Here is a 288358-nt window from a genome sequence, read left to right on the forward strand (position 1 = left end):
GCGGAGCGAGTCTGACAACACGGCCAGGATGCCTTCCCCTGGCAGCCTAATGAGGTCCTTCTGGAGAACGACTGCCAGGAGGCGAGGCCACGGCAATGGTGACATCCAGGGGACCGGCTCAGTCGTGGAACAACTGACCTCGCCATGGCGCGGGCCAGCAATCGATCCCCAGCCTGGCCTGGCGATTCCCGACTACGCGGGTGTTCGTGGCTCCAAGGTCTGAATTACCTTTCAGAAAAAGGAGTGCAATATAGTCCCCAAATAAATGGGGGTGCAGCCAAGAGCAGCACCTTTTCCCCTCACCTGGGGCTGGGGGCCAGCTGGCAGGGGATGAATAATCATCTTCAAGACACGGATGTGACTTAGGCGATAACAGGCCTGTTTATTTCACACGTGCTGTGTGTCTGGCCCCGTGCTAAGAAACAGAAGAATCCTGAAGTGATGCAGCCATGGTCACTTCTACGCAAGAAGGTCAAACACCTGCTAAGGGGCACAATCCAGGTGCAAACCCAGCCCTGCCGGACTCCAAAGCCATGCTTCTTTCTGTCGTGTCACGTCGTCTCCACCTCGCACCATCCACTGCAACCAGATCGCTCATCTTAACCACACAAGAACCAAGGGTCGTGCCTAAGTAGCCGGCCCAAGGTCACCCAGCAAATGGATGGAGCCCGGTCCTGTGCGGCCCGAGCGCGGGTGGGGAGTGGAAGAGGAGGGCTGGAGTCAGGTGACGGCCGTGGTGGGCCAGCTGAGGAGCCACACGAGGAGGGTGGGAGGCAGGGAGTGGAGAAAAGGGGAGGACAAAGCCATCTGAGGGCAGGGCATGGTCTGGGCTATTTTTGCCCGAAAAGTCTGACAACTGCACGGACACAGATAGCAGGACAGGGAGGCTGAAGATCGAGCTGCCGCTTAGGGGTCATGAGGAAAGTCCAGGCAGGCCAGTAGGAGAGGCAGAAGCGGAGGATAGTCTTGGAGAGAGGGCGAGAGGAGGCAATGCTAAGGGAGAGGTGAGCAGGAGGGAGGAGGAAGAAGGCATTTCCAGAGACCGAGGATAGCAGGTGCATCGACCGAGCAAAGTAAAGCAGAGGAAGCAATGAGTCTCCCGTGCCCATTGGAAAAGGCTGGGTAGGCACTGGGACAGCCGGGCCGGGCTTGAAGTCCAAGCTGGAGTGTCAACTCAGGATGCAATCTGCACATTCAACACTATTCACTGAGTAAATACGTACTGGAAACCTCTGGTTTCAATCTCTGCACTAGACACTCGGGTAGGAAAGATGCTTTGTGAGGGTCCTTGCACTGCAGGAGCTCAGACTGCCCCCATCCTGGGCACCAGGGATGATGACAAAGAGACTCCCCACCTTCTCCTTCCTCTAAGAGCCAGGATGCCCCCATCTCTATCCACCACATCTCCCTACCCCCCTCTCCATCGCCCCCATCTCCATCACCCTCATCTCCATCACCCCCATCTCTATCACCCTCATCTCCATAACCCCCATCTCCCTACACCATCTCCATCACCCCCCATATCTCCCTCCACCCATCTCCATCACCCAATCTCCATCACCTCCATCTCCCTACCCCCATCTCCATCACCCCATCTCCATCACCCCCATCTCCATAAACCCCATCTCCCTCCACCCATCTCCATCACCCCCCATCCTCCTCCACCCATCTCCATCACCCCCATCTCCATCACCCCGCATCTCCCTACACCATCCATCACCCCCCATCTCCCTACACCCATATCCATCACCCCCCATCTCCCTACATCCATCTCCATCACCCCCCATCTCCATCACCCCCATCTCCCTACATCCATCTCCATCACCCCCCATCTCCAATGCCTCCCATCTCTCTACACCCGTCTCCATCACCCCCATCTCTATCACCCCCATCTCCCTACACCCATCTCCATCACTCCCCATCTCAGTCACCCCCCATTTCCCTATACCCATCTCCATCACCTCCCATCTCCATCACCCCCCCATATCTCCCTACATCCATCTCCATCACCCCCCATCTCCATCACCCCATCTCCATCATCCCCTATCTCCATCACCCCCATATCCCTACACCCATCTCCATCATCCCCTATCTCCATTGCCCCCATCTCCCTACATCCATCTCCATCACCCCCCATCTCCATCACCCCCATATCCCTACACCCATCTCCATCACCCCCCATCTCCATCACCCCCATATCCCTACACCCATCTCCATCACCCCCATCTCCCTACACCCATCTCCATCACCCCCATCTCCATCACCTCCATCTCCCTACACCCATCTCCATCACACCCCATCTCCATCACCCCCATATCCCTACACCCATCTCCATCACCCCCATCTCCCTACACCCATCTCCATCACCCCCATCTCCATCACCTCCATCTCCCTACACCCATCTCCATCACACCCCATCTCCATCACCCCCATTTTCACCACCACCCATATCCCTACACCCATTTCCATCAACCCATCTCCATCACCCCCATCTCCATCACCCCCCATATCTCCCTACATCCATCTCCATCACCCCCCATCTCCATCACCCCCATATCCCTACACCCATCTCCATCACCCCCCATCTCCATCACCCCCATATCCCTACACCCATCTCCATCACCCCCATCTCCCTACACCCATCTCCATCACCCCCATCTCCATCACCTCCATCTCCATCACCCCCCATCTCCCTACACCCATCTCCATCACCCCATCTCCATCACCCCCCATCTCCATCACCCCCCATCTCCATCACCCCATCTCCATCATCCCCTATCTCCATCACCCCCATATCCCTACACCCATTTCCATCAACCCATCTCCATCACCCCCATCTCCCTACACCCATCTCCATCACCTCCCATCTCCATCACCCCCCATATCTCCCTACATCCATCTCCATCACCCCCCATCTCCATCACCCCCATATCCCTACACCCATCTCCATCACCCCCATCTCCATCACCTCCATCTCCCTACACCCATCTCCATCACACCCCATCTCCATCACCCCCCATCTCCCTACACCCATCTCCATCACCCCATCTCCATCACCCCCCATCTCCATCACCCCCCATCTCCATCACCCCATCTCCATCATCCCCTATCTCCATCACCCCCATATCCCTACACCCATCTCCATCACCCCCTATCTCCATTACCCCCATCTCCCTACATCCATCTCCATCACCCCATCTCCATCACCCCCATTTTCACCACCCCCCATATCCCTACACCCATTTCCATCAACCCATCTCCATCACCCCCATCTCCCTACACCCATCTCCATCACCTCCCATCTCCATCACCCCCCATATCTCCCTACATCCATCTCCATCACCCCCCATCTCCATCACCCCCATATCCCTACACCCATCTCCATCACCCCCCATCTCCATCACCCCCCATCTCCCTACACCCATCTCCATCACCCCTCCGTCTCCATCCCCCACCTCCAACCACCTCTTTCTCTTCGGTCCAGGTGTGAGTTTCTTCTCACTACATTGTTCTGTTTGCCTCTGTGCACCATTTCCCCACCTGGACTGGTACCACCTCCATGGCAGGAGCCACCAACCTCCACAAAATCCGTTGCGTAGTAGATGTTCAGCAGCCAAATAAGATACCCTTGATTACTATGCTTATCAGTTACTTAATAAAGGTACTCATTGCCAAATAAGTATTCAACAGTTCCAAGTCCTAATTAAAAACAAAAATCAAGCAACCTAACTTCCGAAACTTGTGGATGACGCTTTGGGATCTGTTCCTCCGTTTTGCTTTCTCATTCAACAGACTGGGGCTGCCCTGGGCCATACAGAGATGATCCTGAGACCCAGCCCCCAGTGGCTCAAGGTAGGGCTCCAGGAACGCAGAGTAAGACTGGTGACATGTGACTCGGGAAATAGTTCTACCAAGATGAGGAATCCAGGAAGGCTTCTCAGAGGAGGGGCTGCCTTGAGAGCTGGGCAGGGCAGCCCAGGTGGAGACGGACGATTGTTCAACAGAGCAGGGGCAGGGAGACTGGGGCCATGACAGTGGAAGTGTGTGGGGAGGCTGGAGTGTCTGGGTTTTCCCGTTTGGGGGCTACGGGGCAACCACCAACCTGTTCAGAACTCACGGACCAAGGTAGGCTGTAGGCCGATGGGATCCTGGAGTTTCCTCATCACATTATTTCAAATCAGGAATCCTTCTGGGCCAGCATTCCTAGCCCTTCAACCATCCAGCACTGGCCCCCAACAGACGTCCCGGGTCCGAGCTCTGTGGGGACAACCTTGCCACCACGGCCCTGGAGTCCTGCCCAGCCTCAGAGTCCATTTCCCTTTTAAGGTAACCTCCCCCCCCACACACACCACCGATTCCACCTCTACCCACCTTCCCCAGAACCCAGCACTGCCTTCGCTCCTTGTGACACCCCTTCCTTGGGGTGCAAACTGGGTTCTGGCCGGTCGGTCGGATGTTCGGGTGCTTCCCCGTCCCCTGCAGCGGAGTGGGTGGGCGTGCAGGCTCTGGAGGCAGAACGCCAGGGCAGAGGCACTGGAAGGTCTCCTGGAGGAGGGGGCCGGAGTCTTTGAAGGGTAAATAGGAGCCTGTGAGATGAGGGAGGGATGAGAGAGGGGCCTCCAGGCGGAGAGAGTAGCGCAGGCCGAAGCTGGAGGCGTGAAAACACTTGGCATTTCGGGATCGTGGTAGAAAGTCGGGTGAGGAGGAGTGTTAAGTGAACGGGGGGGGGGAGGTGCAGTGGGGGGTGAAGAGGACGTGGAGGTCCGAGGGCCGGCGGGACAGGCTGCCGATACAGTGTCCAAGGTAAGCGCAGCCCCTCTCGGGCCCGAGCACGTGGCTCATGCCAGCGGCCGGCAGCAGGTGCTGGCCGCACACCCACCTGGACGACACACACCTCTAGGTGAGTCAACCCTGCAAAACACCAAGGCATCGCCTCCAGGGTTTTCTAACGGACCCTCCCGTTTAGAGCTTTCCTGCTGGACCCCGCTTAGCCCTCCCTCCCCCCTCCTTTCCGGGGGCTCCAGGGCTGCGATCGTATCGGCCATCATTTTTTTTTCATTCATTCATTCATTCATTCGCTCACCGATCATTATCCTCCGCCCTTCCGACGCTTCAGACAGGCCGTCCGTTTAATTTTGTTAAAACTAAACAGCGTGCTCCGTTCTTTCAGGACGCGTGATGTGTTCTGGGCAATGTTTTTCAGAGCAGTGAAACATTTCATTTTTCCCCCCAGCATCGAGATGTGTCAAACATCATTTATGCCTGGACATAATTCATCCCTCAAGATAAATATTGAAACCCAAGAGAGGAGAGACGGCGGCAGAATTTCCAGGGGCCGGGGGAGGCGGGGGGGGGGGGGGGGGTGGGGGGGGTGGGGGTGGGGGAGAGGCTAGGAAAGGGGGTCTCCCTTCCTGATCCCACCACCGGAGGGGTGAAAAAAGCATAAACGAAGCGAAAGTAAAGTAGCTAACTCCGGGTCTGCTCCCAGTCTCCCAGAAACGGCTGCAGACTTTTTTTTTTTTTTTTTTTTTTACAGGCCTCTTTTGTGTCTGTTGAACTGTTGCTCTGTCTTGCATAAAATCTCTTGCAATAGAAGCCCTCAATTAAAGTCACCTGCTGGTCTTTGTCAGCTGAGGTTGACGTTGTCAAATCGTGCAGAGCTCCTTAAGCCAATACAAGTCATTAAGGAGGAGGTGAATCAGAGATCCGACATGGCGGACAGGAGCCATCCATAATCAATTGATATCTTCCTCTGCTGGAGGCGGGGTCTCGGGGAGCCCTTTCCCGCCACCCCACCCCCCCCCCCGCACCCACCCTCAACTCACCTCATCCACAGGGGCCGCTACCCCTGGATCTAATTAGGCTGAGTCTCAGCAGGTCCGAGGCTGCGCTGAAAGGCCATCAGTAGGCGAGCCCATTAATAACTCGCCGGTGCCCTGCGTATTGTAATTGTCAGGCTGCAATTTACAGTAATCCTCCAATGCAAGAGCCCGAACTATTGCAGCTGATTGGAAATGCATACGCCCATTTGAAAGAGAAAAAAACACAAGATGCACGGGTTAAAAGGTCAGAGCATGCAAGTGTGTGTGCTGAGTGACAGGCATTTTAGTACTAGCCTGGGACCATATTTTAAAAGGTCACTGAAAACTCTTGGCTTGGGCCCTCTGACAAACAATGAACGTTCCATATATTTATTTGCCATCTCTTTGTTTTTACAGCAAGCAGAATAAATGAGTTAAATGACGTTGTGCGGGCCTGCATATTGTCAGCACAGGTTATAAGTCATTATTAAACTCCATCAAATCAAACCGAACCCGGTCAAGGCAATGAGACTAAAAGTTATTTGCATTCCTTCTGTCATAAAAAATCATATCCCCTTACTCAAGACTTTCGTTTCTTTATTAAATGCAGCCACAAGAGTATTTCAGGTCTGGCAATATAAGCTCAGGAAAACCTTCTCGGTATAACTCAGTGTAACAGCTTAGACCCGATTCCACTAAAAAGTCCCAGCTGAGCGTATCTGGGCACTCAATCAAGACATACATATTACTTTTAAATAAGATTAGCCTTTATATTTTGCTGCTTAAGTTAAAACTTTTCATGTCAGTCTCTACTTTTATGTAAACTCCAACATAATTCTGTTTTAGCAAAACACTTCAAACAAATTAAAAACCTCAAGTCCAACGTGTCCTTAACGAAAACTTTCTTAATGGCATCGCAATGTGTTTGCTGACACTAAAACACTTTTAAATGAGATGGATTTTCCCTCCACTTCCCTGCCTTTGTAATTACGGCTGCTGCGGGGAGTGCGCCTTCGGTTACAATGGCAAAAGCAGTTATCTGTGCTCCAAATAGTATTTGACCGATAGCTTGCCGGCGACCCACGGCAACTGCGTAAAAAACGTGTCTTCCCCTATCTGCCTCCGGCCGGGGTCACGTCGGTTGAGAAATGGAAGGTGACCGACGGGGACCGTCTGGGGGAGGGGTGCCGGGAAGCCAGGGGGTAGGCAGGGAGGAGGGGAGAACCCGTCCCACCGAATGGCCCTTCTATGGTAAGTCACAGAGTTGTTGAGGTGTCGTCAGCCGAAGCAGAACCGTGGCATTAGTGGCACCCCCCACACCTGGCCCCTCCTGCCTGCCCGTGGCACCTGGCACACAGCACCTGAGGCTCCCCAGCTTACTCCACGTTCTCTCACGGAGGCCACCGAGATCCTTCCAAGACACGTAGGAATCACCACCCCTACGGAGGGCTGAGGGTTTGACAGCCCTCAAAGGGGAAGCGCCAAGAGGTACAGAAACTTGCGGAAGGTCACATCTGTGGTATGGCGGGCAGAATTCTCAGATGGCCCCTAAGACTCCCATCCCCTGGTGTGTAAGCTGTAAATAACACCCTCCCCTTGAGTGTGGGCAATATGATGGGATGTCACTGTCATAGGTTATGGTATACGATCAAGGAGAAATTATTTTGCAGATGTAATTAAGGACCCTAATCAGTTGACCTTAAATTAATCAAAGTGGGCATCATCCTTGGTGGGCCTGACCTAATCGGGTGAACTCAAAAAAAAAAAAAAAAAAAAAAAAAAAAGGATCCAAGCCTTCCCTGAAAAGAGACTGAGGGGGGAGGGCAGCTCTCCTACCAGCCTTGAAGAAGAAAGCTTCCGGAAGTTCTGCACCTGCAAGACATGAATCCTGCCAAAAACCATGCGAACTTGGAAGGATCCCAGGCCAGATGAGACCACGGCCCAGGCAACACCTCGATCGTCATGACCTTGTGAAGCCCTAAGCAGGGAACCCAGCTAAGCTGTGCCTAGACTCCTGACCCACAGAAGCCTGGGGGGGTAACAAATGTGTACTGTTTTGACCCATCGAATTTATGTGAATCTGTTGCCCAGCAATAGAAAACAAGTCCACATGGCTTACGATGTACTCAAGGCCTCGTGGCCATCAACCCAGTAGGCTCGCCCCAATATCCACACTGCGGCCATATTTCAACCCCACATGTATACTCCTTTCTAGTGTTTGCGGTCTAAACATCAAATGTATGCTTATTTTTAAGTGGTTTGTGTCTTATCGTTTTCTAATCCTAAAGTATAGTCTTAAATACACTAATATCTACTTCTTGATTTGGCTATTACTGCCAAATGTTAGGAGAGCTTTCCTAGAATACAAAAAGCAAGAGCCCGCGGTGCCTTTTCCTTTTTCATTTCCAAGTCCCACAAACGGCAGCATGGGTGACACCAGTATGAAATTTTCTTGCTGAGCCCATAAAAATTAGTACCTTATGAGAAAAGCCGTACCTTTAAAAACACCTGACTAAATATTTCATAAACGCAACGTACAGCAAATTCCTACAGTAGATTCACTGGATTTACAACCATCAAACTATATTAAACTTACAATATCAAGATTTATCACCTATTAAATGGAGTCTCGTTTTAGTAATATCTAGCATTTGCTCCCAAAGGATCTCAAATACCTTCGACCCTTCACCAGGGCACTCCACCGTAATTCATAACGAGGTAATAGAAACCCTCGCTGTAAGGCCGCTGCTGCCGCGTTTGGGGATTAGCTCACCTATCAGCGAAAAGGTAGCCAGAGCTGGGCTGGACGGCGGCCGCTTTACAGAGTGCGGAAACGGTACCGAGATCCAGACCGTGGGGGGAGAACCCCACAGAGAACCACAGACGGCCAGTCGCAGGGTCCTAGCAGGCTTGTGTCCCAGTGGTTCTCCAACATCAGTTTTTGGCAGTGGAGCCCTTTCTTCCCACGCGATGTTGTAAGAAAGCTCAATAAATAAAACAGATAAAACGGGAACAGCTCTGGCTGAGCTGGGAAGGGGGCCCCCGGCCCCCCCGGGCCTTCCGCAGCACACACGGCGGGGGACAGTTTCCACTCCCGCGGTTCCTTGCCTGGGCCTCTCAGCTCCCCGAGATGCTGATTTTGTTGCGATTCTAACTCACATTTGCTGGTGCGGCTGAACCCCCACCTTATGTTTGAGGAACCCGAGACTCAGAGCGGGAGAGACGAGCTTACGGAAGTCAAGGCTTAAAAGCACAGCCCGGAAAAATACAGCCTGCCCTCAGAACGTGCCCAGGGATGTCATCATCCGTGTTGAAATCATAAACTAGGGGTAAAATGTGAGTTAATTTGGAAGATTTAGAATTCCTTACCTTAAAGAACTCAAAATCAGGGCTTTATGATATAGGCAGGTGTCATAACAAAGGAATAACAAAGAATGACGTGCTCTACTGAAAAGACTGCAATGTCTACGGCACCACAGACCAACGACCACTATAGTGAGACGTTCTGTAAGAACTTCTATTCATCCCTCAAAACCCCAGCTCAAGTACTACCCTGTCAGTAAACCAGCCCTAAGCGTCCAGGCTTTCTTCTACTGTGCCCTAGTCAGTCCTTTATCAGAGGGAACACCGGATTGAAACTGATTACACACAGCCATTGCCACCGGAACTTGAACCCTGAATATAGCCTCTGTGTGTTGTTGGCTCTCAGGGATGTCTTCAGAGTCCCGGCTTCTCTTTACTCGTCTGTAAAATGAGAGCAGCGGTCATACCTACTCTGACCCGAAACACAGGGAAAGTGCTTAGGACAGTAAGCACTCGATAAATGTTGTCATTACTATTTAAACTTGGTCACGTTCCCCCCAGCCTTTCACACGATCACACTACCCTGTTTTATTGTCTTCCCGGCGAGAATCATTCTCCAGAATGATCAGATTTCTTCTATTAAGATCTGTCTCCCCTCCCCACTCCCGCACCCCCACGGAGCGTAAGCTTCTGCGCAGGTGACGGACTCGTCTGACTGACGAATGTCACTCACTCCACGGTGGCCCCACAGGGGCCCCGGCCACAGAGGGTGCCGGACCAATGTTCACGGACGAACGCATAAATGTGTTGAGCGAAAAGAGCAAGGACATGAGCTCGGCTTCTAGGAATTCGTGGTCTTAGCCAGGATTCAAATCTCTATTACTTCTGCGTTTGCAAATTCAACGTTCGTGGCTTTGCGTGTCGACTGTTAGTAGATCCCGTGGGCCAACTCCCTCACCGTAGAGGACGAGGCAGAGGCTACGGCAGGCTAATGACTTGACCAGACGGTGGCTGGCCGGGGGCTGTGCTGCGGTGCCGGCTCCTGGACACACCGGCTGCCTGGCTCCTTTCAGCATCCTTGGTGCAGGAGGGTTAAAGCTGGATCGCCCTGGGGGCGTGTCTGGGACTCAGGAATCCCAGATGCCTCGAGATGCTCAGACCGCTGGTTGACAGTACGTCCCCTTTGTCAACAAAACTGGTTTCGGGGAGCCTTACTTCTGGAAAGCCTCGGTTTTCTATTTATACACATAACCGCAAGTTGGAATCCTGGCTTGTTAAGAGGACTGATTCAGCCCTTTATTCCCAAATAGGTAAATATAAGTAAAAATAACTAACCGCCAAATAAAACCCAAAGTGGCCTTACGGCTCTTAAAAGAACTTGAAGCTCAAACGCGCTTTCCCATAAAAGCAACTCTGTCCCGCTGTGTCTGCCCACACTGGAGCCTGGCCTCTGGGTGGGAGGAAACGACGAGGGCGCTGCCTCCCCCCCCCACCCCCCCTCGGCCCCCTTGTCACGGGGAGAGCCACGGGTGGCTGTCTTGTCATCACCAGTGTGTGAAGTGTGGCTCTACCCACCCATCACGCTGGCCCCCTGGCCGAAGCAGCAAAAGCCAGCGCCAAGTTCAAAGTTGTGACTAGAGCACTCTTTGCCTCCTCAAGGAGCCCCTTCCTCACGTAGGTCAGCCTCAGGTCAGACACTTAGTAGGCTGCTTAAGAAATATATTCTGGACCAAGGAGTACCAACATGTTTGTCCTAGCCCTTCCCATTCCCCGAAGGGTCTGTGGCAACAGTGCGACAGTGACAGTCCCCATGCCGCTACAGGACAGGGTGGAGACGCGAGGCGGGCGTCTGTGATTACAGACGCGTGCGCTAATGGGAGCACGGGGAACTGCTCCCCGGAAACAACTATCGTCGATTTGGCCACGGCCTGTCTTCCCCACCAGGACGCACCACAACATAATGGCCTGAAACGAGGGCAAAAACTTCCCGTTATTCATTGCTCTGCCCCCAGCACCCCCCGGGGGAGGGCCTGCACCCAGAAGGTGCTGCATAAACACCGGAGTCAGTAGAGGGAACTGGAGGTCTACCGGAAATCTGGCTCTGAGTTGCCTAGTAGTCTGAGCAAAAAGGGAAAGGATCCGCTATGAGATTCGGGGTCCATTTAAACCGAATCTTCAGGAAGATCACAGGTTCTTCCGGGTATTTCTCTACCGGGTCTTTAGCTCGACGCGTCCCAAATGTGTCAGAATGACCAGGGGACCTAGCCTTCACCCAAGACTATGACAATATTTAGGAACGCCAGGTCCTAGTCTCTTTGGAGAAAATATTGTAAAAAGCAGGGATGTTCCCCACTCTGTGCCCACGCCCACCTCCCTCCTGACCCGCACGGCACGTCTCCTGAGGGATCACGGACGTCTACGGACAGCAGATGGAGAACACCGCGGCACTGAGCCGACACCGGCATCTAGCGAGGTTCTACTGTGGTCCAGAAGCATTTGGGACTTGGGACGCGTAGTGGTGGTGAGGACACAGTCCTTTGCATGCCTGTAGCTCATAGACACGGGGGGCAGTGGCAGGGACCAAAGCACAGGCACAGGCTGACGGTGGTGGGAAGGAGGCGCCCGGCTAGGTCTGCCAGGCAGGAGGGCAGTGCTGGAGGAGTAGAGGCGGCAGGGAGGAGGGCCAGGACCGTTTCAGGCTGAGTCAATGACACAGGACAAGGCCTCTCTCAAAGCTGCAGACTTGGGATTACAGGGAAGACAATGGCCGTCCACCCGAGACGGGCAGGGTGCACCCCTCTGAGGAAGGCGAACTTCACCTCTCTGTGCCTCACTGTCCCCGTCTGCAAAAGGGGGACTGCGGCAGTAACAATGAGCATTGGTTGTGGGCTCATGACGTGTAGGGCACCGCGCCCAGCAATGTACACAACCTGCCACTGAATCCAAACGATGCCGTTCCTCGTGGTAGAGGCAAGGGCGTGAGGCCAGGAGGGCTAAATCACTTAGCCAAAGTCACGCGGTGCTGGGAACCAGGCGGGCTGAGTCCGGATCTCAGTTAGAATCTCTGTGCTTTCCTGCCCTCCAGTAGCAGTCACGTCCATACTTGTGGTGCCCAGTAAGTGGCATAAAACGAATGAAACGTAGCACAGATCAGGCGTTTAGTATATGTTCAGTAAACCTTCGCTGTCACGGGCCCACAGGCCCTAGAAGGAAGCCTTGAGGCCAATGTGTTTTGCGATTCAGAACGTTTCGAGAGAGCCAAAGGCAACCCACAAGAGGGGAGGATAGATCTGCAAATCACAAATCTGGTAAGGGCTTAATATCCCAGAATACATAAAGAACTCTTACAACTCACCACCACCACGAAAACCGATTCAAAAATGGACCAAGAACCTGAACAGACACTTCTCCAAAGAAGTTAAAACAAATGGCCCGCAAGCACATGCACAGATGCTCAGCAGCACTAATAATCAGGGAACCGCAAATCAATACTATGAGACGCCACCTCCTATCCGTTAGCACAGGTGTGATAAAACCACCAACCACCCAAAGAGACAAAAAGCCCTGAAAGCAAGTGCTGGTGAAGATGTGGAGAAACCGGAACCCTGATGCAGTGCCGAGGAGAATGTACAACGGGGCAGCTGCTGTGGAAAACGGTAAGGCAGTCTCTCACAAAATTAAACACGGAATTACTGTTAGGAGCTAGCAATCCCACGTCCGGGTGTACCCGCCGAAGAACCGGAAAGCAGGAATGCAGGGTGTGTGGACACCAGTACCAAAGCAGCGTTATTCACAAGAGCTGAATGGCGGAGGCAACCCAGACGTCCATCGGCAGATGAGTGGGTAACCAAAACACCGTGTGAATATACAGAATGGAATACTATGCAGCCTTAAAAAGGAAGTTCCGAACCTGCTCCAACACGGATGGACCTTAAGGACCTTATGCTGAATGGAATGAAGTCAGATGCCAAAGGGCAAATGCTGTCCGACTCTACTCACAGGAGAAGAGTCAAATCCAGAGACTGGAAGTAGAGTGGTGGATGCCGGGGGCTGGGGGAAGGAGGGGAAGGGAAGTTAGTGTTTCACGGATACAAAGTTCCAGTGTGGGATGAAGAAAAAGTTCTGGAGACGGATGGTGGTGACGGCTGTATGACAGCGGGTTGTACACCGAACGATGGCAAAAACGGGAAAGTTTTATGCGTGATTTGCCACAAAAGGAAGAAAGAAAAAGATCGAAGGGTCGTTCCCGCACTGCCTTGCAGGCAGCTTAGAAAGCGAGCTCTCGGCCCGCACCTCTACCGTGAGTGCACCTCCCTTGCTCCTGGCGTCTTTGCAAGGACAAGTCTGTTTACAACCCAGCCGGCTGTGAAGCGGCACGCGCCAGCCCATCTAAAGCACGCGTCATGTTATGCCGATGGATCCGTAGAAAGAAAAAATTTCACTTCCATCTGGATTCTTTTCACGCACATCACGACCTGCAAACCGATATGCTCGGCCCGGCTGTGTTCTCTGTGGCAAGCCAGGGGAGGGCAGGGTCACGGTGGCAGGAAGGGGCGGTGGGACCGGACCGATGCTCGGCCTGAACTGGCCAGTGATTTCTGGGCCGTGACACCGGCACGCACACGCACGTGGCCCTTAGCCAAACTCCTCAGAATGAAAATACACAGGCTTTTTCTCCTTTCGTTTAGAGAAGGTGGAAGGAAGGGAAAAGTTAGGGATTGAACTTTTCACAAAGGAAAACTAAGATTTTTTTTTTTCTCGTTCTGAGAAACTTATACTTACCGTCTTGTTCCTATAGCCAAATCATTTCTAGTAGTCCTTTGTTTACCGAGTTACAGAAAGATCGGGTCAAATCTTGGAATCACAGAATTCTTGCACAGCCAACAATATCAGGAGTACGTTCTAAAGACAGAGAAGCTGAACCACTTGGTTTCAGAACAATCAAATTCACTTAAGGAACGTGGCAAATGTATCACATGATAACCCAGGACTCGGAACACATTCAATGTGGCAGAATTTCAGAAAAACACACTGGTTAGGATTTAAATCTCGAAAAGAAAAAGACAATTGTTGCTATGCCACCCCACAAGTCAGCGTGAAGCAGAGCTCGGGAGACAGACCTTTCATTTTATGAAAATGTGCATTTTCATAGGACCATGGAACTAACACACTTCACGGGTCCTTTTTGCTACAACTATTTTAAGTGTTATCACCCGCTTGACCTGAATCCAAACGAATCAAAACGAGAAAAGAAAAAGAAAGGAGGACACAAAATGAACAGACCATAACTTTATTGGAGATTGACTCTGCTACAATTATTACAAAAGGAAACAACTAAAGGGAACTGGGACCCATAAGGTGCACTGCGTATTTCTGCAGCATGGTGACCGTATGAATGAATTACATCATGTTCCTTAAAAACAGCTGCAGCATGTGATGGTGAATATGTTATTGTCAATCAAATCATGTTAGTTTTTCTCGATTTTAGTCATTTTCCTTCACTCTATTTACAGCAGAAAAAGCCAGAGATTCTACTTGGGGTTCACCTTTGCATTTCTGCTATGTACCCCTGCTGATGCAGTGAATTCTGAGTGCCTCTGTAGGATTTAAAGTGTCTGTGGTTGACGTCCGAATGAAAATGGACTAGGGGGAAAAAAAAAAAAGACCAATCAATCAATGACTAAAATATATTTACAAGTTAGTTCTGAAAGACCATTTTCACTGCGAGTGGAGAATACAACAGTCTCGATGTAAATTCCCGTGATATTGCTAACCAGGGTCTCCAACAACTGTTAAAAGATCACTTTAATATCCTTGGTCTTAAACATATCTTAGAAACTTCTCATGTACAATATAAAATAAAGAAATTTATTTGGAAAGAACTGAATTCCCGAAAAGTAATCAGTGGCTGAAAAAATAGACCTATTCAAATGCAATCAAAACGACCGTACAGGTTGATGGACGCGGCACGAGTCTCTCTTGCGCAGAGAGCACGGGCTGGGTTGAGGGCTCCGACATTAATTTCAGATGCAGTTTAAATAAAGGTATCCAGGGTCTCAGTTTGGTGGCTTAACTTTTGTGTGAAAGGATTCGGTACCCTAGCAGAGGAAGGTGGAAGGTTTGAAATCAACCGGGCCTGAAGACGGAACGAACCGTGGTCGGTCTGCGTTTCGACGCTTCTCTGCACCCCGCAGTCCCCGCAGAGCACCCCGGGCGGGGGGAGAAGGATGGCAAAGAGCCCACTGCTGGGTGAGCGGTCGCATCTGGGAACTGAACCCACAGAAGCAAAGCGGCCTCAAGTCTCTTGCTCTTTAGGCAGGGCAGTCTGAATCTCTCTGAGGGCCAGCTATTATTAAGAATGTTAAAATATTAGTATTTTTAAGAGATAATTACAGGAGTGTTAGAGGTCATTCTAGATTTCATCACTTCACATGACGTTAAAGGAAAACCGAAAAAGAAAAAAAAAAGAGTAACACATACGTTTAAAACATACTTAAGAGTTCAGTGAACAGATCTCTGTCATACACAAACAGTAAGAAATGCCACAGACCAAAAAAAAAAAAAAAAAAAAATGACCTATTTAAGTTGTGCGAGTATATGACACATTGCAGGCATTATAATCATCTTTTTCAAATCCGGCAAATCAAAACAGCAGCGAGGCCAAACCACATTTTTTTTTTTCTTCCTCTCCGTGAAGCAGATTTTCCTTGAAATGAGGTAAAGCATGGTACCAAGTGCAAGGCTTCTCTGTGCTACACGAACAGAACGGAGGGGGGACAAAGCTATTACAAAACGCAGCATAGTTAGGACCGTGGAAAGGAGATCACGAGAGAAAGGAAAAATCTGTACAATGAAGGTTCGTCCCCACTAACCTCCACACAATCATCAGAAGGAGCTTCTGCAGCTGCTTCTTCAGGACACCCCCCGACCCCCCGCCCCGCACACACGTGCCCGTGGCGCCCCCCCCCCCCCCAGTGCCCTCGGCTCGCGGGGCTTCCGTTACATTCGCTCTCACAGTGCAATCACAGGAACAAAGGGATGACACACGCGGGTGGCAAGTGGGGCGACAGAGAGTGATTTTCCTCCTTAATCAATGGATGCAAAACATTTCAACAAGCTAAACTGGGGGTCGGGGGGGTGGACTTTACAGCATTAAAAATCAGCAGCACGAAAGCGTTCGTAACCCAGCTCATTTGTCTAACTCGAGTTTTTATTTTTTGACTTCGTAAACCAGGGGATCACAGAATCCGTCCGAGTGTGAGTCACAGATCAAAATTAGCTATCTGTCTCCAACAACAGAAAAATGGAATAGCGAAAGGTTGCTGTTGAGAAAACATTTTGAATGGTAGCAGGAAATTTGAACCCCTGAGAATGTATGACCTAATCATATCCGAGTCTGAACTTTTTAGTTTTAACAAAAAATACTCTTCTTAAGGTTACAAAATATATTGAGGCATTTTTCTCCCAACGGGAATTGTAACTGTGAAACAATCTGGTTTTGGTGCCAGGAGGCGAGAGAATCCCTTAACGCTGGGATTAGTGCATTAGACGCAACGCAAAGCCCTGGGCTCCCGGCATCAGGTAGTTTATAAATTAAGAAGAGATTTGTGATAGAACGTTATCACAAAATCACCCTCACAAGTACAATTCACATCCAGCCTTACTTGTCAATTATACACGTTTACAGTTAATATAATTCAAGAGTTGCTTGGTGTTCACTTGCTAGGAGATCTGACACTGAGGTTTTATTTTAAAAAACCGAATAGAAAGCGAAGGTTCCAAATCGGAAAGAAGTATTTTCAAAAGGAGTCTACCCAAATCAATTTGCTCAAAGACACACTGAATAATTTAGATCGCAATTGAAATTTAAGACCGGAGACAACGAATAACATTGGAGAAGCTTAACATCCCCCTCCAACTCAGGTCTCCTTAGAAAGTGGAGCTGACCGTTTTCCCTGCGCACGCGTGCAGAGAGAGGTGTTTCTCTGGGGGGTGGGTGGGTGGTGCAGGTAAAGCAAGAAATACAGTATCTGAGTGTATTTGAAAACAAAAACGCAGCATTACATGAAGCATCAAGTTCAGGATGGAAAACATTAGACACCTCTGCTCGGCTTTCTTAAACTTCAAGCATAATTAACAGAGCAAATTGCAGCAAACCTCTACTGGTGTGTCGGTGGGAGTGCAGGACTGACCCGCAGCTTTTCAAAAGGTAAATTAAGAGGTATTATAGTTACAGTGCAAAAAAAAAAAAAAAAAAAATTAAAATTTCAAGCATAATACATAAACATAGCACCAAACACGGGAAAAATGCATGCAAAAGAAAAGAAAAACTGAGGTATTTAAGTGAAGAGTGCCTACAGGTCTAATTAAAGAAACTTCGGCAAATGCCTAAAAATGTTTTTTTTTTTCCTTTTTTTTTTCCTTTTCCAAAGATGGAAAGAATGAGTTTATCTAAATGAATGACCTAAATCACAGATGTATCAAAATTACGGCAGTTTATCACAAACGTTACACTTCCATGGCATTAACAGCACGGCTTTGGTAGGTGAGATCTGCATGCAACACTGTGAAAAGTACAGTAAGACATTGACGTGAAAAGAGACTAACGGTAAAGGTGCTTTGTTTTGCTTCTTTAAATAAGTAACCAATCACTTATAAAATCTGCAGCATATTTTAGGTGTGATATGTCTAAAGGTTATCTTGTTAGAGCAACAGCCTACAGGGCAAAACCGTTTGCCACAATTTCCATCAGTGGAGCTACCTAGCAGGAGGTTTTTAGTAAAACTGGGTATTTAGCCAAAGATCCTTTTTATTATGGTGCTTAGAAAAAATCCAGAGACTACATATTTATTCTGGTTTTCAAGATGCCTTCAGGACACATACGACAGAAACGCTAATATAATCCTGTAATAAGTCACAACCACACTAGTGAGTTGCAAGTATCACACGGTCTCGACATCTTAAATGCATAATAAAACGAAGGGAATGTAAAATAGTTTGTTCCAAAAGGATCGGAAATCAAAAGGACATCCATGACGGCTTTACTTTTAAGGCGAGAACCTTTTTCTATGCAAGACTACGTGGCATGAGAAAACGAAAATCTGATTCACCAACGTGCCAGCCAACGTTAATGAAAAATCTGTCCCTTACTATCTATTAAGTGCAACGGCGACCGGGAGACATCGTCTTACACGACAGGGCATGGAAAGAAAGGACGGTGCGGGCACTCTTCTCCTCTGGCAGACCGCACCATTCTCCTGGGCGCATGGGCCACCGGGGGACCCGTGCCGGCGCCCACGCTGAGGAGGGGAGGACGCCCCACGGAATCCAGGGGCGTCTCAGCTGTAAAGCTCCTTGGCCTCCTACCACTAAGCGAAGCTGACAGAAATGAAACTAGGTTAACACAAAAACAAAAACAAAAACCCCAAACAAAAAGAGAACTGCCGATAATTATTTTGAACACTTGCCAAATGTCATCATTAAAGCACTCTTGTGATCTGAACAAAGCGGAAGTGAGGAAAGAAGACGAGATTGTGTTTGCGCAAAAAACTAAAACTACAGTTAGCTCCAAAATTTTTATACATATGTTAAATGTTTTATTCTGGAATCTAGCTTGTTATCAAACAACCTTTAAATTCTGCCTTCGATTCATTCCGCTCACTACCGACTTGAAATCACCCTTGTCAATTTCAATGGTTTTCCCCTTAATTCTGCTTTTTTGTGTTTTTCACTTTAAAAAGGGGCTTCAGCTGTTGGGAACCTGAGGTTGATTGGCTTTGAGGCTGCGGAGGGCTCTTCTTGCTGCCGCGGACTTGGCAATCCTGTAGCTTCGGCCGACGCCTTTAAATTTCCCCTTCCCCACCACTTCCACCGTGACTCTGACCTTGCCGTCGTACGTTCTCTCAGCCGGGCTGCGAAGAAACCAAACAGCTTGTATCAGAAGTCAGAACTATTTATTATGATTGTCAATCAGCACTGAGCACGCACTCGGGGGGGGGGGGGTGTGTGCAAGCCGACAGCACACAAGGAAACGTGCAGCGCACGGGGGCGCGGACCCCGACAGACGGGGCTGCGTCTCGCTTTTAACGCGGCGTTACTCTATGAAAGCAAAAGGGAAAGTCAATCAGACCACAAATATAAAGTGCAGAGCGCATGCCCCAGTGTAAACATTTTTCAGAATCATTAGTTTATGACATCTCTGACAACTCCCCCCACCGCCACCCTCGTTTTCAAGCAACTTAATTTTTTCCATGCACGTTCTGCCTTACCTAAATTTGGCAGTTTCTGGTTCCATTTCAAGCAATTCTCGCACAGGGGAGCGGGGCACATTTGCCGAAAATTTTTCTGTAATCAAAACGAAAGAACAGCGTGCGTGATATCCTTGTCATTCTTTTTTAAGGATGATTTTGTTTCTTTCCGAGGGGAGCGAACGGTACCTATCAGCGGCCGCATCATAGGATAGTACACCTGCCAGACCATCTCCAGGGACATCCCGCTATCCATGTAAATGGCACCAGCAAGTGACTCGAAAATGTCCCCCATGGCCTTTGGAACTTCAATATCCTCTTCTTTCTCTTCGTCCTCCTCAGACCTCCTGAGCTATTTACACAGAGAAAAGTGATGTGTAAGCAAAAAGACCATCTTTAAAGGCGTTCCACAGAAGTGCATTTCTTTTCTCAGCTAGGACTCTTACTGTACCTTTAACAAGGATAATACCACCAACCATTTGGGGCAATCGCCTACTACACTGTAACAGGTTCTTCATAAACATTATCTTACCTAAAAAGAAGATTTTTCCAACTTCTCAAAGAAAAAAACAAAAACAAAAACAACTCCCTTCCCCATTCAGTATTATTCTATACTCAGCAAAGGGAAAAAAAGAGTACTTCTAAATGAAAACAAAATCAACGTTAACACAAAATTAGAAATAGTTAATGAACGTATGAAAAAAATTTTCAAATCCACTCTTCATCAAAGAACTTCATCTTAAAACATTTCTACCCCCTAGCGGCTTGGCAAGGATTAGGCAGAATACTAATCCATACAGCACGGGCAAGGGTTGTGTAGTTCTACTTTGGGGAGTAGAAGTTACCACTTTTGGCCAGGGAAATTCTACTAGAAGACAGATTTCTCCAAGCTCCCTTTTTATTAAACCCCTTAGTACGCACTGCCTATTAAGAGTACCTGACACGTGTTCAAATTAATGTAATGAAAAATTATGAATATGCTAATGCCTTTTAAAAGTTCAAAATTCTTTGAACAGTAATTCCATCTCTAGGAATTTATCTGAAAAAGGTACTGGATATATTTGCCACACCTATGTTTATTAAAAGCCCTAAGTAAAAACAACTTAAATATCTAGGCACAACGGACTGTTTAAATACATTCCATTAGAGCTATATCGACTACTGTGCAGCTACTGAAAGTTGCAATGCCGCTGGATACACGGAAAGGTGTCCTCAACACATTAAGTGAAAAAAACACATTGTGGTACACTATGCATCATATAATGGCACTTGATAGTTCATCTATGTTTATGTTTACACGCATTGGCAATAAAACATCACAGACCGTTAGTGCTGGTTATTTCTAAGGCAGCATATTTGCGTAACTTTAATCTTCCTTTTGCTTATTTGTATTTTATAAAATAACCACAAATTACTTGTGAGAAACAAAAAAAGAGGTGAGGTTTTTTTTAAATTTCTAGATGGACTGTTTAGCCACACAGAGCTCTATATAAACCACTTGTAATGCTGACCCTTGGGAAAACAAGATACTTACTGTTGGTACATCATGGTTTTGAGGTAGAAAGGAATTTTAAAACTTACTGAGTTTAATTCTCTCCGTTCACAAAAGAAGAAACCGAGGCCCGGAGAGGTGGAGAGACTTTAAGATCCAACAGGAAGTCAGAAAAGCCAGACCACTGACATTTCTAATCACTTTTTATGACTCCTAATACATACGTCTATGTAAACAAAGGTCAGGAAAAGAGGGGACACGACAGAACTGGCGTGGCCCACTGTCATCAAAAACGGCTGAAATCGAAGTTTGGCCGGTGCCTCAAATTCTAAGCTTAAACGCTTCTGAAGGACGAGACCAGAAGTCCTACTGGGAACACAGGAGCTGGTCCTAAGTCGTGGTCCCACTGCTAGCTGTGCTCCAACTCGGACCATTCACCCCGGACAAGTACCCGCCGGGGAACGTGGATTCCCCTTCGGCACACGCTCTGTAGTGTTTACAGGGTCTGACACTTCCCTTGCGGCCACACCTCCAATTTCTTTCACCGCAAGTCAAAGGAAATGCACTGCTCCCCAGCCGAGGCTTGGGGCAATTAAAAGAAGGGAAGGTGCAGATCACCGAAGGAACAATTAAAACGGCCACCAGAATGCCACACACATTTCCTGCCTCCTTACAAGAAATCTACAAAAGTAAGAGAAACAAAGGAATCGGGACGTGGAGAACAGGACCCGAGAGTGCTCTCCTGGGTACACACAGGCATGCGGAAGGATGGCAGCGAAGGATCAGAGGGGAAAGATGGAGGTGAGATTCTTTGCTACAAACTCCAAAACAGCCCGGAACACATTACAATGAGCTCCATGACGGAAGAACCTCGGGCTGAACTCAGGCCAGAAGCCTCTCACATGCCACCGGCTAAAATCTCAGAAGGCTGGTTTTTTTTAAGCGAGTTCTCCTATTTTCAAGCAGCAGCAGCAGAACAGACACACGTTTGTGACGCTTACCTGACAAAGCATCAGCGAACCTTTCTGACCCCTTGGAACGAGCAAAGGCAGAATAAACCGCACGAGCCCTAAGGTCCACGCTGGCTTGGGCAGGGGAAGCCGGGGCGGCCCGATCCGACCCGGCCCCAGGCCCCGGCCGCTTCCCTCCCCCGAAGGTCCGCGCTGCGGCCCCGCGGGCGCGGTCAAGGGTAAAGGGCCGACGGGAGCGCGCGCGGCGCGCGCCTGTGACCTCCGTCCGGAGACGGGAGCGCCCGCGGCGGCGCCTCACTCACCTCCGAGTCCATGCCCTGCATCTCGTTCTTCTCCAGCTGGAACTGCACGAAGTCGTCGATGACGTGGAAGAGCTCGGGGGAGACGGCTTTGAAGTACTTGTGGTAGTCGTACTTGACCGCCAGCGACGCGAAGATGGTGTTGTTGACCAGCGCGGACCGCAGGTCGGTCAGGACGCCCGGGGAGTGCTGCCGCGGGTCTTCGTAAAGGTGCTTGGTTATGAGGTAGTCCAAAATCGCATCTCCCAGGAACTCCAGGCGCTGGTAACAATCTGCGGGCGGCCCAGGGCGCAGCCGTCAGCTCGCGCCTTCCCGCACGGTAACCCGCACGGTAACCCGCAGCGCGCGCACGCGGGGCCCCAGACCCACCGCAGCCGGGCCCGGCGGGCTTCGCGAAGTTCATGCATCCGCTCCAGTGACAAGCCGTGTGACGTGCCACACTTACTAAAGCCTCTGGCAATTCAATCTGACCAAGAAGGCGTATTTCGTATCTATAAACTGGGGGTCCTAAAAGCCTACGGTGGCCCAAAGAGCGCTGCGCGAGCGGACCCACACCGGCCGGGGGGCCCCAGCAGGGCGGCCCCCCCCCCCACCCGGGGGGCACAGGGCTGGCCAGGCGGGTGCTGAGCGCCACCGAAGCGGCGGCAGCCTCGGTCCCGCGCCGGCGGTCTGGGGCCAGTCATGCCCTGCCCCACGCACCCCTCTGCCTCGCCTGCTCTTCCCCCCCCCCGCCCCCGCGCACTTCGTGCTCCCGGCGCTGATCCCCGCGCACCCCGTGTTCCCCACGCTCTGAGCCCGTGCAACCCCGAACCCTGCGCTCTGCCCCCGTGTAAGTCTCACACGGTGTGCTCTTTGCCCGCGCACCCCGCGCTCTGGCCCCACTCCGGAGTGTGTACTAGCCGCCCTGCCTCTCCACTCCTGGGTCACAACAGCCACCCGGGAGGCCAGCCAGTATACTAGAAAACCCCCTTCTCTGCCTGCGCAAGAACTGAGGAGTTTGACCCGAACAAGGGGCCGGAGAAAGGAGAGGTGAGGCCGTGCGCAGAGACCCGAGGCACCACGGGTCGGCTGCCCACACCGGAGAAGGCCCCCAGCCTGGGGCGGCACCCCTATCTCCTCACCATGCCCAGCAGGACCCGCGCAAGCCAGGAGGCTGGGGCAGGGACAGATGGGGCAGCGCGTCCCGGACACCTGGAGCTCAGAGGCAGGGCCCCTCACTCCGCAGAGGGCAGGAGGGACCATCCGCTTCTGCACAAAGAGAAACAGCCCTCTGTGCTGTCGGTCCTTCCAGTTCAGGGCCAGATCGGTTTTTACTTTTTGGCTTTGCACTTTTCTGATCATCTTAACCTTTATTGTTTTCCTTAATACAGACCCTCTACTCTGCTCTGGGATTCCAGATTCAAGCACTTACTACTCGAATACAGAAAAAAGTACACAGGCTTTTCACAAGCTGAAGCTGACAGTTCCAGGCACCTAATCTCCCTTCTAATCTGATGGCCCGGGCGCCTACTAAATAGAAGAGGAAAACCTGGGGCGCAGTGCCGAGTGGGAGACGGCAGCAAGAGCGAGAGCAAGGGCAAGGAGGCCCTCCCCGAAGAAGTTCCTTTTCATCGGCTCATCTTTAGATCCAAAGGGACCTGAAGAAAGGGAGGGGCCTTTCCGTTCAGGAAGAACCATAAAAAGATGTGACAGTTCATCCAGAATGTATGGATGAATCAAGAACCAAAACCAGCACTGAACGGGGGAAGATTCAAATGGGAAAAACACAGCAGAATACGAAGGCTCAAACTCCCCTGTGCGGCACGTCTACGCGAGCGCGTAAGGAGGGCCAGGCCGCCAGCTGCCAAGGATAAGGCGCAGGGCTCCCGGAAAGCAGAGGAAAATAGAGCCGCCTTCGTTTTTCTCTTGCTCCCTCCCTCCCTCCACCGTGCACGTTAAGCACCAAGCCTGTACATGCGTAGGATGCTTTTCTCTAACGGGGCCCAAATAACGCAGTTAACGCAAGGTGGCCGTTTCAGGGAAACGGAGTGCGGGCTGGGGCTTCTTACCAGTGATAGTATTGTAGTGGTAGGAGGCGTGCGTAAAAGCTTGCAGAAGGTAAGCCTTGTTCTTGAACCTGTAGTTGATTTTCTTCTCAAAATTCTCAAAACCCGATATCAGGTGGTTCAGTGTTTTATCTGCGTCCGGATGATCAAACATGCATCGTGGTGGAATCTTCAAACAACCGTACTCCAAGTCTTTCAGGACAGAGGAGCGCGGGCCGGCCACCGAGGCGGCGGCCCGGCTCCCTGAAAGGGCCTTTTGTTGGCCGTTGAAATTCTCCCTGGCGGGGCACATGGCCTTTTCCCGATCAGTCCTTTTAATTACCGGGAGCACCTTGAGCCCCAAGGAGCAGAGGAACAGCTGGGCAGCCCTCTCCCCGCAGCTGGTCAAATAGCAGCCCAGCAGGGCCTCCACACAGTCGGCTATGCTTTTGTCCGCGATGCACTGCTCGGTGTGCAAGTCGTAAGAGATGGACTGTTTCCCTGTGTCGACGCCACAGTTCTCTTCCGACGGATTCCAGAACCCCACCACAAAGTCATCCTCTTCGACGGCTTTGCTGGGATCCAGGTAGCACATGGCATCCCAAGAGCTATAGTCGAAGTCCTCGAAATCTGAGGAGAATGGCATGCTGCCCAAGGAGGCTTTTTTGGGCATTTTCCATTCGTATGCAGAATCAGTGGCTGAGAGAGGAGAAAGAGAAATTTTCTTTACGAAAGCTCCCGATCCCATTAGCATGTTATCTATGAATTTGATATGTTCCTGATCATACTCCAGGAAATCATCTTCGTCGTCGGCGTCCTCCTTTGGAACCTTCCACGTCAGATCCTCCCCCTCCTCGTCGTCCTCCTCAAAGTCCTGGTCCAGTTTGCCATTAGCCAACATGCAGTCTTTTGTCTGAAACGACGGGGAATGGGGAAGGAGGGGAGACATAGCTGCTGTTTTTAAAAGGGTCTGAAACTCAATAAAAGCAAGGGTTGTGGATAATTTCAAATGACAACCACAAATACTAAAAGGCAACTTTAAAATCACGGCCATTTGTTTTCAATTAACATAAAATAAGTTATTTAATCATATAAACAAAGTGAAACATGTTCTTCGAATGTTCATTTTCTAAGTTATAAAATGACCTTTAGCCAGTATGAAGCTTTAAGTTAAGGATTTCTGTACGTGGATATAAAGTTAAAATTAATGTCCGCGAGGCACGACTGCAGCTAAGGAGGCTTACTCCAGCAGACACACAATAAAAGCACTCACATGCCGATCACAGAGGTCTTCGATTTTGCTGACAAAGTTTTAAAATGTTTCGAAAAGATTTTCAAATGAATAAAATTAAAGTCCAGATGCAGAGAAAGCATTATCTGTGCAATGAAGAGTATAAATATATGAAAGAAGATCAACTGCTTTAAAAATCTGTAGAATATTAAAAATGGGCAACAGGGATTCATGGGAAAGTCTGTCCCCGCTTTCCACTGCAAATCAAAGTGCATTTGCTATAATGTAAAACTAGATTGCTCTGCTTGAAAACTAGAAGTGATCACTGAACTAAGCTACGAATTTGGGAAATTATGCTTTTCCCCTCCACCGTGCTACAGTAATCAGAGGAACAGATTATAGCGTAACTGACAAAAACAGAAGAAAAGTTAGACTAACATGAAACACAACAATCCAATTTCTGTCAGAAGATCTTTGCTAATTCCGATTTCTTTGGCAAAAGCTTATTTGTGAATGACAACCTTAATAATGGGCTAGGATTCAGTAATGATGTAACTTTTTTGCAATGCTAAGAGATGCCAAATTTCTGTTGCGCAAGAAATAAAAAAAAGTAAAATAAAAAGACTCTCCTTTCCTTTGGGGCGAAAGGCAGGAGAGTTTGCTTCAATTTTGATAGCAACAACTTTCCAGAGATTTCCTGACAAAAGTTTTCAAACCTCGTCAAGTAGTTTTTAAATACTGCAAATATTTCATTTTAAATCGGACTCAAAAGGGACAGTGTAGTTGTTTGAAAGTAAAGACGAGTAGTGAGCCAATGTAGATACGTATGTGTCTACAACAACATACCTGAATGTTTGTTTTTTTTTTTTTTAATAAAAAACGTTTATAAAACGTTTTCAAGGTTACGGAAGAATATGAGAAGAAACTATAGTGGCAGACCTCTAGGAACTACTTCCTGCAAAAAGCCCTGTACTCTTCCGAGGTAACATGAGCTGTTTTGACTACTGTTTGGTCCTTGCACTAAAAAAAGGCAAACTGCCATTAAAACAAAAAATCAGAGTGAAAAAACGTTTCATTAAATAGAATCTTCGTGTATCTTCAGTAAGATGCTCCCATAGTCTGAAATTGGCAATATACACACACCAACCCCAAAGACTGGGTTTTATCACAAAGCAAAGTTCTTTAATGCCTCTGGGTTTCAGTTTCTCTATCTGCGAAATAGCAGGGTCCGACCTCCCTAAATAAGAACACTTCAGGCTCTTCAGAAAAATGCCAGCATAAAACTCTTTTCGCTTCCAGTTCAAGTCAACCTTCTACCTGAGTTATTACCTTCTGCACTCGCATGCAAAGGTTTCTCTTAAACCTACGTGGGGAGGAGCGAGGCGGGTGAAGCAGGAATGCACACGCTCTCCTGTGTCTGTTTCAGTAAGCGTAAATTACTAAGTGAAAATACGAACAGGATCTTTAATATATTCCAAAAGTCACGGTGCCAGGTCATCTGAAATGTTAAGGAAAATAAGAAATGTCTGTTCTAACTTAAAACAACATTTTTTTTAATCAAAAGGACTTGTCAATGTCACCTTGATGCTAATTTTTTTTAAAGAGCCGATTATATTATGAAACTACTTACAAGGCAGAATAATTATCACTGGAATGTTTTTCATAGAGATGCAATATTTTCTCTAACGTTCTCAAAATCTACATATTTTCCTCTAAGGTTCCGCCCATTTCTAAATCAGGAACGAATATAATTTTTCTAACCCAACTTGCATTAAAACATTCTGATGCTTTTCCAGAGGAGGTCAATTTCTGTGAGACACTGAAATCCTCTCAAATACTGCACGAGTTAAAAATATGCTCAATGAAGAGATAAAAATCAAAACAGGGTCGCAGAGCATCAGGCCTGGAAATATTTGAGCCCAGGAACCGGGACGCGCGTGTCAGAAAGAAGACGGGCAGAGCACATATTTAGGAGGCATAATCTGTGAAAGAAACGGTATTCTCAGCGTTGGCCTGGAGGAAAAATGAAGTAACAACGATCTAGTTTCTCATTAATGCAAAATAAATGTCCAAGAAAGCAAAGTGCCAGAGAGATCGCCTTTGATTTTGGAAGAGGTGCTCTCACGTTCCCCAGCCGCCCACCACGGGGAGGGACCGACCGCTCTGCCGGCTCACGAGCCCTCCGAGGTGCCCTCTGGTGGCCTTCAAGACGAGACAAAATGAAGCCGCTGCAGCTAATACTTGGTCGTCTCAAGTCCCTGGCAAAATTTAAACTGTTTCCAAAAAACTACAACCTTTAGGATCTTTTTTTTTTTTTTTTAGTTCACTAGAGAAGGCCTAGTCCTCACTGAGAAATCCCTGAACTACAAAGCAAGGCTTTACTGAAATTAATGACTTCATAGATAGGAGATCACAGACCACTGAAGAGTCATTTTATTGAACAGAGCTAAGGGTCTGTCCTCACTTGTAATACAGGGTAACAAAGTGAAATATCATGGAGTTTTGTTTTCTTCTTTTTCAGAGTCGCAACATCATATACCTCTGGAAAAGGAAGATGATAGAATTGTCCCCCCGCCTCAAAAATATCTAACACTGTTTCTGAATTCAATGAAGAGACAGTCTCCTTAGAGAAATTAACACATCAAATTCCTACTCTATTACAGATATGCCACGGAAAAGAAACAAAAAATTAAGAGAACAAAATTCTCCCCGTTCACCAAAGTAGAAGTCCTTCCAGTTACCAAAAACTTACCATTTCATCTTTTTCCCATTTATCTGTATTACTTTTGTCTTGGTTTACTACATAACCAGGAGGAAGCCAATTCACAGGGGGATCAAATATGGACACCACCATGCGGCTGGGCAGTCCCTTCTTTTTTCCAAGCCGATACAGATTACAGTTGCTGACCTTTAGCAGAAAAAACGTGTAAGACACTTATCCATAAATGCCCGCTGCTGGAGTTCACACCAGGCAAATAAACACATTTTTAGTTAAATGTTGTTCGTATCACCACAACTGGTCATCAATTATAGAGAACGTACAGGTTTTCTGCCTATTCACGGTAAGAAATTTTACGTGCCCGTGTATTCTACAACCTTTAGTGTCGTTAGATGAATACTTCTGGATATAAAAACGCAGATCAGAAAAAACTAATACGCAAATTCCCTATAAAGTCAGAACAAACAATTCACACAATTTCAAACTTTAAAAAAAAAAAACACAACCTGATGATATCAAATGCAAACTGCCAACTGGGACTATCAGAATAGAAAAGAATCCCTGTAAAGCATCTAAGGTGTCACAATATTCGTAATGAAATAAATGGGGGGAAATGCCACAGACTCTAGCTATGTAAGTGGAAACTGGCACTGAGTAAATGGAGCTAAAATCATTTTATACTCCTAAGCCACAAATGACATTTTTGTTCAATCATTTTAAAACACAGCAAAAGGTAATAACTCCATGTTTATTCACATCAATAAAACAGCTTCATTGTTTGCCCTGTGCTGTGTTTTTCCTACAGACCCCATGTCCTCCCTAACTCACTCACTCGTTAACATTTCTACCTAGAAACGTCTAGTAAAAACTTGGAAACAAGGATCTAGAACGGTCCACGCCATATGCATTTTCTATAAACCAGGTTCCTTTCTACGTAAGCACTTCACGAGCCCTTTCTCTGGGGAACTCGGGACCACTGAACGGGTACCCACATCCCTGAGAGAACAGTCAGAAAACTGAGAGACTGCTACTAGTCCCTGCAGGCGACACAGCTGGGGGCGGGGGGGGGGGGGGGGTCCGGTGTCTGCAGGTGACACTCACTACGCGAGGCACGCTGTCAGAAACGTTAGGGCTCTGATAAACGCTAGCATCCTTTTCCAGAGTCGGAGAATCACAGCATCACAGCCGGCAACAGGAGGACGAAGACGGCGATCCCATCCACTCAGACGGCACGGGTGGCGGGACGGAACAGGAAGAAAGAACTAGAGGCCATTCGACAAGCGGGGGGAGGGCCGTGAGAGAGGAACGACAGCGGGGGTGCGTGCGTGGAGTCCGCGCGAAGACCGGCGAGGGGCTCAGGCCCGGTCAGGACACCAGACCGGGCTGAGGGAATAACGATGATCTCTCCTGGAAGCAAGGAGCCAAGGCTGTCCGGGCAGACGCAGAGATGCTATTTCGGAAACGTACGCTGATTTCTTCCTTACCTAACAGAGTACATGTGCTAACGCTTTATACCGATTCTCAGCCTCTGATGTTTTGTTCCTACAACCACCTTCTTGGTGACCCCATTTGTTCTGACAGCCTCGATTATCACTCTCGTGAAGACTATTCGCCCACGCCGTAGTTCAGTCCTAAATTCTCAACGATCCCAACGTTTCACTTCATTTTCCACGAGGTCCGAAAACCCTAATCCTCACCCCGATTCCTCCATTTGTGCTCCTCCCACCAAGAGCGCCGCCACGGCCCCAGCCTACACGAGGGCACCCCGGCATCACGGCTCTCTCTGCCCCCCAATCACACGGAGGGGCAGTGAGAAGGGCGGCGGAAGGAACGGGTTCTCGCTTCCGACGCCCTCCCGACTGGCAAGTTAAGTAACCCTACGCCAACCAAAAGCAACCTCTCCAGGCAGGAGTCTCCCCACCTGCAAGATGGAGGCGTGTTATCCAGCCTCCAGGGGCTCAGTGAGAAGAGTAAACGAGGTCTGTAAAATGCTCAGTGTAGTGTCCGGTGTTACAGAGTGACATCGGAGGTAGGGGAGTGTGACGGTGAAGAGCACGGTCTCTGAAGCCGCACTGTCTGGGCTCCGCCACGTACTTGCCACGTGACCCTGGGGCAAGCTAACACCTCTTGCCTCAGGATCCTCGTCTACAGAAGAGGGATAATAAAAGTGTATACAATTATACATAAAATCTAAAAAATGTAATAAAAGTGGGGCGCCTGGGTGGCTCCGTCGGTCGAGCGTCCGACTTCGGCTCAGGTCATGATCTCGCGGTTCGTGGGTTTGAGTCCCGCGTCGGGCTCTGTGCTGACAGCTCGGAGCCCGGAGCCCGCTTCGGATTCTGTGTCTCCCCTTCTGTCTGCCCCTCCCCTGCTCGTGCTCTATCTCTGTTTCTCAATAATAAATAAACATTAAGCATTTTTTTTAAATGTAATAAAAGTATGCAGAATTTAATTAGGCGACTGATATAACACATAAGGCTGCAAAAGTAGCGTCTGGCTGGAGGAAATGCTTAGGAAGCGTGAGCTTCAACTCTCATTCCCCCCGAACTACTACTCACCTCGGTCCTGTCCTCACTGCTGGAACTTGAGAACCATCCCCTACTCTGCCTGCTTACACTCTGCAAAAGCCCAGCCGATCGCCCCGCTCGGTCTGGCTTCGCGCTTGGACTCAGGCCGCACTTTGCCACCAGAGCGATCACGTTACAAGCAGCGCTTCCAGAACGGGAAGAGTCCCTGACGCGAAAAGTGCCCCCGACATCCAAACACGCGCAAACTCCTGGGCCCAGCCTTGAACATCTTCCACGACAGAGCTTCCCACACCTGCCCTTTTACCCTTTCCTCTGCCTGCTGCCACAGTTGGGTCACTGAGTGCTGCCGACGCGCCCTGCCGTCTGTTCACTGTTTACACACTAGGTGCCAGTGCATCTCCTCCATGAACGCCTTCTCCTCCCAGCGACGGTCCTTCTCTCTGAGCGTCCGGGGCAACGAGCAGCTTTGTAAGTTACACGTCAAGCATGGACGTGTTGCCCTGTGACACCTCTTTTATCATCGTTTAAACATTTTACCTTCGCCGCTTCCCCTCCTGAAATCTTGATTCCCGCTGGCGTGGGGTCACACCCTTCCTCTGGGCTCTCGGTCCCCTGCGTGCTCGGAGCTCAGGCGTCACCCCCTTTATGCCGGGGAGTCACCGAGCTCCCCTCCCTTCCTCACCCTCCAAAAACCCTGAAGACAAGCTCCTCCGCACAAGACCTGTGTTTTCTCCAGGTCCGGATGCCTTGTGTGCCAAGACGGCATTCTCCCAGATAAACTTTTCTCTCCACTAAAATTCAAGCGCGAGCACCCTCCCCGCCAAACAACCACGCCTCGTACCTCTTCACACCCCCTGGGGACCCAGCGAGCACACGTATTCTCGCACACGGTCCCATCAGAGCTGAATTTCCATCCATCCACAAGGCACACACAGATCAGCTGACGCCCCAAACCTTGGGGGCTTCATCAGGGAAAGGCAGCCTCCCGTCTGAGCGACCCCTCGTCCTCTGAAACCAGCCCGCACGTGACCCCACGTCCTAGGCACGCCGAACGCTTACTCTGAGTGAGAAACACGGTACTTCTTACCTTTTTGCTTCTCATATAGGAAAGGCGGCCCTCGTGCGCGTCGGGGTAAGTGCAAAACAGGTACGTGGTGATGGCATGCTTTAGAAAGGAGTCACCAAGCATTTCAAGCCGCTCCAGGTTAAACCCATCGCTAGCATTTGAAAGGGTCAAAGCCTGCAGAATGAGTCCAGGGTTCGGGCCAAGAGTCCTCGAGGAGTAGCCGGGACAAGGGTTCTGCGCAGAAGCCCTCCCGTCCCGGGGCGCGGGAACAGCTTCGTTAGTACCGGGCGTCGTGGCCGCTGCGGGACTTCCATCTGAGGTAGATGTGTTAGCATTTCCATCAAGGTATTTGTTACTCAGGAGAGTACATTCATCGCTGGGCTTGGGCTGGTTCTCGTGACTGTATAAATTCTGAATGGGATATGAGGTAGTTGGTTGTACAGGTATTTCCTGCTTGTAGTAACTCAGCTGATTTCCTTGGCAAAAGTCTCTGTTAGCTAAATCGCAACCGCCATTGGCAAGGTTTTTACTGTACGAAAGACCGTTGGTCGCCGTGAGATCTGTCGAAGCTTCGATCTGGAGCTTACCGGGTGACTCACCGAAGAGCGTTCTGCAGTTCACAGACATTTGGTCGTGATTTTCTAGAGAGGAGGTTCTAATAGCACCTTGACGTGCAGCATTTTCAGGGACTACAATTGTGCTGTGCTTACAGTAATTATCGTTTTCAGCCCAAGAGGAGCTAGCAATTGAGATGAAGGATTTGCTGTCAATAGATTTCTTCCACCCGAAGTCTAGGTTGGGGTATCTGCGGAGACATTTTTACGACTTCGTCAGACCCTTCAAAAGGGCGAGGTTCAGAGCAAGAACGTCAACGACATAAATAAGTAAAATAACGATCCCTCCAAACGAGCTCCCACTTTGGAGGAGAAACAAGTCTCCGAGGCAGAAATCACCATATCGGAATTCTGCCCCGAGTACGTCAGGCAGCGGGACGTGGCTCCCTGCACCGCTTTAATCCGCCGCCCGACAGCAAGCGCGGGGTGGGGGCGACGCGCAGGGTTGGCAACGGGACCCGGAGCCACCGTCTGGGCTGGGATCCCAGGCCCTCCGGCTAACGAGCTCGTGATTTACGGAACCTCTCTGCGCCCCGGCTTCCCACACTCGGAAGAGGGCTGACCACTCCTACCCCACAGGGCTGTCCTAGTGATTAAATGACCCAAGACAGGCCACGGCATCCGAACCAGTGTTTGACGCCGAGGTTAAGTACTCAGCAAATGCAGCTGTGACTACTACTATCCTGTTTTAAGATTCCTTAATCCCTGGAACCACTGTGGTCTCCACAATTGGGTAACCGAAATTAATCTGAGTGGTTAAGCCAATAATTTCCTCAGAACGCGGAAACTTTCCTAGCGGGAAGAGAAAAAGACAAGGAACATCTTGAGGCAATTGCCATTTAATAGAGACTTGATTTTACAGAAGAGGAAGTGGTCTTCCAATGTCAGCAGGGCAACAAAGAACTGTTTCCGTTTTCGCTCTGACCGCCATCACTGAAGGAGGAACGACCCCCTTCTCCCTGTGCAACTTCACAAGAACGTAGGAATCAAAGGATGCATTTATTTCATGTGTGAGACATCCGTGCTTTCTTTTTAAGCTTTTAAGAACCGTTTTATATAAAATTAAAATCGGAACTTAATGCAGTTCTTCTGCAAACAGGCTTCCATAACCCCGCGCTCCTTCTGGCTGACAGCACAGGCATACCTAAAATCCACGGGAAGTGATCGGACTCCCACGCCAGCATCGCTGGCCGTTTGGGCTCTTAGCTCCTCTGCGGTCAGAAGGCAGTGAAGGCGGTACAGTATGCTAGGGAGACAGACTGCTTTTCTCCACAGTGATGCTGGAATCGGATGTATAGCACAGAGCTCTGGAACCAGGATCTTTGAAGAAGCAAAAATGTGGACAAATATAAAGCAAACACACAAAAGAATAAAAAATTAAAGACCAGTTTCACTAATGGATAAAGACGAAAATCAAGAATATTAGTAAAGTCTTACTTCTAAAAGCAATCCCTTTTAAGGCTTAAGGCTTAAGGCTGAATGGGATTTAATCTAGGATTTATAAGGATGAATCGAATTTTGCCAATAGACCAAGTATCAAAGGAAACCCATCATATTTCCAAAAAGCCATTCAAATACAGGTTCACACACGGTATTAGCTAAAACATGACAAAGCCTAAGTGTTGGGGATCTTCCAGAAACTTCCTAAGTCACTCAGTTCAACCTGCTGACAAAGAAATCAAACTTAACGTTTCAAAATAGTAAATGATGCTAGAGTAATAGTGAACACATTACCTGTTTATTCTGCAGACTTTCCCACTTGGCTTTTCTCTTCTCAGCACTGCTTAGAGGAAGGGCTTTCCCCTTCTGATTCAAATGGCGAGGTGTCAAAAGATTCAGTCTATAAGAATTTCAAAATATTTTTATCAAACAAAAAGAAGTATCCCCCCCCCCCACCCCGACCCTTCACAGGGGTTCTCTAGCTCAGTGTGCCTACAAATCACCTGAAGAGCTCATTTAAACTGAGGACTCCTGGACCCCACCCTGGGCAGTTCTCTGTGCAAAGAATCTCCCGGTTTCAGAGTTGACAGGCAGGCAGTGGGACAGTGACCCCCCTATGGTTGTCTGCCGACCTCTGCAAATAGTGCCTCAGGTGACAGTCAAATGCCATCTCTGAAACCCCTTACCTCGAAGATGTGTGGTCCACATCCAGCAGTGGCTGGTTGAGATTGGTCAGATCAAGGTTATACTTTGTTTTATAATATTCTGCAAAGGTTTCATACTCAGGGGAAGGAAATTTACTCAGTGGGGTAAGATCAGTGTATACATCAGCTACATAAAATCGATGAGGCTGATCAAAATTACGGTATCTGAAAAAGAAAAACAACACACTTGAGGCAACTATTCTCAACGCGTGTTTTTAATATGAAAATGCAAATTATGATTTTAAAGTTTAAAGGGTGAAAACAAATAGCGCTGATGAACACTTCAATTCCAAATAATATATTTCAAGTGGGTGTCAGATGAAAATTATGTTTATATTAAGTAAAAATCGCTTCTCCATTCCGCCCTACGTTACGGTTAACCTCATTCTAAAGATCTCTGATCACTCTGATTAACACATGAAAGCTACATGGCACCTTTAACTCTCTCTTAGTTTCACTAATATATACGGGGCAGAACACTTTCAACATCCTACCAACTGAGTGAGCAAGCACTCTGCATTACAAACGTGCTGAACGTGAAAGGTGCCTGCCACATAAATGCATGAAGGCACCACTCATGGTATTAACAGTCTGATGGCAGCTACCATTTAAAACAGGACTTTAAGGGGTGCCCGGGTGGCTCAGCCGGTTAAGCGTCGGACTTCGGCTCAGGTCATGAGCTCACAGTTCGTGGGTTCCAGCCCCGTGTCGAGCTCTGTGCTCAACAGCTCGGAGCCTGGAGCCTGCTTCGGATTCTGTGTCTCCCTCTCTCTCTGCCCATCCCCTGCTAGCTAGCACTCTCTGTCTCTCAAAAATGAATAATAATAAAGTCAAAAAAGTTTTTAAATATGATTTTAAGTTGCAAAGAAGAAAAAACAGAAATCAGGAAAGACCGAATTACAGCCAGTACTCTAATTTTATGAAAGGTTCCTATATTTAAATTTATTGCTCAGAAACTATCCCCTAAATTCTTACAAAATAAGAAAAAAAGCATCCTGATTTACTACTTCATTGCATTTAATACCATTATTCCCTATAAGAAGTTTAAGAAGCTATTGTTTACAATCAAATTCTTTAAGACTTTGGGGATTAAAACAAGGAAGATTTTGGGGTGCCCGGGTGGCTCAGTCAGTAAGCATCCGACTTCAGCTCAGGTCATGATCTCATGGTTCGCGGGTCTGAGCTCTGGGTTGGACTCCACGCTGACAGCTCAGAGCCTGCTTGGGATTCTCCCTCCCTTCCTCCCTCTCTCCCTCCCCTCGCTCTCTCCTTCCCCTCATTCTCTAAGAAATAAATAAACTGGAAAAATAAGACGAAGATTTTAAGAAAGCCTTTCAACAGCATGTAGATGATCTGAACTTCACAAAATCAAACCCCTCCACCCACAGCGTTCGAGGTGTGGTTTCTCACAAGAGGAAGTCAGCTAGGGAGAACAGGCCCCACCAGGAAGAGACACCTACGCTTCCCAGGAGATGCATCAACGCCACGGCCCCCCTGGGTTTCCACGTGAGGGAGCGACTCTCCCGAAACAAAGTGCCACCCCCACGTGGCGCTCCGCTTAGACACTCACCTCGGAATGATGACTGCGTCCTGGTAATCTTCTAATTTAAAAACAAAGGGTGTTTCTTTTGAATACTTTGTGCTGGGAATGCCTATGCGAGCTTCAGATTTCTCAATATCTTCCATGAATTTAAAGTCAATGTCCAAAGTGCTGGAGTCATTCACTTAGGGAAGGAAAAGACTCTTTAGCTCGTTAAAACAGAATACGGGTGGGATTCTTACTTAAGCTACGTATTCGAGTAGGTGTCTAATTTGGAGTGGTCTCTAGTAAGAGATTTCTCTAGCGGCCACCATAAACTAACGTTACGCAAGCTTCCCTTTTCCAGCTAGTATCGGCCAACACGTCAGAGTCTGGGCCCTTCTTACCAACGTTAAGAGGTAGAACACAGTATGCTGAATCAGCGTCTGTGGGTTTAAATTCTAGTGCAGGTTTTTCAAGCCGAAGAATATGAGAGAATATATACTGGTGAAGTCTTGTGATCAACTCAAGCATTTGGAGAGACAACGTGAAACCAGACTTCTTCAACTCAATGGATATGGTAACCTCTCCGGAGCGCGTGTACACAGGAAAGTGCGGGATCTTAGCAAAAAGAAAAATCAAACATCCCCAGAGTTAACAGGTATTTTATTCCATCACAAATATTTCATTTCAGAGGGGGAACGACGCCGTCAATCCGGGGAACAGAAGGGACACCTTGATTTTTAAGTAGCAAACATTCTGAGGTAACGAGAGATAGCTTTAGCCGTTCCCTCTTATCGATAGCAGTCCTAAAGAGCTGTCTACCTGAGGTATGGGTTTGGCCGTCAGTATTCCAAAGCATCTCGTGGTGTCCTCAGGGGATAGAGCTTCCGCCTTCTGAAGTTGAGTTCATCAGGTAAGGGTGTCGTCAGAACCATTCCTATCACATACAGGTAACAGGGCTGATCGGGTTTGGGATAGCTATCCCTCAAACATTCCGGAATCTAAAATTAGAAAGAAAACTTAAGCAAGGGTGACAGCCTCTTGTCCAGACACTGGCAAACAAACAAACAAATTTACTTGCAGCTTTCCTAAAAGCTGATGAGAAAAAGGGAAGCAAACACCCAGGGCAGGAGGCCTCATTCCTTAACTCTGGGGGACAGCCAGCGCTGCTCAGGCCTGGGCTCTGGTGGCCCATGGTCACCTCCCTCATAATGCACTGCTGACTCTAACACCAAAACTTTATAAAAACGACCAAACCCTGTAGGGCATTTTCTTAGAAACGCTCTTCATTTCAGCTCTTTCTTTTGATCAGAGAACTCTTCCTTGCGGCTTTTAGTCTTTACTCACTGCAGAGTATCAGAAAACATGCAAAATTTTACAAGTCCCACGTAACTGTATTGCTCAGATATCACCTCTACTATTAACTTTTTGACAGACTGCATCGTCTTCCAGATGTTTTCCTGTGTGCACACGTGGATCAACATACACACACACGTGTGCTTCATCACCCACGGAATGACACAACAAAGACTGTCGTCACCTTATTTCTTTTATCTCCAATTCCTACAATGAGAACATCTTTCTTGGTCAATACAGATCTGTATCATTTTTAATGGCTATGTAGTTATAGGAGTAAAATGCAGTTTAACGAGCCTGAGACTGTTTCCAAGCTCTCAATAGTCACACAACCCTACGCAACAGAGTCGTGAAGTTTCTGAGGCTCAGGGGCATAAATTGCATCTGTAATTAAAAGGCACAGAAATACTGGTGAGGAGACAGGGTTATCAGAATGCCAGATAATCCAGAATGTATCTATTGATTAAAACTGATTATGACTGACGACCTTTGTCACAGGAAACAAGCCCAGTGGTCTCCGGGGTAAATGTCGAGTAGGAAGACAGAGAAGCAAACCCTTGAGGAAAACTGAGGGAAACAAGCATTTCAGGGAACGGGTTAATATTCATAATTTTTAAACAACTGACATGATTTTGAATCTTGAAAATGCTCAGCTGAGTGAAAACCTTCTAAAAAGTAAAATGCTCAACAGCGCTGCAAAAAAAAACCCAGAAGAACCATACTTCTAGGCTAGGATGAAAAATACACAGCAAAATTTTGCTTTTGTTTGCAACTCTTTTTTTTTTTTTTTTTTAAATGTTTATTTCTGAGAGTGAAAGAGACAGAGCGTGAGCGGGGGAGGGCAGACAGAGAAGGAGACAACAGAATCCAAAGCAGGTTCCAGGCTCCGAGCTGTCAGCACAGAGCCCGACACGGGGCTTGAGATCATGACCTGAGCCGAAGTTGGACGCTCAACTGACTGAGCCACCCAGGCGCCCCTGTTTGTAATTTTTATGGGGGAAAAATCTTAACAAGTATTTTTTCAATAAGACCTTCAGTCCAGTACGGCTCTGCCCGGAAGTCAGACTCAGGGACATCTTAGCACGTGAATCCTGCCAGGATGCCACAGAGTTAGCCAGACGCGGCACGCTGGCGGAACCGGCTTTGACTGCAGGCGGGCCACATCCTGGCTCCCGACAAATCCTTGAGCGGGCACCCTTCCACCTGCCTATCTTATCGTGCAAATCCTCTCTTGTCTTAGTCCCGAACGCAAATGAGGCCAACATCTTCCCGCTAAAGGGAATGAAACAAAAAACACCTCTCTAAAGGGAATGAACTCATTCTGGATAGAATTTGACAAATGAGGCCAAACTCCTTTTGAGGAGAAATACAAAAGCAATGTCCTAAGTGGGAAAGCGCACAGAGCGCACATGGGAACGAGGAGGGGCTGGCTGATCTGGCAGAAGCTGTGATGGGAGGAAGCGAGCTGAGATCCCAAGCAGGCCAAATTACGAGGCCTGGGAAGCCAAGCAGGGGAATGCAGATTTGAGGTAGCAGGAAATAAAAAGTCAGAAAGGCTAGATTCATATGCAGTTCTAACCGATACTAACTGCCTTTGGGTAGCACTGTCTTCGCTTTGTGGAACCTGGTCTTCCTGGAACGCTGGTCTCTTCTTCGTCATGTAAATCGAGCTCTTCTTCATATTTAACCGTCTCTTTCCCAACTGGCATCAAATGGTCATCCAGTTCACCTAGGAAATGTACCGAGAATTAACATAAACAATCCGGATTTTGCCTCTCTAATAAGTAAATAATCCAGAGCAGCACGATATTAGAAAGCAACGGGAAGGGGGGTGAAAACTAAAGCAGCTTTGCTTTAATAGCACAGCGTAATCGGACGTGATGCTTCAGGGAGGCTATTTTGGCGCTCATAAAAGTCAACATGAGCAGGATTACAAACTCTGCCCCAAGATGCAGAAATAACGTCTAAACGAGGCACAGCACAGGGAGTATAGCGCAAGGTGCTAGAATAGCATTGTATGGTGACAGATGGCAGCTACACTTGCGGGGGGCACAGCATAACGTCCAGACTTGGGGAACCACCATGTCGTACGCCAGAGACTGATGTAACATCGTGTGTTAACTACACTTCAATTAAAAAAAAAAAGTGTTTTTAAATGATGTCTGAACAGAGAAACAGCACTCTGTTTTACAAAGTCTATGGACAACAAGACTTCCCTTTTTTTTTTAAGTGGATTAATTTGTAAACTAAACCGATCTGAGAAAACGATCCATTAAAACACAAACGCTCATGACTCAACAGTTACAAGAAGACCTTTACGTGTCGAAAAGGGGTCAGTAAAGGGAGCAAATACATTACAGGTATTCGCAGGGAAGCTGGGGCCTCAAAGCTGGTACATGTCACGGGACCCTCACGTTACACCGTATTTACGTACGTACGTCCGCCTTCACCAGAGCACAAGGAGAGCAGCGAGTTCAGAGGTCCTTGATGTGCTTTTGTTTTACAAGGGTTTCAACCTGAGTTTTATCTGCATGTGCTTTTCAATCACTCTTACCAATTTTGTGCAGTTTTTCACAGCAAATGAGAGCTACAACTCTTTCGGCCAATCGTATACAGCTCATTGGCGGACCCTGAAAGTAACAAAAAACATTTCCACTGTACATGAGCGTAGCTATTGATCATTAGCACATACGACTTCTAGGAAGCCTCTGCCCCAGCATCTTTAAAGCTGAACTTTACCAGAGTAAAGTTCTTCATTTTGAAAAATGCCAACAAGTTTGTTAAAACCCTGATTTCCACAGTTGAAACGGCCATTTTTAAAAGTCCTGCCCAGTAAAACCTAGATCAGCTATGATGGAGATCTGACAATTTTAATGAATACAGATTTCAGTAAGATTTTAACGTATCTTAGTTCGACTAATCTATGAAGAGGAAACAAACTAAAGATCTATCAAAATGTGACTATAACACACACATTAACAGCACAAATTTTCATATGTAAGAGAAATTAGTCATCCTGGAATATCTGGAAATCAGTACTGGGACCAAGCACAGCATTTACACAGAGGCAGATTTTCAGGTGAACAACCAAACAACTACAAAAGCCCAAACATATTTAATAAATTCTGCTCCTGGAAGTATCGTAAGCCACAGCTGAGGGATTCGGTCAGAAACGCTGATACTAGTAAGATCTCAGAGGAAACTTTAGGGGTCATCTAGCTATACAGTCTGTTGAGGATCTGAACGTGCAGTTGACCACAAAAGAGACTTATAAACCTTCCCCGGAGAACAGATTTAAAGTGGGGCGCCTGGGTGGCTCAGCCAGGGAAGCATCAGACTTTGGCTTGGGTCACGATCTCATGGTTTGTGGATTCGAGCCCCGTGTCAGGCTCTCTGCTGTCAGTGCAGAGCCCACGTCAGGTCCCATCTCCCTCTCTCTGCCCCCATCCCCCGCACACTCTCTAAAATAAATGAACATTAAATAAAATTAAGAAAAAAAAAGATCTAAACCTAAGTTACCTATAACTTGCATTGGCGTGGAGAAGCTGAAAAAAAAATCCATTAGTGACATATTTTCAAGGCACAATCATTTCTTTTTCTAAACTTACAACAATGGAGGCTCGAAGAGGTGAGTTAATTGGCAGATAAAGAGTTGAATAAAATGTACCATCAGGCAACTCTCGAGTTCTACATTTAGGAGCTAGATGAGTAAACGGATCACTTGGTAATCTAGCACAGTATCTGTGAAGAAAAAGAAATTCTGATGCTAAATCCACAACTGAGAAATAGGGGAAAAAAATCCGTTTTGGTAGTCATATCCTAAAGTTTAAGTTTTTATGTCCCTCTTCCCCTCTACTGGATTGGTACTGACACGGGAAGTGTGAGTTCCACTGGTTCCAACTTTCAGTAAGATGGAACGGTGCCGTCCAAAAGAATCGTCTGCCGTGACAGTCGGTGTCAACACTGTCCAACAGAGCAGCCACGGAGCACTTGGAATGCGGTGAGGACAGCTAGGAAACTCACTTCGAATTTTATTTAATTTTGATTAAAGTTAAAACTCGAATTTAAAAAGGCACGTCCAGGGCCACCATACCGCACAGAAAAATATTGTGCGGAATCTGTAAGGAGAACACACCGCCAGGGTTTGGTCCTTACTGTCTTATGTGCCCTGGCAAACTACCAGGCCCCGCCCAAGGAAGGCGTCAGAAGAGGCCGGAAGGACAGCCCGGTACTGACATATCACAAAGCATCAGAACAAGAAGACCGCCCCTGCCCTCCCACCACACCCCACGGCAGTACAAGGAGAGGGATACGGAGCAGGAAGCTAGCTTCAAGGGCACTGAGACTGAGCGAGGAGGGCGCTGGCTGGGACAGGAAGGTAATCCGGTGGGGGCAGGACTCACACAAGGAGGGCAGCAGAATGAGCAGCTGCCCTGCAAGGTCATGACCCGTGCATTCGGGACACCCAAACACGGCGGCAGCCCTGCGAAGTAGGAGACTGCCTACCTTCAGGGATACTAAACATAACGTAACTATTTTGAGGACAATGGGAGTCCTATCTCTCACTATGGAAGAAGCCAGAACAAAGATGGAAAAGAGGAAAGCTAGAATGAACCCTGTGGTGTCATGGTAAAAGTGGACGTAACAACATAAAGGTAGTCAGGTATGCAAATAAATACAGCTATAAATGTGCATGTGAATACACACACACACACACACACACACACACACGTAGTTTCTAGCTCTGTCGACTAAGGAGCCTGAGAGTAGCAATACTCCAGAGGCAATGAACACACTTAGTACTCAGACTTTGGTTTCTAAACACCACTCATCTGCCACTAAAAAAGACCAGAAGCTTTTGGAGAAACAGCCAATATCTAGGCTGGGGCAAGGAAAATAGGAGTTAAATCTAGAACATCTTAGTGTGCCATAAAATAAGGAAGTGACCAAAGAACAATGGTGATGTAAAAAAGACTAGCTTGAAGGGGCTTCCACTGCCAAATCTGAGATAACTGTAACATCAAAATAAATAATAAATGATAGTGAGCAGAATATAACCCACTCAATAAAACAGAAGTCCCTCAGTTTGTATTAGATAAAAACATTAATAAATAAAAAGAATAAATGAGTGGAGAAAAGAGAAAGCTCTTCGTCACGGCAGAATGCCAGCAGACAGAACAGCGGAATCAGAAAATCACCATTTTGCAGATGCCGCAGCAATGATCAATTCAGGCCAGAAATATCAATGGATACTTAAACTAATGGGTGAAACCAGGAAGAGGAATAAATTTTACATGGTCTTAAACCACCTCCCCATGAACTACACACACTATGGAGGGAGAAAAGGCAACTTTACGACAGAGGAAGCTGGCAGACCTTCTGGAAGTGATCAGGAGCCACCACCACCAGCAAGAGCACAAATCGACACTGAGCGCGCCCGGCGGGACGGGATGGGAACAGAGCATCCCTTCTGTGATGTGCCGGCTCCAGTGCACAACCTGGGGCTCAATGTCGGAAAGAGCAGATAAAGCCACGCTGAGAGACGGCCTACAAAATGGCTGGCCTGTAAGCTTCAAACGTTTCAAGGTCATTAAAGTCAAGGAAACTGAAGAGTAATTCCAGGCTGAAGGAGACTGGAGAGATGAGAAAAACACACACAACTCCTGATCCTGGATTGGATCCTCTCCCTACCAAAAACATTCTCGCGAAACCTGAATGGGTCTCTCTGGGTGCAGGGCGTATGAGAGTTCTCTGCAGTATCCCTGCAACATTTTAAAGTGTGAAATGGTTTCAAATTAAAGAGTTAAAAAAAAAATCTTATGTCGGTTGCTGCTTTATTTTGCCTCTGCACAGAAACTTATCCTGATACATAATCTAGGCATGTAGCTGCTTTTCTTAGTTCTTGGAAAGGTTATTACCAATTCTGGACAAAGTAAATTAGCCCATGATCAGAAATACAAGTTAATGTATCGTCATCTTGTAATATCGCAGCTAATGGAAAATTCAACATCCCTCAACGTTCATGGCACGAGATTTTTCAGGATAAAAAAAAAAAAATTCAATGAGCAAGGTAAAATTAAATTAAATCTAATTAAAAGAAGCATCCCTTGGGGCACCTGGGTGGCTCAGGCAGTTGAGCGTCCTACGTGAGCTCAGGTCGTGATCTCCTAGTTCGTGAGTTAGAGCCCTGCGTCAGGCCCCACGCTGACAGTTCGGGGCCTGCTTGGGATTCTCTCTCTCTCATCTCTCTCTGCCCCTCTCCAACTTGTGCTTTCTCTCGCTCTCAAAATAAATAAATAAACTTAAAAAAAAAAATCATGCCTTCATTAAGTCAGCCTTCCAACAAAACCTAAACATTTATCACCGTGCAATACAGTTTTTACCTTTTGACCAAAAAGGAGCATGAGTGGAAAAAAGCAACTTCTTTTCTTTCTCTCACCAAAATATTACAAGCCACAAATGCAAAGACTGGTGATTGTCTGCAACAGGTAAACACTACAATACTCGCAGGTTTAGACCTAAGCCTTGTAACACTCCTAGGTTTTCCACGCAAGTGACTTCATATCATACCTGTTGATGTGTCCAATGGCCGTGTTGATCGTGACTCGCGGACCACCATCATCGGGCCTCAACACATATGGCGGGAACACATCGTCATCATCCACAACAGGTTCAACGTCAGTCTCACCCGCATCAACGGACTTGGAACACTTGTTTCTCAAGATCTGGACGTTGTAAAAACAGACTTTACGAGGAGAACAAATGCCGTGTTGCCCTATGTCAGTTGTCTGCCTCTGCACCTACGGAAAAAGCTCTCTTGACGTGCAACAGCGCTCTCTCCTAAACCTGCTTCAGAATTCCAAAGTCACCTGATGCAGAAACTCCCTCCCGGAGCACTCCCCCCCGCCCCAGCTCCAACCGTGGAGACACTCACCGCACGTGCACAAGGTTTGCACGGTACCGTATCTACACACACACGCACACACACACACGCACACGCACAGGGGCTGTGTCATCACCCTGTGACGGCTCCACAACTCAGCCCCTCAACTGGGACTGCAGCGCCCACACCAACAGGACACACTTTCCAGGCATTTTTCCCCCACAATCCACAGGACCATTTTCACCGTGGGCTCTCAAACAGTTCGTAAAATACTGCTGGCTCTGTGGTTACTTGACTTTTCTTACAACGTACACACTGCACACCCTTGCTGAGATTATGCTCTGTAGGTAAAACTGCTTTTACCCATTTCTTTGCACATAAAAAAAAACAAAAAAACAAAACAAAGACACCCTACTGACTCTCGGAACTTACCTTTTCAATAGCTTTGTATGTTTTAAGGTCTTCTTCAAAACTTTTTATTTTGTCTGTATCTGCTAACATTATGTAATTAGAGATCGGTGCCCTTGCTCGTCCCTTAGATTGAACATAGGATCGATACTCTGTGGGTAAATCAAAACGAACCACCAAATTGCATTTTGGTATGTCAACACCCTCTTCCACAATGCTTGTCGCAATAAGCAGGTTGGTCTCATGTGCTCGAAATTTCCTAAGTACCTGAAAAAAGTCCACCGAGAGAAGCAATTCTAAGAAATTTCCAAAGGAACGGTGCAGTACCAGTAAGTGAAAACTGCCGTTTCTGACACGTGTGCAGAGAGACTCTGGTTTATTTTCAGCTGAGCACGACTCGAAAAATCAAAGTGCCCTTCTGCTGTACACAAGTATGCACGAGCCACAGAAAGCCTTCCGGGCGGAGAGGCTGGCTTCTTCAATGGCCACCACAGAATGCAGCCAACAGTGACCAAACGAATCCGCTTCTGGAGTCCTGCTGATACTCTGACCTCACATAGGGTATCTTCCGGCTGTGACACTGTGCCAACAGCCTCCCAAAGATGGCAAGACTCTTTCACCAGAATCCCTAAAACACTTGTAATTCAAAATGACAAGTAAGGCATTACTTACTTTCTGGCATCTTGGGACATTTTCGATTTAAGGAATCAGAACTACTCATTAAAAAAGGTAAGTGAACAATTTTTTATGTTAGATTTAAAATAACACCATTTCCCAATCTAGGAGAAGTTAAATTATAAAGGAAGCTGCCTTTTAAACAGATCTAGCATACCGGCTGTTAGACTCTCCAAACTTGGAATATTATCAAATAGCTACGGCATAGAAAACGAACGCCAACGTGAATTAGTCTACCTTGAAGTTAAATAACAAACTTCAAATAAAAACTTTTTGTTTGCCAGCCAGAGCACTATATTAGGTTTCCCATCTTTACAATGCTGTCTCCTATATTAAAATCTTAGAATGTATGAAAAACTTTAAGCCCAAATCTTTAAAACATAGCGTTATTTTTGAAGTATTCAAGGCAGAACTTTAAACAGAAAACAAAACACTTTATAGGAGAACAAATTCATTTTGTAGCTCAGTCATACGCAGTCAACAGGAGTTACGGTTACACATGCTTTGTTTTTCTAGGAAATGCCATCAGTCCAATAAAGGAAAATGAAATGGTTGATGGTAATTAAGACCAAATTGATTTCCTAGACGGCTATTCTAATTCTGACCATATGAATCACCAAACAGCTACCTCATAGGAGACGGCTAGTCCATCTATGAGCAAGTATTCTATGCGACCGAAAATGCCGCCAAGCAACTATGAAGAAAGGGAGCTCCTATGAGCAGAGTTCGTGTGTGTGTGTGTGTACGCATATATACATATGTATGCATATATGTCTACATACATATTCTGAAAATTGTTACTGTACAATTATTTCAACTTAAGTTACCTCTTCCTGTTTTCTGAATTCTGCTTCCATCTGTTTGTTACGAGGCTGATTCTTTCCAATGCCATGTCCAGTTATAAAATTGCTGCTGATGTAAGCCAGCTCTGGATCTTGTTTGCCAGCTTCCTTTATCAATCTAAGAAAATTACATACATTTGGAAGTTAAGCATTGCTGAGGGAGAAAAAAAAAACGTAAACTTTTTTGTTTGTGAGGTCTCCCTTCAAATGGAAATTACGTGTATTTTTTGCCAACATACCTAACAAAACGGGTCTTGGTGGTTTTTGTTTTTTGTTTTGTTTTGTTACATTTTGTTTTCAACTAGCTTAAACAGAAATCACTGCCACTCTTCACCGCGTCGATCTGTGGACCAAACACTTGTAACGCCAAATACAGGGCTGATTTCGCCTGCCGAACAAAATGGCCACAGTACGTCCAACTTTCTAATTTGGCAGTGAGGACTTACTAGGAATGTAGCCCAGTAGGGGACAGAGCTAGGCAGGGAGAAACATGGAATCCTCAAACATCTTGGCCTCAGGCCAGGACCTATCATGAAAAAGCCGCACACACTTCTCCGAAAGCTCAATGTTCTTCTCCACACACACACACACACACACACACACACACACACACACACACACACACACAACTTGCGGCTGCAGTCAAGCCCCTGTCTCTATGGCCAAACTTATGCAGAATGCGTACCAACACCCTGAGGCCAAGAGGGGATTCGGAGGCGGAGGCGAGGGAAACCTCATTCTCCGGCTACACGTACTAAGAGAGCTCCTGCTGTGTGCGAAACAGCATGGTTATTTTAATCTCACCACAACGCCCTGTATCACTGGAAGCAGAGCTCCAGGGCAACGGACGCCTGTCTGCTGAGGCGCGCCTCCAGGCCCAACACTTTCCTGCCCCCAGGCCGCTGACACCCCCCACCGCCCACCCCAGTTCTGCACAACAGAACACGCCAGACTTCGGCACGGCAGTCGGTGCCAGAGCCCCCATCCCATCCTGTCACGGAAGACAGGCTCCCCAACTCGTCCCTCCTCCTGCCTGTTGCTCTGTATTAATCCAGAACGCCAGTAACCTAAAGCGGGCCTTCTGGTTGAGAGATGGAAGAAAGCTACAGGAGGGGGGTCACGTTACTCGGGGACAGAGGTTAACAGTTAGTGTTGCCATTACAGCTATTTTGGAAATATCCACATTCAAAAACTCAGCACGCGGGATAAATGGTTCCACACCTGATGTAAGTGATTCCAGATGGTTCTTCTGAAGTCATACGCATAGTATAAATTCCTAATAGAAAATTGCATTTTTAAGTCAAACCATTCTTTTTTTTTTTTTTTAAATACATGAAACAGACTAATATCAAAGAGCTGGAAGAAACCTTGAGTGGCCATCTAGAATATCTCCCTGCCTCCAGATCAGCCAAACACATGCATGTCTAGGTTAGTTTACACGTCTGTTCTACATTCAAATACTTAAAATGTTCAGAATCAGAAACCTCCTTAATATGCTCCAAGCTTTGTTTAGTTATTATAATAAGCTTACGATGTCAGTAACAGAAAGAAGCGTTACAGGCCAAGAAATCGCATGCCTGAAATACAAAATTTATTATCTTAGAAATAGGTACTTCCAAAGGATTGTGTATGCAAATAAGCATCAAGAGGTTAAAAAATGCACTTCATGTCAGGCAGTAGGCAAAATAATTAATTCAGTCAGGCAAAGGATGTGTTTTACTTTGCCAACATGATCACGTTAGCAGATTTCAACGAGCTGAGAAGCAGAAGGCACTAAGAGTAAACGTATTTCTCCTACTGAAACTCACATCAATACTGCAGAGGACAGAAGAGACAATATGCACGTGAACAAACCCAATCTCTTGTAAGCAGTAATTAAACGCTATATACTTATGATGATGGTGTTTAGAGAGGAAACTTTATCAGATAAATGAGGGGGTGCCTAATCACACTCCTCAGACAAAGCTATAGGCTTCCAGAGAAACGAGGATGGTCAGGGAGCTCACAAGTGAGTTACGCAAACTGCTGAGAGCCTTCGCCGTACCATGAACAGAGGCCACGAAGTCTTACTTGTTTCTTTTGAGTTTCACACTGAGTTTCTGTCAGCTGTCGCACAAGCAAGCGGTTCATTAAGCCCTGCTGCTCTCTAGTGCACACAGCTTCTCAAACTATCTGCAGCTAAGAACCAGTTATTTATTTTTTTCTAGTATCAAATCCATCAGAGAGCGGTATTTTTTGTCAACTTCCATGAAAATTTACTAAGAAAATGAAACAAATATTCAAGAGCCAATGGTCTTATATGCAGCAGACATCACTGTCAAAACTGAGAGTTTTTAGATGTTTGCTCCAAATCTCTGTACCTAGCTCACTCAGTTGGCACCAGCCCACATAATGCATTGTGTTACACGCATCGCCTCCCAGTTACATCAGAAACAGCATGGGCAGGGGCGCCTGGGTGGCTCAGTGGGCTGGGTGGCTGACTCTGGATTTTGGCTCGGGTCCTAATCTCAGTCTGTGAGATGGAGCCCCGCGTCAGGCTCTGTGCTGACAGTGCAGAGCTTGCTTGGGATATTGTCTCTCACTCTCTCTCTCAAGATAAAATAATAGATGTTAAAAAAAAAACCAAACAAACAAAAAACGAAGCAGCATGGTCAGAAATAGGAAATATGTGCACTAGATTCAGAAAACTAGTAGAACTGTGATTTCACTAAGCTTGCAAATTTGTGCAGACAACTGTATGGGGAAAAAAATTCAAAGAAACAAACACATCGTTTGAAATGTCTGCCAAGTACTAAAATATGTGAACAATAGCTTTTAATAGTCTCCTTACGCCTTACATTTTTTTAACAACATGAACAAATCAAATGTAATTCCTCTGCGATTCCACCAAAAGAACCATCACCGATGGTTCTAGTATACAGACACTACGCGCCCCCAAACGTGTGCGCAGAGCACGTAAGAAAACAGCGCCTACTGTATCAGGTGATAAAACAGCCATTTTTACATACGTTAAGAGACAGAAGTAATTTCTATCTTACAAATGAAGATGCTGAAGCTTTAAAGAGTTAAATAACTTTCGGGTTGCTCGGGTGGCTCAGTCAGTTGAGCGTCCAACCTTTGATTTCAGCTCAGGTCATGGCCTCGCAGTTCGTGGGTCCGAGCCCCATCCATGTTAGGCTTTGCACTATCAGTGTGGAATCTGCTTGGGATTCTCTCTCTCTCCCACTCTCTCTCTGCCCCTCTCCCCACGCATGTTTTCTCTCTCTCTCTCTCTCTCTCTCAAAATAATAAACGCTTTTTGTAAAAGTTAAATAGCTTCCACAAAATACACATCTAAAAAAGTGAGTAGAAATAAAAGGAACTGGGGCTCGTTGACGAAATGGCTGATCAACAACAGAAAGGATGAGGGCACGTTGAAGGGACACAGGAGCTGACCTCAAGGAGCCCCAACGGCTCAGAGCGGAACAACAAGAGCAACAAGGTAAATGACCAAACGTCAGGTTAAAGCCTGAAGTGCGAAACACACAAACGTGAGGGGCGCCCGGGCGGCTCAGTCCGTTGAGCGTCCGACTTGGGCTTGGGTCACGATTGCGCGGTTCGTGGCTTCGAGCCCCGTGTTGGGCTGTGCTGACGGCTTGGAGCCTGGAGTCTGCTTCGGATTCCGCTTCTCCCTCTCTCTCTGTCCCTCCCCTGCTCGTGCACTATCTCTCAAAAATGAATAAATGTTAAAAGACAATATTTTTTTATTTAAAAAAATTTTTTTAATGTTTATTTATTTTTGAGACAGAGAGGGACAGAGCATGAATGGGGAGGGTCAGAGAGAGAGGGAGACACAGAATCTGAAGCAGGCTCCAGGCTCTGAGCCGTCAGCAAAGAGCCTGACATGGGGCTCGAACTCACGGACCGTGAGATCATGACCCGAGCCGAAGTCGGACGCTTAACCGACTGAGCCACCCAGGCGCCCCTAAAAGAAAATATTTAAAAAAATAAACGAGTCCACAGTGAGAAAAGAACCTAAGTCAATGAATATAAATAATAAATAGGATCAAAGAGAGAAGAAGTTTTCCTCACAGAAGAATTCCAATAATAAATGAATTGGCTTAGTGATCTGCTTCCACAGAATAAAGTAAGGAGAAAAAGAACACCTTCCAGGAGAAACCTGGCAAACACTACCATAACCACGTGACGAGGTTTCATGTCACTGGTGATGTCTCACGTCGATAAGCATGAGTCCCCCTGATGCGATGTGATGAGAAGGGCACTTCATCTCTACAGTATTCTTCCATATCCTAAATCCCTATTTTAATCCTGAGTAAAACATCAGACAAATTCAAATTGAGAGCTAGTCTACAAACTACCTGGCCAGTACTCCTCAAGACTGTCAAGGTCATCAGAAGCACGGAAAAAGAGAAAATACAAGAGACCAGTGGAGATCAGGGACACACAACTAGATGCAACATGCTACCTGGGATTAAGACGATGACACTAATGGGAAAACTGGTAAATGAAACTGAAGTCTGAAGTTTGGTTAACAGTAATGCACCAATGTTAGTTTCCTGGTTGGGCCAAATGTACACGATAATGTCAGATGTTAACAATGGATGGGGGAAGCCAACTAAGGGGGACAAGGGAGTTCTGTAATCTCTTTACAACTTTTCTGTAAACATTTAAGTTACTAGGGAGACAGAGGGAGAGGGGTAGAGAGAGGATGTAAACCCAGGCGTGTCAGATTCGATTGGCATACAAGACTAATAAATGACACAGTGAAAAGGGCCATATCTGCCTTATTTTGGGAGGATCACAAACGGAGTCTTCACTTCCTCATCTATGATACAGTTAATACATGCACCTTCCTTTCTCATGGAGTGTTGGAAAATTTAAAAATAGATCTAAAAGCGGGTCTCCTGGGTGGCTCAGTCGGTTGAGCGTCCAACCGGCTCAGGTCATGATCTTGCGGTCTGTGAGTTCGAGCCCCACGTCGGGCCCTGTGCTGACAGCTCAGAGCCCGGAGCCTGCTTCGGATTCTGCGTCTCCCTCTCTCTCTGCCCCTCCCCCACTCACACTGTATCTCTCTCTCTCAAAAATAAACGTTAGAAGAAAAAATTTTTAAATATATATCTAAAAGGTAAGTTAGAAACCAAGGTATCTGGGTGGCTCAGTCAGGTAAGCGTCCGACTCTTGGTTTCGGCTCAGGTCACGATCTCGCAGTTCATGGGTTCAAGCTCTGCACTGGGTTCTGTGCTGACAGTGCAGAGCCTGCCTGGGATTCTCTCTCTCCCTCTCTTTCTGCCCCTCCCTTGCTCTCACTCCCTGTCTCAAAAAATAAACTAAAAAAACAAAACAAAATTAAAGGTAAGTTATAAACCATAAAGCCCATGCATAAGGCAAAAGGAAAAGTGTAATCCTAAGACTATACACGTGGCTACATTACACACAGAAGTAGCTATGATTCATTTTTTTCAATTAGGAGAGGACAAAACTGCCCATGTATCACAATAGCTTAGACTCCCATGAAACTATTCACTGAGGAAGGGTTTTCCTCCCATTAAACTGATGGAAGGAAAGAATGTGGATTTCAGGAAGTTTTTCTAAGCTTATTAAAAAGCTTACTGGAACAAGACCTCTATTGTATATTTCATTAGCTGCCCATAAAGTTGACTCTCAAACCGCTCTTGATTCATCATCCAACACTAAATTCCAGGCACTTTTCATGAAAGCTGATCACAATTAATCTGATCCTCAAAGCCAATAGGAAATAACTGATTGGTTTTTGATACACGGTTTCAGGCTAGTATTCCTGCAGTGAAAACTGGCACAGCTCTACATTGAAGAATTCACGTAGAGAAGAGGGAGAAGAAGAAAATGTACCCCATTTCTTCCAAGTCCCCTAAAGTGTATTTAATTCTTAAACCATCCTGTCTGGGGGCAGGACTATAATGAAGCTTGGAGCTGACCCTTGAAATGCCTCTCCCCCATTCTAAGAAACAATCCTGACGGTCATGCGCTCCCTGGTCTGTGTCCCGGATGGTCTGCCCACTATAAAGCGCTGGTTTTTAGTGTTCTGTGATGCCCAAGGGCATCATGATTGTAGAAGGATCTGGAAACTAGGAGGGAGGATATCAGGATTCTAGAACTGTCTCTGCCACTGCCTAGCAATTTCACTCGGAGCCAATCACTTTTCCTCCTGAGGCCCTTTCTTTTTTATAAAAATAAGTAGGCTGGATTAGATAGTCAATGAGTCCCTTTCCAACCTTAAACTTCGGATTCCAATGTAATTCACTACCTAACATTATTTTACTTTGTATTCATCATAAGGATCAGGCCCAATGACTATGAAAATTACCAGACTAAAAACCGCCAGATGACTACCCCAGAGTCCAATTTCTCATTACTCAAGTAAGTTTTCAAAGCCCCAAAACAGTGAGAAGCAGTTTGGCGGGGGGGGGGGGGGGGGGGGGGGGAATCCCAAATTACCACAGGAACCAAAGCCGAATTTCTCCTCAGAGATCACTACTTGCGGAACTGGCTCTTAGAGATCAGCTCTGGCCAGTTAATGGATCTCAGAGAGAAACAGATCGTCGTCTGATTGTCTGAAGCACAAAATAAGGCCCCTTTCTGGCCCTTTGATACCACAGCATCTGTACACAAACCAGGAAGAACCACACGTTACCAGACCGTCTGACACAGATCTGGAGTACCGCTCCCTGGCTGGGCCGACGTCCAGGAAGAACCAACTTCTGGCAAAGAGGAGGGGGGAGACGGGCATCCACGGCCTAGTCTGGATGCAGGGTCATCCTTTGCCAATATTCTCAGAATGCTTCCCCAACATTTTTATTTTCTTCTGAGTCTATGAACCAAGCCAAAGTGCAAACCCAGTTCTCAACTTTTTCCACCGCGGATCTGCAACCCTGAATCGACATTTGTCAGGAGGAAAAAGCTAACAGCAGCAGCAGCAACAAAATAACCACGATGATTCCCCGGCAAAATTTATCCTCCAACTACGTGAAGGGAAAAGCCTGGTGTGAAATGCTCAACACAAAGCCTGACACACAGTCACGGGTGAACTATCTGAACTGCATCTGACAACTAAACGGGAGACAAAAAGTGTTTCACTGTAACGTCACGGAAGTTTTCCATACTCGCTCTCTGTGTCAAACGGGTCACGACCGATGGACATCCTTCAAGAAAAAAAAAATCTCCAGTCATGTCAGACCCAGCCTTTCGGGAACACGACAGTCACACGCACGTCCCCCCCCCCCCCCCCCCCCCCCCCCGCCGTCGATGCCGGTACAGCATCGCACACGACCCATGACGGTATCGAGTGAAGGCCACCGACCTGGGCCTTCCGCCAGTCTCAGAGCGATTAGAGAGCATCCCTTCAGCAAGCCAAAAGCTGCCTCGCTCCACTACGGGAAGAGCCGCTAATCTCGGACGTTTATTTACCTGTTTAAGACAACTGCTGTGTATCTTCTTTCCACAAAAATGATCCCGCATAAGATGTTGGTGAACGGAGACGGGAAATTGGTCTCCGGCTTCTCTTTTTCTTCGATCTCTTCGTCCTCGTCATCATCCTCAGAATCACTCCAGGACACGTAATTATCCTGATTCCTGTTATTATACCACTCGACGCTCTCGAACTGCTGCCGCTCATACGGTTTGTACTTGCGCAAGATTTCGAGCAGTTTTATTACTTTAGGAGTTACAAATTTCAGGTCAAGTGAGGCAGGAGAGAAGTGCTCTTCACATAGTGCATGGATTTTCCTTAGGAAGGTGTCTGTAAACAATAGAAATTTCCTGTGCAGCTCCTCTTGCTCGTGTTTGATGTACTTCTGCAGTTCCCGGACCATCATCCCAGCGACCTTGTCTGCACACCAGGGGCCCAGGACCACCAATACGGCACGACAGTCTGACAGTATCTACAGGACAACAGAAAGAGCCAAATGCTGAACGGTAACATCACGCAGCGTTTTCACGCACGGTTCAAGTGGGTGGGACTGAAGCTGTCTCCAATCGGCCCCTTCAAAATACATTCACCCCACTCATCCAGACACTGAGGCCAGGGCCCCAAGGTTGAGGGGGGCGGCCGGTGGGCTTTTCAATCTCTACTTTTTCATGTACGTGTATGCCCAGAACCATCCTTTTGTCTTCCCCAGAAAAGGTAATCATTAACAGAATATAAAAGATGCACCCGTATAAGGTTAATAAAATTTAATTTCTGTTGTTACAAGTAAAACGGAATCACTGACTTCCAGGTAGATATGCAAGGTGAATTATGTAGCAGAGCAATTTTCTTTGAGGCGTCAGACAAGAGCAAGAGAATTTTCCTTGCACTTTATGCCCAGAGAGCCACATCTTTTGCTCTTAGCTCAGAGTGGAATATAAATCCCTAACGAGGCTGTAACTGAGGGACTGCCGGGTCTGCAGGCCAGTAAAAGGCAAACTGGGTTGAATGCAGACTTAATGAGAAATCAAGGGCTGAGAAGAGTCTAAGCACGGCTGCTCCAGAAAAAATCATCAGGAGAGAAATCTGGACTCTGATGTAACAGCATTATTTCACAAATGGTTTGTGGGGCGCCTGGGTGGCTCAGGTGGTTGAGCGACCGGCTTCGGCTCAGGTCATGATCTCACAGTTTGTGAGTTCGAGCCCCGCATCGGGCTCTGTGCTGACAGCATGGAGCCAGGAGCCTGCTTCGGATTCTGTGTCTCCCCGTCTCTCTGGCCCTCCCCTGCTCATGTTCTGTGTGTGTGTCTCTCTCTCTCAATAATAAACATTAAACAAAAAAATTAAAAAAAAAAAAAAAAAACGGTTTGCAAAGTCCTAGGATGATGGTTCTCAAACTTCAATGCATCGGGATACCTGGAGAACTTGTCACGTCTCAGCCAGCTGAACCCCTCCCCTGAGCTTCAGCTTCAGCAGGTAAAGGATGGGTCCCTAATCTGTTTTAACAAGTCCTAGGGGGACGCTGACACTGCCGATCTGGAGTCCACACTCCGAGAACCACTGATCAAAAAGGATCTCCTCCCAAAGCTGTACCACTCAGGAGCGATGGGCTCAGACCCAGTTACACACGGGTAACAGCAGAAGAATTCGTTCAGGCCGAGGGTTTGACTAACTCATCTGACCCAACAACGGACCCCAACCCACCTCCTTGTTTTCCTTTTTCCAACCTATTTCCTGAAACCAAGGAGGTCGACGTTTAATAATGTCAGGTGACCATGAACTCAACCCGGTACGATCTGTTCCATGAAAAAAGTCCAGGAATAAGAAGACGAGTCCTTGAACTAAAACATACCAACAGCCTCATGAGAAGCACACTGTCGTTTCGACAGGAAAACTCAACTCGTAATTTCTCTACTTACTTGTACACGCTTACCTGCTTAGAAATTGAAGTCGAATCTCTCTCTTTCGAACGCACAGATATGTTACAGTCGTTGATAAAGTTCAGTGCCTCCTCCAGCTCCAGCAGCAGCCTGCCATAGAGGCCACTTCGGTCCGTGAACGGCCCACAGTCCACCACAATCTCACACGGTTGAGAAGTGTATCTGTAACGAAACAACGGGTGTCACTGCCACAGTGAACTCACTCCCGCACTACGATCCCCAAATATGTGTCTACACCCTGGGATCACAGGCAGGCTCACAGTGGTCTTCCTCCCAGGGCGCTCACTTTCAGATGTGCTACGCTTGCTCAGGAGGGCTCTAGGAGTGACTGTCTAGAGCCCACGTTCAAAGAATTCTGTGAGTCTTATCATGACCTTATTACCCCAGGGTTTGTAGGTTTAGACTTTCAGCTTTTGCCTCTTTGGGCATCGAGATACTCAAACAACTCAATAATGATTACTTCTCAGACACAGAAATAGGGACGGGGGCGGATCATAGAGTGAAAATGCTATCATTGAATCTATCCACCTCCACACTACTCGAAACTCTTAGCATCTGCAAATTCAACTTTATTTTAATGTGTTTTTACCATATCCTTGTAAGGAAAACTCACCTAACTTTGAACCGATTATGGTATCATCCTTGGATCTCTTATGCCTTTATGAACTAGGACAACGAGAACAGCACATAATATTCGAAAATACTAACAATGACTGGGGCGCCTGGGTGGCTCAGTCGCTTAAGCGTCCGACTTCGGCCCAGGTCATGATCTCGTGGCTTGTGGGTTCTAGCTCTCCATCAGGCTCTGTGCTGACAGCTCGGAGCCTGGAGCCTGCTTCAGATTCTGGCTCCCTTTCCCTCTGCCCTGCCCCCCCCCCCCCCGCCCCGCTCATGCTCACACTCGCTGTCTCTCTCTCTCTAAAATAAACATTGAAAAAAATTTTTAAATGAAAGCACTAACAATCATTAAGGAAATGAAATACACTAAAGACATGTGTAAATACTACAGTTTTCATTATTCTCCATCAGACTTTATACTTAACCAGAGAGTCACGCTTAGAGAACTGGGAAGTACCAGATTCAATAGACCACTTATCAGTTTTACCTAAGTGCCCTAATACCTCTACTTCTGCAAACTTCAAGTACTGCAGGCTTCCCAATCTAATTCGGAACAAAAGTACAGCCTTTCACTGCCACATCAGCTCATTCCGGCTCGAGAAAGTCAAAAACACCACGTCCGAAAGGTGGCGAGATTTGTATTTCATGCATGTATTTCATGTATTTTGAATCCTTACATCCCACGGATCCGAAACATTACCTTTTCTTCTCGTTCTACAAAGAGATCTTTCCCCAAGTTCCTATTAAATGGCAGGTACACTGCAAGACGTTTTCCACGTTATCAACGTGACTGATCATCAAGGAATCCCCCGAAACCACTGTCAACATCATTTTACCGGTTCCAAGACAATAAAGGACTCGCCTGAAGTCATACAACTCCCAGTCAGTGGAAGCCAGGATTTCAAAACCTGTCTGATTTAACTCCCTGAGAAATCGGCTTCTCTAGTCATTATAACTGTTCCAAGAACTATCGCCTATAAGGATGCTTTAATGTGGATTGAATCAACTTAATTATAAACCTAATTGATATAAGCTCCCATCCACCAACTCAAATCAAAAAGTGTGTATGTGTGCACGTTTTACTGAAACTCAAAGCAGCTACCTTTTCAAAGACACAAACCCAGAAAGCATAAACAACATTGTTCTCACACAGTCACACCCATTTGCAGAACACTGGGGTTTTTCCAATCAGTTTAAAACGTGGCGTAGGGGCGCCCGGGTGGCTCAGTCGGTTAAGCGTCCGACGTCAGCTCAGGTCACGAACCCGCAGTTCGTGAGTTCGAGCCCCACGTCGGGCTCTGCGCTGACGGCGCAGAGCCTGCTTCAGATTCTGTCTCCCACTCTCTCTCTGCCCCTCCCCTGCTCGTGCTCTGTCTCTCTTTCCCTCTCAAACATAAACATTAAAAAAAAAATTTTTTTTTAAACATAGCACAAAACACTGAATTCTATCCATAAAGTCGTATTCTTGCAAAGTATCACGCAGACACTTAGGTTGGAACGACCACGCACACACGTGGGCAGAAACAAGCTTCCTGTCCTGGCTCCCGGTCCTCGTCCACATCAGCAAACAGGAGGGGCCCACGCTCATGGCATCTTCTGAGAGACGAAGCCCCTCCGTCTGCTGTTCTCTGTGGAGACAAGGGGAGGTCCCTGCCCTAAGGATTCTCAGACTCGCTCGTTCCCTGCCTCAGGCACCCGTCCACTTGTACAGGCGCTGCCCGGAAGGCCCCAGGAAAGGGACGGAAGGGGAAACTCCAGCCGAGCGCCTACCTGTCTAAGACCACCAGGTCAGTTGCGGTCTCAGCGTTACTCTTGAGGATTTTCTCCAGCTTCTGAATCTTTTCTTCCAATTCCTCAGGATCGCATTTCCCATTTAAAATGGAAGCAGTCAGTCCCAAGATACGAGGACACGATGGACAGTTTTCACAGAGCTGACACGATAAGAGATGCTGACAGTGAGGCATTCGTTCTGCGAGGCCAGGACGACAGAGACACTGCCAGACCGACACAAATCAGGAAGATGGGCAGACACTAAAAGTATCACTTATGGAATGACTGGAGCCTGTTTCAAAGATCCCTGTATCCAAGAGGCGTATGTCAATGTGCTACGACAGATGACATAATGGATGTATCACGCATTACGTACTTCATTTACTTATGCTTAAAAGTTTATCCCAGGACTAGATTTACTATAGGTTACGCATGACAGTTCATTATTATAGATCTCAGTGAAAATTAATTTCACATTCATTCGTTCATACAGGGAACGAAGCTCCCAAAACTGGTAACGGATATTACTGCTTTTGATACATAAAAACACCGCTTATTCTCAGGAATTTGACTTGCATTAAGACTGATAAACACCTAAAAACTTACCTTCATAATTTCTCGGTAGGGGTGGTCTAGGATCGCAAGATGACACTCATCAAACACCAAAAGGTTAATGTCCGACAGCGATAAGTAACCATTTTTCAAAACATTCAAGGCGACATAGCAGGTCATAACAAGAACCTAAAAGAAAGCCGACATCAGTGTACGAACGTGCGTTCACCTGCCTACCTGCCTGGATACACTTCTGTTAAATCAGATTACGGAGCCACCGTTCTGTAGGCGAGAAGTGAGGAACTCATTAGTCAAAATCAAAACAGACGTTCTAAATGTATGCAAGCTAATACTTTGGAACCAAGAAGCAGAGATGGGCAAATACGGAAACAGATGAGGGGAAAAAAATTCTTGATAACTGCGACCATGCTTTTATGGTAAGTCTCCTAAAACTACTTCAGGTTTTCAGGTTCCTATTAGCCCCATTTTGACTGATGAGACCTATTACTTTAATCAAACGACAACACAATTCACCCTGTGTTTTCCTCTTTTTCCCCGTTGAACTGACAAGGTTTTCTGGAAGAAGACACCGACCAAATGTTCTTTTCAGGGCACTATCTCTGTGCGGACATCTGTTTCATTGATGAGGACTCAACCCCGTGTGTGAGACACGCTAGTCCGTGTGCAGGGCTCCAGCTGAGCTACGGGGCATCTCCTAACCGCTTCAGACACACCAACACCAAAAAGACCCTCTACGCACGCTGGCTCCACACAAACGTGTAGGTCAGAGGAAGTCTCTGGCCAAAGACCCAAAGGTCTCAACCGAGAAGCGTCTCCAGTCTCAAGACACTTAACTCAAGCGTAAATTTTCTGAAAAGCAGGTTATCCGCAAGCGGGAAGTACGTCATCAGAATTTGTGTTTTTCCAGCCAGTAAATCACACTGCAAAGCTGGTTCTCTTCTGTGCAGTAAGAGCAACATTATACGTTCCTATTCATTTGGTTTCAGACCGTGAGAAAGAGTACGGAAGGGCTAGTTCCTAGGCTGACAAAGTACAGGAACGGGTTTTCAAACTAAACAAAGACAACCAAGACTAAAGGTCATCTTATAGACGAAGTCGAGGACTCGTAGGGATTTACAAAGGGAAATTCCTTTCCAAGTCTTACCTGGTGCTTAGTAAACTCTTGGTTCCACTTCTCTTTTGTCCAAGCTGCATTTACTTCCAGGCTTGAGTATTCCCCAACCTTGAGGTCTGAATGAGTTCTGACAGCTGACACTTGTGGAGCAACCTGGTTTGCTGATTACAGATACAAATACTCCTTGTAAATAGGACAAATCTTACGTAGCTGGCTCTCTGGACTACTAATGATTAAGACAGCTAAGGAAATCCTTATTATCATATATCATTACCTAACCCCCAATTTTTTAGATAGCCAATTGAAAACCGTATTTCCAGGGTGAGCCTCCAAAATGCTCTTACTAGACTTAAGACCTGGTCCTCCGTCATTCACTTCAGAGAACCCTATGCCACCCTCCTTCTTCACAGCCGATTTTCCCAACCTAAGAACAGAACTTCTAGGCTGGAATGGGAACTACTCCAGATCCACCCCCCACTCCTGTTTTCTTCAGTAAAATCAGATCGTTTTGCCAAGAAATAAGACGGTCTCATAGATATTTAAAGTACAGGAGAACATCACATGTCGAGACCATCTAAAAACAAAAAAGGAGACCAGTGCCCCAGCAGCTCAGGTTCACATTTTATACTTTTTGTTTGAATATGTAAAGCCAAACACAAATCCAGGATCACAGACTCTGACTGAATATCTAACTTTTAAGAAGCACCTACCTCCCCTTCTGTAATTGGCATAGTAAAATCACAAATCACAATGCTACCAGTCTCACAAATCAAGCACTTTTTGAGGGACTTTGCAAAGCTAAAACAAATATAACCAGAAAGAACTGTGACGACACAGATTAGCTTATGTTCCGAAAGGCAGCCCATGCAAAAACCGTAGCATCAGAATTAAATACGTTTAAGGAAAAAGCTGAAGTTTAACATCTGTGAAATAAAACGGCTGACGCTTAAAATAGAAGTACTATAAAGTTAAGAGATAAGACTAACTGCTATTTCTGCTCTCAGAATCTCAACAAATATATTATTCTTCAAACCCTCTATACGTTCCATCATCTAACTTAATAGCCACAGAGAAAAAGTGCTTACGGGACACCCCTGGGTGGCTCAGTCGGTAAAGCGTCCGACTCTTGGTTTGGTCTTAGGTCATGATCTCACAGTTTGTGAGATTAAGCCCCATGTCGGGCTCTGTGCTCACAGCTCAGGGCCCGCTTGGGATTCCCTCCCTCTCTGCCCCTCCCCCATTCTCTCTCTCTCTCTCAAAATAAATAAACTTTTTTTAAAAATGTGCTCAACCGTAAAATCTCATCCAATGTCCTCCACACAGTATGATAAAACAGTTTCTGCATTACCAGAGTTGACCAAGAACACCGTCCTTTTTCCGTTTCTGTGGAAGTCTCCCCTGATCTGATAGGACAGCTCTTTAGTGAGTAGTACGGCAATAAACGTCTTCCCTGAGCCAGTGTTTAAACAGACTATGGTGTTATGATCCAGAGCTGCTTCGAGCAGTTCCACCTAGAAATACAGTGGGGAAGAAGATGCCACACTTCTTATCTGGGTACAACACTGGGAAAACTGGGTTCTGTCTTCATTCAGGAAACTTCACTACTTCCTGAGATCTTCCTCTGCTAAGTCTGCCAAAACACAGACTCTCTGCATCTTTCCAGAAGGAGATCACAGGCGCGAAAATGCCTGTGACGTATGGCCAGCTGTGCTGTAGAAACACACGTGGGGTAACGTTTACAATCTGTTTGAGAATTATTTTTGCAGGGGGGACAGAAAACTCCCCAAGAATAACACGAAGAACCGAGTTTACAGTAACCGTGGTCCTGCCCGTTGGTGGTGGTTCGAACCCGTCTCCATTCCCTCCCAGCTCTTGAGGACAGACACACCCAAGCGGGTACTGCGAGGGGAGAGGTTTTCGGAGGGGAAACAATAAGGAACTTCACAAACAAAATGATTACGGCAGATGTTAGAAAAGAAAAGGGCCATTAGGAACAAAAGTATCTGGAAGGAGAAAATTACTCAGAAGAGGAGAGCTTGAAAAGGTAAATGGGTTTTACATAAGACATGTCAACTACGTGCTAATTGACTCCATTTCAGTGGAAACGCTCCAGTATTAGTGTTCTCATTAGTACCTGGTATTTTCTTGGCGTATAAATGTTATCATGGATTGCTTCTTGTTGCCATGGCAGTCCAAAGAAAGGGCCCATTGGTGAGGAGGCAGGGGTCACGAGCTGCAGGCCCGCCATGCTGAGGGGCTGCAAAGCAGGGCTTTCATTCATCCAGTGCTTTTCTCACTGCATTTTGCTCTAGCACAGCTCACTGCAAAGGGAGAAAGAACACCGTCACCCCACCATGCAAGGTTAAGGACGAAAGAAAGACAAGAAACAAGAGAAACATCACAGTGTCACTCCTCCGGACCCTTGCAAACTTCCCCTGTCATTGTTTTAGCTTTTTCTCGATCTAAGAGGATCGTTTTCAAAAGTCAAGCGTTCTGTACTTTCCGACCCGGCAATCCTACACCTAGAAACTTGTCTGAAATAATTAGGCAACTACACGAAGAAACAAGGACACGGATACGTACTGATGCCTTAGTACCTGGGAACAAGCAATAGCTTTCAAACGCACTGATAAGAAGTGAGCACGTAAATGATGGTATAGTTCTATCATACAATACTTTGAACTCACGAAGAAAATCCGGATCTGTATTGACTGATAGAGAACCATGCCCGTCATATACCTTTAAAAGAAAATATGAATATGATGCCTCTTTAAATACATACGTACATGCGAAGCACGTGGGTGCATAAACAAACATTTTCAAGCATTATCAATTCTATTGATGCCACTATCGATAAACTTGCGAGATAACGTTTGGAAGGCACTGAAGTTTCAAATACCTGCCAACACTTTGTCATTGTATCTAAAGACCGTAAACACACAAGGTCTTTTCCTCGACTGACAACCTAGCTCAACTGCACAGCTGACCAACGATTTAAATATTTACCTTTAAAATTACACATATCCTAGATGAATCAAGACAAAGGGCAACCATTCTGAGTTTTTCACGGTAGGTAAGGGCTCTTCTGTGCTTCACGTATTCTTTCCCAAAGAGGAATTGGATTATGTAAAATGACAAACTAAACCCGAGTCTTTTTCAAACTCCTAACCTGCACACAGAGGGTCAGGGTCTCAGACCTCAACGTGGCAGTCCACCATCGGCTTTCTGACTGTCAGCAGCATTTATTTGCCCCCAAAGGAAATTTCTGCCCGCACACTGCTTGGGAGTTTTCACTGTTATCACTCTATGAAACCGGAAAGAAGCCCACTCTTCGTTCCTTGACAAGAACCTTTGAATCTCCTGACGGGTGAAATGGACGACCACGATACAGGACAGCGACTGAAGCTGTTCTATCAAATCCAACGAGAAGTCTCCAGTCTCCCTTGATTTCAGAGGTCAGTTCAGTGGACAACAACTCAACAGCTGGCCAGTGCCGGTGTGATCTCCTGTAAGTAGTGGGGGACACAGGGCTGCGGGCGCCGAGGACAGCAGCAACGCAGGTGCGGCCAGGTCAGACAGCACAGACCAGCCAGGATGACCTACGATCGTTCTCGTCATCCCTCTGGGAGGAGGACGGCGAGCAAAGGACTGCGGAGCACGGTCTGAACGCTACCAACTGTGTTCTTCCTAGAAATAATCCGCTCATCGTCTACCGAACCAAAGCCCCACCAACCATTCTTTTTACCCCCCGCGTAGCGTTCACTGTTCTCAACTCCTCAGGCCCGCTGCTTGCACGCCCGTGGGTCAAGCAAACACGGCTGCCAAGAACCCAAAGCTAAAGCCATGGCACCTCATCTCCTGAGGTCCACTGGGCCACTCTGCAGGCCCACGGCCCAGACCACAGGCCCCTCCCACCGACTACCACCCGGTCAAACCATTCTGCATTTTCCTTACCGTGGGCTGCTCACTGTCTGGGACGACTTATGCCGAAAGCCTGACCCCCTCCCTCGGCCTCCACCCAACTCAAATGCCAATCCAAGACCGATCACAACTATGGCAAAAGGGGTCAGGAAATCAGCATAAATCCTGCCCGAGAATAAAAAAGAGAATAAAATAAAGAGAATAAAAGAGAATAAATAAGGAGAAGAGAATAAAAAAGGAGGAAGGTGGCAACGCCAGTCCCCAAAGAGTTCTTCCTTCACCTGCCAACACCAAGTGGAGCCAGGGACCCGCGACACCCCTTCCTGCTGCTGTCACCGCTGCCACCATTCTTTCTCACAGAGATAACAGTGGCAGAACTGTAACTAATAAGGCCCGAGAAAGAGTCTAAAAAAATAAATGAGAAGAATGTTCTATTTTTCCAAAGGGAGACTGTATCCTTTAAAAATGTGTAAAATACAAAGAAAAACTCTAAAACCGTTCCAGATGAAAGACTATAAAGAGACATGACAGCTAACTGGAGTGAGTGATCTCAGACTGGATCCTGTACTGCAGAACGATGCCACAGAGGGCATTACAGAGCCCCTGATAGAACTGTCAAAGTCACCGAGGCTGGTCACGGCACTAAGGCTGTTTAAGAAAGCAGCCTTATTCCTAAGAAGCAGACCCCACGGTGTCCAGGGGTAAAGGGCCATGAGATGTACGCAACTTCTCCTCGAATAGTTCAGACAAAGAAACCACATACACGTACAGCAAATGTGCGCAACACGTTAAGCAAAGCGCGGATTCTCTGCCCCACTCTTAACCTTGTGACTTCGCTGTACGTTTGAAACTGTTTCCAAAAAAAGACTCTCGAAAAGTAAATATGTACGAGTGGTGAGACTGGGACTCCCTTGCACACTCGGTTCGCCCGCCACACCAAGCCACCCCCAGAACGTGGCAGACAAACAGTGCAGTTTGTAGAATGAAAACCGTGCCCACGTGAGTGACAATAAAAAATTTCAAACGGCTTCTGTGCGCCTTGCAGACATCAGGTCACCTGGCACGCATTTGCACAGGGATGCATGTACACCCTGATTCTTCTACCGGCACACGTGTGTAGGAGCACGTGTGCAGAAGAATCAAGTTCAAGCGAGTATTTGATAAACTCAACAAGAGAGTCACGACTGTCGCACAATAACGTACAGAACAGAATCGTCACAGTTCCAAAGGTATTTGTGTAGGTTTTGGAAACCCACACCCTCTCCTGGGAGGGCGGGTGCGGGAGAGGGTCTGCAAGGAGACAGGGGACCGCGATTTAACCCTCTCAACCTGCTTTTCCGTAAGGTCACAATAGTTAAGCTCATCTTCACCGATTGAATGTACAGTGGCTGGCCCCAGAGATACTTTCTATTTAGGGAAAGCGAATCCAAGATGAAAAACCTCAACAGGTAATCCAATAATGTGAAAACAGAGCAATCTGTAATTTTGCCAATTTTTACTTTCTTTGGTGTGTTTAAGTAGATTTTTTTTTCCCCTTAAGCTGGTCTTCAGGAAAAGCTCTGAATCCCTGCTGGTAAGTAAACGTTCTGTAGTTTCACAGATGAACTGATTATTGATTAACTGCTTTCGCAGAGCCAACAGACAATGCCTTGTGATGGCTCCTCGATGACAGAGTTTAAGTTTCTGGACAAACAATTTACATCCACGAAATTGGTGAGGCCATTGTATAGCTTCTACGTAGTATTTTCTCAGAAATAATTTAGTAAAACACACGAACAAACTCTCTTCCTCTTTCCACGTATGATAGATAAATCACGGATTTACCGTTTTAATGTTTGAGATCTCTGTGTTGCTGTTGTCCGAGCTGCATTTTGACATTGTGATAGCAGTTTATTGGAAAATCACAGCATGCCCAAGCTTCTGCTCTAAAAATAAATGCAAAAATAGCCAAGTTTAAGATTCCTGTACTTAAAACTGAATATAAACACATCTACAAGAAAGCGCCATTGATAAGAAGAGTTAAATAAAAGACCATTATTTTGTATTACATTTTAAACAAAAGACATTTGGGTTATTTTAGGGTATGAAGTCTTATTCTAAAACAAAGAACAAGAGAGTGGGGGCTGGCAACAATAGCATGCCTAATTCCCAGAGATCTGGGGAAAAGAAAAAGTTAGAGGAAAGTTCAAGAAAAGGCTGCAAAAGGAATACAAGAAAATCAAACACAGTAAACAAAATCTAAAGATAGCAGCTAGAATAACGGGGGGTAAAAATGGCAATGCCACGTATATGTCATTTCCTAAATTCACGTACACCAAAGAAACGAAGATCACCGAAAGAGGCACTTGGCTGAGAAATCCCAATCACCGCGATATGTGCATGAAATCTGTCAGCAATTTCAATTTCTCAGAATGGAATTAAAAACACAACAGTTCAATCCACACTATAAACTCTCTTACAGAATTCATTCATGAATAAAAGAATTCAGAACACACCCCAACGATACTGTTATAAAGAACCATAAATTCAGTGCGGTTCTGGTAAAAGATCACAGATCAAAAACTAAGGAAGTGTGTTAACACGGGAAGCTTCATTTAAATAACAAATGTTGATTTTGTCGGCTTTGACACCAAATCTTGCTCGTGCTCATTACGCTAATGACTGCAGTGTCTCCACTCCCAGAGGCTCGGGAAAAGAAACCGTGAAACTCATCCGTGTCTGGTCTAGTCGGGCGAAGGCCATTCGAGCACAGGTGACGCTTTCTCATTTCACAGACAAGTTCGTTTTGCTAGTCAGTTCACAAAGCAGGTCTTAGCACTGCTGTAGTATGTACATATTTACCTCAAAATGCTGATTCTAAGTTCTTTCAGTTTCCAAGTCTGTATTAATTCACACCCTAGGTAACCTAAAAGCAATCAGAGAGAATATTTTAGAACATTAAACTCGTTGTTAAAAACCAACTTTAAGAAAATTCCTATTCGACAAACTTTGCATACTTATCAGAGTAAGATTCCTGGTGACTTATTTTTCTACTCAGAGTCAAGAAAACAGTACACACCTGAAAGAGCTGCCTTCAAAATTAGCCTTTGTTATGTTCTAGTACAACTGAGAACGTGTGCAGGTTGTTGGCACAATCCAGTTAGACAGAAGGGAGAATTCTTGGCAGTAAATTCCATCCCCCCCCCCCACCCCCGCCGGTAAAATCTGACTTTGAAACTGCGGGAACACCATGTGGGTCGGTAACCATGCTTCCCAGGTTCCCCAGGAGCGGATCTCCCCTCTCCTGGCGCCTGTGTGGGTTTCTGAAGCTACCTCCTACTGTGACGCTTAATTGCATTCTGTCCCACCACCTGGGAAGATACAGACTCAGTCCACCGTCAAGGCCTCATCTGTCACGCTCCACCCCGCTGTCATTCACGTTCGAACCTTTTCTCAAAACACCATTAACTAAAATAATAAAGCTGACAATGCTTTAAAATTCAACTCCACTCTTACAAAATCACTGTTACCCAAATTATTTCCTTAGGCATTTCGGTACTGACGTCAGAGAGTTAACGCACCAAGTACAATGAAAACTTACTTCGTGTTCATAAATACAGAGCCAACAGGTCAAGTTTTCTCATTTTAATTGATGATCAGAACTTCGACTACAAACATGCAAACTCCTGTTTGAGAAGCCCCTTTTAGATAGCTCTGAAAAAGACCTGCCAGGTATCAGACACTCGGTCAAGGTTCAGTCCGAACCAACAAACTTCACGCACATTAACTAGCATCTAACTCCAGCCATACCCCTTCAGACAAAGGCTTGTGACAACAGACAGCTTAACCATTCTGATCTAAGGTCCAGAAGCATCTAGAGCTTGCCGGTACACATTTTCAAGACCGGTAACACAACTTGCAACTCAGTCATTTCATCGTCACGCGTCACAGGTGCCGACACTCTTAACTCCACAGGTATCGCTGTCCGGATTTCCTTCCTACTCTCACGAAGCCCAGCACTACTCTAAAGTCCCATAGTGAAGCAAAGAAAACCACGCGTTAACACCGTGACGGTAAAATGCTGTCAGAAGTACTCCTGTAAGCGAAAACAGATAAAACTAAGGACTGTTTGAAGAGCCTTTGGATCCCGGCAACAAACACGATGTCGGAGACCCGGGGCATTTTACCCACCAAGCCTGAAATCACCAAGGGAGTCCGTGCTTATAGACGCAAAGTGATGGGTCTAGACGATTACTGGCATAAAGGCAAGTTACAAGTAAGAGGCTTCCCTCTCCCAGCGGATCATAAAGGGAAGAGATTCTCCCTCCCTCCCTCCCTTTGTTCACAATTTCTTTCTCGACACTTTCCAAACGGAAGTGAATCTCTTTAAAAGCCAAAGAGCCTGTAGCCGGTCTCCCATCTCAGGAACGTTTTCCTAGCACCTGAAAGGTATCCCTGAAACCTAATCCTCAAGAAAGACAAGGCCCGACATCTCGCAGTCTCCTAGGTAGAGATGGGCCTCATGTGTCACCGAACTCCAAACCGCAAAACCTACCTCTGGTCACGAAGATATGAGGAAATGAGCAATTTTATCTTGAAAACATGGATGTCAAGTGTCATAACCACTTGACTGTACAGAAGAGTGACATCTCTTGGTCTTTGGAGCCTGCTTAGCGGACAGCCTGTGAGGCCCGTGGCCCTCCGGTTTAATGCTTACCCAGTAAGAAAACTGTTTTCTTCCCTCTACCTGCGTGGACAGATTGTTCTGGGTGAAAGAGGAGGTTCTGTTTTCAATTATATTTCCTCAACACTCGTCTTTAAAACAAAACAAAACAAACCCATAAAATATATTCTCAAACAATATCCATGCCAAATAACAAACTTCCATTTCTTGGAACTTGAATACTAGAGAAATCTTAGAGTTTGCCATCCAAGTACGTTAGGGGGAGGAGCTTTTAAAATGATGACGGAGCTAAGCGCACCAAAGCTTGGCTCCTTCAAAGAGGATTCTGTGCACGGCAAGGACCCAAGTTGTTTCAAAACCACTCCCACCAACCTTCCTTTTCTAAGTTAGAGTTGGGGCACGAGCAGTCTCAGCCGTTTGACCTTCGGAAGCCGAGGTGATGCCCTCACCCCTTCATACCTTCTCACTTACAGTCACTCCTCTCCGAGGCCCGCCACATGGGAGGGCACGGGGTAAGGCCACGGGGTAAGGGAGCTGGAAAGCAAACTGTTTTTTTTTTGTTTTTTGTTTTTTTTTTTAAGTATCTATCATTTAAAAACCATCTGAAAGCCAACAAGGGGTCCAGTCTCAAGAAGACCCCGGTTTATCAGGCTCCCTCTAAGGTGGTTTCCTTGCCTGTAAAATATACTAAGCTATTATTGAGAATCTGGTTAAGATCACGTATATGAAGCTTGGTAGAAAAAACGTTCTTGTGACACAGAAAATGCTCAGTGTATGGCAGGATTTATACAACCACACTCCCATCCCTATCTAGTCCTCCTCTCTCTCTGCTCCTCCCCCGCGCTCGCTCTCGCTCTCTCTCTCTCTCTCTCTCTCTCTCTCAAAAATGAACATTTAAAAAATGATGACAGTTTGGGGGCACCAGGGTGGTTCAGTTGGTTGAGCGTCCGACTTCGGCTCGGGTCATGATCTTGCAGTCCATGAGTTCGAGCCCCGAGTCAGGCTCTGTGCTGACAGCTCGGGGCATGGAGCCTGCTTTAGATTCTGTGTCTCCCTCTCCGCCCCTCCCCACTCACACTCTGTCTCTCAAAAATAAATAAATGTTAACAAAAAATTTTAATTACAAATTTAAAATTTGTAATGAACAAAACTGCTTACAGTATGGAATACAATGGAAAACAGCAAAGCACTTTTATTTAGAGGAAGATCATGACAAAGTCAAATTACAAACTAAACAAAAGAAGAAAAGGTGGAAGGAAAGAATGGAGAGAGAGAAAATTCATCCAAAAATTGAGGATGGGATTATGACCATAAGCCATCTTTTTCCTTAAAACTTTTCTGCATTCTAAAATTTCCTGCAATTCGAAAAATTTATTGCTTTTAGAACTGGAAAACAAGCTTTCACGTGGAGGATGATTTGCAGTAAGACCACGGTTTAGAGAGAAATGATTCCGGGGGCACCTGCCTGGCTCAGTCGGTAGCACATGTGACTCTTGATCTCGGGTCATGGGTTCAAGTCCCATGTTGGGTGTAGAGGTTAAATAAATAAATCTAGAGAGAAATAATTTAGACTTTAGATTAAAACCAACAAAAACAAAGAAAACAAAAAGTTTTTTTTTTTTTTAACTTCTCCCTTCTTAAGCCATTAAATGTGGTAAAACTTACCCTAGCTTCTATGACTTAAACCACAAATTCACTAGCTTTCTTCTCTCGCACTACTCTATGAACCAGATTTCTGGGTTTCTGTAAATCTGTAACAAACATATTATGTTTACATCTCAATGTCATGAAGCCTAAAATTAGATCTGTCCAAAACCGAAACTGAATACAGGTCAAACATCATTTTAACAAATATCATCCATCAAAATGTCCACATAAAAAGTATCTCTAGGCTGCCGGCCAGTGGCCCACGTACTTGGAATATTTCTTAAAAAGACAACATTCCTACACACCAAAATGGCAGTTGGAACTGTCCCTCCCCTTCAGGTTACCTACAAGGACATTTACCCTTCAGTTTGTTTCAAGAGGTAAATACCTAATACACCGCTAACTTTCAAGGTGAATTCTAAGGCTACTGTTTGATTTCAAGAGTCTGTCCTTTATTCAATAAAAACACTGTTCAACAAGTGCTAGAATTTACTCAATTCGTGACCCTCTTCTTGTCTATCTTTTACGTATCACATAAGAACATCCATGAGAGAAAAAAAAGGCCACCATTTTCTATGTTAAGCTGTTTTAACACAATACAACACATGAACATTTTAATACTAAAGAAAGGTTAGTCCTGGGGCGCCCGGGTGGCTCAGTCGGTTAAGCGTCCGGCTTCGGTTCAGGTCATGATCTCGCAGTTCGTGGGTTCGAGCCCCGCGTCGGGCTCTGTGCTGACAGCTCGGGGCCTGGAGCCTGCTTCGGATTCTCTGCTTCGGATTCTGTGTCTCCCACTCTCTCTGCCCCTCCCCGCTCACACTCTGTCTCTGTCTGTCTCTCAAAAACGGATAAACATTAAAAAGAAAAACAAATTTAAAGAGAGGTTAGTCCTGAGACAAAACGAGTCTGAGACACTGCGGACTATGATGGCCGTTCAGCTTAGTCAACTTGAGTCAGGAAAGAAACATATTAAAAGCTCCGGGCAAGGGGGGGAAGCACCAAGCACTGGAGCGCAAGACGGGCACCCACTCATGTTCTCTGCTTTCCCCAGAAGCCCAGGACTCGTGTATCCCAGCCTTCACATGAGCTTCCGCTTCCGGGCCCCCACCTGCCGCTCACCCCAAAGAACCTGAAACCTATCACTGGACTCCCCTCTCACGCAGCACACAGGGGCCCACCCTACCACCCAAATCATGGCTTAATTTGTATCTTCTGCTCCACATTAGATACTATTGCTATAGCGATTTCCCCCCAAAACTGTAAGATTTTTCAAAGGAAAGGTCGTCTCATACTTGACTTGCACAGAATTAAAGCAAAGCTGGAAATATCAATAAATTTGGTTTTCATTAACTAATCCCAGGTAGAGAAAAAAGCCTTACTGATCTAACCTTAAATTAATATGTATCTTTTTGCAGGCCAAATAACAAATTCAATTTGGATACTTCTTACTTTTAAAAGACTTTAAACCACCCACATTATTTTCACAAGTTTAACACCCCATCCTTGCCCCGTCCCCCAACAAAGAAAAGTTCAGGGCTGATCTGAAGCCATCAAAGGTACAGAGGCACCCATCTGCACAATGATAATCCTGCCAGCATCCAGCTATCCTATCCCGCCAGCCTTGTCCTCCCAGAGCTCCGAACCTCGGCAAAATCGTCTTGCACATTAACGCAACCTGACTGGATAGAAACCTTGAAAATGTTTCAGCAATAATGTACAGTTCTAAAGTTACAACATAACTAACTGGGAAAACCCAAAGACTCGCTTTAGAAACGTTGTTTTATTAGGTGTGAAATCTAGATAAAGTTCTATTTAATGTCAACTAATAAACGGAGAGGAAAGACAGAAAAAAAAAATCACCATTTTTAACCATCACGTTACTAATTGAGGCAAGAGTCATTAACGGATGCTAAAGATGCTGGGTGAAGTTTACAAAAGAATATTTACGTCATCTTAAGGTATCTCTGCACAGATTACCTACGAACCCTAATGAGAACTGGTAACGTTGCCCCTGGAACACCCAAGAGATGACACCCTTAACCACAGTGACATCTGGGACAAACTGGGACTGGGACAAACGGACACGTAACTTCTAAATGTGATGAACTGAGAAAGAAACGTCATTTATGTAGATTTTCCTGCCCAAAGTTGCAAAGCCTGAATCTAATCATGAGGAAACATGGAAAGGAAATTTGCGGTTCATTTCACAAAACAACTGGCTCCTGCTCTTCAAAGATGTCAGCATCACAGAAGATACAATCTGAGAAAAGATTCCAGATTCCAAGTGGAAACAAACGTGTCGACTACATGCAACACACACGGAGCAGTTCCTGGACTGAATCCCGGACAACAGAAGGACAACGGCCATAAAGGACATTACTGGGCTGAAGCAGCACAGGCCACCCGAAAACAGGCCACTTTGGCGTAAAGAGTATTCTGGGCTGAAGGCAACGGAGAAATAGCAGCTGCGGGAGGAATTCTCTGCCCTTTCCCTCTCTGCCTCAACGCGGGACATAAACGTCGCTTTGTGAAAGTGTCCCTCCTCCCTACTCCAGTACCAGGAAGAGACGTTAATTATCCCAAAGACCCGGAGGATGTGAATCTGCATAAACAAACCTTACTGCCATAGCCCCTGTTACTCTCCCTCATCTATTTCCCTTCCCACGACTGACCATCCCCAGAAGCCCCAACTCTCATTCCTTTGTCTTGTCACGCGTCCAAAATACATCGCCCTTTATTAAAATGGTACATACGCTCTCAAGTCTAACTGCTTCCTTGGGTTTTCACTCCTCCCGGGTGAATCTCCAGTGTGCATATGCCAAACAAATCTTCTGTCTGGTTCATCTGGCCTTTGTCAATTTAATTCACAGGCTCCATCCACGAAGAGCCCAGAGGAAAAGGTTTTTTCCTCCCCCCACAGAGACACTGGTGAAATGTAACTGTCATCATCAATGCTAAAGTCTCCGAATTCGGTGACTACACTGTGATTATGTAAGAGAATCTGCTCTTGTTCTTAGAAAATCTACCTCGAGTATTCAGTCGTGAAGAGTGTAAGGCCTGCCACTTGATCTAAAAAGGTTCAGAAAAGTAACAACGGAATGCAGAGAGAGAAGGCAAATGTGGTCAAATGTTACCTATTGGTACATGTAGGTAATGGTGTGGGAATTCTTTAGACTATTCCTATAGCTCATGAGTTTGACAATATTTTTCAAACAAAATGAAAAACAAAACCCTAGTAAACACTGATACAGATGTTTGACTATCAAAACACACGGGGAAAAAAAGGGGGGGGCACTTAAGGTGATTTTCCCCACTTAAAAGACCTTTGTTTTGCCTCCTGCCCCTTGAATTATTCATTCATTCAACAAATATTTACTGAGTGAGACATCCGTACCGCCGGCTTGTGTTCTGGAGAAGGTGAGCGCCGGGCGGGAGCTCAGTCCTGGAGGGACTCAGTCCGGGAGGGGACAGTAACAGGGCCTCATGCGGGGGAGGAGCCAGCATGTGAAGAAAAGAAACCAGGCAAGTCACGCTGAGGACATCATAAGCCCTGTGCCGTGGCACCTGCCCCACACAAGTGTCCAAACAGCAGGATAGGTTGGGATAAGCAGGAGCCACAGCCTAAAGGGCTTCCTGCGCAGCCCCACCAGGGCCGAGAACCCGAGGGCTCCAACAAGATCTGGGCCTCTGCTCTTCTAGTCTCAGCACACGCCAAGGGCTCCCACCTAGTTCATCTCGGCCAAGGGCTCTGTGTATGAGGCCCTCCAAGGCCCAGAGGCAGGAGCGGTGACGGACAAAACAAGGAACTTCTGAAGTCTACTCTTTCCTTTAGAACGGACCTTCCTTTTCCTCGTTGTAATCACTGCCTCTACTCATACAGGAACTTTCTCTATTTGCACACTGCAAGTCCCCTGTCCCGGGCACTAGGCACCCACTTATCCCAACCGTGGAGGAGGCAGGATGGCTGGTCACTCTCTCTCTCGGGATGATTCTCTATCCTTGGCTACCTCATCTCTACTTGGAGATCCACACTTGGTGATCAAGAGAACTTCAGGCTGTTCCAAAACCTGATCTAATAAGAAAGATGGAGATTCATTACCGCTAAATACAATTTAAAAAAATATATGTCCATTATGGAAATTCGAGAGATGCTTCAAAAAAGAGAAGAGAAGCAGCATCAGAACAAATGCAGCCTCCTGAGGTCACCGCCCTTATTTCACTCAGTTACAATTAAACCCAGAACACACACATTACAGAAAGAATCCAGATAAGAGGGGAAAAGAAGTGGGCTCCAAAGTCAGAGTGGTGACGGGATCCATTTGTAAGCTATGAGATCTTGGGCACATGACCTCATCTGCCTGTCAGCCTCTGCCTTATTTCTTTTTTTTTTTTTTAATGTTTATTTATTTTTGAGAGAGAGAGAGAGAGAGACAGAGCACGAGTTGGGGAGGGGCAGAGAGAGAGAGGGAGAAACACAGAATCTGAAGCAGGCTCCAGGCTCCAAGCTGTCAGCAAAGAGCCCGCCAGGGGGCTCGAACCCACGAATGGCAAGATCATGGTGTGAGCCGAAGTCAGACACTTAACCAACTGAGCCACCCGGGAGCCCCTCGGGTCTACAACGGGAACTGTCTGTGGAGCTGTCAGCCTCTGGCTCCTCTCTCTCTCCTACATCATCCCACAACACCTACATTTAATTCAGTGGCTACATCACATAGGCAAATCACTAAAAAAATAGATACAGTGTTAGGCGTGAAAAAGAGAACTTGGGTACTGGGGGGAGGAGGTGAAACACTGCAAGGGCCTCACTAAAGAACACGCTGCGTGAGGCACAATTAAGACCATGTGACATTATTGACATATTTGGGGACTACAAAGGATGGGAAAGAAGCAGGAACCAAAACTACACGTGCAGGCTCACATCTTTCAGAATATTTACAACCCTCTTAAAAGAAAGAAAGAAAAAAAAAACATAGAAAAGAATCCACACTAGACCAAAGGCAAAAAACCGGCAGCTACCAAACCCTGCAAAGGCAATGTGTTGTTAACCTCCTATACTACCAGAACCCAGCAAAGCCACTAGGACACCCCAAATGTGTTTTAGAATTTTCTACATCTGCTTCCGCCTTATTGTATGGATAAAGCCTGAGGTCTGTAAGGGACCGAGGCAGTAAGTGAACTGTCTGAATGCACTCAACACCAAAAGCATGAGTAAATGTTTGCTATTTGCCAGACCCAACCTCCTGCCAAGGACTACCAAAAACCATCAGTCCTAGGTAGGGGGAAGAAAAGAAAGCGATTAAAAACAAGAGAAGAATATTAATGGAGCTCAAAGCACCATGTAACTAGGTATAGGGAAAACATGAGTCAAACCAGTATAGCAAGATGGCTCAAAAGTTCAATGCATTCCCTCTGCACTTAGAGGATACAATCCAAAATCCTTACTGCACACGGCCCTGCATCCATCTCTAACTGGGACTTGTGTAATTCTACCTCCTCCCTGCAAACACATCCACCAAGGGCCTTTCTACCCCAGAGCCTTTGCATATACCACCCCCCCCCCATCCCTCAGCCTCAACTGTAGGTCTCATCGAGTGCCACTTTTTCAGAAAGTCAACAGTTTCAGTTAAAGACAGTAAATCTATATATCCAGAACCAACTGGGGTGCCAGGCACAAGCAGGATCTTTTTGAATGAATAAATGCTGACAATTCTTACCACTAAGAACCAATCCTAGAGGTTATTTCAATATGGACTGCCCCACTCCCAAAATGTTTTTAAGGTGCTATTACTTCCTACTTTAACGACTTATTTTTATTTTTACTATCACTTAGAAACAATCCTGCAAAGAACCAAGAACATGTTAAATTATAAGTCACTAGTCAAATTAATCCAAAATGCAATGTGGTCAAAGATTAAAAATTTAGCTCCGAATCTAATTACAGATTCCACATAACAATAGCTTTTGAATATAATTTGTTTTCAGGGAACTAACTTTGTCCACATAAATCACACTTGTGCCCGAACTGGAAGAGTATTTAAAAAACTTAATTTGAGTGGCATTAACCACTGCTTATTCTTCCATGAACCACAATGAAGAGTATTCTTCATGTTAAATCACTTAACAATCTCTTTAAAAAGTTGCAATTTTTCCAAGTGGAGCAAAGTTTTATCTGGTTATTTCTATTTTTAGTATCAGTTACATCTTAGTAGCCACTAAAGAAAGTACTTCAGAAGGGGGCAAATTCCCTGAAAAACAAAACCGACCAAAATTAACATCTAAAGCAACAAAAAATTTGAAGAGGCCTATAGCTTTAAAAAAAAAAAAAAAAAAAAAAAAAGATTATTAAAAACTCCCAAGCCCAGATGGCTTCACTAGAGTGAATTCTTCTAAACATTTAAAGAAACAACTACAATCTTAACAACAAACCCTTCGGGAGGACGGAAATGAAAAGGGATCCTTTCCAACTCTTTCCGTGAGACCTGCATAAACTCGACAACAAAATCCAACAAGGAGATCATGGTAAAAGTAAAACTACAGACCTATCTCTCAAACCAAAAGTGTAAAAATACTAATCAAAATGTTAGCAAACTGAATCCAGGAATGTATAAAAAGGATCATGCATCACAACCAGTTAGTTTATCACAGGAATGCAAGGATGGCTTAACACTCAAGAGTCAACTGATTTAGGGGTGCCCGGGTGGCTCAGTCGGTTGAGCATCTGACCCTTGATTTTGGCTCAGGTCACAATCCCAGGGTAGTGGGATCAAGACGCACATCAGACACTGCACTGAGCATGGCGCTTGCTTAAGATTCTCTCTCTCTCTCTCTCTCTCTCTCTCTCTCTCTCTCTCTCTCCCCCCCCCACCCCTCCCCCGCTCACACATGAGCATAAGTGCATGTGCACTCTCTCTAAAAAAAAAAAGGTCAACTGATTTATTAATATTTAATATAAAGCTACAATACATAAGACAGTGTGGGTAATGGCACAAAACAATGCAACAGAACAGGCCATGGAATCAGACCCAAACATACGAGTTATTTAATTAATGGCAAAAACAACACTGTAGTGTAGTACAAAAAGGACGGTCTTTTCAAATAACAACTGGGTTAATTGTGTATCCAGATGGAAAAGTGAGTCTTCACTCCTTCCTAAGTCATACACAAAAATCAGTGCCAGCTGGATTGTAGTTCTAAACGTGCAACGTAAAACAATAAAGTCTTCAGAAAACAACTTAAGAGAATACCTTCATGTCCTTGGAGTAAGCAACAATTTCTTAGACGAGACGCTGAAAGTACTAATCATACAGGGAAAAAAATGGACAGAGTGGACTGCGTCGAAATTAAAAATGTCTGTTTATGATATGATCCGATTAAGAGTGAAAAGGCAAGCCAGGGTAGGAGACACGGAAACAATCTCTACAGATCAGTAAGGAACAGGCAGAGAAGCAAATGGAGCGTAGGCAAAGGACTTCCCAGCACAGGGTACCAAACGGCCAATAACCTTCAGAAGCAATTAGAAGGATGCAAATTAAGCCACAATGAGCTACTACCACACCCATCAGAACGGTCAAAATGACGACACATGGTATCCAGTGTGGGAAAGGATGTGACGCTTAGAGAACTTTCATACAAGTCTAGTAGAACTGTAAATTGGAAGTATCTGCCCTGAATATACGCATATCCCATAACCCAAATAATTCCGTTCTAAGTGAACGCCGACTGAAATAGACACATATTCACCAAAAAACATGCAAAAGAACTGCACTACTCCTAACAGCCAAAACTGAAAGCAAGACAAGTGTCCAATAACAATACAACAGACAAGTAAACATGGACATATTCACACAACAGAATACTGTGAATCTCACACACTTCAGATGTTAAGTGAAGCGACCCAACACAAAATTCCAACACAAAATCATACCATATAACTTCTACTACCATAAAGTTAGAAATAAGGAAAAGTCAGTACGGCGTTTGCTTTTTTTTTTTTTTTTTTTTTTTTTTTGGGCAGGGGACCGGGGCGGGCGGGGGTGTAATTGCCTGGGAGAGGAGCTTGTAAAATACTGGTCATATCTGCTCTTGATCTGGGCGTGTTCACTTTGTACATCCTTGTGATTTAGGTACTTTCCTGTTTATCAGCTGAAACTGATTTCACTTAAAGTTTATTTTAAAAGAGAAGTAAAAATCCTTAATACAATATGCAAAAATTCTTCATTTACCATGGTACCTATGAAATACCGGAAGTTCCCACAGGAAGAGGGAAGGGAGAAGATTTACCTTAATGGAGCATTAAATTATCTATTATCTAATTGAATCCTCCAAACAGCCCTGAAGCAAGTGTCATTTCCATTGTACAGGGATTTGAAATAACCTACCCAAGGCCAACTGACCAATAAATAAATGGGAGAGGTGGAATTCTACCTGAATTCTGACTCCCAACTTATTTCCACAATACACAATACTCGATAATCTCAAAGGAGGGGTCTATTAACACCGATTTGCTAGTCAAAATAAGGTGCTCCTGGATATGGTCCCTTTAATCTCCCCAGGGGATTGAAAAAAAGTAAAATGCAATTTAAAAATAACAGAAGCAAACTGAATGTTTCATTTTCAGCTGAATCTGCATAAACACATTTAAGTAAAAATACTGCTTTAATTTTAAAGCCGCTGGCAGCTGAAATCAGCCCTGGCCACTGACATTCCTCTCTGCCTTTCTAGTCTAGGAACACAGGTGCTCGATAAACACACAATAACTGACCACATATCCCGCCATTTCTTCTAGTATGTTTGTTCCATTCGACTGATGACTAAACACAACTGACTACCTGATACAAACACTACAAAACGAACTTCTCTAGTAGAATGAAAAGTACTACCTGAAACGAGACTACTATCATGAAGGGGGTTCAGACATGGTGAAATAAACTAGAGAAATTAATATTTCCGAAACTACCATGCACTGTGTGATTTTGGTCTTCACTCGATACAGAAAACACAAGTAAGCACTTTAACCGAGCGTCTGCTGCAGAGACCTAGATAATACAGGCTTCATACACGTATACGTGTATTATACGTGTATATGTACGCGCGCTATGTGTGTGCAAATTTGTGCACGTGCTTTAAAGAAAGGCTTTAAAACAATTACTTCTTTCCCTATTCTTGGCGAAAGTACAGACCCAGCTCACAAGTAAAACAAACTTCCCAGAATTCTCTTTTCCTAATGTTCACCAACACAAAAGCTAGGTGTTTACAAAGACTGAGTGTCAAAACAACATTCTCCTTCAGAACTGCATCATATGTCGATGGGAATTTTTTATATCCCCAAAGGGAAGCACTATTTGGCAGTGACTATTTCCCATATTGTAGCGAAGAAGGGCTGAACACTAAAGGCATGTATCAGATAAGCAAAAAAAGAATCATTCCTTTGAAGGTGCTAACTGCATTTAGACAAGAAATTACAGCTTTTGCCTTACCTCCAGCTCATTTTACCTACTGCACTCAAATGCCTTAGGTGATTTTTGTTTGGTTTGGTTTGTTTAATCATTTGTTTACATATTCTTAGCAACAAAATTCTGCCTTTTCCTTAAAACACCCCAAATTACTGGGGCGCCTGGGTAGCTCAGTCGGTTGAGCATCCGACTTCGGCTCAGGTCATGATCTTGAAATTTGTGAGTTCGAGCCCCGCGTCGGGCTCTGTGCTGACAGCCCGGAGCCTGGAGCCTGCTTCGGGTTCTGTGTCTCCTTCTCCCTCTGCCCCTCCCCTGCTCACGCTCTGTCTCTATCAAAAATAAAAAAATAAAAGAATAAACACACCCCAAATTATGTTTGGCCTAAGATCAATAAATCACTTGGGTTTAGTATATGCAGCAGGTACATCTAAAGATTGAGAAGTTTGGGAGTTTCCCTTTTTAATGTTTAGCTATACAAGACTGGGAAAAAAGCTAGGTGCTCTCAGTACAGTGTTCAACACAAAATAAAAGCTTTTAAAATTAAAGTACCAGGGTTCCCAGTAGACACTCTTCTCATTAATAGTACCCAGGGCCTCCTGATGGGTTACTGGCTCCTCACCATACTGGTCGGGTAGAAGGCTTCAAACCGCTTCTGTGAAATTTTCTCCTCATTCACCAACATTTACTGAGCTGTACTGGAAGCAGAGACAGACGACGAAAAGTCTCAACTGTGTCTGAAAGATTCTGCCATCCGGTCAAGGCAAAATCTGGCTCTCTCTATACTTTTCAAGACAATTTCTCCACGTTTGCATTTTACATTCCCTGCTCAGACCCGCCCACAATTCCATGGTCTCCTTTCCCGTGGTCCCTGTATACAAACCTTAATACTCAAGAAAAATGCAGCCTCTCTTTTCCATGCCTCATGTTCAGTCGAAACCCTCCGCTTGAAATGGAGAGGTCCCGGAGTTCTAGGGGTGCCTTAAAGACTACTGACTAGAAGATATTTAGAGGCTTGCAAATGTTCTCATTTTACCAGCGAGAAAGTTAAAATCTAGAAAGGCCAAGGTGACTTGCGCTTACCACACGGCTAGTCATTTAGAAGTCAAGCCAACTACAACAGAGGTTTCTCGACCACACGTTATTCTGCACTGTTCGTTCGATTCCATCCATCGTGTGGAACTTGTGCGTCAACCATCCAGAATTTCGTCACTGCTCCTTAGTTAACCTATTAGTTGTCTTTGTGTAGACACGGCCTAAGCAAGCACGTGCAGATAGGATTCAGGAGGGATCCCTGCACCTCGTATAATTTTATGTGAAATTATGAGTATGTACGTTTTTCTGGAAATAAGATTCACATCTTTCATCAAATCCGTAGTCTCTGTCTACAGAGTAAGAACCAGTGGCCTACACCAAGGATGTGTGACAGATATATAAACAGTTCATGATGGTGTGAAATACAGATTCAAGGATGATGTTTTATTCATGCATAATAGGAGGATAATGGTTACTTAGGGAGAGTTAGCAATATAAAGGCATTATTACACTTGCTATCTCTATTACAGACACCCAAGTCAGATAGATGGCTGCACTATTTGATACAGTGCAAACATCCCTATGATGCTATAGTAAAACATTAATCTTTAATTCTCCAAGGTGGAAAAAGCTTAAAATACCACTGATCAGAGGCCTTCAAATCTTTGGGTTTGACAGGTTAATTGCCCTCCTAGGCCGTAACCAACAGAAAGACACAAGTCCTGGAATCTCAAAGTATTAGATAAGTCTGCTGCTGCCTTTCTTTTCCCCTTCCAATCGTCTTGCTGATCTAACTCCTTGGTCAAAGAACCTTTCTACATCATTTCAAAGATCGAGTTTTACATTGAGATCCTCCTCTCGTTATTTGAGTTCAATACATCGTTTTTGAAATTCTGAATGGGTTTGTAGACACCTAATTCCCAGAGGAATTTTCCAAACGTGTTTTTTTAAATCGCTACCTCATTGCGTACATCGGGCTGTCGGCAAAAACAGAAGCAACGTCACAACAACCACAGTCAGGCTGCCTCAACAATGAGAATGCTTTCGATACCGGTACAACTCCCGATTTTTATAGCAATTTTCTTCTGTGAGTTTCTTAACACTTCTCTTGGTCCACAATGTTTCTACGCACTTAATCATATGTACATCACAAATGGAGGAGAATCAAGAATCAGATTCAAGGACAGATGGCATGATCTGTCCAAAAGAAGAAGAACGATGATCTTTCTAAAAGCCTTAATACACAAGCAATATCGTGCTCCGTAAATCTATCTTGGCTTCTAAGGACGACTCCAAAAAAAAAGTAAATATAAATTAATCAATTCATTAGGCAAATCTGAGCACCTTCTATGCCAGGCACTATTCCACCCTTACTATCTTATCAACCTTAACGCAGCCAACACTTACTATTACCATGAGCCTCAAAGATGAGAACGCTAGGGCCAAAGCTTAATTGTTTTGTCTTCTTTCCAGTAACAGGCTTAGGGACCTCCTCTGACAATGTTTTCTTGTGGCATCTTCTTAGTCACTTATTTAAAATGTAAAGCAACTTTGTGTATGAAAAAGAATCCTAACAATTCATTGACAATTTCAGATGAACGAGAAAGCCACTCTGTACTCGGCGATCTGTTTTAACAAAGGCCTTTTCATATGACTGAAGATTTCAATTTCATCAGCTTGACTTGACCTCAAAAATAATGCCTTGCTCTCTGTATTCATTCACTGAGTATACACCACCATGTAAGAAAGGCAACTGACACACGTTCCTAAAGACTGGCAGAGAGAATCTGGAAGATCCTGGCTGCCTACGCTATCCAGAAAAGGGTTCATTTGTGACTGGATCGTGATTCAGCATCGGTCAAAAGCCTGAATGAGACCATTGATATTGCGGGGACATCACCTGAAAGATAAATTAACTAAACTCTGACGAATCAAATTACCAGTACGAGGCACACCTGTACTACTGAAGCCTGAGGCTTTTCTCCGCTTTCTCTAAAATGGCAGGTGCAAAATGTTTCCCTATCTGCAAAATGCAACACATTTTCTCCATCTATTGTTAATGTCATTTTATGCAAGAATCCAAAGGATTCTTCTTCATACGAGAGAGAAGTCGGCTTCTCCTGGCTTACTTCCTCTCATTAGTCAATGCTGACTATATAATTAGTTCTGTTTCCTCTTTTGCTTTGACTAATAAAAATTAAAAGCAAAACAAAACAACAACAAAAAAAAACCTCTTCGGTTACATGCAGATGCTGAGGCTGTCCTTGCCCTCAGCCTCTCACCGATAATTCCTTCCAGCAACGTCCACACTCCACCCCTCCACTTAGGCCACTGTTTTCGGTCTTCTCAAACCAGTCCATCAGTGTAAGACAATCTCAAATCCTTTCTCAAAGTAGACAAATAATAAAGTAGTAAATGGCTATGTCTACACAGACTGTACTAACACGAGAATCGCCTTAGTGGAAATTAGTTGTAACTAAAAAAAAAAAAATCAGCCTGTAGCATGCAAAGGATTTGATGAACATCAAAGAATCAGAAAATAAAGAACAAAAGATCCACCTCACAGGCTCAGGAGGTAGACTGCAAAAGACAGGGTGCTGCTTCGTAAGATCATCACCTACTTCGGCAAGTTGTAAGTGCGTAACGATAGGAAAAAATATTCCAAAGAAACTTGTGAATAAGACCCAGTATAACACACATACATCCACTGGCGTTTCTGAACAAAGTAAACTCTTGAATGTCCAAAAGGGAGAGCACAAGGTAAACAAGATAAATCACTTGGCTTCAACTTACTGTTTACACAAGTTGAACACAGACCTTCCCAGTTTCGTCCTCTGGCAGCATCAGAGCACTCCAAAGCCCCACGATGAATCAACTGAATGAATTCACTTCCTTGCACATCTACTCGCCAAGCAGTGATAGGAAGCAAGATCATAAAAATGAGTACATCCTGGGACTCAGGGAGACTAAACTCATCTCTGAACAGAGGGGAATTATTTGTAGGATAGTGTAACTGCCTAGAGCAACCCTCAGAAAACTCCTACTACAGTAACTTCTGACTCTAGCGTTTTGATGATCAAGAAACAGCCTGACCGCTTCTGAGTATATACCCAGAAGAAGTGAAGGCAGGGACTCAAACAGACACTTGAACATCTATGCTCCCAGCAGCGTTAGTCACAAGGCTAGAAGGCAGAAGCAACCCACGCGTCCATCCATGAAAAACCAGATAAAAAAATGTGGCGTGTATACACATATACAAGGAATATTATTCAGCCTTAAAAATGGAGAGTCGGGGGGCGCCTGGGTGGCTTGGTCGGTTAAGCGTCCGACTTCGGCTCAGGTCATGATCTCACGGTCCGTGGGTTCGAGCCCCGCGTCGGGCTCTGTGCTGACAGCTCTGAGCCTGGAGCCTGTTTCAGATTCTGTGTCTCCCTCTCTCTCTCTGCTCCTCCCCTGTTCATGCTCTGTCTCTGTCTCAAAAATAAATAAACGTTAAAAAAAAAAAAAAAAAAAAAATGGAGAGTCAGACAGGCACCTGGGTAGCTCAGTCAGTTAAGCAAGCGTTCAACTTCGGCTCAGGTCATGATCTCACGGTTTGTGAGTTCGAGCCCTGCGTCGGGCTCTGTGCTGACAGCTCGGAGCCTGGAGCCTGCTTCGGATTCTGTGTCTCCCTCTCTCTCTGCCCCTCCCCACTTGCGCTCGCTCCATCTCTCTCTCTCTCAAAAATAAATAAACATTAAAAAAAAAAAAAAAAAAAAAGGCGAGTCTGACCCATGCTACAACATGAATGAGCCCTGAAGACTATGCCAGCTGAAACAAGCCAGTCACAAAAGGACAAATATTGTATGATTCCACATATACTAGGTTTCTGGAGCAGTCAGATTCACAGAGATGGAAGAATGGGGGTGCCTAGGTGTGGGAGGAGGGGGGAATGGGGAGGTAATGTTCAACGGGGACAGAGTTCCAGGTGAAGATGATGAAAAAGTTTTGAAGATGGATGATGGTGATGACTGCAAAACAGACGTATACTTAACGCCACCAAACTGCTCATTTAAAATTGGTTAAAAAGGTAAATTCTGTTATGCCGATTTTACCACGAAAAAAGAAAAAAACATGAATGATTCCGATAATCAGGGGTCACCAGAATATTTAAGGTTAGAAAAAGTTCCATTCATTCAGCAATTAAAACAAATTTTTTTTTTTTTAACATTTATTCATTTTTGAGAGACAGCAAGAGACAGAGCACAAGCAGGGTAGGGGCGGAGAGAGGGAGACACAGAATCTGAAGCAGGCTCCAGGCTCTGAGCTGTCGGCACAGAGCCCGACGCGGGGCTCAAACTCATTGACCTTGAGATCATGACCTGAGCCAGTCAGATGCTTAACCGACTGAGCCATTCTGGCGCCCCGTCAACAAATATTAACTAAGGACTTACCTGTCTTTTTTTTTTTCTTTTTTTTTAGTGTTTTTACTTTTATTTTTGAGATAGAGACAGACAGAGCTTGAGCAGGGGCGGGGCAGAGAGAGACAGAGATACAGAATCCTAAGCAGGCTCCAGGCTCTAAGCTGTCAGCACAGAGCCCGACGTGGGGCTCGAACTCACGAGCCATGAGATCATGACCTGAGCTGTAGAAGACTGATGCTTAGCCAACTGAGCAACCCAGGCACCCCAGGACTCACCCGCGTCTTACACAGGTTTTCTCCTAAAATCCACTCGCAGTAACGGAGTGCACTGCAAAGAGCCCACACGCAAGGACTCTGAAATCAAGCCACGACTGACTCCTGACTGCTACTTCTAGATTGACAACTCAGGTCAATAATCGGAGTCTTCATATCCTTGCACGTAAAAGACGGACGATACTGCGTTTGTCTCAGGGAGGTCTGAAGGAGCAGGTATATAAAAGCAACCGAAACATCCTGGCACAGAAGAAGGAGGCACTTTTTACCAATAAACGTTTCCTTTCTTTCCTTTGCCACAAGTAATGACCACAGGATGTTAACCGGGTCACAAGTGAGGGAACCTCTACGAAATACCTACTTTCTCAAATGAAACAAGCATCTCGCACGTGGGATGGTGGCAGGGGAGAGTCCCAGGGTCATAAGCGTCATTCCTAGAAGGCAGCACTACACCGAAAGAGCTGCCACCTATGTACCACCCCCCAAATCACTACCAGGTAAGAATCAGGAGCCACATCAAAATAAAACGTCTTCTAAACCCAAGACAAGAAAACTTGGCAATGGCAAAAACCCTGCTGTACCAACTCATACAGAAGAGTCGCAGGCATAATACAGTCGACAGAACTTAACCTCTGATGGTGAGCTGATCGCGTTAAACTAACTGCAGGAAAAGAAGATCTTTTCTCCCCGAATTAAATTGATGAATACATCTTTTCTTAAAACAGCATGTGTATACCATGGATAAATCCATTAACCCATGTTGCTATTTAAGTGTTTATAGTGACCATCATATTACAAGCAATGTTTATAGTAGTTCTAATCTATAAAGAGAGTAAGTTTTATGTGACCTAAAATGAAGCTCTGAAATAATTATATGCACGTGTCCATATATGTCTGTGTGTAGACCACATATTCCATGTAACGTACACACGCCACAGGTAGCTAACTGGCTCCAAAGACAACACTGCGAAATAAACTGATGATTCCAGAGCCTAGATATTAATGACACTCCCCCAAATACTAACAGTCCTAAAATCACTACTTCCTCGCGGTCTCATTCAGAATCCTTGCACCATCATCCATCGTCCAATAAATTGTTGGAGCTCTCGGGGCGCCTGGGTGGCTCAGTCGGTTAAGCGTCTGACTTCGGCTCAGGTCACGATCTCGCGGTATGTGAGTTCGAGCCCCGCGTCGGGCTCTGAGCTGACAGCTCAGAGCCTGGAGCCTGTTTCAGATTCTGTGTCTCCCTCTCTCTCTGCCCCTCCCCCGTTCATGCTCTGTCTCTCTCTGTCTCAAAAATAAATAAACGTTAAAAAAAAAAAATTTGTTGGAGCTCTCGATTCAGATGGGTTCTTACTGAGAAAACGACATGTTTACATCAATACATTTTCAATTTAGTGAACCTCTTACGAGAGCACATTAAAAAATATGTACTTTCCAAGTAATTTAACTCCTAACGCCCGTCCTTTTCCATTCACTGAGTGTGCTGCACTTGAAAGACAAGCAACAGAAGACAACTGAAAATCGGGATGGTAAAGATTCAGAAAATTCAAAGCCAGAAGCACCTCCCAGCGGCACAGGCTTCAAAGTTAATTACTCTTTAATAAGATGAATGCTTATCTCGTGATAATCCTAAGAATGCTCAGACTTTTCATGTGGATCAGCAGCGGGTCCCCGGAAGAATGACTTTTCTTCACAAACGCACAGACTGAACCCTGAAGAGCAAAGGACTCCTCACTCATCCTTGTTTTTACAAATCTCCGGGCAATTAAAGACACATTACGGGGTGTGTTAGCTCTGCTGCGGGCAAAGCCTTCGGGGCAGCTCGGTTTTTCTAGACCATCCCCATGAATCTGATGCGCTCACCTAAAACATACACCGACTTCCCGGGGATGAAAAACCCTCCAGAAAGGCTCCTCTGCAGGGTTCAGGCGTTCTGGCAACAAAAACATCGGAGGGGAGGGGCGAAAAGATGGCCCCGGCCACCCGCCCCGGGGGACCCAGATCTGGTCACCTGCCAATAAACGCGAACAATCCTCGCCGGGCGGGACCCCAAGGCTCGCGCTTCCCCGCCAGCAACGACAGCCGGCCTCCCTGCCCTCCGAGCAGGCCCGGCGCGGTCCCGAGGATGCTCCCCGGACGCCGCCGCGGGGTCCCGCACCGCTCCCGCGTGCGTAACCGGACCTGTCAAAGCCTGCTCTCCGCGGGCCCGGCGGGCGGCAGCGCGGGCTCCGCGGCCCCGGCCGCCGCCAGCGCGACCGCACCGCGGCCCTCCGCGGCGCCGACTCCGGAGGGGCGCCAGGGGCCGGGCGGCGCGGAGCCCGGCCCGGTGGACGCCCGGCTCGCAGGCCGCGCCGCCCGGGACCGGGCGAGGCCGCGCGCCATCTGCCCGCGCCGGCTGCCCTCCTCGGCGGGTCCGGGCCCGGGCGCCCACGCGGGCCTCCGCGCCGAGGCGGGCGCAGCCGCTCCCCGCCCCGCACACAAAGCGGCTCCGCGGGAGCCCGCCTCACCTGCAGCACGGGGCGCCGCGGGCCTTCGAGAACCATCGGACCCCGCTCCGGCGCGCGCGTCACAGCCCAGGCCTCCCGGTGCCGCCTGGCGCCGCCGCCGCCGCCGCCATTTCCTCCCGCTCGCCGTCGCCTCGTCCCCGCTGTCAGGTTACTCCATTCACCTGGGCCTGGAGCAGCCTGCGCCGCGCCGCGCCTCCGCCTCGACCCCTCCCGCCCGCGCCTGCGGAGACTGCGCAGAGCCCGGCTCGCCCGCAGCCCGCGCACGGCCCGCGGCAACGGCGCACAGCCGCTTGAAGAATCCCACCGGCGCCCGCGCCGCCCCCTCCGCGCCCCCACGCTCCGCTCGGCCCCGCTCGCCCCGCGCCGGCATGAGAGCGAGCCTGTGATTGGACAGAGCGCGGCGGTGAAAGGTTAATCCCGGCCCCGCAGCCATTCAGGAGCCGGGAGACAGCGGACGCGGGAGGCGGAAGCCAGGCGGCGTTTGCGGCCCAGCGCCGGGAGTGGACCGGGGCGACCCACCGCCTGCGGCCCGGCGCCTTCGCCGCGCTCCTGGGCCCGCGCGCCGGGGCCGCGAGCGCTCGCCGGGCTCGGCAGAACCTCCCGGCTCTCGGAACTCGTCCGCCTCCATCGTTGCCCCTCTGACACCCACCGCCCCCTAAACGTGGCCCTTCCCCACGGCCGTAATTGTTCTCCGGAGGCTCAGCGCTCCTCTTACCACCGCCTCCCCTTTTTAAAGGGCCTTCCCACTCGCCTGCTTCTCCCCCGCGGTGGTGGTGCCGGGCCCTCCGCATTTGGGGAGACAACAGACCCCACCCCCGCCCCGGAATAGGAATAACCGGATAATGGGACGGAGACGGGGGGGGGGGGGGGGGCGCTTATGTAAATTGTCCCTTTGCATAGGTTGCAACCCTCTGCCACACCTCGTGTCTGTGAATTAAAGAGTGGATGGAGGTCCAGTAAATCGTGGGCTTAAAGAGAATCCTATTAATTTACCCCCAAATGTAGGCATCTCTTCCAGAGGACTCCTGGGGTAGGCTGGTGCACTGCAGGGGATGCTTCCGATCTTAAGCTTTAGCACTCAGCACCTACTCCGTGCTAGATAGCCGGTGTTCTACAGCCGCCACCAGCCTCGTGTGGCTCTTGAGCACTTAAAAATTGGCCAGTCCCAAGTGGGATGTGCTGGTTGGAACTCCTAGATGTATATGTGCTTTACCAAAAAAAGACTGTAAGACATCGCACTAATAATCTTACCGATGACATGAAGTGATCATGTATTTTACACAGCGGGATAAACAGTATTTTCACTTGTTTTTCTTTTCTTTTCTTTCTTTTTTTTTTTGCTGTGCTAGAAGAATTGTGATGTCTTACGTGGGCCACATTTTGTTGCCATTGGACTGGCTGCCCTAAGGCGCACATGCTCGTGATATAAATTGGAGATGGGCATTGTAACTGGCCCCATTTTAACAGATGGAGAAACTGACTAGCCTCCAACAGCTAATAAATGAACTGAGATTAGAGCCCCAGGTAGTCTGGCTTCCGGACTGGCGTGCTGTCAATCACTACTGTGCTCAAATTTTGATCATACATCTACCATAGTTTGGCTTGGAGTTTCGCCTTAACATAGAATGTTCATGGGCAAAATTAGGAAATAGAATGCTTTGGGCAGACCTCCATAAAAACGTTTCTTACGCGTACCGCACTGCGGGCAACAGACCTCCCCGATAACACACATAAAGGCTTTCGGGAGATAATCCTTTGTGAAAAGGATGGCTTCTCAGGGTGAAAATAGGCACTAGCAGTGGGAATTTGGGGGCAGGTAAAACTTTTAGCCCCTCCTGCTGTCCGTTCAATCTGTCAAGACTAGCTGGTCTTCTCCATCAGCGGATTTGTCTAATTTTCACCAGTTTTTTTTTTTTTTAATTAAAAAAAAAAAGAGTGGTACATACATATGGTTCATCCCTCAGCATAACAATGTATATAGTAGAAAGAACCTCTCTCTCACACCTGTCCCCAAGCAGATATTTCTTCCTCATTCATCAGAAGAATTTTTTCATGTGCATACAAGCCAAGACTTCCTCATTTACAAAAATGGTAGCATGCTCTACACACTTACTTTACCTTGCCTTCTTTACATAATATATCATGAAGGTATTTTGCAGCAATATATACAGAGGTCCGTGCTATTTTTTTTAAATTTTTTAATGTTTACTTATTTTTGAGAGAGAGACAGAGTGGGGGGGGGGGGCGGTGCAGAGAGAAAGGGAGACACAGAATGCAAAGCAGGCTCCAGGCTCTGAGCTGTCAGCACAGAGACCTACGCGGGGCTCAAACTCACAAGCCGTGCGATCATGACCTGAGCTGAAGTCTGATGCTTAACGGACTGAGCCACCCAGGCATCCCCTTGCTATTTTTTTTCAATCCCCATAACACTTTATTGCTGGGATGTGCCTTGATTTATTTAACTAATTCTCTATTGGTGGGCACTTCGACCTCCAGTCTTTTGCAATTAAACATCCATGCATTTGGCAGCGACTGAGTATATGGGATGAGTGATGGATCCGAATTCTTTTTCTTCCAGATGGCTACACGGTTTGCCACTTATTGGCCATTTGTTGAAGGGTTCACTTGTAGACTCTGCATTTTCTTCCAATGATCTATCTATTCATGCTCCAGTTGCAGGCTTGTTTTTAAATCCAGAGACATAAACTCTTGTCAGGGAGAGTGTTTCACACTTTGTTTGGATCACTAGAAATCTTGGAGCTAGTATTTCAGCCCATGTTAAGCAACGGTATAGTACCACGTGGTATGCATTTTCGGTGGGCAAATTTTTTTATTTTCCCTCTGCCCTGATTATTTCCGTAATTTGTTTTCTTTTTTTGTAGGACAAGTCAGGATATAAATATACCTTTGCTTAAGACTCTTTGTTTGCAAGTCACAGAAACCAACCTGAAGTAGCTTAACCAAAAGGGAAGAACTGTATCATAAGGTTGCAGATGCTTCTCACTGAAGCCGGGAGCAGGAATACAGCTGCAGCAAAGGAGTAGACCCAGGAGTTGGAAAGCTTTCAGGAACTCAAAGGTACTCTCTATATCCTTCTATGATTTTTTTTTCCCCTCTGTGTCTACTTATCTGTGTATCTTTCTCTACTGACTCGTTCTCTCTGCTTTTCCATCTACCCAGGAGAATACAGTCGTCCCGCTATTCAGCTAGGAAGTCACCCCAGCGTGGAGATCAGAGCCAAAACAAGGAAGGTGGGTGCAGTCCTGCAAAGTCAGGCAGCCAATTGTATATACAAGGGGACTCTGCAAATGAAAAACTATATTGAGGACCACAGAAGCCACATTCCTCACTGTTGGAGAATGGGGTTACAAATATTGAAAGGAGAAAAGAAGAAGGCTTGAGTGGTCAGGTTGGAATTGGAGATACTGATGTGAACCTAAGGCTTTCAGTATACGTAAAAGTATATCTATGTATATATACTTGTAGCTCTGTCCGCTGAAAGAACCCTGGAGCAGCAGCCCTATATCCAGGAGACCACCTAACATCCAGATTGAAACACCATCTTCTGCTAAAAGGAACCGGGAATCCTTGAAGAAATACCTGATTTCACGGTTGGGACAGAGAAAGCGTAAGTGAGCCTGGACCTTCTTGTCGTGCCAGAAAACACGAAAATGCTCGAAGAGTGAAGGAGACATTTCAAAACAACAACGTAGTCCGTTTGAAGGGACTCCCGCTGGCCAAATCTGGGAAATTGGAACATCAAAATAAATGATGATAGTAGGAGATTATGTCCCATGGAGTAAAATAGGATCCATGAGTCCACGCTGATGTGTGTGTGTGTGTGTGTGTGTGTGTGTGTGTGTGTGTGTGTGTTTAATGAATGAATAAGTGAGGAGAAAAGAGACAGGTCTTCCTTAGGATAGAATGCAACTAGAAATTTGGAAGGAATAGGGGCTCCTGGGTGGCTCAGTGAATTGAGCATCAACTCTTGATTTCAGCTCAGGCCAGGATCCCAGGGCTGTGGGATCGGGACCCACATCAGGGTCTCTCTGACCCCGTGCTGGGTGCGGGACCTACTTAAGACTCTCTCCCTCTCTCTCCTTCTCTCTCTCTCTCTCTCCCCCTCTATTCCTCCTCCCTGCCCCCCCCCTCGAGTGTGCATGCTCTATCACTCTCTTAAAAAAAAAAACTTAGAAGGAATGATGGAATTCGAAAATCACCATTTGGCAATCATCAGACAAGAAATATCAGTGTTTGCTAAATCTCCTGGGTGAAAGTTGGACAAAGAATGGGATAGCTACATAGGTTCAAAGCATCTCCCCTATAACTCTTAGTTAAAAAACAAGAACTTTACAAAAGAGAATCTAGCAGACGTCACCTTACTCAAGTATTCAATGTTAACTTTCAGGCAACAGGTCACAGGTACGCCCCAAGCGTGCTACACGGCGCAGCTATAATATGGGCTTTATTGGGGGAAACTTAACCGCAGAGAAGCAGCAGCATGTCCTCACGCTATCCCGCGAACTGCCGTTGTGACACAGCACAGGCCAAGCACAGCTATTGTGTGTGGACCGTGTCAAGGGTCCCTACCGGACAAGGTCTGCTTCGGCCAGCAGCCAGGGACACGACAGCTGGAGCTGTAGTCCAAGACAGAAAGTGGGCCCCACCCCACACTGCATTACACGCATTAAAAAAATTTTTTTTAGTGTTACTTTTTGAGAGAGAGAGTGTGCCAGGGAGGGGCAGAGAGAGGGAGACACAGAATCCCAAGCAGGCTCCAGGCTCTGAGCCATCAGCCCAGAGCCCGACGCAGGGCTCGAACCCACGGACCGCGAGATCGTGACCTGAGCTGAAGTCGGACGCTTAACCGACTGAGCCACCCAGGCGCCCCTATTTGGTATTTCTAATAATGCGACGCTTCACCGACGGAGCCACCCAGGCGCCCCTGAGCATCTTGAATCTTATGAGGAAACACCAGACAAACCCAAGTTGAGGGATAGCCCACAAAACGACTGGCCTGTCATACTGGAAGATTTTAAGATTATGAAGATCGAAGAAGGACTAAAAAACACTTCCAGAACAAAGGAAACTGAAGGTATATGATGAGTAAGTGCGATGTGTAATCCTTGCTTGGTTTGGATCTTTTGGCCCTAAAAGATATCATCGGTGTAATTGGTGACAAGTGAATGGAGTTTCAGGGTAAAGGAAATATGGGAGTTCTTCACACTTCTGTATTAGTCAGGGTTCTACAGAGAAACAGAACCAATAGGATGTAGAGAGAGAGAAATAGAAGAGGAGATTTTTCATAGGAATTGGCTGACCCCGTCATAGAGGCCAAAAAGTCCCACAGTCTGCCATCTGCAAGTTGGAGAACCAGGAGAGCTGGGGTTGTAATTCAGTCCGAGTCCAAAGGCCTGACCAGGGGGCCATCGGTGAAACTCCCAGGGTCCAAAGGCCCGAGAACCAGGAGCAATGGCACCAGAATACGAAGGAACTTGTGTGTCATGTTAAGGATTTACTGTTTCATTTCACAGATGGAGAAGCCATAGAAAGGTTTTTCAGCCAACGGTGATGACATCAGATATACATTAAAAAATTTTTTTAATGTTTATTATTTTTTTTTATGTTTTTTATTTATTTTTGAGACAGAGAGAGACAGAGTATGAATGGGGGAGGGGCAGAGAGAGAGGGAGACACAGAATCGGAAGCAGGCTCCAGGCTCCGAGCCGTCAGCCCAGAGCCCGACGCAGGGCTCGAACTCACGGACCGCGAGATCATGACCTGAGCTGAAGCCGGACGCCCAACGGACTGAGCCACCCAGGCGCCCCTAATGTTTATTTTTGAGAGACAGAGAGACAGAGCTTGAGAGGGGGAGGGGCAGAGAGAGTGGGAGACACAGAATCCGAAGCAGGCTCCAGGCTCTGAGCTGTTGGCATAGAGCCCGATGTGGGGCTCGAACTTGGGAACGGCGAGATCATGACCTGAGCGGAAGTCGGATGCTTGACTGACGGACCCGCCCAGGCGCCCCCAGATACACATTTTTTTTTATGTTAACTCCAGCCAGTGTAGACAACGGAGAAGCGCAAAATCGAAGGATTCATTTGCGAAAGTGTAAGGAAGTGATGGCTTTGACCCGGACGGTCCTAATGGGAGAGACATGGAGCTGACTTAGGCACATTTGGAGGGTAAAAATGTGTGTGCTTTACTCTCCCCTTGAATAGCGGTGGTTTCAAGTTCACCCGGAGTCTGTCTTCCGGGAAGCAGAAGGTGTAAGTCCCACGGAGCCCTGCTGGGCATCAGAGCTCTGCCATGTGACCAAAGGGCCTTGTGAACCGTGGTCGAGATTAGCATCCCCGGGGCACCTGAGCGGCTCAGTCCACTCAGTGTCTCACTTGATTTCAGCTCGGGTCCTGATCTCACGGTTGGTGAGTTCGAGCCCCACGTCGGCCTCCGTGCTGACAGCACAGAGCCTGCTCGGGCTTCTCCCTCTACCCCTCTCTCTACTCCTTCCCCCCACTCAAGCTCACATGCTCTATCTCTCAAAATAAATAAACTTAAAAAAATTATTTAAAAAAAAGATTGTCGGTCTTTACCACATGGTTAAACTTTTGTTGTTATGTTGCTTTTTTTTTTTTTTAAGTCTATTTATTTATTTTGAGAGTGGGTGTGCGATGCATGAGCAGGGGAGGGTCAGAGAGAGAGGAAAAGACAGGTTATTTTGCTTTGTTTTTAACAAAATAAAGAAAACAGCTAAACGTGAACCTTAATCTACTCAAGTAACATTTTCAGTTGGAATAAAATGTAGAGAAAAATACACCAGTCAGACACATTCAATACCTGTTTCACTGTCCCAGATCATAATTATATTACGCCTCTCTTTATTTTTTTCATCTTTTATTAACAAAAATTTTTTTTTAATGTTTATTTACTTTCGAGACAGAGAGACAGAAGCGTGAGCAGGGGAGGGCAGAGAAAGGGAGATACAGAATCCAAAGCAGGCTCCAGGCTCTGAGCTGTCAGCACAGAGCCCGGTGCGGGGCTCGAACTCACAGATTGCGAGATCGTGACCTGAGCTGAATTTGGACGCTTAACCGACTGAGCCACCCAGGCGCCCCACGCCTCTCTTTAAACTTGAGTAAAAATTAAGTCATCTCCTGGCATCTTGGCGTCTCTTGGTCTTGGGGGATGACTTTTGATTCAATTCTGTCTTTTGCACTCACATCAGTACTGAATCCCTGAGGCTTGTTTAATTTAGAAGGAAAGAAGCCTGACCTTCAGACAATTCAGTATTTTACCAGGGAAAGTAACCCCAAAGTACTTGCCACTTTTCCCAGCGCCCTGAATAGCTCCCCTATAGAGTTTCAGTATCTTTTCACTCTGACAGGGGAAAATAAAACAACAGAAAGATTATAGCCCTGTGGTAACCTTATCAGTGTCACGGTATTTGATTGACTTTCCTTCCCCTCCCTCACATCGGACTATAGCAATTTTCCCATATCTTGGCATTAGCTTTTTTTAATTGGGGGAAAAAAGACATGGTATACTCTTAATTTGTATTGAATTGTTACTTGGTAAACAACATTCACAGGGCATTAATACTCGCACGGGGGCCATTTTTCAAGGAGCTTAGAATTATAAAATCAGGTTTCCCCAGATTTTCTTTTAATGCAGTTAAACAGAACTATCGACTTTAATATTGAGTTTAGGTACATTTATCATTCCTTTCGTCTTTAAACTACCATTCACCTCCCTGTTTTTCTAGACCAACAAAACTGATCAGTCTTTCCTTTGAGTTCTCACACTCCAGAGCTCCTTCCATGAAGTTCTCTGACACCTTCCCATGTGATGCGAGCCAAGCCAATCGGAACAAGGCCACTGCAGATGTAGCTGTGTGCTGTGTCCTGCCGATGCGTGTCCCCCAAATTCAGATGTGGAAACCCTAACCCCCAAGATGACGGTGGAGGAGGTGGGGCCTGTGGGAGGTGATTAGGTCATGAGGTGGAGCCCCCATGATTTACGAGGGCCTGGGATTCGTGACCTCATAAAAGGACCCCCAGAAAACTTGCTTTCACGCTCATATCCCTGGTGTCGTTTGGGGCAGCCCCGTTTCCTCTTCTTCCGAGGCCAGACTGGACCAGGGCGCACCCATCTGACCTCTTTTTACCTTAACCACCAATGTAAAGACCCTGTCTCCACCTATAGTCACATTCTCAGGGTGGTTGGTGATGAGGGCTTGAACGTATGAATTTTGTGGGGCCGCAACACAGCCCATAGCACCCCACAACGCTGCTGCCGTCCCTGGGGTCTCAGGATGGGTGCAAGTGACCCCTGGAGTGGCAATCCCAAGCTGGATACCGGTGGGAGCCACTGTAATGACCAGTAATGACCTTCTCTCTTACCTGATAAATCAGAGGAAAAAGAGAGGCTATTGGGTGTGAATCCCTTCGCTTGGATCTTTCCAGGGCTCCAAACCTTCCATGACTTCTTAGCTGGGACTCAAGTCCCCCAGGAACCCAGCATCTACCGGGGTTTCTGGCCTCAGGTCATGCTCCCCCGATCGGCTTGCTCCGTATGCTCTGGGGACACCGGCCTCCTGGTGCCGCCATGAAAACACTCTCCTTTCCAGAGGCAGGGTGTTTGGGTCCCTACGTTTTGACTTGCCTTTGTAACAGTTGTTCTACAGCTACTGGCCGGAAAGCCTCCCCTGCTCCGTGCCTGCAAATGCCCCTTGTCCTTCACACTTTAGTCAAATGCCACCTCCTCAGGTGGCCACCCCTGACCCCGGGCCCCCCAACTGGAGTTAATGCCCACCCTTGTTTTTTTCACAGCAACGCCCCCTCTGAGTCTGGCCCCGCCCACGTGGTGTTCTCTCTTCTCCCTGCCCCGACGCCCAGGCCAGGGCCCCACCAGGCGGAGCTTCTCGGGGACACAACTGGTGCTGTCTGTGTCATCCGTGCGTATTTCTATGTCTCCACGGTGTACACAGAGCAAAAAGAGAAAGGAAGAAGGAGAGAGGAGGAGCAGAGAGGGAGAGAGGGAGAGAACAAAACCTAAGACTGCGTGATTCCCTATGCAGCCCACATTGACTTATCACACCACTGGTATGAAGGTCCCCTCCTCTGTTTAAAGTTGAGCGAAACGTACCTTCTTCCGCAGTTTCATTGCAAGTTACACCTACATCAGCTACCTAGGAGTCAACGGCACATGTCTTATGCAGCAATGCACACGCATTGCTTTGTCTGTCCTGGTGCAGCCCATGTTTTCTTAAGTAGAAATTCTGTTTCCCACGATCCCACCTCTGACCGCATCATTCCACGGACTGCCAGGCACAGACCCCACCCCTAATCTCAAAGCTGGCCGTGTGAAGGCTGGAACAATTCACTTTTCTCCTGGCCGCATGACCCCCTCCCGGCCAATCAAAACCTTCCCTAAGATTTTTGTGCCTGGAATTGGTGAAGAGGAATCCCAGTGCCTCACTGGTCAGTGGGCGTAAGCGTGTGGTCCTGGCAGCCGTGTTCCCCTCGTGCGGAGAAGGCCCATTTCAGGGGAAGCCAAGGACACCAAAAAATAGAAAAGACTGAGATGAGAGATGGAGACAGGGTGTGGAGGAGGAAGGAGAGACAGACAGAAAGACAGAGACAGAGACATTGTAAGATAGCCTTAAAGTCAGCTTCATTTTTTTTTAGTTTGTTTTTGGTGTTTATTTATTTTTGAGAGAGAGAGACAGAGTGTGAGAGGAAAGGGACAGAGAGAGAGAGAGAGAGAGAGGGAGACACAGAATCGGAAGCAGGCTCCAGGCTCCGAGCTGTCAGCCCAGAGCCCGACGCGGGGCTCGAACTCACAAACTGCGAGATCATGACCTGAGCCGAAGTCGGACGCTCGACCGACTGAGCCCCGCCAGGCACCCGGCCCCCAATATTTTTAAAACCATTTGAATTGCGTCTCCATCCTTGCAAGTCAAGTGATTATGAAAAATAGAAAGCTTGAAGTTTCATCGATCCTTAGCAAATTTTCCAGAAAATGTGGTCACAGGACCATGTACGGCAGGAGAGAGGTTGGCCTCCGTCTCCAGACAGTCGAGACTGGAATCCAGCCCTGTCTCTTACAAGACCACCTTACAGAGCGTCATTCCTGTCCTTCATAAAGTGTAAATAATATGAGTACCCGCGGCTTGAGGTTGAGAGAATTCAGTGAATAATGTATTAGCACCATGAGTTGCGGTCATCGTGACTATTAGAGACACATATAGCGAGAATCGCCGAAATCAACTCAATAAAAGTAGCAGCACGTATTTGAGTACGCCTTGAGTATGAGGGTTCTCTACCCTCATACTCCTGAGCTGGGCACCCTGGGAAATGAGAGAATCGCATATGGTCTGTGCCCTCCAGACGCCGACAATCCCGTTGGCAGGATTCTGAGATGCTTCGTATCAAAGCAGAGCCTTTCCCTGTGTCTCCCACTTCAGCGATCAGCCCGCACCAGGAGCAGAAAAGATGTCAGATCCTCTTTGGATCACATGTCCTTCGTACCGTCCCAGGCACAAAGCAGTAGTTCAATAAAAGCCTGCTGGATGAATGAAGCCTTAGGGAAGAGACAGCTGTTCTTTGGAAGTCGCTGTCACCGAACTGGCTCTTGAATGGTCAGCAGAGGATATACAGTAGGCTAGTGACAAGCAAACTCACTCCCATGCTTCTGTGCGCTCTTCCGGGGTGGCGTCTCGTGAGGCCCCGGGTTTGGCTGCAGTGTTCTCTCTGAAAGTGAACAACACACTTCGCAGAGCTTCGCCACATGCCTGAGTAAACGTGAGTTCTTTTAGATTGAACTATGCATCTCTTGTATTCTCCCCGGCCGTTTGGCGACCGGGCGGTGGGAACATTTCTTCAGTTCCTCCCCCACCCCCACCCCTCTCTTAGGGAAAATCCAGTCGTGTGTCAAGAACGCGCAGATCTACTCAGAATGACATTTCCTGGGGCGCCTGGGTGGCTTGGTCAGTTGAGCATCCGACTTCAGCTCAGGTCACGATCTCAGGGTTCGTGAGATCGAGCCCTGCTTCGGGCTCTGTGTTGACAGCTCAGAGCCTGCTTCGGATCCTCTCTCTCTCTCCCTCCCTCGCTCATGCTCTCTCTCTAAAAAATAAATAAGCCTTAAAAAAAAAAAAAAAAAAGAATGACATTTCCTTAAGGTTCCCCGTCAAAATGAGCTGCCTCACCTTTGACTGTGCCGGGCCAGGGAGAAAGAACCGTTTTCTCAGCAGCCCTGGTGTTTCGTCTGCTCCCTGTTCAACTGTGCTGTGGAGCTTCTCAGGGACTGTAACTGCTTTAAAGCCACAGAAGCCTGACTTGGGTCTGCCAGCCAGGCCGTAGTCCGGCGGCTTGTTGCAGACAAGCGGTTTTCTCCGATGATTGTTCATTACAGCTTGTCTGTATTGATCGGTTTCTTGGGGTGACCGTCAACCGATGTTTAAGGCTAGCTACCTTAATTGACAAAGGGAGTTTGTTGAAAGGATACCCTTAAATCCCACAGTAGATCCCTGTTATATCTGAGGGAGAGCTGACTAATCTAAGGGGCAGGCAGGAAGCATGACTGGTGTGCGAAACCCAGCAGCAGAAGGTCATGAACCATGGCTCTGGCATTCTGCCATGGATGTGTTTCAACACCCACACGCCTAGGTCAAAATTCCAAATGCCTGGGAGGAAGAATCTAATTGTCCCCGCTTAGGTCACGTGTCCACTCTTAGACCAAGGGAAAGTAACAGGCTGTTGAAATAAGTCATGGGGATGTAACGTACAGCATGGTGACTATAGTTAATAATAACGCTATTCCATTTTTGACAGTTGCTGAGAGAATAGATCTTATTACGAGTTCTCATTACGAGAAAAAGGCTTCTGTACCTATGGACGGTGATGGAAGGGGACAATCTATTGTGGTGATCATTTTGCAATATACGAGTATCAAATCATCATGTTGTATCCTTGAAACTAATGTAACGCTATGTGTCAATTACACCTCAATAAAAAAAAAGAAAGAAAGAAATATGACTATGGAGAGGCTCCCCCTATGGGTGGGTGTCTTAGTTTCCTGTTGTTTCTGTAATAAATTACCACAAACTCAGTGGTTTCAAACAACAGAAATGTATTCTGTTATGGGGCACCTGGGTGGCTCAGTGGGTTAAGAGTCCGACTTCTGCTCACGTCATGATCTCGAGGTTTGTGGGTTCGAACCCCGCGTGGGGCTCTGCGCTGACAGCTCAGGGCCTGGAGCCTGCTTCCGATTCTGTCTTCCTCTCCTCCTCTCTTCTGATTCTGTCTTCCCTCCCCAGCTCACACTCTGTCTCTCTTTCTGTCTAAATAAGTAAACAAACAAACATAAAATTTTTTTTTAATGCATTCTGTTACAATTCTGGAGTTCAGAAGTCTAAACTCTATCCCATTGGGCTTGAAGCCAAGGTACTGGCAGGCTGGTCTCTTCTGGAGGCTGGGAGGGGAGAATCCATTTCCTCGCCTTTTTCCGCTTCTGGTGGCTGCCTGTGTTGTTTGGCTTGAGGTCTCTTCCTCTATCTTCAAAGCACGACCTTCGGCTTCCAATATTAAATCACCTTTCTACGCTTCTGTAGTCAGATCTCTCTCTACCTCCCTCTCATGAGGACTCTTGTAAGTACCCTTAGCATCTACCTAGGTGATCCAGGATAATTCTTCCATCTCAGGATCCTTACCTTAATCTCACCTGCAAAGTCCCTTTTGCCACCCAAGGTAACATGCAGAGGTTCCAAGGATCAGGATACGGATCTCTTCGGGGGCCGTCTTTATTCAGCCTACTACAGTGGGGTAGGAAGTTTTCAGAGAAGGACGGGTGGACAAACATTCCACTACTGATATCGACTGATGAAACTGAGTGATTGCTACGCCCCAGGCATTATGCTGAATACCTTACCCACATTGATTCATTTCAGCTTTAGTGCTGCTTCAAGAGTGGGTGTTACTATCATCTCAATTTGACAAAGAAAGGAATTAAGACTCAAAGAGACAAGGGACACAGATTATCAGTAGAAGACTGAGTAGAGAAGGGACCCGGTCACATACCAGTTAGGAGTGAATTTGGGATTTTTTAAATATTTATTTATTTATTTATTTATTTATTTATTTATTTATTTTTAATGTGTATTTATTTATTTTTTTAAACACTTTGAAGAACAACTTCTTTTATTTTTTTAAAAAATGTTTATTTGTTTTTGAGACAGAGAGAGACAGAGCATGAATGGGGGAGGGTCAGAGAGAGAGGGAGACACAGAATCCGAAGCAGGCTCCAGGCTCCGAGCTGTCAGCACAGAGCCCGACGCGGGGCTCGAACTCATGGACCGTGAGATCATGACCTGAGCCGAAGTCGGACGCTCAACCGACTGAGCCACCCAGGCGCCCCAGTGTGTATTTATTTTTGAGAGAGAGAGAGAGCGAGCATGAGCAGGGGAGGGGCAGAGAGAGAGGGAGACACAGAATCCAAAGTCGCTTCCAGGCTCTGAGCTGTCCGGCACAGAGCCCGATGCAGGGTTCGAACTCAAGGACCACTAGGTCATGACCTGAGCCGAAGTCAGACACCCAACCAACTGAGCCACCCAGGTGCCCCGGATTTGAGATTTAAATTCAAGACTGACTGACTTCAAGCCTGTGTCACTAGGCTTTTATGGCTGGGCTATGTTCCTCAAAAGCCAACGTGTACCATTCCCAGGTGCATTGACAGATGGGAACCCAATTCACACTGGGAGGTTGGTTACGGCAAATTCTAAAGTCAGCAAAGCTTGTCTGCAGCAGTCTCTATGGCATTTTCTCTTCTCTGACAACTTCTCCTCAACATGCCGTACTGCTTCCCAGCAAATTCAATCTGTCCTCCAGATTTCCCTTCCCCAAATGAAATGACACGGTCCAGACCCATCCAACTTAGTTAAGTGACTGATTTATTGTCTACACCTAGGCAATAGGGAAATGGGACGCAATTAAAAATCATCCTGGGACAACACATGGAAACTGGAACTGTCCTTGGCAAGCTGGATGTGTAGTCGATCCACGCTGACATGTGTTGTGACTTTCCTCCTCGGGGCCCCATTTGCAGACAGCTTATTAAAAGCAAGGAGTAAATAAGACATCATAAAGCGTTTGTAGGTAATAATGGCTTATTATCTCTCTCAGGGGTCTGTATGAGTAGCTGAAAGAGATTTCAGTAAATCATGATGATTTTAACTCCAAAAGGAAAAAAAAAACCCCACAAATGGTACTGTTTCCAGTATTGAGAGAGTCTGGAGGTAAGATATGTATGTGGGGCGGGGAGAATGAGGGAGCAGGGAATAGAAGAAGGAAAGAAGAATATTTTAGGTGGAGGAGTTTCTAGAACTTTCCACAAAAAATGTCACATCAGTAGGAACCACTTCTGTGTGCCCCTAAGGCTAGTCTTGGGTCTTTCCCCTTTTGCTCTTGACTGTCTAAGGGCCTTGACCCCAAGTCATCATGGATTTCAGTGGTGGGTCAGCAGGAAAGGGCAGACACTAGGAACCGGATGGGGGTTTGGAAGAGGAGTGTCTGGAAACTGGAATCAACAAGGTTCCCAGGATCCAAAAGGTGTTGGTAGGTCTGGGCTTGGTCCAAGAAGACTCAGTCTGTTGGGTAGGGCGCTGTGACAAACGTGGGTTCAGAACCCATCGGGACTTCACATAAGTTTCCAGTGTGTGATAAGATTCCACCCGGTAAGCGAAGATACTTGGATAATAATTTGTGGTTCCAAGGAATGAACTAGAAAAAGCTGAGCAAAGTATCCAAGTTCTAGACCAGTCGGCGAGATTCAAGTCCATTCTTGAAGCTTTGCTTAGAGAGAACTAGGAGATAACCAAGAACTTGGGCAGAAGCCCAGGACCATCGATTGGGAAGACAAGGCTGGAGTAAAGAGGGAAATTGCAAATTGGTGGTCAAACAACAGCGATTGACCAGCCGTCAGGTTTAGAGCATCACCAATTACAGCAGTGCAGGCGGATCCCCCAGCACCTGGCTCCCACCGTGCCAACGGCTTCCCCAGTGCCCAGTCCTGCAATGTAGCTTCCCCAGAGCCTGACTTCTGCAGTATACAGTCAGCAGCACCCAGCACCCAGCACCCAGCACCTAGCACCCAGCAACCGCCACAGGTTGTTTCATAGTGTCTGCAGCGAGATCCCTCTCCACGAATGGCTTTCCGCAGCATGGATGGATTTCCAGAAGGTTCCACAGCAACTGCTCTGCCATCCAATGAGCCATGCCATGCCCTCTAACAATTCCTGGATGTCAGTCCCGAGCCCTCTTTACATCTGCAATTCCGACATTCTTTAGAATTCCCTCTACTTCCTACCAGTCAATTCCTTGTGATGCCAATCATTGTTATAGTTAATAATTATATTAAACTTTCCCCTTTCAAATGTCCCTGTGGTTGCTGTCTCCTCACCGAACTCTGACTCCCGCAGAGAGCATTGACCACAGAGCCCGGGCATGGATGGAAATGAGTCTCCCTTCATCTTATGCTATTAGTGGGGGACCCATGATGTAGGTTCGCAGACCCCCAGAAGCCTTTGAATAGAATTCAGGGTGTTCATGAACCAGGATAAGGAAAAAAAATACACCTCCGTTTTGACTAACCTCTAACTGAAGTTTAGTATTTCCTTCAATGACGAATGTAATGGAGGCAGCAGCCACGGTAGTTACGACACTTATTAGACCGGCTGCCATATTTGTTGTTAATGCGGTAAGAAGCACAGATGTAAATATTTCACAATCACCTGTAATGTAAATATTTTTGAAGTTTTTATTTTCTTAAAAGCCTCGAGAATTCTGAGAAGCAGTTTCAACACATTGCCAAGGGGATCCACGGCCTAAGAAAGGTTAAGGACCTCGTTCTGTAAGCAATGGGAGTTTCTGGCAGGTGCACGGTGAGCCAGCTGAATGCTTAATTTCCCAGCATCCCTTGGAGCTAGTGTGACCGCGTGGCCAACTTTGGCTAACAAGACGTGAGCCGAAGTAATACAGGCAACTTCTGTGTCATTCCATTAAAGTTAAAATGTCTTCCTCCCTTCTTTTCTTTCCTTCCTGGGGCTGGAATAAGGACACATTGGTGGGGCGCTGGATCTGTCTTGTCAGATGAGGTAACAGAAGCTGCATATTGAGGAGGTAGGAGCTACAAGATAGAAAGAAACTGGAATCCCAACATCTTAGAGCCACCATCAGAGACTCAACTCTTTTTTTTTAAGTTTATTTATTTGTTTTAAGAGAGAGGGAGAAGGCAGAGAGAGAGGGGGAGAGAGAGAGAGAGAGAGAGAGAGAGAGAGAATCCCAAGCAAGCTCTGCACTGTCAGCACAGAGCACGATTGATGCAGGGCTCGAACCCACACACCGTGAGACCTGAGCTGAGATCAAGAGTCCTACGCTTACTGACTGAGCCACCCAGGTGCCCCAATAGCCTAAACTCTTAGGTGAGGAACATGACTTTGTTTACATCACTGGTATTTGGGGTTTTGTACCTGAATCAGTATCCTTATACAAAAAGTCCGTGAAGTGTGCAGAAAATCTGAGCAGTATTAGAAACCGAATCCAAATTGTTTGGGCTAAAACCTCTTTGACACATCGATTTAGCGAGGAAACTACTAGAGAGAGGGAGGATGTGGGTAGCGGGACTTCGGCTGCCTCTGGACGGGAAGCTAATTGGCTCCTATTCGCTGTGGATTCCAGCGTGTCTCAGTGCGTCTGTCAGGCGTTCATTCTACTCATCCCTTGCCTGGGTCATTTGGGCAATTTCCAAGTATGATGCACATTATATTTAGTCCAAAAGAAGGATTTCATTCTTTTGTTGCCTCATCCATCCATTCATTTATTTATTGCCTCGTTCTTCAACAAAGGGTTTTGGAACACTGGCCGTGACCTTGTTCTCAGAGTCCCCTAAAGACTGGGGACATGATGGCAAAGAAGTCGGTGTCTGATTTGCGGAAGCTCTCAGCCCAGTGCAAAGGCAGGAGACAGAGGTAAAAACTAGGCGTGGTAATACCTTAATGCTTTGCACCTGCTTTATGGGCACTATTGAATAGACTAAGTTACCAAGGTTCTGACTTAAGGGTTCAAGATCTTAAATGCGGGGCACCTGAATGGCTCAGTCGGTTAAGCGTCCTACTTCGGCTCAGGTCATGATCTCACAGTTCGTGAGTTTGAGCCCCGCGTCCAGCTCTGGGCTGACAGCTCGGAGCCTGGAGCCCGCTTCGGATTCTGTGTCTCCCTCCGCTACTTGCACTCTGTCTCTCACATGGTCTCAAAAATAAATAAACATTAAAAAAAAAAGGATCTTAAATGCAATAAAGGTCTTTCTAGGAATTTCTGATGTTTTGCTTGATCCAAAGAAATTCAATTATGTAAGTTTTCTAAAAATTATCCATGAAAATGAGTATCTGAAAAAAAAAGCCAGCAAATGATGACTCAGTTGTTAAGATGCGTAATAGTAGTAATAATAGATAATAGGTATGGAATGCTTTTTGTGTGCCATTTAGTGCGTCGACGGCTGCATATTAATGAAATGCCTGATCACTCCTTCTCTCAATGTCCCGTCTTGCTTAGAAATGCCACCCAAGTCCAGTTAGTGGCCCAGTACTGTCCGTCCCACAGGTGAATTTGAACTTCCCCTTGTGATTCTGTTCCCTCCCCTTCATGCTGCCACTGCCCTGCTTCTGATCTCTTCCATTTCTCCTCTGAACTCATTGCAATAGCTTCCTACCCAGCCTCTCCAACTCTTCACTCACTACAGTCCACCCTCTGCTTTGCTTCCAGACGATTGTTCTCTCGTCTCTGCCCTGCTTCAGGGCTCTCAGTGCTCCCCAGTGTCTGCAGACCTCCCACCCTGAAGTTCGAGGTCCTGCAGAAGCTGCTTATGTGACTTCTCGCCCTGCCACCTTACGAAGCTGCAGCTGCGCCAGGCTCCCTGTTTCCCAAACACATGATGACATTTCACGCCTCTGTGCAGCTGTTCATGCTGTTCCCCTTGCCCGAAATACCCTTCCTGTCTTTCTGTGCCCTCAGATATCCTACCGTTCAGGGTTTATCTCACCAGTCTCCTCCTTTGTGAGGTCACCCGTCTGAGACCTGATGCCCCGCTGCTCCCGCCCCTGACCTCCCTGCAGCAAAGTGAGTGTCTTCCTTCTCTCTACTTTCGAGGCACATAGCACACACGGGCTTTTATTTCAGCACTTACCACAGGGTATGGTTTTTACTTGAGAACCTTTTTCATCGACTGGACAGCGGTCGCTTGCAGTTTCTTCCAGTCCAAAACATGCCGTCTGGCCTGTGCAACGCATTCCTGCTACGAACGGATGACCTGGTCCGTCACAGAACCGTCACCTCTGACCGCATCCTTTCATTGTCTTGAAATGCTGGTCACCTGGGAGTGAGAACACCATTGGCAACCTCCTTGCCCTGGCCCCTCTCCCCCCACTTCCCTACTCACCTCTCCAACCCTTTCCAGAAGTCCTTTGCCCTCTCGTCATTTAACCTCACCCCCTTTCAGTGATTGGAGCTTTAGGTAGAGCAGAGTAAACTCCTCTTAGACCCTAAAACCTCAGTCCTTCCAAGGCAGTACAGGGTCAGCAGGTCACCGGCTCTCAAGCCTGGGCTAGGGGCTGCCTTAAAACTGTTCAGCGAGCAGATCCGAGGGCAGGATACTCATGTTAATTATAGTTATGTCCCTTAAGAGTCTAGCAAAATGCTATGAGCCCGACATCACTTACAAAACTCTTAATTAAATTCATGATGAAAACAAACGAAGGTGCATAAAGTACAAACCCAGAGATATCCAATTCAAAGGATTTACAGTAGATGGAGCTATGTATTTCCCTGTGGTCTATTCTGTATTTCATGTATCATGTGAAATTATTAACATTTTGGCATCTATTAATCAGTTGAAACTCTTTGCTTAAATATATTAAAACGCCATGGGACCCACCTACCCCGGACATCCTTGTTAGCAAGATATTGTCAGAAAATGTTATTAACGAGGTTCCCAAAAAATTGTACTGTGATTGAAAGCAATTGGTACAAGTAATCGATATTATCCAAATCCAGAGATACACCCCAACGTGAACTGTGAACTTTGGGTGATTATGATGTGTCACTGTGGGGACAGCAGTTGTAACAAATGTCCCCCTCTGGTGGGGGACATTGATAATGGGGGAGGCTAACTGTGGGAGGGGGGAGGGGGCGTATGGGAAATCTCTGTACTTTCCTTTCAATTTTGCTGTGAACCTAAAACTGTTCCCCAAAAAGTTAAGCCTGAAAAATAAAAGCCAGGGATACAATGACATCTTGAAGGCCCCGATAGATATCCTGTGCAAGGACATTCATATTTCATATAAGGGCAGTCAATTTCAAATAAAGAGGTCAACCCCACTTGTAATCTTAAAAACTCAAGAAAAGGTATTCTTTTATAAATAAATTTCTAAAATATATTTTCTAAGTTAACCAAAATGTACGTGAAAATGCTCAAATGTGGTGATGTTCTGTTCAAACTGCTGTGTTCTTAGTAATCATAATTGGCTCAATTCTTCCGGAAATCAGCTTGGCAGGGAACACAAAAATAATTACTCCTTGAATTAGCGTTTATACTCCTGGGAACTTTTGCTAAGAAATACTCCAAAAGGAAAAAGTTAAATTCATGAAGTTGTGTATTATAGCATTTTTTTATGGTGGTGAAATATTCAAAACAACCTAAAAACAAACCTTTAGATAGTAACTAAGTAAAATATGCCATTAGAATGATAGAATATTCTGCAACCGTTAAAATATGTAGGCAGTCCATATGAAAAATGTGTGAGTGAAGGGAGGGTGGGACCAAATGTTTCAGAATATAATCTCTTTTTTTTAAATGTTTATTTATTTTTGAGAGAGAGAGAGAGAGAGAGAGCAAGCAGGCCTCTCAGCCCAGAGACCGACGCGGGGCTCGAACCCACGGACCGCGAGATCATGACCTGAACTGAAATTGACGCTTAACCTACTGAGCCACCCAGGCGCCCCCAGAGTATAATCTTATATATATGCTCTTGTTAAGCTTTATAAAAATTGTACATAAATATAAACAAGGACTGCAGTAAGTGGAAAAATTCAAATGGTATATGTATTGATTACTAGTGGAATTGTCTCTTTTAAAATATTTTTTGTTGTTATAATGTTTTTGCAGTTAAAAAAAAAAACCTCTGAATAGCAGTTCTATTCTTTTATTGCTAGATCGAAGCCAGCAGAGATTTGTTTAGAGTCAGGATTTTATATCTAATCAGAAATATTAGCACTGTGCGTGGTCTTGGAAAGATCTGTTTTCCAACCACAGCACACATAATTCTGTCTATAGTCTTGTATAAATTAAATCACCAGACGACACGATCTTTAAAAGAGGGAGAAATAGTACCTTGTTAATCTGTCTTCTTCAGACCTGGCCTGCTGCTTGAAACATAATAGACGGGGCGTACAAATTTTTCATCATCTGTATTAACTGAGCAAATGGCTAAGAAAATTCCTAAACAAGCTGACACGACAAGGTCCCAGCTCGTGGCTGTGAAGTTCATGGGTTCCCTTCTGATTCACTGTACCTAAACTAAGCCAGAGAGAGCGTGCATGGGGTGTTCCAGGAGTGACTTTCGAGTGAAGGCCCGCTTGATGTAGTCATAGAAATTGGTCCTGAAAGAGATCCAGGGAGACAGAGTATGTTTCAGTCTTATCTTTATGTAATAAAGAATGAATTTCTTAGATTAGGGGGCAAAAAAAAGGTTGGGATTCCTTCGTTCCTTTCCCAATATTTCTGACCCTGTCCCCTAGGATCCGTGTGGGGAAATGGCAAAGACCAGGGAAACCCACATACAGGGAGTTATTTTAAGGGCAAGAACCATCAGTAGCACTTGTCAGGGGTCACTTCCTCTTAACTCTTATTGGTCAGAACGTGTCACATGGCCACACCTAGCCACAAGGAAGGCTGGGAAATGGAGTCTTTACCAGGCAGCTGGGTGCCCAGCCTAACGTCTAGAAAAAGTAGTAAGGTTGGTTTGTAGTAAGGGGATGGTTTAAAGCATTTTATTGTGGAAAATTTTAAGCACATAAAACATGTATAATAAATTGCAACGTGCTCATAATAAATCTTCAGGCACCGTCAACATTTACCAATCTTATTTCATTTCCCACACCCTTCTTCCTCACCACTACATATTTTTTTATGGATGTCAAAAAATTGTGGTAAAATATACATAGCATAAATTTGGATTATTTTTAGCATGACAATTTATCTATAAATACTTCAAATTGCCTCTCTAATATGACTTTTTAAAACATAATCATCTGCCACTTTTTGCATAACAAAATTAACAATAATTTGTCAATATCACCTCATTTCCGGTCCCTATTAAAATTTCCCCATATGCCAAAAAAAACACTTTTTTTTTTTTAACATTTATTTATTTTTGACAGACAGAGAGAGACAGAGCGTGAACAGGGGAGGGGCAGAGACAGGGAGACACAGAATCTGAAGCAGGCTCCGGGCTCTGAGCTGTCAGTACAGAGCCCGACACGGGTCTCAAACTCACGGACCATGAGATCATGAGCCGAAGCCGGACGCTTCACCGACTGAGCCACCCAGGCACCCCCCCCCCCAAAAAAAAAAAATCTTTTTATGGTTCATTCAAATCAGAGTCCAGACGAAGTTCATCTGTTGCATTTGGTTGTTATCTTTTCGGAGCCTCCTTTATCCTGTAACATCTCCCACTTTTTAAGATGTCATCAATGTATTGGAGACACCAGGGCATTCTTCCTGAACAATAATATTCCACAATCGGTTTTTAACTTCTGTAGAATTCGGTTCTCAGGAAACCTTCCTTAGAATAAATTTCTAGACTTTTCTGGTCAAAAGGCAGGAGCATCTTGCTCCCCACACCAGCAAGGGAAGTGTTTACCCGGGTAGACTCCCACCAGTCGGGAATTATCCTAACACAACGCCTCACAGCTCCCGTGAACAGCAGGTGACATCTGAAATTATACACCATTTTCGCATGTGTAAAACAGCACCGCAATGTACATGTTCATTTAAAACGGGGAGGGGCGCCGGGGTGGCTCAGTCGGTTAAGCGTCCGACTTCGGCTCAGGTCACGATCTCACGGTCCGTGAGTTCGAGCCCCGCGTCGGGCTCTGTGCTGACCGCTCAGAGCCTGGAGCCTGTTTCAGATTCTGTGTCTCCCTCTCTCTCTGAACCTCCCCCGTTCATGCTCTGTCTCTCTCTCTCTGTCTCAAAAATAAATAAACGTTAAAAAAAAAATTTAAAAAATAAAAATAAAAAAAATAAAACGGGGAAAGGGGTACTTGCAGCTTACGTTTCTTTAGTTACCATTTGCACCCATGGGTTCATGTAAGATGTGTCCTTTGTCTTCTGTGACTGGACTATTCAGATCCTCTCCCTGGGCAAAAAGAGTACCTTGTAACCCCTCTGGGTAATTATTCGGTAGTAACTTCCTATTATAATCATGGCTGTCGCTTACCTCTTTTTTTTTTTTTTCATGAAACTTTAAAAAAATTTAATAGACGTCCTTTTGTTGAGCAGTTTTAGGGTTAAGGAAAAATGGAGCAGGAAGCACCCTACTTCCCGATTCTGCAGTCTCCTTCCTTAACATCTTGCATTACTGTGGTACATCTGTTACAATCGATGAACCTGCACGGACACCTCATCATCACCCAAGGTCCACGACGCGGGCAACAAAGGCGAAAGGAAAAAATTCAATCTCCTTACTACCTACGGCCCATTGACAAGTTCATGAGACAGGCAGAGTGACCTTCCTCTAGGAACTCAGCTGCCTCGAGGTTAATACTTGGCTAAGGGCAAGGGGCAAGCTTGGCTTAACATTATCCTGACCTCCTGGAAGTGTCCTTTAACATATGACCGTCCCTTTGGAAACTTACTTTATCTCTACCCCCTAAGACACGTTAGCAATCATACTCCAAGCATACGGCCCACTGACTGAGGTCTTCTTAGACGGTAACAAATGACATTTTCCTAATAACAGCTAGCCCCCCGGGGTCCTGGAACCCTTGCTTCCAAATTCCTTAGAGACTTAGTCTACCCCTAATCCCCTCCCGACTTGAAAGTATATAATCAGTCACCCCTCACAACCCCAACGCATGTCTCTCTGCTCACGGGTCCCGTCCCGTCCCGGTCCTTTCATAAAACCATCTTTTTGGACCGGCGACGTCTCAAGAATTTTTTCCTGACTGTGCGCTCCCAAGCCGCAACCTTTCCAGCTTAGTCCATACTTTATGTAAGGGCTCACTCTTTGTGTTGGGTAGTTCTGTGGGTTTTGACAAGTGCATATTGACAGGTACCCACGATGACTGTATCATACAGAATAGTTTCACTGCCTAAAAATCCCCAGCTCTGGTAATTCATCCCTCCCACTCTCCCCTGTGACCCTAGGCAGTCAACTGATCTTTTTACCGTCTCCATAGTTTGGTGTTTTTCAGAATGTCATGCATTGTGGTTGGAATCGCAAGGTGTATATAGCCTTTTAACAGTGGCTTCCTTCACTTAGCAATTTGCATTTAAGGTCCCTCCGTGTATTTTCATGACTTGATAGCTCATTTCTTTGTGTTGTTGAATAACGGCTCATTGTCTACATGCATCACAGTTTGTTTATCCGTTCACCTGTTGAAGGACATCTTAGTTGCTTGCAAGTTTTGGCAATTATGACGAAAGCAGCTATCAACATCTGCGTATGGGTTTCTGTGGGCACCCAAGTCTCAACTCATGTGGTTAAATACCAAGGAGCGTGACTGCCAGATCAGATGGGAAGACAGTTGTTAAAAAAGAAAAACACAAGCCCAGTTTGGAGTCCTTTGCCCCCTATGACAGCAAACGAAGATTTAACTACAGTTTCAACCTCGTCCGAGAATGTGATCTTTTAAGAGTCCACCTGCCATTTCCAGATCAAGCACGAGTGAGGGTCGCCTGTGTGATACAAACGCTTCTGCTCACCCCCAAAAGACGACGTTCTGGCTGAAACAATCCTTTCTTTTCTTTTGCTGATGACTTCTCGCGTCACCCCCCTTCCCGTGTAAATCTGCCATTTATGTAACTCCTCCGAGCATCTCTCTACTTGCTGGCCGGGCTGCCGCCCGATTCTTGAGTCGCTTAATAAAACCAACGAGACCTCCAAATACACTCAGTTGATTGTTTTTGCCGCCGTCGTCGTTTTTTGTTTGTGTGTTTGTTTTTCGAAACACTCTGTTTAGCTTTGTGGGAAACTGCTGGACTGTCTTCCAAAGTGGCTATCACCTTTTTTGCATTCCCGACAGCGACAAATGAGTTTCTGTTGCTCTGTATCGTACTGGCATGTGATGTTGGCTGTGTTCTGGATGTTGGCCATTCCAATAGATGTGAGGCGGTACCTCCTTGACTCAATTTGCAATTCCCTAATGACCTATGATGTTGAGCATCCTATTAAGCACGTTCTTGCCATCTGTAGATTTTTGTTGGTGGGGTGTCTGTTCAGATTGCTTTCTTACTTTTTTAATTGGGTTGTTTTCCTACCGAGTTTTAAGAGTTTGGGTTTTTTCTGTTTTTTTTGGCATATTTTGGATACAAGTCCTTTATCAGAGTCGGACGCTTACCCAACTGAGCCACTCAGGTGCCCCATGCCTGTCCCTCATCGTCTAAATAGTCTTCTACACATAGAGAAATTTCCTGCCTGTGGAGTCCTGCCTCCCAATATGAGATGGGGTGGTGGCGGGCACCTGGCTTTGGGGGAGGCAGCATTAGTGGAAGTTGGCAAAGTTGAGCCTCCTGGTGGTGAAAGGGCATCAGAGGGGTACCCCTGGTGCCTCTCCCCAGGGCTCCAAGGGGCAGGACAGGTGCAGGGAATTTCTCTTCTGACTCGGGGACTGTTCTCCAAGCTTTACCCCAAATTTGGTTCTCTGCCTCTGCCAACAATTCTTTTATTGCCCATATCCTTTTATTTACTTATTTATGTTCAAGAGAAAGTCAGAGCCTTTGATTACACAGACAATAAACAAAACCCCTCCAGCATTATTAACTCCCCATCCCTTTCATTTACTTCTTTCTGCTTCATCATCCAGAGTCGATTTCTTTTGCTTGGAACCAGGCATGTTGACCAATCAGTTTCCTTAAGACTCAGGCTCCCTTGGACCCTGAGAAACAGAGGTGAACTTTCAAGCACTTGTGTTTACAGGAGGTTGGCTACAAAAATATTTGCGGGGACCAAAATAGCACAGATGGCCATCTGAGACTGGATACCAGATTGTTTATATCAGTGAGTTACCCCATGGGACAGGCAGCAGAGGAATAGCCGGGAAATGAACGATGCTGAATTTAGAAGAATAATCTGCAGTGTGGCAATCTCTCAGCACCAGCCCTTATTCTGAGGCAATGATCAAGATATATATTGGGCTATAGCGGAAAGTTAGACTTTAAGGAGACCTCAGAGTCGAAGCATGGATCTTCTCATCAGTTGCCTGGGTGATGCCTTGGACGGGACCCTTGACATTTCTTTCTTTTTTTTAATCTTTTTTTTAAGTTTATTTATTTATTGAGAGAGAGAGAGAGAGAGACAAAGAGAGAAACCCAAGCAGGCTCTGTGCTGTCGGTGCCGAGCCTGATGCGAGGCTCGAACTCAGGAACCATGAGATCGTGACCTGAGCCGAAATCAAGAGTCGGACTCTTAGCCGACTGAGCCACCCCGGTGCCCCATGACATTTCTCAGTCTCCATTTCTTCATCTATAAAATGGGGCTGATAATAATCTGCCTTCAGGATTATTGCAAAGATTGAAAGAGAACATCGAGGCTCAGGCAAACTTCCTAGTTCATGACAGATATTTAGTAAGTGGTCATTATGGTTCGGTGTCCCAGTGGAAAAGAATGAGGTAACCCCACTCCCCAAAATGGGCAAGAGGAGTCTGGAGCGGACACAACCAGCTGCCTCCACTGTGCTCATTCTCTCCTTCTTCGTCAACAGACAGGTTCTTCTGTCTTACGGGCAGCTACTACGTTTCCCAACCTCCCCTGCTGCCCAGGGCTGGTCGTGTCTCACAGTGTCAGCCAATGGGACATACACGGACGTCTAACAGGACTGTTTTATTTTCCCCCTGGGGCTTCCTTCTACTGTCCTGACACAGAGATGCGAGGCTGGGGCTGTAGAGAACATCGTTTGACCGGAAGAGACCATGAGGGTGAAAGTCACACACTAAGGATGACAGAACAGAAGAAACCCGACACACGGGTGACATCATGGAGCCACCACACCTCAGGACCACCTACTTCAATGGCCTGTGTGAGAAATTAAAGCGTGTGTGGCAAGGCCAGGTTTCCAGAGCATGCAGCCGAATGTATGTATTCTCTGACGTGGGGACCCCACCTACCTGACTCACAGATCCAGGGGTGAATTGGCTTTTAGCGACGACTTTATTTTTATTTATTTATTTTTTTAGTAATGACTTTAAAACAAGAGTGATAGAGGGGTGCCTGGGTGGTTCAGTCGGTTAAGAGTCCGACTCTTGAGTTTGGCTCAGGTCACGATCTCCTGGTTTGGTGACTTTGGGCTCTGCTCTGACAGCACGGACCTCTGCTTGGGATTCTCTCTCTCCCCCTCTCTCTCTCTCTCCCTTTCCCCAACTCGTTCTCCATCTGTCTCAAAAATAAATAAACTCAAAAAACTTAAAATATGAGAGATAAATGTGCCGGGGAGGAAGGGCAGCCTAGACTTTTATCCCACTTATGGAACGGACGGTAAAAGTGAAAAAGCTATTATTTTCTGATAGATTTAAAAAGGCTGAACGTTTGCCGTAGCACCTACGCGGTGGGGTGTCTCCCTCTGGTTGGAGGTCGCGTTGGTCCCCGGAGTGCAGTGCTGGCCACCGTGGTGTCACATGCTGTACGTGGGAGGACGTTTAGAGATTCACCCCCCCCCCCATCAGTTGGTATCTAGGGCTTGAGTGTTTGAAAGAAGGGGAGAACGATGATTTGGCTCAGTCCCGTCTGGTGTTTTGACGATGCAGGTGTACTAAAGCCAGGTACTTATCTGTGTCCACACAATGACGACTGGGCAGGACGTCCCGTGTCCTTGGCAGCCACAAGCCCTAGACCGTGTCTCGTCGTGGCCAGAGGATTCTTCTAGCGGGAGACAGGCGTACTTGCCAGGGCTGTGGTCAGTGAAGGAGGTTTGAAGCTCAACTGGTCAAGGCCATTTGGGAGAAAGCTCCTATGATCCTGTAGGGGAGGGGAAATTTCCCGCTACCCTTCAGGATTCTTACGTGAAACGTATTAAAAGGAGGAAAGAAACCATCTAAGTGTAATGACTTGTACACAGAGGCCTGATAGTGGAATCGAGACCTAAAGAAATGACCAAGGTGGGCGGTTTTTATACTATTTATTTATTTTTAAATGTTTATTTATTTTTGAGAGAGAGAGAGAGAGAGAGAGTGTGAGTGGGCAAGGGGTAGCGAGGGAGACACAGAATCTGAAGCAGGCTCCAGGCTGCGAGCTGTCGGCACAGAGCCCCACATGGGGCTCGAACTCATGAACTGCGAGATCATGACCTGAGCCAAAGTGGGACGCGTAACTGACTGAGCCACCCAGGTGCCCCATATGCTTTTGAGGCAAAGACAAGACATCTGTGAGGAATTGACAGGACAAAGTAAACTTAACTTTGGCAAGTTCAGTCGGTAAGGAATTCCAAACAGCATTTGGGCTGGGGTAGTAAATTAGTAAAGAGTAACAAGGGTTGTCTCTACAGTCTTCCAAGCTCTAAATTCTCCATCTCTGGTGATAACGATGTCTCTTTACCTCCTGGTGCAGGGAGGGGATCTTTCGTATGGGAGATTTATTTCCTGCTTTCAAGATGACGGAGGGAGATCTGAGTGTCCTTCCTCCCCTGGCTGTCTCTTTAAGTGATTAAAAAAAAATTTTTTTTAACGTTTATTTATTTTTGAGAGACAGAAGACAGAGCATTAGTGAGGGAGGGGCAGAGAGAGAGGGAGACGCAGATCCGAAGCAGGCTCCAGGCTCCGAGCCGTCAGCACAGAGCCCGACGCGGGGCCCGAACTCACAAGCCTAGAGATCATGACCTGAGCCGAAGTCGGATGCTCATCCGACGGAGCCACCCAGGCCCCCGGGGCGGGCGGTGGGGGCGCCCCAAGCTCTTATTCTAACTCTGCCAGGCAGCGTGTGAACGAATCTCTTGTACCCAACATCAGCCTTCTCAAGGGCAGGATGCCCACTTCCCGGGATGGTGTGAGTTTTATGATGGTGTGGGGGGTGTCTGTAGCCCTGGGACAATGCTCACGAAAGGGCAGCTAATGGCAGCCACAGACACCGCTTTCTTCTCCAGCTACTCACTGACCTTACGCCTGCCCTTATCACCAACACACGTGCCGTTTGGGGGGACGGACACCACTTTGGAGCAGGGGACAAGGATGACAGTCTAGGGACGATGCAGCTAGAAGAACGCTGGGAGCCAGTGCTTTGGTGGGTTTTCTGCCAGAGGCGACTGACATTGGTCCTAAATGGCACATCCTCACATCTGACCTTCTCACGGCATAGTCACCGTGCCCGAAACCAGAAGGGGCCTCCAAGGCGAAACAAGATCGCGCGCAGCTGGTTCCAGGCTTTGCCGACCCAAACGCAGGACGGATCTTCCTCTCGTGTCCCCCACCCCCGGATAGTTTGATGCGTTTTCACCCCGTGTTTTCTCCTCGTGTCCGTTCGAGCAGGGAGCAGGTTTGCGGAGGGCTTCCTGGCATTAGTGTTCAGAAGATTAGAAACGCAGAGACAGCCAGGTGAGAGGAGAGAATGCTCACCGCGGGGGGCAGGGGGGCTCAGAGGCGGAGGTGGGGGCCCCGTAGGATGCCATCGGGGATGGCTGCACGGTGCCCTGGGGACCCGGCACCCGGAAGGCGCCAGAGGTTCCCAAGCCCCAGAGTAGTACAGCAGCAGAGCAGCGAAGGGATCACGGGGGCTGGACGGACAGGTGACCGGTCACCCCGCGGCATTCCCCGCACCGTGGGCGGAAGACCCTTGGCCAAGGAGAGATGAAGGAGACATCCAACAGGCATCCCAGCTTCCCCTGCCCAAATTCAGACTCCAGACCCGCCCCTCCCACATCCCCGCCCCTCGCCCGGCGCCCAGCACTGGCATCGTTCCCACCAAACCTGGAGCCTTTCTTGACCCCCACACCCCGCGCCCAACCCATTAGCAACTCCCGAGGGTCAGCATCCCAAACGCATCCACATTCAGTCACTGCTCGCCACCTTGGTCTTTAGCGGTGTCCTCTCTCCCCACACAGCTGCAATGGCCTCCTAGCTCTGCCCTTGTCCCCCAGTCTAGCCTCCTCGGGACAGCCACAGCCAGCCTGCTGACAGGTGAGTCAGCACGTGCTCCAACCCCCCAGTGGATCCCAGCTCTCTCAGAGGAAAAGTCAAAGCCCTTATGACATCCTACGGGGCCAGCCCTCCCTGACCTAGTCCAGTGAATTCCTACCTCTCTGCCCCGCCCCCAACCACTGCTTTAGCCACACGGGACCCTTCGTGTCCCTTAAAAACACCAGCCGTGGTCCCGTCTCAGTGCCTTCGCACCTGCTGCTTCCTCTGTTTGGAAAGCTCCTCTCCCACACATTCCAGGGACTTGTCCCTGCATCTCCGTTGGGTCTTTAGTCAAACGTCTGTCCCTCAAAGAGGCCTTCTTGACTGTTAATATCTCACTTCCCCTCTGCTCCCAACCTGATTCCCCTTCCCGGCCTTTCTGCTGGCACTCACCTATACGTATGTGACATGCTATATATCTTGCCTATTTGGGGGTTCATGTCTATCTCCCCCGACTTAGAACGTAAGCTCCAAGGAGCTTACCAACAAGGGCTTTGGTTCCATTTACTGTTGATTCTCAGCGGCCAGAGCGGTGCCTGATCCCCAGCAGATGGGCCATGAATATGCCGTCTTGCCTTTGGTTTGCTTTCTTCTCTCCTTCCTTGTCTCACTTTTGCTTCCCTAGGATTGCACTGATCCCCCCGATGGTGCATAAGCACATAAGCTTTACTGGGGCTCTGTTTTCCGGGGCACCCAGACTCCTAGAATCCCTCACGGTAGGCCACGTGGCTGGTGGGAGACAGATCCGGGTTCAAACCCAGGGCGGGCAGTCAGCTGCTTCACCACTGTTCTTTTTCTACTATTTCTTCTTGGAGCCTCACGCGCACAGGCTCGAGGCCAGTTAATCGTCAGAAAAGGCACCTTCCCAACAGTCTCTACAGCTTGAAAGCCCCCCGGCTTCACTTTTACCCTGGCCACGGCAGTCTTGGTGGGGACACGGGAACGATGGTGCAATTTCTGACTCGCACAGACACAGACACACATGAAAATAAGAGTTATCAATGAGACGGACAGTTCGTGAAGTTTACACTTAAAAATTTTCTTAAGAATACACGTGATTTTCCGAGACCATTCGTCATAGCACCGGGCCTATGCTGTTCCTTAATAGAAAACGGTCAAATAGCAAATACTCCAGTGAATTTCTCACAGGTATAAATTATGCAAATAGTCATTTATAGCTTCATTTACAATAATCAATAAATAAGAGTGCACATTCATACTATTTCTTTTTACAAAGACCCCTTTTTACAAAGCTACGGCTCTATGTATGTACTAAATAGACAAAATAATCCTTGTTCTACAAAATAACATTTCACTTTTTTTCAATAATTCCCTTAGCGCCCTCAGTAAAAAGGTTCAGACATTTGTCCAGGAAGCTCTGCCGTGACATTGAAAGAAATGGTAGCATTGAATCCGTTAAACATATTACAGACCTTGAAATAAACTCCTGTCGCCATCCAGTAGAACAGGCTCTGAAGACACCATGGCCAGGCCTAGTAATTTGCCCCAACGATGTACTATGGTAGCGAAAAACTATTTTTTCCAACTTGTCTTGGGCTCCGATGCAGGTGATGCAGGCACTATCTTATGGTGCAATTTCAAGCACAAAATCCCTCCACCCCCACCCCACCCCACAGGTACGGCGCCCACTCAGGGACATTCGACCCGGAGGTGTCCCTCGTTGGCTCCAGGGGTCCCATGTTAGAATGCACACAGCTGGAGTCCACTGAGATTTCTCTACCTGTTTGGAGTCTGCTAGGGAAAGGGGGGGAAGCTGGGAAGTGCAGAAAGAAAGGTCCAGTTTACAGCTCTTTGCTCCCAGTGCTGAACTTTCACATTTGGAACAGATTTCCCCGGGAAACCGCCTTCTATGCGGACCCGTGTTAAGGAGACCAGTTCAGGTCCGGGAGCCCTAGGAAGCAGGTCTCCCCCACCCTCCTCCCAACTTTCATCCCCACACCTCTAACAGACTACGCTTTGTTTTACCAAACGCTTCCTGAAGGCACCTTTATCAGATACTAAAGCCGGAAGCAATGTTCTAAGCTTTGGATTTCACTTACAAAATACAGAGATGCATTTATTTTAAGCAAAGAGGTCACTCACTGAGCTTAAAAAACAAAACAAAACAAAAAACCCCATCGAACTTGCTAACCTTTGGATGTTTAAACCTAGGCAGGACTTTCGAACAGATCTTCCAACTTCTGACCCAGAGAGGTAAATGAATTACTCAAGGTGTCACAGCAGGTGAGCCACAGCCCAGATGTGGGTTCCTGATGCTCAGACCACTGTCGTCCTCCTTTGGAACCACGTCAACTCTCTGGGTTACAGAGAGTTTCCTTTAAGGAAGCCTTTCAATCCTGGCGGGGCATTTAGAAACACAGGCATTTGTGGCTGTTCTCCCTCATAGCACCGTCTTGCGGAGAACATCCTATTGACTTCAGGTGGGGCTAAGGGAAGCGGTCGCTGATGTGCATGGAATAAACCAAAAAGATATTTCCGTTTTTGCAATAATAGAAAAATCACAACTTTTAAACTTCAAGGAAAAATAAGTATTTCTAGGTCACGGACCCACGAATTATGACTTCGTCCAAGTTCTCTGACTCCTGCAACCCCGCTTTAATTGTGCTCTGCCCAGCACCGTGAAATGTATTTGTTTTTGGAAGGAGAGAGCCTAATTTCCTGCTCTGAAAAGCATGTGTTGGCAGGTGGAGAGGTGATTAGCTGGGGCAGGATGCAGAGGTAACGGGTCGCTGAAGTTTGTGAGGTTAGACGCTGAGATTTTACTGCTAGAGGTTCTTGAGAGGCCACGAGTTTGGCTGCAAATTTGCCACCCCAGGCTAAAACACGAACTTGGGGCATCTGCAGTCATTTTTATGCAAGCATGAAGGGGGCACTTCAGCGGCTCTGATATGGGCTTGGGAGTGAGTGCAGCGACTTGAGAGGGGGAAGAAGGACGCACGGTGGGGAATGACAATGGGGCTAACCCAGTTCCCCACCTTCCCGACTCTGGGAACCTCCACCCACAGTTGCCAACTAGGCCAAAGTCATCGAGAATCAGAACCTCGTCAGGGTAGAACTTTATTTTCTAAGCAGTGAAGCCCGGGGCGAAAATCAGGGTTTGCAAACAAGAGTCCTATGTTCCTGGTTCTGTGACCTTGGTTTTGTTTTGTTTTGTTTTTTTTCCCCTCCCTAGGCGTTAGCTTCATCTCTGAACTGACCTCCCGTGGTTGTGCTGAGGGTCCGGGGAGTAATGGGCATACGGTGGTTGCAACTTCCTCTTTAAAAGGCTCGGGTTAGAGTGGAGACAGAGCAGCAGGCGGGAGCAAGGCGGACGGGAGAGGCTGCAAAGCAGCTCCGGTCAATGGAACCTTAAGGAAAGAGGGCGTCTGCAAAGCTTGGAGAGGAAGGCGATGCACAGCAAGGAGCTACTAGACACTTCCCAGCCTCGCGGCAGATTGGCAGGGAAGCACTCTTCATTCAACCAGTGTGTACGTGGGGGCCACTCCGCACAGAAGACGCCCAGAGGGCTTAATGGTCATGCCCATACCAGGTGACCGAGCGGGGACTCCAACCTAGATCTGGCTGATTCCCAAACCTGTGCTTTCCCCATCCCCCAGTACCTCCCGGAGGAAGAGGACGAACGGAGTGACGATTTAAGGAAAATGGTTTCAGCTGGACAGACCCCTGCGGGATGAAACCTAGGGCGTCGGCAATTTAAAAGGTCAGCCGCGGGATCGGCCGGCCCACGGAGGGTTGAGTTGTGCTCGCATTTAAGAACCGCGTGGTCAAACAGCACAAGATAAATAGCTGTCTTCCTGGCTTGTGGATGGGACGGCCCTCGGCCAGCGAGAACTGCTTGCTTGATGTGTTTTCCTCAAGGTTCTCCGAACACATTGTAAACACAAACAAGTCGGCCTCCAGGCTCTGCGGAGCGGGGCGGGGAGGCGGGGGGAAGGGGGGTGGTCCTGCAGATGCTAGGACAGGCCGGGGTGCACAGGAACCCCCGTGGTCCTCCGCTGGCTCTCGGAGAAGCCGGAGATCCCAAGTACCCGGGAATCGCCCAATTACTCGGCCAAACTCACCCCAAGCCCGAGCCTAAACACGCGGGGTCTACACACGACAGAAATGTTAGATCCGGGGCACAATTCACCCCAAAGCCATGCTTCTCGGGCACCAGGCTCCCTAAACTTCCCTAAACTGCCGTCCTTCCGCAAGGAAATGCCTGATGAGAGGTGGGGTAGAAAGATCTGTGGACCCCCCGTCCGGCACAGAAGCTACGTCTCCTTTCGTGGCTCCCTCACCCTGGCTAACTGTTCAGGCAAACTCTGTGGCAATTTTCGGCAAAGAAGCACGATCTCATTCATGCCGGCTCTCAGCCTTCAGCGTCTCGCCCCGGGTCCTGGACCGTGTCCTGGGAGCAGCCCCGCTCACCAGCTGCAAGGGCCAGAGGTGTAACCTGCTATTCGGGGGGTGGCGGGGGGGGTGTCTCTGGGACAGCTGCGGGCCCAACATGTTAAATCTTCCCCCAAAGGTCGTTTTAGCCGAGATTATGCAACGTCAGCGAGAGAGAAAGAGCACATCTGGACCTGGAGGGCTCTAGGTGTTTGCTTCCCGGCAAGAGCATCGCCGAGAAGGTTCTGAGAAGCCACGCCGGCTTGGGATTCCCACGCAGCCCACTCGGGGGGGTTCAGGACGCGAAGCTGAGTACAGCTGGGTAATTCGGCAGAGACCCTGGAGGAAGGTCTCTAAGCAGAGGCAGAGAGGCCACATCTCAAAGCTCCGGCGGGCCCTCGAGTCCCGTTGCGTGACTGCACTCGGAAAGAGACAGGAAGAGGCTCGGAAAGCGACATAACCACGGAAGGAGAATAGTTCTTACCGAAGAAGCTTTGGTGATTTGCGATATTCGGTAAGACACATTCTTGTTTACTCGGATGTGTGTTTGAGAGACTGGCGTCGCGATGTTCTGAGTCCTTGGCAAGGAGGGAGGGGCAGGGCACCTTCAGTGGCTGCAGGATGTAGTTTTGCAGAAAACGTGACCGGCAGGGGCGGGGGGGGGGGGGGGGGGTGGCTCAGTCGGTTAAGCACCTGACTCTGGGTTTCAGCTGGGGTCATGATCTCACGTGAGATCGAGCCCCGTGTCGGGCTCTGTGCTGACAACATGGAGCCTGCTTGGGATCCTCTCTCCTCTTTCTCTGCCTCTCCCCTGCGCCCGTATGCGCACGCACTCTCTCTCTCAAAATAAACTAAAAAAAAAAAAAAAACGTAATTGGGAATCACGATGACCATACAGGGGTCACTAACTAGCAGTGGGACTAGTCACGTCCCCTTCCTGGCCTTCAGTGTTCTGATTGCTTAGATAAAGTGCTAGACCCTTACGAGATGCCTAAGGCTGTCGAATATCCTCCGACTTCTAAAGACTGACCAAAGAGGCAGCCTTCTAAAGTGCGGTCGCCTTACAAGGAGCAGGCACACACTGCGTGCCCAGGTGGCTGTCCTGGGCGGGGACAGTAAACTCCCTGGTCCCAGGTCCTGGCGGGAGCCCCTCTCCCCACAGAGGCCAGGTCTGGCCAGGACAGGAATGGGAAGCTCCGAAACTCGGACGGGAAGCTTCAAGGTGGGGTGTTGAACACGTGGGTTCCTTTCATCCCTCGTGAGACCCCGCGAGAATAAGAGCAAAGGAACAGAGGTTCTGCGCTCGTGAAGACGATGGGACGGACAGGGGATGAGAGGGGGTGAAAGATGCCACCCCGTTGGTGGCAGGGGCAGCGCCGCTGGAGAGGAGGGCAGGGCAGAGGACCCGACCCCCACACACGGGCAGAGACATGCCACTGAGCTGTCACAGCTGCGGTCCTACTCCACAGGGGGATCGGAGGAGCTGCGACCCACGGACACCAGGCACAGCGAGGCAGGAGCAGTTCAATGAGTCCAAGTACGGACTGTGAAGAGACTGCCCGCTGAGGTCAGGACGCGAGCACGCGGGCGTGCGCTAGGATCTCCGGGTGCGGCCGTACAGTCTGAGCACTGCACAAAGGCGCTTGGCTGAGGGAACGACTGGGCGGTACAAATCTAGTCCTTGCTCTGCTCCTAAAGCCCTGCCCTCGCTCAGGTCTACATCTCGTTAGAGAACGGGGCCAAAGATGCCATCTACCAGCCAGGCCAAGTGCCTATGGGTGGCTTCTGCCCGGCGGAGGCATCTTTCTTGAAGCCGTTCACCCGGGGGGAATGCCTTTTTTAGAAACTGTAAGAGGACACTTCATAGCAGCTCTATTATGTTCCTCTTTCCCAGGCAGGAGAGAAGTGAAAATATCTGTAAAGAAACAATTAGCCCCAGAGAAAAGACCTACAGTTGATACGGGGGCCTTCTCATGAAGACGTCAGGTGCCAACTGGGTGCCCCTACAGAAAAGCCCGCCGGTTGACAAAGGTCTTCCAGCCTGTTTTCGGATGTGTCACTCTCCACTACGAATGGATCCACAGAACCACCAGATATTTGAAGAAAGCCTGTGATGTGAAAGACGGAGCCTGAGACTAACCAAGAGAGAGGGAACTTCGAGAAAACAGAGCCAATACAGGGAGCAGGAAAGAACTTCCCCAGACGGTGAAGATCTCCAGCCACAAACCAAGAACAGGACACTATAAAACAGAAACAAGAGAACAGCAACAAAGTGTTCTGGAAATTAAGCATTTACCATTCATCAGGCATGTGAGAAGATGAGCTGAGTACCTTGCCCTGAAGCCAGATCCCCCAAATAAAAAGACTACGAGTGGAAAAGAAAAAAAAAATATTAAAGGATTATGGCGCAGAAGGTCCCACGTTGGAATAACAGGTGGTCCAGAAAGAAAGGATGTGAACCACTATGAGAAGATTTAAGAAACTTCCCAAGAGAACCCAGCATGAGGTTCACACTGTAGAGGGTACACCACCATCAGGACAGCTCGGAACACTAAGAAAGAAGGAAACTTGAATGCTTCCTGGGAGGTGGGGAGAAGCCCAAGTCGCACGTAGAGGCTTGGGCACCCAGATGGGGCCAGAAATGTCAACAACTGCCCTGAGGGAGGCGGGTAAGAGAGAGTTATTCTCCACCAGAAATCCTGCACCCAGTTATACTTGGGTACAGGCAGAATCAAGACGTGTTAAGGTATGCACAACCTCAAGGTAGTTAAATGTTGACTTCCCAGGTTACACTTCTCAGGAAGTTACTAAAGAATGTGCCACACCAAAAGCAACACACAAGCAAACACAAAGACACACAAAAAGATGATCAAACCGGGGGGAGAATTTGGGCAAGAAAGGCCGTGTACCCACGGTTCTATGCCACCTGGCCCAGGAGCAAACGGTCTTTATGCACCCACGCTGGCTAAAAAACTATGAATATGTATTACTCGGGTAAGAATTAAAAATCGATTCTTAGAAAAGAAAAGCAAAGCCATGGGTGGTTTGTCTTGCGGGCTTCTGTATTCACCTTTTATATCCAACTTTCTCTTCCGTATAAGCCTATACTCAAATGGAGAATTGTTTTTTTTTGTTTTTTTTGTTTTTTTTTTTTTTTTTTGCCTTTAAAGAAAAAGATCTGTTTACAGCCAACCTGAATCAAACGATTTTTAGGCATCTCACCAGTGGGTGGTTTAAAAAAATTTTTTCTTTAATTTCTAAATTTCTAAATTTCTTTCTAATAATTTTTTTATTTATTTTTGAGACAGAGAGAGACAGAGCATGAGCAAGGGAGGGGCAGAGAGAGAGGGAGACACGGAATCCAAAGCCGGCTCTGGGCTCCGAGCTGTCAGCACAGAGCCAGACGCGGGGCTTGAACCACACACAAATGGGGAGATCATGACTTGAGCCGAAGTCGGATGCTCGACCGACTGAGCCACCCAGGCACCCCATCCCTAGTGGGTGGTTTTAAACAATATTACACGTTGTAATGGGTGAGAGAAGAAGCCTGCAGAGATTTTTTTTTTCTGAACAAGGTCTAGACCCGTAAAATTCGTGTTTGGATGGGCTCCTCCCTGGCTTTTCCAGCATCTAGTTTAGGCAAGGACCGTGTGGCGTCCCGGGTTATAAAATACCGCACACGTATTCTTTACTATCTGTATCCTAGCTTTCAGAGATGCCAAAGAGCTCGTTAATTAGCTCATTTTCCATGGCACATTTGGCCTTCACGATGGCACCACTCCAAGCTCCCGGCAGCTTTCAGCTCGGAAGGCTCGGATTCGTTCTAAGAACTAAGGAGGAGACGAGGCAGGCTGTCACCGGAATGGGATCTTGGAATGTCATTGACTAAAACGTGCTCTGTAAATTCTTTTGGCCGTGCTGGGATTCTGTAAACTTGAAATCCATTCCCTGAAGTGAGCAAGCCTCTGGGCTTGCCAACAGAGAACCGTGATCTCTGCAGGAGGAACAACGGCTGGCTTGTCACCTATCAAGCTATCCGAGCCATCAACGGCACTCCAGAAGTCACGGGGGACGAGCGTGAAAGTGAATGCAGCTTCCTCACGGGAAAAACATGAGAACAAGGCAAAGGTTGTAGCTGGCCCCACATTTTGGTTTTGTCTAAATGAGGACCTTTTTATCTAATCATTTCATCTTCTTTCCAGGATACTCATGGGCCAGATACAAGGTTTGTCAAAGAGGGGACAGCTCTGGACCCGGCATCAGGGGGCACGAGTGTGCTTACAAGTCTGCTCCTGGCTGCTGTGTGACCTCGGTCCACCCGCTCTGCCTCTCTGGGTTCAGCAGACAACAGGCTGTCTGAGGGCCTCTCCTGACCTAAGAGTCTGTGATTTTTATGAGTCCCACTTGGAGAGGGGAGGACCACGGGGCGGGGGAGGAAGAAAAACCGAGTCACCGGAGCCTACATCTTGGCAGGAAACGGGGGTGGAGGGTGGTGCAGGGCTGAAGGAAGATGGGAGGGTGTGGGGGGGGTCTCCTCACAAACTGCCTGTTCCGGTCTACTTGTTGGGGTACCTTCCGGAAAGTCTTTTCGAGAATCCCATTATGACCGACCAGTAAGGATGCCTGTGCCGGGACTGGTGAGCCTGCCGGACCCCTTGTAGCTCTGACATCAGCCGGGACTGATTCTGAGCCCAGCCGTTCCTGCACTCCTCCTGGGGCTTTTAAAGAGCTCTCTGCAGTGCCCTGTGGGGCCTTGGAGATCGGCCCGGAGGCCTCAGGAGCTGTCGTGGATGCTGGGGACGCTGCCCAGGCAAAGCGGGAGGGATCCCAGGCCCGGCCCTGTGTCGGCTGAGCTCGGCTTTTAATGTACCAGCTAGACTCTCCCCTGCTAGGAATTCATCTGAAAGAGGGTGCTGTTGGCGGAAACTCTTTGAAAATCACAGCTTTAACCTTAATTCAATCAATACAAAACTGAATTTACATCTCTGTCCCCCCGCCAAAAAAAAAAAAAAAAAAAAAAAGACCAGCCTACCACCAGCCCTCACTCTCCTCCTTGGGTTTGCCGCTCCCAGATGGACGGTCCCGGAGACGGCCAGACCCCGACAGGTGCACGGACACCCAGCACCTTCACTCGAAGCCCACCTCTGGGAGGACCACGGGGCAGTTTTCCTCCCAATGGAGGCTCTGCGCGGGGGGCACCCCCTCTCCCCCCGCCTCCCATCAGGACGACCCTCCTCTCAGAGGCAAGTAACTCAAAGCCATCCCAGGCCTTAAAAACCTGCACGCAGGACGAGCTATGACCCGGGCTATGGCTAAATATTAGCAAGGACGCTTCATACCTGCCAAAGCAAGGCACGCAGGAACACGCTCCGCTTAGGGACTCCAGCCAGACAGACACCTGAGTTTTGAGGACACGGCGGAAGAGAAAAGCGTGCTTAGGACTTGCAGGAGAGAAGGGAACCCATGGAGACAGCAGGGAGAGGGACGCTGTTTCCTTGGAGGCCCTCGGCTGTCTGCAGAGTGGCCCATTCAAACCCCAATAAAAGGGAAGTGACAAGACTCCTGCCCCCCCGGTCAGGAGCCTTTTTTTTATTATGCAGACACACGCATCAGAGTCTGGTGACGTCCAGCTGTGGGAACAGCAGTAGGCAGTAAACCAGGAGCCAGAGGAAGAGAATAAAATACATCATATCCGGCTGCTGGACAAACTGGGTCAGAGAGTCACTCTGTGAGCTCTGGCTCTCCTGCAACACGGCTTCGCCAGAGTCGTTGGCCTTCCTGCAGAAGGGAAGACACAGGCAAGGCAGTCACAAGCGGGTCCCCGGGGGGATGGGCCTCCCCTGCCTCCCCGCCTGCAACCTCACTGCCCAACCGGAGAGTGGAGGGCGTCCCAGTCAAGTGGCCCTGAGGGGCGCGTGCAGAGACCCAAGTGTGCACGACCCTAAGGGGGTAAAGCGGTCGGCCCCATTGCGAAGGCGGGCATGTTAAGACTCGGGGCTCGGGGGCTTGCTCGGGGCCACACAACTACCACTCCTCCGTCCGGGACACCTTCCTTTATACCACAGTGCCCTTACGCAAAGCTGGGGGCTGATGGCACTGCGCCATTAGTGTGTGACAGAGGGGATGTCTTTCGTAATCTAAAGGAATAAATAGAGTTCCCTGATTATAGATCATTTAAAAACAGCCTTCAGAAACAAAGGCACGCCCTCCCCGCTTCTCTAACCCCCCCGCCCCACCCCCACCAAGTTTTTGATTTTGGCTTTGGAACAGAACCTCAAAAATAATCACTAGATTTGCGTCTGGTCAGACTTGTCTTCCCTCTTTTCATTTACAGGAGGTGGGATGAAAGTGACATTTTGCTTTTCCCTGGCGGCTAAAGCCCAGTTCTCCCTAAGGCAAGGGCTGGGGCCATCATCTGGTTGCAAAGGGGTTGGGGGTCTCTGCTTATAGAAGCCTAGAGCGTAAGCTTCTTAGGGTGGTCATTTGGGGCGTGCGGTGGAGATTATGAGCCGTGGAAACCAGCTCATCCCGGAACGATCTCCTGATACAGAAAAGCGAGGCCAACAGTGGGTTAAACGTTTGCCTTTTGGCCTCGAAACGGATTCACTCGTGACAATGGACAACGGACAGAATTTCTCTTTCTTAGAACCGTTTCTAGAAAAAATTTAAACTCCATTTTTTATTACAAAGCTAATAATCAACGCTCCAGAAACACGGAAAGCATGACTGCATTTCTCAACCTTCTAGTTTAAATTTTCGAGGTCTCTATCTCCTAAAAGCGAAACGCACTCCTGTCCTCAGAGTACGTCATGCCTGGTGGGACGTGAGTTAATATTCCCATCTTACGGCCTGGGAGGGAAACAAGTCTTGCCTCTTTTTTAAAAGCCAGACGGGGGAGCTTCTGAGGATTACACTCGTGGGTGTTGGATTCAGAGAGGCTTTCCATTTCAGTAATCTAAGGCCTTCCCCGCCCATTGAAATCCGTGGCAAGTATTTAAAAAAAAGCAAATCAATGACATTAAGTGATTCGATATCTTTAAGAGGGATAGGAGCATCTCAGAATTGTCAGAGTTTTCGAGATTGCTCGGGTTTCCTAGGTCCTAAGTGGGCGGTTTTATGCCAACTCGGCAATATCGGACAAGGCCATCGAGTTCTCGAACGGCAAGAAATACTTTCATAGACATCCTGGTATGTTTGCACTCCTTCTTCATATCTGCTCTGATGCCATAAAACTGTAATATCAGCTCAGTGAGCTTCTGAGTATTGTACCTGCAGGGGCGACACAGAAGGAACAGGTGGTCAGGTGCTACACGTGGGGAACACACACAGCATCACGTCACTACTGCCTGGCTCTACCCCTGCATCGTGTAAACGCAGCTGCGGGGCTGGTGACCCACACCCGGCTTTACACGGAAGCCCATTTTCTGAGCCATTCCCCGCCCATCGACGTTCATCCGTTCCCACTTGCCCTCCTACGTATGTTCGGTTTACATTCGCTTGCTCTGCAGCAGGTGGTTTCCTGCATGACCTCCGACTACGACTATCGCCATCAACAGAGCCTAGTTGTAGCCACGCCCCCAAGGGAGGCTGCACAATTAAAACAGGAAAGGAAAAAAATCTTAAACCCCGCAAAACTCGGACTAAAGCCACCAACCTGGTTAACATTCGGTTCCTTCTGTCATCCTGATCTGCCGCGTTCCTCAACTGAACATAGCTAAAGTGGTCCTACAGTGAAATTTATAAACAAAACCCCCGCAACCCAATTAGTAAAGATGAAATCTCTGAAACAGAAAATAAAACGATTTTAAACATACAAAGCCGAGCATGCCACGCTTTTTCTCAATATCGCAAGCATTTAAGTTCCAAAATCAAACTGCTAACTGATACTCTACCGGTGTTCTACCCTCTCCCCCAGCCCCCGGCGGGTGCCCCACCACCCACAACCCGAATCGGGCTGCGCCCCCCCCCCCTGTGCTTTGGGCCCCAACACATCCAGGGCTAAGTAGCTGCAAAGGTAGACTGGAACCTCTACCTACATTGCGCTTCTGTCTTTGAGGGTGGTCTTTCTGGGTGCGTGTGCGGGGCTGGGTGGCAGGTCTTGGATGCGTTTTTTACAACAAAGAGGACTTCGAGGTTTACAGCCAGCACTTTATTTACATCCCCTAGAACCCCAATTGGACATCCGGTGGGACTGTGCTCAACGACAAGGTGTGAATTTGCTTGTCTTCTATCCAAAAGTACATTGGTTGCACGTCAGTAATTTCAAAGCTCTGGGCTGGGAGGAGGAAGGACGGGAAGGGATTGGTTTAGCAGGGGCCACGCAGAAGAAGAAGAAATTCCCATACTAACCGATTCCAAAGACCTGTTAGTATGTCGTCGAATGTAAATGCTGGAGTCACTGTGACTAGTCCTGAAAAATAAACACACGTTTTGAATTGGTGCCACCGGGAGCTCTTCGGGTCCCCCTGTCCGGCCACCCCCGCCCCAAGTCTTCCACACGTGGGTTTAGGCCAGCTATGACTTCAGGCCCAGCCACGGAAAGGAGCAGTTGTATCCAACACGCCCACTTGGGTTGGAGTGTGCTTACAAACAGTAGGATGGATAAGAGAGAGACACATTGTGGCCTCATCCACAAGAAAAAAAAAAAAAGCAACTGAGAATTTTAAATAGAAAGCAGACCACGTAGTTTTAAAAGTCATAGGGTTTCAGGGAAGAAACAGAGGGCCTTCTCTGAGCATCCCAAGATCTGGGAATTGCCAAAGGTCCTCTGAACGTTCATGTCAGGCATGGGCTGAGACCTGCTATCCAGACTCCCTTTCTAGTGCTTTCTAGGCACAAGGCTGCTCTCTGTCCAGCTCTCGGGGGTCTGTACCTCTTTTTCTCTCATGCACGAGGAGGCCGATTTTCTGACCATATCTTTGAGGCTGATGGGGAACGTATCTCAAAGTTGGTTCACCCAGGGCGGCGGCCGAAGATGCCCAGCCAGTGGCCTGGGCGGTGTCCCGGCTCCTGGTCGATTAACTGGCAACCTTCGCCAAGTGTTTTTTATGTCTCAGATCAGTTTCGCTCATCTGTAAAATGGATCATCATCCCCACCCCGACTACTTCACGGGGCTGCGGTATTGATGGGAAGTACGGTATACACGCCAGGTCCCGGTGGCCCTGTCTTGCCACTCAACAGGAGAACGAGGTGTTGGGGATCAGAGACAATCACTTCCGTTTCCTCAAGGCAGACGTACCACGTGGCCATCCGGGGGTCCGAGGAAAAGGCATCTGACCCACGAGCTTATTGCCAGGGAATTCATATCGGCAGCCTGGCTATTCCCGCCCACTGGACCCTCACCAACCTCTTCCCCTGCATCGGGCATGTTTCCAGCTAATAGGCATGAAGCACCTACTACGTGCCAGGCACTGGGCCAGCCTAGGCGAGCGAGTATCACGGCACGGACACGACACAAAACGCACCACAAAGAGAAGAGACCGTCAGGTGCCTGGGCCCCAGCAATGTCCCCTAAGTGTTGACTCAACTCACGGGAGTACCTGGAGACACAGGTAACTCCCACCTGCGGATCCTATTTTCTAGTAAAAGGCGGGTCAACATCAGGAAGGGCTCCTGCTCTTTCTTCTGCTAGCTTTCGGCGTCCCTTCTTGCGGGTGGTTTCTTTGTTCTGGTACCATCCGCAGGAGGCCGATTCAGGTTGGTATCCCGAACTCCCTCCTCCCAGCAAGCATCATCAAGCGCCTACTGTGTGCCGGGCACTGGGCCGGGCGGCTGAGGGCCCGGCTCCTCAGGAGCCCGCCCTCCACAGACTAATAAGAGAGCAATGCATTTATTTATTCACATTCACCCCTGAGAATGTTTATTAAAGGCCAGCTGCAGCACTGGACCTCTGCTGGGTGCCCTCCCCAGCCTCCAGGGAGCTGCCTCACCGTCTAGGGTGAAAGCAGATGACAAATACATCCTTACACAAATAATTGGAGACATTCCTGTTTGGGTTAATGCGGTGAAGAAAAAGAGTAGAGACCGTGAGAACCTATAAAGGGGGATTAAAAGTAGCCTGGAGGAATCTAAGAAGGCTGCTTGGAGGAAATGGTTTCAGGAGCTGAAACCCAGGAGCAAGACAGGGAACAGGCTGGGGACAGAGGGTCCTCAAAGGCAAAAGAGCTCGAGGGGCCATTCAAGGATCTCAACTAAAGCCAAGGTGCTTGGCGGGCTGGGGAGGAGGACACAGGTGACCAAGAACGGACACAGATGAGAGCCGGGGGAGACTGGTCGGGAAGGCTCAGGAACAATGGCCCTTTCTGCCCAGAACAATGGGAAGCCCCAGTCAAGGTACAGCCAGGAAAACGCGCTGTGTGTGTCTGGCAGGGAGGTGCCCGGGGCTCTGTCCAGTTCGAGAGCTTTGGGCGAGGCACTGACTTCTCCGAACTCACGTTCTCGGTCACGAGAGGGGGGTGGTGGTACCTGCCGGACTGCAGGTGAAACGGCTTGGCACAGGGGAGGGGCGCAGGGGGCCTCACTCGTTCTCTCCACGAGCACACCCCTGCGCCCTCTGCGTGCGTTGGCACGCAGCCTTCCCCATGGCTGAAATGCGACGGAATGATTACAGCTTTGCCCGAGTGGGATGGGAAGCCGCCGCCGAGGGGACCGTTGTCTGCTCTACACAGAGGGACGTGCACGTCGCTCAAACCTCTGCCGGGAAAAGTCAACCGGGCCTCACTCCCACACACACCGACAGAACGTTGCCTTTTGAACATCCGCCCCCTCTGTCTCATCTCCTCTGGGACGGGTTTTGCTTGATGTCTGGCTGCAGCAGGCGTCCCAGATGATCGATCCCCCAGTGTTCCTTCCCCTGCCTCTCCCTGACCCCCTCACATCCGACCTGCACGTCCTGGGGTGGCTGCTGTGTGCCAGCTGGGTGCTCAGGCTCTTTCTCCCACCCGGAACGCCTTCTGTCCCTCTCCCAAGTCCAGATCCCACTATCCTTCTGTACCGAGCTCGAAGGACATCTCAGCCTGCAGGTGCCCCCGACCCTCTCTCCACCTGCCTCTGAGGTCCACAAGGTGAAATCCGCGCGTGCCTCTTGGCACCTAAGGTGCTCCCCTCGGTTCCAGCCCAGAAGAGGGGGCGCGCCTTCCCTCCTGCTTGCCTGAGCCCCCGGGGGGCTGGAGCCACGCCTGCATCTTCCCCTAGTGAAGAGGGACAGCCGTCTGGAAATGACCCGTGGCCCCTCCTCAAGCGAGCTGTGGTGGGGAAGACGGTAGCCTGGGCCACCTGCCCATGCGGGCCACCTGCACTTAGAGCCGGGTCCGGGCTGCACGCCAAGACACGGATGTCTGCCGGACGGTCACGACCAGGTCTCTGCAGGGAGAGGGACTCCGGGGGTCACGGGCAAAGTGGGAACGCAGCGTTCCGCTGTGCCTTGCCCCTCCTCACCTGGGCCCCCCCACCTATTTTCCTTTTGTCCCCTGTAGCCCAGGAGCAGAAGCAAAGCGGAGGGGAGATGGAAGGCAGGACATCCGCCAACTCTTCCTTCTGGTTCTGTCTGCCCTGGCTTCTCCCCACTTCCTCCCCAAATGCCGATCTCAACAACTTCCCTTTCGTGGCCAGTGTGGCTCCCCCGCCGCCGGCAATGAGGGGTCACGGAAAGAATGTGGGTCACGGAGCCTGACGGGTCTGAGTCCAAGACCCCAGCTCTGTCATCTCCTGGGCTGGGAGGTGTCCCCAGACCACCCCCCCCCCCCCCCCCGCGCCCACGGTGATGAAGCATGGTCCCTCCTACCCGCCTAAGGCGCTGCTGTGAGAACGGATGAGGGACCGTATGCAAAATGCTAGAACACATTAGGGCAGGTTCGACAGTGGCCATGGTGGCGACGAGGGACGGCGGGGAGAAACCAGGATCTTCTGACATTTCAGCAGCCAAGTGTTCTCCCTGGGGCCAGTCCGGCTCACCCGGTGCCCTTGGAGTGACCGAGCAGATGGGCGCTCCGAGCTTCCTCTCCACCCCCCCCCCCCGAGACGAGTCAACCGGCCTCACTTCCTGGGACCCAAACTCACAGGTGAAGCCACGTCATTCACGTCCGGCTTCCGTGTGACAGCCATGAAAGGTGCCCCCCGTGCCTAGGGAGCACATTGCTTTGAATTCTGTGAGATGCTTATAAATGGCTAGTCTGGCTCTCTCCCTAGCCCAGCCAGGGGGCATCCGGGGGCACCGTCTCACACCCCACACCTACTCCGGTTCTGCCATCATGCCCCCCATTTCCAGTTTCCGCCCAAAGGTACTCGGAGAGGGGAGAAGGCGGGCTTCGTGTCCGCCGGGCCCGGCCGCGTATGAGCGGGCCTGGTAACGGGGAGGCCGGGCAGGGCCGGGGAGCAGGGTGTAGACAAGGAGGACCGATCCGTTTCTGATTCTGGCAAATGAATAACCAACTGGCTGGATGCATTTTTGTTTGAACCTGTGTTTCCCTTGCCGTCCGGTCCCGTCCCTGTGTTCCCCCCACCCACTCCCCCCCCCCCCAAATCAGAAACCAAGAATGACATGCACTCAGGGAGTAACTCTCTAGCTCGGTCTCTAGGGGGAGAAGACGGTGATAAAATACCTGGAGAGGACTTTGTGGTCACCCGTGTCTCCTTCCAGGTCCTCTGAGGATCGGACGGTGCCGGGTGCTATAAATATTGAACTTTCTACGTGGTCCACGTGCTTCCTTTTTTCCTTTTTTTTACTGCTGATTGACTCTCCCGTTACCTTTTCTTCTAAAGAGTTTGCTAAGTTTCCCGAGTTTTCAGATTCCTGGGACTTAAGGACAAAGACAACCAAACACAAGTCAGCATTTGAGGCTGAGTGCTGAGTGCATGACACCCCCCCCCCCCCCCACCAGCGGCGCTCGGCTCCACCTGAATTCTAGGAAGCTAGGGCGCCCCCTCCCGGGGATTCCTTCCAGCACAGCCCGCCGTGGAAGAGAAGCCCACCCCTGGTTAGAGTGCCAAGGCCACAGACTGTAAAAAACAGCATGGGTTTCAGAGTCACTGAGATCTGGCTGTGTTAGTTACCTTAAGCAACCGGCTTTCTTCCTCTCTCTCCCTCACTTGCCTCATCCATCAAATGGGTATAATAATTATCGATCTCTTCTCACGATACCACACCGGGTTTCCCATGAAGGATGGGCCATACAGTTGGGCGATGCTTGGGCCCTTCACACAACCATCACCCACTTAAAGAGAGGCGCGAATCCTGGAAGCCAGTGGGCCAACAGGTGCAAAGGCGACCCCTGGGCTGGGAGAGGTGCACACACTGGCACACAGACAGCTTGTGGGATGACATCTTCCCCGTGCCTTTGCTGGATCATAGTGCGACATCTCTGGCATTTATCTGACAAGGAAGTGGCTTCGACCACCGTCCACACCAGGCACTCCGAAACCCCGCGGCAACGTTCCCGAGTGAAATCGAGAAGCGTGGGGGTGGTCGGAGCCACCTCTGAAGAATCCCTTCGGGGGCCGTAAGACACTGCTCTGCAGGTGTCAGAATATGAGGATGAGAGTGGCCTGTCCCGTGCACCCCGGAGAACAACGCTCCGTGCAGGAATTAAATCTGCTCCCAGCAGTGTGAATGCCCATCCCCCCTCCGTCATCCATGGGCCAATGCTACCTTCTCTGAAAGGCGAACTGAAAAGACTTTTTTTAAAGACTAGAAGAAGAAGAAATTTTCCATTTTCTCGTCTCATTGGGAGATTTTTTTTTCCTTTTTTAAAAAAAATTTTTTTTAATGTTTAGTAATTTTTGAGAGAGAGAGAGAGAGAGAGAGAGAAGCGTGAGTGGAGTGGGGGCAGAGAGGGAGACACAGAATCCGAAGCAGGGTCCAGCCTCTGAGCTGTCAGCAGAGCCCGATGTGGGGCTCGAATCCACAAACTGGGAGATCATGACCTGAGCCGAAGTCGGACGCTTGACCAACTGAGCCACCCAGGGGCCCTGTTTTTTGTTTTTGGTTTTTTTTTTCCTTTTTAAAAGAAGGGCCAGGTATCAGAGAAATGCTTCTGTGTTGTCTGCCAGACAGACGTCACCTGTCATCCCAGGCGACAAGCCCTCCTTGCACTCACTTGGGTGCACTCCTTGGTCTCACTTGGGACAAGTGGGGGCCTGCTCACCGGATGGGGGGCAGCCAGAGGAGGCAGCTCAGAGCCCAGAGAGGCAGACGGTGGCAAACCGTAGCCAGGAACGGAAGCTCTCCCCAGGGCTCACGCTTAGTTCAGCGTAAGGTGGATTGAAATCTACATCTCCCGGTATCATTCCCAGCCCAGGACCCCTTCAGCCCCACCCCAAATCACCTGTCTGCATGCTGGGCACACACACCTTGCACGACCTGCTCTTGGCAAATGACCTTCCTCTTTGCAAAGCAGAAGAGAATGAAGTGGCCTGCGTGCAGGCCGCATTCAGTGGGTCCAGGGAGAGGAACTGAGCTGCTAATAAGCCATTTTAAATAGCACGGAGGGGCAGAGATGCCACTTAGGCTTATCTCCCTGCCACCCACTTCGTCCCCTTTCTTTCGTCCTAAAAGATCTGCTGCCCAGAAAATCGCCACAGTTGCTGTCATGGTCCCCCAACCTGGCGACTCTAAGACGTGGTGTCACTGAGGGCCATATCCACCCCGCTGAATCTTGGAATCCCCTGCTGGAAGGGCCTGCTCGGCCGGGCTGGCTTCCAAGAAGACAGCAGGTGGGAGGGGGTGGGGGCCGGGGACTGGGTTCCTCTCCCTGGGGGCAGAAGCGGCAGCTGGCAGGTGGGTCCTGGCACCTGTGGGACGCCCCCCTCTCTTCTCCATCCAAAGGCAGACCCAGCACGGGTGGCCCTGCCACGCTTGCTTCTAGGCTGTTCGTCACTGAGAATTCTGCTCTGCCCAGCGCATCGTCTGTGTTTGGCGAAAACACCAAGCCACCGCTTCCGGTCCATCTAGACCCTAAATGTCTTTTAAGGCCACTGATACTGTCCCTTTCTCTTGCAGCCCTCCAGGTGCAAGGATTTCTCATTCCTCTGAGCATCTTTCCGCCCCTCACTCAGCCTAGACTCTCCCCTGCCGTTAGCCAGAGCATCACCATTTATCTTGGTGTTTAATTTACCCCGTGTCCACCTTACACCCCCAAACCATCCTGCAATCCACGTTTGTTTCCTTTCCACTGCAAGCCCTGCCAGGCTGCTCTCCAGAATCTGAACATTAATACCTCAATGCTCACTCTCTCCTGGGAGGGAAAATCACAAACAGACTAGTGGCAGAGAGCTGTCCCGTGTCACTGGCTATAGATGAGAAGCAAGGGCCTCCGGGGGAGAAGCTGGGAAGGCTCCTAGGAGGAGGTGTCATTAGCATTGGGCTTCGAAGAGGAATGAGTACTTGCCAAGTGTAGCATGGGGGGAGGGGCAGAGCAGAGTGTGGCGTGCCCGGGAGGTAGGGGGGAGGCTGGCTTGGCTGGAGGGGAGGGAAGGGAGCGGACCAAGAGGAGGAGCAGGTCAGGGTCCCCTGCACCCTCTCACTGCCCCCTCCGGTGGCCCCTCGAGCTGCTGGGCCAGCTGAAACGGGAATACCATATGGCTTGTGCCCAGCCGCTAAAACTCAGAAGTGCGTGCCCCCCACTTCTAAGCCCAGGATAATTGTGCCACCAAAAACCAAGGCCGGAGTCAGATATGAGGTCCCACTTGGTTTTCTCAGGCTGCAGGAGGCGGGGGCTAAGGTTTGCTAAGTGCTTTGATCGCCGTTTCCAAGTATTACCGCTACGATGCTGGGCCCTCCAACACAGCCTCTTTCTATATCCTCTTGGCGGCCTCGTGGGCAGGGGCAGGGCTCCTGGAGGCCAGGGAGGCCCCCCAGCCTCAAAATCTCAGGAGAGCTCCTCTCGGGGGCCAGCCCTGCCCGTGCCCGAGCCTGAGTGAGTGAGCGCCTCCTTAAACTGGCCGAACCGCCTGCGATGGACGCGTCCGCTTCCCCGTTTTGTGGAGGCTGAAGCTGCGACAACAGCAGAATCCCTGTGCAGGGCCCAGGGTCCCCACATCGGCGACCGCCTACCTGATGGCTCTCCACAGGGCCGCCCTCTTCGGCCTCCCCTGGCTGGTGGCCTTCTGGAGGGGCTGGGGGTGCGGGCTCCGAGGCTGGTCTGGTGCCCTCTGCACCCCCGTCGGTACTCGGGGCCGGGATGCTGGCCTCAGGGCCCTCCTCGCCCAGCCCCGAGAAGCTACAGCTGTTCCAAGAGACCTCGGCCTCCTTGGCCTCCTCGGCCTCGGCCCCGGCCCCGGCCCCGGCCCCCAGGTCATACAGATAGTCCTCCGGCTCCTCCGGATCCAGGTCTTGGTGTTTCAGGTCCTCCGAGCCTTCCGCATAAGCCTCCAGAACCGCTGCCAGGGGCACCTCGTAGTGCGGGTAGTAGAAAAGGTCGTGGGGAATGACGGAGACCTTGGACAGCGGCGGGGAGGGCTTGAAGTCCAGGCCTTCCTGGCTGCGGCTGTGCAGGGTCTCCAGGCTGAGGCTGCCACTCGGAGGGTCGGAGGGCAGCTCGCCGTCCGGCCCCTGCGGCCCCGCGGCCTCCCCCTCGTCCTCGCCCCGACGGCGCCGCGCGGACTTGCGCTTGGGCTTCTCGTACGCCTCTGGCTTTTTTTCCACCGGTGCCTCCTCGGGGGCCGGAGAATAGCCTGGGTCCTCTCGCCCAGGGTCCTTGTGGGGTCCCTGCTTGTCCGGCCTCTCCGGGGACTCGTCCGAGTCTTTGCGCTGGTGCGCAGATTTGCTTCTCCTCTTTCCCAACTTCTCAGCGTGATCCTCCGGAACCTCTTCCCCGACAGGTCTTTTCTCACGAGGCGGAGGAACCTCATTGAAGGCCTGGCTGGTTGAGGCAAAATCTATTAGGTCGCTGTTGAACTTAGAGGCTTTTAAAGGTGTGCTTTCAAAATAGTCTTCCTCAGCCATAGCTTCTACGGTCAGCAGCTGGACCTTGATCTCCAAGGAATCGGCCATAACCGCGTTGTCCCCGAGGGGTGAAAGGGGACGGCTCTCCTTCCCCCCACCGGCCGCACCCTCTGGCGCCCCGTTCCAGGAGGGACAACTCTCCGAAGTCTGCGAATGATTGATCTTCCTGTCCACCAAACACTCGACCCCCGGTGACTCATCAGAGGCCGCTTCCGGAATCTTCGGGGCTTCCTGCTTCGGCTTTTCCTCGGCAATCTCAGCTGCCAGGACGTCCCCATCCTGCTTCAGCGAGTCCTTTGTCCCTCTCGGGCTCCCCTCAAAGCGAAGGTCTTGACTGTAGAAAGGGTCTTTACTGCAGGAAGCCTCCTTGTAGGTGTCAGCCTCAAAGTGCACGGTCTTCTTGGTTGGCAAAGAGTTGGACCTCCGGTTGTCCTTTCTGGAGGATAAAATGGAAGATTCCGGAGATGGCTCACCGGTGCTGCTGGCCTTCCCCGGGACCTCTTGGAGGGCCTGGTCGATGATCTGGCGCATGAAGTCAGTGGAGCTGTCTGAGAGCGCCTGGCTGGGCATGACACTCAGGTAGCATTCTTTCGCGCTCTCGGACTTGTCACAGACAAAGACTTTGGAGGGCGGCGGGTGGCTGGCTTCGTGGTTGACGGTGTAAGCTCGCTCCCCATTCTCCGTCAGAAGGAAGACGGTGCTCTCCTGTTCAGAAGGGGTTTCTTTGATGTGGACAAAGGTGGATTCAATAGGGGCTTCTTTATCCGAATCCACGAGATCCTCCTGTGAAGGAACACAGGGCAACATGAAATCAGAGGAGTGTTTGAGTGCAACGTCTATTCCCCCCCCCCCCCCATAAAACAGAAACCAGTGTGGACAAAGCCATTTCAGAACTAACGCAAGAAGTGCTCTAATTAAGAGATGGGGCTGGTTGCTCCTGCTGAAATGTGAAAACACCAGATATGTCAAAAAAAATAATAATGTGTTTTCAAAAGCTATGGATGCAAAGAAATCTCAATGAATGGAACTCTAGGGAAGGATGAGCCCTTCCTGACTGTCAGCTCCTTCAGACTGGTGGGCTCCTGCCTAGTCTGAGCAGGGACAGGAGAGTGAACTGACCCAAGATAAGGAAAGATTAGCCAAATCTTTACTGACTGCATGGGCCAGTGTGAGGGATCAAACACAGAAGGGCCCCAAATGCAAAACCAATTCTCGTCATATACAAATTCTCGACACACGGGGACTTTTGTTAAGTAAGAAACAGCTGAGAGTGAGAGCAGGGCTGGAGAGCACAGAGCAGTCTTGGTGGTATTGTAGTGCTTGGCTCCCAGCGTGCTGGTGGAGAGTTGGCTGACCCCATCCTCAAATCATTTGAAACCAGAGAGCTGACATTAAATAAAACTGCAGTGTCGCCGTTACTGACTCCTGAGAAGGTCAACACAGTCAGCTCCTCAGTCAGGTCCTTGTTTGGGAACAGGCTACCTTCTCTGGGGGAAAAAGATGGCAGGCCCTCAATCTCTACTCTTATAGACCAAGCCTGGAATAAAACAAGAAGTTTTAAGACATGGAGAAGCAGGAGAATGAGACCCACAGTCAAGAGAAACAACCATCATTAGAAGCAGACTCAAATATGACCCAGCGTTAGTAAATGAGAGAGTCCAAAGGTCATGATTTGAAGACCACAAGAAATACAAAGGAAAGTGGTTCTGCGGGCTGAAGGGAAGTGACCACAGATGGAAGCTTGGGTCTGAAGGAGGGAATGAAAAGTACCTAATATGGAAATTATATGGTCAATACCGACGGCCATTTAAACGCTTTTCTTAAAAAGTCTCCTGACTGTTGAAAGCAGTAATAACAAAGCACTGGCCATTAAAACATATGCAGAAGTAAAGTAAATGACAATGACAGCACAAGGGAATAGGGAAGTGAAGGGAATTACATTGTTACGTAAAAATGCATAAAATACATGTTTTACCGTTAGTGGTATAATAGTAATTCAAGGTAGGCTAAAGTAGGTTCAAGATGAGTTTTATAATCCCTAGAGAAGCTACTGCAAAGATAAAACGAGAAGATGTGGCCAAAAAGCCAACAGAGGAGATAAAATAGAAACCAAAACATAATCAAATAATCCAAAAACAGTTAGGAAGGACAAAAGAGCATAGCACGGATAGGACCAATGAAATCAATAAGCAGGATGGTAGGTTAAATCTATGTAAATAGTTGAGAAATTCACTAATAAGGTGACACACTAATTTTTGTCAGAAGAGTTAAAAAATAAGACCTATTTATTTTTGAGACAGAGAGAGACAGAGCATGAATGGGGGAGGGGCAGAGAGAGAGGGAGACACAGAATGGGAAGCAGGCTCCAGGCTCTGAGCCATCAGCCCAGAGCCTGACGCGGGGCTCGAACTCACGGACCGTGAGATCGTGACCCGAGCTGAAGTCGGACGCTTAACCGACTGAGCCACCGAGGCGCCCCAAGAGATATGCTTTAACTATAAGCACACATACACTGTGAGGAAAAGAGAAAGAGATACACCACGACTATACTAATTGTAAGAAACCTGGTATGGCTATCTTCCTAACAGACAAAGCAGACTTCCAGGCAAAGATCGAAATTGCGGGAAAATACAACGATCGAGCCATCAGGAAGATACAACAGTCTTAAACGTGCATGATAGCATAGCGTCGACACCATAAAGCAAAAACGAACAACCGAGAAACAATTCCACAACCACAAGTTGGAGATTTTTAACCTTTTCCCCTCACACTAATTGATAGGAAATGTAGGAAAAACATCCGTATGTGTGCAGAATATTAGAAGAGCATATTAACCAACTCAATCTAATTGGTATTTAAAGAATGCCAATTCTTTTTTTCCTTTTATTTATTTATTTGCGAGAGAGAGAGAGAGACAGAATGTGTCACTACCTAAGACACATTCTTTCGAAGCACCTACGATATATTTACCCAAATAAACCGTACGTTGGGCCATAAAGCTAGGTCCAGGGTCTGGTTACATGGCTGACCAGGGCTTAGCAGAGATTTATTAAAACGAACTAAACTTGGGGCACCTGGGTGACTCAGTCCGTTAAGCACCTGACTCCTGACTTCAGTTCAGGTTACGATCTCGGGGTTCACGAGATCGAGCCCCTGCATCAGGCTCTGCGTTGACTACACAGCCCGCTTGGGATTCTCTCTCTCCCCCTGCCCCTCCTCTGCGTGCTCTCTCTCAAAATAAGCAAATAAACGCTTAAAATAAGTAAGTAAAATGAACTAAACTCAGCTGAGTTGTTAAGGAAGAGTTCGGTGGGTGTCTAGATTAGCTGGGACGGCCCATCTGGATTCCCTTGGGGGCAAGGACACAGCCAGTGCCGCAGCGGTACACGGTGTTTTGTGAATTGGGACCGCTTTCTCCAGGGGTCACATTTCCTTCAGTCTCTCTCGTCCCAGCCCCAGCCTCTGACCCCAGCACTGGGGGAGATCCAAGGGTAGGATTTGCTGAAGCCTGGCGGTGACCTTAACTCACACAGACGTAAGTTTCAGCCGGTTTCAAACTCTGCCTACAGCTTAAGAGCTCGGGGCTAATAAAAGCCTTGGAGTCTAGTATTTCCAAATTTCATGAGGGCCTAGGAAAACTGAATTACAAAAACGGTGACAGTCACCGCCATTTGCTGAGCGTTGACTGTTGTCGCAGGCAGAAGACTGCATACTCCACATCGTCTATTTACTCTTGACCCAACTCTGAAGCGTGGGTAAGATTTTCATTTCACTGCGGACACCTCTCACAGACGTGTACCAGAGACGTTAAGTAAGCAGCTCAAGGTCACACAGCTTCAAGCGGCAGAACTGCCGTTTCCAGCCCATGGAATTCCTGCTTCTAAAGCACCCTGGGGAGTGATCTGTGGTGCAGGGACAGACAGGACACACGCACACAGAAAGGGAATGGAACCAAAGGCGTAGCCTCGGACTAGCTCTTCGGAGCTGCACAAAGTGGGGCCTGGGTTCCAGCCAGTGGTTGTAAGGGACCCAAGAGCCAGAAGCGTGGAGTCACAGAGAGCTGTGGTTTGACCCCAGCTCTCTACTTGGTAGCCGCGATCCTGGGGAGGCCCGTAAGCTTCTTCGACCATCTGTATTCTCATCTATAACACGAGGATCGTGACACAAAGCCACGTCTGGACGTAGGGGGCAGTCAGCCCAGATGCATGCAGGGCGCTTACCTGACCAGCCTCCAGCTCAAAGTGCAGCCCTGTTCCCCCCTGGATTGGCTCTTCATGCTAATTTGGTTCTGGCTAGTACCTCCCATTACCCAACATTCTGTGTCTGCTCACTTGTCGACTCTTTGGGCTATGAGAGCGAAGCCGTACGAGGTCAGGGACCTCATCCATCCAGCTTACTGCTGAGTCGCCCTGAGCGAGCCCAGTAAATTACCAAGGATTTCAAGAAAGGTCTATCGTCACATTGTTGCTGTCACTATTACCATCTCAAGGTTGGGCACGGGGTGGGTGGAGGTTCAATGGAGCCACGATAACTTCTGAAAGGTCTGATTCTGTTCCAAGTATAGTCTGGTATTCTGAAAATAAGAAGGCATGCCTTTTTTTTTTCTTTAAAGAAGACATGCTTTTGAAATGTCATTGTCCTTCATATTTTTTCACACTGGGATAAAATCTGGTAAACTGCTAGAATGTTCCATCTGACGGCTAAAGTATCAGGTGGCCAACCCACATCACAAGGGAACATCTTTTACAGTCTTAGCAAAGTTTGGTTTGGGAAGACGTTGGCAAGAGGGATGGCTGCCCAACTTCCCATCCTGCTTCTAAATGTAAATCATTTACAGTGATTTGTAGTCAGGTAAGCCGCTGACTCCGGATTTCAGCTCAGGTCACGATCTCACGGTTTGTGGGTTCAAGCCCCGAGTCGGACTCTGTGCTGATGGTGTGCGGGGTGGAACCTGCTTGGGATTCTCTGTCTCCCTCTCTCTCTGCCCCGCCCCTGCTCACACGTGCTCTCTCTCTCTCTCTCTCTCAAAAATAAAATAAACCTTTAAAAGTAATAAAAAAATAAATGTAAAGCATCTTATCCATGATTCTGAAATTAAAATGTGCCAAGGCAACACTCGAGGGACTTGAGACCCAGTTTTGATTATTACTGCTCATTTCATCAGCGCTTCGTCTGACGGCCGGCGGGTGGAAATTGTTTCTGAATTAAAGGTAAGGAAACAAACATACAGCTTCCAACTCCGGGAAATGTTCCAGAAACTGTGCCACGTAAGTCACGATGGACTGCTCGTCTGGCGTGTCAACCATGATGTCTGTTAAGAGAGACGCAGGAGTTAGTAGGACGATCAACACGTGATTTTTAAACAGGATTGAGGGACACTTGTGGCTGAAGAGTCCTGCAGACCATTGAGGGTTTTTTCTCTTTATTTTATGCTTGAGAAATTTACACCCAGGGAGGATGAATCATTTGGCTAAAGTCTCACATCCGGCTGATGAAGAGAAGAGGCGGGATGTGGAACCCAGGATTCCTCATTCCCAAGGCTGTCCATTATTCCCTGCGGTCTGAATTCCCCCAGCGGGAGCAGCCAACTCTCAGCTGGCCCCATCAGCGAGTCTGGTGAGCCATGACCCTTACTCACTGCTGCAGGGAGTCCCAAATCAGCCCAAGTCGTGTGGAAATCAATCTGACAGACAGCCAAGCACCTTAAAAAGGCATGTACTTTCCAACTCTGGTATTCCGCGGATGGGACCTGGGCCCGAAGGAAATAATCTTGAGATGCACACTGAGCTCTATTCAGTAAGAGGTCTGCCGCGTGTTGTATGGAAACATGACTCTTTTCGAAACAACCTCAATGTCCACCAGCGGTAGACCTAAGTAAATTTGGGGACGCCCAGTAGATGGACCGTTGTGCAGCCATTAAAAACACATAACAAAGACACGATAGCAACGGGCGAAGGGCTTAGGTCATCATTAACGACTTAATTCATTAATTAATCAATTCACTCAATGGTGAGTAGAAACAAGCTACAAATACGTGATGGGGATGACGAGTACGCTTATCATGGTGACCACGGAGCACGGTAGAGTTGTGGAACCCCTACACGGCACTCCTAAAACTAATAAAACACCGTGTGTTAACTCTACTGGAATTAAAATTTTAAACATTTAGTAAAAAGTCGTAGATGCACAACCACAGCTGACTCTTGAGCAGCACGGGTTTGAATTGTGTGGGTCCGCTTACGTGCATTTTTTTGGGATCCGTTCGGTACAGTCCCGTAAATGTATTTTCTCCTCCTTACGATTTTCTTAGTAACGTTTCCTTTTCTCTAGCTTATGTGTATAACACGTATCACATACAGAACACGTGTTAGTTAACTGTTCACGCTTGGTACGCCTTCCAGTCAACAGTAGGCTATTAGAAACTCAATTTCTGGGAGGCCAGATGTTATACGTGGATTTTCTTTTTTTTTTTTAATGTTTATTTATTTTTGAGAGAGAGAGAGAGAGAGAGCACGTGTGAGTGGGGGAGGGGAAGAGAGACAGAGACAGAGGATTCGAGGCGGGCTCTGTGCTGACAGCAGCGAGGCTGACGGGGGGCTTGAACTCAACGATCTGCGAGATCACGACCTGAGCTGGAGTCAGGTGCTCCGTCGACTGAACTACCCAAGTCCCCTATACATGCACGTTAAACCGTGGGCAGGGGGCAGTCAGCACCCCTAACACCCGTGTCGTTTAAGGGTCAACTATATACATATACTGAATGATCTCAATTCTGTAAAAAAGACTATAATGAGATGCATCGAAAAATACTAAGGGGTGGAAGTACAGGAAACATAACAATGTCTTCATTCGATTTTCCTGTCTTTTCCCAATTTTTCTCCACGGACGGCGTGTGTTGCAGCTGTAATACAAGTTATTCAAAAGACAGAAAGAGAAAGGGAGGGAACCAGAGTCACCTTCCGGCTCCAGGAGCCTGGGAATGTGAAGGGCCTCGTGCGCCACGCGGAAGGCCTTCTCCAGGTTTTCCCGCATGGAGTCTTCCAGGGCCTGCTTCATGTCAACCAGGCTGGGGTCGATGGCCTTGATCACGGCCAGGAAAGCCATCCCGCTTCTCCAGCTGCCCGCGAAGTCCTGCACCGCCACGCCATACCTGAAGGAGAGGGGCCGCGGTGGCCGCGACACAGGTCAGGAGGTGAATCCCCTGAGAGGTCACACGCGGCAGCCTCGAGGGTCCTCCGAGCGGGGCCAGGAGCTGCGGGCTCGCCAGGGGCGCCTCAGGCCCTGAGTCCCGGGACAGCTGTGCGCAGCACTCCCCCTCCGTTCCCAGAGACACAGAACAGAAAGGTGTATGTTACCCACACCAGCCAAACGGGACCTTGTGTTCCCAGATTCCCAGACACGTAAGGAGCAATTCCACACGCTGCTCACTCTTCAGTGGCAGGCAAACCAGCAAATAAGGGTGTGCGATAAAAATGGAGCCAGAAAGGCCCAAGTTCACCTCCCGGCCGTCCCGCCCCCCCGCCCCGCGTGTTCCCAGCGCGATGGCCTCGGGCCAGTCACATCTCTCTGGCCCTCAGACTCCTCCGTTGTAACGCGGGGACCCCGTCTGGCTGTGACCGCTTGGCAGCTGTTGTGGCAAAGCGTTAGATCTTACCCGTCAGAACGGCCATGGCACGAGGTCAACCTAACGTGTGACGCGGGGTAGCACACGGAAGCCACCAACGATCCCATTTCACAGAAATAACGTCAACAACTTAAACGTGAGGGACAAAGAGAGACAATCCTGCCAGGCGCCAACTTCCTTTGAATGCATCCCGAGACCCCGCCCATCTTCCAACGGTGGCCACTGAACTCTCTTAGAAGAAATCTGTGTATTTAGCAATCATCTGGGATTCCTAAGAAGCTGTAAAAGCGGTACAGAGCTCTCCTCTACCGTCCATCTGGCCTCCCTCGGTGCACCTCACATCACCAAGTGCATCATCAAAGGCAGGTGCTACGAGCCATTGAGCCACAGGCCTTGTCTGGATCGGTCCAGCGTCACTCCCATGGGGGTGGTATAGAGTCCAGGCCACTTTGTCAAGGACAGACCCTGTGGCCGCCACCGCCACGACGGAGACCCAGGACTGTTCCATCACCCCCACGGAACACGTCCTCTCCTTGACGGTCACCCTACCTCCTGGCAACGAGCCCTCTTCGGGTTGCTTTATTTTTAAACTACATCTGACAGATGTTTACGTTAATCAACTACTACGCTTGATCCCTCAGTCAAAACCCAAGGATCCAACTCTCTTCTTGTTCTTTTTTCTTTCATGGTTTATTTCCGTATACGCCCGGGAGAGAGGACCCGACGGGTGAGGGAGTGCTTATTAAGTGCTGGTAAAGCACAAGGCGCTTTCGCGAGCTGACTCCGCGTCGTCCTAACTGTCCTGCAAGGCAGGCGGCGATAAGTGACCATCTCGCAGACGTGGCTGTGATGCACCAGGAAGGCCCCCGGTCTGTGCGTGGCAGAGCCGGGTGGCCCCGGGTCGGGTTGGCTCTCCCCTAGCTTTCCAGCTGTCCCCGCCACGGCCCAGGGTCCCAGGGTCCCAGGGGCTGTCGACTGGCTGCATAAGACCCTGATCCAGCACTGCTGAGAGCCCTGGCCTGCTGGTGCGGGGGTCACAGCACGTCACAGCCTCCACTGTTATTAGAGTTTAGTAGGTACAGACTCTGAAAGTCACCCCGAAGCTTAACAATGAATATGTACGTGTTATAAGGATCCAAGAGCCCTTCCCGCTTTGGGATTAAATGGGGGGGGGGCAAAGCCCTTTCGATCTCGTGTTCAAATTCCCCTGTCACTTTTCTGCAAACCAAACGTTCTGCGAAGACAGCTCTGCGCGTGCAGAAACTGAAAACGCACAGCGCTCCCTGCTCTCGGAGTCTGTGTGAAGTGACAGGCACGTAACCTAATACATGCTGGTGCCCCCAACCTCTGCCCTCTCCCAGGGGAACCCCCCTCCCTCTGCCTGACAACAGCATGAGGGGGGAGGGAGTGACGGCTTACTTCCTCGTCTTCCTCTGCACCCACGCCAGCAGGGTCCTGATAGCCTTCCTCTGATCTTTCACAGATATCGCCACACTCCTCTCCGCGGTGGGCGTGGGTGGGAAGGAAGAGTCTGAGTCTGTGCCCCCCGAGCCAGGTGACAGGCTGGAAGATGGCGAGTTTCTGCTGAGATTGCCCGTGAGCTCCTTAATCTGGAAAGAAAATGGCATTTCAGACCCCCCGGGACAGACTTGGCGCAAATCCTCGTCTGACCCCGGGCCACAGGGAGCCTGGCTGGAGGGACCAGCGCCCGTGCAACTGGGTCTCCACGTGGGCAGAAGATGCTTCCGGTTTTATGTGACTCGTGGTGCCTACCGACACCTCATAGGAAAGCTCACCTCTTTCTGGAATCTCTCTCTTTTGTGCTTTGGCCACGCACACACACCGGTCTTCCTGACCAGGTTCCACCTACCCCTTTCCTCTCCTGCCTATCGGTCTCACAATGCATGATGCTGTTTCAAGGCCCATGCCTATGTGCATCCTGGTCCCGCTCTCTGGATGTCCCTTCCCTCCATCAGCAAATCCCCGGCTACTCAAAACGTAGCTCCTAACACGTGGCTCTTGTGAGAAATGCGGAGTCCCAGGCCCTGCCCCTGCCCCACAGCATCAGAATCTGCATTTCAACACCACTCCCAAGGAATCCGTACGCACAGCAAAGTCCGCGAACAGGTCTAACGCACTCCTACTCATCCTTCAAAACCCGGCTCTGATGTCACTTCCTCCAGGAAGTCCTCCTCGCTCCCCTCCCTACTCTGGGGCAGTTGCCCCCGCTGAACATTCTTACAGCACTCTGCTCAGAGCTTGACCACAACCTGCACCACAGGGTTCTATGCTATGGGACTGCCCTCTGTGATCCCAGAGAGTCAGGAGGGCAGGACTTTGTGTGTGCAGAGCCCGACATAGGAGAAACTCAACAGACATTTACCGAATGAATGGATGGATGGATATCTGGGCCGGATTTAAGGCCTTGCCTTTGCACACAGCATGTTTCCAGAATCTATACAAGAGTTTAATAACAAACATTGGTCGCTGAAGCCTGTGTATAACACAATACGGTTGACACAGGGCTTTCCCACAGAGCTGACCACTGCTCCCATTTCACAGATATGGAAACTGAGGCTCGGAGAGACAGCCTGCGATGTGTTAAGTTCAAGGCTCCCATAGAACTGAGTCTGTTGTCCCCGAACCTTGTTTGCACACATTCCCCTCGGCAACACAAGCAAGGAGACCAAAGCTCAAGCGAATCACCTTCCTGCAGGTCATTTTTACTCTTAGGAGGGCAGCTAAATAAGGATTTTCTATTTCAGAAGAGGGCATTTTAGAAGCTGAAACATCAGCTTACTCTCTCCTATTCAGGGATAAAAACTCGTCAGCACAGAGCCCGACGCGGGGCTCGGACTCACAGACCGCAAGATCACGACCTGAGCCAAAGTCTGACCCTCAACTGACCGAGCCCCCCAGGCGCCCTGAGACTTGAGCAGTTTTAAACGCCACCTTCGAACTCCAGCCACAGATCCTGTGCTTCCCTATAGAATCTGCGTCTCCAAACAGAGGCTCGGCTCTTTAATCACATCTGCCGCGCACGCGTCGTTTTAGGAAAGTAACTCCGAGTTCGATTTTTGATCACAAGCCTTTCCCAGTGTTTGTGACACTTCAGAACAAAATTATTTTCTGAAGCAAATATTTAACTCTTTAAGTCCCAAGAGGATGGCTAGACTCTTCTGGAGAACAGAGCTCGCATCACTATTAAAATCACACGGACTTTGGCAGCCGGGTTTCTCTGGTTCTTTCTCAAGAAACGGAGAAGTCAAAATATATCAGAGGCAGGATCTCCCAGTCTCCCTCGATCTGGCCCCGCTCTGTTCTGTTGGCACTAAGCGGGCTCAAGGAGATCGTTACCGTGCGTTACGGAGAGGAAATTACTTTACCTGGAAGAAGAGAATTATGTTCCATATCAGCCCAAGAACCAAAGAGGGGTTGCCGTCTGCTATTTCCGCTGCGTCGATGCTAACCAGTTTTACCTGGGGAGAAGCAATTTATGAGCTTAACACGGGGTGTAACCTGTTGTTTTCTGATGCCCTCGTGGACCTGTTTCTCCTTCTCGTCTGTATCGTTCAGTGCTGCCCAAGGCCACCTCTGGGACCCCGGCGTGCAAAGCGAACGTGATTGTATTTAATAAACACGTATATCGCATTTACCACGTGCAGACCGTAGCCTCAGCTCCTTGTAAGGATGAACCCGGTTGGACCCACAAGAAGCCCACAACGCAGGTGTTCCTATTATCCCTACATCTCAGGGGAGGAAGTTTCACAGAGGCCACGTGTAATGTGGCTGGGACACACAGCCAGGAAAGGTCTGAGTCACTCTTTTCAGGGAGGGCTGGTTACGTGTCCACCGGGTCTGTCTGTATGCTACCCTAACAACACCAAACCTCCACATTCAACGCATTTTTGGACAAACGCAGAGCACCAACATCAGCAATCGTGGACCGTGATGGATAATTCTCCATTGCTCATTACAAATAGCGTATTGGGATAAGGCTTCTACCCCGAACTTCTGCATCATTCCAAAATATCCCGGTTAAAATGCATCTATTATAGACACCCTCAGGGGATTACCTATTTATTTAACTACGTTCTGACCATAGGATGATGCTTTGGTGAATCCCGAAGGCGCTGGTTCTCAAACTATGCTCCCCGGGCCAGGGGTAACAGCACTGCCTGGGATTTGGTTAGACGGCAAATTCTCTCCTAGTCCTACTGAATCAGGAAGTCCCAGAGTAGGGCCCAGGCACCTGCATTTGAACTTGCATTTGATTTTATTTTTAGTATGAAATTTATTGTCCAATTGCTTTCCATACAACACTCCGTGCTCATCCCAACAGGTGCCCTCCTCCATGCCCCTCACCCACCCTCCCCTCCCTCCCACCCCCCATCCACCCTCAGTTTATTCTCAGTTTTTAAGAGTCTCTTATGGTTTGGCTCCCTCCCTCTCTAACTTTTTTTTTCCTTCCCCTCCCCCATGATCTTCTGTTAAGTTTCTCAGGATCCACATAAGAGTGAAACCATATGGTGTCTGTCTTTCTCTGTATGGCTTATTTCACTTGGCATAACCCTCTCCAGTTCCATCCACGTTGCGACAAGAGGCCATATTTCAGTCTTTCTCAAGTAGTATTCCATGTAGTATTCCATGTAGTATTCCATGGTATATATAATATAATATATATATATTCCATGTAGTATTCCATGGTATATATAAACCACAGCTTCCTTATCCATTCATCCGTGGATGGACATTTAGGCTCTTCCCATAATTTATCGCATTCACAATTGCACCAAGAATCATAAAATACCTAGGAATAAACCTAACCAAAGATGTAAAACATCTGTATGCTGAAAACAATAGAAAGCTGATGAAGGAAATTGAAGAAGACACAAAGAAATGAAAAAACATGCCATGCTCGTGGATCAGAAGAATAAATATCGTTAAAATGGCAATACTACCCAAAGCTATCTACACATTCAATGCAATCCCAATCAAAATTGCACCAGCATTCTTCTCAAAGCTAGAACAAGCAATCCTAAAGTTTGTACGGAACCACAAAAGACCCTGATTCTGATGTGCACGCTCAGGTTCAAGGGCCTCTGGCCACGTCATCATTTTCTCCTGCAAACAGAATCTGAGTACACAGATCAGGCGTCTGCACACTTCTTCTGTAAAGGGCTGGGGAACACACACTTAAGAGCTCATGGGCCACCGCAGCCCTTTATCACGCTCGCTGCTTCTTCCTTCACAAGTCCTTTACAAAAGCGAGAAACCATTCTTTGGTGGGGAGAGAGGAGAATTCAAAGTAAGTCAAGGTATGCTCTCAAACCCACCCTGCGAAATTCTGCCAGCAGACTCCGGGAAGCAAGCACGGGGACAGCGTCTCGCACAAATACTCCTTTCTCCCTTTCCCTCGGGCCTTTTACAAACGTTCCACACCGCTCTCCGATCCTATCAGCTCGCCAGGGACTTCTGACAACCCCGATCAGCAGGGCTGGGCTTTCCTAGGCAGCGGGGAGAGACTCCCGAGCTCCCTGGCTGAAGTCTGTCTCGCAGAGAGTTTACAACTCGGGCAGCGGGAATTCATCACCGGCAGGCCGGGGCGAGTTGTCAACATCGCGAATAACACGGCTGATCAAATTCAGGTCCAGCGTTTCCTCCGCACACGTCAGGGGTGTCCCACGTGAAGGTCACTGTCCCATGTGATGACTCATACGCGGCCTGCTGTCTGCTGACCCCCAGGCTCTGACAGCCTCCTCCATTCGGTGGCTCACTGCACTCTTCCAATGCGGGGCGATCAAAGCGCTCGACGTGATCGTCCCGGACTTCGCTCCTACCGGGAGGAAGCCACGCGTGGCCCTCGGAGCTGAGCTTCGGGGGAAACGTTCCGAAGTGAGGAAATGACAGAGCTGCCGTGTAGGGAGGCACTGAGTAGGACGGTGGGCCAGCCCCCGGCGGGTGACAGAGGCCAGGCTTTCCTGAGCTAGCTGTGGGCTTCCCCAGGGCCACACCCGGGCGGGGGCCAGTCCTGTCTGCGCTGCCCGCCGTCCTCACCTGCCTGCCACCGGTTTCCGCTCACTGCTGCCCTGTGTGCCCCTGGTGTGACAGCACACGCAGCATCCTGTCCACGGGAGGCCTCTTTCACCGGGCTCAAAGCTCCTTAAATGTGCAGATGTGCTTCTAATGCAGCTATGTGTCCCCAACACGGAGCACACCCCCGGCCCCGCAGAAGACACTTGCTCAATGTGTCCTGAAGGGCCGTTGGAAGCAAGCCCACCATCTACACGGGTGGTTCTGACAGACGCAGTGGGAGAGTGCTGCCTACATTCTAGGCCCATCAAGACGAGGCGGCTGATAGGGCAGGGAAGCCCTTAGGGGTTGACCAGCCGGAAGAGCGAGGACCACCCCCGGCAGCTGTTCCAAGGCCCTACGTTGTCACAGAAACAAAGCTCCTTGGGATGGAGGGGAGGCGCTGCTTAGAAGAGCCATGCCCAGAGCTCCCTCCCCACAGCAGAGGTGCAGGGGGCAGGGAGGCGGTCAGAGCAGGTGCTAACAGAGCCCTCGTCCCGGGCCGAGGCGCTTGGCTGAAGGCGACCCGGCCGGACACCCTCAACCCTCAACGACGCTCGGAGGCGCGCTGTGGTTTCTCACTTCCATTTTACAGATGAGGGAACCAAGGCTCGGGGAGTCTGCCTAATTCTCCCAGGTTGGAAGTAGCAGCCCCATGAGCTCGGAGGAGGCCAAGGTGGGGCCAACTCCACAGACAGGCCAGCCGTTTTCACAAATATGTGATGCGCTTTTTTTTTTTTTTTTTTGCAACGGCTTTATCGAGCTGTAACTCACGTTCCCTTCACCTATTTAAGATACAGCAGTCAATAGTTTTCAGCATATTCCCAGAGGTACGCGCCCACCGCCACAATTGCAGAACATCTTCATCGCCTCCATAAGAGACCCCCTACCCTTTAACTCTCACCCCCGCCAGTCCCTAAGCAGGCACGACTCCATTTTCTGAGTCCAGATTTCCCAGTGCTGGACTCTTCACAGGAATGGAATCATAGAATAAGTGGTCCTTTGTGTCTGGCTTCCTTCACTCGACGTAACATTTTCAAGATTCAGCCATGCAGGAGCCCGTGTCAGTACCCCGTTCTTTTTTCACGGCTGAGTAATATTCCACGGCGTGGACAGACGCCATATTGTTCGCCCACTCATCCACGGATGGACACCTGGGTTGCCTCCACCTTCTGGCTACCGTGAACGATGCTGCTACGAACTGCACTATGCTCTTTGGCTGCCACCATCGGAAGGCCCTCCTGTGTCTGGGGCTTTCCCCACGGTACGGGAGACGGTGCCCACCTCCTTCTTCAAAAGCCGGAAGTGCTTTCTCTCCCCCATGGCAGCAGCGGGGGCGTGCGTGGGATCCAGACACGGCAGCCCAGGCCTTCGAATCTGAATGTGTGACGCTGAGAGCTCCTTCCCGGGCGGGGGCAGTGACGTTCTTCTCCCAGAGGCAGCGGGGACAATGGCAGTGGCTGTGCGCTGGGGGGAGGCGGGTCTGCAGCGGTTCTGGCACCGTGAATTCCTGGGCCCCCTCCCCGACTCCGCAGTCTATTAGGGCATTCTGTGCACTACTGGGCAGACTTTTAACAAATTCCTTTTCTGCTGACGTCAGCCAAGGTCAGCTGCTGTTGCTCACCATCAGGAACCCCAAGTGGACCACGCCTGCTGAAGTCTTATTGCACGTGCCGATGCATCGGGCAAGCCGAGAGGGCCTTTTACCCGGGTTAACAGGTGAAACTTAACGAAAGAGGAGTTCTGGAAATTTCTCCCCTCTAGACCACCCCTGCTCGTTTGTGAAGGACACGAAACAGAGCCGAAAGCACAGAGAGAACCAATTTAAATCTAGAGAGTTCTATCCAAGAAAGAAGACATGTTGGGATTCTGCCCCCGTCTCCTTTAGCCCCGCTTTGCTCCTGCTTCTCAGATAGTCTGTGTTCTAAGAGAGAGTCGCCCAAGGTGGCATGCCCACGGTCCTACTATTCAAAGGGATAAAGAAGCAAACGTCAGCTGCTAAGGGCCAGTGAGCCAGTCAGTGCCCTGGGCCGCCCTTTCCAGGCTGGGCGTCCGTCCGAGTCGGCGTCTAGGTGATCAGAGAGGGGCGGGCAGGGAGGCCAGGACCATCTCTCCAGCTGAAGGATTACCTGAGTGAGTCCCATTAGGTTGAAGCTTAGTTCCATTCTGCCATTTTCGCAGGGTCCCCCTTTCACGCTTTCTCCCGCGACCGGCACTGAACTTCAAACTATGTCCCTTTCGTCCCAAGAAAAGCATGTGTGTTTCAAATACTTACATTGCTATCTTCCAAAAACTTAAGTGCTTTCGCTATGTTGTTCAACCGGAAAATACGATGGGATGAGGACTTGTACTCATGCAGCTGCAACACAGAACAGAGCAAAGGAGAAGTGAGCCCAACGAGACTCTCAATGCCCGGTGGTGCTGGGGGGTGGCGGTGTGCCTTTCTTTGTCTTTACCGTGTTCGCATTAATCTCAAGAGACGGTTTGGGGCTCGCAGCTGAAATCCAGCTTATTTATGGTTCTGGGGACTTAACTCACTTGAGTCTGTGCAGGAAGGGGGTGCCCAGGCAGGTTAAACAGGGGACAGATTTGTCAAATTTTTCTCTCTGACCCGGCTCCTGGCTTTGACATTCCTCCTTCTCCGGAGACCTCCAGGGATGTGTTCTCCTTGCTGCTCTGACGGTTTTGTCAGGCAGGGAGCATCGGCCGGGGCGTCCCCGCAGCTGCTAAATCACCCGGCAGGTCCCTCCTAGAGGTGGCAGATGTTTCAGTTTTCCGGCCGAGAGCTTTGTGGACACTTATCCCAGGTCAGAGAGAGAAACAGACAGAGACAGCCAGGCAGAGACACAGAGAAGAGACAGAGACAGACAGACAGGCAGAGATACTGAGACAGAGAAACAGAGATGGAGACACAGAGAGAGACAGAGAAAGAGAGAGGGGAGAAATGCAGACAGAAGCAGAGAGATGGAGAGAGACAAGAGACAGACACACACAGAGACAGAAAGCCAGGCAGGCAGAGACAGAGAGAAGAGAGAGAAATACAGAAACAGGTGGAGAGAGAGACAGATGAGACAGAGAGAGACATACAGGCAGAGAGAGAGGAGAAATACAGAAACAGAGGGGGTGGAGAGAGAGAGAGACAGACAAGAGAGACAGAGAGAGAGACAGGCAGGCAGAGTGAGATAGAGGAGAGAGAACTATAGACAGAAACAGAAAGATAGAAAGAGACAGAGAGCTAGGAGGCAAATACAGAGAGGAAGAGAGGTGCTTGCAGAAGCTAAATTTTTAACAACAGCAGCTGAATATCCCAAGGAAACTCTGCCACCCTGAAGCTCACCGAAGCACCTCCAGACGGGTGGCCGACATTACAAGGCAAACCAGTGGGGACCAGCTGCACCAGCTGTGAGCTGCCAGCCAAGCTCATGGGTAAGCAGAGGCCTATTCTCAGCCAGGCTCCAGAACCGAAGGCCCCCAACACAGGCCCAGCAAAGACATGGCATCTATCAGCCAGTGGCCCGGCAGCAAAGTGGGAGCTTGTGTTGCTGGGAACACAGAGCAAGGAACTGGATACGCTTTCTCAGGATGCTCTGTGGGGACTGTGCTGTTGGCTCATTGCGGGACCTGCTGAGACACCAACACTGTTTTTACCTCCACGAGTCCACCCTTCGTGAGAGTTCACGACGTGACTCTGCACAGCCCCCCGGAGCTGCTAACAGGTGTCTCCCGTTTTGCTTTTGGGTGGGAACACAGAGCAAGGAACTGGATACGCTTTCTCAGGGAGCTCTGTGGGGACTGTGCTGTTGGCTCATTGCGGGACCTGCTGAGACACCAACACTGTTTTTACCTCCACGAGTCCACCCTTCGTGAGAATTCACGACGTGACTCTGCACAGCCCCCCGGAGCTGCTAACAGGTGTCTCCCGTTTTGCTTTTGGGAGGGTGAAGACAGGAAGAGTTAAGGGGTGTGATGAGATTCTAGCTACATTAGATCTGAAAACATGAGGGGCTCTTGACTTCAAGCCTATAGCTAGAACTGGATCTGGGCAGCGGGCTGGTAGAGTCGGGACCCGCATTAGCCACAACGGCTCACAGATGCCACATCAAACGCTAGACTCCACAGAAGGGTTTCTCGACATCACCACCACTGGCATTTGGGCCAGGTCATTGTGCCCTCTCCGTGGACATCTGGCAGTAGTATCCAGTGACATTTTTGGCCGTCACACCTGGGGGTGCTCCTGGCACCCAGGGGGTAGAGACCATGAATGCAGTGCCCAGGACTGCAAATGTCGGACCCAAAATGTCAACAGCATTGAGGTTCCCCGCTCGGGGAATGGGAGAGAGATAACCAACCCATACACGGCAGACATAAGCGACATGGACATGTATGGTGAGGGTCCCAAATGCAATGAACCTCAAGATGGGCTGGTTCGATTCAATGTGGCTTATACAGCGGCCCCTCCTTACTCGTGCTTTCACTTTCACCAGTCTGTCACCCGCGGTCAACCGCGGCCCGGAAGCAGATGATCCTCCTTCCGACGAGTGGTCAGAGGGTCAACAGTGGCCTCATGCTATGTCACAGAGCCCACATCACTCACCTCATTTTACCTCATCACATGGGCCTTTTATCACCTCACATTGTCACAAGAAGGGCGAGTACAGTACGTTGAGAGAGACCGTATTCAAATAGCTTTTATTACAGTGAATTGGCGTAATTCTTCTAATTTATTGTTGTTAATCTCTTCATGTGCCTAATTTAATTTTTTTCAATGTTTGTTTATTTTTGAGAGAGAGAGAGAGAGACAGTGTAAGCAGGGAAGGGGCAGAGAGAGAGGGAGACACAGAATCCGAAGCAGGCTCCAGGCTCCGAGCTGTCAGCACAGAGCCCGACGCGGGGCTCGAACCCACCAACCGTGAGATCATGACCTGAGCCGAAGTCTGCCACTTAACCAACTGAGCCCCTCGGGTGCTTCTTAATGTGCCTAATTTATAAATTGAACTTAATCAGAGGGATGTACGTATAGGAAAAAACAGTATATATGGGGCTTAGTACTGTCCGCAGTTTCAGGCATCCACTGGGGGTCGTGGAATGTATCCTCCGCAGATAAGGGGAATGATTATACTACTGAGAAGGTTCTAGAAGCCAGCAGTTGTAATGGAATTCAGTTGAGAAGACGACTTTCTCCTGAATCTTCCGGATCCTTCCTATCGTTCATGTTAATACAATGGCTGAAGAGCTAAAGTTTAACGATCTAGTTCCAATCTTTACCCTTCAAAGACTTACAGAAAACACAGGGCATTTATTTATTTACTTACTAAAGTATATTTACTTAAAAAAAAAAAGGGAGGACACTGCTTTGTTACACATGATTGTATCACTCTTGGTCACTGGGAAAGGAATGTCACCCTTCCTAAGTTTGTCACAGGACCACCCATGGCCAGGTGGGTGCACCTACGTACAGTTCTGTGCTGCAAAGAAACCTTGATCAGTGTTTGCCTTCGCCTTTTATTTCTCCCTGACCCTTTCGTGACATACGTACCAGATTCCGCCCAGACAGGACTTCTAACAAAGCCATTAGGATTTTGCCATCTTGGATATCAATGAATAAATCTTTAACTTCTAGGGGTGGGTCGCACTGTGGAAGAAGGGGGGGGAGGAAGCTGATTAGTGACCCCTATAATCCCCAAAACTGTTCCCAAGCTTCAATTCTCCCCCAAGGGAAGATGTCCAGACCTCCAGATCTGTCTGCGGGCAGCCCCCGGGGCCGAGAGGGTGCCGGCAAATCAAGGGGGAGACTCAGCACCAGAGCGCAGCTCAAACAAGTGACCCTGGAGGGCGTTGGGACCCTGAGATCTGAGACCTCCCCCCCAAGTGCCATTGTATCCACGCTTCTCTTTAAGGGGAGAAAAGAATGGCATGTCTTGATGACAGGCCTCCAAAGAATAAAATAATGCCAGTAGGACTCACGTGAAATTACCTGGTGTAAGCCCTTCGCTTTAGATTTGGGGACACTGAGGCTCAAAGAGGCTAGGTGACATGCCCAGTGTTTGGTCAAATCGGCTCTTTGTACAGTCAGTCCTGTTTCTTCATCGGGACTCACTGGCTGCGGACAGGCGGTGCCCAGATCCCCACCATGATGGCATGACCCTGGGTCAGTGACCCTCTGGGCCTCGGTACAGACGTCAGCAGGGCTCCCCCTCCCACAGCCTCCCCCCCTTCTCCAATACTGCTTCGTCTCTGTATGTGCATCTTCCTGAGATGCCACCTGACACGTCAAGATTCAGTCTAACTCCGGAGGTGGTGGGACCCTTGGCAGAGGAAGCCAGGAAGGTCGCTAGCGTGTGTGACTCAGTTGGGGACAGTGGGGGCCGGGTTGACAGACTGCTGGTCTCCCGAGTGGCTGGACGGTTGGGGGGGCGGAACCCTTCGTCCCCACCAAATGTGTAGGCCTGTTCAGAAGTCAAAGGTTGGGAGGCTGATTTATCTGTAGATGTTCTTGTCTATTTATATGTTTAGATACAAAAATAATACATTCTTACCGATCAAACTAACTAAAATCATACTAAAAAGTTAATCAGCATTTTTTTTTTTAATTTTAGAGATAGAGGTGGGGGGAGAGGGTCAGAGGAGAGAGAGAGAGAGAGAGAGAGAGAGAGAGAGAGAGAATCTTAAGCAGGCTCCACACGCAGCATGGAGCCAGACTTGGGGCTCAAGCCCATGACCCTGGGATCATGACCTGAGCTGAAATCAAGAGTGGGACGCTCAATCGACTGAGCCACCCAGGAGCCCCTTAAAAAGTTCATCAGCATTCTGAATGCCACTCTCTCTGTTCCTCCACAAAACTGGCTTCTTAAGTAAACCAATGTCATCTCAGGATGAACTTCTTACCTGCTCCACTGAGAAGCAAGGGAGTCAGACATACCTGAGTTCAAGTCCAGGATCTACCCTCAACAGGGACTCGGGCATCTTCCTGACCCTCCCCGGGCCTTAGAGGCCTGTTTTGCAAGATCTCAGAGCACAGGGGCTAAAATGAAACGAGATCCTGCAGGGACAGTGCCTGGCACAACTCCTGCCTTCCCAGATGAACGAGTCAGGAAAACCAGCTTGTTAAGTGGCTTCTTTCCCGCAGAGTCTTGGGGTGTTCTCTGCAGTGAGGCATTTCATCCAGGGGGTGCATGTCTCATGGCTATAAGTGGGAAAAAGGAGATGATCCTTGGCTGGAACCCCTCCACAGGGAACGGCCCTGAATCACCCTCTCTCCGCCCCACTGGCTTCTCTTTCTGGGTTTACCGGGTTCGCCCAAGTTCCGACCTCTCGCTGGGGGCAGAGGCAACTGTGCTCACATGAACTGGAGCGTGAAGGGGGCCTGGGTGGGAAAAGCCGGAGAGGTCCACTGTCTAGGGGAACTGGCACCATGCTGTGTCCACCGAGAGTCTGGCTGGACGTGTGGCCTGGAGCTCCCGGGGCTGCCTGGAACTTGTCGGTCAGACGCTCCAGCACCGGGATTTGCAAATGTGTTTCCCGGAACCCTAGACTTTACTGGAGCAGCTTCAGGGTCCCCTGTGGGGACCGAGGGGTGCCGAGAAAGAGTCTGACCTGCTGCACCCCCTTTGGTCAGAGAGGCTCCGTTCTTACTGGCCTTTCTTTAGGGTTCCGAGTAACACTTTGCTTGAAGAAAGGTTTCTGTTGACTGAACCAGCTTGATAATACTTCCTTTAATGCAGTATGATTAGAACTTACTGTACAGAATCTCAGGGAATGGCGGTTCCAGAAATGTGTATTTTTTTAATTTTATTTAATTTTTGAGAGAGAGAGAGAGAGTGAGAGCAGGGGAGGGGAAGAGAGAGAGGGAGACACAGAATCCGAAGCAGGCTCCAGGCTCCGAGCAGTCCGCAGAGAGCCCGATGCGGGGGCTCGAACTCACGAACCGCAAGATCATGACCTGAGCCGAAGTCGGACGCTCAAGCGACTGAGCCACCCAGGCGCCCCAGAAACGTGTATTTTTAATAAGCCCCAACCCCAGCATGATTCTCTGTTTCCCTTTTGGTAGTGGGGTTTTTGGCAACATTAGAACAGCTGGGCAGGGCGCTCTCTGCGCTCCCGGGTACATGAATGAGGTGTTCACACAGGAGACACGATCTCTGTAACCGGCCAGAGACCCAGGGGTGAGGGAGGTCTCAGAAACATGGAGGAGTTTTGGTCTGGGCACCTTTTCCCTCCGGGAAGGCCTCCTTCCCGTGACAGCTTTGGAGAATTCCTGTTTTTGTTTTTTGTTTTTTGTTTTTTTATTTTAAATTAAAAAAAATTTTTTTTATTAAGGAAGGTGGCATTTCCTTGCCCCTTGACCCCCAGTTTGTCCAAATACAGGGCGATTCCTCCCACAGGTGCACAGAAGAGGGATTTGCTTCAAGGGCAACAGCGACTTTGAACCAAGAGGCAAATTATTTTCTTTGCAAACTCCCACAGATCCTTGGGCACATTCCACACGGAACATGACGGCGTCGGCTTACGGAGACTCTTACGGAAATGTTGTTCCTGCTAATGCGAGGCAGAAAACGTGACGCCCGAACAGAACACCCCCTGATGGATGGACTAACAGAATTTCCAGTCACCAGCCCCGGCCGTGGCCAAGCCTTGCTTTTGAGTTGAATCTGGAGGGTAATTTCCACTGACAGTGTCTGTAAGACCCTCGGCGGCAGCAAATGGGGCCTTGGCCAGAGTCCATCCTGCGAGATGGCAGAAGGAGAAATTGAACCTGTTCCAGCGAAAACACTGCTCGGGCCCCAAACGTTCCACGGGCTTCATGAGATCGGTATGGCCGAGCAAACAGCACCCCCAGGGCTTTCTTCATGATCTAACTCCTTCGGTAAATTAAGGACTTTTTCCAGAAGCCCGAGACTCAGTAAATATTTCTAACGGCCTTCAAATTTCAGTTAAGCCCAAGTCCCCGAGGGGCTCCCGGGTTTCCTTGACATGAAGGGTTGGCCTTGAAAGTCTCAGGGTTGGAAACATGGCTGTTAATTTTGCCCTGTTTATTAGGCATCGGTTTCAGGTGCTATCTGATTTATCCTCAGAGCGGGGCTACCCACCTGCCCCGGAAAAGGGACAGGAGCGTGGCCACGGAGGCAATCCCCGATAGGAGGATGCTCACAGAGGCTCGCCGAGGGCGGTGAGTGAGTGCGTGGGTATTTGGGGCCTTACCCGCTGTCCTTTTCTGTATTTATTTTTCAATAAGAAAGAAAGAAAGAAAGAAAGAAAGAAAGAAAGAAAGAAAAAAAGAAAGAAAAAGAAAAAAAGAAAGAAAAAAAGAAAGAAAAAGAGAAAGAAAGAAAGAAAAAAAGAAAGAAATAAAAAGAAAGAAAAAAGAAAGAAAAAAAAGAAAGAAAGAAAAAAAGAAAGAAAAAGAAAAAGAAAAAGAAAGAAAGAAAGAAAGAAAGAGAAAGAAAAAAAAAGAAATATGCCATAGCCACACTCCATCCACCAGGAGGAATTTCCAGCTATCCTGACGCACATCAGGCATTAATTTAGGAGTTCGGCGAACTCAGATCGGGGGAACAGTTTTCCTTTTTTTCCAAAAATAACACTTCGCTTTATGAGCACTGCCGAAAATGTACCAATAGTCAAAACAAGTGGCAAATGATTTACGGTGCTTCATCCCAAGGAGGTCGGGAGTCCTCCTGGGTCAAGGGGAACCCATCCTCCAGGTGCCAGGTAGAGGTGTGGGTGGTCAAGGGCTGCTCGGGAAATATTACGGGTCTAAAGGTAAACTACACGAATTAGAATTTTGGTCAAGCGCTGCGCTTCCGAAAAACCACTGTTCTTTTCTCGGGGATCTAATCATTTCAGCGATTTCCTCCATGAACTTTTCTTTGGGGTTACCTCCACGGGCAGTCAATACTTGCTCTCGTACCTTTCAGGTGGAGAGAAGAAAATCCATACGCCTAACCTCACTGAGAACGCTACCAGCTCTACAAGGAGACGAGGCGACGGGGCTGCGTCTATGTGGAGAAGCAGATCGTGGAATTTAAGAAGAAATGACAGGACTGAAATGAATCCTGATAAATCAGCTGTCTTGTGAAGAGAAAAAGAATCTCTCCTTCCCCAGCCGGGGGATGAGGGTTGTCATGGGGATAGAAGGAGATGTGTGCTGCACTAAGCAGGGTGCCTGATGCACCAAACGGGGCAGGTCACACTGTTGATCGAAAGCAACATTATGTGATTAACCAGGGGATCTGGCTTTGTCACAAGGTGTCGAGTCCTTGCATACATCAATCCGGATACCTACAAATGGCTCTGGCTGAGAATCCCCTGCCATCCTCCCAGTACGGGAAGCCCAGCCCTGTCCCCACCCCAGTCCCTGTGTCCAGGAAAGCCCTTGGGGTGTTCAGGAATAAGTGTCTTCTAACATTTGTTCATTGATTCCTATTTAAAGATAGACCCTCTCCTTCCCCAACTGGGCTGACAACCCCATGATGGCAGAACCACGTTCCCACACTGAGCTTGACGCTTGGTGGTTAAAGGCACTCAAGCAGACGTTTCAACGAACGGGCGCAGAAAACGACAGCCGGAAATACAGAGCCACCCTTTCCCCCCCTCCCCGCACTACGGGGCTGTGCGCTCGGTCACGGATGAATCTATCACTTAACAAAACCCACGCGCCCCGCTTACCTTCTCTAGATGCAGATTTACCCATCGAGTAAAGGTTCTCTTCTGCACATTTTCCCTCTCAACTGAAAACAAAGAAAAGCCATTAGCTGAGTATAAAGAACTGTGTGCAAAACGCTTGAAACCCTGCTCATCCCCAGCCCAACCCCACAGCATCTTCACTAGAATAAATAACCATGAATTCAGGGGCGCCTGGGTGGCTCAGTCAATCATCTGACTTCGGCTCAGGTCTCGATCTCACGGTTTGTGAGTTCGAGCCCCGCCTTGGGCTCTGTGCTGACGGCTCAGAGCCTGGAGCCTGCTTCTTCGGATTCTGTGTCTCCCTCTCTCTCTCTGCCCCTTCCCTGCTCACATTCTGTCTGTTCTGTCTGTCTCTCTCTCTCTCTCAAAAATAAACATTCAAACAATGGTTTTTAAATAGCCATGAATTCAGACACACGGAACAAAACTGTCACGCAATTAGTAAGGTTACTCGCATTTTACAGATTAAGAAACGGAGGATTAAATAGCTTAAATACAGCCAAGATGGGACCCGGACCTGGATCCTGTGTGTGGCATTGGCCGGCTGGCTGCCCAGGACCCGGACCCTGGGTAAGGGGGCTAGCGCCTAGGTCTGGGTGCTCGGCCGGACACAGAAGCAGCCTCCGCAGCCCAGGCTGCTAGGCCACTCTGGAAGCTTCCTTGAAATGTCTGAGCCAGATGACTCCTGAATCACTCAGCTCTGGATTTCAACATTTTGGAAGAACGTGTCGCATATGCTTAAAACCATTTCACGTTTCTTTAGCAATAAGAAAATGGGAGGCAATTTATCTCCCGGGGGAGAAAAAGGGCTACGGTTTTCTGTAATGGCTATGGTTCTTTTTTCCTCTCGGCCTCATTATTAGGTAGATAGCGGTGCCCATAAATCAAATTTTAATATTGTGGCTTTCAATCTTTTTAATTGAAGATCTGGCAGACAGTACTTAGGCGTGTAACTGCTTTTCTCTCGTTTTTCCTCCTTTGCTGTAAGAAAAGGTCACTTAGTAAGTCGGTGTAAGAACTCAAGAGCTAATCCCAGTAAACTGTGTTTTGTGGGTAGAAGAGGAAGAAGGGAAAAGAGGTGGGTAGAAACGGAGCTGCGGGGGGGAGCATTTGCTGAGGGCCATGAGGTACAGAGTCTCGGAGCTTTCCAGAAGACTGGAGAGTGCCCTGACCCCGGCCCCACTTGAGACCTTTCTGCCTGTGTATCATTTGCTATGGCGTGGGTGTTCAGAGCTTAGCCGCCGTCCCTCGGTTGATGGCACTTAGCTCTTTCCACTTTGTCACTGTTACGGGCCGTGTTGCAGCCAGCACGATTGCACGAGTGCCCTGCTGCCTGGTTCTTTGTGCACAAGCAGACGAATCTATGTCTCAGGCCTGACAGCTAAAAGTGGGGCTGCAGGGTCTTAGTGGTGGGCACATTTACAATTTTAATAGCTACTTCCAAATTGCCCTCCCCAAAGGCTGCCCCGGTGTATACTTTCACCCCCACCTGTCTTTAAACAAGTTTATGGGATTGTAAAGTATTTACACACACATTCAAACACTCAGGCTGGTTTCTCCATATGGCTTCAGGGAGAGCGAAGGACGTCCCCTGAAACAGAAGGGCATTCAGTGAAAGCCTGAGAGAACCTCATTTGGATGGCTGGTTTAACTGTGTGGAAGGAAGTGGGTGTCTATCCATCCACCCACCCCATCTGTCTGTCCATCCATCCATCCATCCATCCAACCATGTATCTATCCTTCCTTCCTTCCTTCCTTCCATCCTTCCTTCCATGTATCCATCCATCCATCCATCCATCCATCCAACCATGTACCCATCCAACGTTCCTTCTTTCTTTTATTCCTTCCATCCATCCTTCATTCCTTCCTTCCTTCCTTTTTTTCTTCCTTCCTTCAATCCATCCATCCATCCATCCATCCATCTATCCATCCAACCATGTATCCTTCCTTCCTTCCTTCAACCCATCCATCCATTCATCCATCCATCCATCCATCCATCCATCCATCCATCCTTCCATTCTCCCAGCTGATACTTAGTCCATAACCATTACATGCCAGGAACTACACCAGACCCTGTGGGCAAAATCAGAGAATAAAAAAAAAAAAATGCTTGGAATCTGTACTCCAAGAATTCACAGCCAAGTAGGAGAGAAAACATGGTTGCTACAGGGCACATATGCAAGGAGAAATAAGAAATTTCCAGGGCTGATGGGGATGAGGGGAGGTGATTTCAGACCCCAGGGGGTACTCCTCCGGGGGCCCTATGAGGATCTCACAGTAGAAGTGGGACACGGAGGGGCTCCTGCAGGCAAGGGCAGTGTCCCAGCCCCGCCCTGGTCCACAGTCAACCTGTGGGAGGCCTCATTTCCATTCCAGCCATGGCCTGGGGGGCAGGGGGGGGCGGGAATCTGAGCACAGATTAGCTTCGACAGCAAAGCTGACCCACGGGAGGGGAATGTGATGACTGAAGATACCAGGGGACCGTGAAACTAAATCACAAATAACAGATGAGTCCCAAACTGAAATAGGGAATGGAGACCATAATTTCTGAACCTGAAACTGGGACACATTGCTCAATACACAGGGGAGAGAGAGACGGTGAGAATTTGGGTTGCCTCAGAACACCCAGCTGAGAGCCACACACACCACTAGCTGTGCGACCTTGGGCAAGTTCCTGACTTTCAAAATCCCTTTGCCTCAGTCTCCCCTCTACAGAAGGGGGAAAGCTGTGCCTTCCTCGCGGGCATGCGGTGAAGATTCCAGGGCATCACCCCAAAAGGCAGCCCCGGTGGTTGACCTCACAGCCACACAGCAAGGCCTGGAATCGCAGTATTTCGTTCGGTGTCTCACCACAAAGGTCCGATCGTGACCTTCTCCATTTCGAAATGCCCACCCCCATCCTGCAGGCTCTTTCTACTTCTGGCCTGCCAAGACTCCGTAAACTTTATATAGTTTCCATAAATCCAGTGGCCCCTTTCTTTCCGCCGCACCTATCACGTTGTAAAGGTGTAGGGAACCATTTTTCTGGAAGGGTCTGGCCTTCTCACGGAGTGTTTGTGGGGCCCGGTGCGGGTTTGCGGGGCAACGGCGGGGCAGTAAAAGGGCTGTAAAATCGCCATCACCGGGTCTGCCTGGCTGGCCGGGGCGCGTCCAAGTGCCCGGGCAGTGTGGAACGGGAGGAGCTGGCTGGACAGGGGCCCCAAGAGACAGAGACAGAGAGGGAGGCACAGCCTTCTGGCTCAAGGCCACCGTCCCAATTCCCCTCGTGTGACTCTGGCCCCTGCTTTACCAAGAACAGATAATTTCAAAATGTGACCTTCCTCCCTTCTCCAGGCCACCACTGGTGGCCAGCTCAGGACTCGGGAGCCACAGAGTGGGAGACGCTGACTTGGGAGTTAAAACAGATCCATTGACACCGTGCCCTTTTTTCCCTATGTCCACACTTCCGCTAAACCTCTTTCCTAGGTAATATTTCCTCTATCATATTTCTGCCCTTCCCCACCCACGAGAAAGGCTTGATGGCTTATCTGTTTATAAACATATGCTCATGATAAAAAATTAAAACAAGACGGGATAGAGAGACGTAGCTAAAATCTGTTGAAATCACGTTACACTCACAGATCACTACTATTGATATCTTACTGATTGTCCTTTTAGAACCACACACACACACACACACACACACACACACACACACACACAGAGCTAAAGCACCAAGATATTCATGTACACAATTCAGTGTGATCAGCTAATGCCGCGGCATTTTTCAAAGTCTGGTTCACGGATCGCTAACATCAAGAGGTTCTGGGGTGACAGTTAAAATGCTAATCCCTGGACCCTATCCAAGACCTGCTGACTCACGCTCTCTGGCCCCAAGGCCTGAGAACCTGCATTCAACCAGCTTGTGGGGGAGATACTGCACACTTTGAAAACCTGGTCTTACCGGGAAGAGACAAGTGGCACAATTTCTTGGCCATCTTCAGGCAGGGTGGAGGATGTGACTGGCGAGCCACCTGGCGTAGAAGGAGCAGGCGGCCCGGAGCCAGGTACACAAGCCCCACCACAGACGAGAAAAGGGGGACACACATATGTCTCCCGGGCTTGCCTACCGGCAACGGGCAAGACAAACGTCATTTCTTTTTCCTTCGTCGTCCAAAGGGCTCCTCCCGATAGTGGCCTTTAGTCACTGAACTCATACAGTTTGGGGGGGGGGATCTCTGACTCCCCTGCGAGATGAACCAGAACTGACGAGGAGGACTGCAGACCAGAATTCCCGCAGGGGACGCTCATTCTGTGACGTCCATTCAGGCAGGTCAGCTGGGAGTTCTTTCCAGCTTCAGCCACCCAGCCTGGCGAGAGGCGGGAGGCAGATGGACGGGCTGTGGCCTCATCGCTCTCCTCCTCGGCCAGGCTGGTGGTCTCAGTGTCCCAAAGCCACCTCCAGGAAGTCCTCTGGCTTTCCAGCTGCCCTCGCCCCACTCCCCATGTTGGGAGCGCCCTGGAAAGGCTGGAGTGTCCCCAGCGGTGCCCAAGCAGAGGTGCCTCGGCCCCTGGGGACATCTGGTGGCATCTGGAGAATTTTTGACTGTCACGACCAAGCGGAAGGGTTCGGACTGGCATCTAGGTGGGTTGAGGCCAGGGATGCTGTTGAACGGCCCCCTACCACAAAACAGATTTTTCCGGCCCAGCGTGTCAGCGGTACCAAGGGTGAGAAGCCCTGGAGGGCCTAAGGGACCACCCAGGCTGCTCCAGTGTCAGCCTTCCCTGCCGCAGAATACGGGGAAAAGCTTCAGCAAACGAGAGGTCTGCCAGTATCGTCCCCGAGTGCCTCCGTTTACCCATCTGCACAGTGGGTCATAGTCCCCGCATCATGGGGTTGTGAGGGTCAGATGCACCTGAGCTGGCCTTACCCCGCCACGGAAGGGCTTCCCCGGGGTGCGGGGAGGGCACCATGCGTTAAAGTTATCCGGCAGGTCACCCGGCAGCGCGACAGGTGTGTGTCACGGCTCAGGAGCCAGACCTACCTGCCCTCACAGTTCGTGGCCCGTCACGGGCACAGGCATGGCCCTGCAGGTGGCTTTCCTTAACTCCTCACGGGGACGGGCTCCTTTCGGGCGGGTCGGTGCTCGGGAGGCGGCAGCAAGGAAGGGGGGGGCGGGGGTCACACACACAGGACTGGGACAGCGAGGTCATCCGGGGCAGGGGCTACGGCTGGTGGGTTCTGCCCATCCCCAGTGGGAGGGGCGCTGAGGGCCAAGGCTTCACCCACCCGTCTCCGTCCAGGAGGGAGGGGGGGGGCAGGCAGGGGGGTGAGAGGCCCGACACCTTCCCACCTCTGCTTCTGTTTTGTGCAGGGGCAAGGCCCCGGCCTGCACCCGCTCCCAGCCCCCAGGCACTGTTTGCCGTGAAGCGTGGCACTATACAGAGGCCATCTCAGCCCCGGGGGACAGCCACAGCCCCCGCCTGTGACGATCTCTAAGGGGTTCCTCCTCTGGCAAGCTCTTGCCCAACCTTACGTCAGCGGCCCCCTGAGATGCTCACAGAGACTCTCCCACTCTTGCCAAACGCTCTTCTTCTCCGTGGCTCAGACCCTCTCTCATTCGAAGAGTCCTCCTCGGCCCCCTTCAGCCAGGCCACCCTCCTCCATCGGCTGGGGCTGGCCCCGGGGGTCTTTAAACAGAGATGGAGAGGCCGCTCCCTCCGGCTGGTCGCCAGGTGGACCGCCACCAGACCATGCGAGGGCACCTCTGGCCCCACAGAAGCCGGCACCCAGGGAGGCCAGCGTCCGGGGAAGCCCCCACCGGCCCCTCCGGCCCCGGGGCTGCTGGACCCCCCCCCCCACCCGGGAACCCTCGGCCACCCCGTCTGGACGCGGTTTTTGCTCTTTTCCCGTCTTTCAACACCTCCCAGAAACACAACCTCATTACGTGGCCCCATGCTGGTTCACTTGAGACATAAAACTCAGAAACAAATTAAACGGCAATTTCTTTTTAAACAGGAGAGGGGCCAGGCTTCAGGAATACCAGGCCAACGTCCCTTTGGTTCCGACTCCTGGGGGCCGCTTCCCCCCACCGGCTCTGGTGGTATTAAAGCCAAGGCCTCCATGTGGTTTGCACCAGCAGCGATTTTGCGTTTAATTTCCTTTGTTTTTCCTCCCCGAATGTTTGCTCTGACCTGCGTCCCTTTTATCAAGACTCTGGTAATAAAATGCAAAACCCTCGCCGGGACCGGAGGCCGAGCGGCGCGAGACTTACTACAGACAAGCGTACAGAGAAGCGGCAGGCCAGAGCCGCCAGAGCTCCGTCACCCTCTCTGTGACTCCCGTGCTGCCTGCTCTCCTCCGTCCCTCGTGCCCGTCGCGGATGCGCCCGCGGGCATCGGGATGGAGCCCGGGTACCTGCTTGAGCCGCCGGTGCAGACTGGTGGTCTCCCCAGTATGCACCCGGGGAGACCCCAAGAAAGCTGCCAAGCGCATTCTAACTGGGGACTTAAATCCAATTCTCTCACAGGTCCCAGAGGCCACCAATTAACATACCACGTCCTGCCCCGCCGTGCCCTTGCTTCTCGGCTGCTCCAAAACCCATAACCCAGGGCTCCAAAGAACTAGTCCCAATTACACAGCAAATTAAGTTTTAAGCTATATATATTTATATATATTTAGGCTGGTGCCTGTAACAGAAATAAAAAAAAAAAATAAACCCTCTCTAGTTTTTTCTGTGAGTGATTCTGTCTAACCTCAGTGCTAAATCTCAGTCCCCTTTTATGATGACGGATGACGCCAGCCGGCCATAAAAACCCAAGCTGAGGAAAAGGGATTTTTAACATCCACCCAGATGGGAAGACCGGGTCGGCTGCCCCGACGTGTCCAGCTGAAATCGAGATGGGGATTTAAGTGGCACGGGACAGATCCTTCCCATACGCATCCAGGGAGCCGATAACGATGACGATGCTCAGCCACGGATAATAAGACGTGGACCCCTGTCCTGACAGGTCCCACAAGGAAGGATGGAGAGAGGGAGAGGAGGAGGGAGGGAAGAAAAGAAGAAGGAAGGAAAGGCAGAAAAGCATTCTCTTCACATACCGCGGAGGCTCACCGCATGGGCCCTGGACACCGAGATCCTTGCGGGACTGAACTCTCCATCACGGACCACAAATGTTGGGGATGTTTTTTTACACCAGTGTTTTCGTGAAAGTGTTCTGCCTTCTGAATTCTGAGTAACTTCTAAAGCGGTGTTTTCTGGAGCACATTCTGTAGACTGCTAGTTCTCAAAGGCCTCTCTCCAAAGAGGAGTCCAATAAGTCTGAGAAATAGCGGTATAGTAAAAGCCCTGATAAGGCCTGCAATAAAGAGATTCCTTTATTTTGAAGATCACTGGAAGCCAGACCCCTTTCCTGTGTAAAATTAACCACGACTTCCTGTAGGAGCCTACTTTGGAAACACAGAGATGTTCATTAACGGGGGATGTCTCCACGGGGTCCTGACGGCCAATGAATTAGGCGGCTACACGTCCTGTGACAGAGGCTACCAAGTGTTTGCCAAAGCCTGTTTCCTTCTCCTCTTGGGCACATAGCCAAACTACATTTCCCAGCCCCCCCTGGCAGGTGGTGGGGGCCTCGCCACGGAGTCCCGGCCGACGGAAGGTAAGTGGGTCTGAGGTACGCCACTTTCAGACGAGGCCTGTACGATCCTCGGTGCTTTGTGCCCACCCCCACGGGGACAGTTCCAAGGACACAGAGGATGACGGAGTCACAAGAGGGAAGGAGACTGGACTCCCGAGCCTCCCCTTCGGGCAAGGATCACCCAGCCGCGCCGCCCGATGATGAATATCACTGTTGGACCCCAGTGAGTCAGAAATACGTGGTCACTGAGCGAAGACACAGGCATCTTGGGGTTGTTGCCGGGGCAGCTGCCTACCCTAGTGGACGCCTGCCTTTTTGACATTTTTTTACGATCTATCTATTTATTTTGAGAGAGACGGAGACGGTGTGAGTGGGGGAGAGGCAGAGAGACAGGGAGAGAGAGAAACCCAAGCAGCCTCCCCACTGTCAGCGCGGAGCCCGATGTGGGGCTCGAACTCACACACCACGAGGTCATGACCTGAGCCGAAACCGAGAGGTGGATGCTTAACCGACTGAGTCACCCAGGTGCCCCTAACATCTGTCTCGAGTGAGAACCAGGCTCCCCAGGAAGGAAGGGAAGAAGGTCAACGCTAAGCCTCTCCCTGACACAGTGAGAATCACCAGATGTCCGCCGTTGAATTCTCCCGGCCACCTGCGGAGGTGGCCGAGGACGCCGAGCCTCAGCCAGGACACGTGACTTGCCCCAGCCTTGGCGGTACAGCTGGGAGAGGACCCTAGCCCGGTCACCGTAAGCCAAAACTCTCCCGGTGGCACCGGGCTGGTCGAACTCCTTCAGAGCCAACATCTTACTGAAGGACCTTCATGAAGATTCTGTTTCATGCCCAGGTTGTCCAACTGAGGGATAAAGGCTGACCTGGTGTTTTATCCACAAAACAGGCCTCATAAGAATCAGCTCAACCTCTGGGTTCAGCTACTTATTCTTGACCTTAATTTGCATTTTTAAAATATTTTTTAACGTTTATATATTTTTGAGAGAGAGAGAGGGTGAGGGAGGGGCAAACGCAGAATCCGAAGCAGGCTCCAGGCTCTGAGCTGTCAGCACAGAGCCCTACGTGGGGATCGAACCCACAGACCGTGGGATCACGGCCTAAGCAGAAGTCGGACACTCAGCGGACTGAGCCACTCGGGTGTCCCTTAATTTGCATTTTTAAGCACATCTGTCTTCAACAAACCCCACACCTGACCTGAAATACCAACGTTTTCAAGTATGAACAAAGGCAAACCCATTGCGAGAATCTCAAGCATCAGGGTGACCAGCCGTCCCGTTTCGCCGAGGGAGACTGAGGGGGTCCTGGGACGCGGTGCGTTCAGTGCTAAAAACTAGGGAAAGGCCCTGGCCAACCGGGACGAGTTGGTTATTCTGGCTGGTGGACACGGTTCTGCCTCCAGAAAGAGCAGGCCCCAAGGGGACAGCGGCCGGGAGGGCAGAAGGCACTGGGCTCCACATGGGAGACACAGACCACGGAAGGCAAGGTGGTTAATATTTGCTTTAAATGCGAGGGATAAAGCAAACTGTGAAATTCCCATTTACAACTCTCGCCTGCCCACAAAAGTGACACCAGTGTGACTTTAAATTCCTACCCTGAGCAAGAGACGTAGGGCTGGAAACCTGTGATGGGGGAAGGCAAGAGGTGTCAGGTTCTCCTCCAGCTGGAAGTGTCACCAACATTTCACGTTAATTAGCAGGAGAGAGGACCAGCTGCCTGGGCTGGGGCCCTGGGACCGAGCTGTGCCGAGGTGACAATTATGAACGCTGTCACGAAACCCTGGTTCCTTTTGTTTTTTTAAAGTTTACTTATTTATTTTGGAAAGAGAGAGAGAGCGCGCGCAAGTGAGGAAGGGGTAGAAGAGGGAGGGAGAGAGAGAGAATCCCAAGCAGGCTCCGCACGGTCAGCGTAGCGCCCGACGCAGGGCTCGAACCTACCAACCATGAGATCGTGACCTGAGCCGAAACCAAGAGCCAAACGCTTAGCGTACCGAGCCACCCAGGCGCCCCAACACTGGTTCCTTCTCGAGACGCGTTCGTTCGAAAACGGACAACAGTTACCTACTTACACGAGCCACCCTGCTGCGTGTCCCCGTGTGCGTGCAGGCGTGCATGTGGACAGACTCGGCCCCTCACCGTAACGCGGCTCACCTCCAACCCCCTTCAGGCACATTTAGTCCCCGGGGTCACTGTAGGGATTTTATCATCAGAGGTCTCCCTCAGGCAATAGACAGGTGGCTCAGACCTAAGGGCTGCACTCTGACATCGAGGTCAAGGTTGGATCATTGTCCTTGGGTAGAAATCCTGGAGAATGGCAAATCCCAGTTCTATAATCTTAAAAAAAAAAAAAAAAACAAACCAAAAAACAAAAACCCACTGAGACTAAACATGTGATTCTCAACTTTGGCTGCAAAGGACAGTCACCTGGGGAAACTAAAATGTAGGGATGCCTGGGCTCCACTCCAGACTAATTGAATCCAAACCCCTGGGGGCGGGGCCCAGGCATCTGCATTTTTTAAAGCTCCCCAGGTGATGCTGACACTGAGCCAGGGCCGAGAGTCACCGCTCTTGACCAGGAGTTGGCAATTTTTCCCGTCAAGGGCCAGACGGTGAACGTTTTAGACTTCGCCGGCCACATGGTCTCCAGCGACTTGTCAACTCTGCGGTCCTGGTGGGAAAGCAGCCAAGACAATACGTAAATGGGCATGGCTGTGTTCCAATAAAACTTTATTTATATGAACAGGCAGTGGGCTGCGGTCGGCCAAGCCCTGCTCTAGACTGCACAGGCTCCGCCGCCCGATTTAAGCGGCCGTCCTACGACTTCCTGGTGGCCGGACCTCACAGCCCAACTTTTAAAATTCGCTTTGGGGCTTCAAGAGCCGTGGTGGGGTGGGGGTGGGGCGTGGCAGGCATGTGGGAAATGAAAGAAGCAGACAAGTTGAGTGTGTTAAGCATCAACTTTGGCTCAGGTCACGTTCTCACGGTTCGTGAGTTCGAGCCCCATGTCGGGCTCTGTGCTGAGAGCTCAGAGCCTGGAGCCTGCTTCGGATTCTGTGTCTCCCTCTCTCTCTGCCCCTCCCCTGCTCATGCTCTGTCTCTCAAAAATAAAGAAACGTCAAAAAGTTAAAAAAAAAAAAAAAAGAAAAAAGAAAAAGAACATTTGGGCAACCAGACTTGGACGTGCCTCTTGCCTTTGCTTTCCTTCTTCAGCAGCCAGCCTTCTCCAAGACTCATAGCGCCTGCTCTTCCCTTCCCTCACCCCTACTGAAGGCCTCCTTTGTCTGAGGAGCCCAAGGAAGCAAGAAGAAAAAGGGCCCCAAATAATCATCGCTGATTTTTTTTCCCCTCCTCTTCTGTAAAGTTTAAATGGAAACAGGTAAAAAAAAAAAAAAAGCAGTTAATCAAATAGGCTACCTCCACCTTGTAGGTCAAGTTTCTCAGTAGATGAAGTTTTGTTCAAGGACCGTAATCTTCTCTCCCATGTTCTGAGCACCACGAGGAATCCAGGGTTACTCCTTCCTCAGGGCAGTCTAGTGTTCCGGTTGGAGAGGTCCTTAAATAAGCTTACTGAAGGTTGCCTCTCATCCAACCCTGTCGTTAAGGCTGTCATCCAGAGTGTACTGGAATGCCTCTCAGGATGAGGTGCTCAGCACCTCTTCAAAAGCAGGCTTCCACGAGCTCAAAGCTACCTTTTGGAAAAGGGGCAAATTCAGCAGGTACAACAGTGAGGACACATAGAACAAAATAGACGGCCTTCAGTTTGATATCAGGAAGGCAGGCCATCGGAGGTGACCAACAGCGCAAGGGCCACCAGCAGAGGCCAAACGTTTCCAGGCTTTCTTTTATTACTATTATTTATTTATTTTGGGGAGGGCACAAGCCGGGGAGGGACGGAGAGGGGGGAGGGGGACAGAGCATCCGAAGTGGGCTCTGTGCTGACAGGCTGACAGCGGTGAGCCTGTTGTGGGGCTCAAACTCACAAACTCACGAACTCACGAACTCCAAGGGCTCCCAGCTGAGCTGAAGTCAGATGCCCAACCTACCGAGCCACCCAGGTGCCCCTCCAGTCTTTCAAACCTTAGCATTTTAGAAAGAAACCAAAAACTCACAGATACTCTATAGCAGCTGACTGGATAGAAAGCCTGGTGGATGGTTTTCAGGCTGCTGAAACACCTAGTGAGCGACGAGGTTGACAAGGTTTTGTTACTTCTGAAAACGATTACGATTCCTCCATCCAGACAGGGAGGATTTTTTAGGGGGCACAGGTTGGTCAGAGGTTTCTTGCCACAGGATTCTCAGGGGCACATTTTTCTTTGAAAATGAAGCTGTGCATTTTTGCAGCAGACGAAAACACAGGAATCCACCAAAAGAAGGGACAGATCCTATCGCCAACGGCTCCTGGAACAGCTTCGCATCCAAGGTGCAGAGGCTGCTGCAAATATTCAGGTTTTCCTCGTTGGGGGCAACCAAAATCTCACAGCCAGGTATATTTCCTTTTATTCGCTTTGCTGTTAAGAGATTCTTTTTTTTTAAATTTTATTTATTTTGAGGGAGCGCGAGCGAATGCAAATGGAGGAGGGGCAGAGAAAGAGGGTGACAGAGAACCCCAAGCAGGCTCCGCATTGTCAGCACAGAGCCCAACGTGGGGCTCGAACTCACAAAACCACGAGATCACGGCCTGAACCCAAACCAAGAGTTGGACGCTTAACTGACTGAGCCAACCACGCGCCCCCTGTTGATTTTCCTTTCGTTTTATGGATCGGGCAAGCCACCTTACATGTTTTTGTTCAAGAAGGTAGGGTTGGGGCGCCTGGGTGGCTCAGTCGGTTAAGCGTCCTACTTCGGCTCAGGTTATGATCTCGCGGTTTGTGGGTTCGAGCCCCGCGTCGGGCTCTGTGCTGACAGCTCGGAGCCTGGAGGCCACTTCGGATTCTGTGTCTCCCTCTCTCTCTGCCCCTCCCCTGCTTATGCTCTGTCTCTCGATAATAAGTAAACGTTAAAAAATTTTTTTAAAAAAGAAGGTAGGGTACACTCAATGAATGAACACGTGAATGAGTAAATATGTTAATAGAAAGATTCTCGTACATTGCTATTGCCCCTGCCCCCTACTCCGCCACGCCCCAGTGCCTGGCACATGAGTATAGATGTTGTTCAATGAGTGGAAAACCCATCTACCAGTCTGCTCATTGCACTTGGCCTCCAAAACCACCACACCCGTTCTGATATAGCCTGGATCGCTCACGTTCCAGCTGCAACCTTGACCTCAAATCTGTCCATCGACCCTCACCTGCGTGGCTCTAGGAACAAAATCTGGGTCTTCGCCCTGTTTGTACCTGCTCCCTGCAGCTCCCAGCTCCCAGCACTGTTCAGGCCATTCCTGTGAGCCAGAGCCTCAGGTGGACCCAACGGGCCGGAACCAAGAAAGCCCGGGTGAGGATACCCAGGAATCAGTGAGGAGGCCAGCCCTGCGGTGTGTTGGCCCTGGAAGGTCACTAAGGCTCTACCAATGGGAGCCTGAGCTGGAGTCTAAGTCCATGGGGTTGTTGGAGGCACCGAGCTGCCACGAAGGGATTTCTCCCAGGCCGGCATGTTTTGCACACCCATTCAAGAACCAAGAGGATGAGCCTGACTGCCTAACACCCACCTGCACAGCGGCCAAGGGCCACGACTGGCCCACGTTAGCACTGGGCACTTGGCTTAACTGAACGGCCAATTAAGAAGCTGCATCTGACTGGCTCTCAGGAAGTAGGGCGCCGGGCCGCGTAGCACCCTTGCCCTTGAAGTGAACTTCATGACTCCTGAGAGGCTTTGGTGGTCTGGTTTTTCATGGCTAACGGTGCCGTGTATTCTGGGCTCACTAAGCGCCCCACACCGTGCATGTCTCGTCTCTTTTCTCTGACCCAGTGGCCCCACGAGACGGGTACGATCATTGTGCTGCGTAGACCCTGAGTGCTCTGCCGTCGATTCAGGGGCTAAGGGCAGTGGAAGGTTGGAGGCCAATGACACGGCCACTGGATCAAAGCATCTTCTTGGGAATCCAGACTGGGGTTGAATCCAGCCTCTGGCTGGCTGGTCCCCTGAATGGAGCGGGGGTCTGGAAGCCATTTCCTGCCACGCAGACCGGAGGGCAAAAAGAACAGTCAGGAGAAAGAGAGAGTGGGGCAAAGTGTGCAAAGGACGGTTCTGTTCTGGCTTTTTCCTCAGGCTCTGCTACACCCTGGCCTTTGGATTTGGTGGACCCCTGCCTTTCTCTTAAAGGCAGTTTTTCTTAGCTCTCATGCTCTCGTGGGTTTCCGTTGGCTACAGTTAAAAGCATCCTCACTAATTTCTTCAACGAGCAAACTACGAAGAAGAAGGAGATGAGGGAACACCTATGGATTAAGAAAGGCTTAAAGGCTTAAGAGACACCAGCCAAATGCAACGTTTGGCCCCTTATGTGGATCCCGATTCAAACAAACGTTTAAAAACAAAACAAAATAATTGCGGTTTCAAAGTTCAAAAACATAACTAAAATAAATTCCTGGAAAAACACAGAATGTCAAAACGAGGGCAAGAGGAAGTAGGGAATTTACATAAATCAACAGATGTTAAAACAACAACCACAACAAAGAGTCTTTGCTGTGAACATCCCCGATTCCCATTTGACAGATGCACTAACCAAGGCAGAGACAGGTTGGGTCACCCCATCTGGTAAAAAAAAAAAAAAAAAAAAAAAAATGGAGCCAGGTTTCACACCCAGGCCTGGCCCCAAAGCCCGTGGTCCTAACTATGACGCTGCCTCCTGACCTTGCCCATGACCGACTCAGACTTTCCGGTAAACCGGGACAGAAATCATTAACGAAACTATTCCAAGTCCTTGCAATTTAGGTCACCGCCTCCTGCCACACTGCCTGCCACCTTGGCGGGTCCCCCTGCGGATGGATGCGTATTTGCGGGGGGCGGGGGGTGTTATCAGCAAGTTCACATATTTTACCCAGTTCTTCCACACAGAACCACAACCTGGGCAAGAGAAGAACCCTATCTCAAATTTTTTAAAAACGTTTGTTTTTGAGAGAGAGAGAGAGAGAGAGAGAGAAAGAGAGAGGGAGGGAGGGAGAGAGCATGAGTGTGAGTGAGGGAAGGGCAGAGAGAGAGGGAGACACAGAACCCGAAGTAGGCTCCAGGCTCTAGGCTGTCAGCATAGAGCCCGATGCGGGGCTCGAACTCACAAACTGTGAGATCATGACCTGAGCTGAAGTCAGACACTTCACCGACTGAGCCACCCAGGCACCCCAAACCCTATCTTAAAAGTCTAAGAGCTGTAAAAGGGCTTCCCGATGGGAACAGGCCAGAAGGTGGGGAGAGCTGGTGGAGAAGGCTACAGCTTTCATTACAAGCTCATCTGTATATTTCAGCTTTTTAACCACATGCCTACGTCTGGTAGAAATTTTAAGTTTGGGGCGCCTGGGTGGCTTAGTCAGTTAAGCATCTATCTGACTCTCGATTTCGGCTCAAGTCATGATGTCACAGTCCCTGCTTGGGATTCTTCTCTCCCTCTCTCTGCCCCTCCCCTGCTCTCTCTCTCTCGCTCTCTCTTTCTCTCTGAGAATAAACACAATAAAAAAGAATACAGAAATGTTATGTTTTACTTAAAAAAAACTGCTATGTACTCAACCCCGTGCGTAGCACGACGTCCTATTCTTCTGTCCTCAATACCACCGGGGTGAAACGTTTACGAATGTGATATTCGACAGAAGGATCTTCTGTTCATAAGATAAATACCCGTAACAGACAAAAATTGGAAAAGTCAATAACATGAATTATTCCAAGACCGCTTATTTCCTTCCATTTTTCCTTCTACGGGGTTTTTATTTTCGCTTGCTTGTTTGAACATAATTTCGACCATATTACGCCTGCAGCGTGGTATTCTGTGTGGCCTCGCCAGTATCTCTTTTCACCTTCCCTGAATGGTACTCATTGTTGCCGCTATTATTTATCCCGCTCCTTCTCTCCATCACTGTCCACTGGCTGTGTTAGGGGAAGCAGGCCGATAACCTGTCTTTTCGCTTATAGGCACAAGGAACCAGATGCGTTCAAACCTGGCGTGGAAATTGCCACAGCTCTTCCCGATCCTGGATCTTGACCCCTGACTGCAACAGCAGGATGAAACTTTGTGGCTCTCCCCTTGGAGGAAGGTGAATGAGTTCTGATGGGGCGAGAAGCTGTGTACGGATGATGGGCAGCTTAGGGAGGGCTGCAGCAAACACTATTAGGTGCCTCCCCAGTAACCATTTTCCTCTTCTCAACTAACAGGATCCTAACTCTGAGCCAGCAATCTGCCTAGTTTAAAAAAATTTTGTTAACATTTTATTTCATTTTTTGAGAAACAGAGAGGGACAGAGCATGAGCAGGGGAGGGCCAGAGAGAGAGGGAGACACAGAATCCGAAGCAGGCTCCGGGCTCCGAGCCGTCAGCACAGAGCCCGACGCGGGGCTCGAACCCACGAACCTGAGCCGAAGCCGGACGCTCAACCGACTGAGCCGCCCAGGCACCTGTCCCTGCCTAGTTTAAAAACGATCATTTCCCCACCTCCCTGGTCAGGGGCCGTCCTGGGACAAGGCCTGGCCCACAAAGTGCAAGTGGAGGTTAGGCTGGGGTTTCCAGGAGTGCCCGACAGAAGGTCAGCGGAGAACACTGGAGTGTGCCCTCTTTGCCTCTTTGCTAACCCTCTGGCTTCCCGTCACGGAGCCATGGAGCTAGAAACACAAGGGCCAGAGCTCTTGGTTAAGCAGCGGCCAGACGTGGACCTGCTGGGTGGCAGGCTGGTGTCTCTGGGCTTCCTCTTGCACGAGATAGACAGCTCCTCTTGGGTGAAGTCGCCGCACGTTGGGTTTTTGCCACTTGCGGCCCAACACGGCCCGAACTGGCGCAAATCGCGTTCTCCCGCTTTCGCGAGCCCGTCGGAAACCCATCAGGGCTGACTCACCCGCGCCCCCCTCGTTGGCAGGGAGGCCAGTCGCACCGTCTTGGGCTGCTAAAAACTAACCCTCAGGAGTAAGCACCGTCACGAGGAGCACTCGCGGGCCCTTACACGCTTCTACAGCACCTTACGGCCTGCAAAACTCTTACACGCGTACCCCGTCCTCGGTGGGGAAGCCAGGGGAAGATGATTCAGGACAGAATGGCTCAGCGACCACATGACAGGCAGCGGGTTCCCCATGATGTCTTTTCTCTCCTTGATGTCGCCCCCCCCCGCCCCCCGCACATCCGAGTTGTGCTCAAAAAGCCATCCAACTTCCACACGTCCACGCGAGACGCGAGAAACAGTTACAGACGGTGAAGAGCTGGGGACGCGTCGTCTGGGTTTGAACCCCTGCGGATTAGCCCTACGGGAGGTCGGCCCGAGAAGCCAGGAAGCCTGTGTCTCTCCGCAGGGTGCAAAGAACGAATGAACGAATGCAAGAGCTTGAGACACAAGGAAGGATTCATAAGGACTGTATATTGCCTCGGGCCTCTGAACAACACGGGGCAGGGTGGGGGGGGGGGACTGGACAAAAGCCTCGGAGCTGATGAGCCAATTGGTTCTGCGTGTTGAGGGGTGAGCAGTGGAGTAGGGGGGGAAATTGGGAAGGACAGGTATTAGAGAAGGTGGCAAAGACCGTGAGATCTTGAAAAGGCATTAGGCTTTTAACGACAATACAGGAAATCTGGTCGGGGGACCACCTGGAACCAAACATCACCCCCTCTAACCTCTGGGTTTCCCGCGTGCACTTTTTATTTCCCATGTGGTATATGCGCTCGGCGTCTGCACGAAGTGATCCCACGTGTGTGGGGGGAAGGGGACCGGTGGGGGGGTGGGTGTTGAAGAGCCAGAGGCAACGTCCACCTTCTTGGTTCTTCGACGGTGACCACAGGACCGCCACCGGCCGTCTTGCATCCTGGTGCAGCTGATGTTCGTTTTGGGAACGGGATCCAGTCACCCTGGCTGGAAGATGCACCCCGTATCCTCAGGAACTGACCCCATAAAACCAGAGACTCATCTCCCAGTCGAGGGGTCTTTGTGTCTTTCAGCCGCCTCGCTTCCCTACCTGCGCCATTCCGAACGTCTTCAGTTTTAGAAACAGAACTCATGTGCCACAGAATGAGGAGGGCCACAAGAGATCACAAGCGTCATCTGTTCCCCTCCGTCGTGGAAACCAGAAACCTCAGTTTATTAAGGTGCGTGCACTGTGCTGGGTACTCGTCAGGTGGGTGTTGTTTTCTCCATTTTGCAGAGGAGGAAACCGAGGCTTAGCCAGGTCGGGGAAGGTAGTGCTCAGGGTCACAGAGGGAGGAAGGGAAATTCTCAACGTGGGGAGCAGATTCGCTCTGATTCCACAGCGGTGGAATCGCGGAGAGAGGATGGTGGGGCCTTCGTGGGAAAACAGCCCCTCCTCCCGCATTCATTCTTTTCTTCCAGAAGGAGCAGCTGGGGCTCCTCCGGCCTGGTGGTCTTCTGAGACACATTCCTGCACTGCCGCTGTTCTCAAAGCTGCAGGCCCTTGTTCCACACGCGGGTCCGAGGGCCCGAGCCAGGCCTGGGGTCTCTTCACGCAGAGAAGAGTTTTCTGCCCTTGGCCCCCGCAGAAGGGAAGGATTAGCGCAGCAAAGCCCAACTTGATTGAAAAATAACTTCCCTCCAGGCTGCTTTATGGCTTTGCACCTCTTCTAGCTCTCGCTGAGTCTGGCCCCGAGACTGGAGGACTCAGGGTGGTCCTTCCCTCTCCAAGGGGCCGGAAATTACCCAAGGAACGCCAGGGGGTGCTGAACAGGCCATCTGAAGGAGGCCAGCCACGTATTAATGTTTTTTAAAAGTTTTAAAACTAATAGCCAACTGGAAGGGGTCAAAGCATTCTGGCTAGTTCTGCGATGGGGGGCAAGGCGCCTCCCTCCCCTCGCTGACCCCATCTGTAGCGTGTGTGTGTGGAGGGGACTCGTCTACGGCCCCGTGCCGCTGGCGTGGAGGATGAAATGATTGGCGAAGTTCACAGAGGGCCGAGAACTGCCACATGGCAGTGACCACGGACGGTTCAGCTCCAGCCCTCCGCACTTACATTCACCAGACCAGCCAAAGCCAGTTCCCGCCGGGACGCTGCTGAACAGCACAGGATTTGGCCTTGGCCAAAGAGAGGTCTGGCGTGCGCCCTGGGCTTCTGGGAGGTGATCTCGGTGTATGTGACAGGAGTGTGTCTGGTTAGGGCAGGGGCTGACTACACCGGATCCCAGTGTGGGGCTGGCTGTGCCAGAAAGACCAACCGTGGGACAGAGGGGGGTCACACAGTATCGGCTGGCCTGGACACCGAGTTCACCAATGAGGGCGATTAGTCAATCAATCAGTCGTGCCACGATCAAGAGCGTGGGCACCACAGCTCAGCGAGCTTCCCTAACGGGCAATGCTCTGCGTGTCGGTCACACATCGGTGTCAGAGGGTAACGTGAGTGCGGGAGCTTTCAGCGAGTGCTGTTCTAACGAATGATCACACCGGAGGCTGGTTCTCGGAACCCCTTGAACTTGAGATTGGTGTCGGGAATGAGGGCAGTCTTATGGGGAGACCGCTCCCTCAACCTCAGCAGTCCGCCGACCCTGGGAAACTTCTAAAACACAAGCCTCCTGAGTTCCATGCCCGCTGTCACTCCCAACCACCCAAACTGGGAAGGATGGGGCTGGGGGGGGGGGGGCGTGCAGGGAGGGTGCCGAGGGAGCTCGTGCCGGCGCTAAGTGAAGCGCTTTCCAGAGGCCAACTCACGGGTGCCTCGGTCTACGCATCTGTAACACGGGACCCACCGCGCCCACCTCTCCAGGCTGCTCACCTCTCCAGGCCTGAGGGCCCACAGCTAGGGAGCAAAGCACACGATTCACCTCGACGGCCGGAGCACTTAGCTTTAACCACCTCTGCTGGCTGAGGTCAGCTCGGGGGCGAGACAGGCCCACCCTCAGGAGCAGGTCTCACTCACATGGAAAATGCCGGCTCGTACATCTGAATCATCACGATTGCGAATATGGGCCAAGCGTCACCTCCACGCTGGGAGACGTAGGACAGCGTCCCCTAACACTGCCTGGTCGTGTCCTGACAGTCACCTGGGGGCTGCCCAGGCCCAGGCCCTGACAGGATCCAAATGCCAACAGGGGAGCCTGCGAAATCTGCAGGTTTAATATCCCCTGTGGGCTGGGTCTCTTGCAGGGGCAGATTTGAGAACTGCTGTCACGATCAGAGGGGCCTGGGTCCCCCGCAAACCCCCGACAGCACAACTGTTGGGCAGGCCTCAGGTCCTGGGCCTCTGTTTCCCCCTCTACGCAAATGGGGGTGGGAGTTATGGCTGCTCGTTCTCCCTTGTCCTACAGCAGCGAGGATGAGACGCTCGGGCCCGGCCAGCACCGTGGCCAGGAGCCACGGTCAGTCCCAAAGAGCAGCAGCACATAGCACTTGCCGTGCAGGACAGGGGGTACGGCCAGTCCCCATGTGACGCTCGCTAAAAAGGCAAATTCCTGCCAGCGCGATGGGTATGTTAGGGAACAGTTTAAGGATGACACGAATTTTGCATTTGCTGATGCAAACGTGTGTGTGTTATGCGTTCCCATGTGGCTCTATTTAGTTCCGATCGGTTAAATAGAGCCACGTGGGAATACACAACACACACACACACACACACACACACACGCTCATGTGTGCACACCTCAAACATCTACTAGCTACCTTTTTCACTGCCTGTGCTATGAGCCGCACGCATCCACATCTAATGTTACAAGTTGCTACGGGCTGACTAGTGTCCTCCCCAAATTCCCCTGCTGGAGTCCTAACCCCCAGGCCCTCAGCGTGTGACTGTATTTGGAAACGGGAGTCTTTTTTTTCTTTAAGTTTATTTATTTTGAGAGTGGGGGTGGGGAAGGGGCAGAGAGAGAGAGAGGAGGAGAGAGAATCCCAAGCAGGTTCCGCCCTGTCAGTGCAAAGCCTGCCGCGGGGCTCGAACTCACGAACTGTGAGATCGTGACCTGAGCCGAGATCGAGAGTTGGATGCTTAACCGACTGAGCTACCCGGGCGCCCTGGAGATAGGAGTCTTTAAAAGAAGCGGTTTAATTAAAATGGGGCCGTTAGGATGGGCCCTGGTGTCCTTATACGAAGAGGCAATCCGGATACACAGACACCAGGGCAGGTGCATGTAAGACCATGTGAGGACACAGCCAGAAGGCGGCGACCTGCAGGCCAATGGCAGGGTTTACCCCGTAGAAAGCGCTGTCTTTATGAACACAGTTTTGCTCCCTGAGAAGAGGCCACCATGGGGAGCACACCGCACCTGCTGTGGCCAGGGGAGGGCGTTTGCCCTGTGCTCCCCGAGGGCTCCACACCTCTCTCCTCAACCATCTCTTAAACACTCACTCAAGACTCTTAAATGACCAGAGAACACCGGGTGGCTTGGGGCTAGACGCCCCTTAGTTTATTTACTTAAAGATGAAACTGGACAAGGGCCTGGACCCAAACATGCATTGTTTGCTGGTCCGGGAGAAGAATTGCCACATACTGGGTCCCAGTCCATACCCTTCAGGGCAGGGACACCGGTAAACTGTGGACGGCAGGAGAAGGGCTCTGCCGGGGGATGGGGCCACCAGCCTCAGGAATGTCCCAGGTGGAAAGTGAATTTGGAGCATAGACTTGGAGGTCCTGGGGGCCCTCAGCAGATGGGGAAGTGGGGTAACAGTAATGACATAAACACTGAACGATGGGTTCTGAGACTCACTAAGCCCAGCTCCGTGGCAGGTAGGGGAGGAGGGACGCTGGGGGAGAGCCTTGAATGCCACCCAAGGGGTTCCTTCGGACCAAATATACAATGAGGCCACTCTTTATCTGGGTTCCTTAAATCAGAATGTGTGACCTTTCATTCTGGGTTGCAGATCACGCTAGTTAGAATTTGAGAAGTACGCCAGAGGCAAAAGAGGCAAGAGTCAATTAGATGATTTATACATCGTTCATCCAATTAAACAATTGTCGAGTACCCGCTGCCAGCTGCGTCTAGACGAGGAGCGATTTGCTGCTGGTTTTATTCATTTTCTGTCTCCATCCTCTACCAAGAACGGGTGTTAAGTCATTCTCTGGGATGTGAAGGACGCCACCCGTACATGAAAGTATCTATTCACCGACAGAGACCCAGCACCGGCCACTTAAAATATTGTGTTAATAGAATAGCTATGTTTTGATGTTCAAAATATTTCAACAGCACCTCATTAATTCAAATTAATCTCCTTCAATCCACTCGCATTCCATTAGGGGCGGGTAGGGGAGAAAGGAGCCGACATTTCCAGAGGCAGGCAGGGGGCTAAGGGCGCCCCTGAACACCATTCATTTCATTCGTGCAGTGCTGGGTGAGCGAGCTCCCTCTTTCAGGCCACCTCCGTGTGGCTCTGAGGAATACGGAGCTACCATGTTTGAATTTTTTCTGAACATTTATTTATTTTGGGGAGACAGAGTGCAAGCGGGGGAGGGGCAGAGAGACTGAGAGACACAGAATCCGAAGCGGGCTCCAGGCTCCGAGCTGTCAGCACAGAGCCCGACGCGGGGCTCGAACCCACAAAGCGCGGGATCGTGACCTGGGCCAACGTCGGACGCTTAACCAACTGAGCCACCCAGGCGCCCCAAGGAGCTGCCATGTTTTAAGGGAACCTCACATCCTAGGCCATGACCCTGCCCCATGTCAGAACCCGGTCCCTCTTGGTCACAGAGTGCCTTGGAGGACACGGGACCCCAGCTGAGCCAACCAACCAGTTTCCTGGGAGCTTAGGACTTGGGACTACGGAGACCACGAGAGATGTCTCCCATGACTGGGGCTGTGACGTGAACTTGGGGCTTAATGGCGGCCATATTTCCCACTTGGTGGCGAAAGCCGGTCTGGAGAATAAGAGGGAATTTGACCGAATGCGTCGAGGAGGGAACAGCTGTCGATGTCGGAGTCCTGGTTTCCTTTACCCCTGGGGCCCAGCCACATCCCTGGCTTGCTAGTGGCCCAATCAGTATCTCCTCCTTGAAATCCATAACCAGACTTACTCCCTTTTGTGCTTAGGTGAGTTCCGGTTAGGTTTCTGTCACTTCACATCAAGAATCCTAACGGGCAGGTATCATTAATTATCACCATCTCACCAGGGAAGAAACGAGGCTTGGGATGCTTGCCCGAGCCCTTGCTGCTAGGAAGTTTCAGAACCGGAATCTGACCCCTGAATCTCTTGCGTTTTTCAACATACCTTTGGGTACATCCAACAGAAAGAACAGTCTCCATGACTGACACCAGGGGTCATTCTGGTTGGAAGGTGGGGGGATCCCCGGAGTCAAGGAACTAAAGGCGGGGATGGGAGGCTTCAGCACCATCCTTTCCCATCAAGTCCCCCCCCCCAACCACCCGGGGAACCTGGGTGGCTCAGCCGGTTAAGTGCCCGACTTCAGCTCAGGCCACGATCTCACGGTCCGTGGGTTGGAGCCCCGCGTCGGGCTTTCTGCTGTCAGCATGGAGCCCTCTTCAGATTCTCTGTCCCCTTCTCTCTCTGCCTCTCCCCTGCTTGCATTCTCTCCCTCGCAAATAAATAAACATTTTTAAAAAGTGTCCCCAACCCCAACCACTCCCCCAAAGCCCTTGTCAAGATGGCCGCCGTTGAGTGCTGCTCTGGCCCTACACGGCCTTTGACGTCTGGCAGAAGCTCGTCTTCTCCCAGCCCCGCCACCCAGCTCTGCGGTCAAGGGCAAACTCTCTATGATAGGCTGAATTACGTCCCCTCAAAAATTCATATGCTGAAGTCTTAACCCCTAGCACCTCAGAACTGACCGCCCTGGAGATACGGTCTTTCCAGCGGGAATTAGGTTTAAAATGAGGTCACTTACGGGGGGCCCTCATCCAAGATGACTGGTGTCCTTAAACACGCACACAAGGAAGAGCCTGTGGGGACACAGGGAGAAGACAGCCGTCTACAATCCGAGGAGAGAGGCCTAGAATGGATTCAGGCCTCCCGGCCCTCGGAAGGAACCAACCCCGACGGGACCTCCAGATCCGTGAGTAAATAAATGTCTCCTGTGAAAGCACGAGGCGCTCTGTGACTACTAGGCTCTCAGAGATGCCATCCTTTCTAACCGCGGGATTACGAAAGCAATGCGTGTGGCCCCGTGGTACGGGGGGTGTCGTGGGAAGAATTAAAAAACAGACGTCGAGGCAATGATAGCATCGGGGTGCAGTCGGCGGTGGCTGTTTACATTCTAACGACGCTGCCCAATGGGCCGCAGACGTTTCTCTGCCCTTTGCTAGTCCTTCTAGGAATCCCGTTGCTTCCTCGGTAGCAAGGTCTCAGGAGGTGACACAGGTCCCTCTCTCCTGAAGAGACTGCTCAGGTCCGGAGGGCTCTTGGTAGAGCCACCTGGGTCTCTGCGTACGAGGGACAGAAACGCTGCCAGGTGTTGGCTCATCCCAAGAGAAGAGGGAACGGAAGGGTGCGTGGTTCACTGGCTGCCCCCAAAGAGCCCGGCGTGGAGGGGAGGGGTGACCTCAAATCCAAGGGGGGCGTCCACGTGGCTGACAGCAACAGGTACCGGCCAGAATCTTTAGGCGCCCCCTCTAAAGAGAGTGGGGAAAAGAAAGCGCTGACAGGAAATATCTCTGAGGAAGTAGGGAGCAGGTGGGGGTTGGCACTGTGGCCTCGGGTAACAGTGCATCTCGTGTGTGTGTGTGTGTGTGTGTGTGTGTGCACACGCGCGTTCAGGGGCTGTTACGGGCCGGACACGGGAACAATGAGGGTGGGCCAACCAGGGCTGGGGAAGGAGAGGGAGCAGCTCACAGCGCCCCCTGTGGGGAGGAAGGGAGGGACATGACGCGTGTCCCCTTGGCTGTGACACAGGCCAAATCTGGAGAGCTCAACGGCTGGCTGGCTGGGCCCCCCCCCACCCCCGTCATCCACCGGCTCCCCCCACCCCAGGCCTGACCCCAGGCACGGCGCAGGGGGGAAGTGCTGCATGGAAAAGCCCGGCAGGTGCCAGAACGGAGTGCTTCACAAGGACACGGAAGGACACCCCCCCTCCCCCGCCGGGGCCCTCCTGGGGTTTCAAGAAACATTTGAGAGGAAGCGAGATGGCGGCGGTTCCCACAGAGCCGCTGGGAAAGGGCCAGAAAAACAAGATCTTGATCTGTTCGGGGATCCTGTTTTTAGGCCTCGCTGGCTGGGCTGGGAGAGAAGTTTGCGGCTCGCCCTCTCCTGGGTGTGAGCTCCGGGAGGGGGTCCGGGAGGAAGACCGGGAGGAGGACCAGGATGCCCTGTGCCCGTGGGCCCTCCCACCGGCCAGCACGGGACAGATACCTGCTCCGCATTGCACACATGTGCTGCTGAGCGAATTAAGGATAAAAGTATCGTGTCCAACCACAAACCACTGAGCGCTTAAACCCCTCAAAGGCTCTTGCTAACTCGGGACCTGCTCCCGTGCAAACACTGGGCCCCTGGGGCCCGGCCCCGCTGCTTGTGCAACTGCGTCATCCTTCCCCCTCCCCACTCCCACCCCCAGACCTCATCCCCTTTGCTGCTGCGCATCTCTGAGGTCCCCTCACCACCTGCTGGTCACGCCTCTGGGCCTTTGCACGTGCTTGCCCATGCTGCTTGGCACGCGCTCCCCGAACTTCTCCACCCGCCGGTCCGATTTCCCAGGATGCCTTCTGTGCCCGTCCTTAGGTGGGAGAGCACCTCCTCTCTGCTCTCCACTCTCAGCAGCACCCAAGATTCTGGGTATAATGGGTACCAGGCATTCAGGGAGCACATCATTCCCTCCCTCCTTCGTTCAGTCGGTCCCGCATGTAGTCCTTCGTTAAGAGGAATTGAACTCGCAACTCAAATTGATGAATCGAATATTCGCAGAAAGAATCAAATGATTCCAGTGCCTGCTACGAGTAGGGTCCAAAGAATTATAAAGGCCACGTTCCACATTCTCCTTCAGGGAGGCCATGCTACTGTCACACAATAGGAGAAATAAATGTATGGGGATAATGACCAACATCATGCAGTCTATATCATGTGCTGAATCAATAATAAACATGTGGTCGGGTGAAACAGGTTTGGGGACAGATCTTTGGAGGCTGGAGAGACCATGGGAGGCTTCCCAGAGGAGGTGGCTTTCCGTCAGGTCTTGAGTGACTACGTGACCCAGTTTATCCCTTTTGACTAAAGATAATACAGTTGAGTCTCATTATTCACAATAGTGATGCTCCAGAAAGCCGCCTCGAACACTGAATTAGCAAATACCGAACGCTTGCTCCGGGAGAAATACAGCGTTGGGCTCCTGCAAACATCTAGTCGCAACATTTTTGTCAACCGATCAATACGTAACATGGGTTTGAACCGCAGGGATCCATTTGTACACAGATTTTTTGCCAATAAATCCAGCAGAGCACTGAAAACGTAGTTTCTCTTCCTTACAATTTTCTTAGTTACAAATTTCTTTTCTCTAGCTTACTTTATTTTAAGATTACGGTATGGGGCGCCTGGGTGGCTCAGTCAGTTGAGCGGCCGGCTTCGGCTCAGGTCACGATCTCGCGGTCGTGAGTTCGAGCCCCGCGTCGGGCTCTGTGCTGACCGCTCAGAGCCTGGAGCCTCTTTCAGATTCTGTGTCTCCCTCTCTCTCTGCCCCTCCCCTGTTCATGCTCTGTCTCTCTCTGTCTCAAAAATAAATAAACGTTAAAAAAAATAAAAAAAAAAAGATTACGGTATATAATATACATAACATACAAAACATGTGTTAATTAACTGTTTATGTTACTGGGTAAGACTTCCGGTCAACAGTGGGCTATTAGCAGTTAAGTTGGGGGGTGGTCGAAATTCATACGTAAATTCTGACTGCGCGAGGCGCCAGCCCCCTGACTCCTGTGTTGTTCGAGGGTGAACTGTATATTGTTCACTTGTTAACATTGAACTCGTGGCCAACAGCTTTATAACTGCAGCCTGAACGAAGCTTACATAACGCAAGTATTTTTTCCGTAAGGTATGTCATTGCCTTCTTGCACTTTAGCGCTGTGTGCGGGGTGGGAGGGACGTTTTCAACAGCAAAATCGCCAACAAAAAGCACAAAAATGCTAAAAATGTGACACTAACTAGACCTCGAAAGAGACACTTGTTTACGGGCTGAGAGCTGAAACAAAAGACAGATTGTCGCTTTGTTCTGACTCGGCTGGGGCCACGTGCGTTAGATGACTCAAACTTTTTGCCACCGTGCCCGCCTGTGAATGGCCAAGAGAGCACCACGACTATTGATCTTAGGGTTACCAATAATGTTAGCGAGGGAGCGAACGGCAAATACGGAATGAGCGAATAATGAGCGTCTCCCGGAATTAACGACATCCCCCTGACCTTGGTCACCGAGGTCTCAGAGACCCACGTCTCTGCACCGGGACCCAGCGAAGCACACAGTGGCTGTCCGTGGCCGCCCACAGGTGTGCTGGCTCCTCCCACACCCCTCCCCCCCCCACCAAGGCCTGTCCACCTACCGCCAGGACCTGGACGCCGTCCCCCCACCCCCTCTGCCCTGGCCTCCGAAGGAAGGCAAACATCGGCTTCATTCTGAGAAGGAACGAATCCTGACAACCTGCAGGTAACTCCCTGTCCCAGATGCCTTTTCTGGGACTTTCTCCTCCGGGCAACAGGTCAGCCCATGGCTCAGGAGGGCTAGCATCAAAACCCTGGGTGACAGGTGCCGAAGCCGGGTCAGTGTCTGCATTCCCAAACATCCCAGAGGATCACAGTGAACTCCACGTGTTCCCTGAGACGCGTGGGGCGTCCACGATCAAGTGTCATCGCCTGTTCTCAGAGTCGGGCTCTGGGGGACTCTCCGGAAGCCGACATTGGTCAGGGCCCTGTACCTGGCCCGTGGTTAACCCAGTTTTTGGCCTGGCTACTGAACATGTAGCTTTTCTCCAGCTGTTCCGCTCCCCAGAAGGCCAGCCCCACCTCCCTCCGCAAAAGACAAACAATACATTCCAGTGACCAGAGGACAGCTCAGCAAGCTATGGCCTGAAAAATAATCTAGAACAAGCAGAGTGTCGGCCAAGAGGTATTTATTAAATGCCTAATAAAAATAGATACCATTTCTTGAGCGCTTGCCGTGGGCACGCAGGCGCTGTGCTACGTGCTTTAGGGACATTGCTTTGTCTGATCTTGCTAAGTTCGAGGTGGGTGATCCTCTTTTCTTCCTTTTCCGGATGGGGCGTTTGGGCCTAGAGAGCCTGGGGACGGGCCCCAGGCCACACAGCTTGCTCTTCTGGGACAAGGGATGCAAAGCCAGGGCTGGGTCCCCGAGTCCGGCCCTTAACAATCATGCAGTGGGTGCCACTCCCGCTCGGCTTGTGGCGGCTGAATCAGCAGCCCTGTGCACAGTGGCGCCTTGGGGCCAGGCACCCCGCAGGCCCGAGTGACCCGGATACTGACGGGAGAATGGTGTAGCCACACACATCCAGAACAAGGGCTCTGGTGTGGACGGAAGGTCTGCTCACTTCACCCCAAGTGCAGAATCTCAGTGATGAAGCCGTAACATTTTTACTTGCGAGGTGATCACACGTTTAGAATAATTGCATATTAGAGTTGGATGGCGGGGGGAGGGGGCGATGTTAAGGACTGAATGTCCCAGAATTCACACGTTGAAACCTTCCCCCTAGTGGGATGGTGTTAGGAGGCGGGGCCTTTGGGGGTGAGTAGGTCACGTGCGGGTGGAGCCCTCACGAATGGGATTAATGCCCTTATAAAAGGGACCCCGGAGAGCTTCCTTGTGAGGACACGGTGGCAAGACGCCATCTAGGAGCCACGAGTGAGCCCTCACCAGCCACTTGGGTCACAGACTTCCAGCCTCTAGGACTATGAGACATGCATTTCTGTTGTTTGCAAGCCACCCCATCCGTGGCACTGCGTTATAGCCCGAGACAGGCAGGCTTTGCAGAGCCCGGCACGGCCACAGGCGAGGAGGTGGCCGTGCCGGGCGAAGACGGAGACTTCAAGTAAGTCACATAAGCTGAGCCTCAATTCCCTGCAAGATGAGGGTAATCGCTGCCCCCACCTCGTGGGGCTGCCAGGAAAACCAAATGGGTCAGTGCCTGTAAGACCTTGCACAAACGGCCACCACGGCAAACGCCTGGGGAACGTTGGTCGCCGTTGTCATCGTCACCATCATCAGGTGGCCTTTCAAGTCCACCATTCCCGATGGGGCCTTTTGGAAAAGAAACCTATTCCTGATAGTGCCAGGCAGGTGCCAGCCTTGTGCTTGGTAGTCTAGGCACACACTCGCATCTGATCGAACTAATCCTCACCCAGCCTGGTGCATATTGGCGGGGAGACCGTGACCTCTGGGCCAGACCTGGCTTCCACACCCCTCTTCCACTCTGAGCAATACAACGGCCGGGATGGTCCCTTAAGATGCCCTCTGCCTTTAAACCGGGGAAGAATCACGAATCCGTCACACTCAGGCTCCACCCACGGCCAGCATGTTCACAAAGCCGCAGAGGATCAGAGAGGTCAAAGTCACGTCCCTAGAAAATTCAAGCGGAGAGGTTCACACCCCGGCTTCCCATCATCCGTGCACTTTGCAAGTCAGTTTGCTGCTTCTGTGAACACGGGTGGATTAAGCACAGTGTGATGGTTAATTTCATGTCCTGACTCGACCAGGCCATGCTCCCTGGTATCTAGTCAAAGGTTATTCTGGATTCTTTTCTGCGAAGGTGCTTTCTGAATGAGATTAACATTTAAATTCACAGGCTCTGAGGAAGGCAGGTTACTCTTCATGATGCGGGTGGGCCTCGCCCAATCAGCTGAAGGCCTCAACGGAACAAACACTGCACTCATCTGAGCAAGAAGGGCCCGTGCCAGCTGACGGCCTCTGGACTTGACCTGCAGCTCTTTCCGGGTCCCCAGGCTGCCAGATGGCTCTGCAGAGTTTGGATTCACCTGCCTCCATAATCGTATGAGCCAATTCCTTAAAATAAATCTCTCTATATATGCCTTATTGGTTCTTTTGCTCTGGAGAACCCTAACACACCCAGGTAGGAACTATGGCACGTATGAGTGGCAGGAAAGGGGTGGGGAAAGGCACTACCTGGGTTTCAGACCTCCTATCTGCAATAGTTTGCAACCCTCACGTCTCATTTCCATGTCTCGGTGAATCTCATTTCCATGTCTCGGTGAATCGTATTTCAAGCGGCTAGTTGAGATCAGAAGGAACAGAGCATTCTTTCCGACACAGCACTGTTGAACCTACACCTTCCAATAGCCTGGGGGAGGCAGGAAGGAGGAAGGGCCTCCCTGTGATATTCTCCAGCCCCGAGGAAAAAGAACATGCTGATTTAATGAATTTGAGTTTGAATATAATCAGATTTTCTCTATAGCAACGGCCCCACAACACGAGCCTTCTGGGGGCCGCAAGCAATAAGCGGCCATCTCCTGGTGAAACACATCACACGCAGGCCACAAGAGAAGCTGCCACCAGCACCTGAGACACCAGACCCCGGAACGGGACGGTCACATCCAGGCCTCAGCTGTAGACCAGCACGGAGGGGGGACAGGCCAGCTGCCACAAGCCTTGGGTTAGGCACCTGATAGGTGTTCACGTAAAAACATGCTTCCCCTCTGATTGGCAGACCTGAAAGGTGGACAGACGGTCTGACCCAAGTCAGAACCCAAAAGACGTTATCCTAGCTCACAACCCATGGTTAAGGTTATAGTGCTTTGTGTTCCTATCTTGTTTTCCAATTCATCAAAGGGCTTATTCCCATGGTCCAGCTGGACAGTAACGTGGCCTCCTGACTGGCCCAAAGGCTCTGTGGACTTGACCCCCTGCCAGCCTCCCCACCTGGATCCGTAAACCTGGCTGCCTGCCCACAAATGTTCATGCTTCCCCTCCAAAGCGTGGAGACATCCGCAGGAGGCAAGTATATCCCTGGCCGCTCTAGCTAGCTGGGTCACGTGACAGAGTTCTGATCGATGGAATGGGATGGAAGGATGTGTGTCACTCCCAGCCTGGCCACGACACCCCCTACCGTGTGCTCTCCCGTCCCCTATCCTGGCTGGAAGGTGGACTTTGCATGAGTAAGAAATGAACTTCTGCCAAGGCAGACTGCTGAACGGGAGACGATGTTCGCAAATGACGTGCCTGACCAGGGATTAGTATCCAAAATACGTAAAGAACTCAGCACCACACAAAATAGATAATCTGATTAACGGTGGGCAGAAGACCTGAACAGACGTTTGTCCAAAGACGTCCAGATGGCCGGCAGACACACGAAAAGATGTTCCGCATCGCTAATCATCAGGGAGATGCAAATCAAAACCACGGTTAGAAACCACACTTGTCACAATGGCCAATATCAAAAAGCCAAGGAATAACTGGTGTGGGCAGGGCGGTGGGAAAAAAGGAAGCCTCGCACACTGTTGGTGGGAATGCAAACTGGTGCAGCCACTGTGGAAGACAGGAGGGAGGTTCCTCAAAAAGTTAAAAATAGAACCACCATATGATCTAGTAATTCCATTGCCGGTATTTACCCAAAGAAAACAAAAGTACTAATTCGAAAAGATAAATGGACTCCTATGTTTACTGCGGTATTTACAATAAATAGCCAAGATACGGAAGCGACCCAAGTGTCCATCCATACGTAAATGGATAAAGAGGATATGGTATATATACCCAGTGGAATATTAATCGGCCATAAAAAAAACATGGGATCTTGCCATTTGTAACAACATGGATGGACCTAGAGAGTATTAGGCTAAGTGACAGAAGTCAGACAGAGAAAGACAAACAACCGTATGATTTCACTCATGTGTGGAAGCTAAAACACGAAGCAAACAGAAGCAGAGTCTTCCATTCAGAAGACGGGTGGTTGCCCCCAGGGGAAGTGGATGGGGGGGATGGGAGAAACAGACAAAAGGGATTAAGATTGACAGCTTTCCAGTTATAAAGTAAATAAGTCATGGGGATGAAAAGTACAGCACAGGGAAGAGAGTCGATAACGTGATAATGTCGTGCGGGGACAGGCGGTAGCTGCACCTGTCGCGGTGAGCCCTGAGTGATGCCCAGAACTGTCGAACCACGCTACGTTGTACACCCGAAACTAATTTCACATTGAACGTCGATTATACTTCAATAATAATAATAATAATAATAATAATAATAAAAACCCTAAGTGTTAACTTTTAGTTCCCGTTATGTCTGCAAAGTGCCTTATTCATTTTTTAAAAATATAATTCACGTGCGATTCCCTATTGAAAACACAGCTCAGAGGTTTTTAGTATATACATGGAGTCCTACAAACATGACTACAATCTAATTTTAGAATACTCAACAAAAGAACTCCCATGCCCAGTAGCAGTCATTCCCCAATCCCCATCCCCTCCCCAGCCCCAGTCAGACACTATTATACTCTCTCCCTTGATTTAGGACGTTTCATTTAAATGGGAGTCATAATATGTGGCCTTTTGTGACTTGCTTTTTCATTCAGCATAATGTTTTCAAGATGCATCCCCGTTGTAGCATAAATCAGTGCTTCAGTCCTTTTTTTTTTAAGTTTATTTTGAGAGAGAGAGAGAGAGAGCACGCAAGCACGCGCACAAGTGGGCGAGGGGAAGAGAGAAGGAGAGACAGAATCCCAAGCAGGCTCCACGCCATGAACACGGAGCCCGAGGTGGGGCTCAAACTCACGAACTGTGAGATAGCGACCTGAGCCGAGATCAAGGGTCAGATGCTCGGTCAACCCACTGAGCCACCCAGGAGCCCCGGCTAGATGGTTTTCTAAAGCAGCTACACCACCCCACGTTCCCACCAGCAGTGCGTGAGGGCTCCAATTTTTCCGCATTCTTGCCAACATTTGTTATTTTGTTTTTTTTTTTTATTTTAGCCGTCTAGTGGGTGTGATGTGGTATTTCACTGTGGTTTCTATTTCATTTCCCTGATAACTAATGATAGTGAGCATCTTTTCACGTGCTTATTGGCTATTTGTACACCTCCTTTAGAGAAATATCTATTCAGATAAAACTTTTGCCCATTTGTGAAATTGTGTTGTTGGGTTTTTTTTTTTTTTTTTTTACTATTGAGTTACAAGAGTTCTTTATACATTCTGGATGCAAGTCCCTTTTCAGATATATGATTTGCAAATATCTTCTCCATTCTGAGTCGTTTTCACTCTCTTGATAGTGTCCCTTGGAGCACAAAGGTGTTTAATTTTGATGACACTTGTTTCATTTTTAAAAATATGTTTACTTATTTTCAAGGCGGGGGCGGGGGGGGGGTGGAAGGGCAAAGAGAGGGAGACAGAGAATCCCAAGCAGACTTCATGCCGTCGGCGCAGAGCCAACACAGGTCTCGAACCCTCGAACCGCGAGATCACGACCTGAGCCGAAATCCAGGGTCAGACGCTGAGCCAACTGAGCCACCCCCCCACCCCCGGTGCCCGTTTCATTTCATACGTTATTCCTGATGAACTAAATTCTTCGGAACAATTCAATCCCCAAACAATAAGGGACAGTCCTGCCCTGTCTGCCGAGGCCACATCCTCTAAAAGCACAAGGATGACCTCCCGGGTATTGGGCGCCCCCTCTCCTCTTACATCATTTCAAAACGGATGCTCTACTGGGAACAAAGCTGGTCTGAGGGTACAAATGACACGCACGTAACGGAATGCTATGCAGCCACAAGAATCGCGACGCAGGTCTACGGCATGGCAGAACGTTCCAAAGATGCAGTGCAAGCATCAGGGAGCAGAGCGGCTGTAAAACACAGGCTCTTCTTGATTTCCCCCAACGGAGGCGTAACTTGGTATAATAACACATGCAAAAGTTACGTGTAGATAGCCGCACGAAATTGCACACACGTATATATCTGTGCAACCGCGTCCCAGATCAAGAATACACAATATTTCCATTACCCAGTAAGTTCTCCTGCGTCCCTTCCCAGTCCCTCTGCACCTGGCCCAGGCCAAAGGTATGGATTCTTTGGACTTTTGTCACCCTGGATTAAATCTGCTTATTCTTGAGCTTCGTGTACATTGAATCGTACAGTATATGATCTCTATCTCTTTTGTTGTTGTTGTTCCATGAATGTTTTCTACAGTCATCCAGGTTATTACGTGAACCGACACTGTGGTCTTTTAAAAATTATTATTGCTGTATATCCTTCCATCGTATAACTATTGCCCAATGTGTTTATCCGTTCTCCTGGGGATAGACACTAATCCTGCCTTCTTTTAAAGAAAAATATGAATATTTTCGTGGATAGTGGTGTGGCAGGAGGGAGGAAGTGCGGGCTGTGACGGGGGAGGGTCTGCCAGGTGGCAGGTGGCTGGTGGCAGGGGAGGGGGAGGGCACCGTAGGCAGAGGGGGAGGTATTTTTTTTTAATGTTTATTTATTTCGAGAGAGAGAGAGAGAAAGTGGAGAAGGGGCGGAGAGAGAGGGAGAGAGAGAATCCCAAGCAGGCTCCCACTCTCAGCGCAGAGCCCGACTTGGGGCTCGAACCCACAAACTGTGAGATCATGACCTGAGCCGAAACCGCGAGCAGGACGCTTAACCGACTGAGCCACCCGGGCGCCCCGGAAGAGGGGGAGGCATTAAAGTATCGCTAGCTTCTGTAACACAGAAGCCCCAGCCTCAGTGGGGCCCGGGGACAGCAGTCAGCCATCTGTGCACCACCCAACAGATCTCTCCTGCCCACCTACTACGCGCCAGGCAGGAGTAAACTCATCAGACTCTGCGTGTTCCTTCACACCTGGGGCAGCATTCAAAGCGTGCAGTTTGGCGAGCACAAATTCAAGTTCACTACTACGATCATCAAGCCCTATGTCCTGAGTCAGTTCATTCTTCCTTCCTTTTTTAATTTTCTTAATGTTTATTTATTTTGAGATTTTGAGAGAGAGAGAGAGAGAGAGAGAGAGAGAGAGAGAGAGAGAGAATAAGCAGGGGAGCAGCACAGAGACAGAGACAGAGAATCCCAAGCAGCCTCCGTGGTGTCGGTGCGCAGTCCAACGTGGGGCTCGATCTCACAGTCCGTGAGGTCATGACCTGAGCTGAAATCAAGAGTCGAGGGGCACCTGGGTGGCCCCGTCAGTTGAGCGTCCGACTTCGGTCATGATCTCCTCAGGTCACAATCCCACGGTTCGTGGGTTCGAGCCCCGCATCGGGCTCTGGGCTGAGAGCTCGGAGCCTGGAGCCTGCTTCGGATTCTGTGTCTCCTTCTCTCTCTCTGTCCCTCCCCTGCTCATACTCTGTGTCTGTCTCCCTCTCAAAAATAAATAAACATTAAAAAGAAAAAAAAAAAAAAGAGCGCTGAACCGACTAAGCCACCCAGAAGCTTGAGTTCACTCTTTCTTAATTTACCAAACAGTTAAGTCAGGCTGTGTGCCCAGCCCTGTGGCTGATTCTAAAGAACCAGGTTGACACGGCCCTGCCTGTGTGGGGTTCATATTCTAGAGGGACAGATGAAAAGCCAAACTCAAGTTGAACAATAAAATAATTGTAAGTTGTTCATATGGCTCCAGAGGTAAAACCCTCTGGGGCCAAATTATCGAAAATCTTCCGTCATTGATGTTAATGTAAATCTGAATAAACATTCACACGGTTCAAAATCCAAAATGTATAACCACAGTGAATAAAAAAATAATAAATAATAATAAAACAATAAAAGTGAGCTCCCTCTCTCCAGCCAATTTCCTTTCCCCAAAGCAAACAGTTTCGCTGTGGTTTGTATGATCTCTTCCAGAAATATTTTTGGCTTTTATAAACAAATGCATATATACACACACCCACCCTCCCTACCCCTCAATTTAGCATACTCTAAAGGAAGGACTCGACCCTGAAGGGGGAGGAGGAGTCATTCCTGCAGAGGGTAGTGGGAAGAACATTCCAGAAAGAGGGACCAGCGGGTGGAAAGCCCCAGAGGGCATTCAGACCCTGCGGACGTCGGGGTGAGCTTATCCGTTACTCACCCCTGCTTGGGAGGGTTCATCATCTGGTATTGATTGGGCTGTGTGCTTATCAGCGAGGAGAAGGAGGCGGCATTTATGACACTATCGTTCACTTATAACCAGGAGCTGCCCGTGGCCCGCTCTGTCAACCTGAGGTTGGCTCACCCCTAAATAAATAATACTCCCAATGCAATGAGCCGCGTTCAGGAACAGCCCCGAAAGGCTCAGTGGTCTTTGCGACAGATCAATAACAATCACCCTCGTCCCGCCCTCCCCACGCCCCTGGCTGCCTCTCGGGAAGGTCATAACCTTGAAGGTCTCAGCCTGCCGCTGGGGGAGGTGGAGAAGGGAGGGCAGGTGTATGTGCATGTGCACTTGATCTCTGGTTCTGCACGTACCTCCTCTGCCCTCACCTACCTCATCTCCACTCTGACTACGCACCTTAGGTCAATGGCAGTGATAACAGCTACGATCTCTCGAATCCTCACTATTTGCCACAGCCCGTCCTACGATGAAAGGACCATGTGAGTGACCCTCCCGAACCTCTCAAAGACCTGCCACCAGACCCACGTCTGCCCTCAGAGTCTCACGACACCGGCTCGCTCTGAACTCAGCGACCTTGTCAACTTTCCAGGGCTACGTGGCACCCAGGACCACGAAGTCAGGAGACACTTTAATTGCCACCCCTGCCCAAACCTTGTTATCATGGCCTCGAGATTAGCCGTCATCGTGTCACCATGTGGTCAGTGGCACACTCACCCCTGCCCAGGGGTGGCTCCCGGGTGCACTTCCTGTCCGCTTCCTACCTGGGTACATGGCCGTGGCCACCGTCCAGAGCCCCCAGGGAGCCGGTCCCATTCAGCGCGTGGCCTCGGAAGGAAGTCTCCAAGCCTCCTCACAGGGGAGACTCTGACTGCCTTCCTCCTTCCACATGTGTCCTGCAGTGCCACTGAACAGTCCCTTGTTCATTCAGCCCTTACGATCCCTCCTATGGCCCAGCCGGTGACGGGGGACACGCAAAGATGAGTATCGGACAGACGACACGGACAAAAGTCCCAGACGCGTGGCACTTACGGTCTAGGATGGAGAAGCCAATGATCCATTGCATAGGGATGGAAAACGTCTACTCTGTTAGCCGGGGATAAGGGATAAAGAGAACAATTTTAAACAAAAAGGAAGGGGGACAGAGATTAAGTATGGAGCCGGCAATGGGTGGAAAGTGGTGATTTTTCTTTTCCCCAATTCCTATTTAAATTGGTTCTCAATCTGAGCCGATTTTGCCCCCAGGGAACATTTGGCAAGTCCTAGACCTGTTGCTGATTGTCACAACTGAGGGGAGGGTCGTTACTGGCCTCCAGTTGTTGCTAAACATCCCACATGGCACCAGGCAGCCCCGCCCTCCCCCCCCCCCCCCATGACGTGGAATTATCCAGCAAACACGACCACAGCACTGAGGTCAAGAAACCCTGATTTAAATACGGTGGCTACTGAGGTGCCTGGGTGGCTCAGGCATGTAAGCATCCCATTCTTGATTTTGACTCAGGTCATGATCTCACGGTGCTGAGATCGAGCCCCGGGCTGGGCTCCGCACCGGGCGTAGAGCCTGCTCGGGATTCTCTCTCCTTCTGCCCCTCCCTTGCGTGCTCTCTCTCCCTCTCTCTCTTTCTCTCGCTCTCTCTCAGAAACTACATATATAATACATACATACAGCAGCTAGGGAGGGCCTTACTGAAAAGGTGACATTTGGGTAAAGACTCAAACAAGGAGCACGTACCAGATTTTCATGGTCACACACGCGCACACACTCGTGTGTAAGCTCACACACGTGCATACAGGTGAACAGACTCTGACAGACATCAGGCACCTCACCTATGTGTTTTTTGTGAGCCTCACCTCTACATCTTTGTGTCTAGCTCAGACCACGCATGCTGGGGGGACATTCAGGATACAATAAAATCGGGGTGTGTGGGTGGCTCTGCCGGTTAAGCGTCCGACTTCATCTCAGGTCAAGATCTCACAGGTTGTGGGTTCGAGCCCCACGTCGGGCTCTGTGCTGACAGCTCAGGGCCTGGAGCCTGCTTCGGATTCTGTGTCTCCCTCTCTCTCTCTGCCCCTCTCCCGCTCCCACGATCTCGCTCTCAAAAATAAATAAACATTAAAAAAATTATTTAATAAAAAAGTATGCAATAGAGTAAACACAGGAGTAAGGAGGCGCTTGTCATGTAAGGCCGAAGGACACAGAAGCAGGAGGTCCAGGAGCTTGGGCGGGGCAAGGCAGGCACCCCGTCCCTCTAAACCCTCTGAGAATTTCCAAGCCCCTCCCTGCCCCCCGAAGCACTTCTAACTTAGGACCTGGGAGACCGAGGAACCAAGTACAATGTGCAGCCCTTATCTGGATCCCCACGTAAACAACAAAGGCAAGAAACAAAACCAAAACCCAATCCTGAGCGGGGGGGGGGGGGGGGGAATCGAAACGCTGCTGGGTTTGGGTGATATTAAAGGGTTTCTGTTTGGTTTTCAGGTGTGATGATGTTGTGGCAGTTAAGTTTCAAAAGCGTTCTTCCTTTAGACTTTGCGCTCAAAGGTCTGTGGATAAAATGATATAATGTCTGAGATCGGCTTCCAAATAACCAGGGCAGGCAGGCGGGTCACCGGTGGCACAGGAGTGGTCACAGCTCCGTTACTGCTCAAGCGTGAAGGACGCAGGGACGTCACTGTCCTGTTCTGTCTATGTTGGGGAATACTTGAGATATTCCAGAATCATGTTTTTAAAATTAATAGGAATTAAGCTATGCAGGAGCTCTAAGGAAAGTTCTTGGGGGTCAATTTTCTCATCCCCTCCTGGCAGGCAGAAGCGGGGTGGGGGGGCGGGGGGAGGGAATCTCTCCCCTGGGGTCCCAAACCGGTCCTTCTGGTGCCAGAATTACAGGGACACGGGAGGGAGTGGCTCATCACAGAGCTGAGGCCCCTGTTGCTGGGACAACTCTGTTACCTTCCCTGAGGCCCCTGTTGCTGGGACAACTCTGTTGCCTTCCAGGCTGAGCAAGGCCTTAGCCCGAGGCTGGCCTTTTGGGCAGGCCATCTCAAGGTGGCCCCACAGTAAAATAGAGTTGGTGTCCAGACGCTTCGCCAAGCGCCCAGGAAGCTCTCCCGGTCCCCTGCCACGGTGAGCATCTCACAGACCGGGGACCCAGGCCTGGCCGAAGAAGAATAACCAAGCCTAGAAGCCAGACTCTTGATTGATTGATATTCTGGCAATGCGAGGGCGTCAGGACGCTTAGGTGCAAGTTCACGTCCTACCTGCGCCGCCTCTGAATCATCTCAAGGAAACGGCACTTCATGTAGGCGGCCCCTGGGACAGAGAAGGTTCGAGATAACCAAGGCTGCATCTCCCAGTGATCCAAACAAACTTCTTCTGATGGCAACCTTTGTAAACACGCTTAGTTCCCTTCTGATGTTTCCGATATAAAGTGGCCGTGACTCTGGTGCAACAGCTCAGGGCTGTGCTGAGAGAAGGTGAGGCTAATGAGGAGAAGGAACCGGAAGTGAACCCTTGAAATAGGGAAATGAGGGCAAAACCCAGCAAAACAGGTGTGGGCTGGGGGAGGGGGGTGGGAGGGGACAGCGAAGCGATCTCCCCTAAGTCCAGGATGATCGGTCAGTAAACAAACTCCGAGCACTAGCTCTGTGCCCAGCAGTGTGTTAGACACAGGAACAAATGGATGCAAACACCCTCCCCACCCTCCAGGAGGTTCACGGACTGGAGGCAGATAAGCTCCAGCTACCAACTCTGGTGGCAGGAAGCTCCTCACCCCCTTGATTGGGGGTATCAGGGAAGGTTCCCTGAGGAGGTGATGCCTGGCGGAGCTGGGGACGCATACGTGCTCCCCAGGGCAGTGCTCGGATGCAGGAATCCCTCAACCTTGCAAAGGCAAAGTGTTCTCCCTACCCAGAGGGGCCCCGGGGCTTGGGGGGGGGGTGGGAATAAGGTGGCAGGTATTTCATGCTCCACAGGTGCAATCCACCAGCACACGGGGCCAGCATCAAGTGTGGGAAACGGTCCTGACACTCCTTGTCATCTGCTAAGGCCACAGTTCTTGCCTTGAGATGAAGGTAGTCCCATTCGATTGCGTTCTTCGCTACAGATCTTTCTACGCATGGGACCTTGGAAGACAAGTTGGAGGAGTTCTGACTTGCCACCTCCCATGAGCCTGTGTGACAGTGTGCTGTCCTTGCACGGAGGTGAGCTACTCCAACACTGGCAGATGAAGGGGGAGAGAGAAGCGGGCAGGTAGGTGCTCCACCCCTCGCCCCTCCCCCCCCCATGGGGAATTCCCCCATGGGGAATGGCCAAGACTTAATTCTCATGAACATTACCCTGGTGGCATATGGAGAGGAGACTGGAACACGAGCAACGAGTAGCCGTTTAGGAATCAACGTGAAACGAGACATGACTGATGGGGTCTTGAAAGAGCAGGGGCTGGGGGGGGAGGGGGGAAGGGTCAGATCTGAGGAAAGACCCATGATTCGTTCAGGGTTGACCGCGAGGCAGCGTGGGGTGAGGTGTTGCAGGCTTAAACGGGTAGTTGTGTCCAGGATGCAGGCAGGCACCGGGCGGGAATCCCACCCCAGGGCAGAGTTAAGAGACCCAATTTCCAAGGCATTTCCCGCCTTGGCATTGGAAATTTTACATTCCTCCCAATCGAGGACAGCCAGCCACCAAGAAGACCAGACGGGGGCCCTGAAAGGAACAACAGCGGCCATTTCTAACCACCCCCCTGCTTTCTCTTTGCTTATTAAAGTCTTCTCTTCAGCAGGACCAGCCTGCACATTGCTGGAGCAGGAGCAGAGCCATCAGAGGCTGAGCTGGCGGAGGGATCGCGTCGCGCGGAGCCCACGCCCTTTTTGTACACAGGGCAGCACGGGAACCGGGGAGGGAAAGTGACCCACCCGAGGTCACAGAGGGGAGCTGAGGGGGACCCATCCTCGAGGCTTCAGTTCCAGGGCTGTTTTCTGTCACAGGATGCTATAGCCTCAGAGTTTGATTTTGAACTGGATGGAAACTTAAAGCCTAAACCACCAGTCCTTAAGTGGTGCCTAAAATTATACCCATTAGACTCATTCCTTTGGGTCACTGAACTCTCTCCAGGAAACGAGAGCATGAAATTCAGGTGTGTGTGTGTGTGTGTGTGTGTGTGTGTGTGAGAGAGAGAGAGAGAGAGAGAGACAGAGACAGAGAGACACAGAGACACAGAGACAGAGACAGAGAGAATGAATCAGCCCGGGAAGGCAGGGCCCACGTCTGGATGCTGGGGCTTCTGGGAAACAATGCAGCTTCTTCTGTGCTGTTGACACAGTGCTTGGTAAACACTGCATGACTTGTAGACCATGTCTTTCTCCTCTGGAGACCAATGACAAGACCCACGAAGTCCAACAGAGGAAAAGATTAACGATGAGTGGTTGAACTTATCAGGTCCTTTTAGAAGAGCATACATCTGAGTTGGGTATTACACAGGGAAAGATCTGGGGCAGGGGGGTAAGGGGGGAGCAGGTGGAATGTCACAGAAAGTGTATAGGTGACTGGAGTCCTGAATAAAGGCAGACAGTCTCTGGGACCTGTGGCCAAGGGGCAGGCTCCACCCATGCCCATGGCAGGCATCGCTAATCAACCACAGCACTCTTTCCCACCGATCCCAGGCTTGACTTCAAGATCCTTTTGTGCGGAGCACTCCAGACAGCCACTGACAATCGAGCCACAGGGGACCACGTGATAAAGTCTACACAAGATCTCCCATCTGTGGGAGGAGGAGGAGGAGGAGAGAGGATGAGGAAGGCTTGGGTGTCAAGAGCCAGGCTGCAAAAACCTCTGGCCGTTTGGTGATATTCAGAACCCCTCATTCATTGGTTTACGTGCGGCCACGCTTTCTAAAGAGTCGTTATCTTTTAAAGAAACATACTAAAATATCTGTGGATGGATGGGTGCAATGTCTGAAATTTATTTCTTTTTATTTTGGAGAGAGAGAGAGAGCATGAGCTGGGGAGAGGGGCAAAGGGAAAGAGAAGGAGAGAGAATCAGCATGCTCGGCGTGGATCCCGACGCAGGGCTCCGTGCTACGACCCTGAGCCCCTCAGGCTCATGACCTGAGCTGAAATCAAGAGTCAGATGCTTAGCCCCTGACATTTACTTTAAAATGCTAAGTCCCAGATAGTGAGGCAGGAGGATGGGGAGGGGGAATGTAATAGCCATACCACAGAACATTATTTGTCCATAAAAAAGGAATGAAGCCCTGACCCATACTACAGCGTGGATGAACCCAGACCACATCGCGCAAAACGAAAAAAGCCAGACACCGAGGCCACGTATCGTACGATTCCATTTATATTTAACATCCAGAGCAGGTAATTCCCTAGAGACGGAGAACAGATTTTAGGGGTCACGAGGATTGGGGTGGGGGGGTGGGTCACGGGGAGGAACTGCTAAGGGGCGTGGGGCTCTCCTCTTAGGGTGATGAAAACGTTTTGGAAATAGGTGATGGCTGGACACACCGTCAGTGTGCTAAACGCCACTGGCTTGTACACTTTAAAGTGACTGATTTTATGCACTTCATTAAAACAAGGCTCCCCCCACCCGCCATGCTCCTTTTCCAAATAAAGAAAAACTCAGGAACAGCGGTGCCCAGAAACAAGGCGGGGACAGGGGCTGGGTGCGGCAAACTACCTCTGAACCCCCAGCTACCGACGCTGTAGTCCCCAGCCGGTCTTAACGTCGTCCCAGCCACCTGCTAGGCTCCAACCTGACCAAGCCCTTGCGTCCAGATGCGCATTTCATCCTCCCCCAAAGAATGAGAGTAATTAAAAGAGACACCGCCGTGCAACAGGCTTTAGCGGGCTGTAGAGCCCAGGAGCTGTGGTGTCCCTGGTTACCGATGAAACAGTCCCAAGTTGAGCGGGAGGCGAGCGCTTCCTGTCTGTCGGGGGCTCGGCTCGCCGTCCAGGAAACCACCTGCTGCCGCGCCCCTGCTAACTGGGTGCCCGGCAGCCTAGCGATGGCTCTGTAAACAGATGCCTCCTCCCGCCCACGCCAATCTGCGTCCTCCGGCTCCTGACCTTCTCAGAGCTGCCTGACAACCGGGACTGGGTGCTGCCCACGCCAAAAACACAAAACCCGGCCACCCACACCCTCCATGGAAATGTCACTGGCCAGAGTAGCCGCCTCTCATCCCCAGAGGCTCCTGGTTACAGGCATGGCCGGGATTGATCACTCTGGCAAATAAACATCGACCCAACCGGAACACCGGTGAGGGGGGGAGAGGGGGGGAGGTGGCCCCAGCAGCTCCGGCTGGGGGACGCGAAGTGTCGTCGCCCTTCTGAAAAGCAATCTGGTCTCTGTCCCGAGCCTCCGAAATAAATTCCCCTAGCCTGTGACCCGATACGTCTGCCTCTCGGGGTCTGTCCTAAAAGATCATCAGAACCGGGGATGGGAATCAGCGTGCAAGGGAATCCATCATCACAGGGTGGACGGAAAAGGGTGAAAACGCAGAGAGATGAACTGTAAACGGTGGCTAAAGACAGCACAAGGAGAATTCTCACATGGCTACAGAGCGACGTTGACCCCACATTTCAGACCTGGGAAAATTCTGGGAGCATAATACGAAAGGAGTAAGAGTAGGGCCCCAAACTGTATATCTGATGGACCGAAATCACTAACGGTGACTACGAGAGTTTATCACGAGCTCACTGGGTGCCTGGGCTGGGCTGGACGTGTATTCACATGACCTCATTCAGCCTTGCAGCGAGCCTGTGAGGAAGGCCCGACTTCAGGCCCATTTCACAGATGAAGGGGTCGAGGCACCGAGAGACTAAGTCATTAGCTCCACATGGCTAGGCGCCAAGATCACTAAGCAGTGACATTGGGACCGGAATGCAGGTCCAGAATACAGCGTGTGAAGCCATTTAGGTTAAAACCATCAGCACCTTTCAGGAAACAAAAGCCGAAAGAGCAAATGTATCAAAACGTTAACAGGAGTCATTTCCCGGCGGTGCCTTGGGGGGGGGGGGGGGGATGATTTTTATTTTCTTCTTTATATTTTGGGTATTTTCCATATTTACTCCAGTGGACATGGGCTATTTTAAAGCCAGAAACCAGGCTATTTTTAAAAGGCTCCAGAGATTTCATAACCTTCCCTAGATGGTTTAAATAACAACACCACAAACAAAGACCAGTAATGCGAGGAGATCTGCCCTCCCAGGACTCCCCCGACCCCACAGCCCTGGGCGGTGTGAGCAAAAGCTGTACTGTCTTACACATTGATTTTCCTTCCTGGGAGACCGTGCCCTTGACTTTAAATAGCTTCAGGTCAAGAAGCCTGAGAACAGCTCTCCCCTTCCGTGCTCTCAGGGGGCAGGCGGCACCCTCTGTACCTGCTCCCTGGATTCCCAGGCTGGAGGCAGGGCAGCGGCGGGGGGGAGGTGGGGGGTGTGTGGGGCAGGGGGCGGTCACTGAGCTTGGCCCCCCGCTAAAAACACACCAGCTCTCCCGGGAGCCAGGATTTGCTGGGAGCTAGAGACACATCATCAAGGATTAACCCAAACAAGCTTGGGAGGACACACGGGATGCTGGTGGGGGCGTGGGGACAGGAGGCCCCGAGCCTGTGCACCTCCAAGGACATGGCTAATTCAACCCAGCGCCCCCAACCAGCCATCGAACGTGATCAGAGGCAAGCAGGCAGCAGGAAAAAGAGGTAGGCAGGTGACACAGAGGCGAAGGCAGTTTTGCACGTAGCCTTTCCTGGCTGTGAGAACAAATATAAATGTATCTGAGAGATCATTAAAATACATAAATACGTAAGACGGCAATGATTACGTCAGAAGGAATGGGCTTGAAGACACCTTTCTTTCTCTACTCCCAAGTTTGCTCTCAATTGTTTTGAAATCAAATCAGACAAACATACATGTTTGCATGGGAAGTCTGCCAGGCTCCTGTCTCTTCTCTGTCCTTTCTGGACCCAAGGCCAGGAGCGGTTTCCAGCTGACTCGGAGTGCCTGACCTCGCAGGCAGGAGTAAGCCAGCGCCGAAGGGGCAGAGCCAAGCAGGTGCACGGCCCTCGACGTGGCCCCGTCTGGTTCGTGAAATGAAAAACTGAATCCGTGGCAGCAACAAATCCCCTGGCTGAGCTTTTCCGGTGAGGCTGAGAGTGGGCTCCCTCCCTCCTTGGGGCCATCGGACAAACGTACCGTTCTCTCCTGAAACCGGGCCTGGTGTTCGAAACGGTAAGAAAGGAGGCAGCACAAAGAAAGGAAGGAAAAAGCCCACTCCTTCCTCGGTCTCTCGTCTAACGCTGCAGCTAAAGGCTTGCAGAATGCCAGCAGGGAGGGAGCCCGACCCAGCCTGGCTGGAGGGTGGGCATGGGCCGCACACAGAGGGAGCAGGTGCTGTCCACAGCCTCCTTGGGAATAGATCCATGAGATGCTGGGGGGGTGGGTAACTCCCCAGGCAACCCCCTCCCCAAACCTCCAGCCTGCCTGCTGAAGAATCTAAAATGAACAGGTAGGAGTCCATAAACACCTCCATATTTCTAGAGGTATTTGCCAAGCACTTGCTATGTTCCAGGCACTGGAGGAGGCTACAATGACAGGCAAGATGCATGGCCCCTGCTTGCCATGGGGAAGCAGGTATTAATCAAGAAACACAACCATAGGGGCACCCGGGTGGCTCGGTCGGTTAAGTGTCCGAATTCGGCTCAGGTCACAATCTCGTGGTTTGTGAGTTCGAGCCCCGCGTCAGGCTCTGTGCTGACAGCTCAGAGCCCAGGGCCTGCTTTGGTTTCTGTGTGTGTGTGTGTGTCTCCCTCTCTGCCCCTCCCCAACTTGTACTCTGTCTTTCTCTAAAAAACAAACAAAAAAAAAGAAACAACCACAGAATTACCAACTGTGATGGCTGCAATAAAGGAGAAAAAAGCTTGGCTCTTGGAGATCAAACCCCAGGATACCTCTGGAAGGAGAAGGGCCGAGGTGCTTGTCTGGCATGCACGGGGCAGGCCTTGCACACAGCCGGTGCTCAGGGACCTACCGGAAGTTGACCCAAGGCCACCAGCTTTTGGGTGGAAGGGTCACACAGAGCAGAAAGACCTTGGAGGCAGACCCGTGTCCACACCCCAGCTCCCTCTCCCTCTCCCTCGCCTTCTAAGCCGTGTGAGCTTGTAAATTACTTCATGGTCTATAAAAACATGCAGAAAGAACACTTATTTCAAAGTGCCCTGTCGAGGAGTAGAATGTAAGTCCCTGCATGGCTCCGTCTCCACTTGTACCTCCCCTCCCACCAATTCATCCTCCGTGCAGGAGGCTGATCGCTCCACAGGCTGCATCCCTGGGCATCCTTGTCCTCTGGCCACCTGCTAGGTTCTTCCGATGGGAGATACCGGCAGGACCACTGGTGGGGGGGGGGGGAGGGTCAGATGATTGATCCCATTACAGCCATCCTCACCTCCCCAGCTGTGGTTTTGCCCAGGGCTGCATTCATCCACCTTGGCCCACAGCTCCTGCTGGGGGGACCCCTTACCAGGCAATGGCTTTCTGGGGTTCCTCCAGCTCCCCGCCTTCTCCGTGCCCACAACAGCCCCCCCAATGATGTGAGCCCCCTGAGTGCTGCACATTCCCTGCTGGGGGGGCCTTTCTCCTGCCCCCGCCTCTGGAACAGCCCTTCTCCCACCCTGCACTCACCTCCCTGAGTCCCCTGCTGGGTTCTTGACTGATCAAGCCCCTGTGACAAGCTCAATCCTTTGGGTCATGATGGCAGGGTGGAAGATATCCCCCCGCCCCCCATCCAGGGAAAACGTGTTCGGGCTGCAACGCTTCCAAGCTGGATAGTTCGGTCTAATCTAAGGAGTTGCTAGCTAGAAAGGGTAAGCAGGAGGCCACAATCGGTCCTGAGGTCAGAGCGATCTCCGCAAACCCTGTACGTCCTGCAGGCCAGGCACTGCACCGGGTGGGTGGCTAAGAGCCCCTACTCCTGAGAAACAGCCCTGCAGAGGCAACACAAGCCTGTAAACCAGTACACGATGGGCTAAGTGCGATAAGAGCCCGGAACTGCAAGGGGGGCGGAAGCTGTTAGTCCGCATAGGGGTGGTGGTCAGGAGAGGCTTCTCCGAAGAAGAGCCTCTCCGAACGCGTAGGAGAGTTTGCTGGGCTAAAGAGCACTCAGGGCAGAGGGACAAACATGAGCACAGACAAGGAGGGGAGACGCCTGGCGGGGCAAAAGTCAGCCTTCTCATGCCGTCCAAAGGACCTCGTCATTTAAAGCGACGGCTGGCCACAACCGAAGAGCGACCCACAAACATACCCTTGCCTCAGGACCTTTGCACTTGCCGTTTCCTCTTTCCAAAGCACTTTTCTCTGAAAATCTTTGTACAGTGGCTCCTGCTCGTTGTCCACCTCAGAGGCTTCCCCTGATGGTGAATAGCTCCCTGGATGAGTTTCCTGTTGCTGCTGTAACAAAGCACCAAGCGTCGTGGCTGACGGCAACACAAGTTCTCCCAGTTCCAGAGGTCACAAGTCTGAAACGAGTCCTACTGGGCCAAAACCAAGGGCTCTATTCTTTTTTGGATGTTCTGGGAAAAATGCATTTCCCTTTTCCGGCTCGTAGGGGCCACCCACATCCTTCGGCTCACGGGCTCCTTCCAGCTGTAAAGCCGGCAACAGTTGGTCAAGGCTTTCTCAGGCTATGTCCCCGGCTCTGGCCTCTTTCACTTGGAAGCACCCTCGGGGCCTCATCGGCCCACCCGGATGATACAGGCTAATCTCCCCATTTAAGGTTCTTAACTTAATCACATCTGCAGAGGCCTCTGTGCCCGGGAAAGCCACGCTTGCAGCTTCTAGGCCTGAGAATGTGGACATGTTTGGAGGGCCGCTCCACCGGCTACCACACTCCCCTTACCTTTCACCCACCACTTTCTCTTCCCTTCCCCCCGCCCCTGATTTTCCTCCAAGCACTTCAAACACCCAGGTTCGGATTACTCATGCACTTGTTGATGGCTTATCTCGCCCACGAGGATACAAAGCTCCAGACGGGTGGGGTCTTATCGGTCTTGCCCACCTTGTGTTCCCAGCACCTAGAACGACATCTGGTACGTAGTATATGCTCAATAAACGGGCACTGGAAGGGATGGAGGGCAGGCGAAGGAGAGCCGCTAGTCAAGCCTTGGCAAGTACCCCCCCACCCCCCCGCCTCCCCCCTACACCTTCCTTTCTGTCCTGGGAAGTAGCAGTTCTGAAAAGCCTGAACGTCACCTGGGTCTTGCCTCAGGTGGGCCATTGTCACTGAATCCAACCTCCTCCTAAAGTTACCAAAGTTGGCGTCCTAGAACAGTCAGGCTCTGGGCCGAGGGAGGAGGGTTCACAGTCAGGGATCATTAGACAGAGGGAGGAGCCAGCCCAGCTGAGAGCCAGCAGACAAGGAGCCAGCTGGGTGAAAAACAGCTCGACCCAGACACAATGGACGGGCACCAGGGACAAGATAGTGGAAGGAGAGTGGGGTGAGAGGGCATTATAAGGCTGGGGCCCAGGCATCTGTAGGCACCAAAGGGATGACCCTAAGCAAGCAGGAAGCAGGGCCCAGGGCCAGTCCTCTCCTGGGCTCCAGGGAGCTCCTGTCTGAGGGCTCGGGGCAGGGAGCTCCCGGGAAGGAGAGACTCACTTCTGACTCTCAGCCAGGACACAATTATCATTCTGCGCCGGACTCTACCAGTTAGGTGGCCAGCCCCGGGTACGGGTCATAGATAGACTGTCACAGAGATGACTGAGATAATCTAGCCCTGGGACAGTAACTCCTCCACTCTGTGTGAAATACTCCCCATCCAGCACCATGGCAGACATTGCTAATCAAACCCCGCACACCATCCAACTGAGCCCAGAGGGCCCCGCCCCTGACCTAGGCAGTCACAACCAGTAGATGGGAGTCAGCAGCAAAATCCAACCCTCCACTTCTCCAGGGAAGGTCTCCAGGGAGACCTGCTGAAGACCCACAGAGGGGGCGGCTCCACCCTCTGGCTGGCTAACTTTTTAGGTTTCTCAGGCAGCCTCTGTCAAACAAGGACCTCGAACTCCAAAAGCCGATCGCCATCAAGCCAACACTCTTTTTGTAGTGTGAATTATTCATGAGTTTTAAGAAGTTGCATTTGCATCTAGTAGGTTGAAACGGAGACAAAGACAACTCTAGTTGGGTGGATGTGTCTGCGGGGAAGGCAGGGCTGGGGGCAGGGCTGGAAAGAACGTCTGAGAGCCGCCCCTGCACCGGCAGAATGCTGGAAGCTCATTCTTGGAAAACCATTTTTTCTTATTAGTAAAACTCAACATACTGTTTATAGAAAAATTAGGGAACGCACGAAGCGGAAAGAGGAAAACAGCAGGCGCCCACTGGTGTCTCTACCACCGGGAGAGAGCCACTGCCAGCGGCCTGGGGTCCATCCAGGGGGCTTTTAAATGCAGGGACCTGCTCCCCTCCCCTCTCCTGAGGGCAGGAATCACCGACAAAAGGTGCCCGTGGCAATCAGATGTGACAGTGAGGGGCTCAGCCCCTCCTCCCACCCTGAGCACCTGGGCGCTGACCACCCACCTGGGTGCTGACCACTCAAACATGGCAGTCTGGTTCAGAGGCAAGACAGAGGTCTTGCTCTGCTCCCAAAGCAAAGAACCCGGTGGGTCCTGACATTGAAGGAGGCCAGTCTGCAGAGCAGACCCTCAGCCTGGGTGCGCGGAGGTCACAGAGCCTGTGAGGGCCACGGTCACGACGGGTCCGGCCACTAATAGGTGCCAGGCGCTTTCTGGAGTGGGTATGTCCAGTCTTCTCAACCAGGCCTGGCATCAGGCCCACGACGGGAGGAAAAACAAAGCAGAAGCTCAGAGAGGTTTCACGGCTGGCGAGTGGCAGGGCTGGGGTTTGCATCACCCTGCAAAGTCAGTGTCAGTGACCGCCCGGCGCCCTCCCCGCAGCTGTGCTACTTATTCAGAAAACCAACAGTTCAACAGCAAACAGAATAAACTGCCATGACCTCATCTAGGTCCTTCCCGGGGGGCACAGCCCACTCTCCACCTTCGCCATCATCTCCCTCTGCCTGGCACGGGCCCCGGCCTCCACCTGCGTCCCCTTGCCCTGCCCTGCTGTGCACACTGTCTGTCCCTGCACCAAGCCGTGGGCACCTGCGGTTCACCGAGGGAGCCCACACCCTGCCCCACGCTCCCTGGGCTCAAATCCCAGCCCGCCTCTCGCTGATCATGCCAGCCCTGGGCAAGTCTCTGATCCCCTCGGTGCCTCAGGCCGAACAGGGATGACAACAGCATCACTTCAGGGCACAGGGAGGCACCGAGCTCCGTGCTTGGCAAGCTCCTGGCGATACCAGGAAGCTAGCCCCTTGGTCCTGTGGGTCTATCAGAGTTAACTGCTGCGTAAACACGGCTGGAGGGCTGGATCCTGGGCATCTTCAAAGTGTGTGTTCTTTTTATGGCATGCCCTGAAGTGCCCCCTTAAGGACCAGAGGCCACTTCGAGAGAAAACGCAGGAGTAACAATGGTTACCATGGGGAAACTGAGTGCCCCAGGGATGATATACACATCATCTTATTTAATTCCCGTAACAAGCAAGAACAGAAGGAGTTACTGTGCGCACTTTACGGACAGAAAAACTAAGACCTAAAGAGGTCAGACACTGGTCCCGGGCCCCACAGCAAAACCGTGGCAGAGCTCAGAGGGGTCACCCCAAACAGCATTCATTCCTTGCTTGACCCTGATTTATTGTCCCTTCCTCCGTCCCGCTGCCTGAGACACTAATGGTAATGGCTGGAGCTCTAGCAGCCATATCGGATCATGAGGTCAAGAGCCATACCAGGAGAAGGCAGTGCGATGAGCCAGGGAAGCCAGGGTCCCTCAGAATTTGTGGCGCACAGCTGCCATACAAGCTTTGGACCATCCCTGCAGAAATGCGCACCTGTTTGCGACACCGTTATTTGGGGCTTTCTGTAACCCACGGCCAAACCTAATCACGACTGTTCCAGAATCACCCCTAAGTCCATCTCTCTCGGGGCTGGAGAGGACAAAAGCAGGCCAGCCAGTGTGCTTCCAGGGAGGGCTCTGGGCTTGGTGCCTGCTGGGGGCCAGAGTGAAAGGGAGGCTGCCAGATTCCTACCTGTGCCTCTCTCTGCAGGTCTCACTTTCCTAGGCTTGAAAGAACTCTGTAAAGTCTCATTTACAAGGTAAATCTATGCCTGAGGCTCCACGGGGTTCCTGAGGCTTTTATGAGGAAGAGATTTCAAAGATCAGTTTAGAAAGCGCTTACCTACATCAATGGTCACAGAACCAAGAAAGGCCACTTTTGTGCAGCGTCCCGTTTAAACGGACACACCAGCATCATGAAAACACCTATGATAAGGAGACTCTCAGCTTGTTAATGGTCTCTCTCTCTCTCCCTCCCCTCCCATTACAAGTCAGGTTTATTGAGGCATAGCTTACATATAGCAAAATGCACCCTTTCGTGCATACAGTTCCACGAACCCTGATGAGTCAAGTTGTGTAACCGCCATACAGAATATTCTATCACCCCCAACAACTTCCTTTGGGCCTCACTGTGGTCAATCCTCGGCCCCTGACAACCACGGACCCATTTTCCTGTTCTAGGATTCCGGCTTTTCCAGAATGTCATATAAAGGAACCACGCGGGGAGCCTATAGCATCTGGTTTCCCTCGCTTTGCATGCGTGTGCAATCCACCTGGGTCACGTGCAAGGTCTTTCTTCCCTTCTCACCACTGAGCAAGACAGCTCTGTAAGAGGCACTATGCTCTGGGTATCCATTCACCAGCTCAGGGACATTTGGATTGTTCCCACCTTTTGGCTTCTGTGAAGACAGGACACACAATGACGTGGGACTACATAGAGAGAGAGAGAGTTGTGTGCATGGACATGTTTCCATTTCTCTTGGGAAATATCCGGGGGGGGGGGGGGATTACTGAGGCAAATGGTAGTGTAGGTGTCATTTTATAAAAAAACTACCAGAGGCGCCTGGGTGGCTCAGTCGGTGAAGCGTCCGACTTTGGCTCAGGCTATGATCTCGCGGTTCGTGGGTTCGAGCCCCGCGTCGGGCTCTGGGCTGACAGCTCGAAGCCTGGAGCCTGCTTCCGATTCTGTGTCTCCCTCTCTCTCTGCCCTGCCCCCACTCACCCTCTGTTTCTCTCTCCTTCAAAAATAAATAAACATAAAAAAAAATCTTTTTAAAGCTCCTATGTTACCACGGGTTCCAGCTATCTTAACGCCTCACAGAAAGCCTTCCAGAAACTTTTAGAATTCATTCGTTCGTTCATGCAAATGCTTACTGAGTGCCCTCTATGTGTCAGACACCACTCCAGACCTTTGGGACACATCCATGAACGGACCAGGCTTGGGCTGCCCGGGGTCCTCCCCGTGGTTCCCCCAGGCCCTCCCCCAGCCCAAAGAGGCTTGCCCAAGTCAGGAGCGAGCAGCCAGGGAAAGCCAGAGCCCATAGAGAATATTCTGGGTTCCTTGCTGCCCAGCCCCCACTGAGAGCCACATCACAAGAGGAGGTGCTCTGCAAGCAGGCACGAGAGTGCTCCCCGAGCACACAGCCATCCCATGCGTTAGTTCCGGTGTTTGCTGACCACCCACTCTGCACCAGGCACTGGGGAGGACCCAAGGGACCACAGCAGAGCCCGTGCCCAGGAGGACTCACAACTCACAGAGGACAGCTGTCAACGCTCCCTAGGGGGAAGTGGGTTGAGTGCCGGGGTACTGGAAATAGGGGTTGGGGAATCAAGGAGGGCTGCCTGGAGGTGGTGAACGGCAAGATCAACAGATGGGGGATGGAGGGAGGGGCATGTCTCACCCGGGCTTCGTCGGACCCCTCTGGGCCACTCTGTGAGGAAGACAGGCCGGCCATTTCAAACCACCTTCTTGGGTGAGGAGATTGGGACCACGCGGCCAGGTAGGGTCCCGTGGCTCTAGCCAAGAATCAGTGGCTGCTGGTTCTGGAGGGGATGCTGTATTACACACGTGGGGAGCATCAGCTTATCCACACCACTGTTCTGGGGGGCTATGAGAATTGCCCCCCTTTGTCGTGAAAAAGTGCCTTGTGCAAAGTCAGAGGAGGAACCAAGGCTGCATGAGTGTTGCGGCCCAGCGCCCAGCACGGCCACCCCCTATACCTGTCCTTCTGCCCTCTTTGGGACGGCCCGTCAGGCTGCAGCTCCCAACACCGAATCCCACAGGCATAAGGGGGCTTGAAGGGGCTGAATGCCCCCACCTGAGTCCCAGGGTCTTGCCTGGCCACTTCTGGATAGAAGACAGGTCGCCAGAGCTGGTGGTCCCGGGCGGCTTCCCCTTGCCCACTCTTCTCCAGGACACAGGACCAACGTGCAGGGACCCTTCCCTCCCACCCCGTGAAGCTGATGAGCAGAACTTGAACTTGGAAGGGAAGAAGGAGGAGAAGCGGGCAGACCCCGTCTCCTGGCAGCTGCTGGACCACCCACTCTGGGCGGGTCCTTCCAGAGCGAGAGCTCACCCCTCTGCCAGGGGTTGAGGCGTGCAGGTACTCTGTGTGGATCGCATTTTGTGAGCCTCGGTTTCCTCCTCTGGAAAATGGGGGAGTTGACAGAAGTTGCTGTCTCAGAGGACGGCTGTGAAACACAGGTAATCCGTTCACAAAGCGCCTGGCAAGCTCTCATAAGAGCTCAAGAGAGCCTTAGTTAGCCAGGAGCAGGGTGGTGAATGTGTGCCAGGGTCAGGGGTCAATCTCAAGGGACCTGGAGCACCCGGGGACCGGCTAGACATGCGAAATCTCAGCCCCAACCGGACCTACTGGGGTGGGGTCTGCCGGTTGGGGTCCAGCAAGCCCCGCAGGCGATTCCGACCCATCCACGGCAGGGTCCCTCAGCCTCAGCAGGGTGGACACTCGGGGCTGGACCATTCCCTGGGGTGGGGGCCGACCTGTGCATTGTAGGATGTGGACAGCATCCTTGGGCTCCGCCCACCAGAAGCCAGGAGCATCCTCGCAGCTGTGACCACCAGAAATGGCTCCACACCTTGTCAGATGTCCCCGGTGGGGGGGGGGGCAAAGTCACCCTGCGTTGAGGACAACTGACCCAAACTTTGAGAACCGCTGCTCTACGGGGCACGAAGCCGACTCCCTCCCTCGAGGATCTTACAGGGGAACTGTGTTTTTTTTTTTAATTTTTTTTTTAACGTTTATTTATTTTTGAGACAGAGGGAGACAGAGCATGAATGGGGGAGGGTCAGACAGAGGGAGACACAGAATCTGAAACAGGCTCCAGGCTCTGAGCGGTCAGCACAGAGCCCGACGCGGGGCTCGAACTCACGGACCGTAAGATCATGACCTGAGCCGAAGTCGGCCGCTTAACCGACTGAGCCACCCAGGTGCCCCAGGGGAACTGTGTTTAATGACAGTAACCTGCAGGGCTGGAGTTACCAGCTAGATGCTCCTTAGGGAGCAAGGCACTGTTTTAGTGACAAGGAAACAGGGGCTTCAAGGTTCAAAGACATCTGGCTCCTAAGACGCAGAGCCGGGGTTCAGCCCAGGCCCTCGGGCTCTGTGACCCTTATCCCACAGCCCTGCCTGCCCCTCCCGGCTGTCTCCCTTCCTTCCCTCCCCAGCTACACCTCTCGGTACAGTCCCCTTCCTTGGAAAGCTGACCCATGAGGCTCTGTCCACTTGGACCACCCTGGGGGACTTGCTTTCATGCCTGGCTCTCCCGGGGCCACCATAAATGGTCTCCCCTTGACCTGTGCCAGCTGGGGAGGGCCCGAGGGGAGAGCCCAAGTTAGACTGCTCTGTTTCCCCTTTATTCTTGGTTCCCACCTGCTCCCATTAGAATCGGCTTAACAATTCATTTTTTCTGCGTGAGTGTCCAGCGAAGGGAGTGTGAGGGGACCCGGAACCCCACTCCCAAAAAGAAGGGTGGGGGGCAGCCCCAAGTTTAAAAATCTCACCACAAATGGCGATCGAGAGTCCTAAAAGGTTTGACCTGGTCACCATTTTTCAGGGACTCGGGAAACACCACCCCAAAGTCAAGATGGTTGTACAGAGTGAGATGCTCCAGGAGGCGTGCTTTGTGGAAAGCTCTCCTGGGGGTGGGTCGGGGGCGGGGGAGCTGGTTTAGAAAAGTCCAGCCAGGGCGCTGAGTGGTCATGGCATGTGCATTCTATGGGCACCTCTGGGCCATCTCTAGGCCAGACCCACCGAGGGGGCCCAGACCAGACCCTCCTGCAAAGGGCTCACGTCACAAATCACAGCAGTGTGACAATGAAGTGACAAGAGCTGAGACACAACAACAAGGACAGAGAGGGGCTTCACGCAGCGCGGGGCGCCAGGACGGCCGCCCAACAGCGTGGAAGAAGGCACTGGATGAGACGGGACGCGAAAAAGTGGAAAGCAGGGCTCAAACGGGTAATGAGCACAAGCGTGGAAAATACGAATTCGTGGAAAAGACCACAGGCATGACACGGTAGTCACAGTGGCAGAAGAAGAGGGTGGGGGCCCCAAAAAGTGGCTCTATAACTTCCATAACCACGTGGACACAAAAACGGCAGTTGCCACAGATGATTACCCCAGGGGTGCCCGCTGTGGACCACACCGCCGTGTTGTGTCAAGGCCTTCACAAACCTTGTCTATAGGGCAGGAACGGATTTCTTCTGAGTACAGATGAGGACACGGGATGGCGGGGTGGGGTGGGGGTTGGAGGGGTCAGTGGGCTCGCCCTGGAGTCCACAGCTTTCATGGCCTAGGAAGGCTCTGTTTTCAGACAGAATACTCTCAGGACAGCGCTGACAACTTCCCTCTCTCCTGCCCTGCCTTCTGCTCTCCACCTGTCGCCTCACCACCATCACCAGCCACAATGGCCCCACCAGTACCTTCGACCGCCATTTTCACGCTTTGACCCCAGGGTCTCTAGATCCGAGCCCGCTTGAGGAAACAGATCCCCAGTGAGCCATCTGGGGCCACTGGAGACAGGGTTGCGGCTGCGGACTTGACCCATTTGCTCGGAGGGCTCTGATTTCCCTGAGCCAGGTGTACAAAGTCAAATCCAGCCCCCCCCCCGCCCCCCCGCGACATCCTGGGACAGCTCCACCCCAGCGGACTCGGGTGGCTCATTTGACTTGCAGCATTCCATCACCGACAAACTTTGCTAAAGAAATGACCGCCGCCGACAGCAGGGACAACGCCAATAACAACCGCCATCTGTCACGAGGGTGACAGACGTCAGCTACCGAAAGCCCCTGCCAGGTGTGGAGGCTTTACGGATAGATATCCTCTTACCTGAACAACCCCACGAGGCGGGGGCAAGATTCCCTTCCCTTCGATAGATGAGGCATTTGAGACTCAGGACAGTGGAATAACTTGTCCGGGTGGCAGGCGATGCTGGGAGGGCACTTCCTGTGATGGGGTCAGAGGTCAGGCAGGGTAGGAGTTCCACCCGAGGGTCTCAGGGACAAACGTGGGGCAGGCGATTCAGAAGGGGGCCTGGGGCTCCGCGACACGGCGCAGGGAGGGAAAAACGGAGGCACCAAGATCGCAAACTGCAGCATTAAAAGGTCCTTAGAAATCACAGTCTGCCTTCATCCTGCCGAGTCAAAATAGAATGCAGGCCACACAAATTACGTTGTCACCTCGAGCAGCCGTGTTACAGAAAGTCAGACAACACAGGTAAAATTCATTTGAACGGTGTGCTTCATTTAACCTACTGTATCCAAAGTATTTCCGACATGTAGCGTATATTTGAAAACCGTTAACGAGACGTTTTACATCCCTATGAGGACATAGTGGGCCTTCACACTTTGTGCATGTTACACACGTCCATCTGGACCAGACACAAGTCCCCGGTAGTCACATGACTGGTGGCTACCACGGGGGACGGCACATATCCGGGCCCTCGGGGGACACTGCGGATACTGAGGTCAAAAGAAAGAGACCGAAGGGGGCCAGAGCCACCCATGCTTGTGAACCGCCTCGCCGAACCCGACTTTGGCAGGGGACTGGTGTGGCTTAGTGGGAGGGGCACAGGTTTGGGAGCAAGAAATATCCTGCCACCATAACGAGCTGTGTGACCGAGAGCCTGGTACTCGACCTCTCCGAGCCTCAACGCCCTATACGGAAAATGAGCAGTTCTCCTCCTCGTCCGGCTTACGTGTGAATGAAATATAAAATACCCAACGGAGTTCTTGGCAAGTGTTAGGTAATTAATCCGGGGACACAACGGGGATGCAGGTGGTGAATATATTACCACCACCCTCGGCCTCGTCATCTAGGCCGTAATCCCTCCCGACGCAGAAAAACGGCCCTTGAACGGAGCAGCCCCTCCTAGTGGCTCTGCCTGGCCTGGGACAGGGGCAGGAGAAGGAAACGAGATGGACAAGGGGAGAGGAGAGAACACACCCCACAAGGCACCAGAGTCTCAGTGCTTGCTGCGCCCCAAAGCACACAGAAGAGTAAGACAAAGGCCACCCCAGCTCCACGGCCCGGCACCAGGACCGATCTGTGTCCCATCAGTAGTGGGGAGCAGGTCTTTGGAGCTGAGCCTGCTTGAAAGGAAGTGAATCGCAGACCTTTTGATCCCTCAGATGATGGCCCAAAGCCCCATCAGCTGTGCCGAATGGAAAAGATCCAGAAGCCCCAGGGCCAACACAGCACCTAAGGCCATCGTTGTCGGCTCACGTTGGCAGAGCTGTGTCTGTGAGCCATGCTCCCGCCACCCCAGCCTCTGGATTACTTGTCCCCTCCGCACAGAATGCTCCTCTCCCCGCTTCCATCTGGCTAATTCCCATTTCAACTCAAAATGTCACTTCGTCTGAAAGTCCCTCACGGCATCTCTACGGGGTTCCCTTGTTGACGCTTAGAATAATCTCCCGTCATTATACCCCAACGGGACCACGGGAATCGACTCCCTGCCACGGGACAGGGGTAAGTCCGTACCTCCCTGGTGCCCGGGAGGGTGCCTGACATCGAGCAGACACTCAATAAATACCTTCTGGGCGCTCTCCTGGCATGAAGTTAACTCAGGAACCAGTGGAGCGCCGGTTGGTTTGACGCGGAGAGAAGATGGGCAGTATTTTAGAAAACAGAAATAGAAGTTGCAGCACCGGTGCCCGATGCCATACGTAATTTTCCACGGAATTATCCAAAAGGGTCATGGGGTATTGGATCACTTTGCCGGATTCTTCCAACAGCTGGAGAGAGCTTGGGTCAGAATGGACACGATTCATGGAATGACTGTTACGTCAACCATTGATTTTCCGAGAGCCTCAAAGCTGGAGCCTCCCATCAAAGAGTCTTTTGAGTGAGGGGCACGGGTCGTCACCGCCACTCTTCTGTGTCCCCAAGTGGAGACAGCTCGGGGGAAGCACGGCTTCCCCCTCTCATTTGCAGACACGTCACCCTGTTAGTCTCAGATGGGTGGCTACCACTCCCGGGTAGAAGCGTGGAGGAAGATTTTGCCGGTCCCATGAGCAGCGTTTCGTGGGCTCAGTCAAGGACGTGAAACCACCTGCAACATATACAGCATCCCAGCCAAAAGCCAATAGTGTCCCCCCGGCACTCACTCACTGAGGAATTCTGGCCCCAAGCCAGCCTAGGAGGCCATGTCCCCAGGGAGAAACAGTAAGAGAGGGAAATGAGTCAGAAAGGTCGCTTGATTACTAATGAGCACCCACCAGCACTGCCCCACTCTGGGCCCTTTTCTCACCCAGGCCAGACCAGTTACCTTCTGAACGCTCCGGCACGTTCCTGCCTCTCTGCACCTAGGCTCATAACAACTTCCTCACCGCCCTCCCCCCCACCCCGGCAGAGGTCATCTCTGCTCATCTCCACTGACCTCTAAATCCCTTCCCAACACAAGAGGCTGCCCTAGGCACCTTGCTGAATGGCTCAGCCCCGATCACGTCTCCCATCTCCAAAAGATCCCAGGCCTCCAACTAGAAAACTCACTGAGTGCCTGTCAACCACTGCCCTGTGGCTCTTCACCGATCCCAAGTATAGACACCAAATCCGAGCTTGAAATGTGGACTAAGTGATCAATCCATTCCCATCATTCAGTGGAACCCCGTAGCAAAATATCCACCAGCATACCCCCCTCCCAAATTGCTCTGTAAAAGAAAGAACACATTTCTTTAAAAAGTCCTGATGAGGGGCACCCGGGTGGCTCAGTCGGTTAAGCGTCCGACTTCAGCTCAGGTCACGATCTCGAGGTCCGTGGGTTCGAGCCCCACGTCTGGCTCTGTGCTGATATCTCAGAGCCCGGAGCCTGCTTCCGATTCTGTGTCTCCCGCTCTCTCTGCCCCTCCCCTGTTCATGCTCTGTCTCTCTCTGTCTCAAAAATAAATAAACGTTAAAAAAAATTTTTTTTAAATAAAAATAAAAATAAAAAGTCCTGATGAGGGTTGGGCACTCAGCATTCATGACTTCACTGAATCCTCCAAAAAAAAAACCCTGGGAGGGCATTACTATCCTTAAAGTCACAGCACAGGTAGAAAAGGTCGAAACTCCTCAGGGACACACGATGTGGCTAAAGTTCTGCAGCCACAAAGTGAAGGAGCTAAAATTCAAGTTCACACCTGGCTTCAAACACCTCTTTCCACTGGAGACCAGGCAGGCTCTCCTTTCTCTGGTTTTGTTCTTATTCAACAACTATGTTTACACGATAAGAGCTGCAGGATTAAAACAAAAACAAAAAAAAGGCATCATTTCACGGGGCCTGGAGGGTCACGTATTGACTCCGTCTTTCCCGGTATCTCCAAGGTGCTTCCACAGTGCCCCTCCTCCTGGGTAATCCAACCCACTCCAAAGTCTACAAGGTCAAGGGTAGTCGGTCTAGCAGTGTCTGATGGAGGCTCAGGCAGGATAATCTTTAATCTCGCCACGAAGAATGGCTTAACTTTCAAAGCTTGCCACCCGCCAGTTCTCCCCCAGGTAGCCTGTGGCCGTGGGCTCGGGATGTTTTATAAAAGCAGGCAGGGCTCCAACATCGAACGATGTAGAGACCAAACAACCCGTTGCTGGTTTCTCTCTCCCGAGGAGCCAGTACACCCCGTGGGCAAGCACAGGCTCCGGTTCTGAAATTTGCACAACAGCAAGAGCATGATGATTCGCAGGGGGGTGGAGGTCCAGCTAAAACCCCACCTGCGCGGCTGAGAGGGGATTTAGCCTGCTGGGTGGGCATTTGAGACCCGGGAGGAGGTCCGCGGCAAGTTGGTTGGAAGAGATCCCTCCATCCCTAGAGCTGCACCCCACCTGGACCCCAGAACCCCCCAGGCCTCGAAACTCTAGGTAACCAGAGTGTGCGGCTGGGAAAACAGCCACCAGGTATGACCAGACCCCTCTGTAATTTCCCTGATCTCTCCCGGTAAACAGGGCTCAGCAGCAGCCTCTGGGGAACAGTCAAAATGGAAGGGAACGGAGCCAAGCAAGTATCCTCACCCTTCAAGCCTTCAAGGCTGGGGTGAATGCCGCACCTGCCAGCTTCCTCCCCGGCCGTTCTGAGATGCTTGGAGAGGCGAGGGGGCGCCTTCCTGCAGAGGACTCGGGCCTCCACTCCACGCGGAGGAGGAGTCTGTTACATGCACTATGTATTTAGAGTGTAAACCCGCAAGGACGGGGAGAATGGAAGGAGGGACAACAACAAAATCTCAAAGGGTGGAGAGAAGGGAGACCCGTGGTGACCGATTAGCATCTCAAGACGTCCACACTTTAATGTGGCACCCAGCCCAGTTTACAACCCAGAGGTCTCGAAGGTTCAGGAATTAGTGGTGACAGGTACCTTTGGAAATGGGGTTGGGGCGGGGGGGGATGCAATAAAAAGACGGGGTCCCTTCATCCCCTCCCCCATGTCTCCTGGCAGGTGTCAGTCCCATCCTCCATCAGGCACAAGACTGGAAGTTTGTTCTTCCAAGAGGATAAAGCAGAAATTCTGAGTATGACTTGAGCTGAGGACTGCACAGTGAGTGACTTCTGCACACTGGAAGCAGAGGAGGCCCCTGCCCCCCGCCCTCTTTCTTCTCCCAGCTCTCAGACCCCCACCCCGTACCCCAGCACCCTGGCCTGGATCCTCCGGACGGAAGACTGCAAGACTCAGTCTGACCAGCCAGGAGGGAAGATCTAAAGATACGGACATAGGGGTTCCCCATGACACAACCCAGCGGGGCACTCTTGAGAGAGGCTCTGACCAAGAAACCCCACCCCCTGGGTACTGAGCTTTCGCTTTTCAGTCCCCAGCTCTATTTCTTTTAATGTTTATTTATTTGGAGAGAGAGAAAGCGCAGTAGGGGAGGGGCAGAGAGAGAGGGCCAGAGAGAATCCCAAGGAGGCTCCACACTAAGTGGAGTCCACACTAAGTCCCGATGCGGGACTCAGTCCCACGACCGTGAGATCATAACCTGAACGGAAATCAAGAGCTGGACGCTTAACTGACTGAGCCACCCAGGTGCCCCAGTCCCCAACTCTTAAATATGAGAAAACAGTCAAGGGCCATGAGCCAGCTAAACAAAAAAGCCTTTAACATGAAAGCTCCAGACCAAACAAACCCACATAAGCAAAGAGAAGGGTAGATGTGACATTCACACGCAGCACATCCAAAGTGCACCAGCATGGCTCTATGCCCTTTGCCTCCAACCACTCATGTCATCAGCACAACCTTTGAGGCAGATCTCAATATTATTACTTTCATTTCACAGATGAGGGGCTTGGAGAAGAACGAGGTTACATAACTTGCCCAAGGTCACAAAGCAAGTGAGTGGCAGTGCTAGGATTCGAACCAGGCTATTTGGCTCCAGGCCTCGGCCATCACGGTCCATCGTGAATATTCCCAGTGTGTGAGAGCAGGTATTGCATTCCTGAAATAAGGCTCCTCTAAAGAATAAGAAAGAGCTCTTGCAAAGTAAAAACGTGGTAGGTTAAAATATGGAATATAAACACTGATGAAATCTCCCAGAAAGTAGAGCAAAAAGCAAAGGGGATGGAAAATAGAAAAAGATAAGAAAATTAGAGGATTAGTCCAAAAGGACCAATGTCCAAATAAAAGGAGTTCTAGAAGATTAGAGAAAAAAAGAGCAGAAATCATGACCCACCCACCCCCCAAATAAAAAGAAAATCCAAGACAATTTCCCAGACAGAAGGACACAGTTCCAGATGGAAATGTGACACTCAGTGATCAGTACAATGCATGAAAAGAGACCACACCCAGGCAGGTCACCCTGGAGTTTCGAGGTGCTGGGGACAAAAAGAGGATCCTATAAACTTCCAGAGAGAATGAAACAGGTCACAGAAAAGATCGGGAATGGCCTCACACTTCTCAACTGCAACCCCGGAGGCTAGAAGACAGTGGAACAAGGCTTTTATGCTCCAAGGGAAAATGATTTCCAACCATGAATTTGATGCCCAGCTAAACTAGCAATCAAGAATCAGAGGAGAATAAATTCATTTTCCCATGTGCAAGTTCTCAGAAAACTGACCACTCAGGCGCCCATTCTCAGGAAGGATATGCCCCTGGATTCAACAGACTAAGCCAGAAGAGGAAGGCAGGAAATGGGAGAGCTAACCCAGGAGAGAGGTAAGGGGGCCACAGGTGACAGTGATAGAGCACCCAGGTGACAGCCAGACTCCAGATCTACTGGAGTAGACCAAAGGACCCTGATGTGCTCAAGAAGAGGAAACCGAGAGAATTTTCCTGATGCAGCGAAACAACTTGAGGGGATATCCAGAACACCAACAGAGCTGGGGGGATGAATCAATGAGCACATATGCCAATTCTAACAGTTTTGAACTCCAAGGAAACCAAAAGTAGAACAGGAAAGGGAGAGCGATCATAAGTCACTACGTGCCTCCGCTCCGAATAGTGCCCGCCTAGTAGTAGCATTGTAAACTGCAGTCACTAATCTTACCAAAATTACGATGAAGATATACCAGGCAGCTGGGAGGACAGGAAAGATTGGAAGTTAAAAGAGGTAAACAGGAGATCTATATCCTTACCTTCCACGGTCAGAAACCAGAGCCCTGAACCAAAACAAAACCAAACAAACAAAAAATCAAGACAAAGGAATACATGTATGTTATTCAGAGACCAAGAGGAAAATACCAAAATCATCAGCTAAACAATCTGCAAGTCGATTGCCTCTGGGAAAGGGGACAACGTGGGGGAACTGCTACTTTGTATGCAAACCTTGGAGAACTAGAGTCATGTGTGATTTCGAAAAGGCAAGGTCCAGGGAAACACGTTGAGGGAGGCGTGATGCCACCGAATATTCTTTGTCACCAAAAAGATGCTGTAAGCCTCTGATATCTACAGCTAGTCATTACTAGAGAGTCTGAAACTAAAAACCCTGCTCTGCCAGACTCTGGAGTCCGAACTTTCCCTTTGAGTCTGCAATCACACACTACACAAACGTAAACTGAGCCGAGCACACGCTGAGCCTGGAACAGGAAGACAGACCCTGGGACACAGTGGTGGGCAGGATGGGCCCCAGTGACCAACCCAATGAGTTTTCTGGTCTACCAGGGCCAACCAGCAGTCAACGAGCTGTCACTAATAACAGATCCCAGTACAGCAGTGCCCACCCTGGGCAAGCAGAGTCTATCAAGGGTAACACTTGACTGATTCCCGGCCTCCCCCTCTGCTAGCCCATCATCAGTCCGTGGCATCATGGCGCCTGGTCCCCACGCCCCCCTCCCCCCAAGCCCCCTACAGGTAAGCCATCACATGCCATTTCATGACACTTGCCCACAGCAGTTCTGGGAACCGGACAGGCCATCATCAGGCCTGCCAACACCTTTGCTACTGGGGCCCAAGGCTTCCAAGCTTTGATTTTCAAGGTATCACTGTTTTGTTTTGTTTTAGATCAGAGTCAAGCTCAAAGGCCAGACCAGCTCTCCAAGGGAGAGTTCCACAGTCCCTTGTGTGCATGAAAGGGAAGTGAAAACCTCGGACAGACTGGCCCCCAGCAAGTGCCGGTGGGGGTGGAGGGTGGAGGGCCACGATCGGTCTCAGATGGCACAATGTGAAACGAAACCCCAGACATGCTGCTGTCTGGCTGCAGGACAGGGTCAAGTTTCTGACCTCCTCTGGGCCTCGGCGTCTGCCTCTGTAGAGGGGATACAACCTCAGGGGTTATGGTGGAATTAAAGGCTATGGTGAAGGTGACCTTGCTTTATAATCTGCCACTGCCCTTATCACAACCCATGACGAAGATAACAGGCTGGTTTCCCGTGGCGGCCTCCAGTCAGTCCTGCCATAATTCAAGGTTACAAGGATTTCATTCTGTCAGCCTCTCAAAATGGGACCCCTGCACCCGCTCTTCTCAGCTCTGCTCCCGGGAATCACTAATCAGGAACCGTCAGTTAGGAATTTGGACTCGATTGTGTCACAGTGTGAAGAACCTGGTAGGTACGTGACCATAGACGGCTGAGTCGCTGAGTCCCCTCGGGTAAGGCTCAATACCCAAAGCTGGCCGATTCCTGCCCAACATCCTTGAGCCTGGCTGGTCCAGCTTCCTTCCCGGGTGCCAGGTCAACGTGAGTCCAGCCTGCGGCTTTCAACCCCTGACGGAATGTTACCCAAAGTTGGGAACTGCCAATCAGCCGGTTCCCGAATGCTGTGCTCTCGGGTTCTCAGCAGGCGTCGATATGTCACGCGAAGTAGAAGACCGTTTCAAATGGCCCGGACCCACTCGCTCGTGTGTCTCAACCCGACCGGAACATGGAGATTAGAACGGAGACTACAGCTGCCAGAGTGTGTTGAATCCCAAGAACAGGGTTCGTGCCTAGAAGCTGCCGGGATGTCACCCTCTCACTGCCACAGCCATCCACACTGCCCGGGGCCACAGAGCAGAGGATGGGCTCCGTGACATGGTCCCCTGGCTGTGCACAGCCCTGCGTGTATCTCAGATCACGCTGAGATTGCACTGCCTGTGGACGCCTGGGTGGAGTCTGCAGGCTCAGGCCAGCCCCCTCTCCTGTCCCCTCAAACCCTGTTCTCCTGCCCTCGGCCAGGCAGCCTCCCCAAGTCCCACAGTCAGCTGGTGGCAGCCCTGTGGCCAGAGCCCCGGTCTCTACACTCCCAGCTCGGGCTCGATGCCACCGCCTGGGTGTCGGCCAGGCTTGATCGCCGCCATTTGCAATTCATTCGCGCATTAGTTTCCTGTTGTTGCTGTGACAAATTACCACATGCTGAGTGGCTTCAAACGACACCAATTTATTATCTAACATTTTGTAGGTCAGAAGCCCGCGATGGGTTTGACGGACTAAAATCAAAGTTCTCAGCGGAACTGCACTCCTTCTGGGGAACTCTTAGGGGGGACTCCATTTCTTCTCTCTTCCAGCTTCTAGAAGCTGCTGCTTCAGCTCACGGCCCCTTCCTGCAATGGCATCACTATGACCTGCTTCCAGTCATCTGCCCCCCTCCCCCTCTCTTTCTCTCCCCCTCTGGCCCTCCTGCCTCCCTAAGGATGCTTGGGATTCACTGGACCCAGCTGGATAATCCAGGATAATCTCCCCATCTCAACGTCGACATTCACTTAATCGCATCTGCAGAGTCGCTTTACCAAGTGAGGTAACGTAACCCCAGGTTCCGGAGATTAGGATGTGACTGTCTTTGAGGGCACGGGGCTCAGCCTACAGCAACACAGCAAACAGTTCCAAAGACCTAATCCATAGTAGGGGCTCACAGGATGAGCCACTCAGGGACCCACTCAGGGGTCTCTCCCATGTCCAGAGGAAGAGGCTGTGATTTCTGCCCAGGCAGGTGCAGGCGAGATTCCGGGAGGCTGCTCTAGGCCAGGTCGTGGTCATTCTCTGCAGGAGTCATGCAGACAAACGTACAGGGACAAGGACGGGCGGGCCTGGGGTGGGGGTCGGGGGGAGCGCAGCGGGGTCTGGTTCATTCCAGGAAGGACGGGAGAAGGGTGGGGGGGGGGGGCGAGCACACAGCAGGGCTCCTTCCTAAGGGCAAAGAAGACTGAACCAGGGAAGGATCTCGGGCCACCCGGATGAACTGGGATTAGAGGTGCTGGAGGCAGCTGGGCAGTGGTCCTAGCAGTTGAGGAGGAGGATGTTGGCAGAGGCAGGTGAGAAGGGAAAGGCCAGAGGACCAGGGCTGACGCGGGAGGGGAGGGCGAGCGGAGGATGCAAATGTGAGGGCTCAGTGACTTCACCACCCAACCGGCAGGGTCATCTCCGGGCCCCTCCCCACCCCCCGCCCCAGTTCCCAGCTACAAGGCCTCAGAACCCTGCTTTTTAAGTATGTCATACCATCGAGGATTAAAAATAGTTTAAAAGAGGAGAGGGATATAAATATCGCTGAGGTTCCTGCCTACATGGAGAGCCCCCCAGGAGAGAGAAGCAGGAGTGGGGCATGACGTCGTCAGAGCCCTAAAGGTCCTTCCAATCAGACCCCCTAGGTTTGCACACCAACGTGACTGCAGGGCTTCTGTAGGTCCCCCAGATCCTCCCGGGCCTGTCCTCGTCCTCGGGGGACTTTGGACTATAATCTCCCGGAAGCAGTGTCTCAGAGGGCTCGGGAAGGGGAAGAAGAAGAGGAAAAGGTCAGCTGCACGGGCTACTTCCGAGACCACTTCCCTGTGCTCCCCCCCGACCCCCACCCCGGCCACGATCCTACTGAAGAGCCGACACCCCACCCACCGGCATACACCCCCCGTGCTCCCTGGTTGCACTCTACAGACTGCAGATTTGCAATTACAGAGTTTTCCCCGCCCCCAGCGTCCCCCCTGGATTGGGTCTCGCCTCACCCCCAGACGCCTGCAGCACCCCCCCTTAAGCACCCTCAGTCCTAACTGGCTTATCTCAGCCTCGTGATGTGCACTGGGGACTCCTGCAGTGGCCCATTCACCCCTCTGTGCCAGCTCCCCGGATTTCGGGAGGACTCGGTAACTGCTCTTTGGCTGAATGGCCAGGCTTCAAGGACAAGTCCTTTACTAAGGCAGGGCCAGAACCTGCCCCAGGCACAAACCTACCCTCCAGGAAACAAGCCTGGGCCGTTGTACAGGCAACAGGCATCCCCTGCTGATGTCATCCCAAGCATCCCCTACCTGTCCTGTGCCAAGTCTGGGTTTAGAAGAAAGGTCCCTGCCATCCCACTGGAAGCTCTCTGGTTTCCCACGGTCCAAAGATTAAATAACCAAATCGTAAATGTTTTTGGTTCTCTTTTAAAGTTTATTTATTTTGAGAGAGAGAAAGGGAGCACGAGCAGGGGAGGGGCCGAGAGAGAGGGAGACAGAGAGTCCCAAGCAGGCTCGCCCGGCGCGGGGCTCAAACCCACAAACCGTGAGATCACGACCTGACCCGCGACCGAGAGATGGACGTTCAACCAACTGAGCCACCCAGGCGCCCCAGCCTTTTCGGTCTTGTGGGTGCTTCCCCGTCACAACGACGTAGTGAGCGTCGTAGTGCAAAAGCAGCCCTGGACAGTACGCAAACAAACGAGCACTGCTGTGTTCCAATAAAACTTTATTCACCAAAGCAGCCCGAGGGCCAGATTCGGCCTGCAAACCATAGAGTGCCACGCCCCCTGCTCCGATACAATTCATGAGAGAAAAGGAGGGTCCGGTGAGGGGGGACAAAAAACCCACCAAAGATTCTTTAAAGCCACATTTGTAATTTGCGATGCCGCCTCTAATTCCTTCTGTGACACAGTCTACCACTGTAAAAAAAAAAAAAAAAAAAAAAAAAAAAAAGGATGTGCAGGGAGGGGGTGGGAGAAATAAGAAAAGGTTTCTATGGGAACAGAGAGTTCACTTTGAACGGTTCCATCACTAAAAAGACAATTACTTTCTTTTTCTCACTTCCCCTCTGAAGAGGGCAGGCGTGACCTCAGGCTGCTCGGGCAGGACCGTGCCCAGTGCCTCAGCTGTTCCAGTCAAAAGTTAAATGCCAGAGTGTTCCATGGGTCAGGGAGGGCCGTTAATGTAATCTGGGCCTCTTGGGCAAGGGGCCGCGTCCCCAGGGCGCTGAATCGAGGCAGGAGCTCGGCCTCTCTCACGAGGCTGCCCACCCCAGGCAGCTCTGGGGGGCCCCAATGGCGTCAAGGCCACGGCCACTAATAAGCGTCCCTGCGGCAAAACCTCTTCCCAGGCCCGCTGCCAACTGACCGAGGCCCCCTCTCGCTACCGACAAACCTTTTACGGGATGGCTCCTGAACGCTCTTGTTCCTCAATACAAATGTGGGGGACGGCGGGGGTCCCTACTTTGCCCTGACCGTGGGCGGGTCACGACACCCTCCTGGGCACTCTGCCCTGCTCGTTCAGAGGTGTCCCAGCCCTTCCCCGGGCTTGTCACAGGAGCTGTAACTGAGCAGCCAAGACTAAACCAAGAAGGCACGTCATTTACTGAGGGGTGCCTCTATAACAAACTTATCAACTGCAACCTTTTCTCCGGCAGACCCTTAGTGGCGGGGAACGGGGGAGGGGAGTCCCTAGCGCCTGACAGTGAAAAGAACCCAGCGGTGCAACCGGCCGCGCTCAGCTTCGCCCACCGTCACATGCCGGCTGCCCGCCTGTGCCAGGGACTGGAACTTGGGTGCCTTTACGCGGCCATATGCTCCGTTCAGGCCGCGTCACTCCTCAAACCACCTTCCAAGGGGCCCGTCCGAGCCCAGCCCTCTCGTCTTGCAATGAGGAAACTGAGGCACAGCCATGGGAAGACATGTGCCAGGACCCAGAGCCAGGCCTTCAGCCTCCAGCTCCTGGCTAGGGCTTCCCAGAGCTGCACAGCACGCTCCGCCTGGAAAGGCCCCCCTGGAGAAGAGTCCACACCCCGAGTTAGGGGTGGAGCCAGGTCTGGAACGTGGTCTTTGGGAGGCAAAATCCACAGTTAACTCAAAGCCTGTGGCCCGACTCCAGCAGGGAGCACCCCCCCCCCCCGCCCCACCGCCAAAATGTTCTACATGAGGATTTATTCTTTAGAAGAAAGCACACAGATCAAGACTGGGGTCCTTATAGGCAGCGGGTTGTGCATTTGATTTTGTACTCATACAGAAACCTCTGGCATATTTGCTGCGTCCCCCAAGAGCTGGGGGGAGGCGGGGGCAGGAACGATTCCTCCTCGGTGCCTTCTCTTCCCTGGGTGCTGGGTAACTCTGACCCCAGTGACATCCATGATCCCCCTGCGGTAGGCACAGGAGGTCTACAGGTATGGAGAGAAGAGCCAGGAGGGCAGGATGCCGGGGGGCTTGGAGCCAGTGGGTGGCCGAGGGAGAGGAGACTGGTGGGCGTCCCACCCCAGACCACAGAGGGTCCCGCGTGCCAGGCTAAGGGGCTTGGACTTGACCGCGTGAGCCAGTGTGGCCCAGCATTTTTCACATCACCGCGTCCACGGAAAATGATGCTATTATCCTGGGATGGACCGGGGTGCTGCCCTCGGCCCACAGTTTGGCCCCGGAGACCCGCCAAAGGGATTAGCGGGGACATGCGCCGGGTGGCTGAGTGCTGGGTAGGCTGGAGGAGGTGACACAGGGCCCAGAGCCATAAAGAGGTCACCATAAAGAGGCAAGCATGGGGAGGGCCTGCTCCTGGGCCGGAGCCATCGCAATCACAGGATGGGGGTGGACCACCTGGGAGGGGCCGATCTTTCTCACCACACAGGCACCGTCCTGCCCAGAGCCTGCCTTCAGGCTCTCCTGACTTTCCTTCCTGCTCTGTGCCCCGGAGACTCTGTGCAGTCAGGCTTCCTCCTGCTCGGCACTCAAGGCCTGACCGCCAACGCCCCTCCTCGGACAGGCCTTCCCAGCTCCCCGCCCTGAGGCTACCAGCTCCTCCCTGGGCGCCCAGTGCACATGACTCATAGAGCTGGTGCCACAGGACGCACGGGCTCCGTCTGACCTGGGTTCACATCCCAGCCCCACTTACAAGCCTGCGACCTCGGGCACGTCATTTGACCTCTCCACTTCCGAAAACCAGCACCCACCTCAAAGGCCGGCGGAAGACATTACAGGTGGCAGTTAGGACCGTGCCTGGCACTCCGTCAGGGGACCGAGCCATCAGACTGCTACCACTTCTGTCTGGAGGTCAGTCCCAAGTGCCCCAAATCGCAGTTCCTGTTTGCCAAGCCCGGGCGGGACGGCTTCCCGACCGATTGGGACTGAGGGAGACGCGGAGGCAGGGGAGGGGACACTGCTCCGGGGGTGCTAGCCAGCAGGGCCCAGCTGGCAGGGGGGTGGGGGGAGGGGAGGCATCGCCCCTACGTTCCCCCAGAGCAGCAGTGGGGAGAGACTTCTGTCCGCCCAGGCCCACCTGACTCCATGCACCCCCCAGCTCCGGGTAACAGGTTCTTAACCAAGCTGTTCTGCATTGCCGGGGTCAAGGTTCACAGCATCAGACCCAACAGGCGCCAGAGCAACGGGAGACAGCCGGAAGCAGGACGGGTGGGACCCCGTCTGGCTTCAGGCTCCTCAAAGGCAGGGACGAGAACCAACTGAATTTCTCGCTGCCTGCACACGGCTCAGTGCTGGGCACACGTTTGCTGAACAGAACAGAAACGTGCTGGGAATTCTGAGAATGGCGGAGGCTTCCTACCGGAACAGGAGCATCCTCCGAATCTTGGCCCAACACCCCCCCCCCCATCTTTGAGCAATGGTCAGACCTGGTGGGACATCAGCTGGACCCTGAGGTCGGGTCAAAGGGGGAAAGGGGGCAGCCAGAGTCGCCTTGTCATTACGAGAGCACCAGAACCCTCACCACCCACGGCCAGGCCACGAGCTAAGGCACAGGATGGTTAACGGGCCACCTCTAACCTCAGTTCTACCCCTCAAGGCCCCAAGGAAGTGGGGCCACCAGGCGGAAGCTGCCAGCATCCTACAAGTCTATTTTCTCCTCCCTGGAAAGGTCAACGGCTTGGGCCACCTCCGTTTCCTTGAACGGGACCCTGTGAGGGGGTCACGGGCAGCCTTTGCCCAGAGGGACACCCCCCTGTGCTCTCCACCACCGAGTCCTTGATCTGCAAACACTTATTATGAGCCATCGCCATCAAAGGGAGCATATCAACGAGGGCTTCGTCTGCCCCTGTGTTGGGGACAGCAAGTTGAGTGACAGGCCTCTTGGGAGAGACCGTGCTCTCTATCCAGCTCACCCCGACCTCCAAAGACAGGTCAGGAAGTGTTCGTTCCAGGGTTCCGTGGGAGATGATCTGGTGACATCACAGTCCTCTCTGCTTGGACACCTGATCTCCAGTTCAGGGACATAGACGAAGGGTTCGAGGAGCAAACGTGCAGAGGTCGAGACGCCTCTGAGTCAATTTCACTATGTAGGTCCATAGAAAGATGTACACACAGGGCTGTGCTAGGGAACCGATCCTCCCTGAAATGCAGCGTCCTCAAGACTGACATTTTGGAGCAATGCACCTGGCCCCAGGACCACAAGCGTCAAAGCTTTGTACGAAGAATAGGACTGCCTGACCATGCAACAGCTGCCATGGGCAGAAGGAGGCTGGACATCCTCCTTGGTCCCTCCGATTACAGACTCGTGAAATGCCCACGGCCATCGCCACAACAGCTCTTGACTACCTGTGCTGTAAGCAAACGCACAGCTTTAAGCAAACCACCCTTCTGCCTGGGCTCCTCCTGCCCTCCCTTGACTGCCACCCACACGGCGTTCAGATGAATGAGCCCCCCCGCCCCCACCCCGCCCGTGGCCCGCATAGCTGGTGAGCCAGACATATCCGGGCCCGGCGACACCCACCAGCTGCTCTGGGCAGAGGCTCGAAGCACAGCGAGCGGGGCCTTCTGGACGTGGCCCTTTGGTCGAGACTTCTTGAGTACCACGGAGACAAGGAGAGAAACTATCTGCTAAGCATCCAGTCAAAAGACAGGGGAGCCAAGGGAACATTGGAGAGAGAGGATGCACCCCGGGCCCCACCTCCTGTCCCAGGGCAGCAAAGCCATGGGCCAGCAGGCCAGCGCCTCCACAGCACAAGCATCCCCCAGGGGACGGACAGTTTCACAAGAGCCCCACACCGCAAACAACCCAAATGTCCCTGGGCGGTGAGCAGACCAACAAAGTGGGGTGCTTCCAGGCGACAGAAGTGTCCAATGACAAGGAACTAAGTGTTGCCTGGGTCCGGGGCTGGGAGCTAACAGATGCACACGCGGACAACCGGGGAGCTGTTTCAAGCCGTGAAAATGTTCCAAAACTGGATTGTTGGGATGTCTGCCCAACTCTGGAGACTTACTAAAAACTACTGAATGGTAAACTTAAAACAGGTGAATTTTATGATATGTGAATCGTACCTTAATAGTCTACAAAAACGGAAGAAATACAGGCCAGGACGTGGATGAATTGCACCAACATCCCGTGGAGTAAAAAGGGCCAGTTCAAAAGAGTATGGATTGTACTCTTCTGTTTTACGTGACGTTCTAGAGGCAAAACTATAGTAATAAAGATCAGAATAGTAGTGGCCCTGTGTGTGTGTGTCACCTCCTGGGAAGAGCGATGAGGCACCCATCCAGGGTACTGGAAATCATTAACATCTTGATCTGGATGGTGGTTACCACAGGTTACCCGGAGGCAAAAATTTGCTGGGCTCGCACTAAAGATTAATGCACATTTTATACACACACATAGCCACGTAGAAGATGTATACATAATACATATACACACATTTAAAAGTTTACCTTTTAAAATAGCAAAGCCATTTGGACGCTCAAATTATAACTGGCATTGCCTAAAAGTGAGGACAGTTCCCTGGGAGCGGAGAGAAGAGGCCATTCAGTGAACTCCTACCTAACCTTCAGAACCCATCTCAAATTGTCCCCATTCAGTGAAGCCTTCTCTCATCATTCTAGGTATAACTGCTCAAACTGCTGAGCATCCCTTCACAAAAGTCGATCCCCGATCCCCTGTATGCCGGGAGCTGATCTTAGAGCAACGCAGGAAGTTGTTGCATTAAGAATTGGTTAGCATGTGTTTATGAAACACCCACGGATTGCTTAACGCATGCAGACACACGCACAAACACACCACGACGGCCCAAACCACGTGCCATCTGAGCAAAAGACACTAATTCCCATGTCCAAATAGGATGTCAGTTCTGGGGCAACAGGATCCAGATGTGAGGCTTATTATCTAAAGGGATCCAGCCTGATCCTCCTTCTTTCACACAAATCACAGCCAGAAGAGATCAGGGGAACCCAGAGCAAACTCAGGGTCCAGTGTCTACTGTACTAGCCGCCCCCCCATCACCCTATTTCGGGTCACCTTTGCTTGCACTGTCCTCGCACAGCCTAGGGGTGGAGCCGGTCTAAATGGACTCCCAGGGAACATTCCATCAGGTGTAATGTTTAAACTCGACTGACTACCCCGCCACCCCCCGACTGCACCCTGCCTGCTGGGGCTCCCTACCCTCCAGCAGTAAAGGCAGGCACCTGCCGGCGGGGGCGGGGAAGGACGACACCCCACAGCCTTATCATCTCTCTGTCCAGGTTTCCCAGCTTCTCTCTGCAGCGCCCCCAACCTTGGAATCTCTAGAAGCCCAGGTCAGCCCAGGAAACTGCTAAAGAAAGTTCCCCGGCCCAGCCAGGTCTATGTGTCTGAAGAGAGGCCGGAAGTGGAACTCTAGTTCAGCAAAGCCCACGTATGAAAAGAGAGAGAGGCTGGAACCACACCTCCAGGAAAAGCCGCTTTCTTTGGGCGGGTGGGTGGGTGAACGGGTTACCGGGCGACTGTGGGTGACTTTTTCCCTTTAACTATTGTCGTGCTTTCGAAGTTTCCACAATGAATAAACTCTTAATACACTTCACGTGTGGTGGGAGCCACCCCTAGCCCTCGGGACTCGGTGACCTCCCAAGTTTCTCTTTCACCTTGTGACAAGGTAGCCCGGGTCCCAGCGTCCCGGGCCGGCGGGCGGGGCTTGTCGCCCACTCCCCAGTGGAGCCTCGGCCAAGGGAGGGGCCGCTCCCTGCCTCAAAGTGGCCTGAATGGGCTGGGAGCCTGCCGAGCCCGCCCCCCCACCCATCCGTGCCCCTGGCCCCGGGTCCCCGGCCCACCCCCTCAAGCGCCGCCCCCAGCCCGTTCCCTGAGCCTCAGAGGTACTTGGGAGGTGTGCAAGCTCACACACACGCACACGCGCGCGCGCGCGCGCGCGCACACACACACACACACACACACACAGTCGCACTTTCTCCTCCCTCCCTGACCTGGGCCACCGCCCCCAAGAGCCCACACGTTCAAACTTGGCCAAACTCGCAGCAGGGGCTTCAGGGGAGCCGTGACGTCCCCCCAAAGAAAGCGGGACCCCCAACACACACACACACACACACACACACACACACACGCACGTGTGCCGCCCCACCCCCTGGGCGACAGCAAATCTAGCCGGGGCGGCCCCGCGGGGGCTCGGGGGCGGCTGTCTCGGCCCCCTCCCCCAGCAAGTGACACGAGCGGGGTCGGCGGGGCGAGGGGCCACCCGACCGGGCGTCGTTCCCCGGGGCGTGGGGGGCGGGAGTCGGGGAGGGGGTGGGGGGGGGGCCGGGGCGCCTTACCTTGCAGGTTCTGGACGCGGATGTCGCTGATCTGCCCGATGAGCTCCTCGCGCTGGAACCAGTCCCATTCGTGCGCAGCCATGAAGCGCGGGCGGCGGGCCGGGGCGCCGGGGCCGGGCGCGGGCGGCGGGCGGAGAGCCTGGCGGGCGAGGGCGCCGCGGAGCCGGAGCAGCGGCGGCGGGCGGCGGGCGGGGCGGGCGCGCGGTCGGGCCGCCCCCGCCGCGGGCGGGCAGCGGGCGGGCGCGGGGCGGCGGGTGCGGGGCGCCCGGCTGGCGCTCACTCCCCCGTCCGGGGGCGGGGGCCCCGGGGGGGGGGGGCGAGGGGCGGGGCGGGGGAGGGAGGCTGGGCTCGGACCGGTTTCTTTCCCCCCCCGCCCCGGGGGTGTTTGTTGCTTGGATTGTTTGGTCGCAAACGGGCGGTGATGAGACACGGGGTCCCGGCCCCCAGATTGTGATGTCTCAGGGGGCGGGGGGCGGGGCGACGCCGCGCAGCGGGGGGGGGGATGTGGGGGGGCGGGGTGAGCCCGCGGGTCCCAGCGCCTGGTCCGCGGGAGGGCCCGCCCGCCCCCTGCCACCCGGCCCCCGGCCCCTCCGCGCACCCCTGTCCCGGGGACGGCCAGGCACACAGCCCTCCACCTCAGGTCCCCGGCCTCCGCACAATTCAGAGGCCACCTCTGCGGAGGGGAGGGCCGTGCGAGGCCGTGCGCCCCCGCGGGCACCTGGGGGGAACGGTGAGAACCCGGGTAGGGGCGAACGAATGCAGAGATGGAGTTAAGGGGGAGCCTCTCCTCTGCCTCCAGACTGGGGAGCCGCAGCGAGAAAGACTTCTTTCCTAGGTTTGGCTATTGGAAACCTTCTCCCTGCGGATCCCGTCCAAAGATGACCCCAGATTCTGGGAAGCAGGGAGAAGCCCGACACCCCCATCGCCACCACCCCGTGCAGCCGGGGGGCCACCCTCTCTGGGGCTTTACTGAAAATGAGTAAGGGCCTTCCGGGTGGAGGTGGGGGAGTGTTTGTTACTGTTTCTTTTAACTCTTGAGAGTTCCAGGATCTTATCTTGTTTGGGGCTCACAACCCAGACTTTCAGGCAGAGTTCCTAGCTGCTTTCACAAACATGGAAAAAGTGAGGTCCCGGGGTCTTGGAATTTACCCGAGGCTGAAGAATGATCTCGGGGTATGAGGTCCAAGCTCCTAGCTCACTACTTTGACCCTGTCCTGAGAACTGTGGAAGGCACGTGGGCGCACACACAGAGACAGAGAATGGCTTATATATGGGGTATTACAAGAGAAAAACAAACGGGCGTAAACATAGGTTGTGTTCATCATTGCCAAGTTCATGCTACTGAACTACTAGGAACCCAGATGGTTGGGCTATTTCCTAATTAACAAATAACTATGCAGCCCCCACTGGTACACAGACCCTGTGTCCTTGAGGCAGGGCCTTAAGGTGAGTGAATCCACTCTCTGACTCAGACTCCTGAGTGAGGTTGGGGTGGGTGGGGGGTAGGCAGTGGAGTGGACAGCCAACAACCAAGAAACAAAAATACAGATGGAGGGGACTTCCAGAAGGGAGAAAATCCACTGGAGGGAGTAGTTGGGATAGGGAATGGTCTGGAGAGATCTCTGGGTGGGGCTGACTTTAGAGCTGGACTGGAAGGATGAGGGGAGACACCACTGGGCAAGCAACTTGGGCAGGGCCAGTGGGCACAGGCCCCAGTGGCTTCCTGTGTGCTGCCCTCTTCAGGTGCCAGGGCCCCAACGGGGACTCAACGTCAAAGCCAGATGAGCTGACCAGACAGTGGGGAAGTTTAACCAGAGGATGCACCGAAATGCAATGTCAAGATGGGAAGCTCTGGAATGATTTTTCTTTCTTCTTGTTCTGTCTGCCAAGTTTCTCACCATGAGCACATATTTTTTATCATCAGGCAGAAGACCAGCAAATTCTTTTTTAACCTCTCAAGATCCTTTCCACGAGTCCCCAGCCTGTCCCAGCTCTCCTCATCTGCGGCTCTGGAAGCCCAGTGGAGGCCCATGGAACCAATGGGCACTCACGGGTGCCTGGGCGCATGCCTCCCGGATTCGAGGCTGGAGCTGCTTTCTCCCCGACCGGGTTTGAGAGCCTGTGTTCATTTCACACTCCAGGGAGCAAGGTCTGCTTCTGTGTCCTCCGGAGCTGGGTGCTAGTAGCCAGACACTTAATTTTGCCCCATCTGCTAGCTACCTCCCGTTTTTACGCTTCAATTTATTTTCCATAATTGCTATGGAGGGGGGAGTTCGGCTGAAAATCGTTTTCTTTACAAAGCAAAGAGCCAACAGAATCAGACTCTCTCCATCCAGAGGCGGGTCTCAGGGAACAGAAGGCTTTAAACAACGAGGTGGGGATGTTAAGCTGCAGGGATGGGCCATTTGTCACGACACAAAGATGTGAATGGAAGTCTGCATCGTTGAGGAGCATTTGTGTGAGGAACACTGTGTAGGCAGTAACAACTCCCTGGCAGGGAGGGGCCGTGAGCGCCACTGATTGAGCACCAACTGTGTACTAGATGTCGGTGCAGAGAAATTCTTTGTACCAAGGTGCAGAGAATTTTAGGTGGTTTTCAATACGGAGTAGGACCCGTCTAAGCACACTAACCAGCACTAAGCGCGAGGCTGGCCCCCAACAGGTGCTTGAATATTCACTGAGCTTGTGTGTCAATATCACCCCTCTTTCCTTCATTTTCTCTGGACCCTGGCCCTCCCTGATTGGTCCCTGTGCCGCCTTCTTGCCCATCAATCCTGGTTTTGCACTTTTCTACCCAGGATGTGGGATTGCATGCAGGGTCTGGCCACACCCCAGTCACCTGCAGGCGTTGGCTCACTCCATTCCCTTTGAAATGCCCTTGCCCTCCCCTGCTCTGTACTCCTGCTTTACCTAGCACGCCACTGCTAACTCATGTTCATCTCAAGAGAAACTCCTCCAAACCCCCAAAGCCCAGCTGAGTGCCCACCTCCTACAATTCCCAGAATATTCAGCACAATCTCATAATATCCTATGAACCCCTATCTTAAGATGTCACATCATGATTATGTTTACTTGGTGGTTTCCCCACGTAAGCTGTGTCGTTGAGAACAGGGGCTGAGTCTCATTAATTTCTCTGTCTGAGCACTTAGCACACTGCCTGGCACCAAATGAGGTCTCATGTTGAGTGGATGGATGGATGGATCCAGCATAGGCCTGAACTCACAAAGCAAGGACCAAATGACAAATAGTTGATCCCCATGTCCTGGGCTCGAGTCAACTTCTGCAGAGGCAGTAAAAAAAAAATATTCACATACCGGCAGCGGGTAAAGCACACATTCCCGGGCCCCAGGCAAGTACCACACTGTACCTTCCTTGGGTATGTACAACTTCCTGTATCTGGAGCACCAGCTGGGAGAGAAGGTCATGTGACATCCATGGGCATTGACGTTATTTGCCTCTTACCTGAATTAACAGTTCTATTTTTCTTTTGCCTTTTTATTTTGGGGAAGGAAAAGTACTCTGCCTGAAGGCCTGGCTTCCCGGGAGTTTCCAGAAACTGATTTTCTAGAAATTGCCCAATGCCGCTAGAATCTATGCCATTGTTTAAAACTGACTTCTGCCAAGGGAAAGGACGTGGAGTCAGAGAATCGCAAAGAATCCCTGGATAGGACCTCAGAGATCAAGTCCAACCTCCCTCCCTCTGTAAGGACTTTTTTTTTATTTTTTATTTTTGTAATTATTTATTTTTGGGGGGGAGAGAGAGAGAGAGGCAGAACGTGAGTGGGGGAGGGGCAGAGAGAGGGAGACACGGAATCCCAAGCAGGCTCCAGGCTCTGAGCTGTCAGCGCAGAGCCCGACGAGGGGCTCAAACTCACAAACTGTGAGATCATGACCTGAGCTGAAGTTGGATGCTTAGCCGACCGAGCCGCCCAGGCACCCCCAGGACCTCTAAAACATCTGGCCCAGGGATCTTCCTGCTTCTGTTAATGGCGATGCATAACTTCTGGCAGATAATCTGGACAGAGGGTTTGCGCATCCACATCTCACACCCCCTTTAGGAAGGATTAAGAACAACATAACCGCAGAGTACCCCCCCACCCCCAGCCACTTGCAGGAGAGGAGTGTGATGGGGCTCCAGCCAGTGGGAAGCTGCCTTCTCTGGTCATGGTCGTGACCCGTTACACGTGCACAGACAGCACTGTGGGTTTGGATGGCCCCTCTTCGGCCAGGGCTCAGCTGGTCTCCACAGTGACCTCATGAGGCCAACCGAGCAGGGTCATTTTTAGGTGGCGCTTAAAGCGGCCCAGACGCCATCCCAAGGTCGCAGGGTAGGGCAAAAGCACACTTTGAACTATACTTCTCACGGCCTGCCCACATCACCCACATGCGACTGGACTTGGGCTGTGGACCAGACGAACACTTAGCAATTTGGTATTAGTCACGTATACTTAGGTATTGTCGTGTTTACATGACATTTTTGAAAAGATTTCGCCGCCGTATGAAACCTGTTGGGAATTTCAAGTTAATTTCAAGTAAGTCCAGTTAAGAGGCTATAGTGGATCCTAGATAGGTTAACCAATGGTGATTCTTCAAAAAGACCAAGAATACTTCCTGGGCAGAGGGTCTGCATTATGATGTCACAAGGCTTCCCTGTAGCATGAAGACCGCCCCCGCCCCCCCCCCCCCCCCGCCCCACCGCAGCCTCATTTATTCATTGAACAAACACTGGCTGAATGACTACCCATGCCCTGGCCCCATACTGGGACCCAACAGTGGACAAACCCCAGAATCTGCCTGTGAATCCCTGCTCAGGGGTTTGGACTTTGTCTTCAGGGCCGAGAGGAGCCTTTGGAGGACAAAACTGGGTCAGATTGGCCCTTTAGTTGTGGTGTGGAGAAAGTCGGAGGTGGAGGCTAGGAGCTCGGGACCCTGTTGGTCTCAGGGACACAGGGGTAAGATGGCGGTAACCCACAGGGGTGCAGCGGCTGTAGAGACAGATTCTCCGGCTGTTCAAGACGGTGGAGTTGACCGTACCTGTGGCTGGCTTAGGAATATCGTGGCGTCTGCTTCTAGTATTTGCGCATGTCTGTTACACCTACATTGTGCAAATTCCTCAGGAAGGCCTTGTAAGCAGGGCCGCCCAATCCATCTTTGTATTTCCAGGGCCCAACACGGCGCTGGACGGTCCTCCGTATGAGTGGTGTGTGTGACTCAACATGTTCTATTTAAACGTCACCAAACCAGTAATTATTTTTTTTTAATTATTAAAAAAAATTTTTTTTTACATTTATTTCTTTTTGAGAGACAGAGAGAGACAGAGCACGAGTAGGGGAGGGGCAGAGAGAGGGGGAGACACGGAATCCGAAACAAGCTCCAAGCTCTGAGCTGTCAGCACAAAGCCCAACATGGGGCTTGAACTCACAAACCATGAGATCGTGACCTGAGCCCAAGTCGGATGCTCAACCGACGGAGCCACCCAAGCGCCCCACCAACCAGTAATTAGTAAAACTCTTTGAGCCCCGGGCTCCCCAGAAGGGTCAGGGTCTCCTCCATGCCTTAGGAGCGCCACCTCTCTGCCAATATTTTTCCTGCTGACTCTTTCCCGATGTTTTCTGTCTGCCTCCAGGAATCCCGTAGGACATGATGCAAAGGCTGGTGGCAGAGGGAGATGCTGAGAAGCAGAAGGAATCAGGCTCGAGCAAAAAGGAGGGAAGATATGTGGTGTGGTGGACAGTGGGCAGATGGTAATGGCCTGAGCTGTGTGACCTCAGGCACGTTCTTAACCTCTCTGGGCCTCTGTGCTTTTATCTGTAAGATAAAAGAGTTCCCGCCTGGCAGGGTGGCTGTGAGATCAAAGACACATATATAGAGAAGAGATGCTCCGGTAAGACTTCAGTGAGATTCAGATCATTTCTATGGCATAAAATGAACCACACTCAGAAGAAAAATTGTCCCTCAACTTGGAAGATTACCTATAATGTAAAATATTAATGTGTTCTCTGGGATTTTATTAATTTTTTCTGGTATGTGTAGGTGTTGATGGGTGGTTTAAAAAAAAAAATCTGCTTCCCTAAGTAGACAGCACCGGATGTCCCAATTTCCACAAATAAAACCCTTCATTTCTTCCAGGTTTGAATAGTCAAAGGCTGCTTCCCTAGAGACAGTGCTGCTAATTTTTTTTTTTTTGCAGACATTAGAACACTATTTAAGGAGAGTATATTTTCCAGTAAAGCAAATGATGAAAACCTTTTCCCCGGCGATGTGGGAGATGTTGGCAATATGGAGAGGTGGGGAGAGACAGGATGCTGTGGACCCAGCGAAAACACCCTCTATTGTTTGCAACAACATTGCAGAAATATATATATATATATATATATATATATATATATATATATATATAATTTTTTAACATGTTGGAATCTAAAGCAAACTTTGTTGATGATAATCCCAAGAAGGGTGATTTTAAAAGCCCAAACTTGGCGTAAATAGAATCCCTGGGCCAGCCCCTCCAGCTGACAGCGCCAGCACAGACAAGCCCATTTCAACAAAGTTACTGTGTATCTCTTGTCTGCTGTGCAGCTAACAGCTACTAAGAGCTCACTATTTGCCAAACATTGAGTCCAGTGCTTTGCCTTATCTCATTTAATCCTTTGAAGGAGGTTCTATTACCGTCTTGATTTTATTGATGGAAACTAAGGACCAAAAGAAGTTCGGTAGCATCCCCAAGGTCACACAGGTCGTAGTTAACAGAGACGAGCCTTGACCTCAAATATTATGCAGAAACCGAGTCTGATCTTTCTGCTCTGTACCCTTTTGGAACCTGCCCAGGCAACTAAATGGAACCATTCATATTAAGGAGTCACTGGAAAATAAATCCAGCCAACTGTTAGCCTTATGGAAACAAGATGACCGGAGGCACCTGTCCCCTAATAGGTCAGGAACAAAAATACTCGCTCCATTGCCCTCTGTGGGGACATTTCTTAGGTTTATGTGAAATGCCGGCAGGCATTTCCACGGCTGACCCCTGGACATCTCAAATGGCAACTTATCTTTGTAAAGAACCCTCAGCGTGGCTCTGCTAGAAAAGTATGTGTTTCGTGCTGTGCAAATGGATTTTAACACGCAGAGTCCAAGGAGAAGGGGCAAAAGTCTGGATCCAAGCCAGCAGCAAGTCCTGTCAAGTTCATGCGATCTCCCCAAATCCATCCTTGGTAGCTAGCGTCAAATGTTAACTTTCCTATGTCCACGGCGCTCTGCAGGGTCTCCCTTCTCCCCTGAAGCACCCCGAGCCCCGTTCAGTCCACCTGTTCCCTTCAGTTACTCAAAAGAATTGCTCTACTAGGCAAGCCATTCCATTGCTGTTCTATACCGAGCACAAATGCATACATATTCCTCAAAATGTGTGTTCAAAAGATCCACAACACCTTTACTCTTACTAGCTACAATAACCCAAATGTCCACCAGGAGAAGAGTGGATGGATAATGGAATTCATCAACGAAGATGAGAAAGCAACACAGATGAGTCTCAAAAATCGTGATGTGGAGCAGAAGCCGGGCACAGAAGGAGGCACCCCGTAGGATACCACTGGTCAAGAGTTAAAAAACAGAGGGCGCCTGGGTGGCTCAGTCAGTTAAGCGGCCGACTTCGGCTCAGGTCATGATCTCACGGTCCGTGAGCCCGAGCCCCGCGTCGGGCTCTGTGCTGACAGCTCGGAGCCTGGAGCCTGCTTTGGATTCTGTCTCCCTCTCTCTGCCCCTCCCCTGCTCATGCTCTGCCTGTGTCTCTCTCTCACACAAATAAAACACTACAAAATTAAAAAAAAAAAAGTTAAGAACCCAGTAAGAAGTTCAAAACCACTTCCCTCTCCATTGATAGAAGTCAGGGTAGTGGTCAGGCTGGGAGGGAGGTGGTGCGGGCAAAGGGCGTAAGGGGGCCCTGTGGGGTGCAGGGCATGTTTTGTTTCTTATGTGGGTCTGATTACCCTGTGTTTATGCATTACATGATACTTCACCAACTGGTGCATTTTCCTGCGTATGTTCAACAAACTGTTAAAAAATAAACGCGCAGCTCTGCCTCCTGCCAAACGGCACACCCTCTTGGCTCCACCTGGAATTCTCTATCCTCCCTTCGCCTCTCCCTGGTGAATTCCTGCCTGTTGTTCAGATGTAGCTCAGATCTTCCTTCACTGGGGAATCCTTTTCCGGTTGTATCAGTCAGTCTTGGCTGCGTAACAAACCACTCGAAAATGTAGCGACTTCTAGCAATAGTCACGAATTAGCTCGTGACTCTATGGTCGCCAGTCGGGGTGGGTCTGGTGCTGGTCTCACTGTATCTGCACCTTGGCTGGGCGGGAAGCTCTGGGATGGGCTCTCGTGTGTGGCAGCTGGCACACTCTTGGTGGGGGCGCCTCAGTCCTCCTCAGTGTGGCCTCTCCAGCAGGCTGGCTGGGCTTGTCACATCACGGTCTCAGGATTCCAAGGGCCACTAAAGAGGGCCAGCCTCGATGCATAAGCTCCTCTTAAGCCTCTGCTCATGTCACACTTGCTACTGTCCACTGGCCAAAGCAAGTACAGAGCCAAGCTCAGATTCAGGAGCGAAAGAAATAAACTCCACCTCTGGATAGGAGGCATTATTGTGGGTATGGCTTCCAAACAATCCACCGGTGCTGCCCTCCTCAACCCCTCCCAGAGAACAGCTTCCCTCTTAGCACCCCCTGACGCTTCCCTGTATGGCACCCCCCACCCCCTGTAACCCACTATCTATCTGCGGAGCAGGATGTTCATTATCTTCGTCCCTCGCTTTCCTGCGACTCATGTGCAGCTCATACCCAGAACGGTGGCTGGGATGTGATGGGTACCACGAAATATTTGGTGAAGAAAGTCAAAAGAAGAGGAGAGAAAAAGGGAGGGAGGGAGGGAGGGAAAAGAATGAAGGAGTCCTGGAAAAATGGAGGCACCTCTTTGGCAGGGGACAGGCTGGACCATCTCCAGGAGGCGAGGCCCCCACACATTCCCCCCACTCCCCATTCGTTATTCTCATCTTGGCTTTTGCATCTTGGCTGTTCTTCCCACTGGGCTTCCCTCCCACCATCTTTCTTCTGCTTGCTCAGCCCTTGGATCCTTCAGTGGGCAGCCCAAAGTCCTCCCTTCCCACCCCAGCAAACTTCCCTCCATCCTAGATATCTGCACAGATATCTGCATGGCCCAAGGGGTCGCCCGCATTCATGGCCCACAGTGTGTAATGAACACATGCCCCTCGCAATTTTCAGTTGAACACCCCACCAGCCCCACGCGAAGTCTAGGTTGGCGATACCAACATTTCCATTAAATGGATGAGAACTTTGTCTTGATGGGAGTGGCCTTTGGGGGGTGGGGGAGGGTAATGGGAGCCAAGAGACGCCCTGATGCCGGGAGGGGGTGGGGCACTAGCCCTCATGGATGCCGGAGCCAGAGGATCCGGGGTTCTAAGCTCTGGGCAGATGGAGGGCGGCCAGGGGGACGAGGAGGAACTCGCCTTCTCCTAGCTAGCAAGGGGTTGTCCTGGAATGATAGGGCCCTGGGGCAGACCTGAAGCTGCCAGGGCGATGCTCCTGTGGGCAGCGCGTGGCCACATTTTCCAAGGAATGTCAGGGCAAGCCCAGCCCACTTGCTCAGAGAAGAGATGAGCCCGATTCTCGAGAGGCGAAGGGACTTCCAAGGCCACATCGCAAATTAGGGCAACCGGAGGCTCCCAATTGAGGCCAGTGTCCTTTCTGTCTCACCCTGTCTTATTGCCTTCCCAGCCATCCCCCTTCCCACCTCCACACCCAGCTTCCAGCCTGGTCTGTGACCCACCCAATGGCACGAGACTATTCACTGAGAAGGCCAGTTCCCGAGGCCCGGGAGGGAAGGGTAGTGGCCGAGGGAGCAGGCTGATGAGGCAGGGGGTGCAGCCCATAATAAGCCTTCGCCACACGCCTGTCACCGTCTGCAGAATCGCGTTTCAGTAGAGACTTCTGGGTGAGTGTGGGTGCGTTAGTTAACTTTAACCTACACCCTAGGGGCTGGTGTGTGAAGTAACACGATCATGAATTCCCTGTGACAGTACAGCGACCTTCAAATATGGCTTTGCTAAATTGACACCAAAGGCTCTTGGCTAGTTAGCACGGGGGATGTTGCAAATGATTTCTCATCGGTAAAATGAGCTGTGTGCAAGAAATGTGGTCTGCGACCAAGGCCACACCAGCCCTTCCTCTCTCTGTGAACCAAGTTCAAGGATCCTGTAAGCCCAGTGGCCTCACACCCTTCAGCGGAGTGCTCAGGGCACGGCTGCAACCTGGCCCTTGTCACCGCTGAATGGGGCCTCTGCGACCACAAGAAACCCGGGGAGCCTCTCTTCCTTTGGGGGTCCCACCTTCACTGGGGTCCTGCTTTTGGAAAAGGGTTGACCTTGCCTTGGAGCAGGCTTCGCCTTCGGGGTGCTTATCAGATGCCTTGAAGGACAGTGAGGGGTCCTCGCCGCATGCCTACGAGGTGCCAGGAACAGTTCGCGATGCCTTTCCTGTATCACCTTGTTGAAAACTTCCCACGGTAAGTGGGCAAATAAACTGTGGTACACCCGCACAACGGAATAGGGTTCCACGCAAAAGAAAAGCCAGGGAAAGTGGTAGCAAGTCGAAAAAGCCACGGGGGAAACTTAAACGCATATTACTAAGTGAAAGACGCCAATCTGAAAACAGTGCCTACTGTAGGTTGCAACTATGGAACATTCTGGAAAGGGCAGAAGTAGGTGGACGTTTAAAAAGATGAGCCGTTGCCAAGGGTTAGGGGTGGGGAGGGATGAATAGAGCACAGAGGACGGTCCAGAGAGTGGAATCACTCTGTAGGCCCCTGTGATGGTGGATACGTGTCATCATACATCTGTCAAAGCACAGAATGTACCCGGATGTAAAGTATAGACACTGGGTAACAGACAACATGTGTCAACGCAGTTTCACCGAGGCTAACAAATGCACCACCAATGCTGGGGGACGTTGACTGTGGGGGAGGCTGTGTGTGTGTGTGTGTGTGTGTGTGTGTGAGGGCAGGGGACTTACTGGAAATCTCTATTTTCTGCTTAATTTTGCTGTGAACCTAAAACGTTAAAAAATTAAGTCTATATTCTTTTTTAAAACCTCACTGGGACCCTATGGCCCCATTTCCCAGAGTGGGTAAGTCCCTTCATCAAGGCCTCGCAGGCAGGAAGTGATGCATCTGGGATTTGAGCCCAGGTTGTGTTGTCTGATTGGAGAACCTGAACTGCGTTCCTTCCGGCAGCTGGGGACTGGAGGCCAGCGGGCAAATGGGCAGAGGTGGCTGAGATCATCAGAAGGGGCCCATGAATGTCCTTCCCTTGCTTTGTCCCCTGTCTGGCTCCTGCTCTGGACCAGGCCCTCCAGCCTTGCCTCTCTATCCCCCGCACCACCAAGCACCTGCTCCTGAGATCACCAGGTGGTTTCACACTCAACATCCTTGCTCACCTGGCTGGCCCTCTGCTGCCCTTCCCTCCCCCTCGGCCACCACCCTCCAGGCAAACCCTCACTTCTCACGGCGCCACTCAGACCTCCCCACCCCTACAAAGTCCGTGAGACTGGACAGCCTATGCTCTTTACGACAGACTAACCTGAGGGCCATCCTCGCTTTGTCTCGCTTTGCTGTGTGCCCTTGAACAAGTGTCTTAACCTCTCTGAAACCTCAGTTTCCCTCACCCACACAGTAGGACACTCAAGTTTCCCTCATGGTTGTCGTGTGCATCAGAGAAAACACATCAGGCCCCGGACTTGACCTTCTGCCACGTCACTGGAGTTTGAAAAATGGTACTTACTTTTTTTTTTTAATGTTTATTTTTGAGAGAGAGAGCACGTGCACATGCGAGAGAGAGAGAGAGAGAGAGAGAGAGAGAGCATGAATGGGGGAGGGCAGAGAGAGAGGGAGACACAGAATCGGAAGCAGGCTCCAGGCCCCAAGGTGTGAGCACAGAGCCCCACGTAGGGCTCAAACTCATAAACCGCGAGACTGTGACCCGAGCCGAAGTCGAACGCTTAACCGCCCCAATGGTACAGCTTGACATGAACGAAGCTTCCCAGGCACTTAGGCAGGACTCGTGGGCACCGGACAGCCTCTCCCCTTCTCTGTCCCTTGTTTGCTGGAGACCCATCCAGTCTCCCGCCCAGCCTCAGTGAATCTTTGGGAAAGAGGTTCGGCAGAGACCCTGCGGCCCGTTCAAACGTCTGACTTCTCCGTTTTCACGAGCCGCAATTTGCGTGTCCCCAGTTTGCCGGGTTGCTGACCAGGTGCACAGGCATGAAATGGCACACAGGAGAAGACGGTTCGGGGAGGGATTATCCGATTTCCCAGGGTTTCTAGGTGAGGCCTCAGTCCCAGGAAAACCCATAACCCCACAACCCTGTAGAAACGACTGGGGTATACTCAGTACCTTGGTTGGATCCTGGCTCCTGTGAGGTGACAGAGGCAGGTCACCCAGTAGAAAAGACTGGCTCACCCTCCCACACACCGGCGCCTAATTTGGGAAGGAAAGGAACGCAGACACTCTGGGAAAGGTGACCTTCCCAGTTAGGGCATTCGGCCAGGCTTTGGTGACACCTCCCCATTAAAATTGATGTTCCTTTTAATCAGCAGCGATTGGGGGGGGGGGGGTTGGGGAGGGATTGTTTCTTAAACGTTGCTAAATACGGTGACGGTGACGGGTCCCAGGTGAGAAGGCAGGGCCCTGGCTAATTCTCTGTCGGGATGTCCCGAAGCCGAAAAGGGTTTCTGGGAGCCCCTCCCTGTGGGGAGGGCCTGTTTCCTGAGGTTGCTTGACGTACATCTGGAAACCGAGAGTTGGCTGGCCCGTTGCCTGTAATTTCCTTTTCATTTCACGTGTCCTTCTGCCCCCAGAACCATTATTTTTGTAAGCAAAGCAGAAATGAAAGCTTCATATACCTCTCGGGCAGAGCGAGGGGGGAGGCTGTGTGCCAGCATCTGGCACCTCGTTCGCCCCCCAAATGACTTCAAGTGAATCCACGCGATGCCCTTGCAGAGGAAAAGCAGAACCATGTGTAGCGCTCAAGGGGCCTAAAGCTCACTGAGGGGTTCCACGCGCCCCCCTGAAGGATGCAGAGTCCCCGGCGGATGCCAGCGAAGCGCTTTGGATGTGCGGCACGGCCCCCACCCCGTGACTTTGGGGTGACGTAGACCTGGGGCCAGATTCGGCGGTGCCCACCGCTGAAGGTATTTAGTGTCTCTGGGGCTTGGCCCCCACCTGGAAAACGGGCTGGCTGTAGGGTTACGTGGGAATGAATGCTGGTGTGGCCCTCCTCTCTTCCCGGAGGAGGAAACACCTTCCGGACTCACAGGAGCGGCCAGGAACATCCCGCCTTTCGCCAGTTCTGACCGCCTCACCGTCCAGCTGACCCGAGGGAGGGTCTTGACAGCATGGGATGCCCGCGGGCTGGCACGTGAACAGCTGCTGTTTACCCGGTGCCGGGCACGCACGGGGGCACGGAGCGAGCCCCGCCTTCAAGTTCCACGGATGTCAACGTCTTCCATTTTAAGGATGAGGAAACTGAGCCTCCGGGAGGAGGCGCCGGGCTAGACAGGTGTTCATTTTTCCCGTCCAACATCGATTCCCACTCCTTCTGATAATAGTGCCCTGCCATCTTTGAGGGGACTGCCTCGTCCTCCTGATGGGCTGGATGGCGGGATTGTCCATCGAGGTGCCCACATCCTTTGGCCCAGGGGTGGATCTGGGGCCCAGCTCAGCCCGTCGGAGGCTCTGTCTCTCAATTCCTAGAGTGTCCACCTCATGCACAGGGGTGAAATCCCTGAAGATGGCTGGGCCTGATTGGTCCCAGGAAAAAGGGTAGGATAGGGTGCTGAGAAGAACCCCTCGTTGTTTCCTGCTGCCTAGACCGGTCCTTTGCCCCATTGTTACCCCCAGGCAGCCTGATTCTACCTTCAGAGTCTGGTCAATTCAGAGGCTCTCTTGGGCCTGGCCTTTTCTGCCTAAGTTGGCCAGATCGGTTTCTGTCACCTTCTGTCACAGCAGAAGGCTGCTGGGTGGCCAGTGGTCTTTCCACCACGCCGCGTGGCTGGCCCCAGGGTGGTCCTGCCACGGGGAGAGCCTGCTGAAGGGGGGAGAACAGCGTCAACACCGGCTGGCGACAGGAACACACGTGGCATCACTGCCGTGGGGCCGGCTCGGAGGCCAAGGTGCTGGAAAGTTCTGACCCGAGGCGGCGTGGGGTCCCGCCCCCGCCCCTGCCTGTAGGACAAGTCACAGAGACGCCCGCCTCCTCAGCGCGCACTGGCCTGGACGAGGGCTGGGGCAGAGGCTTCAGAGTGAGGTCCTTCAGGTTCACGTTCTCGCCCTTGCACCGAACTCACGTCCTGTGTGACGCCAGACAGGGACTGAAAACCGTGTCTGTTCCCTACTCTGCGAAAAGTGGGATTAACACCCCTTTCCCGCAGGCTGCGATGAGAGGGGGTTGCTCGGTGTCCTGGAGCCTGCTTGGTCCCTGCGTAGTCTCCTGTGCCCGTCCTTTTGCAGGCCGATGTATCTGAACCCCTTACAGGTGGTGACCCAGCAGCCCAAAGCGGCTTTGAACGATTCCTACACTAGCCTGTGGCCTACGCCGTTGAGGGTCTCCAGCAGCTAGGGCCAGCCTCTTTTTTCCTTGCAGGAACGTGTAGTTCTAGAGACTCGCTTTCCCAGACTCCTTTGTGGCTAGCAGTGGCCACATGACCAGCCCTGACCAATGAGATGACAGTAGAAGGGTCTCTCTCATCTTATTGGCCAAGGGGGGCGATAACTATTGCCCTGAAAAGGGGTGAGACACTATGGGTCAAGCCCCTTTTTTCCTACCTGAGGGTGTCATCGCTGTGGGGAGACTATGTGCAGACAGGAGGCAGAGGCTGGCTTTGTGCCCCGAGCTTGGGATTTAAGGCTCTGGGGTCAGTGTCCTAAAATCCCGAGTAGTTTTATCTTTGAATCTGTGTTTTGTAAGCCAAGTCCGCTGGGACGGCGGAGCATGGGCTGGACGCGTGGAGCCTTCTAGGCGTGGTTCTGCCCCCGGCTGCCACTCTACCTCCCCAGGAGGGGGTCTCAGCTGCCTGCTTCCCACCCCCTGGTGCTCTGGGCCCCAGCGGGGTCACCACAGGTCAGTCCCGTGATTGGCGGCAGAGGACCCCAGCAGCCAGTGTTCCCAGTTGCGGGGTGAAACGCCGCGGGCCACCTGTGTCTCCTTAAATAGCAGATCAAAACACCATGACAGGTCGAGAAAGACACAAAAGGAAAAAAATTATACTTTAGTGTTTTTTACAACACTCTGATCCTGCTTTTCAGACAATGGGCCGTTCATTTTCATTGCCCTGGTGCTTGCACGCTGCGGAGCTGGCCCCGGCTGAGATGAGAGGCTGGAGGTGGCAGAGACAAAGGATGGAAAGACACTAGAGCCTCGACTGGTTGAGCTGTCAAGCCAGGTCTGGAAGAGCCCCCGCTCAGCTGTCGGCCAAGATAATGATCTTCGCTGTTTAAGCCACCGTCAAGTGGGCACCTTGTTACTTGCAGCCAAGAGCCTCCTGACACAAAGCCATTTTATTTTTTGTTCTCAGGGTGGTGCGTGAGGGCCCCCACCGGCCGGCTGATTGATAGCACGCGAGACAGCAGCGTCTGCGCACGTGTTGACCCTGACACGGGAGGACCCGCTCAGATCGCCAAGCAGCAGTTAGCCCGGGGCCTTTTTACTAACAGCAGTAACAACGTCATGACTCCTTTTAAAGGGCCATCTTACAGAATTCTGATGCCGGGATTACTTTTCTGACTTTTCAGATGTGGAACATGAGGCTCAGAGAGGTTATGTGGTTTGTTGAAGGTCACACAGCTCCTAAGCGTTGGAGGCGGAGATCAGATCCATATGTCACGGCTAGAAAGATGAGGATCTTTCCGCTATGTCTCAGTCTCTCTTGAAGGAACAACTGGTTCCTTTACCATTTCGTCCTCTCATCCATCCCCCGTACCTGCTGGAATTGTCTGTCATATGCATACTATGTTGCTCTGGGGGGGGGGGGGTCACTCTCTGGCTGCCTGTCTTCCTCAGGGCCCTTTCCCCAAAGTTGCTGCGGAGATGAGAAGGCAGTGAGTGGCCATCAAACACCCGCAGGGCCCTGTCCTTTGGCTCACGGTCCGACATCCTGTCAAGATTCCCTTGGTTCTCATACCCGAAGGAGGTGTTCCTCTGACACACCATTGACATCTAATCAGGACCCGGAGGGCAGAGGGCTGATGCCCACCTCTGTGCCAAGGCACGGCAGCAGCCAGGGTGAGAGAGCCCCGAGGCCACCGGTCTTTCCCTTACGGGTCTCCAGAGCTCAGTTTCTCTCCCCGCACGTTTTCCAGGACCCCCGCTTCCTCTTTGCCCAGAGACCCTTCCCAGACTCCCCTTTTGCTTGTCTCTTGGCCAGTGGTAATCCGTGCTGAAGCCTGAGTCGCGGTCAGTGGAAACCCTTGGAATTCTCTTTGCCCTCCCACCAGCCCCGTGGGACCCGCTCACACCCGCTGTCAGGAATGCGCCTCGGGGGCACTTTGGGGGAAGCCAGGCAGCCCTTAATGGTAATAGTCCTAACTGCAGCCAATTTTCGGTAATTGATGGCATTTGCCAGGGCATTCCTGCCTGTCGCAGCCGCTCCTTTATGCCGGCTTTGATCTCCACCAGTCTCCACCGAGAGACAAAACACTGTTGTCATTTCCAATTACTGCAAGGGGCCGCGTGGCCTTGACCTTGCCACCGAAAGTCCCCAGCCTGCATGAGTCAGGCAGCAGCCATGGAGGGAGGCTGGGTGGCAGGTGAAGGGGAGTCTCCAGGTCCATTCCTGGAGGCCAGGCCCTCTGGAAACCCAACTGACATTATATGAGCCGGAGGGCCTTCAGGGAGGAGGGCCGGGGGGAACGTGCTAGCAAATCATAAAGAGTACAGACAGGTTCCCGAGCACCGGTTTCTGCCAAGCACCTCTCTTCTCTCTAGAGCTCTCAGTGTGTCCCCTGCTAGGACGTACAATTGTCCCCATTTTACAGAGGAGGATGCTGAGGCTTAGAGAAAAGCCATGGCTGGTGGGCGGGGGTGGGAGGGGCGTGTGGGGGGAGGGGACCCAGCCCAGGTTTGCCTGGCTCTGGCCAGAGGTCTTTCCACATCACACAGCATCTTGGGTCTGCGGGTGAGAGGCAAGTTCCGTCTCCCCGACCTCGAGGACAGGAATGGGGTCTCCTTCGAATCCGTGCCTCCCACAGCGCCTAGTACAGAGCTGGCCGCAGTGTGAACCCTCAGCCAGGGGGATCCAAGCGTGGGGATGGGTCCTTGGCTTCTTTTTTCTACCACACTCACTTCTCAGGGGTGCCATCCAGTCTCCTGGGTTTTATATATGGTGTATAGTCTGACACCACCTACGTTTCTGTCCCATGTATCCAACTGCCTGTGCGATGTCCCCGCTGGACGTCTGACAGACACCCCCAATTCACTACGGCCCCGACTGACCCCCTCGGGCTCCTCCCACACCGGCTTCTCCTGTGGTCTTCCGGCTCCCTGTCTTTGGGTTTTCTGGGATATTCTGTGGGTTTTATTTTTAAAACCAATTCCGCAACCCGACGATGTCACCCACCTTCACTGCCAGCGTCACCTCTCGCTGAGGTCATCGCAACTGCGCCCCGACTAATCTCCTGCCATCTGTCCCTTGCTCCCCTGCTGCACTGCGGGCTCGGTCCGGCAGCTGGATGGATCCTGCGAATAATTCAGATGTCGTTGCTGTTCTGCTCTGACCGCCCTGCTCCTCGTCAATCCCCCCTGGGGAGATGCGCTGGGCTCGTTGACTTAGCGCCTGGCATCCCTGAAAAGCCACTGCCCTGCTCCGTGGAATGATGAGGGCCCATAGCTTGGGGCCATGGAAGCGCAGGGCAGGGGGATTGATTCTGACCGCGGTATATATGGGAAGGCTTCCGGGAGGAGGTGTCATGGGTGCTAAGCTTTGAACCCTGAATCTATCTGTGGCACCGTCCTGGACTTGAGACACGCAGAGAGCAGTGGCTGCAGGTGCACGCTGGTGAGTGTCGCTGAAGGCTGATCCCACCAAAGGCTCTAACCCAGCTTCCGGGCATGCACGTATTCGCACCGCGGAATCTTCCCCAGTGCTCCTTCGGTGCGCTGACACTGGGCGGGCTCTTGGGATTCAATATCCTTGCTCCCTTTATGAAGCACGTATTCCAGGGGCACCTGCGTGGCCCAGCTGGTTAAGTGTCAGGCTCTTTGATTTCGGCTGGGGTCGCGATCTCACAGTTCGTGAGTGCGAGCCCCGCATCCGGCTCTGCGCTGACAGTACGGAGCCTGCTTGGGATTCTCTCTCTCTCTGCTCCTCCCCTGCTCTCCCTCTCTCCCTCTCTCTCTCAAAAATAAATTTTAAAAAAACATATATTCCAGTGAGGTAGACAAGGAACAAGGATGCAAATGAGAAGGCTCTTTGGGAGTAAGACGAAGATTATTATTATTTAGTATGCAAAAATAAATGCCGGCACCCGCTCCTTCCTGACGCACTGGCGCAAGTTCAAAAGACACAAATCACTTTTAATATTGGCTTGAACTAACGAGGGTCTGCCTCCAAAGCAAGAATTCCAAGTCAGCAGCAGCCCAGCCCTAACAACCATGCTAGGCTTTGTGAGCCGGGAGACAGACCCATGTGTGTTTCGTGAAGATACCCCTTCCTCCCCACGTGGTCCTGCAGGGTAAATCCTATTTTCCGGGCCCAGGGAGGGGTCACGGGGTCACAGGGTCACAGGGTCACAGTACCAGGATTCATACCAGATCCGTTTATCACCCCCCCCCCGGCGCCCGCTCTCAGCCTCTGCACGGGGCCACCAGCCTGGGAGGCTTGCAGAGCCGCAGAGAGATCACATGCGGATTTCCTTCTTTGGGGACGGAGTCAGGACCCATGGCCTCCCATCTTCCAGGTGGGTGAGCACCCGTCTGACCCGAAGGGCTTGTCCCCGCGGGTTTGTCCCGCCCTTCCCCCACTGCATTGCCTGCTGCTGCCATCCCAGCTGCAGGGCACGCTCCCAGAGACCTTTGCGCTGCACTCGGGAAAGTTATTCACCAAGAAACTTTTTGCATCTTTCTGTTTCCCTTGCCAGAGGCTTGCGCATACGTAATTCTGCAAACTGCTGCGCCAGTTCCTTGTAGAAACCTAAGCAGTTTTTATTCTTATTCTTCCTTCTATTTCAATTCCCTCTAAGTATTTCTGTGGCTACTTCCTCCCCCCCCCGACTTTTTTTTTTTTTATAATTTATATCTTTATAACTATGCCCGCACCTGTATTTATAGCTGTACGTAGGTGCGATTCTCCTGCCTTTATTTAAGCATTTCAAAGGAGGCAGCACTCTAAACTACAATCGAAGACTGTCTGTTTATCCACCTAAGAAATCTCAGAAGTAATTCACAGCAAGCAGGTCAGGTTCAATGCGATGCCTCCCCCCAATCAAATTCCAGACCCAGGAGCATGAGGTAAGACTCGGAGTGCTGGGGAAGCTGGGGGTGGGGGGGGGGGGTAAGTACGGCCCTGACGGCCCCCAGCTCTGTACGTGTCCGCCTACCCCTCTCTGTGCAGAGGGACAGGTAATGTGGTGGAAACCATAAGGGCTTCGACATCAGCAGGACTGGGATTCAAATCCTGGCTCTGCCGGTTCTGTGGGCAAGCTCCTTAACTGCCCTGGCTGCAGTTTCCTTGGTAAATAGTAACGATGATGATGTGTACCTTGCACGGGCGTGGGAGGATTGATGTCATAAAGCCCACGAAGGGCGGAGCACAGAGCCGGACACATAGCTGGCACTCAGCCCCCTCTGTGGACTGCGGGTAGACTCTGGAAACATCAGGTGTGTGGGTGGCTTTTGGCAAACCCACAACACTGCACTGAAGGGTTCTGCTCCCTGCCTGGGGCATGTTCTCTGGCAGCGAGGCCCCAGAAAGGGCTCCTGGAGGGATGAACTGAGCAAGTGTGCGCTTATGGGCACGCACTGGCTCACACCCAATCACCATCACGATGGAGAAGTTTTCCCAGGGGCTTGTGTGACAGCTTGTGGATTTTGCAGATTCCTTGCTTCCGTTTTTTTTGTTTTTTTTTTTTCTCCTCCCCTCCAGCAACTTAGGGGCTGGTCACTCTGTGTTTCTGTGCCAGCCCCATCTTGGTAAGCAGGGGAAAGGACGTGACCTTTGAGTCAGTCTTTTCCTCCGTGTGCCAGCGACACTGTGCGTGGGGAGGAGGGCAGGGACACAAGTATTTACTGAGTTCCTGGTTAGTGTCAGACACTGTGCTAGACGCTGGAGATCCAGCAATAACAAGACGTCACGGAAATATGGAAGACGGAATGAACAAATGCACGTATAGTTAGTAAGATGGCAATGGCCGTGAGAGCTTTAAAAAAAATATAAAGCAGGGCAAGGGGATAAAAAAGGAATGAAAGGAAGGTGTGGAACTCTGTTGATAGAGCGGCTAAGCAAAGACTCTGAAGAAGTGACATTTGAACAAAGAAGAGAATATTTAGGGGGAGAGCTTTTTGGCCAGAAGGTAATGATCCAGAGGTGCTGAATTAGTCAGCTATTGCCCCACTAACGCTGCATAACAAGCATCCCCAAACTCCGTGGCTTAAGACAACGACTCTTTATTCTTGACGATCCCGCTGCAGGTCAGTTAGTGGTTGGCTGCTCCAGGGTGGTCCAGGGTGGTCTCGGCCAGGCTTGGCTCCATGCTGCAAATTTTTGTTTCTCATCTTCTTTGGATCCAGCACACTAGGGAGAACGTGTTCTCAATTTGGAGGCAGGAAGGCAAGAGGGGAAGCAGAAAGAGGGGAGCTGTCGTAGAGCGTAGGCTTGGACCAAGCACACCGAGGCTTCTACTGATATTTCGTGGACCAAAGCGCATCACACAGGGAGGGGTGGTCAAGCTTAACACCAATGGGGCAGAGAAGTATGCTCTACCCCTAGCAGGTACAACTGTGAAGTGCATAGACAGAAGGGTGAAGAATTGGGAGCAGTGGTGCTATTTACAAAAGATGGACACCAGCTTCGTGTGTTTGAGTATCAGCCACAGGCCAGTGTGGCTAGAGCGAATGAAGTGCAGAACTGTAGGATTTGAGGCCAGTGACCTGGGCAGGGCCATATCGTATATGGCCTTGATAAGAATTTCGATGAGTGTGATGAGAAGCCAATGGGGAGCTATGTGTCTTTCTTTTAATTCTAATCGGAGCAGAGTGCGTTCGATAAAGTACACAAAAATTAAGTATACACATCAGGGATAAATGTTTCCATAGTGAAAGGTGAGTTTCACCTCTTTTGAACCACATATAAACGGAATTAGCATATATTTCTTTGTGCCTGTCTTCTTTTGGTCGACCCTATCCGTGAGATTTATCCATATCCTTACGTGCAGCAATTAGCTTCTTTTCTCCCTCACCACTATATAATGGTCCATTCTATACTATCTCTTAAACTGTTTATCCCTTCTATTGTTGATGAACATTTGAGTAGTTTCCAGTTTGGGGCTATTAGTAAAAAATCCTGTTAATATTTTTGTTCATGGTTTTTTTTTTTTTTATATTTTTTAACGTTTATTTATTTTTGAGACAGAGAGAGGCAGAGCATGAACGGGGGAGGGTCAGAGAGAGAGGGAGACACAGAATCGGAAGCAGGCTCCAGGCTCTGGGCCATCATCAGCCCAGAGCCCGACGCGGGGCTCGAACTCACAGACCGTGAGATCGTGACCTGAGCTGAAGTCGGACGCTTAACCGACTGAGCCACCCAGGCGCCCCTGTTCATGGTTTTTGACACACGTATGTAAGCATTTCTGTTACATACATACCTGGGAACGTGTATATATATATTCATTGGATATATGTATAGTCTAGGTTAGTAGGTATGACCAAAAATGTGATTATTGGGCATACGCATTACAAGCATCTTCTCCTCCTTTATGGCTTGCCTTTTGGCTCTTTTTAAAGGGTCTTTTGGTGAACAGAAGTTCCTGATTTAAATAAAATTCAATTTATCAGTCTTTTTCTTTGTATTCAGTTAAAGAAATCTCTGCTTACACAAAATCATAAAGATATTCCCCCTATGTGTTCTTCTAGATGCTTTATTATATTGTTTTCAACATTTAAGAACTTGTATTAAAAATATTTAATAGGGGCGCCTGGGTGGCTCAGTCTGTTGGGCATCCGACTTCAGCTCAGGTCATGATCTCGCGGTCTGTGAGTTCGAGCCCCGTGTCGGTCTCTGTGCTGACAGCTCAGAGCCCGGAGCCTGCTTCGGATTCTGTGTCTCCCTCTCTTTCTGCTCCTCCCCTGCTCATGCTCTGTCTCTCTCTGCCTCGAAAATAAATAAAAACATTAAAAAATATTTAATGAACTTACAAAATAGATAAGAAAAAGACAGACAAACCTATTTTTTTTAAATGAGTAAAATTATTGAAGACGATCTTCACAAAAGAGGACATCCAAAGGGCCAATGAGCACATGAGAAGGTATTCAACATCATTAGTCATCAGGGAAATTCAAATTCAAACTCTTTGAGATTCTACTACATATCCACCAGAGTGGCTAAAATGAAACAAAACAGAAAATAGCAAGTGTTTATAAGGGTGTGCAGTAATTGATGGCAGAAATGCATATTAAATACAGCTTTTTGGAAATTTCCAGGTGGTTTCTACTGAATCTATACCCTGTCCATATACATCTCAGATGGGACCAAGTTGAGGGTCATCCTACAGATTTGTTGAAGACATGGAAGATAGGGAAAGAGTAAGAATTCATCCCAGATTGGAGGAAACTAGAAAGACATGAACACAAAATGCAAGTTGATATTTCTCATGACCAGACTCTATTCTGACAGTTTTGCTTCTTCTTGTATACTTTTAATATTTTTTCTTGCTTTATTGCATTGGCTAGGGCATCATGTGAGAATTTTAAGCGGATGAGTGGCATGATATGATTTGCTGCTTTGAAAGATGACTCCCGTGGCTGTTTGAAGAACCAATGGGGCAGAGTTTGGCAGTAATGGGGCCAGTTAGGAGACCGTTGCTCATCCGGGCAAGAGATGATAGTGAGATGAATCAGGGCAGGAGCAGAGAGGAGAGAAGTAATCAGAATTCAGAGGTATTTCAAAGGAACAGCCAATAGAATTTCCAGTGTGAGGTACGAGGAGGAGAAAAGGGAGGCAAGAACGATGATGCTAGGTTGTTGACGTGAACATTTGGATGAATGATGCTGTCATTTACTGAGATGGATGAGGCCAGGGGGCTGGGACAGGCTTAAGTGTGATGAGGTGAGCAGTGGGAATCAAGAATCTAAAGTGTAAGGAGGCGCCTGGGTGGCGCAGTCGGTTAAGTGTCCGACTTCAGCCAGGTCACGATCTCGCGGTCCGTGAGTTCGAGCCCCGCGTCAGGCTCTGGGCTGATGGCTCGGAGCCTGGAGCCTGTTTCCGATTCTGTGTCTCCCTCTCTCTCTGCCCCTCCCCCGTTCATGCTCTGTCTCTCTCTGTCCCAAAAATAAATAAAAAAACGTTGAAAAAAAAAAAGAATCTAAAGTGTGAGACATTCAAGAGAAGGGCAGGGTGTCAAACAGGCAGTTGGGTTTGTGAGTCTCAAGCTCAGAAGGGAGGACCAGCCTAGTGATAGATATTTTAGAGTCCTCAGGGCAAAGTGATATTCAGTGCCTTGAGAATGGACAAGGTCACTAATAGAGTGATTGTAGGAGGAGAGGAGGAAAGGAGAGGAGAGAGGAGACCAGAGGAGGGCAGGATCTAGAACGAGCAGCCAGCTAAGGAGAAGGAAAACCAAGAAAGTGTGGTGGCCCAGAAAGTAATGGAAGAAAGTGTTTAAAGCTGGAGGAAATAGTGATCAATTGTGTTAAATTCTGCCAAGAAGATGAGAATGAAATTTGCCCATTGGATTGGGCAAACTGGAAGTCTAAAGACTATTGACTCCAAGTGAGACTGGGCAAATGAAGCCCCTTCATAAACTGTCAAGGGCAGGGCTTGGTCTGTCAGACACAGTGTTCATGATCATGGTTACCAGTACTCATAGGGAGCAGGTCCTACGCACCTCTTGAATCTCCGAAATGGCGACCCCAGTGAAATGTGAAGGAACAACCATTGTCACTCAAAGTACTGGTTTTAATGGCTTCAGAACCCCCGGGTTTGTCAGAGTTGGGGCCCTAGGGTGCTTGGCCATGAAGACCCAAAGGGAACCACATTCTTGCTATCACTCCCCAGTCTTTATTTTTAGGGGAATACCGAAGAAAACTCTAGATAATTTTTTTTATGCAGAGGCAGCCCCCAGCTCCGTTTTAGTCATCAAGGCCTCATTGAAATGCTCGGAGGCTTGGTCACTTCGGGCAGGGTTGACTGAGAAGGATTTCACTTCCTTTACTAGCACGTTGATTGGTTGATTGGTGGGTTGGTGGGTTGGTTGGTTTTTTTATTCTTCATCGATTCTTCATTGATTCATCGATTCATTCACTTATCACTTATTTATTCAACAACACTTGCCGGATACAGGTGCACTAGGGCTATGTAAAAACCTAAGGCCTGGTTCAAAGTCATATGTTGGTGGGAGGGGGGGGCAAGATAGCATATAAAGGCCATGCAGTGGGTGGGATTATGCCAGGAGTGGAGGCAGGATAGTTGCTGCAGGGAGCACCAGAGTAAGAGAGGGGTCAGCTCCCTCTGGGGAGGTTGAAACCGCCAGCCAGTGAGGCCAAGGGCTGCCTAGGGCTCGCCTCGGGTCCCCCAGACCCTAGGGTCCCCCTGGGAGGGGGATAGGGATAGGGAGGCGTCCAGAGAGAATGAAGTAAGGCAGGAAACTGCAAGGCATTTGCAGAGCTTAGACCATAAATGGAGAGAAGGCCTGTAAGAGCCGAGGCTGGACAAATGATGATGGTAATTATTGTTAGTAAAAATAGCACTGCCTAACATTTATTCAGTTAGTTGAATAGCAACATTTATTGGGTGGTTGAGAACACTGTATCCCGTAGTGTTTGGGCGGAACGATTTTATTCTCCTTTTCTAGCAAGGCCCTGAGATGGTGGCGCCAATGCTTAGGACTCCCACCTTCTAGAGCGGATACCACACTGCCTGGGTAGAACTTGCAAAGGAGATGGCCCATAACTGATTTCAGGACCTCTGTCTGTTCATCTGCCCCAGAACGCAAAAGAGAGGCCAGGAGGTGGGAGGATTCCTTCAACGAAGGGGCACTTCCCCACTCCTACCTTTAATCCCTCCTCCAACCGGGGACACATGGGTGGTGCTTTTGTCTCCAAGGAAGCCTCAGAGAGACTGTCATGTGTCTTCCACAGTTTTGGAGGTGCAGTGGCCCGGGGCGTGGCTCACCCTCAAGAGGGCTCAAGGGCTATTTAAGAGGCTCCTGGAGCGGCTTTGGCGGGCAAGGAGGGAGCAGCACAACAGTGCTTGCGTTGATAATGGGACAGAGCGTGCAGAAGTGTTCCCCGGGGACCGCGATGCTTCTAGCCGTTCGCTTCCTGGCCGAGGGAGGAGAAGCTTTAACTCTGAATGAAGTAAAGAGTTTTGATCACTGTACTGAATGAGCCCAATATGTACTCAAATGAGACAGGAGACCACTGTGATTCTTATTATCAGTGGCGTTGTCCCCCACTGAGCAGGTAAGCCAGGTAGGGCTGCGCAAGATTTCATCAAGGGGCGGGAACTGGCCCCCAAGAACCGCGGAAGCCACGGTGGAGTGACAGTAGTCACACGCTTTTCAGCCCTGCCACGTGATGGGCCAGGTACAGGCCTTCCAGATGTCCAGTGAGGTCAGTCCTAGTATTCTTACCAAGCTACAGGTGAGGAAACTGAGGCTCAGGGTGTTGAGAGGATAGATTGGAGGGGAGGCTTGTGGCAGCCCCAGAATCCCAACGTCGGAGAGGCGGACGGGTCTCCCTGCCAGTGGAGGAGGAGATCGGAGACGGCTCATGAGGCTGTTGCCTGTCCCCAAGACCAGCCGGCTGTCCTCTTTGATGTTACATGGAGTGGCTTGGGAGGGCGGAGGCTGGTAGAGACTGAGGCTGGAGATGATGAAGCACCCCCACCCAGAGTTGGCTTTGGGGCTCCCCCGGGATGAGATCCAGGGCACCGCAACAGACCTGGGTGTGTGGACGGACCCTGCCCTTGCGATGGAAATCCCAGAAGGAATTCAGGAGATGCCAGAGGTCAGAAATGAACCCCAGAGTGGGGCTGGAGAGAAGACAGATTGCGGGAAGATGCCCAGACTTTTGCTTCCGAAAAGAAGCAAGTTTCACGCGGGTGGGGAGAAAAAGCCTAACAACCATGAAGCAGGCGGCCTCAGTGGGGAGATGAGGCATCTAGAAACCTGAGCCCCCGGGGAATGGAGACTGGGCACCGTTGTCCTCTGCAGGGCCCGGGCCGGGGCGGGGGGTGGTGGGATTGAGCTGGGGAAGATGACACAGTGGGAAAACCTTGGCCCAGAACAGCTCCTCAGCACCCCCTTCTCCTGGTACCGGTTGCCTTCCGGTTCCTTCTTTGTCTAGCTGTGTCGCCCTGGGAAACACCGCTCTAGCCTTTAGACACCCTTCAGATGTTGACACAGGTTTGGAGAGTAAACCAAGGGCCCATCCCTAGAAGCTCACCGCCGCCAAAGGTTGTTTCGGGCCCCTTTCCACAAAGGGGGTAGTCCCGCCCCCACCCTCGGCCCCCACCACACCTGCTTGGCCGGGACTCCAGGAAGCAGCCTTTAGATTCTACACGATAGCCCTTATTTGTTTAACATTTTACGGGCCCCACCTGGCTCCACGGATATTTACAAGTGTCCATTATATGGCCAAAAGGCCCCAGCTAAGCCTCCAGCATCCGCAACAATTTTGCACATCGGCCTCCCTCACTGGCGGGACCAACTGGGCCCTTTACAGCCCAGGGTGCAGAGGACAAAGTTTTGGACATGTCTGCCGTCCCAGCCTTGCCGATCACTGGGGGGCCTTGGGCACGTCACTATGTCCCTCTTATGAACAGTTTTCTCCTCTGTGAAACGGGGGTGTAATTCTTACCCCGGGGTCTTAGAAGATGTTTCTGAAGATCAGAGGAGACAAGAAGTAGGGCTTCACTAGTGGTAAAATCCGTGCGCGAGCAAAGTCCTGGGTGTTCTTCTAAACCTACAAATACGTAGGTCCTTCTCCTCTTAATATTTTACTGTGGTACTTGGGTGGGTGTGAATGGATTCTGAGCTGTGTATGGGTGTAGGATCAGAGAACAGTGCGGGGGTGGGGGGGGCGGTGTTCTCGGGAGCCTTCTGGTCCCCCAGCCTGGTCAGAGAAGGTGGCCGGGTCAGCACAAGCCACACCCAGGGCAGATGTGACTGATGCGGCTTTTCATCAGCCGCTGGGACCTGAAACCCTCCAACACCCTGGGGGTGGGTGTTACATGTGAATTGCCTGGCCCCTGGGGGTGGGTGTTACATGTGAATTGCCTGGTCCAGACTCACGCAGCTGATGAGTAGCAGAGCTGGGATTTAGAGGCTGCCCACCTTAGTGCCCAAGCTCCTTCCCCTACCCCCCATTTTCCAGCATCAACAGCACCCCCACTCCGTCACCGTGTGAGGGACGACACCTCGGCTGGTGGCGCACAGGAGGCTGGCAATCCAGAGCCTCTTGTTCAAGAATCAGAGTCTCTATGGATACTTATTTCTTGGACAACTGATGCTTTTTTTAAAAACCTTGATCACTTTTTAGGTTTTTTTGCTTAAAAAGCTTTCTTTAAAAAAAAAATTTAAATGTCTATTTATTTTTGAGAAAGACAGAGACAGAACATGAGTGGGGCAGGAGCAGAGAAAGAGAGAAGGAGACACAGAATCGGAAGCAGGCTCCAGGCTCTGAGCCGTCAGCACAGAGCCCGACGTGGGGCTCAAACCCACAGGCTATGAGATCATGACCTGAGCCGAAGTCAGAGGCTCAACCGACTGAACCACCCAGTCACCCCTGGTGAAAAAGCTTTCTAAATCATATTATACATGTCCCTACCTCCTCAGCAAAATACAGACAACCCTCAAGTTTGTAATAAATTTGATTTCCAATGCAAAGATACTGCACTGAAGTAACATCCAACAAATCTCATTTTTCCATGTAAATGGTGTCATAATGATGGGCTATGTCCCTCACCAAGGATCCGAGGCCCCATTTTAGTAACAATGAACACAAGTTTAGCCAACCATTAATCAATATAATTAGCTGTTGTATCCCTAATATCTCATACAGTGCCCTCACACCTAGTAGGTGCTCAGTAAACCTTTGCTGAATCAATAAAAGAATGAATATGTATTAGATGACACAAAGCTATAAAATAAAATATAGCAATCAATAACAATACTTACTTACTATGTCCCCCAGGAGAGGGGCCGGGTGCCACTGGCACCCTGAGATGTAAGATGTGCAGGGGCTGGAAAAATTATCTGGAGCAGGAGGGAAAGGTAGCTGTGTCTGTAAGCAGGACCCAATACTTTTAGGTTGTCTGTTTCCTCTTGAGTCAGTTTTAATAGGTGGTGCTTTCCACGTAATCTGTCCATTTTATCCAAGTTGTCAAATATATCGATCAGCATAAAGTTATTCATTATTATCCATTGAATCTTTGTAGCATGTGCAGCAATGATCCATCTTTCATTCCTGATAAGCTGTGTTGTTTTTTTCCCCCTTTCTTTTCTTTGTCAATCCAGCTGGGGATTTATATGTTCTCTTCATCTTTTCAAAGAAACAACTTTTGACCTGTCTGATATTTGCAACTGTTTGCTTTTGGTTTCGCTGATTTCTGTGCATCTTTATAATGAACTTTGTTCAAGTTCAGTCTGCTCCTTTTTTTTTTTTTTTCTAACTTTTAACAAGCTTAGATCACAAACTTTAAAACTTTATTCTTTTTAAAGTATAAACATTTAAAGGTACACCTGTTCCTACAAGAAGTGTTTTACCTGCATTCTACATATGTCCTCTTGTTACCTTTTCATTATGATTCAGGTTGAAATATTTTCTTATTCCCTTTGTGATTTCTTCTGTGACTCATGGGTAGAAGTTCTGAAGAAAATAAAAAAAAAAGAGGTTAACTAAAGAAGGATCAGTATTGCTGCTGCTCTGATCCATACTAGAGCCTGAGGTAAAAGGAAAAATCAGAAATACTGATCCCGTCTTTATTTAAAATTTGGATGTTTGGATCTTCATGGATTGTTTGCATTAACTGTGATTTTTTTTAACTTAAATTTTTAAAAAAAAAAGCAATTTATTGCTTTAAAATATTAATGATCTTGATTGCAGAGTTTGTTGGTGAAGCTTTACATTTTGTACCCAGGGTGAGCACCTCACTTGCCTTACACTTATCCTGGCTCTGGTTCTATCTGTTATCGATGGAGTGATTGTCAAAATCTTCAACTGTGATTGTGAATTTGCTTATTTCTCCCTTTAATTCTGTGAATTTTTGCTTTACCTGTAGTGAAGCTCTATTATTCATACATATATTTTTAAGGTTATTACGATTTTTAAAAAATGAATGGATCCTCCTAACATTATGCAATGTTCCTCCGTGTCTTTGGCAATATACCTTGACTTGAACTCTATGCTGTCTGATATTAGTATATTGACAATAGCCTTTTTATGCTTAGTGTTTCCCTGTTGTGCATTTTTTCGATCATTTGAATTTCACATCGGCTTCCTTCCTTGTGTTGAGAGTTCTCTTTTGTCAACAACGTAGAGTTGGGTCTTGCTTTAATTTTTTATTGTTTACTCTTTGATCCAGTCTGACAACTCTATCTCTCAGTTGAAGTGTTTATTTTACGTGTAAAGGGTTACTGATATGGTCGGGTGTAGGCCTTCATTTTCTACTTGTTGTTTTTTATTTTTTGTTCTTTGGGTTTTTTTTTTTTTTTTGGTCTTTTTCCCTCTGTTTCTTTATTTCTCATTTTGACTTTTCTTTTGAGATCACAGAATATTTTTCAGTGTTCCATCTCCCCCTCGTCTATTGACATTTTAGTATTTGTCTCAGTTCTTAGTGGGCACTTCAGGTATTATTACACAAACTCTGAATTTATCATGGCTCACCCTGAATTAACATTACACCATTTCACGTAAAACACAAGAACTACAATGAATGGCGGAAATCTGTTCACTTTTCTCCCGTCTTTTGTGCTTTCCCTGTCGTATAGTTTACTTCTTCACAAGTTATAAACCCTACAATACACTTGAAATGTGTTTGCCTTGTGTGCTTAAGTGTCTTTTAAAGACATTAAGAAAAATAGTCCTTCTATTTACCTTCATACTTAACATTGTTAGTATTCCTCTTTCCTTCCTTGAGATTTGTATCTCCATCTGTATCAGTTCTCGTCAGCCTGAAGAACATACCTTAAAGACTCTTTGTGAGGTGGAAGTCTTCCAGCAGTGAATTCTCTCGGCTCCTGTGTATCTGAGGATGTCTTAATTTCCGTGCATTTTAAATATATATATATATATTTATTTATTTTGAGGGAGAGAGAGACAGGGCACGAGCAGGGGAGGGCAGAGAGAGAGAGACAGGGAGAGAGAGAATCCCAAGCAGGCTCTGCACTGCCAGCACAGAGCCCATTGCAGGGTTCAATTCCACGAACCATAAGATCATGACCTGAGCCGAGATCGAGAGTTGGACACTCAACCGACTGTTGAGTCCACCGAGGTGCCCCCATTTCCCTAGATTTTTGAAGAAAACTTTTACCGGCTGCAAAATTCTAGGTCGGCAGATATTTTCCTTCACACTTGTAAAGCCGAAAATCCATTGTCTTCTGTCCCTTTTTGATTGAGAAGGCAGCTGTCACTCCCATCAGTGTTGCCCTGTGCTTAATGTATCTTCTTTTTAATCCCGGAGGCTTGTAAGTGTTTCTCTAGCTTTCATTTTCAGACATTTTGATCGTGATGTGGATGTCTTCACCTTTTTCCTGCTTGGGGTTTGTTGACCTTTTCGGGACTTGTAGTTTATTGGCAATTGGAGAAGAAAAAAATGTGGCCATTGTTTCTCCTTGTATTTTTTTTCTGTCCCCTTACCTCCCTCTTCTTAAGAGACTCTGGTTGAACATACGGTAACCTGCAGGATAGGTCCCAGTCACTATTCATCCAGTCTGAATCGTTTCTATTGTGTTTTCTTCAAGTTCACTGGTCATTTTTTCTGTTATGTCTAACCTGCTTTAAGCCCGTTCAATAAATTTTTACAGCTTTATTGATGTGTAGGTGACATATAATAAATTACACATATCTAAAGTGTACACTTTGAAGAATTTTGACGTAGGTAACAACCCTAAAACCATCACCGCAATTAAGAAAATGGATTTATTCATTGCCCCAAAAGTTTATTTGTGTTTCTTTGAAACACATTCCCATATCATGCCCTCCATCCCCAGGTAGCCACTGACCTGCTTCCTGTCACTACGGATTAGTTTGCATTTTCTAGCATCTTATATAATCGGAATTGGGTGGTATTTTTTTTTTCTTTCTGGATCTTTCTCATGGCATGATTATTTTGCACTTCACCCATGCTGTTGCAGGGGGGCAAGAGTACATTCTTTTTTATTGCCGCGTAGTATTCTGCTATATGGATACGCCACAGTTCGTTTATCCGTTCATCTACCAATGGACACGAGTTGTTTTCAGGTATTGGCTATTACAAAAAAACAAAAAAACAAAAAACCCTGCTGTGAGCATTCATGTATCAGTCTTTGTGTGGAAGTAGGCTTGCGTTTCTCTTGCATAAATTCCTAGGAGAATGGCTGGATCACACACAGGTATGTGTTTAGCTTGAAACCACCAAAATGTGTTCCAAAATGGTTATACCCTTTTATAGTCCCACCCACCGTGCATGAAGTTTCCTGTTGCTCTGAACCCTTGGCCATGCTTGGTACAGTCAGTATTAAAGGAATGAAGAACACCGGAAATGATAAATACGTGGGTGATTGTAATTTTTTTTTCTTTTGAGGAATTCCTTTAAAATAAAGGAATTTTTATTTTTAAAATAATTTTTAATTTTTAATTTAATTTTTAAAATAAAATTTTAATTTTATTTTTTAACATACAGGGCAATATTGGTTTCAGGAGTAGAATTCAGTGATTCATCACTTACATACGACACAAAGTGCTCATCATTATAAGGGCTCCCCCCTTAATTGCCATCCCCCGCCTAGCCCATCCCCCACCCCCCTCCCTCCAGCAACCCTCTGTTTGTTCTCTATGGTAGAGAGTCTCTTACGGTTTGTTTCCCTCTCTCTTTTTTCTTTTTTCCCCTCCCGTGTGTTCGTCTGTTTCTTAAGTTCCGCATACGAGTGAAATCACTCGGACTCTTTCCGTAGTTTGGCTAGTGTTGCTAATGCTGCTGTAAACATCTGGGTGCGTGTACCCTTTTGATTCTTTATTTTTGTGACCTTTGGGAAAATACCAAGTACCGCAATTGCTGAATCGTAGGATCGTTTTATTTTTCACTTTTTGAGGAACCTCCGTACTCTTTTCCAAGAGTGGCTGCATCAGTTTGCATTCCCACCAAGAGTGCAAGAGGGGTCCCCTTTCTCCACCTTCTCGCCAACACCTGTTATTTCTTGTGCTGTTAATTTTAGTCATTCCGGGCTGTGAGGTGGTATCTCATCACTGTTTTGATTTGTATTTCCCTGATGATGAGTGACGTGGAGCATCTTTTTATGTGTCCGCTGGCCATCTGGATGTCTTCTTTGGAAAAATGTCTATTCATGTTCTCTGCCCATTTCTTAACTGGGTTATTTCTTCTTTGGGTGTTGAGTTTGATAAATTCTTTATAGGTTTTGGATACTAATTCTTTATCACAGAGGTCATTAGCAAATATCTTTTCCCATTCCGTAGGCCGCCTTTTAGTTTTGTGGATTGTTTCGCCTTGCCATGCGGAAGTTTTTATCTTGATGAAGTCTCAACAGTTCATTTTTGCTTTTGTTTCCTTTGCCTCCGGCAATGTGTCTAGTAAAAAGTTGCTCAGGCCAAAGTCAAAGAGGTTGCTGCCTGTTTTCTCCTTTAGGATTTTGATAGTTTCCTGTCTCACGTTTAGGTCTTTCATCCATTTTGAATTTAATTTTGTGTATGGGGTAAGCAAGTGGTCCAGGTTCACTCTTCTGCATGTTCCTGTCCAGTTTTCCCAACACCATGTGTTGAAGAGACTGTCTTTTTTCCATTGGACATTTTTCCTGCTTTGTCGAAGATTAGCTGACCATATATAGCTGTGGGTTCATTTCTGCATGTTCCATTCTGTTCCATTGATCTCTGTGTCTGATTTTGTGCCAGTACCATCCTGTCTTGAAGCCTCCAGCTTTGTAAAACAGCTTGAAGTCTGGAGTCATGATGTCTCCAGCTTTGCTTTTCTTTTTCGGGATTACTTTGGCTACTCAAGGTCTTTTGTGGTCCCATACAAATTTTGCGGTTATTTGTTCTATGAAAAATCCCTTTAAAAGATAATTGACTGGGGCACCTGGGTGGCTCAGTCGATTAAGCATCTGACTTTGGCTCAGGTCATGGTCTCCCGGTTTGTGGGTTCGACCCCCGCATTGGGCTCTGTGCCGGCAGCTCAGAGCCTGGAGCCTGCTTCATAATCTGTGTCTCCCTCTCCCTCTGCCCCTCCCCTGCTCACATTGTGTGTGTGTGTGTGTGTGTGTGTGTCTCAAAAATAAATAAACATTAAAATAATTTTTTAAAAGAAGATGATTGACTGTGGAGAACCTGCCTGGCTCAGTCAGTAGAGCATGTGACTCTTGATCTCAGGATCATGAATTCAAACCCCACATTGGGCGTGGAACTTACTTTTCATAAAAAGATAATTGCTTAAAGTAAAAATACTAACACTATGGTATGTGGTTTATAACACGCATAGAAGTAAAAACATCTGACACGTTAGCACACAAAGGCCAGGAGAGAGGAAATGGACGTTCACTGCTCTATGGGTCTCATAGAATATGTGAAGCAATGTAATATCATGTGAAGGGAGCCTGTGATAAGTCAGACGTGTGCTACTGCCCTAAAGCAACCACTAAAGCAAACAAAGAGCTATAGCTAAGAAACCAACAAAAGATGTAAAATGGAATCCTAAAAACACAATCCAAAAGAAGGCGGAAAAAGAGGAAGAAGGAACAAAAAACAAGTAGGACACCATCAGCCGGCATGGCGTACTTCACGTTTGTAGAACGCTTCACTCGTGGATGGAAAACTACACGCCCCTTTCAAATGCACGCAGGACGCATGCCAAGGCAGACCACACCGGGTTACAGACCCAAGTCTCAATCCATGTGTACGGATTCTGTGCTGGGGCAATTAAATGGGATTAAATTGGAAATACCCAGAAGATGTCTGGAAAATCCCACAACATCAGAAACTAAATAATGCACTTCTCACTAGCCCACAGGCCAAAGGGGAACTCAAAAGGGAAAACCAGGAACCGATTGAAAATAAAAACACAACACAGAAACTTTTGGAAGACACAGCTAAAGCGGTGTTTAGGGGAAAATTTATAGCTTCAGTTGCCACTCGAAAAGAAGAAAGTTCTCAAAGCAGTGACCTAGGCTCTCACCCGAACAAAGAACAGGGAGAACCAATCGAGCCCAAAGTCAGAAACAAAGAAATAATGAAATAAATTAGAAATAAGCGAAATTGAAAACTGAAGGGAGAATGAAATCAGAAGCTTTTTCCTTGAGAAGATCAATAAAATGACGTTTCCTGTTTTTTCAAGAGTTGGATGTCCTCCCATTTTCGGTTGCTTTCCAGAGCCTTCAAGTGGTTTTTAAAACCGTGTTGTCCATGGGGCGCCTGGGTGGCTTAGTTGGTTAAGCATCTGATTCTTGATGTCGGTTCGGGTCATGATCTCAGTTCATGAGTTTGAGCCCCACATCGGGCTCCATGCTGACAATGCAGAGTCTGCTTGGGATTCTCTCTCTCTTTCTCTCTGTCCTTCCCCACTTGTGCATGCATACACACACACTCTCTCTCTCAAAATAAATAAATAAATAAATAAATAAATAAATAAAAACTTGGAAAAACAATGTGTGCGCCCGAGATGTTAACTGTTATAATCAGGAGGGTCAATCTGATGTAAACGATCTCCCCGTGCACTGTAGCTGGAACCTTGTCTCACTACTGGTCATTATCAGCGCATCTCCTCCTGGAGCCTTCCCTCCCACTTCCTGTTTGCTGCGTCTAGTTGTCTGTGAACCGGGCGATCAGATGAGCACACTTGGGGGAGTTGCATAAAAACAAGACTAAGCAGTGGTTGCACGCTCACTCGTGAGTAAAAGTCTCTGAGTCTCAGCTCAAAAGCCTCCTTTGCTGACTCCTTGCGAGGCCACGTGATTCCATGGAATCGAGGTGGGTCACAGTCTGACTTGACCCACGTCCCAGCCCCTTAGCTGTTTCACAACCTTGGGTGATCGCCTCGCAGGCGATCACTTTACCCCTGTAAAACGGGGTGGATATGAGTCTCGAGTTTGTGGCAGGGATAAGAGGGCACAGTACGGTTGTAAGGCCCTCGCACTGCCTCTGACACATCGAAGGTACTTAGCGCAAATGACCTTCACTCCCCGTCTCTATTCTTTACTGTCTGGAGAGCAGCTGTCAACCTAAGGTACCACCAGAGAATTAAGTTAGGATGTTTCTACGTTTTAACACAATCTGAGCCAATTTGATTTTTTTTTAATGTTTATTTCTGTATTTTGAGACAGAGAGAGAGCAGGCAGGGGAGGGGAAGAGAGAGGGAGAGAGAGAGAATCCCAAGCAGGCTCCGCACCGTCAGTGCAGAGCCCAACGTGGGGCTCGATCTCACGGTTCGGGAGATCATGACCTGAGCCGACACCAAGAGTCGGACGCTTAACCGACCGAGCCACCCAGGTGCCCCTGAGCCAGTCTGCTTTCTAAGTTTTCTTCAGTTGCGTATGTCCTCGTGGATCGTAACGGCAGCCAAGATTATACTCCATATTGCAAACACTTAACCTCTTCTACTTCGTGTCATATGCTTAGGAGGAACAGATAAGCACGGGCCAAACGAGCGAAGCAGCGGGATCTCATTAAAGGGTTTGTTCGAGTCCAACCACATACTCTCAGCAGATTGTGCGAGGGCTGGGGCACCAGGAGCTAACATCCTTTATAGGCAGCTTCTGGGCACATGTGTGGACGACTCACCTGCCTTAGGTGAAGCGTGTCCTTCAGCAGGCTGGGCTGTGTCCAGCTGCCTTCTGCTAAACAGCTAGTCGACTCGGCAAAGGAAAACACCAGACTTCCCAGCTTCTGGCCTCAGAGCCAACTCCCCCTCACACCTGCCTCCTTCATCACCTGCCCCTGAAATCTTAATTAAAATCGAGCAGGGCTAGGGAGTCCCTGTCCCTGCTCCCAGGGCGCTTTCGGGAATTATCACGAGCCCCGTTCAATGTGTACCATGTGCTCGGACAGGATGAGGGGGTTAAAAGTCTGCGCACTCTAGAATCCAGGCTCAGAAACTGTTGAGAAAAGAAGAGTTGTCTGGGTGGAGGAGGGTTCAAATGCTATGGTCCGTGACAGGTGTCTCCAGAGGCTGACACGATGCCCAGTCATTGTCCAGTCGTTCATTGACTCGTTCGTTCACTCATGCATGCATTCATGCACCCTTATTCTCTCGACTGTTCGATAGTTAAACAAGTATTTCTTGAGCACCTACTATGTGCCAGACATTGAACGAGGCACCGGGGTTGCTAAGCTAAATGTGATAGCCCAGCTTTGCCTGCTCGGGACCCACTCCCCATTCTTTTGGCGTCACTACCTTGGTTTTGTTTAGGGGACGATCCCACCCCATGGACACAGCCTTGGTGGGCCTGTCCTTCCGTGGCCCAAGAATTTCCCCCTGGAATTTGAATCTCAAGCAGAGTGACATGAAATGACAGAGTGGTTTGTTATTTGTAGGCCTAACACCTCCAAAGACTCTACCCGTGTCCCCGATACCTGGATCCCTAGAGTTCCTCCCTCCTTTGTGAATCTAGTCTCTAATTTTTATTGGAATTCTGCAAGCTCCTCCAAAGTCTCCAGATCAGTTCTGTGTTTTGCTTAGGTAAACCAGTGTTTGTTTCTGTTGTTAGCAACCCCAGAATCCTAACATATTCTCTTCCCTCTCGGATCTCACAGTCTAGCGGGACAGACAAGTGATTTTGGTTCAAGATACTCTGCTTGTGATCACATTGGGAGGCCGGGGAGCCCAGAGGAGGGGTTCTGATTAAATTTTTTTTTAATTTTTTTTTTACATTTATTTATTTATTTTTGAGAGACAGAGAGAGAGACAGCATGAGCAGGGGAGGGGCAGAGAAAAAGAGGGAGACCCAGAATCGGAAGCAGGCTCCAGGCTCCGAGCCGTCGGCACAGAGCCCCGATGTGGGGCTCGAACCCACGAACCGTGAGATCATGACCTGAGCCGAAGTCGGACGCTCAACCGACTGAGCCACCCGGGGGGCCCTCCCCGGTTTTCTTTAAACAAAGAGCCTTGAAAGCTCCCCATAGGTGTTGCGGTTATCCACTGCTGTGTGTAATGAACCATCCAGCGTGGTATGTAACGTACCATTCACAGCTTCCAGCTTGAAATACTGATGCTTCAGCGTCTCTCAAGGCTTGGCGATCTGTCTGCCCGCAGCTGGTTGGTTCGTGCTTAGGGTTTTCAAGGCTGTTTGCGTGTCGGAATTCCCCCGGGGTTGGAATCATCTGAAGGTTTTACCTTGCAGGTGCCGAAGATGACTCACACAGCTTGGTGACACCCCGGTCGTGAGCCGGGAGAGAGCTAGAGCTGTCCACAGGAACACCCACAAATGGGGTCTCATGCACACTTCCTACAGCATGCTGTCTGGGTACGGAGAGAGACCGTTCCCGGATCAACCCAAGAGAGCCCAGTGCACACCGCACGGCTTAGTATGACTTAGCCCTAGAGGTCCCAGAATATCAGCAATGCCACTTTCTATTGGTCAAGCAAGTCACCAAGCCTGCCCAGACTCAGAGGAATAGGACTCCCGGTCCTAAAAAGTCACACTACAGAAGAGCCTGGCGGATGAGAGATACCGCTGCGGCCATCTTTGGAAAATGAGATCTGCCTCACCAGGCGGTCCCCCTAGAACATTCCCTGGGCCCCTAACATGCCCCAGTGGGTAGGTGGAAGATGCTCGGCGTTAGATCCTGTCTTTCCCCGATGTCAGACGTGACTCATTACTTTGGAAACGCCAGTCCTCAGCGTCTCCGGGCACCATCACAAAGCTCTGTGACCCTCTCAGGCCAAACCTCGACGTTTTCGCTCCGTGCTCTTTCTTTTCTTTATTTTTTTTAAAGCTCATTTATTTATTTTTGAGAGAGGAGGTGGGGGGAAGGGCAGAGACACAGGGAGAGAGAGCGAATCCCAAGCAGGCTTTGCCCTGGCCATGCAGAGCCTGACGTGGGGCTCCAACTCACCAACCGCAAGATACGGAAGCTGCAAGGGCAGGTGGTTAAGGACCATTTGGGCTTAGGGTGGGTGCTCCATAAACGTTAGCTGAATGAAAGGATGATGACTGAATTAATGGGTTCATTCATGAACAACGGGGCATTCTACTCAGGACACCTTCCGGACCTTGGGAAACCCAATTGTACATCTTACTATTCTCGGATTGCTTAGTTTCCTGCAGTTCGGGTAAGTGAAATTCAGGTTTGCGGATTCAGACCGCCGGGAGACTGAACTGCACCTGCAGCCCTGGTCACCTTCTCTTAGGGTACCCACCCCCCACCGCCTAGCTGCCCCATCTTCCTTCCACCGCGGAACAGATTGAGGATCTCCACGCGCCAGGCGGTGCGGCGCTGGGAATTGCGCGCTGGCGCTAAGAATGTGGGCGTGGCCACCGCTTCGTGACGATGTCATCGCGTCTGTTTTCTGCAGCTGTGACAACTTGAGACGGACGGCACGTCTCACCCCTGGCGTATCCCCAGTGCCTCGAACTGTGTCTGACCCATAGGACAGCGGCCAGTGAAATGTTTATGAGCTGAGTAAACAAATGCACAAACGTTCCGAGCGAATGATTTTGGAAAGCACGCAAGTGTTGTTCCGGTTCAGGGAAAAGACCAACATCTGGGGGTTCATCCCTTCTTGGGTTTTTGGGTCATTTCAGTTCAGGGCTCCGTTGAGGAATCTGGGGTTTTGCCCGGGTGGGGTTGGGGTGCCCGTCCCAGGTCCTAGAGCAGTTAGCCCAGAATGGATGCCTTTCTTGGGGACAGAGAAGGTGCCCGGGAAGGCTCTCTTTCTGGATTCGGCCATGGCCCAGGCCCTGGGACAAATCTGTGCGTTGTCGAGGCTGTGATGGAAGCAGCCTGTGTGCTGTGCGCGCCCCCACCCCCTTCACCCCGCGTGACCTTGACCCAGGACCCTCCCTTGGGCCGCTGCGCTGGTCTCAGACAATACACAATGCGAGCTGGCGCCGCGACAGGCTCCATTGAGCCAGCGCGGAGGGTCCCACGGAAAGTGCTATGAGGACTCTTTGTTCGGGGGCTCCCGTGGGGGCTGCTGCTTAGCCGCCCACACAAATATGCAAAGCCCACCCGGTCACCCTAGAACTAGAATTGGAATTGCAAAGAAGGAGGGCTGGGGAGAGGGGACAGACCCCGGGCTAGGCCGCCGCTGGGGAGGGACCCCCTCTGGGTGATCTCATTCCACGCAGCGGCCCTGCGCGCATGGGTGCTGTTTCCAGGCGGTAAACTGAGGCTCGGAGAAGTTGGGGCGCTTGGCCAAGGCCAGGGGAAGGGCAGCGATCCTGAGAAGCACTGCAAAGCCCCCACACCGCTGGAGCATAACGACTGTAACCATGAGAGCCATGGTGATAGAAATCACGGAAGGCTACTTCTGTTTGTTTCCAGAAACAAGGTCGCGTGCGTTTCTGATGGGGGCTTTGCCGGAGGCAGGTCAGATGACAGAAGGAATGTGGGCTTGGATCCCCACAGTCCCAGGCTCTGATCCTGGCTCCGTTGCCTATAGCTGTGTGACCTGGGCGGGTTGTCTACCCTCTCTGTGCTTGGTATAATAGTACCTCGCTCACAAGCTTGTTGTGGGGATTAAGTGAGATCATGTGTGCCCAGCGCATAAGGAGCCAGGCTCCTGGCCGCCTGATCATGGTTTTGTCCTCGCTGTTGCCAGGTCACACGGGGGCTCACCGAGAGACCCTCAGAGTTGTAACATGGGCGGGGGGGGGGGGGAGTCAGCGGAGCTGGGTCAGCATTTCCCTCTGTGGGCTTCAGTTTCCCCATCTGTTAAATGTTAGGAGGCAGAAAAGCTGGGCTAGAACGGGCTTCTCCCCCGCAGCATGGCTGACATTTGGGGCCGAATAGCTCTGTGCTGGGGGGGTGGGGGAGGGCTGTCCTGTACATTGTGGGATGTCCCGCAGCATCCCTGGCCCCCACCCCCTGGAGACGAGTAGCACGCTCCTCCACACCTGCCAGTGGTTACAACCAAAACTGTGTCCGGAATTTGCCAGATGTCCCCTGACATCCAAGCCGGTGAGCAGAGGTGTGCTCGGGGCTCTCCTGGGGACTACAGGTCGCATGACCCTGCCCTCCAGGACTCATCTTCACATGGGAAACAGTGAGCTTTCACCCGAGAAGCAAGTTCTGTGAGCCTTCACCGATGCCTTTCCAGGCCAGACCCTAGAGGATCCTGCTGTCCAAGGCGAGGCATCACCCCCTCCAGGAAGCCGTCTGGATTCTTCCTGGCTAGGTTAATGCCTTCCTCTGTGCTTCCGGACATCACCTCCCCTAGCCTCCCAACAACCCTTGGAGGTGACCTTTTTTTTTTTTTTTTTACAAACGGGGGATTTGGGGCTCAGTTAGGGGTGGGGATTGGCTCACCCAAGGTCATATTTCAGCTTAGACCCAGCTCTCTTCCCGCTGGGGTCCAGAATCTAGATCCAATCAAGGAAACCTTGGATCCTGGGGGAGAAGCTGCCGTGTTGGAATGACAGGACCTGGGATATAGGGAAGCCAGCTCTGATGCGTACTGACCCGACAGCCTCTGAGCCTTGCTTCTCGTATCTGTAAAAGGCAGATAGAGACACTTGACCCACAAGGTTCCAGTGAAGTTTGGGTGCTGTGACGCAGAACGCCTGGCACATAGTAGGTGCTCAGTAAACAGCAGCCGTAAAGATTGCTGCTGTCATCGCTAAGGATGCGAAAGTGGCTGTCACACAGTGCTGCTAGGTAGGCTGGCCTGGAAGGCCTGCAGACGCCAGAACCCTGAGCCTGCTGCGGGGCTAGAGACTGGCCTCTGCTCCCAAGGTGTGCCTGGGGCAGCGGGCCACCGGAAGATTGGCAGGTATTTGAGTTCTGTGGAGGCAACAGTGCCCTCTACTGGACAGTCTGCAGAGTGGGGAGAGGGGCCCTGTCACCTTGCACCCTTGGGGCTCCTGTAGGAGGGCCCCCCACCCCTGACCGCCTGGCTGGCCTGACGGGTCCTTCCTGCTAAGGAGCCGCTCGCAAAGATCGTCCTGAGCTGGCCCCTTTCCCAGGTGAATCCTTTTGTGTCGGCCAGAGGAGCCACATCCTGCCAAGGACTGCCTTTCTTGGTTCAGCCGAGTTCATTCTTCTGTTTCTCTGACTTAACTCTAGCATCTCTCCTCTCAGGGAACACAAGTAGAGGGAACTCTGGGCAAATTAGCTGAGTTATTGTCAGAAACACGCCCCCTGACTTCCTGGCTCCAGGAGAGGGCAAGGCCGCTCCTTGTAGCAGAGTGATGGCCTCCACGGTGAGCCGCCCTCCCGGGGCACCCGGCAGAGGTCTGTGCACATGAAAAGCCTTTTCTGCTGCGAAGTTTTTCCATCACGGAAAGGGACAGTGTTCATCTTTGTCCGGGTCCCTTTCAGCCAACATTTACTAAGCTTGCCATGAGGCCGACGTGAGCCTGGGCATCCGGGACTCAGAGAAGCCTCAGGAGGGGCAAATATCCACCCGGGTAGAATTTCCACTAGAAGTTATAAACCTCCCCAGTCCTCTGTTCATTTCCATAGAAGGATATGGTGGTGGTGAGGCTCCCCGTCCATTCGCCCTGGCGTCAGGATGGCCAGTCGGGAAGACGCCGCGGCTCCCTGAATGCCATTGAATGAAACCAGCAAAGGTCGCGTTTGCTCTGGGAGCCCGGCATTATCACCCCAGCATGGCTCAAAATACTGAGATGGGTGTCCCGGCCCAAGGAGTGATGTGCGTGTGATCGGCTGTTCAGCTTCGAGGGGCTGATCCGTTTCTCTGCAGCCAAGCAGGGAGGCGTTAGGCTGGAAGGAGAGGAGGAGGCAGGCGAGAGACCCCGTGGTCTCAAATGCCCTCATCCCAGTTCTGCAGAGACTGGGACCCGGTGACAGACATCTGCTGGCTCCCTTGCTCTCTCGCCGCTCTCCGGCATCCCGTCTGTGCCTAAATGAAGAGAAGGGCTCTGTGGTTGAGCCAGAGTCTGGAGCAGAGGGTGAAGAGATTGCCCCTGTCCTGGTGCAGTGACTGCTGGGTATGCACACTGATTTCCTGTTCCCCGAACGTGGAAGGAGAGCGTCTGCCTCATGGGGCTCTTGGGAAGCTTCGAGGAGACAAAGAGGGTTCGCTCAGGGTATGTCTCTGCTGTCTTCTTGATGACAGGATGGGCTGTGGTCGTGGTCAGCCGAGGGCCAGGTCCTGTCACTCTCGGGGCTTGGGGAGGCTGGGCCAGCCAGGCTCCGAGTCCCCCCCGGGTCCTGGAACTGATGCTCTCGTCCTCTGTCCCCACTCACGGAAGGCGGCATGAGCTTCCCAGTTTTGCCGTCCCCTGCGCACGACCTTTGCGATCCTTCCTTCCCTTGCAGGACTCTTGACGGTTGAAGGGGACAAAGGGTGTCAAGGTTCCGGCACCCGTGGCTGCTCAGTAAATGGCTATTCTTTCCTTCCCTCCTTATGTCCCCTCCCGCTCCCTTCTGCCCTCGGGTCCATTAGCTTTTAGTTTGACTCAAGTGACATAAATAATAAATAATAAATGACCTTTCCCTTTCCAGAGCTCATCAGTCTTTAGGCAGCTTTTAAATAAATAAATATTACTCGCAAATTTCTCATCCTTTCTCTAAAACGTTTTTTTTTTTTTTTATTTTAACCCCACTAATATTAGAATTTCCCCCAGGGACTAAAAATCACATTCATTCCATCAAAAGCAGTGTTCTCAAACGGGGTGGGGAGGTGTTTGCCCCCCAGGAGGCACCGGAGGGGTGCTGGTGGGTCAAAGCCAGGGATGCTGCTAAACACCCTGCAGTGCCCGGGGCAGCCTCCCAGCAACACGGGATGTGGCCTCAAATGCCGTTAGTGCCAAGGTTGAGAAACCCTGCTCTCAATGGGCGGCCATGAGGGATGTGGATCTCCCTTGTGGGTGGTGGCCGCATCGCCCCACTCCTGGGAGGGTCTCTGAGAGAAAAGTCTGCCGTCTGCCAAGTCCGGAAACAGAATTCCTGAGCAAGCAATGGAGTTGCGTCCCTCCCCGGGCATTTCCAGACCCTCGGGGGCCACAGGAACAGCCGGCCTTAGTGGTCAGACGCCGCCCTCGCGCTGTGTGCCAGTGGGCAGGCCACTCAGCATCCCCAAGCCCTAAGTACGTCCACATCCATCCGTGGTTCCCCAAGAGTGTGGTGATTTTGGAAGCCCAGAGGTGATTTCGAGGGCAGAGGGGCTGTTGCTTTAAATAACAGCAGACCACAACGTGCAATAATCTTTCCCTTTTCCATTTGCTTCCAAAGCCCTGGTTAAGTCCAGAGAGAGCCTCTGCTTGGTGCCACTGTGTGTCCGACTTTGACTTTGGCTCATGGCCCTCCATCACTCACTGCCGGCGGGCCCCAGATTCAGAGCCGTGGCCCCGTGACCCCCCCCAGCCAGCTGGGACTCAGTGCCCTGGGCTTACGGTTGTCAGGTTCATTGTCGAGGCCGCAGTCTTACACGACAGCGGGTTTCCCACTTTTGGTCGTGAAGTCAAGCGTCCTTTGAAAATGAAATTTAGGGGCGCCTGGGTGGCTCGGTCGGTGAAGCGTCCGACTTCAGCTCAGGTCACGATCTCGCGGTCCGTGGGTTCGAGCCCCGCGTCGGGCTCTGGGCTGATGGCTCGGAGCCTGGAGCCTGCTTCCGATTCTGTGTCTCCCTCTCTCTCTGTCCCTCCCCCATTCATGCTCTGTCTCTCTCTGTCTCAAAAATAAATAAAGGTTAAAAAAAAAAATTAAAAAAAAAAATTAAAAAAAAAAAGAAAGAATAATAAACGAACCTGCACTTGCCTTTGAAAACCTTCGTGGCTGGTGTGAGGGAGACGAGAGAGAGGAGGGTTGTTGTGTAGGACGACGTTCACGATCACTAACGGAATCGCTATCTATTGGCTCAGCGGAATCTTTTTCTTATCATCAGCTTCAACAAGGAGCCTGTCCAATGAGCCAGAAGGAAGGGAAGCACTCCTAAGCTCACTCTTGTAAGGAAAAGCAAAGGACTGTCCATAGGTGCTTGGAAGTGACAAGAAACACACTCTAGTGCTAGTTGTGGGCGCCTCCCACATTCTGAAAAAATCGCTGGTCGCTTCCAGACACCACGGCCTGAGCCCCACCCTCTGGGAGACGATCGCCCACAACCCCGCAGAGAGAAGGGGGCAGGGGGCGAACCATTGGCTCGGTCGTGATCACGTGACATTCGGTGTCATGCACTCCTCGTATTGCAAGACATCGCCCGTTTATCAAGTTAACATTTATTAGAAATGTTTGCTCGTCCCTGCGGAACGCTCGCAGAGCGCGTCGCTCGCAATCCGAGGTTTCACGGTGCTTCGTAAATGGCGGCGCGGGCAAGTCTGTGACAAGCGTTCAAGCAGGCCGCGGGTTTGGAGATCAGTTCGGCTTCCTCATAGGAAAAGGGAGTAACACCTGTCCTCCCGGAGAGTGAGGCTAGGGTAATAATCAAGCAGCAGGGCGCAGGGAAAGCCCTCGTCCCTCTTCTACGACACGACTGCAGGTGTCACGCAATGACCTTCTCTAGAGTCAGTCCCCTGCCTCAGGGGCTAGGGCCACACCTGCCTGCTTAAGCCGTCAAGTTTACACCGTCATCCTGGCCTGGGAGTCAGAGGATCTGTGCTCCAGCCTTGATGCAGGGTCAGTCCCAAGCAGGAGGAGACAGGTAGTGTGTATAACAGTCAATCGATCCTAAGATCAGCGTGGGTAGAGGGTCCCGGGTGAAAACGGGGGATGTGGGCCCTGCCTATGAGCATTCACATTCAAACATCTAGAAGATACTGTGAGGGGCGCCTGGGTGGCTCAGCCAATTGAGCTTCCAACTCTTGATTTCGGCTCACGTCATCATCTCACGGTTTCGTGAGGTTGAGCCCCACGTCGGGCTCTGTGCTGACCACGCAGAACCTGCTTGAGATTCCCTCTCTCTCTCTCTCTCTCTTTCCCTCTGTCTCTGCCCCTCCCCTGCTTGCACCCTCTCTTTCTCAAAAACAAATAATAAATAAAAATCTTAAGATAAAAATACCATGAGCTGCCGATCGGCCCAATTTGACCAGCAGGTCGCTGGTGGGAGACCCCTCGACTAGGGGATTTGTGGGGCCAGTTTGGCTAGACTGACACCCCCGACCACATGAAGCCTCACCCTTCCAAATGCCCATCCTTCATATCCGTGCTCAGGACCAGGCTGAGGCAGGGCTCAGGAGACGTTTGCAACATTGAGCAGGGAGGTAGCGGCTGAGGTCACTGAATACATTTCCTGAGGATCTGCTTAGGGATCGAGAGTAAGCTAAGCCCATTTTCAAAGGCAAGAAGTCTTTGTACTAGGTGATCGGTTGCTCTGGAGCCCGGAAGGTGCAGATCACTTCTTCCCACTGCCCTCCAAAGAGATGTCTGGAGCTGCCTTGAGCCCTGAATGCAGGCACTGGAGTATATACAATGTCGTAGGGAGAAAGAATATATATGTATTTCAGGCTTCGAGAACCCCGGGCAGCCAGTGCTCCCGCTGGAAGGGGCCATGCGGGCTGAGATGGTGGGGGAGGCCAGAGGCGCGTCTCCCAGCGTGAACTCGCTCTCGGGGGCCTCCGTTCTCGGGGGTGGGGTGGCAGGAAATACAAATGCACCACTTATATGTATCGCTTCTCTCCCTGCAAATCTCTGCAGACGAACTTGCAAGTTAAATGTATTTAGGTTACACCTAAGACTGGTATATCCAGTGCCCATGGCTTCAGACGCTCACACACACACACACACACACGCCTCTCACCCTCCTCCGTCGCTGGGCACAGTTGGGTCCCCAGGGTGTCCTCACAGTTTATTTTCCCGTCCCGGGGTCTGCGGCTGCTTCCTGAGGCCGGGTTCCTCCCGAGTCTCTCTGAGAACTGCATTCGCGGGGCGGTCGTTACGTTTTTCTGCAGTTCCCACGGATTTTACGGCTCTGGCCTGGTTTTGGAGCGGAGGCCTGGGCCGGGCAGGCGGCTTCCCCTCCGGTTCAGCCGGCCTCGGCCTCCGTTTCCCTAACGGCGTCTCCATTACTTGCTGGCCTGCAGGCTGGCTGGCTGGTGGGCTTTCTGGGAGCAGGCCTCTTCCCTCCCCGGCTCCCCAGCTGCTCATATCCTGCTTTATGGCCCCAGGGCCCCGCCGAGGGGCCTGCAGCCTGGATGTTCGGAGGTTTTTATTGGCGTCTCCATCAAGACGAGGGCCGTGGGGGTCCTTCAAGGCCTTCCGGAGCCACTTTATTGGAGCCGGCCTTCCAGACGCGCTGGGGCGCGGCGATTTCCAGGGGAATCTGGTTTCTCTGCCGGGCTCGCACCCCGTTTCCTTTGTGTTTGCATTGGCAGCTCCTGGCCTGGCCTGTTTTGCTCCGCACCTCGTGCTGGGCTTTTGTGGCCTGTCTGTGGCCGAGGGGGTGCAGGGTCGCCGTTTCCCCACAGCCGCAGGGACACAAACAGAGCTTTGTGTCTGAGGGCAGCAGGTGGAAGGAAGGCACAGAGCTCACGGCTTTCCAGTGCTTCGGGGAAACGCGCTGGGGTTTAGAAGACATTAAAACACAAATAAAAACCACTCCACACGGTCTACACCTTGGGAACCCAAGCTCGCTGGCGAGAGAAGGTTGAGTGGCTGGGTCTCAGTTCCCGCCAGGGGCTTTGGGATCCCGAGTAGGAAAAGGAAGCGGGCGGCATCAGTATTCTGCAAAGAGATTTAAATTAAAAACTCCAAGGGGGCCTCCAGTTCACCCTCAGCTCCAAAGGCGCAACGGACGACAGGTGTATCCTCGGCGTCTGAGTCGGGGAAGGAAGCGCCGTGGGAGGAGGTGCCGGTCCCAGAGCGTCCCAGGTAGCACGTGGCCCTTTCTCCCCTTGGTGGCCCCCAAACTGGCCTAATTTATGTAGAAGAGTCAAGGTTAATATTTATTATGGACTGGATCGTGTTCCCCCAAATCCCTGTGTTGAGGTCCTGCCCCTCCAGCACCATAGGATGGGACTGTGTTTGGATAGGGGGTCTTTAGAGAGGTGATTAAGGTAGAGTGAGGTCACACGGGGTGATCCTGATCCGATCTGACTGGGGTCCTTATGAGAAGAGGAGACTGGGACACAGACACGCACAAAGAAGAGGCCGTGTGAGGGGACAGGGAGGAGACAGTCATCTCCAAGCCAAGGAGAGGGGCCTCCGAAGACACCAGCCCGGCCAACGCCTGGGACTCCCAGCCTCCAGACCTGTGAGGAGATCAATTTTGGTTGTTTATGCCTCCAGTCTGGGGTACCTTGTTACAGCATCCCAGCAAACAAATACAGTTAGCAACAAGAAGGAAGTGATCAGTAGAACCTTTATTTTATTTTATTTAAAAATTTTTAATGTTTATTATTTATTTTTGAGAGAGAGAGAGAGAGAGAGAGAGAGAGAGAAAGCATGAACGGGGGAGGGGCAGAGAGAGGGAGACACAGAATCCAAAGCAGGCTCTAGGCTCTGAGCTGGTCAGTACAGAGCCCTATGTGGGGTTCGAACTCATGGACCGTGAGATTATGACCTGGGCTGAAGTCACACGCCCAACCAACTGAGCCACCCGGGCGCCCCCACCTTTGACCTTCTTGATTCCACACTTAACCCTTGGATCTGCCGACAGACTCCTCTGGCATGCCGAGGGACTTCTCCCTTCTGGACCCTCTCTCCCCCAGTCCCCTGCAGCCCCGTTTGGCTCCCGCTGTCTCTTTTGAGGCTGTGACGTGGTCTGGGGACCTGCCGCCTCTTAGGGGTAAAGCTTTCCCTCCCTCCCTCCTGTCTTTGTTGAGAATTACTATGCCATAGACACCAAGCACCTGCTTTGTGCCTGGCAACACTCCAGGGGATGCTGAAATGAGTGACTTGGGGTCCCTGCCCCTGAGAAGCTCCCAATCTGATGGTGAGGGCCGGGTCTGCCTCACTTCCTCTGAAAACGCTGACCAACCCAGGCAAGACCACTCCGCCTTCTGGAAGTCCAGATCTGCCCTGTCACTAGTTCTGTGAGGCCGTTTGGGTGCCTCTCAGAGGGTCCACGCGATGGGGCCCCCATGCCTACTGCAGCAACCTCCATTGTACCCCCTCGTATTGGCCCCTCCCTCACCCCTGCATCTCAACCTCCTGCCCCCTCACCCCTGCGTCTTGGGATCGGCTCCCAAATAAGCTACTTATTTAGCTACATCACACCGGTGCCGGGTGTGATGGATGTGTGGCGTGTCCCAGGGCGTATCCGCTTTGCCAGCTTTGGCAAAGGAGGGGACGTGTTAGGGACCCCAGCCGTGGTCACATGGCGAAGCCATTTTCTTTAATCTGGCCATTCCAGTAATAAAGCTTAAAAAAAAAAAAAAAAAAAGAGCTCTATTTTAATATCATTATTTTCCATTTGTGCTTTGTTTCTCTTTTGAATCAAACGAAAATCTCTTTTGTCAACTTTTCTATTTGTCTTCTTTTATTATGGTTTTTGAAAAGTGCTTTGAAAATCTAGGTATTAATCCTTTGTTTGCTATATAAGCTAAATAGCTTCTCCGAGTGTGTGGCTAGTGCTTAAGCGTGTTTATGTTATTTTTTTCATAAAGATAGTTGAAAAAAAAAAAAAAAATGAAGGGGCGCCCGGGTGGCTCAGTCGGTTAAGCGTCCGACTTCGGCTCAGGTCATGATCTCGCAGTTCGTGGGTTCGAGCCCCGCGTCGGGCTCTGGGCTGACGGCTCAGAGCCTGGAACCTGTTTCGGATTCTGTGTCTCCTCCTCTCTCTGCCCCTCCCCTGCTCATTCTCTGTCTCTCTCTGTCTCTTATTTAAAAAAATTAATTTTTTTTTTTATTTTAAAAATTAAAAAAGAGCTACATCTGTCTGGTTCCTGGATATGCTTCTTAATTGTCTCTGAACACAAAGAAACAGAAAAGAGGTGCGATTACTTGGCATTCACCAAACCCCGATATTTACACCAATGAATATATGACTATCTTTTTACTTTTTTTAATTAAAAAAAATTGTTTTAATGTTTATTTATTTTTGAGAGAAGGAGAGACAGAGACGGAGAGAGACAGGTGAGGGGCAGAGAGAGAGAGAGGGAGACCCAGAATCCAAAGCAGGCTCCAGGCTCTGAGTTGTCAGCACAGAGCCTGACGTGGGGCTCAAACTCATGAAATGGGAGATCATGACCTAAACCAAAGTTGGACGCTTAACCAACTGAGACGCTCAGGGGCCCCTTTGCTTTATTATTTTTAATCAACTTTACTGACGTATCCTTTGTGTACAATAAAGCGTGTATGTAGTTTGACAAATTTTGACAAATTATGTGTCCAAGTGATCACCACTCCAGGCAAGACAGAGATGATTTCCATCACCCTAGAAAGTTCCCTGATGCCTCGCTCCAGGCAAACATCCACACCCACCCCAGCAGGCAGCTTCCAATCAATTTCAGTCACTACAGAATAGTTTGCCTACCTTGCGGCTTCCTGTGTTTGGAAGCATGTAGAAGTTCTCTTCTGAGACAGACTTCTGGCACAAATGTTCTTTCCTTTCTATTACTGAGTTGTATTCCATTGCAGAAGTCTTTATGTAGTCCTGTGTTTTCATTCTCTTGGGTACATACCTAGGGGTGTGATTGCTGAGACTTATGGTAGGTTTATATTTAACTGTGTAAGAAATTGCCAAACTGTCTTCCAAAAGCGTCTCTCCATTGTACTCCCGGTGTTCTACTAGAATTCCGGGCACGCCCTATTACTTCCAGCACTTGGTAATTTCCAAATTTTTTATTTTAGCTGTTCTAGCGGATGCATAGTGTTGTCTCATCCGTACTGTACATTCGTACCTTCTTTTGTGAGGCATCTGTTCAAGTCTTTTGCCTATTTTAAAAATCAGGTTGTTGAATTGTAGATGTTCTCTGTGTATACTGAATACAAGTCCTTTGTTGGGTAGATGCATCGCAAGTATTGTCTCCCAGTTTGTGCCTTGCCTTGTCAATTTCTTTTTTGTATTCATTTATTTTGAGAGAGACAGAGACAACACGAGTGGAGGAGGGGCAGAGAGAGAGGGAGAGAGGGGATCCCAAGCGGGTTCTGCGCTGCCAGTACAGAACCCGATGTGGGGCTTGAATCCACAAACTGCGAGATCATGATCTGAGCCAAAACCAAGAGTCAGATGATCAACTGACTGAGCCACCCAGACGCCCTGTTGCGTTTTCAATACCTGAATGGTGTCTTTGTTGCTGTTGTTTTTACAATTAAGAAAAAAAAGCTCTATTCCCTTCTAGCATTTTTTAAAAATTGTCAACAGCTTTATCATAGTATACATACCATAAATTCACTTCTTTTTAGTGTAATAATGGTGTGGGTTTTTTTTTCTTTTCAATATTCAAAAAGGTTGGGAATTACTTAGAGATCCAATGCAATGTTCTTACCAATACTTGCTTTTTCTGGAGGAGGGGGAGACAGCTAGCACTTTTAACGTGTGGTTTTAATAGAAATATCTGTTCAAAATCATAAAGAAATACATGCTTCTTATAAATAAAAATCAAACATTGTAGGTAAGAGTAAGTTGGCGACACGCTGAAGGTCAACATCAGCTTTTGGGGAGTGAGCCAAAATCTGATATTTGACTTCAGCTTTGGCTTGACTTTTGGAAGGTCAAATAGTTGATGCTAACTTCAATGTCATTTCTGGAATCCCTGAACTTGTGTGATCAACAATCATATGATTGTCTCATATCTAATCATAACAAGAGCAGGGATAGGAACAAGGCATGGCATTCAGATTTCTTAACAGCTAACCATCCACCGTGAAGTATTAGCAAGCCTTCTTGATGTAACTTGGAGTGGGAATCTCTTTTGTGCTTTATATGCTGAAATTTTGTCAGTCAGTTGAGGTAAAAATGTGCTTTTGTTATTGCATAAACGTACTGCAGTAACCGTGGGTCAAAGTTGTTCACTTTAGGCACGAAAGCTATCACGAGCTTTCAAATAGTTACATAAGCAGGGCGATAGCTGACAAAATAGTGGTAGGAGAGAGTGTGTGAGCTAGACAACCTTAGGAAAAACATTATATCCTTATATCCTTCTTGG

At 50.2% G+C, this 288358-nt stretch overlaps 2 protein-coding genes and 2 long non-coding RNA genes across 8 annotated transcripts; 2 read left to right on the forward strand and 2 right to left on the reverse strand.

The window, feature by feature from the left end:
- Nucleotides 1–17582: 17582 nt before the first annotated feature.
- On the reverse strand, nt 17583–87791 carry DICER1 (dicer 1, ribonuclease III). Its single transcript, XM_042990467.1, is given in 30 exon segments — nt 17583–19015; nt 19373–19448; nt 19541–19703; nt 22117–22385; nt 24162–25050; nt 28121–28276; nt 31703–32486; nt 33440–33615; nt 34030–34135; nt 34422–34604; nt 36010–36163; nt 36366–36579; nt 36784–36839; nt 36842–36962; nt 38907–39046; nt 39872–39947; nt 40926–41058; nt 43888–44042; nt 44633–44875; nt 46111–46243; nt 53569–54041; nt 55500–55668; nt 57895–58055; nt 58501–58635; nt 59612–59742; nt 60930–61092; nt 61716–61902; nt 65327–65427; nt 66344–66407; nt 87482–87791. Coding segments are annotated over 27 exon segments (5772 nt in total). The 5' UTR covers nt 61863–61902; nt 65327–65427; nt 66344–66407; nt 87482–87791; the 3' UTR covers nt 17583–18849.
- Nucleotides 87792–90039: 2248 nt separating this feature from the next.
- LOC102962694 lies at nt 90040–91257 on the forward strand. The gene is made up of 3 exons (XR_446653.2): nt 90040–90559; nt 90662–90732; nt 90968–91257. It is a non-coding gene; the product is annotated as an uncharacterized LOC102962694 (long non-coding RNA).
- Nucleotides 91258–126857: 35600 nt separating this feature from the next.
- On the reverse strand, nt 126858–236896 carry CLMN (calmin). 4 transcript variants are annotated; one of them, XM_042990468.1, is made up of 14 exons: nt 236743–236896; nt 162608–162669; nt 157479–157574; nt 154218–154301; nt 149257–149349; nt 147290–147480; nt 145203–145396; nt 143475–143557; nt 137356–139029; nt 133907–134103; nt 129656–129716; nt 128961–129031; nt 128479–128575; nt 126858–127080 (listed from the first exon to the last, which is right to left on the reverse strand). In XM_042990468.1, exons 1-14 carry the CDS (start codon nt 236822–236824, stop codon nt 126916–126918), a joined length of 3150 nt encoding a protein of 1049 aa, XP_042846402.1. In that variant the 5' UTR covers nt 236825–236896; the 3' UTR covers nt 126858–126915. The 4 variants fall into 4 exon arrangements, 3 of the variants coding, with proteins under 3 accessions (XP_042846402.1, XP_042846403.1, XP_042846404.1); XM_042990469.1 differs by lacking the exon at nt 128479–128575 and having other exon boundaries at nt 126858–127084; XR_006219071.1 differs by lacking the exon at nt 126858–127080 and having other exon boundaries at nt 128547–128575; nt 128961–129087; nt 236743–236895.
- Nucleotides 236897–237291: 395 nt separating this feature from the next.
- LOC122239306 lies at nt 237292–242747 on the forward strand. 2 transcript variants are annotated; one of them, XR_006218270.1, is made up of 4 exons: nt 237292–237472; nt 238667–238891; nt 240252–240444; nt 242369–242747. It is a non-coding gene; the product is annotated as an uncharacterized LOC122239306 (long non-coding RNA). The 2 variants fall into 2 exon arrangements; XR_006218271.1 differs by lacking the exon at nt 238667–238891.
- Nucleotides 242748–288358: the final 45611 nt, after the last annotated feature.

Source organism: Panthera tigris, chromosome B3, assembly GCF_018350195.1.
Source record: "Panthera tigris isolate Pti1 chromosome B3, P.tigris_Pti1_mat1.1, whole genome shotgun sequence".
In the NCBI taxonomy this organism is placed as follows: domain Eukaryota; kingdom Metazoa; phylum Chordata; class Mammalia; order Carnivora; family Felidae; genus Panthera; species Panthera tigris.

Bases quoted from the DNA above. Each gene is read 5' to 3' on its own strand.
- CLMN (XM_042990468.1), bottom strand. From the start codon at position 236,824: ATGGCTGCGCACGAATGGGACTGGTTCCAGCGCGAGGAGCTCATCGGG. The intron at 143,558-145,202 runs GTGACTCTGGTT...CTCTCTTAACAG, and splicing joins CAGGCTCCTGGAGCCGGAAG to ACATCATGGTTGACACGCCA. The intron at 134,104-137,355 runs GTAGGCGGTCGC...TTTGTCCTTAAG, and splicing joins GCCCTGTGGAGAGCCATCAG to TCCCAGGAATCTGAAAACTC.